Source organism: Rhinoraja longicauda, chromosome 3 (assembly GCF_053455715.1).
Source record: "Rhinoraja longicauda isolate Sanriku21f chromosome 3, sRhiLon1.1, whole genome shotgun sequence".
Lineage (NCBI taxonomy): Eukaryota > Metazoa > Chordata > Chondrichthyes > Rajiformes > Arhynchobatidae > Rhinoraja > Rhinoraja longicauda.
Genome location: NC_135955.1, coordinates 47,528,236 through 47,771,605, shown reverse-complemented (window position 1 = coordinate 47,771,605; position 243,370 = coordinate 47,528,236). Strand labels below are relative to the sequence as shown.

The 243,370-nt window shown below is 41.6% G+C and overlaps 2 protein-coding genes and 1 non-coding gene across 10 annotated transcripts; 2 read left to right on the top strand and 1 right to left on the bottom strand.

Moving 5' to 3' along the window:
• Positions 1 to 9,556: 9,556 nt before the first annotated feature.
• kank1a (KN motif and ankyrin repeat domains 1a) lies at positions 9,557 to 236,529 on the top strand. Of its 8 annotated transcripts, XM_078396074.1 has the most exons (14): positions 31,330 to 31,417; positions 31,891 to 32,142; positions 85,560 to 85,638; positions 172,787 to 172,900; positions 194,869 to 197,508; positions 213,451 to 213,636; positions 217,224 to 217,338; positions 222,618 to 222,848; positions 223,256 to 223,343; positions 226,073 to 226,292; positions 228,406 to 228,548; positions 230,746 to 230,946; positions 232,914 to 233,012; positions 235,413 to 236,529. In XM_078396074.1, exons 4-14 carry the CDS (start codon positions 172,867 to 172,869, stop codon positions 235,473 to 235,475), a joined length of 4,020 nt encoding a protein of 1,339 aa, XP_078252200.1. In that variant the 5' UTR covers positions 31,330 to 31,417; positions 31,891 to 32,142; positions 85,560 to 85,638; positions 172,787 to 172,866; the 3' UTR covers positions 235,476 to 236,529. The 8 variants fall into 8 exon arrangements, with proteins under 8 accessions (XP_078252199.1, XP_078252202.1, XP_078252200.1 ...); XM_078396073.1 differs by lacking the exons at positions 31,330 to 31,417; positions 31,891 to 32,142 and adding an exon at positions 9,557 to 9,667; XM_078396076.1 differs by lacking the exons at positions 31,330 to 31,417; positions 31,891 to 32,142 and adding an exon at positions 9,592 to 9,658.
• LOC144592523 (small nucleolar RNA SNORD98) lies at positions 34,208 to 34,272 on the top strand. Its single transcript, XR_013547147.1, has one exon. It is a non-coding gene; the product is annotated as a small nucleolar RNA SNORD98 (small nucleolar RNA).
• Positions 122,916 to 124,046, bottom strand: psmc4 (proteasome 26S subunit, ATPase 4). The gene has a single exon (XM_078396782.1). It carries the CDS (start codon positions 124,044 to 124,046, stop codon positions 122,916 to 122,918), a length of 1,131 nt encoding a protein of 376 aa, XP_078252908.1.
• Positions 236,530 to 243,370: the final 6,841 nt, after the last annotated feature.

Below are 243,370 nucleotides of genomic sequence, written 5' to 3'. Positions count from 1 at the left end.
CTTTTGTGTATGGTACTCTCATTCTTGTATCTGGCTGGAAGTTACAAAAAACATGAAATGCATCTTGGCTGTATATCCCATCACTCATAATGATTTTGGAGTAATATCATAGCTATTCGATATAACGCTGTTAGGTAATATAAATATTAAACAATGGCAAAGAACAAATATAGTGTTCAAATAGTGAAGGATCTAATAATGTAGAAGAGGCCGATCAAAAGAAACAAAATAGTTGGCTAATGCGCCACACTGTATAAAGACAATTAATATGATTAATCAGCTTTAAGGTTAAAGTTGAGAGATTTTTACATGTTTTTTACAAATATTTCTTCTAAGGGCCTTAGGATGTGTTATATTCTGTTTTCGCATCGAGGAGCAAATTGGATCAGAAGTGGTTTATTTTGAGCTGCAAAGTCTGAAGCCCTGTGAAAGTGAGAAACAGGCCCACCCTTTCACCTACTAAACACATCAAAAGAAAAATCTAAAGCTCAAGCTGTGCATGTACCATTCATGTCTTTGTTTTGATCTTCTGTCTAATCCATCTGGAGAAACAAATGCTGACAGAAGAACCTTTTTATTTATTTTCACTTAAAACTCAGTATCAACACAAATCTTACAGTGAAGAAACTATGCTCTTACCTTGCACTTTCCTGTGAATAAATCTGTCCATCTGTCACAAAATAAATTCTCCTCCAAGGATAAGATGGATAATTCAGACAGAAACTGCTTAAAAGTAGACTCCATTTTTTCCTCTGCCTTAATTAATTGTATTTTTATTTCAGTGGTGTATGCGTGTAAAAGATTGGAATTGAACCAGCTTCAAAGGTAAGGCAGTCTTTATTCAAGTAACCAGCCAGGATTTATTAGATTACTGATCATTCTGGATATATGGAGTTTTAACAGTAGACTATCACAACAAGAAGATTGCGCCTTCAGAAAAAGGAAGGTAACAACATTGTTGGAAACTTAAAACAATGCAAAGACAAAAAATGATACTCTCTTCAATTCATCTGATAAAATAAATGCTTGGTATTAAAATGATGCATCAATATCATTTGAAATCAATAGTAAAAATATTCTTGTCAAAAACATCAGTGACATACCCCTAAAATCACGCAAGGCTTAATTTATGGAACTGGATTATTTTGGAGTCTTTATAAAGTCTTTCGTCTTCTCTTAGCTACAAAATGCATATTATGATTTTGAAAGGATTCCAAACTATTACATTAGTTATTGCTATGTGAGATAGTTTTGTGGCAGGTAATTGTTTTGATGCAGCCTTTAGATATTTAAACAATTAAACAAATGGTAACCATTGTGTAAAGGCCTGAAATGTTCATTTCAAACAATTTGTTTCAATCTGCCCAACTTGTTTAAAAAATACAAAGTGCAGGAGGAACTCAATGGCCAACCTGCTGATTTCCTCTTGCACTGCTTTTACCTCAAGATTCCAACGTTTCTATATCTTAACACAATATTAAAAGATATTGCTTTGTAACAGTTTATTTTTGATATGGTTACAGATACACATAATTTTAATATTTATGAAAAAAACATTAAAGTTGTCAAGTTACTGAACCCTATCGTGAAATAAAGTATTACAATGTCTTTTTCAGTAGTGTTTATATTAGGGACAATTTTTACTATGTGCTTCTGACTAACGCTAAAAAGGGGTTGTTGTCAGTGGCAAACAACAGCCCCTTTAATGCACATTCTCTCCCCAAGCTTTGAACTGATTCTGTTTCTAAGTCAAGGTAGTTAGGAACATTGTAAAATCACCCACAAACTTTGAAATGTTACTAGTTCCAGGAGAGTCATCAGCTCACTGTTACCAACATGAGGATGTGTTTAGCAGCCAGAAGTGATTACCGATAGACAGTGTGCGCAATCCATGTCAGTAACCATGGCGCTATCACAGAAATGTGTAGAACAGCCAGTGTTAGAAGATGCTCACTTCTGATCAGCTGGGAATTATGTTTACCTACCCAAGAACATCCTTTTCACCATTTGCAGATGGCAGAGATCTGTCAAAACACTGTTATTGCTCATTTGAAACACTACGAAAGAACCCCCTGATTCTGGGAGAAGAAGAAGACCTCAGTTTATTACCTTGTCACAATCAACTAACATTTATGATGACCTTATGTTAATATTCTTTTATAATGTAAAATAAAGTTTATTGTCAGAATCCCCTCTTTTGAGAGTCAATATTCACGGCTTTGTATTTAGATAGATTGGTGTACAGCTTGGAAAAGATACATTATCATATCTTTGACAAATGCTCACATGCAAGTGGCATAGAACTATTATATTCACTTTCAACATTAGTCTTCAGACTAACATAATTAAAGTTTATAATTCAATATAACTTATCTATTAATGTATTGAATAATGTAAGGCTTCAGAAATAATCAGAATGCTATATTTCTATTTTATTCTTTAATATTGTAATAAACTTAACTGCGAAAAGTCTAAAAGCTTTCTCTAATTTGGATTGAGGAGCAGCAGCTGGCAACAATCCAAGTAGACATCAGGAGTTTCACAATACTGTTTAAGGTTCACATATAGATATTTACCCAGTTTACTTTTTGTGTATGCACCATGGATTAGCTAATGCAACATAGATCAAACTCAAAGTGATGTACTGTGCACCAGAACTGAATATTTGTTTAAACAATGAGGCCACATTTAAAGTATTGTTTTTATTTTTGGTCACGCTTTTGTAAGAAAGATGTTGTTAAGCTGGAAAGGATATACAAATAGATTTACAAAAATGAGGCATGTTGGTCGGCGTGAGGAAAGGTCTGTTTCCACGCTGTACGACTCTATCACTCAATCATCGCACAGGCTCAATTTGAAGTGATATAGGAACAAATTTTCCGAAAAGCAAATCTTCTTGCACTGCCCATTTCATATTTTACGTATTGTGATAATGTGATTTTATATTATATTAAAGTATTAAGAACATTTAAAAGCATAAATGATATAAAATATCTAAATTTACTAACCACTGAAATTGGTGGTATTGTGAACAATGCAGAATGATATCCAGTTTTACAACAAAATCCAGATCAGTTGGGAATGTGGGCCAAGGACTGGTTAATGGAATTTAAGGTAGAAACATAGAACTGCATATGCTGATTAAGACTGAAAAGGACACAATGTGCTGGAGTAACTCAGCAGTTCAAGCAGCATCGCTGGAGAACATAGATAAATGCAATTTCATGTTGATACCCTTCTTCAGAAGGGTCTGAAGGGTTTTGACCCGAAATGTCACCTATCCATGTTCCCCAGAGATGTTGCCTGACCCGCTGAATTACTTCAGCACTCTGTATCTATTTATAAATGGAATTTAAGTCTGGGCATGTGTGAGATGTTGCTGTTGGTATGTTAAACCAGGGCTGGACTTACACAGTAAATGGTGGAGCCCTGGAGAGTGTCGTGGAACTGAGAAATTTAACAGTTCAGATGCATGGTTCCCTGAAAGCAGTGGACAATGTGGTGAAGAATGCACTTGGAACATTTGCCTTCATTGGAAAACTATTGTACTACAGTTCGCCTACCATCACAACAGGTCAACGGAGGATGTAATCCCACTGGCTCTCCACTCTGCACTGTACCACTTGGAGAATAAAAACACTTACATCAAACTGTTCTTTATAGGCTACAGCTCACCATTCAATACCATCATCCCCTCCAAGCTCTTTAGCAAGCTCACGGAACTGGGTCTCTGCGTATCCCTCTGCAATTGGATCCTCGACTTCCTCATCCACAGACCAGTCTGTTCGAATTGGCAGAAACACTTCTTCCTCATTAACAATCAGTACGGGAGCACCTCAAAGCTGCGTGCTCAACCCCCTGCTCTACCCACTCTATATTCATGACTATGTAACTGGACACAGTGCGAACTCCATCTTCAGGTTCGCCGACAACACCGCCGTTGTTGGACGAATTACAGATGGCGATGAGTCAGAGTATAGAATGAGATCGACCGATTGACCAAATGGTGCCGGCAAAACAACCTGCCTCTCAATATCAGTAAAACCAATGAACTGATTGTGGACTTTGGAAGAGGAAGGATGAGGACCCACAATCCTGTTTATGTCAACAGTGGAAAGTGTCAAAAACGTCAAACTCCTGGGTGTGCATATTTCTAAAGATCTTTCCTGGACCAAGCACACTGATGCAATTATCAAGAAAGCACATCAACGTCTCTACTTCCTGCGAAGATTATGGAGATTCGGTATGTCAGAGCGGATTCTCTTGAACTTCTACAGGTGTACAGTAGAGAGCATATTGACTGGTTGCATCACAGCCTGGTTCAGCAACTTGAATGCCCAGGAACAAAAAAGACTGCAAAAGTTGTGAACACTGCCCAGTCCATCACCAGCTCTGACCTCCCCACCATTGAAGGGATTTACCGGAGTCGCTGCCTCAAAAAGGCAGCCAGCATCATCAGAGACCCACATCACCCTGACCACACACTCATTTCACTCCTGCCGTAGGGAAGAAGGTACAGGAGCCTGAAAACTCTAACGTCCTGTTTCAGGAACAGCTTCTTCCCAAGGCTATTCCCCCATCAGGCTATTAAACACTACAACCTCAAATAAGCTCTGAACCACAATAGACTATCATTGTAATTATCGCACTATTATTGTTTGTTTTTTGTGTGTGTACATATGTGTGTGTGTATATATATATGTGTGTGTGTGTGTGTGTGTGTGTGTGTATTTGTGAGTATGTGTATCTATACACACTGAACTTTTTTTCTCTCGTTTATTATATTGCATATGGTGTACTATGTTTACATAATCTGTTGTGCTGCAGCAAGTAAGAATTACATTGTTCTATCTTGGACATATAACAATAAAACACTCTTGACTCTTGATTATTTTGACTCTTGAATTCAAAAGGAGGGGCATCATGGTGCAGCTGTACGTCATTGGTGAGAACACACTTGGAATACAGTTTTGATCACCTAGCTATAGGAAGGATGTCATTAAGTTTGAAAGGTGCAGAAAAGATTCACCTGGACTTGTGGGCTTGAGTTCTAGGGGGGGCAGGATAGACTGGGACTTTTTTTTTTAAAGAGTCTGGGAGGCTGAGGGGTAACCTTATTGAAATGTACAACATCCTGAAGGGCACGGATAAAGTGAACACAGTCTTTTCTCCAGAGGAGTGGATTCTAAAACTCGAAGACATAGACTTAAGCTGAGAAAGAGGAGATTTAAGAAGAGCCTCAGGAGTGCGTTTTCACTCTGGGGTTAGTCTGAATCTGGGAATGAGCTGCCAGAGGAAGCTATGGACGCAGATACTATAATCACTGAAAAGACATTTGGACAGATTTATTGACAGGAAGAGTTTGGATAAATATGGATCAAATGCAAGCCAGAATGCAAACTTGGACAAGTTGGGCCAAAAGGCTTGTTTCCATGCTGTGTAGCTGTATTTTATAACATTTTACAAAACAGCTATTCCTTGCCAAAGCAGGATCCAACCTGGTAGGCCATTTGCATGGATCCCCCAGAGTACACGGTGGGGAGTCCATTGAACTTCACATTCCCACATGGAATCCGCTGAGGAGTCCAATGTCAAGTGCAGCCATCAAACAGCAGTGAGTAGATGGCTGCAACTTCAGGACTGACCAGCTCAGGTGAGAGTACACAATAAGTTCAATTTCACTAACAAATGTGCAAAATTAGTTGTCAATTTCTCCCACAGATTCTGGCCACTGCTATTGTTCATTTAAAAAGTATATAATAAGTAGTGATGTGATCAAATTCACTCTTATATTAAATTCAGATATATAATTTATAACCTTCCAAAATTGTGGTGAGTGAGAAAACCCACTCGATTTCCATAAAGATGGGAGTGCAGCGATTGGCAGAAGAAAATACCTGTGAAAAATAAAATACTGTATATTTCACACTATCTTCCACCCACCATTATTGCCACTTGCTCTGCACATGGCCACAAGTGTATCACAATTATATAACCCCTGCATCACTGTATCAGTTGCTTGATACCTTGTGATGCACCTGTAAGAACGATATCTGAAGAGGGGTCTCGACCCATAATGTCACCCATTCCATCTCTCCAGAGATGCTGCCTGACCCGTTGAATTACCCCAGCTTTTTGTGTCTATCTGCGGTTTAAACCATCATCTGGTTCCTTCTAACACAAGAAGGATATCAATTTGTGTACTACACGCATTTGACAAAGCTGCTGCTACTTCTCTTAAGTCCTTCACCAGGAAAGCAGTAGGATACCATAAAAGTAGGATACATTTGGTAAAAGGGAGTTGAAGCAGATTAATTCCTGAGCCACTTTTAGGAAGCCTGTCAAACTTTATTTATAAGGATAGCGGAGTGAGGGGGTATGGGGAGAAGGCAGGAACGGGGTACTGATTGAGAGTGATCAGCCATGATCGCATTGCATGGCGGTGCTGGCTCGAAGGGCTGAATGGCCTACTCCTGCACCTATTGTCTATTGTCTATTAATATCGATTAAACACTATTAAATACTATAAGTAATTGTTATGTTTTAGCTTATTTAAATCTATTTGCACACTTGCATATCTCCAACCTGTATTTAGAAATCACACAAAGCCTTTGAATGGTTCAGTCTCAATCTTGTGGGATAAGACTTTGGTGATGGTGGGGAACCTGTATAGAAAATCCCTATATCTAAAAAAATGCTGGCAACAGGAATTGAGGGATGTCTGCCACAGGAGGCAACCTTAGGCACAGATGGTCAAGGAAAAGAAACAAAGAACTGCAGATGCTAGTTTACAAAAAAAATCCCAAAGTGCTGGAGTAATTCTGCAGCTCTGGCAGCATCTCTAGAAAACATAGATAGATTAAGTTTCGCATCTGAACTCTTCCTCAGACTGATTGCCAGGGTTGGGGAAGAGAAAGCTGGAAGAGAGGAGGGGCAGGACAAAGCCTTGCAGATAATAGGTTGATACAGGTGAGGGGCTGGTTTGTTAGGCAGATGATGGACAAAGGCCAGAGATGAAAAAGCAGGAGGTGTGAGACAAAAAGATTGAAATGTTGTGAATTGTGAAGCACGAAGAAGAAATGCAGGTAGAAAGCGAGAAATAGTTGCAAGTCAAGGTGGGGCATGGTGGAAGGAGGAAGAAATCGGGGGTTTAATGAGGGAAGAAGGGAGAGAGGTAGGGTGATGTAGTTACCTAAAATTAGCTCCAGTAGCTCTAAGTATTTTGTTTCATTTGTCTTGTGGCACTCTTCAGAAAAATGTCATCCAGAGCAATCCTAATGATTTTGACATTGAGAAACTGTTTATTGTATTTTCTTTAGACAGATTTCTCTCGTAGGCATTTCAGAACTGGATTATTTTGATTCAGCCAAGCAGGATTATTAAGTTCCCATGCGATTCATATTCCTTTCTACAAGTTACTCAGCAGAGAAAATAGTATCTTTCACATAGATTAAAATGAACAATGAATGTTACAGTGGAAAGGACAGAATGTTAACATTTTGCACCTTCCATCAATTATGCAGCACGATAAGTGCTATCCTCTTCTCTATAACTGTCTCTGAATGATTACTGTGAGGTAATTCGACCCTGAGCCTATCCTAATTCTCTAATAGCTTTCAAATGTGCTATTTGCACCAAAGATCATTACAGCAATGCACTGGTAATTTGCTGACTAAGGAATCCATGCTGTCAATTCAGTGCAGCTGCTAGACTGCCCTTCATCACAAGGCATAGTAAATTTGTTGAAGAATTTGGTTTATAGTTAAAAAAGTGCCCTACCATATCTAATAACCACAACCATGCAGAATTAAACATTAGGCCATAATTTGTTTGTAGACTGTCTGACAGTGTTTGATTTTATTTATGCTTGCCACTCCACCTGTAGGATGTTAAGAATTCTGGCATGATAATTTGCTGAAAATGTAAGCTGTCATCCCATTGCACAGGTCCAGAGCAGACAAATATATATCTCCTTAATGAATCAGATTGAGGGCATTAAATTAATAGAGCGCAATAGTGGAGGGATAATTTGGAATCAGTGAACTTTATGCAAAACAGGTTCAGAAACTGCCCCTGTCTGCCTGAATATAGAGGGCTGATGGGCCTGTTTCTATGCTGCATGATTCGATGAGAAAATTGTTGGAAAATAGGATGGGAGCAAATTGTGGCTCACAATAATTGTGATATGAAGAAAATAGTTAGAATGGCAGATAGACAATGAGTTCAATAGAAACTGGAAGTAAAAAATAAATAAACCAGCATTCCAAGTGCCTGGAAAAATATAATCCTTTATAATGTTGAGATCTTGCTAAATTGTGTAGATATATTTATGGTTGTAAATAGTTGGTAAATTTGTTTAATATTACTATTATAAAATGCAGAATTTAACACCCCATGCCTGAAGTAACTGCAGAACCCTCTTAATTTCTGCATACTTTTATACTTTCTTATACAATATAAAAATAGAGGACTGTATGTGAATGATTCCAAACAATGGTGTTTGATATAAATAACTTTTGTAGGTTTGTTAAATACAATTAAATTAAATTATGAAGGAAATGTAAAACATTAAGAGTTTAACCCAGCTGAAACCTTACCAATCACTTTGGCTTGAAGCCTGACTATGGAGTCTTGAAGACAACATATTAAACTTGTGATGACACAAGAAATTACAGATGATGAATCTTGAACATAAAAATAAAAAGTGCTGAAGGAACTCAACAGGTCAGGCAATATCTGTGGAGGGAATGGCAGTATTACTTGAAATTGAAGAATTTGTTGTTCATACTGTTGGGTTGTAACCTACCCAAATGGAATATGATGTGCTGTTTTTCTGGTTTACATGTGGCCTCTCTCTGGCAATGGAGGAGGCCAGGGACAGAAAGGCCATTATTGGAAGGGAAGTTAAAATGGCTAGCAACCAGTAGCTCCAAAGGCAAGTGTTTAGAAAATCAGTTGTCTAGTCTATACTTGGTTTTACTGTTGTGAAGGAATTAAAGGAAACTTGTGCATTACTGAGTCTTTCTCTGCAAGGTGTGCTGCCTTCTTGATAAGAGGTTCAACTGAGTCTCCTCGTGCCCTCTCAGGTTGAAATGGAACACTTTGGGGGCACTATTTTGAAGCAAAGTAAGGTATTTCCTGGTTGATCTTAATTCATTAATATCCCGATACTGGGCAGAGTTAGTCTTGTGCAGACAGACTGTTGCATTTCTGACATTACAACTGTGACTATTCTTCAAAATTACTTCATTGGCCGTAAAATGTCCTTGGCAGACAAAAGGTTCTGTATAAAAGTGCAAGTTATTCTTTTTTTTTTCTCCTCTCAATTTGTCTCTACCACCTTTGCACTGTCGAAAGTGGACTGTGGTTAAGCTGTCCCATGTTTCTCCAACCGCTGGTGGAGTTTGATTAATTTGGACAACCAGTTTCTTGCGTCTGGAATTAATTCGCTGAGACTCGGAGCTGTGACACTACATCTCCCACAGTTCCCAACTCGCCGAGACGTGCATGCGTGGTGAGGGCTCTATGTCCTGTGTGTGTGCGCAAAGCGACGAGACGGCAGTCTCTCCCGTGGGCTCGGTTAGAAAAGGAGGCGGATGGAAGAAATTTTAAAGTTATCGGACTTTCGGACAGAACCAACTTCTCTCTGCTTGGTGTGGTGAGCGAGGTCAGTCAGTTGCGAAGAGTTTCGAGGGAAGCCTGCAGTTTGGTAAAAGTTGTCGGTCTCTGCTGCTTTGCTGGCTTGCAGTGGAGAGCAGGGAGGCTTGTTTGTAGAATGGGAGTGAGAGCTTCCTATCGCTATATATACACACACGCACACCAGGCTAAATGCCCTTTAACTGTAACTTGCACTTTTGTTATGGGATTGTACATATGTTTTAGCATCTTTTTACCTTGGTTCACGTTTCGAGCAATATACTGTTCTTGTTCCTAATTATTAAATGAGAAGTTTTTGTTGAGCAAAAAAGTTAATGTAAATGTTTGTAAATGTATCAGATTTTTTCAAAATAAGTTCAAATGCCTATCACAGTTTTGTTTTATTATAATTTTTTTTGGAGGGGGGAGGAGTAATAAACATTCATGAGCTGGCAGCAAGTGTTTGATCCGGCTGGGAGAAGCCAGTTGATGTGGATGGTAACACGTCGGAATCACAAAGCAACAGCGATGACCCCCGAGTGGAGGGCTTTCTTCTCGTGCCGATAGCCCTGTTGCAGGCGAACGGCTTTACCTTGACCACAATCGTGGGGCGCTGTTGGTTTCTTTGTTAATTCCCCTAGGCTAGGTCTTATTTTCCAAGTGTCCTTCCCCACCCCCCCCCCCCCCACCCCCCACACCGTGGTACTTCTTCGTGATGTACATGTTGTTCAAAAGGAAAATGTGTAACATATTCAGCCAAAAGCTACAATAAAATCCTTAGAAGAATATCCAAGTAACTGTGCTTTTACTTTGAGATCGATTTGTTTCTGATACTTTTTGTTTGAAGATCTGTGGAAATGTGTCACCGTCTTTTGGGGTTTTGCTTTGATTGGAGATAATTTCTTATTGTCGAAAAGTCCAGTGCATGCCTGTGCCTTTTCACAACGTTGTTCCAAGTCTTGATTGACGGTGTCAATTCTGGTCAAAAAACGGTTTGGTGTACTTACTTTCTAACTTTTTTTTCCTTGTTAATGAGAGCTTTTCCATTTAATGATACTGTAAGATTATTTGTCCTTTGAACGTTTATAAGTATTTTGTTGGCGAGGTGCTACATACCCCTTCATTTTAACTAAATGATGGCGTTGTCTTGCAGGTTCTGCAGCTGTGCTTTTTGTTGTAGAGCTCACTGCAGGTGTTCGGTATAGATATTCCAGTCATCTACCACAGAGTGAAAGGGAAAGAAGTCTTGGTATTTTATAGGTCAGTTTTTTGGGCAGCAGATATGATACGTCGAGGAGCAAAGGTTGAGCCTGGTAAATAGATGTAACGTGAAAAGCAAAGGCATAAATGTGTGGTTACTCGGCAATCCACTGCACATACCTCCCTTGTATGTGGTTGCATCCTTCAATAACCTAATATGATTTGATAGGATGAAATGTTTTTATTGGTAGTAAAATTAAATATATTAAAATGGAAGAGGTTTAGTTGATATTGTCTGCATTGTTTAATTAGATTACTGCTTTGTACCTGCATCTGTTGGATATCATATAAATACCTACATTAGGTAAGGTCAAGACCAAGATAATTTGATTTAATACTTCAAAATTCAGCTGTTCACATGGGTCATAATTATCTTGCTATGAAAGGCCTCTTGAGTCTTAACTGGTGGTGATTGAAACTTGCCTCCTGTGTAGAGAACAGTGGAAACCATTATTTTATGTGTGGGTCTAGCAACAGCTAAAACTGAAGATGCATTCTAATTTTAACTGTGGTGGTAGTTGAGTACAGGTAATTAGACTTTCCTCCATTACAGAACTGGACCTAATGTCAGCAGGATTGCCCCGGACTCTGAGTTTAATCTCCAATTTCTGGCTCAACCGAATAGTTTGGTGGCATAATTAGGATTATCCAAATGACTGAGTTATCAGAGTGTAGTACTTTGGTCAGGCATGAATGATCTGTTCTGGTCATTTAGCTGGTTTCAATAGAGTCCACAACATGATTTTATAATGCTAAACTTTTCCACCTAACAACATGGATATTTGTGAAGTGATTTGACTCGGTGAAATATCACTCGGGAGCTTCATCAATAGAAACCTGTTACTGAAATATCAGGAAATAGTTGGACAGATTTAGTCTAAGGTGGAGATTAAGGAATCTCTTGACATTGTAATTTATCTCCTATCTCATGTGTTACCTCATTTGCAATTTGTAGGAAGGTACTGTTTGTAAACAGCATGTTGTGTTTGTTTATTCTTGTATTATATTGCCTTTTCAATTTTCTTCCTAGTCAATGGATTTCTGGATATTAAGAAAATCGAGGAAAGTAGGCAGTGCTCAAATATACATGGGCTGTGATTTTGAGGAATGGTGGAGCAGGTTCAAAGGGCCAGGTGGCCTAATCCTGCCACTAATTATGTTCCAGTATTTAATTTCATAGACTTGTGGGCAGAAAGAGGGGGTCACTCTCAAACTTGTTTTGTCTTAACCTTGTGCCTGATCTGCAATTCCAAATGGCCACCCTTTGTTCCATAACCTTAAAATCCCCATGGACACAATCTTTTGTACTTGATGTGAAAAATTTCAACTGAATCCACAATCTGCTTGGGGAGATTTTTCCCTGTGCATGTCCATTCATACAGTCCCTCCTTCAAGTACCTTTTTCCATGGTGTGGCCTGGTTCTGAAGTTATGCCCCTGGGTTAATCCTTTGGGAAAATGCATATTGAATCTTTTTCATTTTAATGATGATAAATTAGATCAGTCCTTTTGAACCCAAAGTAATGTCTGTTACTGTTATACCCCTCAGTCATTTAACAGTTCAGCTGTTTTGTCCTCTTGCAAGATAAAATTCAGTTAAACTGAAAGGGCTTTTGCCTATTTACATTTGATATTTTAAGTGGTGAATACGACATGGTTATTGGGGCCGTAAAGTGTTAAACAGCCTGGGATGTTGATGTTTTGTATTTGGCAGTGGAACTGATGAAATCCATAATTTGTAGAAATTATTTTGTTACATGATTATTCTTGCACCAGTAATTTCTACAGGAATTCCTAAACATAGTTCTAAAGGTCTGCCTGAGACAGCCCCTCAGGAGAAACCCCTGCACATTGTAGCTTTTGACTTTCCATTTTAATTAGCATTCCTGGATTCTTGTTTCAACGTCATTTACTCCCAGGTGTAAAGTGCAAATTTATCAGAGCTCTGACCTTTGATTGTGGAGGTTAGCCTGGGCTATGTTTGACTGTTTTTTGTCTCTGTACCCAGAGCAGGGCACGTGTTCAAGATTATAGAATGTAAATACATTTTCTCAGAATTCACTGACTTGTGCCCTGCATCTGTTAACAGCATCCTCTCCTAATGCCATGCAGGGAGGCACACCATCTTTTGTGTCCACTTCAGACTTCAGTCTGAAGAAGGGTTTCGACTCGAAACGTCACCCATTCCTTCTCTGCTGACATGCTGTCTGACCCGCTGAGTTACTCCAGCATTTTGTGTCTACCTTCGATTTGAACCAGCATCTGCAGTTATTTTCCTACACATATTCCCAGACTCTGGTCAATTGATTATTTTAAGATTTGTTCTTCATAAATTGATGTGGGAACAAATGCAACTGTATACATGGAGTATATGTCTTCAGTTTGCAACAATTGCTGTGATAAATAATTCATTTTTGTACAATAGGCATTGTTGGAGACTGCAAGTTATATGCAGCTGGGACAACAGGATCACAATGCAGGCACGATGAATTGATTAACAGCTTGAAAATATTACGTCCAGAATAAATTAAATCAATGGATAAATTCCATTGCAGATTATTTTAAAGATCTTGATTTCCAGATGTGCGAATTGGACACTAACTAAGATTTCTTTTTAAATTGGGAAGTAATCACATACATTACCTTAGCCATGAGGGATTCTGTATTGAAACATTTCTGGAGTTGCTAACTATATATATATTTTTTGTCCACTACTCTGTGTTGCACTTACTTGTAGGAACACTTGTACACTGTCTTTTTCCCCAAGATTAAAGAAGTGACACTGTCTGATATGTTAACATCATTTTAAAAGCCAAGTGCCCAGCACCTGTGGTGTCGTGATTTCAGCATTAACCTGGGAGAAGGTAACAAAATCAGACTGAGAAAGGGTCCCGACCCAAAACATCAACTGTCCATGTTCTCCAGAAAGGCTCTCTAACCAATTGAATTACTCCAGCACCTTTTTTTGTAAATCAGCATCTTCAGTTCCTATTGTCTGCATTTTGCGTTCAGATGATTTGCTTGGATAGTGTGATTTTCCTTTTATTTAAAAACAGTATAAGATCAATTTGATTCCAGGGGTGCCCCAAGCAGTCCATCTTTAGCTGCTGATTGCAGTAAAATCATGATATTGTGCAACATGCAATTTACACAATATTATATTGCAAGTGTTTTTTGCAGAAAGTAAATGTTAAAGATTAATGGAGTCTTGCCATTGCGATTTTTTGATTGTGCAGGTAAAAATGTGGGCATAGACATGATACTCCCAGTGTTGTGAATCTGAATTACAGTTAAGACAATTTTCCAACTGGTATTAGTTTAAATTTGAGGGCTAGTTAATACATCAAAGAATAGAATTAAACTGTAAATGTCCTTAAACTGTAAATTACCGTCTTTGCCATGAACATGAGAGTAGTTTCGTATTATTATTATGGAAAGTTTTGGGATCTATACCATGAATTGTGGTGACACAGCATCAAATATTTAACGGTGCAGAATCAAACAGCAAGTCGATCATATTACAAATTTGGGCTGGGGGCAGCTTGGAAACAACACGCATCTTGGTAATACATCCATTTGGATGTCTGTGTTCTAATTGCATCAAATTTGCTGGGGTTTGTTTTATGGATATTATCCAGTGATTCTTTAGAACAAAGTTTTTATACTTTCACCAACCAAATATGTAAGATTTTGGCATGGTCAATAATTAAGCCAGAATTGTGCTTTAAACTGATCTGGAAGAGAGAATCTGAGGGAATAAATGTGGAAAGAACAGTGAAATTTGATTGGAGTTGATGTTCATATGTCAAAGGAGCAGAATAAGGCCATTCAGCCCGTCAAACGCTCATTCTATGTGAACTCAGTCATCACTGGGATCATTCTCGTACATTTCCTTTGTGCCCTCACCAATGCCATCGCCTTCCTTTGATATGGGGCCCAAAACTGCTCATGGCTGTGGCTGCAGCACCAGGACTGATCCCACTACTGGCCACATCTTCCGAACTCCACTACTTTCTGCAGAGACCATTCCCTCCGCAACTCCCTGGTCAATTTGAGCCTTCCCACCCAAACCACCCCCTCTGCAGGTACTTTCCCTTGCAACCGCAGGAGATGCAACACCTGTCCCTTTACCCCCCTCCCCCCCCTCGTCTCTGTCCAAGGACCCCAACAGTCTTTTCAGGTGAGGCAGAGGTTCACTTGCACCTCCTCCAACCTCATCTATTGTATCCGCTGTTCCAGGTGTCGATTCCTGCATAACGGCAAGACCAAGCGCAGGCTCGGTGATCGTTTCGCTGAACACCTCCGCTCAGTCTGCCTTAATCTACCTGATCTCCCGGTTGCTCAGCACTTTATCTCCCCCTCCCATTCCCAATCTGACCTTTCTGTCCTGGGCCTCCTCCATTGTCAGAGTGAGGCCCAGCGCAAGTTGGAGGAACAACACCTCATATTTCGCTTGGGTAGCTTACACCCCAGCGGTATTAACATTGATTTCTCTAACTTCAAGTAGCCCTTGCTTTCCCTCTCTATCCCTTCCCAGTTCTCCCACCAGTCTTACTGTCTCCGCTGACATTTTATCTCTGAACCGCCCACTCCCCTGACAGTCTGAAGAAGGGTCTCCACCCGAAACATCACCCATTCCTTCTCTCCAGAGATGCTGTCTGTCCTGCTGAGTTATTCCCAGCATTTTGTGTCTACCTTCGATTGTACTAGCATCAGCAGTTCTTTCTTGCACGCTGATACAATTATAATGTGTTGACTCATCAATCTCCATGCGGTGCAACTTGTATGAACCCAGTGAACAGAATGTATTTTATGGAAGGAATGGGTGATGTTTTGGGTCGAGACCCCTCAGACTGAAGACCCTTCAAGTCTGAAGAAGGGTCTCGACCCAAAACGTTACCCATTCCTTCTCTCCAGAGATGCTGCCTGTCCCCGCTGAGTTACTCCAGCATTTTGTGTTTATCTTTGGTTTAAACCAGCATTTGCAGTTCCTTCCTACACGTATGTTACGGATGTTATTTGTCCAGTTTCATTACTCAAAATTGCATTTGGGAACTTATTGGTTTGGAATTGATAACGTATTCATAGTTTTGAACCTGTTCAGGTTTTGGAAAAGCAAACAATTGCTGTTCAAAATTAAACCACTAATCATACCCTTTGCTCTAGGAAGAACTACCAGCAATTCAAATTTACAGGTTTGTATTTTGGAGTGCAAACCATCCTCAATCCAATTCGCTTGCAGTGTAAGTTTTGAAAAAGGCCTTAATTTTCTCACTATGAAGTTGGCTAGTACTGAACTTGCAAAAAAAATTGCATTTCTGAGCTGGTTACTCTTAATTGTGAATGAAGTATACAGTTGAGCTTGAAAAGTGTCCTTTATGGACCACCAGAAGGAAGGAACTGCAGGTGCTGGTTTAAGCCGAAGAACGGTCTCGACCCGAAATGTCACCTATTCCTTTTCTCCAGCCATGCTGCCTGACCCGCTGTGTTACTCCAGTTTTTTGTGTCTACCAGATATGGTGTATTTTACATGAATGATGAAATGAAGGAGTGAGTGTACCATTCTTCAGTGTAAATTTCATACCAGAGTAATGGGACGAAAAGAAACAAACACCACACTATGAAGAAATTAATGCCGGTATGCCAATCATTTACGGGTTTATATTAAATGCTGCTTAAACATGAACTATCCTTTCATCCATTTATGGTATGTTAATGTTTTAGGCCTTTAATGTCCAATGCAAGTTTAGTGCAATTAAAATGAAAGAGGTTTAAAATTTTCCTGTGGGCTTTGAGTGATCCTACATAGATCTCTTTCAAGTCACCCACAAAGCTTTCCTTCACCAGTACTTCAATTGAAGAGAACATATTTGGCCACCTGTGTGCACTTGAAAGGGAAGAATATGAATTGTGCTGATTGAAAAGCTATTGTGCAACATCAGTGCCTGAATTTTTTAGTTTACTGGGTAAATGGCAATGTTGGGATCAGTGGTGTTTTGCAAGCAAATCTGTTGCACATTCATTGGTAAACTCCATGAAATAAGTCAGTTGCATTAACTTGTACCATTAACATGTTTTTTTTCATTTTACAGAACTCTGTGTAACATTGCATATTCTTAAACTTGTACAAAAGTTAAATTTTTTTAAAGAATTTTTACTGATTTAGTAAAGAAAAATATTTAGAGATATTTGCTCACTTCCAATGTCGCCTAAAGAGAATGTGATTAATCCTTGTAAGCATTGAGATTTGATATTCAAAATTTGGTAGTTACAGATTTAATCAATTCCACGAGTCTTATTGTCAACAAAAAAGGTCCAATAAAACTGAAGAATTTGTATTTAATATATTTGTAATTTGGATGAGCAGCCTGCATTTTGATCTTTAGTTTTGAAATTCATTTAAAGTGATTTGATCCACCTTTGCTTTCAAGAAAATTGATTCAATCTTTTAACCTATTCAGTGAAGGTAGACAAAATGCTGGAGTAACTAAGCGTGTCAGGCAGCACCTCGGGAGAGAAGGACGGGGTAACCTTTCGGGTCGAGACCCTTCAGACTGAGTCTGCTTTGACCAAGCTACATCAGTGCCTAAATACATAATGCATCATATGATGCACAGATTGGCTACCATTTTCTCCATCTTTTGTGTGCAGGAATCTATGTTAGACTTTTTAATTTTTGATTTCTCATCTTTTTGGAAGGAGAATATGTATGCAACCGAGCCTTGCCTCTTGTCAAATACATGTAAGAGCTTTTCACTTGTGAATTTTTGCTATGGCATTATTGACATGGGTGAAATGTCCTCTAATCTTCTTCAATATGAAAATAATAATAATATATTCCTTTATTCGTCCCACACCGGGGAAATTTACAAATAGCAATTTGATGAATAGCACTTTGCTTTCCACCCATAAGGACCCTGAAGCCCAGACTGATTTTTAGAAATTTTGCTGTTCGTCCTTTTCATAAGTGATACCTGTACTTCATTGACACTAAGGGAGTGTATTGTATTTCAAATACCTTGTATCCATTTCTTGAGAAATGCTTACTTTCCAATTGCAAATTTGGAAATGTCCTGCAGATGCCTCATCAATGATTTATACCAGCTGCTGCAATTGCTGCAAGCAATCTTGCAAATTAACAAGTAACATGTCTCCATTAAGCAGGCAGGAAACAACTGGCAACCAGCACATTGGTGTCCACAAGAGCAACCAGAGGCCCAGGCCTTCAACTGTTAAGAGTAAAGAGTGCACTTGCTGAGACCAAGCAAATGGCCACTGCTGAAATGCTGATAGCTGAGTGTGAGGGATAGTGGGTTTGGAGAGGACAATTGTACTCTGAGCCCCTATCCATTCTTAGAAGTGCCAATTTCTGATAGAAGAACAGAGGAACAAAAAGTTTTTTTTGTACAGGGTTAGAAGTACATCAATGTAACAATTAGTTTAATAAAGAATTAAGGAATCCCATTGCAATGTAATTATGATATGAACATCCAGTAATTCATTTAGCAGAAATTTGTTTTCTAAATTGAATAACCAAATCTGCATTATTTGTCCTGTTCAGTATGTCATTGTGTGGTGTCTTTTCACTGAAATTTTTAATTTAGAATATTTACGCATTGGTTTCCTTTGGAGTTTTATATTGCATGCCTCGGTTTGATCAGGATTGTAACAGAATTAAACACTTCCACTTCACATGTTGTTGGTTTGTTTCTTTCAGTAAAGATACATAAATGTTCATATCAACTTATTTTACAGGGAGAATGTCTGTGATATGTGACAGTCGAGAATATTGGCTACTTTGCATGTTGCACTTTAAGAAGTCTTAAAGTGCGAAATGTTTCTCTTACAATTCATTCTATGGCTTAATATATTTTGTAATTAGTCTTTTATTATCATGGAATAGCATTGCTCCCCTATAAGATGAGAGGGTACAAGGAAGGTAATAAACTAACACACAATGATAAAGCCTTTTATTTCAAGATTTTTAATAAAACTGAATATACTAGAAATACTCAGACGGTCAGACTGCATTTGTGGGGAAGAGACAAAGTTCATGTTCTGCGTCTATGACTTTTATCATCAGAGACAGGAAAAGTTAGAAATCAATCCGAATCAATTAATTGATTATTTATTGAAAAAAGGGACCATGTACATTTATTGACATTCAAACAAATGAAAATGTACTCGAGTTAGCCGAGAGGCTAGTTTTCATCCTTGGCCTGATGTCGTTAGGCATCCAAGAAAAGAAATACAATACAATATGTACAATAGTTAAAAACATAGTACATTACCATACAAAAGCAATACAGTTAATTAAAATGAGCAGACAAAACCCAAATAGCAGATGTAAAATACAGTGTAAGTACAGTCTTAATTTAAAGTTTACATTTTTAAAGTTTAAGTTTTAAAAGTCACATTCAAGTTGGATAAAACTAGCATCAGTGTTGACATTGTTGGTTCTCAATAAGCCATTTCTTGACGTTACACTTAAATGAATAATATGATGGGGAATTTCGAACTGATTGTGGTACTGAGTTCCATTGATGTGATGCTCTGAAGGAAAAGACAGACTGGCTAAATGCATTTTTCATGAATGGGATAGTGCAGTCCCCCCGAGCTGCACCTCTAGTAGTTCTGTTTGCAGTAGATTTGAAGTTAATGAAACCAGACAGAGGAGGAGGAGCTAAACCATGTAGAATCTTATAAATTAAGCAGAAGGGTCTCGACCCAAAACTTCACCCATTTCTTCTCTCCAGAGATGTTGCCTGTCCCGCTGAGTTACTCCAACATTTTGTGTCTATCTTCGATTTAAACCAGCATCTGCAGTTCTTTCCTACAAAGTTAGAAATCAAATGGGCTTATGGAAAAGATGTAGGCAGAGAACGAAGGGAATGTCAATCGTTTTGGGGGTGGGGGAGGAAAACCAAGAGATGGCACCAGCACCAGTGGAAGGTTTGCTCATTACTACTGATCTGCTGAGAGGACATGAACAATAATATCTTAACATGTCTTACGATTGTGGGTCCAATATCCAGCTTGCTCAGTTATTTGATTCCCCTTAATTTCAGTGACTGGTGTACAAGGACACCCAGGTCTCGTTGCACTTCCCCTTCACCTAATCTGACACCATTGAGCTAATCTGCCTCCTTGATTTTGCCGCCAAAGTGGATAACCTCACATTTATCTATATTATACTGCATCTGCCACGCGTCTGCCCACACACTCAACCTGTCCAAGTCACCCTGCAACCTCCTAACATCCTCTTCACAGTTTACAATGCCACCCAGCTTTGGGCATCTGCAAACATGCTAGTGTTACTTCGAATTCCATCCAAATCATTAATATATATTATAAATATATATTATATATTATAAATACTTGCGGCCCCAGCCTTGTGGCACTCCACTCTCCACTGCCTGCCATTCTGAAAAGGTCCCGTTTATTTCTGCTCTTTGCTTCCTGTCTGCCAACCAATTCTCTATCCATGTCAATAACCTTCCCCCAATACCATGTGCTCTAATTTTGCTCACCAATCTCCCGTGTGGGACCTTATCAAAGGCTTTCTGAAAGTCTAGATACACTATATCCACTGGCTCTTCTTCATCCATTTTACTTGTCAATCCTCAAAAAATTCCAGAAGATTATTCAAGCAGTATTTCCCCATCATAAATCTATGCTGACTTGGACCAATCCTTTTACCGCTTTAATAATTGACTCCAGCATCTTCCCCATCATCGATGTCAGACTAACTGGTCTATAATTCCCTGTTTTCTCTCTCGCTTCTTTCTTGAAAAGTGGGATAACATTAACTACTCTCCAATCCACAGGAACTGATCCTGAATCTATTGAACATTGGAAAATGATCACCAATGCGTCCACGATTTCGAGAGCCACCTCCTTGAGTACCCTGGGATGTCCTTGTGTCAATAGTGCCAGGTTAGGCAAGGGGGAAGTGCATCGAGACCTGGGTGTCCTTGTGCAGCAGTCATTAAAAGTTGTTGTGCAGGTACAGCGGGCAGTGAAGAAAGCTAATGGCATGTTGGCCTTCATAACGAGAGAATTTCAGTAGAGGAGTAAAGAGGTTCTTCTGCATTTGTATAGGGCCCTGGTAAGACCACATCTGGAGTATTGTGTACAGTTTTGGTCTCTTAATTTGAGGAAGGACATTCTTGTAATTGAGGTAGTGCTGCGTAGGTTAATGAGATTGATCCCTGGGATGCCAGGACTGTCGTATGAGGAAAGGTTGAAAAGACTAGGCTTGTATTCACTGGAGTTTAGAAGGATGAGAGGGGATCTGAAAGAGACATATAAAATTATAAAAGGACTGGACAAGCTAGATGCAGGGAAAAAAATTCCCAATGTTGGACAAGTCCAGAACCAGGGGCCACAGTCTTAGAATAAAGGGGAGACCATTTAAAATTGAGGTGAGAAGGAACTTTTTCATCCAGAGAGTTGTGAATTCGTGGAATTTTCTGCCACAGAGGGCAGTGGAGGTCAAATCACTGGATCAGTGGGAGGAATCTGGAGCACCTGGAGAAAACCCCCGCAGTCACAGGAAGAATATACCAAGTCCATTCAGACAGCACCCATGGTCAGAATCAAACTTGGGTCTCTTGCGCGATAAAGCAGAAAGTTTACTGCTGTGCCACCCCATTTGCTTCATTTGGGACATTTTGGGGTTCCAGAATAGGGGAAAAGGTGCAAGTGTGGCTTTTCCTGTAGTTGTAGTATAAGATCGCATTGACTTGGTTGAAGGGATTAAAAGTACCATTAGCAAATTTGCAAATGATACAAAGCTGGGTGGTAGCGTGAACTGTGAGGAAGATACTATGAGGTTGCAGGGTGACTTGGACAGGTTGTGTGAGTGGGCGGATGCATGGCAGATGCAGTTTAATGTGGATGAGTGTGAGGTTATCCACTTTGGTGGTAAGAATAGGAAGGCAGAGTATTATCTGAATGGTGTCAAGTTATGAAAAGGAGACGTACAACGAGATCTGGGTGTCCTAGTGCATTAGTCACTGAAAGGAAGCATGCAGGTACAGCAGGCAGTGAAGAAAGCCAATGGAATGTTGGCCTTCATAACAAGAGGAGTTGAGTATAGGAGCAAAGAGGTCCTTCTGCAGTTGTACTGGGCCCTAGTGAGACCGCACCTGGAGTACTGAGTAATTTGAAGAAGGATATTCTTGCTATTGAGGGCGTGCAGCATAGGTTTACTAGGTTAATTCCTCGAATGGCAGGACTGTCATATGTTGAAAGACTGGAGCGACTAGGCTTGTATACACTGGAATTTAGAAGGATGAGAGGAGATCTTATCGAAACGTATAAGATTATTAAGGGGTTGGACACGTTAGAAGCAGGAAACATGTTCCCAATGCTGGGGGAGTCCAGAACAAGGGGCCACAGTTTAAGAATAAGGGGTAGGCCATTTAGAACGGAGATGAGGAAAAACGTTTTCAGTCAGAGAGTTGTGAATCCGTGGAATTCTCTGCCTCAGAAGGCAGTGGAGGCCAATTCTCTGAATGCATTCAAGAGAGAGCTAGATAGAGCTCTTAAGGATAGCGGAGTCAGGGGGTATGGGGAGAAGGCAGGAACGGGGTACTGATTGAGAATGATCAGCCATGATCACATTGAATGGCGGTGCTGGCTCGAAGGGCCGATTGGCCTCCTCCTGCACCTATTGTCTATTGTTTTGGAAGGTGCAGTGAGAATAGTGTTTGTGGAGATGGGAGAGGAAATCAAGCGGTAATAGAAGGAACTGCCTCTTCAAAATCCTGAAAGGCAAGCAATATTTGTCTCATTATGGCGTTGAAAGTGGTCGATATTTCAGATGGGGTGACTGTGCAGGAAGAAAGAGAGCCATATCCTTTGGGTGGGAAGAGAAGGTGAGAGCACAGAAGTGCATCAGAATCTTTATCTGTTCATTATCTGGACATGCCTCAAACTTAATGTGGTGACTGGAATATGAAGACGTTTTCTGGCACATAGAGTATGGAATTAATCTCAGAATGGCCTGAGGTATTGAATCCCACGTAACCTGTTTTCAAATGACATGATTATAGTTTACATCTTGAAACTCGTTTTTACATATTCAGTTTTAATTTGCAAGAGTTGAATTGTTGCATTTTAACTTGATATGTAATGTATTTAAAACTTTTTTCCATTCTGAATGTGCAAGCTCTACATCTGCAAAGCTTTTTGTCTCCCCGATAGTTGATGTCTGTGCAGATAGAGTTAATGTTATTTAATTAAATAGGAATCCAGCAGTGCCATATCAAAATATTCCTCTTGTTTTGCGCAATCTATCTGGTGATTTATGATTTGGTGACAGACAGTATGTTCAATGTCTGACTACATCATTGAGCTGAAGAATGATCTTACGTGCAGAGAACTTGTTTTCTGGCCATCTAATTCCAGCAAGCTTAACTGTTTTCAATGCAGGCAAAGCATTAATAAGAGTGTTTCAGAATTAAGGTTAAATCATTTACAATACAAAACAGATGGTGGTGTGCTTTTTTCCAATAAAGTTTGTTATAAAATCAATGTTTGATTATTAGACAGAAGGAAGTCAAGTGCAATTGACCATTTCTGCCTTTGTCTTTGTCCAGGGATCTTCTTATAGGTCTTTGTAAGATTCCTTTTAATGTTCTTTGTACTCTCCTTCTGTATCCCTGCTTCCTTTCCTCATTTTCTATGCACATCAAGTAAAGCTTTTGTATCAGTTTAGTTTTCAGTCTCTAATAGTTTTTCAAGAAACTTGTTGATTTTACAGTTTTGCATCTGATCGTGTGCTTGGATCATCCCAACTGATTTTTTTTCTTACTCTGAAATTAAGTCAACAGCAGCAGTGATTGACCCAATCACCACCATGAGATCTAGCAACATTTCTGTTTGACTTATTGACACTGCACATCCATTTAATGTGAACACATCCCATTGATGGACCTAGGGCACATTTTTAAAGAATAGCTTAAAAAAATTAATGGTTATATTATTAGAAAGCTTGGTGTGTAATTTGTTCAATGAAGAGCAAAACAAATGGATTGATTAAATATCTTGGTTGCCTCGTGACTACTGTGGCTCGTTTGTAGGTCTCTCCCCTCGAGTGGGTTGGTGCGTGGCACTTCTGAGCAATGTTGTTCGGTTTGGTATGAAACGTAAAAAGCAATGGCCCTGAATTAGCTCAGTTAACCCTGTCCTGTGTAATGTGTCACCTCTTGGCCCTGTGTATTGTCTGTGGAAGCTGGCTGCGCACACATTTCTAGCATTAGTGACCAAGCTTCAAAGTAATATTGTTTGCTGAAAACTGGAAAGATTGAATAGAAATGTTTCTTTTGAGCACATCTAATAGTCTTTGATTGAGATTGAGCCATGTCCATCAAGTGAGGCTTTAACAAATTCTCCCTGATCATCACTCGGATGGCAATTTGCTGACTTTTGCTGCTATTTTGTGGGAAATCCAGCTCCAGATGTTTATATTAAAGTGGATTTGCACGCAGGATGGAAGGGAACTTTTTGCATTGTCAGGTTACACCTTGTGCAGTTAGTGGAAATCTTGGCGTTCAGGGTGATAGTATGGTTTGTTTTGGGGACTTTTATTTTTCAGTCTCCTAATGAAGATTTCCCTCTCTGGTAGGGAATTGACTACGTCAATGTGGCAGCTGCGAATGTTAAGAAGGGTAATTTGGGGGAAGTCACTAATGTTTAGTTTAGAAATCCAGCGTGGAAACTGGTCCTGCGGCTCACGTGTCCAAGCCGACCAGCAATCACCCATAAACTAGTTGTACCCTACACACTAGGGACAATTTTACAAAAGCAATTGACCTTCAAACTTGCATGTCTTTGGAATGTGGGAGGAAACCGGATCATCTGGCGAAAACCCATACGGGTTATGGAGAATGTGCAAACTCTATACAGACAGCATCTGTAGTTAGTCGAACCTGGGTCTCTGCCTCTGTAAGGCAGCTACTCTACAGCTGTGCCACTGTGCCAAATCCCTTTACCCAAGATGCCAGCTTCTCTTTCAAAATCAAAGTAAATGAAATATTCTTGCAAATGCATGCCCAATTGGCCTCTTACACAATGGTATGCTTCAGATTGGCAGAGAACTGCTGCTTGGAAAGAGATTGTGGCAATGAGGTTGAGAGATAACCTTGACCTGCTCTGAGGAGAACGGTGCAGACACAAGACGGCCTTGGGGAAACGTGAGGCCATGGGGGGATTGTTTATGGGAGATCTAGGCACGGTTTGGTGGGTTCGCTGGACACTGGCGAGTGTAATAAGTTTGCAGGTGAGCATGTCTTTGCTCTGAGGCTGCTGAATGGTCAGCCGGCTAGAACAATAGCTCAAAAGGGGAATTGCTGACAGGGTCACCACCATGCAATGAATCTGTTGCCGCTTAATGCTAGTTTGAGTGTTGCCTATTAGTTGTGGTGCAAACAATAGACTTTGGAGGTGTCCAACCAACTTGCATGGAATACTAAAGCTGCTGAAGTTAGGACTTGAAGTTTTACTGCTTCAGCTCTCCATGTTGGTTATCGTTATGTGAGTTCTGGTGCGATTTTGCTACTTTGAGGGAGAATCTAACACACATGAATCTTGGGAGATTTGTACTATGGATCAATGCAAGTTTCCATGTCTACATCCAATCTAAGTGTTTTTTATTTGGTGCTTGCTTCACATTATCTTTGGGTAGAGTAAATGATGGGGAAAGAATGATATAAGTTAATTTGCACCCTTCAAACTTTGCTAGGAGCACTAAAAACCCTTGTGTTAAGAGTTGCTTGGGCAAAGGTAACAGTTTTTAAGACATTACTGATGACACAATGCCTGTTGCAATGTAGCTGAATCCTGTAGCTTCCATAGATGGGATGTGATAGCCATTTCTATTGTCCACTGGCTTATTTATTATTTGCTGCATATATTTGGCCTATATTTATCAAATTAGTTAAGCTTAAATTCTCAAGACATCTCTGAACATGACAATTAAGTGATTAAAAGTGTCGTGATATGACCATAGAACAAATGCAAGACTATTTTAGTTTTTTTAATGTTCCCCAATGGATGTATGTGGTGTACATGTAGAGAAGTGGAGATATGCCCAGATATATACAGAAGAGGCACTTGGAAAAACATCCCAGTTGTACATTGTTTAGCAGATGGTCTCTCAATCCTGAGCTCGGGCCATCTGGGAAACAGATATGTGGAACACCACTTATCTAAGCTGTTATTGGCTGGAGTTCCTACTCTGCTTGCATGTATAGTTTTGGCCCATTGTGGATTTTTAAATACTATTTTAAATGGATAGAAATATTGCAATACATGATGGACCAAAAAGTTGTCACCTGTCCATGGTTTCATAATTAGTCTATCAGTTGCACATAATTAAATCATCGATCAAAAAGTGTGTTACAAAAATACTGTGTACTAAATTTATCTATGGGAATAGATGCTGCTGTGGTGTGTGAAATGGAATTTACACATGGTTTCACTTAAAGACTTTGCTACATGTTCAGGCAGACTCTCGTGGTTACTTTCAGGAGTAAAGGCGGGAAGTATAAGTGATGCTGCATTGGGGCCTTCCACGAGGTAACTGAAGAAGTAGAAGAAAAAAATACTGTTTTTTCTTGTTTGTTTTGCAACCCTCAAAGTAGTTTGCAATCAATCAAGTGAATTTAAAATGTAGTCACACTTGTAATGTAGCTAATGGGGCAGATTTGCTGATAGCAAACACACATGTGAAATTGGCCGAATACTGATTTTAGCGCACAAGACAGCTATTCATCCCATTATCTTTGGAAGAGCTCCCCAATTTGCCCCTTCATGGATTTATGATTTTTGTATTTCGATAATGATTGTTGTCTCATTTCAGGTAGGGAAATAACTAGTGTACCAAAACCACCAAAAAGACACTTATTGCCTTATTCCTCCTTTTGTTAATTCCTTTAAATCTGTCCAGTTACTGCTTACCCCCCAACTGTATCACAGAAAGCTGTTCATTGTTTCATTTTCATGAATCCTATAATTTTGTGCACTCCTATCAAATTCTCTCCTCTGTTCTGTAAGGAGAATAACCCGAATCGCACACCTCCTTGTGAAAATTGCCTTTAATTGCTGTAATATTCCAGTCTGTTTCTATAGCAAACTTTCTAAGGCTTTGGTATGATTTCTTGTTGGGATGCTTCACAAAAAGTGAGGTTTAGAACTTTATTGAAAATTAAATCTGTTTTAAAAATATTTACTTTATTAAATACGTCACCTCGTACCTTTTCAAGATCTTTGCTCAAAACAGTACTAAGGCCTTTGAAAGCAGTGACCCGTCAAAAGGACATCTGTATGGCGATGGGCCACTGGATCTATTGCCTTGATCATTGCTTGCAGAATGGCCTGCAGTCACCTCCAATAGAAATCTAAAACTTTTTTCTTTTGCATATGAAGAATTTTCCCTTTTAATTTGAAAGAAAAGATTTTGTGTGTCCTCTTTTGATTTGTTTGTTCTGTGATGTGCTCTTTGCGGGAAGGTGAATATATATGATAATATATATAATATAATAGTAAGGTGAAACATAAGGTGAATGATCACAGTTGTGGTCTAAAGGTGGTCTTTCCCTGTGTTCGGGGAGTTTAAAACTAGAGGTCATAGATTAGTTATTGTCACACGTACTGAGATAGTGGGAAAACTTTTGTGTCCTATCTAGGTAATTTATGAGTACATCAGTAATGCTAAAGAGAAAGTAGTGCAGAATATAGTGTTGCAGCGAAAGAGAGAGTGCAGATTATTTTAAAAGTGCCACAAAGAGGTAGAATGGGAATTCAACCTTGGCGCATGAGAGATCTATTTAAGAATCAAACAGCAGGGAAGAAGCTTGTTCCTGAGTCTGGTGTGGCGTGCTTGCAAGTCTTTGTACCTTCTGCCTGATGGAAGAAGGGAACAGAGAATGACCAGTTTCGTAGTCCTTGATTATGTTGGCTCTTCAAGTTGAATGGTGAGCTTTAAATTTTTCATTGAGTGGTATTCGGACGAAGCTGGTGGCCTTTGTGCACATCACAAAACTAACATAAAATGGCGAGTATTGGTGTAAACAAAACTTGCTGCAATGAATTTACACTTTGGAATTATGTGTTTAGACGGTTACTGATGTATGCCATTCAATAAAAATAACACTGCAGATAACAAAATGTTGTAATGGGAGTTCAAACTTTGATTTTGATTTGAACATCTGATCCCTATTTAGACTGCTGAGGCTGCATTGTAATATTTTAAAGGAATCCAGAAAATGTCACTCATTTGCTGTTTCGGGTGAATGTTCTTTTGGTTTGTTTCCATAATCGTTGCCATATTTAAAGAATAATCCATGTTTTTTTTAAAATACTGAATAAATTGAGATGATAAAGTGCAAGAAATCCTCAAACAGTAAGACAGTTGGATCAGTAATATGTTTAAGTTTTCAGTTCTTGGATGAAGCTAGCTTTGAAAGAATGTCATGGAGATTAAGTTTAAGAAATTAATTTGTGTTTGAGGTCTCAGCGACTGAATGGTGGTGAAGCAAGTTAATTTGGGAATTCATGATAGCATTGAGATCTTGGAAGGTCATAAAGCCGGAGGTAATGTAGAATAGGAATACAAGATCATGAGGGGCACAGATGAAGTGAATGCTCTGTGTTTTTACGCTATATGTTTCAACCAAATGTATCCTCCCAAAGTGCATTACCTGCCACTTGTTTTGATTAAATTCAATCACCCATTGCTCCACTCAACTTTCTAGCTGTTGGGTGTCCTATTGTATTTTAAAACAATCATCTTTTTATTTGACTCTCAATTTTTGATCCATTTGCAAACGTAATAATCACACCATCAACATTCCCATGTAGGAAGGTCCCAGCACTGATTCCTGTGGTATGCCACTTGTTACAGATGTCTATTCAGAAATGTACCCATCCACCATTATGTTCTGTTGTCTTATCACCCAGGTAATTTTAGATTCAGCTCACCAATACGCCTCTGATTCCTTATGCCTTCAATTATAATTTATAGTCACATGTACATATGTACAGTGAAATGCTTTGTTTGCATGCACCTTCACCTTCTGGACCTTTGGAACATTACAGAAGTTCATATCGACAAAATCTATCAATCTGTGTGGTTACCTACTGAAAGCACAACCATATTTGCCAATTTAAATGTCTCCCAAATGTCTATCCATTTTGGCTTCCATTAAGTTCCTCTATCCTTACTGGTTGGTATAATGAGAGCCATGTTCCTCTGCTTAAATATAAATTATAAATATAATTTGATGTAATCCTGGTTTCTAACTTGCCATACTGTTTACTTATTCATCTGAGCCAAAAGTGAAATTAAAATTGTGTGTATATAATTATGTGTAGGATAATCTATAATTTAAAATGTTTTATATGCAGCTTTGATTTGTGTCTCTTTGGTCCTTTGAGTGCAGATTACTTAATTACATATGATGTCCGTGGTTTTGTATGATTATTTTGTGAATACAAACTCGACAGCAGCAACAATAGTTTAGAATCTCAGCATAGAAACAGACCGTTTGGCCCAGCAAGTCCACGCTGACCACTGATCACCCTTCACACTTTTTATCCCATTTTCTCATCCGCTCCTACACACTAGGGTTAATTTAGAGCCCCTATTTCCTGAACTAAAAGTAATTCCATTTTTTTTTTGTAGCTGTGGGAAAAATTTTAACAATCCTACAACAATCATCTCCTTTTTATAAACAAAAAATAATTCTCACAGAACACCAGCCATGTCATAAATTGAAAACAATATGCAGGTGCAAATAAAGACCTATAATAAAAACTAGATAGAAACAAACTCATCAGACCAGGGAGCATCCATGGGTGAGAAATAGTTAACATAAAGGTCAACGACACTTCATCAGACTGAGCATTTCCAAAAGCACTTCCATCTTGTCTTTTCCATTCATCCCTTACTGATGTTTTAACAAGTTTTTGATTGGATTTTGGTTTTTGGAACAGACTAATCCTATTTTTTATAGTTTAATTTGGGAAGATGTTAAATAGCGTTGGTGAGAGCTAGAAGAGAACCAGACAATGGGTTGGACTCCGCTTAGCTAACGGGAAATTGTTGCGAAGATTTTGGGGCATTTATTAGAGCCCATTTGACTAGTTAAGCATCTTTGACTTAATCGTCTTTCAGCTGTTGCTCTACTGATCCTGTCTCTATCATAAGGTCAGTGGGACTATTTGAGGGTTCTACATTGTTTAGCTCCATTTAGAACTTATTTGAAGCCTCCCATGCTCTGCCTACATCAGAATCTGGATGACTGCCATATGTGCTGGTATTCTGCAGTTAACAATGGTTCTCTTCTTCTCACTGTTCATTTGGAGGAAGCTGGAACTCAACACGTCCTGGTGTTGGCCAGATTGTTTGTCCAACAGCATAAAGGTGGTAATCTTGAAGTTACAGTGTATCCTTTCACTGTGTGGTCTTACTTCCAGGCTGCCTTTCAAAATAAGGTGGGCTATTATGTACTGTGTTATGAGATAACTTGTATTTCCTAACAGCAATTCCAGAGGTGACGGTAATCATTATTTTCTGATAGATCTTGTGTTTGTTTGTGAATGTGAAGTAAATACGAAAATGTTGTAAAGTTGCTTTTCATTTCCTGAATTTATTTTCAAAAGAACAACAATTTTACGCTTTTTAAAGATTGCCAAGCTTATGATCACCTATTTTGCGAATGTTTTGGAGTTTTTTTTTTGTTGCACAGAGCAGATGCAGCCAATGATTAATATTAGTTTCAGGTTAATACTCAAATAACGGAGGATAGAAGGAGATGAGTGAAATTTTCACATGGCCTTATGAATTCTGGCTAATAAGACATGGACAACCATTTTGGGCTTTCATTCTTCTGTTTTTTGACATGTGCAAAATGGTAGTAATTGTCAATATAATTTTAGCTTGGGAACCAAATGATCTTTAAATGGGAATGGAATCATAAATGTTTCTGATAATGAAAATTTTCATTTATTTTGGGTTAACTTAACAGTAGTATAAATAGTAGCTTATCACATTTTCAAAATCATGGCTTGTTTTAATTAGTATTTTTATGTAAAGGGGAAAACTTCCCAGTTGCCTGGTAAATATTTTTGTCATTTTACAGCTGCTAGTTATGTTCATAAATCATTGACTTGTAGTTCTACTGAAAATATCAGCTCGTACTGACTGGCAAAAATTAGTTTCCCCCACTTGTGTACTACAAACTCTAAACAGTTTGATTTCACAGATCTTTATGTTCAGTGTGAACTTGTAGTTTAAGTCACTGTAAAAGTGGCCATGAATTGCACCAAATGTTTGCAGCTGAAAGAGGAGGTTGGATATTTTATTACATCATGCTTGCTGCAGTCATCGCTCTCCTTTGCTGGTTGCTATCTGCTGCAGTGCAGGCATTGCACTGGTTTCTCTAATGTTAATAGCTTTCTACCTGTGTGTGCTTTTCAACTGGAGCGCTGCTGTCTTTTGCAAATTAGCTGTGGTGAATATGAATCGAGTATTTTTCCATTTAAGTTTTTCTTTGTCTCTGATTTGTGCTTTAAAATTTTACTTGGGGCGTTGCCCTGATTTCTCTTTGCTAAGTCCTGGAAGGGCTGTGGTTTTTGATCGAGTTATGTTCAAGAAGATCAACACATCTGGCTGCCTTGTAGGCACTTGTGTGAGTTAACATTGTATGAATGGAATATACTGTGGTAGCATGTTTTTATTAGAATTGAGGTAAACAAATGGTGCTCTACACCAGATGGGCTGTGATAAAACTTTTGTGGAAGTATTTCAGACTCGTGGTTCTGCTCTTATGACTTTGAATGTAACCAATGTCATTTGCAGGTTTATTTTTATTTGCTAATGCTCACAATTGGGTATACTTTGAACCCGACTGATCGTTTGCATTCTAATTGGGTTTTTAAAAAAAGTTTTAACACTTACTTTGTTTCCACTAACTGTGCTATACAGGTCTGAAAGCTGCACTGGAATATGCAAACCTTGAAAATATAATGGTGCTTGATACTGAAATTGTTTGAAGAGATTCCCCTTCCCACCTCTACTCTCTCTTCTGATGAAAGTAACGAGTACCCAGAGTTTGCAGGAATTGTTTTAATGTCAACATCGTGCATGGAAAATATTATTTGTGTGCTGCAGCCACCATGCAGGAGTGAAGGGAACAAATAACCTTCATACACATCCAGAACCAGTTGGGAGCCTTGCGTAAGTTGCTTTTCACAAACTCTATGGTTATCTTTTTGTCTTGTTTTGCATCAAATTGGGAGTTTTATTAATTTGATGCTTTTAATAAAGTACTGTCTTGTTCAAGTCTGAAGAAGGATCTTGACCAGGGATGCTGCTTACCCATTGCGTTACTCCAGCATTTTGTGTCACTGTCTTGTCAAGAAAGCTGCCAAAATATCTGGGGTTAGAATGGGAAGTGAAAATGGATAGAATTCAATATATTGCATGGAATATGCCAACACTGTACCAATGTGGGCTCCACCTTTCCTGAGTCATCGATGCAGGCTCTGTATTGTTATGTACCTCCAGTTTCCCCCTACCTGACTCTCAGTCTGATGAAGGGTCTCGACCAGAAACATCACCTATTCCCTTTCTCCTTGGATGCTGCCTGGCCCGCTGTGTTACTCCAGCATTTTGTGTCCATCTTCTCATGGAATATGAGATTGGGTTTGAAAACAAGAAGGTCACACTAGTTTTATTGTGTGGAAATGCTAAGCTTTTTGGTTTGGAGGAAGAGATGTGTTCGGCTAAGACTTTTAGAACGTGTATCTTCGTTTTGGTCTGAACTGATCAATTAGGCTTGTGTTGAACGCAGGATTGTTAGTCTGTCTATTCCAAGCACACATTGTCAGCATCAAATACTCAAATCGCTCGTCTACACCAGTACATTACTTGTTGCACAATGGGCTTTGCCAAAGCCTAGAACTCAGCGGCTGATTTGGAATTAAATCCATTAATGTTAGCTAAATGGCTGCCAAGGCAATTGATGGAATGTTGCACATCTCACTCACTTCATGAGAGGACATGCAAACAATAATGAACTCCCCCCCCCCATCCATAGAAAAAAACGGCACTACTGCCACAAAGATGGATGTGGAATATTGACCTACTGAAATCTCCCAGCTGATACTTTATTTGTAGTGATTGGATTTTGGGGTTAATTCCACTGCATATGCATATTCACTGCTATGTAAAAGAATTTCAGACCCAAAGTCCCCTTTTATTCTAATTTGAAGCTCTTTAACTGACTTGTTTTATTGCGACGGTGCTATCTCACATTTTGTTGGATACGTTGCAAGCCAAAGCTTTTCACTGTACCCCAGTACATTTGACAATAAACCTAAACCTACCTGAAGTTAGTATTGCATCATGTTCAAGAGCTTGATGATTGTTGGGAAGAAGCTCTTCTTGAACCAGGCGGTCAAGGCTTTCAGATTCCTATACCACCTTCCTGATGGTAAGAATGAAATTAGAGCAATGCAGAACCATTTTTTTGCGAAATTGCAATGCATTTGTGTGGCATGGTTTTTGGTTTTCAGTTAGATACACAAGTGTCTTGTTTCTGATGGAGCTGCTCAGAAAATCATAGAAATCTTTGCCCATTAGTGATGTCTATGTTACTGCAGTAACATAGTGAAATCTGGCAGTTTATCCACTAATTTTATTGTTGCCATTTTTATTAAACTTATTAAGGTTATTTTATAAAGGTATTATAACATTATCTCTAGACATAATAATTTTTTCTTCTTCGGAATACAATTTTATTCAAAACACTTAATTTCTACCCTGGGTGTTGTGTAGGAGTTTGACCAGGTGACTAAGTCGATCGGTCTTATAACTGAAAGGGCTTGGGATGGTGTTCAATTTCTGTACTTAATCAATCTCTACATTTGGCTAGAAGCAAAGTTTTTAATAGATTTTGTAAAATATTGTTAATCATGGGGCACTTCAAGTTTTAGAAGGTTGGCTAATGATTTCTGTAAATCATTCGTTTCAGATGGCAACAAAATGCTCTCCATTTGCAGTTGTCAACAGAAATGACTGCAATGTTGAAGCTATATTCGCACATCAATCACTGGACATTCAAGCAGAGACAATTTACACTTTCACTCTTTTTGAATGGGTGGGGGGTCACCAAATAGCTATGTTCAATTGATGCAGTCAGCTCCGTGGCAGGTTAATTATTCATTCTTCTGGTTTGAGTGTATAGTTGTTTTAAGAAGTGGGAAAAATGCATTTAAATGTTTTCTGTGGACATATTGATGGGTTATGATGTATTATCCTATTCCATTGCTGAAAATCCAGTGATGAAAAAAGCTTACTGAACCCATCTCGAGTTTTCCACAGAAATTAATTAGCATAGTGGCAGATGCTGAATATCCTTCCCCATCCCCCCTAAAGCCTTGGATTGAAATCCATAAAAATTTAGACTCCACTGTAGTACTGAGGAAAGGCTGCAGTCTTAGAGATCATGCCACTTAGGGGATATGCTGAGAGATGCGATTTGTTCGCTTTCTTTTTTTGTCAGCCAGACAAATCTAAAAAAAATCTAAATTGCAAGCCACACTTCCTTGATTTAGAGATACAGTAGGAAATAGCAGTAGGCACAAAGATTAGGTGCACGCTGTTAAAGGAGCGCCAAGATTTTATTGGGAGGTGGGGGGCGGGAGGGTAGGTAGAAAGGATTATGATAATATTAAGAACTTGTGTAGATAAAAATTTAAAGCTTTTTAAGTGTAACTGCGGGTTCCTTACTTGTAGCTGGAAGAATTTATAACGGGGGAAAATAAGAAAATGACACAAAAATTAAACAATGACTTTATGTGCTACTTCATGGCAGAAGTCACAAAAAAATGTCAGAAATATTAGCAAGCCAAGGATTTGGAGAATGAGAAACAATGGTCAGAAAATGGCAGTAGACGTTGATGAGCTTGAAATTTGATGAATCGATGAAGTAAATGAAGCAGAGGAACGAGTGTCGAGATGCAGGGAAATGCTTTGTTTGCTGCTATCCAGTCAAATCATACTATACATGACTACAATTAAGTCATACACAAGACCAACAGGTGGTGAACATAGTGCAGGACATAATGTTATAGCGTTACAGCCTTGGACCCACAGTGGATAAAATAAAGTGTAGGGGACACAGTGCGGTAAGTTGGAAGGTAGACACAATATGCTGGAGTAACTCAGCGGGACAGGCAACATCTCTGGAGAAAAGGAATGGGTGACATTTCAGGTCGAGGCCCTTCTTCAGACTGATGTAAGGGGAGAGCGGGATAGAGATAGAATGTAGTCGGAGACAGTAAGACTGGTGGGAGAACTGGGAAGCGGGAGGGGATGGAGAGAGGGAAAGCAAGGATTTTTTGAAGTTAGAGAAGTCAATGTTCATAGCGCTGGGGTGTAAGTTACCCAAGCGAAATATGAGGTGTTCCTCCAATTTGCGCTGAGCCTCACTCTGACAATGGAGGAGGCTCAGGATAGAAAGGTCAGATTGGGAATGGGAGGGGGAGTTAAAATGCTGAACAACCGGGAGATCAGATAGGTTAAGGCGGTAAGTTGAAAGATTGGCACCACACACTTGGATCATGAGAGAGCTGTTCAGTAGCCTGATAACAGTGGGGAAGAAGCTGTCCTGAATCTGAAAAACATGGATGGGTGACGCTGAGGGTCAGGACCATTCAGAAGGATTGTGGGGGGAGGAGGAGAGATAGCAAGCGGGAAGAGAGGAGGGGTGGGGAAAGGGCCTGGCAAGTAATGGGATGATACAGGTGAAGGGGGGCTTCTTATAGGCAGATGGTGGACAAAAGCCAGAGATGAAATGGCAGAAGGCGAGACACAGAAGGATTGAAAAATTGCAAATTGTGAAGCTACAGAAAAGAATGTAGGTAGGAGGGAGGGGAAAAATGGATGCAAGTCCAGGTGGGACACAGTGGAGAGGGGTTGGGGGGAAGGAGGGGGAGGGTTTTGTAGTTGCTTAAAATTGGAGAATTCAATTATTATACCGTTGGGTTATAAGCCTCACAAGCAAAATACAGATGTTATTCCTCCAGTTTGCATGTGGCTTCACTCTGGCAATGGAGAAGTCGGGGACTGAGGGGTCACTATGGGAAAGGGAGTTAAAGTGTTTGGATACCGGGAGATCCAGTTGGCGGACTGAAAGCATGTGTTTGGTGAAATAATCAGCGAGTCTATACTTGGTCTTGCTGGCAAAAGTACCTGGGAAGGGGGTGATTTGGGTGGGAAGGTATGAGTGAACCAAGGAGTTGTGGAGGGAGTGTTCCCTGCAGAAGGCGAAAACGGATGAGAATGAAAAGATGGGACTTCTGGGATCATGTTGCAGATGATGGAAATGGCGGAGGATGATGAATGGGATGTGGTGGCTGGTGGGGTGACAGTTGAGAACTGGGGGAACTCTTGTACATTAATATTTGCAATTCCTTGTATTCACAAAAAAATGGGTGTAGGTTCTTTAGGATTTGGATAATTTCTTGAATAGACCTGATAAACTACTTTTTCTCTTGTTAAAACTGGTCTTTTTCTGAAAGTTAATCCTGGCCAATATTTCTCCTTGCTCTTTTCAAACTCGGTGCAGAGGTTCCTACATTACAGTTTTGACACTCAACGTTTCAACAGTACTTCACTGACTAAAAAGCATCTTGATGTTTTACCCAGTCTTTTACCCAGAGTAGGGGAATCGAGGACCAGAGGACATAGGTTCAAGGTGAAGGGGAAAAGATTTAATAGGAATGCAAGGGGTAACTTTTTCACACAGAGGGTGGTGAGTGTATGGAACAAGCTGCCAGAGGAGGTAGTTGATGCTGGGACTATCCCATCGTTTAAGAAACAGTTAGACAGGTACATGGATAGGACAGGTTTGGAGGGATATGGACCAAGTACAGGCAAGTGTGACTAGGGTAGCTGGAACATTGTTGGCCGGTGTGGGCGAGTTGGGCCGAGGAGCCTGTTTCCACTCTATGACTCTATGTGATTGAAACAATCGTGATGTATAAAATGAGCAGCTGTGTTCCAACCTCTCTGTTCTTTCATATTGCAGATCTGAATTTACTTGCATGAATTCCTTCAGTGAATAGGCTGTAGCAAGCATAATGGCTTTCAGGTTTTTTGTTAAGTCATATTTAAACTTTATCTAATGAGGAGCCAATATTCAACTTGAGCATAACTATAAATGTACTGTGTGTAGTTTTGATCTCCACATCATAGGAAACATGTTGGGGCAACAGGGTGCTGGAAGTGCAGAACAGATTTGTTACTATTTTGCCGCAAAAGAGTAGAAGATACTTTAAGCTATTTTTTAGTGCAGAAAATGGCCTGATGAGGTGGAGGTAGTACCAATGGTTAAGAATTTAATAGCAGGAAATTTTTTATGGAGTGAAGCTTTTTTTTTCCTAATGCCTGTGAGCCTGTGGAATGTGTGCCAGAGTTAATCATTAAAACAGAGACCACACTAACTTTTAAGACCAGGTCAGATAGGCAGTTCAAGGAAGGTCGGGTGGGGGATGCAACAAAATGAGAACCTTGTGGTAAGGAAGACTGATCATGTGCAGAAAAGATCCCTTGTTTAGACCAAGCAATCTGTGCGCAGATGATACCCTACGCGTGTGTGTGAGATTGTATATTTATACTTGTTCTATAGTACCGGGTGGGGGGAAAAAATCTGTTACAGTCACCAAATAGCATTCGCTGAATGTGACCGTACTACTCTCGCCAAGCACAATTTGAGATGGTCTGTGATTCTTGTGCTGGTCCGCTTGCTGTGTCTGTTATCCAGTTTGCTGCAGTGCCCTTGAGTGGTTTCACTCTTATCTGTGTGACTGTAACAGAACATCCCCATTAGTGATATCTCGTCTATCAGAACTTGGCTATCTGACCCAAGGCCAACCAAACAAGACAATATGTGATGAATAGTGAGTCAGATTTGGAACAAAAATGTCCTTGAGTTGGGTCAGCTCGTTTTTTTAAAGGAGAATTACAATTTGATTTGACTTGTAGGTTGTGTGCAGGATAGGGGCTCTCAGCTGAGTCAGGAGGTACTGATGGTTCTGAGGCTTGGGAAATAACCATGGTGTTTACCTCCTGTGTCACAGATGGAGGCTATGCAGCATTCCACGGGTCCAATTCCCCTTTATTATTTCCTTGTAACCCTGTGATAAGTTCCCTTCTGTCCAGGGAACCAATTAACCTACCAAAAGGTTCAAAGGTCAGTTTATTGTCACGTGTACCAATTAAGGTACAGTGAAACTCGAATTACCATACAGCCATACTAAAAAAAAACAACAAGTCACACAACTACATAAAAATTAACTTAAACATCCACCACGGCAGATTCCCCACATTCCTCACTGATGGAAGGCAATGAAGTCTAAACTTCCTATTTATTGGGTTATTGGGAAGAGAGGATAACTGAGCATTTGGGGAATCCAACTGGCTCATAGCATGACCACTCAGCAATAAGGATTGAATAACTGCTATGCCACTGTCCTCAAATAGTGGTCAGGTGAAGTAGTGGTCTGTGGCTAAAACCTGCAGAGATCCAGTGGTGTATCACTGGGCACCCTGGAAGCAGATATACATGTATGTAAATAGAGGGTGTATGATTAGTATGTTCACCAATGATGTAAAAATCTAGTCATAGTCTTACAACGTGGAAGCAGGCTCTTTGGCCCAATGTTTCCACACCAGCCAACATGTCCTGTCTGCACTCGTCCCATCTCCCTGTGTTTGGCCCATATCCCTCTAAACCTGCCCTAACAATGTGCCTGTCTAAATGTTCCTTCAATGTTGTGATAGTACCTACCTCCTCTGGCAGCTCATTACATACACCTACCACCCTTTGCGTGAAAAAGTTACCCCACCAATTCTTATTAAATCTATCCCCCTCTCACCTTAAACTTATGTCCTCTGGTTCTTGATTCCCCTACTCTGGGCAAGAGACTGTGCTTCTACCTGGTCTATTCCTTGTGATTTTATACATCGGTAAGATCATCCCTCATCCTCCTGCACTCTGGGAATAAAGTCCCAGCTTGCTTAACATCTCCCCATAGCTCAGGCCCTCGAGTCCTGGCAATTGGAAATCTACACTGCACCAATTCCAGCTTGATGACATCTTTTATGCCTAAAACTGAATTTGATACTCTAAATGCGGCCTCAACTATGTCTTCTACAACTACAACATGATCTTCCTACTTCTATACTCAGTATTCTGACTGATGAAGGCCAATGTGCCAAAAACCCTTTTGACCACCCAATCTACCTGTGATGCCACTCAACGAACCATGTACCTGCATTCCCAGATCCCTCTGCTCTGCAACTCTCCCCAGAGCCCCACCGTTCACTGTGTAGGTTCTGCCAATATTGGTGCTCCCAAATTACAACACCTCTCATTTCTCCATATTAAATTCAATCCATCATTCCTCAGCCCACATGCCCAACCGATCAGGATCCTGGTGCAATTTTTGACAACCATATTCACCATCTACAATACCACCCACTTGGTGTGATCTGAAAACATCCTAACCGTGCTGTGTTGTTGCTGCTGGTAATGAGAATAGCCATGGCTACATGAATGAAATTGGAGTAGAGATGGCTGGGGCAAGGGAGGGGAAGAAATCTAGTAAAATTGTACAAAATTGAGGGGTATTCATAAGAGATTTCCATTGTAGTGGCCTCCAAAAACAGAGGCTACACATTTAAGGTTGGTTATAGGAGGTTTATAGGGGATCTGAGCATTATCTTTCTCACCCAGAGGGTAGTTTCGATCTGGAATACACTGACAGAATGGTGAAGGTAGAGACTCTAATATGTAAAAAATATTTGGATGAGCATTTGAATTGCCCAGCTCTAACAGATTGAGGGCCAAGTGCTCGAAATCACAATTAATATAGATGAGCATTTAATGGCTGGCATTGTGGACTAAGGGCCTGTTGCTGTGCTTTCTAACTCCATAAATCTCAGTGAAAGCTTGAAGACGGACACAACCATAAGTTAATACAGGGCTGATTCGCTCTAGAGCCTGGTACTTGGCCTGAGCTCAACAGGACCAGACAATGTATTGGAGTTGGGTTCAAATCGGGCTTGGGTTGGTTTTTGTTTGACTGTTGTTAGTTTCAATCTGCACCCAAAAGGCCTCTTTAATCCCCGATGCCACTGTGTCCAAAGTTCCCCGATAATCTAGCTTTGGTCTACCGTTCCTCGCCCGCCTATTTATAATATCTACAGACTAGAGATCTGCTTTAAAATTTCATTCAAAACCAAAAATTGTGGATGGAGATATGAAATAAAAATTTAAATGTTGGAACAATTCAATAGATTGAACAAAATCTGAGGAGAAAAAGGGCCTTTATAGTTCTAATTTGGGTCCAGTTGGTCTACTCTGATCAGCAAAGTAACAATTTTTCATTGACAGTGTGTTCAATTGCCATTTATTCATTATTTACATTGGTCACCAATACTCGTGTTTAGCTTCTGTGAAGAGCACTTGGCTTCAGACCTCACAACCTTGTTTGTGAAGTAGTGTGACATATGGAAGCCCTGGTAAAACTGCACTCAGTCAGCATCAAAGTGCAAACTTTTGCAAGGAACAGGGTCTTCCCTCACACAAAGAAGGATAGTTGTTGGAAACCAATCAATCCTAACCCAGGACTGAACTCCAAAAGGATTGTACTGGGGCCAATCATCTTCAGCTCTTAACGATTTTCCTTCCATTAAGTTAGAAATGGGGGCATTTATCAATAATCTTACAATGTTCAATTCCCTTTGCGACATTTCAGCAAATGATAGTGGGAACTAATATTGTCGCAAAAATCCTAAACAATGACTAAGTGCAGCAAGAATTTCCAACCAATTTATCCTTGATGTTCAATGGTATGGACATTGCAGAGTCCACTGCTATCAACATCCTGTATATCACCATTGACCAGAAACTCAGCTGGGCCAGCAACAAACTGTGGTTACACCAGCAGGTCAAAGGCAGAATATCTTGTGGTGAAAGCTTGGCCTCCTGACATCCCCAAGACGTTTCGGCCATCTGCAAGGCAAGAGTGGAATGGAATGCACTATGCTTGCTTGGATGGATGCAACTTCAACAGCAGTCAAACTTTTTGTAAACCACAACAAAGTAGCTTGGTTGATTTGGTGTCTAGTTTATCACTGTAAACATTCCCTCTAGTGGAAGCAGTATGTGCCTCGGCAAAGTCAACTGCAATCACTGTTCCTATAGCGCCTCCCAAAGCTGCAAGCTCTAGCACACGGTAAAACACCATTTCATCCAAGATGCACACCATTCAATGTGAGAGCTGGGGGGAAATATCATCACTTCGGTGTTGATGTATTTCAATTTTGGAACTCTCTGCCGAACAAGCATTTTGGGATCAACTTCACCCAGAAGGAAAGCAATTTTTCAGAAAGGTTCCTTGCCACCACCTTACAGAAGAACAATTGGGGGTGGATAATAAAAGCTGGCCTGGCCAACCGCCCTGAGCTTGAAATGTGAATGACCAATTTTTCTGTGGGATGTGCACATATCCAGCGCAACCAACATTTATCATTCATTTCTAATTTCCATTGCTAATTTGGGTTGCTGAACTGTTGGAATTTGTATGTAGTGGTTTGAGACAACTGAATGGACTAAATCATTTCAAAGGGCAATTCTGATTCAGCACAGTACAGTGCATCGGAGGTTGTATTGTAAATCAGATGGGGTAAGTGAGCAGACTTCCTTCCTTGAAGGAATATGAATCTGGCGGCTTTTTAAGTGGTAGTTGTGGTTAAAATTGCATTGCAAATTTCAAAGTTGCTACCTGATAACTTACCTGAGAATTTAAATCTGGTTATTTTGGGATTAGATTTAATAATCCAGAGGGACTAGTGTTTGCAAAGCAAGGGGCAGTCCAACGATGTGGAGACCAGTTCTGTCATTTAGAATTTGCAAAGCACACTTCATGGCTGAAGTTTGATAGAGGAATTTTAAACCCCAGCAGCGAGCGAGCAGAGCCGGTGTGGGGGGGGGTCCTGGCATTGAAGCAGTTGATTAAGTCGCTAGTTTTTCAAGACATGAGACCTTTTTTCCACGGTAATATCAATGGTTATTTTGAAAAGAACATTTGCAGAAAACACCAACCGACAGTTAATGCCCCTCCTCCATCCTTCCCAAGGTGACCGTAATTTATAATTTTTACTAACTGGACTAATTGACATTCTACCTTTTGAGGCAGCCATTGTTTTCACCCTAGTAGTAATTTGTTACTTTAAACAATGAGTGAATGTTGCAGCATTAAGTACTCTATTTCCCAAAATTGCATGTTTTTCGTGTGTGTGTGTGAGAGAGATTTTTACTGGCTGCTCTTTTGGCCTGACCAAATTCCATGCATTCCACAGGTAATCTACTCTCGGGCTTCTGACTGTTGACTCTGGTTGATATATTCGGAGAGGTTTATGACATGCTTCCTGTGTAAGAAGCCTTCTCTCATTGACATGCCTTCTCTCATTGCCCCACCTTCCCATTTGGGTTGAACTTTCTCACCATATGCACCATTTTACAAGTGAACAAGAGGAGTTTGGGTGGAGCAGTCGTGCAGCTTTTGCAGCCGTGAACTCACAGCTCCAACAATCTGGTTTAGTCTTGACCTCTGTCTGTGTGGAATTTATATTCCACCATTCTCCCAGTGACCACCCAGTTTCCTCTGAGTGCTTCAGCTTCTTCTCAAAGTGCACGCTGGTAGGTTAATTGACTGCTTTAAATTGTCCCTAGTGTACGGGTTACTGACTGAGGGGTGGGGTGGGGAAGGGAGTTGATTGGAATGTAAAGGAATGAAATAGTATTAGTATAACTGGTGCTTGATGCTGCATATTCAGTGGACCAAAGAGCCAGTTTCTGTTCAGCATGATTCTTTAACCCTATGACAATAAAATTAAAACATTTTTTTAATGCTTTAACACTTTCCTTGTCCCTTGAGCTGCTTCAGCATTATCATAGGAATTAAATGTTACTACTTGGAGGACCTAGGAAGAAGAGATTACTAACATTTAAGAAATATCTTTCCCATTCCCAATACTCACAGCCTTGGTATCAAACTCCAGAATACAGTCCAAATTGAATCCTGGTTTTATTTTCCATCATCTCTGCTTCCAGAGTGTCAATATCACCAACAATCTTTGGTTATTTTTAATTGGTTCAGATTATCTTGAAACTTGATTGGATTGTCAACTCACAGATTATTTTTAAAAATTCACTAGAAATTCGGAAATTGTAAACATTGTACTCTCAATTAAGAACTTGTTTATTTTCCCACTTTGCCTACAAATGGTATATCACTTTCAAATGTAAAATTCTGCAGTAATGCTTATCCAAATAGGGTCATCATTGAGGTAAGGAATGGGTGACGTTTCGGGTCTCGACCCTTCTTCAGACTGGGTCTCGACCCGAAACGTCACCCATTCCTTCTCTCCCGAGATGCTGCCTGACCTGCTGAGTTTCTCCAGCATTTTGTGAATAAATACCTTCGATTTGTACCAGCATCTGCAGTTATTTTCTTATACTAATCATTGAGGTAGATTCTTCCAGTTCTCAGTTTGATCATGTGTGATGTTGCAGTGAGTTAGCTTATCACTGGACCTCTGATATGGAGAAACTGTTTAAATCCCAAGGACAGTAAACCCTACAGACATCTTTAAAATGGATGTTGGTCATAGTGAACGGACCAGGGCCAGGGTACCGCTGACCTTCACCACCAGGTTGTCTGCTGATGCCACCCCTGGTGCACATGGCCTTTCAGGCTGGGCTGCCAATGCCATACATGGCCTGCAACGCCTTCTAGGCTGAACCTACTGCCGCCTTCACCAGCTCACACAGTTTCCTCGGCCACTTCCAGGCCGTGCCTGCCACCGCCATCCTTTATCTGCACCCTGCGGGCTGTGACCAATGACTGCCCATCCTCGCCAGGAACAAACTCCCCTGGTTTCTAGGCCCAGTTCCAGACAGAGTCTGAAGTCTCAACGCAAAATGTAAGTTATCTATTTTCTCCAGGGATGTTCCCTGACCTGTTGAGTTACTCCAGAACTTTGTGTCTTTTGGTATTAACAGACATCACCAGTTCTTTGTTTCTACAACTTACACAATCTATATACTAAAACTCTCGTTTGTTTGTTCCTGAACTACAGCCAAAATGGTACATGATAGCGCGACAATTTTAGGCCCACCTTACTCATTGTCGTCCCTTTGGTGCTAATGGAAGAAGTTTAATTGAAATCAGTATTATATTTAAAAAGTTATTCACATTTTAAAGTTTAAATCTATCTCCTAGGGAGCCAGGGGGGGAGGGAGGGAGTAGAGGGGAGGGGGAGGAGGGAGGATAAGGGGGGTTGAGGGGGATGGAGTGGGGGGAGGGGGAGGGAAGGAGGGGTGGAGGGAGGAGAGGGAATGGGGGAAGGGAGGGGGGAGAGGAGGGGAGGGGGGGAGAGGGTGCTGCACCAATGCAGGAGAGGTTTGTGCCCAACGGGTCCACTTGGTCTAGTAATACTCTATTACTTGGTAATCCCTTACTCGGTTATAGTGGACAATTGTCAAAAACGGACACCGTTCTTCCCTCCCATGGTCCGTTATAACAAGGGTGTACTGTTTACACAAGCCAATGTTAACAGGCTTATCAACACACCTGAAATCTGGTTCCTCATTAAGCACAAAACCTCACTGGTTTGTGCGTTTCCTTCCAGTGCAGTCCTCCAGTACTAAAGTACTGACAAGCAGGTGCATTGGGTGAATGCTAAGCTGAGTGAATAGCGCTGATAGCAGTCATCCAAAATACTGAAGCTTGACATTTTACTTGTATTGTTGTCGGAAGCCACACAATTTGGCTATGGATTAACATACCAGGGAGAGGCCCATGGCTTTAACATGTAATTATAGTGTATAGCTGTAAATGGCAGGGCACTTTAAAGCTCTAAAGTCAAAGGTAGATTACTTGATTTTAGATTCTTTTTGCTAATGTAAATATACTTTAGTACTCCATGGAATGGGTTTTAACTATCCTACATTTCATCTACGTTGAGGTTCCTACTCAAACATACCAAGTATTTGGATACGGTACAGTATATCAAACATTGCATTGTCTTGGATAAGCAACAGGAAGGTACAATGGAGAGAAAATTGCTTTCATTTTGTTGTCTGAATTCTGGAGCACATTCCCTCTCCCAACATCACTGAGGTACCTTCACTGGAAGGACTGCAGTTAAAGAAACACTACTCATCACAACCTTCTTAAAAGTAATTGGGCATGGGCCATAATTGTTTCAATAAATTAAATAATTCTTTGCTGGGGATAGAAATGAACCAGTAAATTTCAGCAAAACAAACATTTTTTTAATTTCCTTCTCAAAAGAAGGAATGACAGTAGAAAACTATGTATATGGTGAATTAGTGTCAGTGTTCAAGTCCATCTATCTATTGTGTCATTGATATTATTTTCTTATATAGGGATTAATGCACGCGCACTATTCATAGTTCTGTCATGAGGATTATCAGACGGACAAGAAATATTCAAAGATGTGCTCATTGACGTGGCACATCTGGGAATTCTTGCATCTGGTCTTTTTTAAAAGTGCTGAATGAATTCAACAGGTCAGTCTGCATCTGTGAAGGGGATGGACAGACAATACTTGACTACGCCTCCCTCTGGAAGGCGACTCCGGTCAAAGCAGCCACAGCCAGACATTAAAATAGTTTTTCTTTCCACGAGTGGTAGTTCTACTCAATAACCAAAGTCTGTAGTTTCTTTTTTTGCTCTGGTTTATATTCACCCACATGTTTAGACCGTAATGTTGTATCCTTATTGTTTTGATGTGTTTATGCTTTAATTGTTAACTGTATGTTTGTGTTGTCATTTGAGAGCGGAGAACCAAGGCACATTCCTTGTATATGCACATACTTGGCCAATAAACTTATTCATTCATTAAGTCTAATAAAAGGTCCTGACACAAAATGTCTTTGCACTCTCCAGATGCTTCCTGCCTGCTGAGTTCCTCCAGCATTTTACTTTTATCGCTCATGATTTCACTATCTGCAGTTGCTTGTCTCCAATCTCTGATTTGTGTGTGGTCAAATTGAAGACTGGGCATTCAGGAAGGTGTCGCGAAACTTGAGTCCTTGCATGAGGAGCTCACAGAAGCCTTTCTTAAGTATTGAAAGGATGATGCCACTTCACTAACCATGCCTGTCAGGTTGCTCCTGCCCGTATATCAAAGAGGTTTCCACATTGGCCTTGACAACCACCTCGGAATTCAAAAACGCAAATTGCTATAATCTTCAATCCTGAACAACCTCCAAAAGTAAAGGAGTAAAATAACTTGCTGCCTGGCTGGGATTTCTGTTGTGCCAGGGCATGTTTGCACATTTCTCGAGGCATGCATAGGATGACATTTAGAAGGTAGACACAAAATGATGGAGTAATTCAGCGGGACAGGCAGCATCTCTGGAGAGAAGGAATGGGTGACGTTTTGGGTCGAGACCCTTCTTCAGACTAATGTCAGGGGAGTATGCGGGACAGAGATAGAATGTAGTCAGAGACAGAAAGACTGGTGGGAAGGGGGAGGAGATTGAGAGAGAGAGGGAAAGCAAGGGCTATTTGATAGAGGTCAATGTTTATACCACTGGTACCCAAGCGAAATATGAGGTGCTCTTCCTTCAATTTGTGCTGGGCTTCACTCTGACAATGGAGGAGGCCCAGGACAGAAAGGTCAGATTGGGAATGGGAGGGGGTGTTGAAGTGCTGAGCAACCGGGAGATCAGGTAGGCTAAGGCTGACTGAGCGGAGGTGTTCAGCGAAAGGATTGCCGAGCTTGCGCTTGGTCTCAACGATATACAGGAGTTGACACCTGGAACAGTGGATACAATAGATGAGGTTGGAAGAGACCAACAGAATTTCAGTGCCAATCCACACATACTCAATGTATGCTAAGGAATGATATTGACAATGGTAGTTCATCTGTGAGAAGTGGCAATAGTTCATTAAAAAAAATTGTGTGTGATGGGAGAAGAAATGGGCACTATCCAGTGTTTTTATTTACATCTTAAAACACATTAAATTTAAGTTGGTGCAACTTGGGAAGATGATTCTTCAGAATTTAAAAAAAAAGATATATTCATTTGAAATTTCAAGTTTAGCAGTATTTCCAGCGTTTGAATTCCACTTTAAATAAACTTCCCAATTTTTATTTGTTTGGAAAGTATGAATTTCTGTGAAGAAAAAGGCAACTCTCATCCATATGCCCCAAATATTGTCTTTGGTACAAAATCGAACTGCAATGAAAGAATCTGCATTAAACGTAACTTGAAATTTTCAAGTTATGTATTAACATGTAACAGCTTATCTTTTTTAACACTTAAAATGTTACAGAAGGGCTGAATGCTGGAAAATAGGATTAGTATGCATGGGTTCTTGAAGGCCACACAGATACAGTGAGCCAAAGGACATGTTTCTATGCTATGACTAAGTTATAAACTACTCAAGCTAAATCATTTCTACGGAGGAAGTGATCTGAAAATGATATAGCTTCTAATATTGTGAGAATTTCAGGGAAGAGTGCAGTCAAGCAAAATTTGTAAATAAGAAAATTAAATATCCAAGATCCTTGTTAATTATTGCTGCCTGTGATCTAATTAGCATGCGATGTTCCTCTCAAGAGTTTTGCTTTGGAATGCAAACAATGCCTTTTTTAAAACACTTTCCTTTTTAAGATAGCGCTTGTCCTTGAGAATCTTGGTTTCTTTTTTCATTCCAACCACGTGACTATTTTGAAATTTTCAACAGTCAAAACAAAACAGCTTTATAAAACCCACAGGCTGCATTTTGCTTTGTGATTTAACAGTACATCTAGTTGGCTTGAAGTTCAGTTACCTCTTCCGTTGTTTTATCAAAAGCCACTTTACACCATCTAAGCCTTTTCTTTGCATGCCTTTTAAGTTAGCACTAAACCGACTACTGAATCCTTTGAGCAGCAATATTTCACATTCGCCTTTTGGAAACTCCCTAAAATGTCACTTAATAGATATAAGGAGGGGGGAGTTGACCATTATTTTTGGGAAGTGCATGAAAAATCATCTTTCTGAAATGGCTATTTTTAAATGTGTAACTTTCTTTGATAGAGGAATGTGGGAGAGGGAAATGGATTGAAGAATTGAATTGCATTCTTTTTTTAAAACATCCATAAATTTAAAGATGAAAATGAGGGGATAATTTTTTTTCCAGCTAAATCTTGCTGAATGTGCAATATACCAGCAGTATACCTTTGCTTGCCAAGAAGCTTACTTTTTTACAAAGGACTCTACGCATTTGTTACTTCATTTATTTCAGTATAGGAGTAAAGAGGTTCTTCTGCAGTTGTATAGGGTCCTGGTAAGACCACATCTGGAGTATTGTGTACAGTTTTAGTCTCCTAATTTGAGGAAGGATATCCTTGTAATTGAGGCAGTGCAGCGTAGGTTGACGAGATTGATCCCTGGGATGGCGGGACTGTCAGCTGAGGAAAGATTGAAAAGACTAGGCTTGTATTCACTGGAGTTTAGAAGGATGAGAGGGGATCTTATAGAAACATATAAAATTATAAAAGGACTGGACAAGCTAGATGCAGGAAAAATATTCCCAATGTTGGGAGAGTCCAGAACCAGGGGCCACAGTCTTAGAATAAAGGGGAGGCCATGTAAAACTGAGGTGAGAAGGAACTTCTTCACCCAGAGAGTTGTGAATTTGTGGAATTCTCTGCCACAGAGGGCAGTGGAAGCCAAATCACTGGATGGATTTAAGAGAGAGTTAGATAGAGCTCCAGGGGCGAGTGGAATCAAGGTATATGGGGAGAAGGCAGGCACGGGTTATTGATTGTGGATGATCACAATGAATGGCGGTGCTGGGTCGAAGGGCCGAATGGCCTCTTCCTGCACCTATTTTCTATGTTTCTATGTACTTAAAATGGTAAGTGCCAGGTCATGCAACGAAGAAGCATGGTATGTTGAAGCTAAAGCTTTCTTGTTTCTTGGTTCCTTTCTATGGATATTACTACCTCGGGAAATAATCTGGTCCATGTAATTCAGAAGACATTTTGGTTAGAGCCTTTGCAAATGTGTTGCATTGTGCATTCAAGAGGACATGGGCTAAATTGATATTTTGCAGTGTGAGGGGATGTTCTCATGAGGCACCTCTACCTAGAAAATGCAATCTGACAAAATGGGCAAACTGTGATGGATGAAAAGTTAATGCAGAAAAGTGTGAAGTAATGCACAATTGTCAGTGACCATAAGAATTTAAATTGTCTGTCAAAGGATTCAGGGCCAGAGAGTAAAGAACCTGGGATCCAAAAAAAAGGGGATTTGTTGAACCTCCATGAAAACATTGGTGATTATATGCAATTCTGGTCAAGTCAAGTCAAGTCAATTTTATTTGTATAGCACATTTAAACACAATCCACGTTGACCAAAGTGCTGTACATCAGGTACTAATAAACGAACAACTAAATGGCACATAAACATATCAGCACATACATAAACAGTTCACAGCGCCCCCTCAGAGGGCCTCAATCGCTAGGGAGTAGAAATAGGTTTTGAGCCTGGACTTAAAGGAGTCGATGGAGGGGGCAGTTCTGATGGAGAGAGGGATGCTGTTCCACAGTCTTGGAGCTGCAACCGCAAAAGCGCGGTCACCCCTGAGCTTAAGCCTAGACCGCGGGATAGTGAGTAGCCCCATATCGGCCGACCTGAGGGATCTTGAGAAAGAATGTGAAGAACCTCGGGAGTGTGCAAACTAGGCTTACCAGAATAGTTCCAGGAATGCACTGAGGTGCGGCACAGTGGCGCAGCGGTAAAGTTGCTGCCTTACAGTGCTTGCAGCGATGGAGACCCGGGTTCGATCCCGACTACGGGTGTTTGCACGTTCTCCCCCTGACCTGCGTGCGGTTTTCTCCAAGATCTTCGGTTTCCTCCCACACTCCAAAGACATACAGGTTTGTAGGTTCATTGGCTTGGTAAATGTAAAAATTGTCCCGAGTGTGTGTTCTGGATAGTGTTATGTGCGGAGATCGATGGTCGGTCCGGACCCAGTGGGCTGAAGGACAGTTTCCGCTCTGAATCTCTAAACTAAACTATTGAGGATCTCTAAACTAAACTATCAAGGTTGTACAGCAGAAATCAGGGCTGTTATACTTCAATTCAGGAAGATTGAAAGGAGAGATGATGGATATGCACAAGATAATGAAGAGTTTTAGGCAGAGAAAATTGAAAAAAACTGTTTTCGTAGTTACTTCAAAGATTAAAAATGTGGGGAAATGAGGCCAAATTTCTTTGTAAACACTGTACTTGTGGTTTGATTTTCACTGTCTTCAAAAAGTAATTAGATAGTTCATTGAGAGGGCAAGGGGAGAAAGTAAAAGCTGAAAATGCAGAAAACAACTGGATTGGGTGGCATGTGTGGGAAGATATGCATCTTAACGTTTCAGTTTGAAGATCCTTCTGGAATATAGAAACATAGAAAATAGGTGTAGGAGGAGGCCATTTGGCCCTTCGAACCAGCACCGCCATTCATTGTGATCATGGCTGATCATCTACAACCAGTAACCTGTGCCGGCCTTCTCCCCATATCCCTTGATTCCACTAGCCCCGAGAGCTCTATCTAACTCTATTTTAAATTCCAGTGAATTTTCCTCCACTGCCTTCTGTGGCAGAGAATTCCACAAATTCACAACTCTCTAGATGAAAAAGTTTCTTCTCACCTCAGTTTTAAAAGGCCTCCCCTTTATTCTTTGACTGTGTCCCCTGGTTCTGGACTCCCCCAACATTGGGAACATTTTTCCTGCATCTAGCTTGTCTAGTCCTTTTATGATTGTATACGTCTCTATAAGATCCCCTCTCATCCCCTCTCTCCACACTGACCCCGTTGATAGAGATCGGGGCATATTCCCCGTTATGTGACCTACGGAAGTTGATGATCAGCTCCTTGGTCTTGGTGGTATTTAGGGACAGGTTGTTATCCGAGCACCAGTCCGCCAGGTTCTGCACCTCCGCTCTATAGTTTGTTTCATCCCCGTTGGTGATCAGCCCGATCACCGTTGTGTCATCTGCAAACTTGACAATGGTGTTGGTGTCGAATGCAGGAACACAGTCGTGTGTGAAGAGGGAGTAGAGCATGGGGCTCAGAACACAGCCCTGTGGTGTGCCGGTACTCAGGGTGATAGTGGAGGACAGGTGCGGGCCCATTCTCACTGCCTGCGGTCGTTCCAGCAGGAAGTCCAGGATCCAGTCACATAATGACGAGCTAAGGCCTAGCTGGTGGAGTTTGGTGATGAGCTTGGTGGGGATGACCGTGTTGAAGGCGGAGCTATAGTCTATGAATAGCATCCTCACGTACGTGCCCTGTCTCTCTAGGTGAGTCAGGACAGTGTGAAGAGCCAGAGAGATGGCGTCCTCTGTAGATCTATTTGCCCTGTATGCAAATTGATGTGGGTCCAGTGAGTCAGGGATGCTGGATTTGATGTGTGAGAGGACCATCCTCTCAAAGCACTTCATGACTATCGGCGTTAGGGCAACCGGGCGGTAGACGTTCAGGTTGGAGATCTTTGCTTTTTTCGGCACCGGAACTATGATAGCCGACTTCAGGCACTTGGGGACCGTAGCCAGAGATAATGACAGGTTAAAGATCCTGGTGAATACCTCAGCCAGCTGTTCAGCACAGTCCTTCAGTACCCTTCCTTGAACACCATCCGGTCCTGCAGCCTTGCGTGGGTTGACCCTTTGCAGAGCGCATTGTACCTCCTGTGTGCTCAGTTGCAAGACCTGTCCCACCGCCTCGGCTGGGGTTCTTTCACTCAAGGTGGTTTTGCCAGTTTCAAAGCGGGCAAAGAAGGTGTTAAGCTCGTTGGTCAATGCCATATCGCTGTGGGGGCAGGCAGGGCTGCTCTTGTAGCCAGTGATGTCCCTGACACCCTGCCACATGCTTCTGGTGTCCGTGGTGTTGAAGTGGTCTTCCACCCGTTGCCTATGGGTGTCTTTGGCCCTTTTAATACCTTTGCTTAGGTGTGATCTGGCAACACTGTATGCTGAAGTGTCACCAGATTTAAAGGCATTGTTGCGTGCCCTCAGCAGCTTCTGTACCTCCTTGTTCATCCAGGGTTTCCGGTTTGGGAACATCTTTATCACCTTGTCCTCCGTGACATTCTCCACATAGCAGTTGATGTAGGAGAGAACAGTGGATGCGTATTCCTCCAAGTCTACCTCTATCTCTGAACCGTAGGTGGCCTGTTGTGCAAACAGGTCCCAGTCGGTGCGATCAAAGCAGTCCTGGAGTTGTAGGGTGGCATCCTCGGGCCATATTTTGACCGTCTTTATTGTGGGTTTGGTCTTGCGGATGAGGGGTTTGTATGCGGGCAGTAGAAACAGTGAGAGGTGATCGGATTGTCCCAGGGGTGGGCAGGGGAGAGCTCTGTAGGCGTCCTTTACATTGGTGTACACCTTGTCCAGTGTGTTTGAGCCCCTGGTAGGGCACTGCACATGCTGATGGAATTTGTGGAGCGAGGCTCGTAGGTCGACCTGATTGAAGTCCCCTGCAACAATGAAGGCACCGTTGGGGTGGGCATCCTGCTGCTTACTGATGGCCGAGTGCAGCTGTGCTAATGCTAGGTTAGCATTAGCCTGTGGGGGAATGTATACGGCCATGATGATGACCACCGTAAACTCCCGCGGCAGATAGAATGGCCTACATTTGAGCAGTAAGTACTCCAGGTCTGGGGAGCAGTAGCTCTCTATTGCAGTGTGGTTGGTGCACCTAGTCTTTCCAATCTATCCTCGTATGACAGTCCCTCCATCCCAGGGATTAACCTCGTGAACCTACGCTGCACTGCCTCAATAGCAAGGAGGTCCTTCCTCAAATTAGGAGACCAAAACTGTACACAATACTCCAGATGTGGTCTCACCATGGCCCTATACAACTGCAGAATGACTTCTTTGCTCCTGCACTCAAATCCTCTCGTTATGCAGATCTATTAATTTTTAGTGGGGAAAAATGTGGTGGAATGAGACCAGTGGGATTGCCCTAGTTGGAACCAGCATATAGACAAGTGGTTTCCTTCTGTACCATAACAATTCTGCTCCTGTTCCTTGCTTGCCTTGCACAGTGTGTCCATAAAGTGTAAAAGCTTTGGAATTTTCATTATTCTATATTTGTGCTTTTACTGCACATAAAACTGAACATTGGATTTTTCTTGAACTATGTATGACCAGGCATTTTGAAATTGGATTAGACCTGGACCTGAAAGAAATGCAACCTTGAGGAACTAAATACGTTACTTTTATCTGTTCCTTGCACGGCTAGTGTCTAAATTACCAGCTGAGCGTTGGGTGTCATCTTTGCCTGTCTTAAGTCCTTGGTACTTCAACAGAGCAGGCCTTCGAGTCTTTCTTAAGTAGAAATATGAGAGGATTCTGGGGTCCATTTATCAGATGTAATTTTTATTTTGTATTGAATTAAAGGCAGCAATGGGGTAGCTAATCTAAGGAGTGGAAGGTCATAGTTTTAAAGTGAAATGGGCAATGTTTAAAGGAGATGTGCGGGACAGGATTTTTTTAACATGGAAGTTGTTGGTCCTGGAATGCGTTGCCCGGTGGTGGTGGAGGTAGATAAGATAGTGGTATTTAAGAGGCTTTTAGGTCATCACATAGATATGCAGCGAATGGAGTAGTATGGAACATGTGCAGGCAGATGAGATCAGCTTAACTTGTCATTATCTATGGCACAGTCATTGTGGGTTGAAGGTCCTAATCACTTTTCTATGTTCTGAGTGAAGACTTGGTGATTTTGAGTTGTGGGAAAGTTTGGATTTTTGTGAGATTTGATTGGGCTTTGTAATATAATCAGTAAACTTGAATAAAATAGCAGGATTGTGTGGATTGACTTGTTTCACCTGTCAGGTTCCAGGGATTGTTACACCTGGCATTGGCATGGGTCAATAGACAATAGGTGCATGAGTAGGCCATTCGGCCCTTCAAGCCAGCACCACCATTCAATGTGATCAAGGCTGATCATTCTCAATCAGTACCCCGTTCCGACCTTCTCCCCTGACTCCGCTATCCTTAAGAGCTCTATCTAGCTCACTCTTGAATGCATTCAGAGAACTGGCCTCCACTGCCTTCTGAGGCAGAGAATTCCACAGATTTACAACTCTCTGACTGAAAAAGTTTTTCCTCATCTCTGTTCTAAATGGCCTAACCCTTATTCTTAAACTGTGGCCCCTGGTTCTGGACTCCCCCAACATTGGGAACATGTTTCCTGCCTCTAACATGTCCAACCCCTTAATAATCTTATATGTTTCGATAAGATCCCCTCTCATCCTTCTAAATTCCAATGTATACAAGCCTAGTCGCTCCAGTCTTTCAACATATGACAGTCCCGCCATTCGAGGAATTAACCTAGTAAACCTATGCCGCACGCCCTCAACAGCAAGAATATCCTTCCTCAAATTTGGACTTCAAAACTGCACACAGTACTCCAGCAGCGGTCTCACTAGGGCCCTGTACAACTGCAGAAGGACCTCTTTGCTCCTATGCTCAACTCCTCTTGTTATGAAGGCCAACATTCCATTGGCTTTCTTCACTGCCTGCTGTACCTGCATGCTTCCTTTTAGTGACTGATGCACTGGGACACCCAGATCTCGTTGTACGTCCCCTTTTCCTAACTTGACACCATTCAGATAATAATCTGCCTTCCTATTCTTACCACCAAAGTGGATAACCTCACACTTATCCACATTAAACTGCATCTGCCATGCATCCGCCCACTCACACAACCTGTCCAAGACACCCTGCAACCTCATAGCATCTTCCTCACAGTTCACACTGCCACCCAGCTTTGTATCATCTGCAAATTTGCTAATGGTACTTTTAATCCCTTCATCCTGAGCAACATTCAGAATTTGTATCATGTATATGGGTGTGAATTTTTGTAGCTTCAGGGAAGTGAAGGCTTATTCAAGATGTGGTTACTTGATTTTAGCAGGGTGCAAGTCGAAATGTCAATGATGAACATCACTTGAACATCCGATCAAATAATGATGAGACGGAGTTCAGGAAGTAGATCACAAACCTCGTGTCCTGGTGTCGAGACAACAATCTTTCTCTCATTGTCAGCAAGACAAAGGAGATAGTGATCGACTTCAGGAAGTGAAGTGGTACACATACCCCAGTTTACATTGATGGTGCGAAGTAGAAATGTTGAAAACTTCAAATTCCTAGGAGTCAATACCACCAACAACTTCTCCTGGACCACCCATATCAAAGTAATGGCCAAGTAGCACATTAACGCCTCTACTTCCTTAGTCTTGGAAAGTTTGGCATGTCCCCTACAACTCTCACCAATTTCTACAGATGCATGATAGAAAGCATTTTATCAGGATACATCATATCTTGGATTGGGAACAGCTCCATCCAAAACCGCAAGAAATTGCAGCAAACTGTGGACCTCATGCTACCTTGGCGAGGCCAGCAGCATAATCAAGGAGGGGTCGCACCCTGGCCACTCCCTCTCCTCCCCTCTCCCATTAGGCAAAAGGTATAGAAGTGTGAAGATGCACATCATCAGATTCGGGGACAGTTTCTTCATAGCTGTTATCAGGCAACTAAATCATCCTACCACAACCAGAGAGCAGTGCTGAACTACTATCTATCTCTTTGATGACCCTCTGACTTTTCTTGATCGGACTTGCTGGCTTTACCTTGCACTAAACGTTAATCCCTTATCATGTATCAATGCACTGTAAATGAATCGATTGTAATCATGTATTCTCTTTCTGCTGACTGGTTAGCACGCAACAAAAAGCTTTTTACCGTACGTCGGTGACAGTAAGCTAAACTGAAACTGAAACAGTACCTCCCACATAGGGATGAGGAACAGTGATGCACCATGAGAGGGAGAAAATCAAAAGGAGTTTGCTGGTGGCTCGCCGGGACCCCAGATGATAAGCTAGAGGTGACTGAACTAACAGGAGACGGGTTTGGAAACAACATGTTACTAAAAAATATAGTTGAGCAGAACAGTGACAAATGAAACTTTGTTGATATGAATCTAATGAAAAATGTGTTAAAATAGCTGCAGGTAAAGTTAAATAGGACCTTGTATATTTCCAGGATCCTGACAGCAAAGTCTCTGACTAGATATTTAAAAATAAATAGTCATTGTGGAATTGATTCCATGTCCAGTATCTCTTCAGCATACCCTTCCAACACTTTGACTGCAATCAGATACAGCGTAAAAGCATCCAAAGAGGGTTATTTACGAGTCAGCATACTATTTGCATTTTGTTTGCATCAACCAATTGGGCTTGGGCTGTGGGAAACTCTTACTTGAAAACAAGGCACTCCACAATGCTCTCCTTTCCAAAAGTATGACAATATATACCACTGAGAGAAAACAATCCTGTTTTAAAGGTACACTGCAATCTTCAAGCACTTTCTCTTTTGTTAAGGAATTTGTAGAGGGCTGCTGCATACATCAGCTGCTTAAAAGACTTTTTAAAAATAATTTCACCACCACGAACAGTAATCTGTATTCTAAATGCTGCTAAGCAGTTGTACCAATGCCAGGTGTAACAATCTGTAGGAAGGAACTGCAGATGCTGGTTTAAACCGAAAATAGATACGAAAAACTAGTAACTTAGCGGGTCAGACAGCATCACTGGAGAAAAGGAATAGGTGACGTTTCGGGTTGAGACCCTTCAGACAGAAGGTCGGGGGGGAGGGAAACAAGAGATATATTATGTATCACAAAATGCTGGAGTAACTCAGCAGGTCAGGCAGCATCTAGGAAAGAAGGAATGGGCATCTAGGAGAGAAGGAATGAGAGATATATTATCATCGTTACCTTTTTGCATATCTTTCATTCATTTGTTCTATATCGCCGTCTATATCTCTTGTTTCCCTTTCCCCTGACTGTCTGAAGAAGTTCTGTCAACCTGTCTGAAGGGTTGTTTCGCTTCAACCCGAAACGTCACCTATTCATTTTCTCCAGAGATGCTGTCCAACCCGCTGAGTTACTCCAGATGTAACAATCCTGTAAGGTGGCAAGTCAAACAAGTCACAACCTACACAATCAAAAAATAATCTGCCATTTTATGCTAATTTAGTAATTAAACATAGACATAGAAAATAGGTGCAGGCGGAGGCGGAGGCCATTTGGCCCTTCGAGCCAGCACCGCCAATCATTGTGATCATGGCATCCACAATCAGTAACCTGTGCCGGCCTTCTCCCCATGTCCCTTGATTCCACTAGCCCCTAGAGCTCTATCTAACTCTCTTTTAAATTCATCCAGTGAATTGGCCTCCACTGCCTTCTGTGGCAGAGAATTCCACAAATTCACAACTCTCTGGGTGAAAAAGTTACTTCTCACCTCAGTTTTAAATGGCCTCCCCTTTATTCTTAAACTGTGGCCCCTGGTTCTGGACTCCCCAAATATTGGGAATATTTTTCTTGCATCTAGCTTGTCCAGTCCTTTTATAATTTTAAACGTCTCTATAAGATCCCCTCTCATTCTTCTAAACTCCAGTGAATACTAGCCCAGTCTATTCAATCTTTCCTTATATGACAGTCCCGCCATCCCGGGGATTAACCCCATGAACCTATGCTGCACTGCCTCAATAGCAAGGTGTCCTTCCTCAAGTTAGGAGATCAAAACTGCACTCAATAGTCCAGATGTGGTCTCACCAGGGCCCTATACAACTGCAGAAAGATCTCTTTACTCCTATACTCAAACCCTCTCGTTATGAAGGCCAACATGCCATTAGCTTTCTTCACTGCTTGCTGCACCTGCACGCTTACTTTCAGTGACTGGTGTACAAGGACACCCAGGTTTCGTTGCACTTCCCCTTTACCTAATCTGACATAATTGAGATAATAATCTGCCTCCTTGTTTTTGCCGCCAAAGTGGATAACTTCACATTTATCTACATTATACTGCATCTGCCATGCATCTGCCCACTCACTCAACCTGTCCAAGTCACCCTGCAACCTCCTAACATTCTCTTCGCAGTTCACACTGCCACCCAGCTTTGTGTCATCTGCAAACTTGCTAGTGTTACTTCTAATTCCATCATCCAAATCATTAATATAGATTGTATATAGTTGCGGCCCAAGCACCGAGCCTTACGGTACTCCACTCGCCACTGCCTGCCATTCTGAAAAGGTCCCGTTTATTCTTACTCTTTGCTTCCTGTCTGCCAACCAATTCTCTATCCATATCAATACCCTACCCCCAATACCATGTGCTTTAATTTTGCTCACTAATCTCCTGTGTGGGACCTCATCAAAGGCTTTCTGAAAGTCTAGATACATTCCAAAAGATAAGTCAGGCAGGATTTCCCCTTCATAAATCCATGCTGACTTAGACCAATCCTTTTATTGCTATCCAAATGCGCCGTTATTACCTCTTTAATAATTGATTCCAGCATCTTCCCCACCTCCGATGTCAGGCTAACTGGCCTATAATTCCCCGTTTTCTCTCTCGCTCCATTCTTGAAAAGTGGGATAACATTAGCTACCCTCCTATTGAACATTGGAAAATGATCACCAATGCGTCCATGATTTCTAGAGCCACCTCCTTAAGTGCCCTGGGATGCAGATCATCAGGTCCTGGGGATTTATGAGCCTTCAGTCCCATCAGTCTACCCAATACTATTTCTCGCCTAATGCAAATTTCTTTCGGTTCCTGTCTCCCTAGATCCTCTGTCTTCTAGTACATCTGGGAGATTGTTTGTGTCTTCCTTAGTGAAGACAGATCTGAAGTACCTGTTCAACTCTTCTGCCATTTCCTTGTTACCCATAATATTTTCACCCATTTCTGCCTTCAAGGGACCTACATTTGTCTTTACTAATCTTTTTCTCTTAACATACCTAAAGAACCTTTTACTATCCTTCTTTATATTCTTGGCCAGCTTACCCTCGTACTTCATCTTTTCACCCCGTATTGCCCCATTTGTTACCTTCTATAGTTCTTTGAAAGTGTCCCAATCCTCTGGCTTCCCGCTACTCTTTGCTATGTTATCCATCTTTTCTTTTTGTTTTATTCCATCCCTAACATCCCTTGTCAGCCATGGTTGCCTCCTACTCCCCTTAAAATCTTTCTTCCTCTTTGGAATGAAATGATCCTGCATCTTCTGCATTATGCCCAGATATTCCTGCCTTTGCAGTTTCACCATCATTCCTGCTAGGATCCTTTTCCAGTCTACCTTGGCCAGCTCCTCTCTCATGGCTTCATAGTTCCCTTTGTTCAACTGCAACACTGACACTTCTGATTTAACCTTCTCCCTCTCAAAATGCAGATTAAAATTGCTTTATCTTTATTCATCATTAGCTTTATTCTTCAATGAGTTGTTGCATAAAACTGTTGCTGCAAGGGATTGGCATACCTGCATTCCACCATGCGTCAAGACCGAACAGATAATAGAGTACAGCATCGACTGTTCCATTATCTGATGCACACTCATAACGTATTGTATGACCTCCGGTCAATGTAAAAGATCCCTTGGCAGTATTCTGAAGCACAATAGAAGGTTTTATCCTTGTTTCCTTTACAACATTTAACACTCAGCCAGCAGCAGAATATCACAAATTATTTAGTCTGTTTATTGCTGGGGAAACCTGTTTGAAAATATTGTCAACGGTCGCAGAATAAGTTGTTTGAATCTTCGTACCCTGTGGCAGTCAAGTTGCTGCCTTACAGTGCCAGAGATCCAGGAGTTTGTGTGTTCTCCCTGTGACTCTGTGGGTTTTCTCCGGGTGCTCCGGTGGCACCCCTACATTCCAAAGACGTGCAGTTTTATATGTTAACCGGCTTCTCCAAGTTGTCCCTACCGAGTAGGATATAACTAGTAGGCAGGTGATCGTTGGTCAGGGCGGACGGACTCAGTGAGCCGAAGGACCTGTTTCCATGCTGCATGTCTAAACTAAACTAAACTTCCCATCAGTTACAGGAGGCCTGTGAAGGCCAGGAACCTGAAAGTGACTTTGCAGTGTTTCCTTACAAAATGGCAACCCATCTTTTTTTTCTTGGGTTAAATGGGCCATTCTACGGATGTAAACTTGTCTGCCAATTTCTGCAGAAGGGTAGAAACTAGTTGAACTTTTTAAACATAAAAGAGCCTGAGGCCATCCTGGAAGTAGTCAAGTCAAGTCAAGTCTATTTGTCACATGCACATACACGATGTGCAGTGAAATGAAAGTAGCAATGCCTGCGGATTGTGCAAAAGAAAGAATTACAGTTACAGCATATAAATAAAAGTTAATACAGAGAAGACAAAATTTAGTCCCTGGAGTTATAATAGTTAACAATCCTGATGGCCTGTGGGAAGAACCTCCGTCTCATCCTCTCTGTTTTCACAGCGTGACAGCGGAGGCGTTTGCCTGACCGTAGCAGCTGGAACAGTCCGTTGCTGGGGTGGCAGGGATCCCTCATAATCTTGCTTGCTCTCGATCTACACCTCCTGATGTATAGGTCCTGCAGGGGGGCGAGTGTAGTTCCCATGGTGCGTTCTGCCGAACGCACTACTCTCCGCAGGGCCTTCCTGTCCTGGGCAGAGCTGTTCCCAAACTAGACTGTGACGTTGCCGGACAGGATGCTCTCTACAGACCCAGAGTAGAAGCAATGAAGGATCCTCAGAGACACTCTGAATTTCCTCTGCTGTCTAAGGTGGTAAAGGCGCTGCTTTGCCTTACCCACCAGTGCGGCAATGTGCGTTGCCCATGTCAGATCCTCTTTGATGTGGACTCCCAAGTATTTAAAACTGCTCACCCTATCCACAGTAGACCCATTTATTTCCAGTGGCGTGTACGTCCTTGGATGTTGAGCCCTTCTAAAGTCCACAATCAGCTCCTTAGTTTTTTTGACATTCAAGAGGAGGCTATTGTCCTGACACCAGAGTGCCAGATCAGCCACCTCCTCCCGGTAGGCCTTCTCATCGTTGTCAGAGATCCGGCCCACCACCACAGTGTCATCAGCAAACTTGATGATGGAGTTTGAGCTGAACCTGGCCACACAGTCATGTGTGTACAGGGAGTACAGTAGGGGGCTAAGGACGCAGCCCTGGGGGAATCCTATGTTCAGGGTGAGGGGGCTAGATGTGTGTTCTCCCAAGTAGTTGACTACACCCCTTCTCTCGTCTTCAGGAGATGATACCACAAAAGTCTTGGCCTCCAGGGTTGTTCAAAGACGGCCAGAAGTGTGGAATCGCATGAATCACCAACCCTCCTCTAACTCCTTCTCATGGATCCGAGGAGGACTTTATTTCCTAACATCGCGTTTAATTGATGGTCACAAGGACTTACAGGAAGATTGTCGCTCATTTTTGAAGAGTATGTGTCATCTACCCAGGATTAGAATAAAAGTGCCAAAACAAAGTTCCTTAATACAAACCTATATATTTAAATTACATTTTGCACTAGATTATTATTGACATAACAAAGATTTTTTTTTTTGCTGGTCCTGGTGTTAAGGTCTACTTGTACGTTTTGTTTATAATTAGAGGAAGTTGTGCGATCGCTGTTTTCTATGTCGTTTGCAAGCTCAAAAGTAGGTTGGATTGCCTGGGTGATTGCCAAATGCTTGAAGCACTGATGGGCAGCACGTAGTCATGTTTCACAGTATTAATTAAACTTGCAATCCCATTTCAAATTGCGATCTATTGGTTAGTAACTCGTGAGTAAATGATTTCCTTTTTAGTGAGAAAGTCTCGACTTTTCATCCATGAATGGAAAGCTGCAGGATGCCTTTTTTTTTAGCATAATAGACTTAGTGTCGTGTGTACAGCCTGAAAAGGAGAAACAGCCGGCCTTTTGGGGATTCCAGAAGATGCACCTGCAATGTAGCACGTAACTGGCTAAACTAGAGAGAATGCTGGAGTATATATTTATAAAAGCATGCTAACTATGAAACCTGAGGATAAAAGCAATTATTTAAACTGCTCATGCAATTTGCTGTACAATATCCTCACACCTCTTAGTACATCCTTGAACAGAATTATAGAAGTAGAGAATTGTTCAGAATATCAAATGATCATTGGGGACAGGGAAATGAATCTGGAAGGGAAAAGTGGTATTTTAATATCCCTGAGAAGATTTATGTTTGTTTGTGATGCCATAGCTTATTCTGAAGTTAAACCTTAGAGAAAATGGGTGCACCGGGGTGGAATATATATAATCATTGACTGTACAATAATTTGCCATTACCTTTTTATCCTGTTTTGAAAAAACTCACCAAGGGATAGAAGGCTGTTAGTATATGTGATTACAACTGATGTGTACCTAATAATATGCATGGACACAGTGAGCCGAATCGCCTGTTCCTGTGCAGTTTAACTCTGATTTTAACAATGATTTTTTAATGTCAAATTGGAATATTGTTCCAGTTTTACCATCCATTTGATTGTTCACTTGATTCTGAGCAAGTTCATGCTTTAAAACTAGATGAACTGGGCTTTAAAAGTAGAATTAAGATTGGAATATATATGTTCTGTGACAAATCTGGTTATGTTCTGCATTTAGCATTGATTTCTCGAGATGCATCAAGTGTGAGATGAGATATCTAATAATTTAGAAAAGACCAACTCTTAAATTGCAAAGCTTTGCATTTATCGTCCATGTCACTCTTCATGTTTGGTGCTCTGGACTTCTGGTTGAATTGTGAATAACTAAATCTGCTCTCTTAATTCAGAAAGTGGACAGGAATGTTGTGTCCTGACATAGAATCAGGAGATGTACAATCAGTATGGATAGAAATGAGGAATTGTAAGGGTAAAAAGACCCTAATGAGAGTTATCTGCAGGCCCCCAAACAGTAGCCTCGACATAGGGTGCAAGTTGAAACGAGCTAAAATTGGCATGTCGCAAATGTAATGCTACGGTGGTTATGGGATATTTCAACATGCAGGCAGACTGGGAAAATCAGTTTGATACTGGACCCCAGGAAAGGGAGTTTGTGGAGTTCCTCCAAGATGGATTCTTAGAACAGCTTGTACTGGTGCCTACCAGGGAGAAGGCAATTCTGGATTTAGTGTTGTGTAATGAACCTGATCTGATAAGGGAATTCAAGGTAAAAGAGCCATAAGGAGGCAGTGATCACTATATGATAAGTTTTACTCTACAAATTGAGAGGGAGAAGGGAAAATCAGAAGTGTCAGTATTGCAGTATAGCAAAGGGGATTACAGAGGCATGAGGCAGGAGCTGGCCAGATTAGACTGGAAGGAGACCCTAGCAGGGAAGATGGTGGAACGGCAATGGCAGATATTCCTGGGAATAATGCAGAAGTTACAGGATCAATATATCCCAAAGAGGAGGAAAGATTCTAAGAGGAGTAAGAGGCACCCGTGGCTGACAAGGGAAGTCAAGGACAGCATAAAAATAAAAGAGAAGTATAACATAGCAAAGAAGAGTGGGAAGCAAGAGGATTGGGACTCTTTTAAAGAGCAGCAGAAAATAACTAAAAAGGCAATATGGGGAGAAAAGATGAGGTACGGGGGTAAGCTAGCCAATAATATAAAGGAGGATTGTAAAAGCTTTTTTAGGTATGTGAAGAGGAAAAAAATAGTCAAGGCAAATGTGGGTCCCTTGAAGACAGAAGCAGGGGAATTTATTATGGGGAACAAGGAAATGGCAGATGAGTTGAACCGGTACTTTGGATCTGTCTTCACTAAGGAAGATACAAACAATCTCCCAGATGTTGTAGTGGTCAGAGATCCTAGGGTGACGGAGGAAATAAAGGAAATTCACATTAGGCAGGAAATGGTGTTGGGTAGACTGATGGGACTGAAAGCTGATAAATCCCATGGGCCTGATGGTCTGCATCCAAGGGTACTTAAGGAGGTGGCTCTAGAAATCGTGGACGCATTGGTGATCATTTTCCAATGTTCTATAGATTCGAGATCAGTTCCTGTGGATTGGAGGGTAGCTAATGTTATCCCACTTTTTAAGAAAGGAGGGAGAGAGAAAATGGGAAATTATAGACCAGTTAGTCTGACATCAGTGGTGGGGAAGATGCTGGAGTCAATTATAAACGACGAAATTGTGGAGCATTTGGATAGCAGTAACAGGATTGTTCCGAGTCAGCATGGATTTACGAAGGGGAAATCATGCTTAACTAATCTTCTGGAATTTTTTGAGGATGTAACTAGGAAAATTGACAGGTGGATGTAGTGTACCTTGACTTTCAGAAAGCCTTCGACAAGGTCCCACATAGGAGATTAGTGGGCAAAATTAGAGCACATGGTATTGGGGGTAGGGTACTGACATGGATAGAAAATTGGTTGGCAGACAGAAAGCAAAGAGTGGGGATAAATGGGTCCCTTTCAGAATGGCAGGCAGTGACTAGTGGGGTACCGCAAGGATCGGTGCTGGGACCGCAGCTATTTACAATATACATTAATGACTTGGATGAAGGGATTAAAAGTACCATTAGCAAATTTGCAGATGATACAAAGCTGGGTGGTAGTGCGAACTGTGAGGAAGATGCTATGAGGTTGCAGGGTGACTTGACAGGTTGTGTGAGTGGGCAGATGCATGGCAGATGCAGTTTAATGTGGATAAGTGTGAGGTTATCCACTTTGGTGGTAAGAATAGGAAGGCAGATTATTATCTGAATGGTGTCAAGTTAGGAAAAGGGGATGTACAACGAGATCTGGGTGTCCTGGTGCATCAGTCACTGAAAGGAAACATGCAGGTACATGCAGCGAAGAAAGCCAATGGAATGTTGGCCTTCATAACAAGAGGAGTTAAGTATAGTAGCAAAGAGGTCCTTCTGCAGTTGTACAGGGCTCTAGTGAGACTGCGCCTGCAGTACTGTGTGCAGTTTTGGTCTCCAAATTTGAGGAAGGATATTCTTGCTATTGAGGGCGTGCAGAGTAGGTTTACTAGGTTAATTCCTCGAATGGTGGGACTGTCATATGTTGAAAGACTGGAGCGACTAGGCTTGTATACACTGGAATTTAGAAGGATGAAAGGGGATCTTATCGAAACATGTAAGATTATTAAGGGGTTGGACACGTTAGAGGCAGGAAACATGTTCCCAATGTTGGGGGAGTCCAGAACCAGGGGCCACAGTTTAAGAATAAGGTGTAGGCCATTTGGAACGGAGATGAGGAAAAACTTTTTCAGTCAGAGAGTTGTAAATCTGTGGAATTCTCTGCCTCAGAAGGCAGTGGAAGCCAGTTCTCTGAATGCATTCAAGAGAGAGCTAGATAGAGCTCTTAAGGATAGCGGAGTCAGGGGAGAAGGTAGGAACGGGGAACTGATTGAGAATGATCAGCCATGATCACATTGAATGGTGGTGCTGGCTTGAAGGGCCGAATGGCCGACTCCTGCACCTATTGTCTATTGATATTCTCCATTAATGCTGTCTGATCTGCTGAGCACTTCCACCATTATCTGTTTTCATTTTGGATTTTCCAATTGGGATTTTGCTCTTGTATTAGATGGTAATGATAGAATGCAAGGCTGCAGTAATTTTTTCAAGAAACCTTTTTCAAGGATGTTTGAGATCAATCAATAGTTAAATTGAAAAATGTTTTCAAGTTGCTTTGAAGTGTTAATACTTAAATTATTTAGTAGTATTTAACACCTTCTTGCAGTTCATTGGCTTGGTGTTAAATACTGGTGCTTATACCAAGAACATTCCGGTCGGCCACATAAGATTGTGTTCGGTTCTGTTATGCTTGGGTAAAAGCCAGGTTTTTGGAAACTGGAGGAGTAGTGTGTGCAATGTCTGCAACTGCATGAAGTAGAATTTTGATTGTAGATGTTGTATTGTCTACAAGGTATAAGCCAAACTGTTCTTTTTGCCTTAAATTTTTCAAATGTTTTTTCCTTAATACTCTCAGAATCTATTGGCTCTACAAGTCATTACACATCAAGCATTTTCAAGTTGGTGCTATTTTATTTGGACCAGCTGTAGACAAATTAAAAAGATAAGGAGGATTTGGAGGAGAAAAGTTGACAAGGATTCCACTCTACATCGCTATCCGACAAGGGCTGAAGTTTGTGTGATTGGACGTAGGGTGCGGTGTTCAGCAGAGAACTTGTCATGTGCACTCTGACAGCATTTTCTCATTGCTTCGGCTCAAGGACAATAAATCTAGCTTCTAAAAGCAATATTAACTGGATTTAATATTCCGAAGGCAGGAGCCTTTCTTCCGTACTGTGAGCTTTTGGCAATCTGGTTAGTTTCTCAACATGACAATTAATTGCTGCATTTTCCTCAGCAAACATTCAGCAACAACAATGTTACTGCCACATGAGCACACATGCAGCAAGCTCAGTGGCAAGTGCTGAAATGCAACTGCATTCTTTGACACTGGACCACAACTTGCCTCAAACTGGTGTGGACCAAATTTGCAGTCAAGTGCCCTTTAACCTTGCAGAGGAGGTTAATTACTATGCCTACAATGCAAATGTCGCTGTAAATAACATTGCAAAATTGTGATTAAGGCACTATATAAACAAAATAATTGTTCCTTCAATAGCTGTGTAAAAAGAACACACCCAGGGTTGGGGATGGTGGGAGAATTGTATTTTTGGTGTGCACTTCATTTGGGTAAATTTTGATTTGATCTGTGTTCAGTGATTTGTGAAACGCATTGAAGCTCAGGACAAATTCCCACGCATTCCATTGCCACTACATCATTTTGTAAGCCTGACTTCATTTTTAATGTGCTGCAAAACATATTACATTGGTGTTGTGTTTGTTTTGTTTGCTACCAGTCGTGGAGTTGGTCCTAAATTTAGAATACACATCTGAAAAGTTTCACCTTTCCTGCAGCAAAGCGATTTATTGGGATGGAATTGGGAATGGAGAGAAACAAGTTTGAAGGATCCTTCTGAAAGACTTTGAGTTCAAAGAATTTAACAGCTGAAGAGAATGCTGGTTGGGAATGTATTAACTGGAAGAAAAATTGCTATTTTCATTTCATCTTGCACGTTATTCTTGGAACCAGTTGCAGGTGTAGTTTTGGGCATTATTGAGAATTGGTACATGTGCATAGATTGGTTTCGCAGTTAAATAGTTAACATTTGTGTTCTGCCAGCTAATTCAAGTAATCGAGCATGAAACCTTTCGAAAGGAAGGGTTCAGCTGTTCCAGATTTGTCGGGCTACATTAGATCAAATTTTGCTCATTTTTAATCATTAACACTGCTGTAACCAATGCACAGAAAAGGAAATTGATAACATTTTGCTGAACTTTAAAATTAGGTACTTTAAATCCAATTTGCATAGCCATTTATTTTCCTCTTCAAATTTGCAAAGTGCAATCATATTAAGAGTATTGCAAGCACATGTAGAAGAGTATCTAGGCTACTGACTAAGATTTTTCAATGGAAAAACATGGAAACAAAACTGCAGATGCTAGTTAACTCACAAAAGGAGACAAAGTGCCGGAGTACCTCAGCAGGTCAGGCAGCATCTCTGGAGAATATGGATAAGTAATGTTTTGGGTCAAGACCCGTCTTCATACCTCTCCATGTTTTCCAGCGATGTTGCCTGACCTACTGAGTTACTCCAGCGCTTGTGTTTTCAAGAGATAATTTGATTTAGCTTTCAGGGTTAAAGGAATCAAGGGTTTTGGGGGGAAAAGCCAGAAAGAGGTACTGATTTTAGATGATCAGCTATGATCATATTGAATGACGGCGCTGGCTCGAAGGGCTGAATGGCCTACTCTTGCACCTATTTTCCTATGCTTCTTTGTGCCCTTTTGCTGCTTAATGGAAAGATGTTTTCAGATCTGGCTTTTCCCCTTATCTTTTCTCTATGGTACAGATATTAAATGTGCAAATTGGCAGTATTCTCAGCCTGTTTGAAGCATCCAAAGGCAAGATAGATTTTTAGATATTGAGTATTGAAGAGTATAGGGATTATGCAGGGAAGTAGTGTGGAAATAGTAAAATATAAACTATTATCAACTTGAAATGTGGAGCAGGCATGACAATAGACAATAGGTGCAGGAGTAGGCCATTCAGCCCTTCGAGCCAGCACCGCCATTCAATGCGATCATGGCTGATCACTCTCAATCAGTACCCCCTTCCTGCCTTCTCCCCATACCCCCTCACTCCGCTATCCTTAAGAACTCTATCCAGCTCTCTCTTGAAAGCATCCAACGAACTGGCCTCCACTGCCTTCTGAGGCAGAGAATTCCACACCTTCACCACTCTCTGACTGAAAAAGTTCTTCCTCATCTCCGTTCTAAATGGCCTACCCCTTATTCTTAAACTGTGGCCCCTTGTTCTGGACTCCCCCAACATTGGGAACATGTTTCCTGCCTCTAATGTGTCCAATCCCCTAATTATCTTATATGTTTCAATAAGATCCCCCCTCATCCTTCTAAATTCCAGTGTATACAAGCATAATTGCTCCAGCCTTTCAACATACGACAGTCCTGCCATTCCGGAAATTAACCTAGTGAACCTACGCTGCACGCCCTCAATAGCAAGAACTCAATAGCTTACTCGTACTTCTGTCTGTTGTATTTGTGCACTTTTCCCATTGTTATCTTTCCTGCCTGCCTTTAGCAATACAATCTCTAGGAATACCAAAAGAACTTGCTGCAAAAAAATGCAGATCAATTAAAGGAGTAAAAGATTTAGTTAGTGTTACTACTGCTTCATATAGATTCTATTTTTCTAGAAAGATGGATAACACCAGCAAGGCCAAATTTATCGTCGAACTCTACTTGGCCTCAGTAGAGATGATACAAAACTGCTTTGCTCATCATGTTCAGTGTTCCCAAGATTGACCCCAGAATTGTATGATGTGATAAACGGTAACATATCTTCATGTTTTGATGTGTCATTTGAAGGGAACAATGATGTAACTTTGGAAACAAGTAACTGCAGGTGCTGAAATGTTGAGCAAAATGCAAAGTGCTGGAGAAACTCAGTGGGTCAGGTAGCATCTGTGTAGGGAAATAGATGATGTTTTGGGTTGGGACTCTTCGGACTGAAGATGATGTAAACTTGCTGCTTTTGTTCTGGCCATTTATAATGTTAGCTGGGCTGGGTGCTGATGTTATACTAACCTTGGCGAGATGCCACAGCACATTCTGTCCAATGATTTGTATTGTTTGTAGAATTACCTATTCTGCCATTGTACTTTACCTTTTTGATTAGAACAAAGTCTTCACTTTATTGTGAACAAATACTTGTCTTGTATTCCAACTGAAAGCCTTCCCTTTCAGTTTTCCCGCAATGAAGCAACTCTACAATTCTCTGCATGGAACTTCTGGCATTTCTCACAGATTATGTTCTCTTGAAGTTACCTTTAAAATCTTTTTAATAGCTCTTTTTTTCTGTAATTGTCCCTTATTGAAGTTCAAACATGTTAAAAATGACATTTATCTTGATAAGGTATTTGGCAGATACCACACTCTTCATATCTGACAGTGTTAGTTAAGCATACTTCACTTAATGTTGCAATTTTTATTTCCATCTCCATGTAGGTTGTGCTCTGTAAAATATCAAGGAGTTTAATTGTGCATAGAGGACCAACAAATATTGGACATTTTGCAGTAACTTGGCTTGGAAAGGTGTAATGCTGGTACAACAATCTTGACTAATACCACAAATAGATGCCTTTTGCAATTGCTCTAGAAATTGCAGGTTGTGCAATTTTTGTGGGGATTCCAGTATGTATGTCTGTGTATGTGTGTCTGTATGTGCATGTCTCAAATGAGTCAATATGTGAGAAGAATGCAAAACTCATCAGAAAATGGCTTTTTTTGAGGTCACCTTATTTTCAATGTTGGCAGCCACTGTTATGAGTTAAGGCCGAAATACGTGCACTGAATAAATGGTAAATTGTGAACACTATGTTAAACAGGGGCACAACTTCACCTTTTCACATAGTGGTGAAAAAGGATCAGAGGAATACGAAGCTGAAACCACCCTTAATGATGGATATATCTGCCTATAATACTCCCCTCTCACCTGGTTCCACCTAGCACCATCTGGTGCCTGCCTCACCCCTCATCTCTTTATACTTGCTGTATCCCCAACTCACACAATTCTGATGCAGGACATCAAGCCAAAAAAGTCAACCATATCTTTGCTTCCCTCGATGCTGCCTGACCTGTCAAGTTCCTCCAATGGTGTTTGAAGAAAAATGGTGTTTGAAGAAAAAGACCATGAACCTAGGTGAAAGTATCATGTTCTATTAGGCAGCTTTGATCCTTGACCTCGGACCTGAACTACCTACAACAGGTATTTCAAGACACTGGGATGATGCTCTCTAGTGTTTCTGCAAAGTCCTCCCAATTCAATAGAAGGACAAGCCAACCATCAGCATTATCTCAGAGGCCACCGTAACCTAGCACTGAAGTGCACCACAGTTGCAGCTTGTTGGTGCATTCCGGCAGCTCAAAGTTCCCAATGCAAAGTTTGTGTGCCCAATACAGGTCTTCCCCAGCTGACAAACCTCCGTGTATAGTCCATTTATGAGATTGAGGTATGAATTTGTCATCAACTGCGGAGTTCCAGGCATCTCCTGCCACGTGGGAACTTGGTTCACAGAAGCATTTTGGACTTCCAAACTATTTGGGGTGCAAATAGTTTATAGGAATGGAACCTTGCCATAACCAGGGCAAACTGTACCGGACTCTGATATCAAACACTATTCCGAACATTTGTCAAGGAAGAGATGACCAGAATTACAAAAGATATTCAAGAATTTCTCAAAGCTTCCTTGAAATAATTGCAACATCTTCACTGACCTTTGGTACAACTTGGTCCATGAGTACTTGGAGGAGAAGGATCATTTGGGGAAATATTGAGAACCTCAAAGCCCTGCATCAGTGGCACATAGAGGTCCCTGCATAAGTAGAGGATGGAGTGGACCACTTCACAAATGACCCACCCATCTACCTCTTCAGCTGTCGCCTGCCCCATCTGTGGTATACTCTGCTATTCCCATGTTGACTTCATCAGTCACCTCTGAACCCACGGGTGGGAGCAGACAGTCCCTGATGGTCCATTTGCATATAAGAAAGAAATCAAATTTGTTCATAACCCATGAGTGCAGGGGCTTTCTACGTAAAGGAAAAATGGTACTGCAAAAATGAAAGACACAGCATATTAGGATCTAGGTTTGGGTAGCTTTCGATGAGAAACCACCTGTGGCCTGTTAGCTCCTTAATTTTTCTATATGTTTACTAAAATGCTTCCTAAATATTTCTAGCATTTCCCCTTCATTTTTCAGCCATATTGTACACATAAGATGTCTGTCTTTTTTTCTCCATTGCAATGGGTATGGATGATTTTGAATTTTTTTCTCCACTTTTTTTCTAGCTGCTGAGCTCCACAAAATCTTTTTGTATTGTTTGAAATGCAAATACTGACCCAAGCTCCAGCAGATGTCTTTTAAAACAGCCTTGGGTTTGACACCAATTTTCTGCTTGGATTATTATGTGCTCAGGAACAATAACATCTTTTCTCAGTGCTTCATTTTGTGCAAGATTGGTTCCAGACACATTACCAAGCTTAATCCCTTGTACTGAGCACTGTCCATTGTATTCAGGCTGCTGGATCAGTTTGAGAAATATGTTGCTCTGGTGCATTTGATGGAAAGACTGACCCAGGTGCTTTGGTTAAAGGTGAGGTGTCTCATTGGTAATTAAACTTTCTGTGAGACTTTATACTTTGGTTGCTTATGCTGGCAGAATATAAAGGCACAAAGGTTAAATGTTCAACTTCTAACAATGTCCACTTTATTAATGTAGTACATGAGAGGGATCACATTTTAAGCTACATGATTTGGACTTTCTCCTTTCCTGAGGGAGGGACACCAGCAGCATTTTAGTCATTGTGCGGCATGAAACCTGTACTCGCTGGAGTTTAAAAGGATGAGGGGGGCCTCATTGAAACTTACCGAATAGTGAAAGGCTTGGATAGAATGGATGTGGAGAGGATGTTTCCACGATATAGATTCTTGATTTATACGGGTGTCAGGGGTTATGGGGAGAAGACAGGAGAATGGGGTTAGGAGGGTGAGATAGATTAGCCATGACTGAACAGCGGAACAGACTTGATAGGCCAAATGACCTAATTCTGCTCCTATCACCTATGACCTTATGAAACAGGCATTTCAGCCAACTGACAGTGCAGGCCATCGAGCACCCATTTACACTGATTCTTCAACTAAAATACCATTTTATTCTTTACCACAATCCTATCAATCCTCCTCAGATTCTACCATTCACCTAATACTGGAGGCAATTTACAGTAGCCATTTAACCTACCAATTTATAAGGCTTTGAGATGTGTGAGAAAATTCGAGCATCCTGGGGTAATCTATATGATCACAGGGAGAATGTGCAGATTTTACACAGAGTGTGTTAGGGGCCAGAAATGAACCTAGTTCACTGGAGCTGTGAGGCAGCATCTCTATAAATTGCGTCACTGCTGGGGAATAGCACAATATCTGGGAGTATACAATAGTTTAGGGACCAAAGTTTGGTATGTATCTCTGTTCTCATGCAGAAGACACAATTATTTATGTCCAATTAAATAGGAGGGTCTCGACCCGAAACGTCACCCATTCCTTCTCTCCCGAGATGCTGCCTGACCTGCTGAGTTACTCCAGCATTTTGTGAATAAATAGGCAGATGGACCATTTTAACGGATCATCTGTATGACTGACTCTGTCAATGTGGCGTTCCCTCTGTTGTGCATTGGAAGATATTTGGAGTGAATCTTCTGACTAAAAATAGACAATAGGTGCAGGAGGAGGCCATTCGGTCCTTCGAGCCAGCACCACCATTCAATGTGATCATGGCTCTCAATCTGTACCCCGTTCCTGCCTTCTCCCCATACCCCCTGACTCCGCTATCCTTAAGAGCTGTATCTCGCTCTCTCTTGAATGCATTCAGAGAATTGCCCTCCACTGCCTTCTGAGGCAGAGAATTCCACAGATTCACAACTCTCTGACTGAAAAGGTTTTTCCTCATCTCCGTTCTAAATGGCCTACCACTTATTCTTAAACTGTGGTCCCTGGTTCTGGACTCCCCCAACATTGGGAACATGTTTCCTGCCTCTAACGTGTCCAACCCCTTAATAATCTTATATGTTTCGATAAGATCCCTTCTCATCCTTCTAAATTCCAGTGTATACAAGCCTAGTTAGCCTAAATAGGTTAGAACTTTAACCTGTTTACTCTTTTGACCCTATAAAGCTTTATTTTCTTGCTTCAGAAATATTAGTCACTGAGTATTCTGAGAAAAAAAATGTGCAAGGAGAACTAAGATGATCAAATTAAGTTTTCTTAAAGAAATAATCCAGTTTGTGAGTTCTGCAATTCAGTAGGTCAGAGACACATTTGGCTGAAATTATGCCATTAGCTTTTTTGTCAGTTCTCAGGCTGTTGGGCTTATTTACTGTATGATAAGTGTTCAATTGGCATATGCACTGATAACAGAACAAAGAAATTGCTCCAATTTCACAGGTGCATGAACATAAAACAAGTAGTATAAGTCTGAAGAAGGGTCTTGACCTGAAACGTCACCCATTCCTTCTCTCCCGAGATGCTGACTGACCTGCTGAGTTACTCCAGCATTTTGTGAATGAACACAAAACAAGATATACAATAAACAATAATACAGTAAATCGTCAGTTATGCTAGTTAACAGATCATGGCAGTAGAAGCCATAGTGCAACCAATAAAAAGTCCTGTCCCGCTGAGTTACTCCAGCTTTTTGTGTCTAAAAATCCATAGTAGTTTGGTGCTGATGTAGGGTTGTGGTTAGGATTGTTCAGTGTGGTTAAAGGGCCAGATTGTTAATGGGAAGAAATTATTACAGGTGGCTTATTAAAACCCGAAGGAATTTTCTGTTATATACTTCCTGAAAAATTGTATAAATCAGCTAATGGCCAACAAAAATGATCTCAATTTTATTTAAATCATTAGTATTGGTACGAGCAAAACATGAACTGTTGGACTAACCCAGCGGGTCAGGCAGCATCAATGGAGGGAAAGGAATAGGTGACATTTCGGGACGGAACCCATCAGACTGTCTGAAGACGGGTCTTGGTCTGAAACGCCATCTATCCTTTCCCTCCACAGATGCTGCCTGTCCCGCTGAGTTACTCTAGCACTTTGTGTTTTTGTCAATATTTCAGCATCTGCAGGCCCTTATGTCCAGAGAGTGAATTTTATCTCTAAAATCTCGAAAATATAAGATGTATAGGAGCCAGCTGCTTCAGCCTGGTCTGGCTTTAAACTAGATTGTGGTTGGTTTTCTATCTTTCTATGGTCCTGCCTATCGCCACATCCAGAATTTAAATCTATTCCCTGAATGCCATTAAGTTTGGATAGATAATTCCAAATGTGCACCTGTTTTCATGAAATATATTTAAACCAGCATCTGCAGTTCTTTCCTACATATTCATGAAATATATCTTCATTTCAGTTCTCAGTGGCCTAGCCCTTATTTTGAATCGCCTTGGTTCAAATACCACTTGTCTTGCCAATTGCGTGCTGCACATGTTTTCGGTGATCTGCCCATCCAGGCCCCTTTGAACAACAAAATTCCCAATGTCTTACGTTATGCAATATAATCACCATTTCTGTTTGTTCCACTTGAATAATCTCGTTCCATATTGTACTACTTTTGGCATGCTGTTCTCGTTTTCTTAGCTTGTGTCCTTTTGAAGCCTCTTTGCATCCTCATCACTGCTTGCATTCCAGGTATGTGTGACATTTGTTTATTGCTGCATTTCTCCGGTATGGTCATTTGTCACTCTTCCTCTGCTAAAGTTATTGGGTGATCAATATTTGACCATCTTTCATCGTTTGTAGTTGGTGATCTTGTATGACCTACAATTTCAAGTATATTTGACCCTCTGAGCAGAACACTTCACGCATATCAATGGTGAATAGCTTTACCATCAAATGCACCCTGAAAACTTTGGCCTAATGAATGTAAAACTTGATCTTTTAAGCCCCAGCCAATAGATTCTTAATGAATCAACTGCTTTTGAAGGTCACTAACAGTTAACTGTTGCTCACAACTGAATTCTTGACTAATTTATTGGATGCCATGAATTTTATAGCCAGAATCTTATGACTTGCTGTTGCATTGCAAACTGCTTTTGCCATGTGTCATCATTAAAGACAAGAATTTGGTGGAGCTCAAACATTTAATGGGGAATCAGGGTTGCAGAACATTTGGGAATAACTTTAAGCCGGACTGATCATGTTGATGTTTCTTCTTTCTGACAGTGCTGCAATTGATGACTCTTTGATCACCAATACCTCCACTGAAGTTTTAAGCTATCCCGAGTGGGAATTAAGTAATTGAATTAGTGAGGGTAATGAGAATTTTAAAGTTGACATTGCTGCTGCTGCTTCGACAGTTTGTCATATGATTCTGATCTTCAGTATTATTTGTTCAAGTCCCTTGTTTAAAAAAATGTAGCCGGGGGAACAAAATTCAATGAAGCAGTCATGCATGACTAAATTCTGTAGTGAAAGCAGCACAAAATTATTTTAATTGAAAAATAATCATTTATTGCAGTGCAATTTTGTGCATTAAACTGCTTTACAATTTCAATGAAAACAGAATGGAGCCCAGAAGTATTTACAAGCAAAGTTCTCCTAATTTGGCATGGTGTAGGTTATACTGAGCAGCAAAAAAATAAATAAAATTGGCAGATATAGCTGAGGTTAACTTGATCTGTACATTTCAAGTCATGGGTTCATCTGTTTCTGGTTAAAGTGCCATGTACTGAATGCTGGGAGCTTGAGACTTTGCGGGGAAGATCCAATTAAAGCAACAATGAGCGTTTCTGACAACTGACTTTCACCGTACCACCTCTGAAGTCTTAAGATATCCCAATTAGGAATTAAGTAATTGAATCAGTGAGGGCAAAGATGAGATTCTGCTGGTCCGGCTGCCTGTATGATTATGACGTTATTTGTTCAAGTCATTGTCAGTGGACACACAAACAAACATACATGTTACCCGTAGATTGGTGCAGTTCAAACCACAACCATAGTAACTTTGAATAGCCAGTGAGAGGAACAGTCGGAAAAGCTTACAATTCGGTACTTTGGAGGAAGACATCCATCAAATCATATTGTAGAAGATGGTATGGTTAAGTGTTGAAAAGAAAAGCTGTGTTGTCCACATAAATGTGGTGTAATGAAGAATGGCAGTGACTGTAATTGGAACATATGTCTAATGAAGTGCCGAAAATGAGAGCAGTGGTATACATTAGGTTAGTTCAGCTTTGCAATAAAGTTTGATTTGTGGCTTATTTAGCTGGGCATGGTTAAAAATCAAGTGCTGGAGAAAACTGGCTGATCAGGCAGCAGTTGTGGAAGGAACGGACAAATCACCTGTTGGGTCAGGACCCTGCTTCAGACTGGGAACGGGGAGTAGCTGGAAAAAGGGGAGGTGAGGGTGGTGTAAAGTCTTGTAAGTGATAGGTATGTACAGGTTGTCAATAGTCAATAGTCGTTTATTTGTCACATACACATAAATGTGTAGTGAAATGAAACATTACCCGCAGTTAAACAATAAGACCAATAAGAATAATCAATAAAAATGCAATAACACATACAATCACAACTAACACCAAACAAAAAGAAACATCCATCACAGTGAGTCTCCTCCAGTCCCTTCTCACTGTGATGGAAGGCCAAAAATGTCTTTTTCTCTTCCCTGCCGTCTTCGCCTGCGGTCAGGCTGTTGGAGTTGCCACGTCGGGGCGGTCGGGGCTCCCGATATTGAAGCCCCCGCTGGACGGTGAAAGGTCCACGGCCTATTTCAGGCCGCGCCGGACGGTGAAAGGTCCGCGGTGGGCTGACCCAAGCCCCGCGATTTGGGACGGGCGAACACGCTGCCTCTGCCGCTGCCGGAGCTCCCGATGTCGGCCCCCACCCAGGGGCCTGCGGGCTTCCGACATCCACGTGGCCCGCGCCGGAGCCTCCGGAGACGAATCGCAGCCGCTCCCGCAGCATCCGCAGGCAGCCAGCGCCGCAGGTGGTGAGTCCGGGCCGCGGGCTCTGCGAACCAGAGCCCCAGGTGGTCCCAGGTGCATGGCCGGTGGTAGGCCGCAACGGGAACGGAGACACGACACAGAAACAAAGGTCGCGTCTCCGTTCGGGAGAGAGAATTTTACAGTTCCCGTTCCCTCCCCCCCCCCCCCCAAACATAACATACAAACACTACACCATATTAAAACTACAATTCATACAAAAACAACAAAAAACACAAAAGACAGACGGACTGCAGGCAAGCCGCAGCTGCAACGGCAGAGACAGGCGGGGGAAGATGTTTGGTAGATGGGTGGTATAAGTGACAAATGCTAGAGGTGAAAAGACGACAGAAGGGTGTCGGATTAGGAGAGTAGTGATATGTAAAGACAGCGGGAGGGATATGGGTGCGAGAGGACAGGGAGGATGAAGAGTGGGCATAAAAGGTCATGTGATAGGAGCAGAATTAGACCATTCGGCCCATCAAGTCTGTTCCGCCATTCAATCATGGCCAATCTATCTCTCCCTCCAAACCTCATTCTCCTGCCTCCTCCCCAAAGCCCCAGACACATTAATAATCAATAATCTATTTATCTCTGCCTCAAAAATTAGGTGTTCTAAACCAGGACATCCCTCATTCTTTAGGGAACAGGGGTTCCTTGGTACCCCGCAGCTCTGTCCTTGCTCCCCCTCCCCTGGTCGCAACAGAGACAGAGTCCCCCTAGTCCTTACCTTCCACCCCATCAGCCGTCGCATACAACACATAATCCTCCGAAATGTTCGCCACCTCCAACGGGATCCCAACACTAGTCCCATCTTCCCATCTCCTCCCCTTTCTGCCTTCCACAGAGACCATTCTCTCCGCAACTCCCTGGTTAACTCATCCCTTCCCACCCAAACCACCCCCTCCCCAGGTACCTTCCCCTGCAACCGCAAAAGATGCAACACCTGTTCTTGTACCTCCTCCCTCGACTCTGCCCAGAGACCCCAACAGTCCTTTCAGGTTAGGGAGAGGTTCACTTGCACCTCCTCCAACCTCATCTACTATATCCGTTGTTCAAGATGTGGACTCGTACATCGGCGAGACCAAACGTTGACTGGGCGATTGCTTCGCTAAGATTACCTGATCTCCCGGTTGCTAATCTTCCTGGGAGATTACCAGATCTCCCGGTTGCTAAACACTTTAATTCTCCTTCTCTTATCCGCACAGACCTTTCGGTCTTAGGTTTCCTCCATTGTCAGAGTGAGGCTAAATGCAGATTGGAGGAACAGCATCTCATATTTCGCTTGGGCAGCTTACAGCCAAGTGGCATAAATATTGATTTCTCTAACTTCAGGTAACCCATGGCATTCCCTCTCTCTCTCTATCCCTCCCCCACTCAAGTCCCACACTTCTCATTTTTACCCAACAAACAGCTAGCAAAGGCCTGTTTATCATCGTCACTTTTTTGCATATCTTTCATTCGTTGTTCTTTATCTCTCTATATAGTCGTCTATCTCATTTCCCTTATCCCTAGCTAGTCTGAAGAAGGGTGTTGACCAGAAACGTCACCTATTCTTTCTCTCCAGTGATGCTGCTTGTCCCGCTGAGTTTCTCCAGATTATCATAATGGTGTTTGTCACAACTTGTGTACATATTGTTGCTGCTTTTTTTTTATTTTACCACAGTGACAGCACCTCAGATGTATTTTGTTTGCTGTAAAGACCATTGAGGTGGCCTCGGACCATGAAAGATTCTATGCAAATGAAGTGTTGTCTTTCTTCGGCTGGATTGTGCTCCCACTTGGCATTCATGCCTATTCATCTTCCTTTCTCATGTAGGAAGGAACTACAGATGCTGGTTTAAACTGAAGATGGACGCAAAAAGCTGGAGTAACTCTGCAGGACATTTAGACATTGAGTTTGAAGAAGGGTCTTGACATGAAACATCACCCATTCCTTCTCTCCAGAGATGTTACTCCAGCATTTTGTGTCGATCTTCCTTTCTTGTCAGGGGTACCAGAAGCGCCTCACAGGAGAAACATAAATACCATTGCCCACTTTGAATTTGGAATACAATATTTGCTCTTCATAATGTCCGTGTAGTGTGAAACGTAGAATGGTTGATGTCTTTGCTGAGCATTCACTCCATGAGTGTGACCCCAAGCTTCCTGTCATGAATTGAAATCCTCTGCCCAACTCCCTATCCAGACAACTGCTCCCTCCTCTGTTACAGAAGATTGAGGAATTGCATTTCTTTCCATTGGGTACTTTATGCCTTCCTGGATTTGGCATTAGGTTGAGTTTATTCTGAAAAGTTTATTCTTAAGCTCCGCCAGCAGCTTTGGCCTTGATCCAGCTGTGACGGCCCCCATAGAGTTCTTTGTTGACCCATTGTTGCCCACCTTTTGCCTTGCGATTTGACTTTTTGACTTGTGATTGTATTATCTCCACTGTCCTCTCCTTTTGAGTTTGTCCTCTTCACTTACCTGATTCTACCGCATAAGCTGTATCTAATTTTCTTCTAACTAATTCAGATGAACAGTCAGAATCCCAAGTCCATTTTAACCTCCAAATCTGCTTCCTGGCCTGTGTTTCTAGTATTTTGGGGTTTTTAATCGTATTTAGGACATGTTACATCCATTCATTCATTCATTGCTGAACTTCCTTTTGGAAAAAGTGAATAAATTGAATGTTCTTTTCAGCAAAATCTTGATTTGTCATTTGATATTTGGGTAAACAAGCCTTTTTGGTGACCTTTTCACCCATGTCTTTATTGAAAAAAAATTAAGTGTGTGGCATATGCTGAAGGTTTTAAAAGCAAAAGTAGGGCATACATTACAGTTGATAGCAAGTCACTAAGGATTAGCAATGAAACGAGTATGCCAGGAAGCTGTATTATTGATTAATAGTTTAACCATCAATTGTCAGTATGAATAATTTTCATCCAGCAGGATACTTAGGTTGCTCAGAAAAATCAACAGTGAAGCCAGTCATTTTCTAATCTAAGCAACATATTTTCAGTATAGTCTTGATAACGCATCTACAACGCCAATTTTTAAAGCTGATTTGGACCAATGATTCACTCCCTTAAAGATGGTTTCCCCTTGAAAAATTAGGAGAAATTTGTTGCACAACTAAACTATCAAAGTGGAACAATTGCACCAACTTGATCCATGAACCACTATTGGCCATTATTTAATGGGCAATCATTGTAGTTATATAAAAAGTGAATACATGTACAATACCAAACTATATACAACCTGCACCGTCAAAAATGGTGTTTTGTGAAAGAAGTTTTACAACTGCCCATCAGTATCACAAGTATGACTTGACAGATGAGTTCCCCCCTCCCCAAGAAAGTGTAAACTTGAATTATTGATGAGCTATGAGCGAGTTGTTGTGTATTTCAATTCCTCAAGGTTTGCTGGCTGCACCTGGTTTAATTATTCATGCTTGGCTTCTCATTTGCATTTATGTTAGTAGTTAAAAGATGTTCTGTTGTCCAGGCTTAATTGCAATGTCTAAATAAACGGGGTAACTCTACTGTTTTAATTTAGTCATTGTACATCTATGACTAAATGCCTAAAATATGCCTTTCTTTTCAACTATTGCAATATTGGGCAAACCCTAAGCATTTGTATACATTGGGTATGCAGTAAAGAATTTCACTGTGCCTTGTCACATGTGACAGCAAAGTATTCCATTCCATTAGTGAAATTGCAAAGAATGGTCAGTTGTGCTTTTATTGAATTGTAGCCTCTCCTGGTTGACATCCAGCCATGCACCTTAAATGAATTAATTGCCAATGATATTTGTACATGTTTTATGGACGATCATGGTGTCCAAAGAGGAGGAAAAGTAAACTACAAGTAACCTACCAATAATAATCTTAAACACTTTACAGCAATTAGATTGCTAAACTTGATTGTTAAGGGAATTCAATCTCCAGACCAGCTGCTTGTAGACTTAGAACCTCTCAAATGGCTTAGGGAGAAATTCACAGTGGAGTTCAAAAGGCTGATGATCATACACCAATATCATCACCAAGTAACTTGTCATTTTTAAAAGTTACTTAAAAAGGATTACTAGAAAATTTGTTTTTTTGTGATTAAGTCCTTTTCAACCAATTTATTTAAATAGGACAAAATTGCCTCACTGAAGTATTTAGAGATGTTTTGCAAACAAAATTTGGATATTTTTTTTAAAACAGCTTAAAAGGTTACAGTTTGGTATTCTGCAGATGAGTTTAAATTTCCATCACCACCCCTGGCAAGTGCGTTCCAAGCACCCACCACTCTGTTTAAAAAAAAAAAATCTTACACAGACCTCTAAACTCCTACCCAACCCCCTCCCCCGGCCTTAAAGATATGTCCTTTAGACTTTGACACCCTGTAGGAAAACAGTTCTGACTGTCTACCCTATCTACAGTATGCCTCTCATCGTTTTGTTTACTTTATCAGGTCTCTCCGGAGAAACAAATTCAAGTTTGTCCCATATCCCCTTATAGCTAATGCCCTCGAATCCAGTCACAATCTGGCAAATCTCTTCTGTACCCTTTACAAAGCCTCCACATCTTCCCAGTTATGGGTCATGAGAACTGCGCGCAATAGTTTAGTTCCCTAATCGTCTGGCAGAATGCCTCATCGTCAGAACTCTCCAACAAATATCAAGGTCTCTCTTGACTGGTGATGAGAAGGGCCCTCCCAGTCAGATCCTTCCTCTCGTCAGAATCACACACTCGAGGAATGGTGCCTTCAGGCGATGAAACTGAGACCTCTGTGGACTATTTTCAAAATTTGTACGTTAAAGAAACAGCTTAAAAGATTACAGTTTTGCGATTCTGCAAAGGAGTGAATCTCCATCACCACCCCTGGCAGTGCAATCCAAGCACCCACCACTCTCTGTTTATAAAAAATAACCGACATGCAAAAGTGGGTCTGGAAGATGGAGAAAGGACCTTGTTCCATGTGACTGATCTATGGGTTATTCCCAAGACAAACATCAAGTGGTACTGGGAGATCATCAACCTGGTGAAATGTGCTCTTTCGTCTGCCCAAATCTTGTTGCTCTTTCAGTACAATGTAAGGGAATGCTGACGACTAGCACATTCCAGAATGCAGGAATACGTGCTGAGGGACACGCTGAATCTTGGTGCAGCCATTGCAAAGGTTTTGTGACGAAGAACTTCAGTTTCGGGACCTCTGCCACTTGTCATTGAGGGACTAACTCTGGTGTCAAACCCTCATAAACATTAAGTTTGTATCATTCCGGGAGGCCACATGAAAGGCAAAGGTCCTCACACTACCAACATGTAGAACTAATGTTGTTGTTGTTGTTGTTGTTCGTCCTTCGGGTTTGAAGATGACCATGACTTCACTTTCAGTTGAAGGATTGGTGACTGTGGGTCCAGAAGTGACTGGTGAGACCAATCCGGGTGCGGAAGGCACGCCCACACATAGGACACAAGTGGATGGGTGCTGCAGTGGAAGTAGCCCGCGCCTTGCGCGCGGTGCGTTTCCTCTGGGCCTCTGCAGTGCGTCTGTTCTCTGCTGCACGGGCTCCTGTGGTGAGCTTGCTGCACCAGGTTGGACGGTCCAGAGCAAGAGACTCCCAAGTGCTGAGGTTGATGTCCAAGTCTTTGAGGGACACTTTGAGGCAGTCCTTAAACCGTTTCTTCTGTCCTCCTACTGAGCGCTTGCCCTGACACAGTTCTCCATACAGAAGCTGTTTCGACACCATAAATGCACTTCTGGTTTAATGTATATATATTTACGAATAAACTATATATTTGAATTTTAGTATGCAACTAGACCAAGTGTTGGGCCCAAACCACTCCTGCATTGGTGCAGCGCCCTCTCCTCCCCCACTCCCCCCTTCCCTCCCTCCCCCCTTGCCGCCCTCCTCCATCCCTCCCCTCCTCCATCCCTCCCCTCCTCCATCCCTCCCCTCCCCCTCCCTCACTCCCCCCTCCCTCACTCCCCCCTCCTTCACTACCCCCTCCCTCACTCCCCCTCCCTCCCTTCCCCTCACTCCCCCCTCCCTCCCCCTCACTCCCCCCTCCCTCCCTTCCCCTCTCCTCCCCCCCTCTCCCTCTCCCTCTCCCCCCAAGGGTTGCCTCTCTTGCATTGGTGCAGCACCCTCTCCTCCCCCACTTCCCCCACTATCCCTTCCCCTGTCCTCCCCTCTCCCTCCCTCCTCCCCCTCCCTCCTCCCCCTCCCTCCCTCCTCCCTCCCCTCCTCCTCCCCCTCCCTCCCTCTCCTCCTCCACCCCCTCCCCCACCCTCCCCCTCCCAATCTGAAATGTCACCTATTCATTCATCCACGTATGCTGCCTGCCCGGCTAAGATCCTCCAGAACTCTGTTTTTCTCATGTTCCAACTCTCCTCAATGTGCCGGGCTCCATTAAGCTTGTTCCGTGGACTTGCCTTTGTTTCACAGGTTTGTAGTACTCAACATTAGTTGAGTTTCTTGAAGGTCTAGCAGCTCTCATTCAATGTTCCCTATCTAATGGAGACCACAACATTAAGCCACTTTGTGGGCTTTCTGTAACTCGTTCTGTGCTAAGATATCCAATGCTTTCATGAAGTTGCCAATACCTTTTATGCCAAGTTCATGAATTGAAAATTAAATCTTAAAAATAATTATGAAACACAAAGTGAATAGAAAGTTAATTTAGTGTAGTTTCCTACAATGACAAGCAGATGGTGCCAGCGGTTATTTTCAACAATGTGCTGGTTCAAGTAGCATCATGTTGAATGTTTGTGTTCTTCGTTAATATTGACGGTCATATTTTCATTCATGAACAAGACTGCCAAGAATTGTGCTTTGTAACTAAATTGTGATACTTCCAGTCACTCTAAATGTTTATTTTAGAAAATAGGTGCAGGAGGAGGCCATTTGGCTCTTCGAACCAGCACCGTCATTCATTGTGATGATGGCTGATCATCCATCCTGTGCCTGCCTTCTCCCCATATCCCTTTATTCCACCAGCCCCTAGAGCTCTATGTAACTCTCTTTTAAATTCATCCAGTGAATTGGCCTCCACTGCCTTCTGTGGCAGAGAATTCCACAAATTCACAACTCTCTGAGTGAAAAAGTTTTTTCTCACCTCAGTTTTAAACGGCCTCCCCTTTATTCTTAGACTGTGGCCCCTGGTTCCTTACTCCTCCAACATTGGGAACATTTTTCCTGCATCTAGCTTGTCCAGTACTTTCATAATTTTATACATCTTTCTATCCCGTCTCATCCTTCTAAACTCCAGTGACTACAAGCCCAGTCTTTCCAATCTTTCCTCATATGACAGTCCCTCCATCCCAGGGATTAACCTCATGAACCTAGGCTGCACTGCCTCAATAGCAAGGACGTCCTTCCTCAAATTAGGAGACCAAAACTACACACATTACTCCAGATGTTGTCTCACCAGGGCCCTATACAACTGCAGAAGGACCTCTTTGCTCGTATACTCAAATCCTCTCGTTATGAAGGCCAACATGCCATTAGCTTTCTTCACTGCCTGCTGTACCTGCACGCTTAATTTCAGTGACTGGTGTTCAAGGACACCCAGGTCTTGTTGCACTTCCCCTTTACCTAATCTGACACCATTGAGATAATAATCTGCCTCCTTGTTTTTGCCGCCAAAGTGAATAACCTCACATTTATCTACGTTCTACTGCATCTGCCTGTCCAAGTCACCCTGCAATTTTGTTTTTGATGTGGAAGGAAAATGTAGTGCTTGCAACATTTTCCCTGTTTTGAACTACAGTTGTGTTAAGTTCCTCCTGCATTTTGTGAAGTTAGATTTAAAGAAATTGTTTTGTGCATTTAGTATCCAACAAAAGCGTTCACATTTGACTGGCTTTTTAATGGCATTTATTTCACTGCTCTAACATGCATTTGGTCCATTCCTTTCCTCCATCTTTAATCCATATTCAACCTGAAATGTCACCTATTCATTCCCTCCACAGATGCTGCTTGACCTGCTGTTCCTCCAGTTCTTTGATGTTCTCATGCTTTTCCCACTACTGACGTCGGACTCAACAGTTTGTAGTTCCTGGCTTGGCCTTGCTGCCCTTATTAAATAATGGTACAACATTAACCACCGTCCAGTATTTCAGAACTTCACTGGCAAAAGATAATGCAAATATCTCTGCAAGCACCTCCGCAATTTCCTCCCTAGTTTCCCACAAGGTCCAAGAATGTACTTGGTCATGACCTGGGGATTTATGCACCATAATGCACTTGCCCTCAATCACAAAACTTTTCCTAAGAACACAGTTATTCTCAATAGGCTGCTCTGCTGTACTTTATTTTCTTATTGGCTGCTCTGACTCTCTATGAGCCAATTAAACAACATACTTTCAAACTTTGCTGCTATGTTCTGCTCCGTTTCCTGGCTGGAAAATCAGAAAATGAGAGGGGGGGAAATAGACTTGTGGAATTTATTTTATTTTTAAAATTCAAAAGTTAACATTATTTGTAAAATATATGTGTGTGTGCGTGTGCGTGATAGATAAATGCAGAAAAATAGTTCATTTATAGTGTTATTCAGTCCATATAATGACTTACCAGATTGTTTTTTTCATTTATTTTGTTCAACAGATCAACCACTCTTGCCTGGCCCGGCTTGTGTGTGACTCTTGACTTCCAACAATGTGATTGAATCTTGATCGTCCTCAAGGTGACCTTAACTTTAATAATATCATGATTGGCACCTCTTTAAAAAGTTAATCATCAATATATTATTTTCTGGCCACTTGATATGTATGTTTATTGAAGGTGTGTACTGGCATCTTTTTATCTACTCATCATGACCATTGTTGTTACTGGTGTTGGCTCATCACCAACTGCAGCAAGTAGAGATGATTAGCAACACCCACATCCTGAAAAATGAATAAAGATGTCAACTTCATTAAAATAGACTTGTAGTCATTATCACATTGCCGTTCACCGAGTTATTTTTGTGGAGTCCTCAATAAAAATGGGGCAATTGTTTATTTTTTTGTTTGATGAGAAAATGTTTTAATTTCCCTGTTGGAAAAGTTTTCTTTAAGTCTGAATAGCACAGATTTTCCAAGTGATGTATAACCTAATATCTGTGTAACATATGTGGAGGGAGCGACTCTATGATTCTAATGTGGACATTGTAATTAGATTTTTCAAGAGGTCAAGCATATGTGAGGTTGCACTTGGAGTATTGTGTTCAGTTTTTATCAGCCTGCAATTGGAAGGATGTCATTAAGTGGAAGGAGTACAGAAAAGATTTACAATGATGTTGCCAGGTTTCGAAGGCCTGATATAGGGAGAAGTTGGGCAGACTAGGACTTTATTCCTTGGAGTGCAGGAGACTGAGGGGTAATCTTATAGCCGTGCATAAAATCACAGGGGAATAGATAGGGTGAATGCACAGAGCCTTTTACCATGAGTAAGGGAGTCACAAAATGAGAGGGCATGCTTTAAAGTGAGAGAAGAAAGATTTAATTGCAACCCAAGAGACAACCTTTACTCACTGGGGGTGGAGACCTGGATTCCATCCTTTATGAGTGCTGTCTGTGTGAAATTTGCATATTCTCCCATTAACTGCATCGGTTTTCTCCGGGTGCTCCAGTTTGAATGAATGAATACTTTATTGTCACATGTGACGTTGTCTTTGCTTACCCAAGGCAAAAAGTCACCATACAAAGGGCGCTGACAAAGTTCCCATATTCCAAAGATGGCAGGTTTGTAGGTTAATTGGCTTCTGTAAATTCTCCCTAGTGTGTAGGATAGAACTAGTGTACAGGTGACCATTGGTCGGCGTAGATTCAGTGGGCTCAAGGGCCTGTTTCCATGCTGTGTCTCTCTACTAAACCATGCTGACTGAGAGATACCCTTCAGCTAACAATAATTTGACCTTTTCTTTGACATATGCAAGACTCCACCCATCCTTAAGGTATGACATTGCAGGAGCCACTGCCTCAGTTGTCCAATCCCATTCGTGACTTGAAGTGGCAGGACTATAGACTTGAAGTTGGGCTGTCTATAGACTTTTGCCTGATGTGTCTGTTATGGGGTCACACTGCATAGCAGGCCCACAATGTCCCTGTTGACCATCTGTAGCTATCTATAATGCCATTTACCAGTGTGGTCTGTGGCTTACAGTGCTTTGATTCAAGCACCAATATAGGTGCTTCTGAGATACTGAATAACTGCCTTCACATTCTCAGTGATGCGTCCAGATTGCAATCACTCAGTGGGTGATTCTCCCGACGATCTCATCCTAAGCCTATTATTCCTCACCTTAAACCTATCACCTGGTGCCATGCCTCACACCTTCTCATTGCAGGAGTGTTGGTTTGTGGCAAATGAGAATGGCAAAGATAGGAATGTATTGGGTTATTTTAGTGGATGATGTTCTTCTGCTTGCATCAAGTGATTATCAAAGGTATTTTTGTTCATGTTGATCTTCTGCCCATGCTTTGACAAGAAACATTTTGGCTGTTGATGCTCCTCTGTGCTCAGTTAGTAGCCATTCTTGCTGTTGGACATTAACAGCCATCATCCAGAGTACTACAGGATCTTGCCCTTCCAAATGTTGTCTACTATCCCCCGTATCATTTCATCAGTCAAGGAAGGGTTGCAGGTGACCAGCAGAAGGTTTCCTTGCCCGAGTTTAAACTGATGGCATGAGAATTTGTGGAATCCTGAGCAGAGGTCATGCTCCCATCCTCTTCTTTCTGATTGCCAATGTGTTGCTTCCTCTGGAGCTTCCCTACAGGTGGGTTTGCACAACACAGCACAGCCCTTGAGTTACTGTGCTGCAAAATAAAACTCAAACTTTCAGGTGGGGTGCTGGTCATTTCCCCCAGTATTAAATCTTGAGCCTTTGATACTTGTATCTCTCAGCTATCTTTTTGTACTTCTGTTTTCTTTCTTTTCACCTCAGTTTCCCTATTCCAAAGCTTTGCCCATGACTAAAGTCACCAGCACATGTCCCATTGTAAGTCAGAGTATTTGCTTGCTTTGACATTGCCAAATTGTCTTTGAGGTCATCTTAGAGATTTCCACATGTTCTGATCAATCTCCAATTGCTTTCTGGATTGGCATGGGAATTCTATTAATTCCAATTATTTAAAAAAAAATATGATGCATGTTCAAAACTTGTGCATCATTTCATAATCTTGGATTATGTTTAAATTGTAAATTGCTTTCCCTCCTTTCACTTTATATTTTTAATTGAATTCAAAGATCATCTAATTTTTTTAAGTGGTAGTAGGAAGTAATTAAACCATAAGTGGTCTGTTTCCAAAAGAAAAGGCAATTTTCAAACAGGACCAGCATACTTTCTGTAAGATTGTATCAGAGATGGACACATGAGAATTTTTTAATTTTTTAAAAATCAGCTTCCTAAAAGACCACAGGAAGAAAACTTAATTGGAACTTCAAGAATTAGAATTTGTTTGAACTTCATATAAGTGAAAAGTAAAACCTATGAAGAGCAGCTTGCTGGCACTCAGCTGGAGAATAAAGAACTGGTACAAGGTATGCGCTCATCCTTTATCCTTTTCAATAGCAATGTGTTTGCAGCCCATAGTTGCTAAATCAAGAATTAAGCCGGTCCACCATTAGAGTAGCAAAGATGTTTTTAATTTGAACTACGGAATCATGAATAAAACAGAATACATTCATGGTTTTAATTGTACACCAAATGGACAAGAAAAACATTAGAAAAATGCAAAGTTGTGCAGATTTGGAGGATGATTTTTCTTTATTCGTGGAACTGTGATGTTGTATACAAGTGTCAATGTAAGTTTATAAATGTATCTTGCAGTGTAACTATTGATATCAAAATGGTATTTTGGTGTTAGTAAATCTATGGTGACAAATCTTGCAGTGCTGATGTTTACTCTAATTATATCGTTTACATCATTTAATCTGCCTTCTGCATTTTTACCTAATCCTGCTTAAGGCTCTTTTTCTAAGTTTTCTTGTGACCTCAGTTTTAAAGTTTAAAAGTATCTGGTGTCCAAAACCACACCATTGAAACAAGTTCCTTCATGATGTGTGTTGAGAAATCAGGCCAAGAAACGTGACTGCATATCTCCAGAGTTTGCATGATTGGGCAATAATTTGTATTATGGGCAGCTATGCCTTGAGGGCACAAGTCTTCCTGGGTATAGTACAAGGGGAATTTTGTAACACGTTGTCCACTTGTGTTTACAGCAAACCTTGAGTTTGATTGAGTCGGTTACAAGACTGAAAACTATCATGTGAAATGGGGGAATATGCGAGTTCGGTATTTCGACTGAGCATGCGCCGTTCAAAGGTCGCAAGGGCTAAACATTCTCACTGGCTAATCTGCTTCGTGTATACAGACCTGCATTTCCACCGTATTTTCCAGTTTTGCTTCGTAGAGGTAAATGTCAGCCATTCCTTCTTTCCAGAGATGCTCCCTGTCCCGGTAAGTTACTCCAGCATTTTGTGTCTACCGGAGTACAAATTAACCATAAATACATCTAATTAATATTTTTAAAGCGTTATTTTCTTGCCTCTACGAAGCAAAACTGGAAAACACAGGTCTGTATACACGCAGCAGACCAGCCGGCGAGAATGCTTAGCCCTGGCGACCTATGACCAGCGCATGATCAGTCGAAATACCAAGCTCGCTTATTGAGAATTGGCAGTAATTCTGGCGATACTTAGTTCAATGTTAACAAAGCACCGCACTTTGTTCTTTTACAAGATTGGCAATAGACCACTTTGGGAGTATTGTGTACACAGCCTTGGGGACTGATGGGGGGGGGGGGGGGGTGATTGAGTTTTGGTAGCATTATTTGATGGTCCAGAGGACATGAAAGGACAAAAGATTACAACAATGATTATCCCAAAAGGCAGGTTACTGAGTTTAAAAAAAGATCTCTTCACTGGAGTTTTATGGACTTGGAAATGATTTGATAAAACTATGTAAAATAGTAAATGTTTCTGCTGGTTTCAGTCTGGTCACACACTGCAAAATCCCCTGCTTGAGAGAGTTGGAAAAAAGAATGTGCACCGTTTGGTGCAGCTCCCTGCGATATTCTTTGAGTTGCTGTAAGGTGAAAATCGTGTCTGCTGTTTCTCAATAGGCTGAATGTGCTCTGTGCCTTGGAACAGCTCTGTGGCTCCCAAGGGGAGGCAGCTGAACATCTTTGCAGCAACCAACCCTGTGGTTGACTGCAAAGAGACATTGCTTCGTTTTCAGAAATGAATTATTTTTTTGAAGTCGGTCACTACTTTACCCAAGCCTCTCCAAGAATGGGTCTTGCACTATAAGGTGCAGTGGTCGAGCCGCTACCTCACTATAGGTGCGGTCCTGACTCTAGGTGCGGTCGGTGCAGTTTGTACGTTCTCCCTGTGACCTCGTTGGTTTTCTCAGGATGCTCCGCTTTCCTCCCACATGCCAAATATGTGTGGGTTTATAGCTTAATTGGCATCTGTAAATTGCCCCTAGTGTGTAGTATGTAGAACTAGTGTATGGGTGATCGAAGGTTGGCATGGAATCAGTGGGCCAAAGGCCCTGTATCTCTAAATTAAGCTAAATATCCTAGAGACAAAGGACCTTTATCACAGTGTCACTGCTGTCAAAAGATTCATGGAGAGGTGTGGGCCTCCTGCGGTGCTTTAGGTGAGCATCAGTGGTAAAATCACCATTTTTTCTAATGTATCAGATCATCCTTTGGCTTTCTGAAGAAATAACCTCAATTCTGACAAAGTTCCTGCTCAACTGGGCATAGAGTAAAACATTATAATTTACCTTGAGGGGGGGGGGGGGGGGGGAAGTGGTGTCCGTTATTGCCAATTGTCTTCTATAACTGAGTATGGGATTATGAGAAAAGAATTAACATTGTAGAAGTAGTAGCAACAAATAGCTGCAGTTGCTGGTTAATGCACAAAAGGGACACAAAGTGCTGGAGTGGGCAGCAGGTCTGGCAGCATCTCTAGAGAATATGGATAGATGAAATTTTGAGTTGAGACCCTTCAGACTCTTGGTCTGGAATCCAGGTGAGTTGATGGTTCCGGCCTGCTGGTGGCCGGGGGAGAAGTGAGGATTGGCGGAGTCAATGGTCGCGGGTGACCGGAGTGCATGTGAGGGTGGCGGTGGCTGTAGATGTGGCTTGGAAGCGGCTGGGGGTGGAGGTCCTTCCGCTATAACGGAAAGTGGTCTGTTAAAATGAGAGTTTACTGTGCTGATTTTTCCAAGTTCGTGTTTGGATTGATGAACACTGGAGGGGTACCGTAGCCCCACATGGCCCAGTTTTACCTTCTCCCAAAATCCATAAACACAACTTGCCCTGGCAGACCCTTTGTTTCTGTCTGCTCCGGTCCCACTGAAATGATTTCCAAGTACCTCCACTCCATCCTATCCCCCCCAGGTTCAATCTCTTCCGACCTATGTCCAAGATACCTCACATACCCTTCTTGACTTCCGCTTTCCGAGTCTCCACTCTCCCACCTTTACTATGGACGTTCAGTCACTCTACACCTCCATCCCCCACCAGGAAGGCCGTAGAGCCCTCCGTTTCTTCCTCAACCGCAGAACCATCCAATTTCCCTCTACTAACATTCTACTCCACCTGGTCCTTACTCTCAACAACTTCTCTGACTCCTCCCATTTCCTCCAAGTCCAAGGCGTAGCTATGGGCACTCATATGGGCCCCGGCTATGCCTTCCTCTTTGTAGGGTATGTTAAACAATCTCTGTTCCAGGCGGACACTGACCCTATCCCCGAACTCTATCTCCGTTACATCGCCGACTGCATCAGTGCTACCTCCTGCGCCCATGCCAACTCATGGACTTCATTAACTTCACCAATTTCCATCCTGGACAATGACAGCCTCGCCAACAGTCTGTCTCGTCCTTTTCTTTCTTTGTTGTTTTTAGTATGTTGTAAAATGTATGTTTTAGTGTATCTTTAGCTTTGTATTATGTGGGGAGTGGGGGGGTTGGGGGAAACTGTTTAATCTCTTCCCTCGACAGAGATACAATTTTTTTCCGTATCGCAGGAGCCTGCGGACTTAACATCGTGGAGCCTGCGATCCCTTTGTCAGGGATCAACTTCGGGAGCTCCAACCGTGGGAGTCTGCGGACATAACATCGTGGAGCGTGTGGTCCCTTGGTTAGGAATTGACATCGGGAGCTCCAACCGCGGGAGCATCGATCGCCCCGACGCGGGATCTTCAATCGTCGGCTGCGGGAGCTTCGATCGCCCTGACTGCGGATGGTTCGACTGCCCCGTCTGTGGGGGAATAAGGAGGAAAGAAGATAAGACTTTATTGCTTTCCATCACAGTGAGAAATGTGGGGGAGCCGCTGTGGTGGATGTTTATGTTAACCTTTATGTAGTTGTGTGTCTTGTTGCTTTTTTCTGGTATGACTGTATCGTAAATCAAATTTCACTGTACCTTAAATGGCACACGTGACAATAAAGGACCATTGAACCATTGAAATTCACTTGGACCATTTCCGACACCTCCTTCCCCTTTCTTGATCTCACCGTCTCCATCACAAGAGATAGACTATCGACTGATGTCTATTACAAACCCATTGACTCCCACAACTATCTCGCCTACACTTCTTCCCGCTCTGCTTCCTGCAAAAACTCTACTGCTACTCCCAATTCCTCCGTCTCTGCCGTATCTGCGCCCAAGATGATGTGTTCCATACCAGGACAACTGAGACGTCCCCATTCTTTAGGGGATGGGGGTTCCCCTCTTTCATCACAGATACCCTCAGATGTGTCTCCTTGGGACCCCACAGCTCCGCCCTTGCTCCCCCTCACCCTCGTCGCAACAGGGACAGAGTCCCCCTGGTCCTTGCCTTTCACCCCATCAGCCATCGCATGCAACACAATCCTCTGACATTTTCGCCACCTCCAACAGGATCCCACCATGTTACATCTTCCCATCTCCATCCTTTCCGCCTTCCGCAGAGACCTCTGCAACTCCCTGGTAACATCCCTTCCCACCCAAACCACCCCTCCCTAGGTACCTTCCCCTGAAACTGCAGGAGATGCAACACCTTTCCCTTCACCACCCCCCTCCCTAGACTCTGTCCAGGGACCCCGACAGTCCTTTCAGGTTAGGCAGAGGTTCATTTGCACCTCCTCCAATCTCAATTAACTGCATCTGTTGTTCAAGATGTGGACTCTAATACATCAGCGGGACCAAACGTAGACTAGGTGATCGTTTCACTGAACACCTTCGTTCAGTTCACCTGTCCCGGTTGCTAAACACTTTAATTCCCATTCCCACACTGACCTTTTTGTCCTAGGTCTCCTTCATTGTCAGAGTGAGGCTAAATGTAAATTGGAGGAACAACATTTCATATTTTGCTTGGACAGCTTACAACCCAGGAGTATGAATATTAATTTCTCTCACTTCAGGTAACCCCTGCATTCCCTTCCATTCCTCCTCCACCCAAGTCACACCAGCTTTTAGTTCTCACCTAGCAAACAGCCAATAATGGCCTGTTTCCTTCATTGTTGCTTTTTTACATATCTTTCATTCATTTGTTCTATATTTTTCTACAATATCGTCTCTATCTCTCGTTTCCCCTTCCTGTGATTTTCAGTCTGAAGAAGGGTCTCGACCCAAAACGTCACCCATTCCTTCTCTCCAGAGATTCTGCCTGCCCCGCTGAGTTGCTCCAGCATTTTGGCTATCTCCAATGGTAGGCCATGTTTTTGACACACCTAACACTAGATTCCTGAAATGTTCACTATACTCTGAGCTCCTTCATGCCAGGAAATTTCCAGGAGAAACAAGGTGACTTAAAGCTTGTTCGACCTGCTTGGCTAAATTTAACCACCCCATCAACTCATGAAAATCCCATGTCCGACTGCTCTAGTAAGACACTGAGCAACTCAAATCCTCAAAAGCATGGAGATCAGGCAAAAGTAGTGCAGATTCTCCCAAATAACCAATCCACACAGCCCCTGCAAACAGCACTTGCTCCATGTGGCAGAATCTGAAGATCCCACAAAGATTCTTCAGCTATCTGAGAGACCCAAGAAATGGAATGACAAGAAGTGATCCTGGACTTGGAGCGTGTGCTGCAGGAGGGGATGGTTTTGAGCCCTACTCTTTTAACAGACTTTCCTCCTGTTTTATTCTTATTGGCAGACATGCCTTCAACAGTACATGAGGCCCTAGAGTCGTACAGCTCGGAAACAGGTCCTTCGGCCCAGCTTGCCAATGCCCTTTTGCACTAGTCCCACCTGTCCACCTGTGTTTGGCCCATATCCCTCTAAACCTTTCCTATCCATGTACCTGTCCAAGTGTCCTTTAAATGTTGTTATAGTTTCTGCCTCAACTACCTCCTGGCAACTCATTACACACACCCAACACCCTTTGTGTGAAAATGTTGCCCTTCTGATGCCTATTAAATCTTTCCCCCCTCGCCTTGAACCTATGTCCTCTGGTTCTTGATTCCCCTACTCTGGGTAAAAGACTCTCAGCTTCTCCCTATCTATTCCCCTTGTGATCTTGTACACCTCTATAGGATTGCGCCTCTGCCTCCTACACTCCAAGGAATACACACCTAGCCTACCCAACCTCTCTCTATAGCTCAGGCCCTCAAGTCGTGGCTACATCCTCATAAATCTTCTCTGCACTCTGTCCAGTTTAGCAACATCTTTCCTATAGGTGGATCACCCAAACTTAACACAATCCTTCAACGGTAGTCACCAGCACTTTGTACACTTGTCGCATAACATCCTAACTTCTATTCTTGAAACCCAAGCTGTTGAAGGTTAATGTGCTGAAAGCCACCTTGACCACCTGTGACACTACTTTCAAGGAACTTTCAAGGTATTGCGATGGTGATGAGTTTAAGGAAATCCCAAATGAGAAAAAGACAGGGATTTCAGGAGTGAGGTGATGGCCTTCAGGATCCAGGCAACTAAAGGCAGTGGCATCAAACAAGGCAGCGGTAGAGTTGCTGCTTTACAGCGAATGCAGCGCCGGAGACTCAGGTTCGATCCTGACTACGGGTGCTACACTGTAAGGAGTTTGTACGTTCTCCCCGTGACATGCGTGGGTTTTCTCCGAGATCTTCGGTTTCCTCCCACACTCCAAAGACGTACAGGTATGTAGGTTAATTGGCTGGGTAAATGTAAAAAATTGTCCCTAGTGGGTGTAGGATAGTGTTAATGTACGGGGATCGCTGGGCGGCACGGACTTGGTGGGCCGAAAGGGCCTGTTTCCGGCTGTATATATATGATGATATGATATGAAATGCACAGACTGTCTTTTTCTAATCCTTCACTTTCCATCTTCCCTGTTAATGCTCTTCATGGAGTTTATATACTTAAAGTTCAACATAAGTGAAATGGGAATGATAAAATAATCTATTTAATTTTCTTGCTCTCTAGATTTTGTCTTTACTTTAACTTAATAATTACAGTTGATCGAAGAGTCACAAAATTAAATACTTCTCATTTTTTGCAGTTCTCTCTTGTCGCATGGTTTTGTTTGAAGTGGGGACAAGTATTCCATTCATTCTGGCAGTAGTGGGAATAGATTGTGTAGCTCCTTCTGTGTGCAAGAATTGCTGTCCTGTTAGTTTTATATAAATGTTGTATCTGCATTTCAACAGCTAACGAGTAACATGGCAAACACACGAGAAATGTGACCTTTGATTTGCACCATGTTTGAACTGCTTTCATTTGCCAACGGCCTGCTGTTCCTTTTATCTTTTTGAAATGAAAACTGCAGAAAGACATGACTGGCAAGTTGAATCACACACAACTCTCAGTGAAAGGACTAGCATTTTCTCCCAATTGTCATGTGAACCCGAGTTAATAAAAAAGGTGATGATAAGACCTCTTGGCTTTGTGGAGCCTGTGTGTGTTTGGTTTAAGGAAATATTTTTACAGTTGTTTTGTTTTTGTTCCTTATAAACGGTAGTTTTTTTTGGCATTTCTCTTGTTGCAAACTTTAACAAGGTTTGACCTCCAAAAGCACTGAGGCGGTGCATACATTGATAGGCAGGAAGATAAAAGCATATTGTTTATCCAAGCCTGTTCTGTCCTGCATGTAATACAGCTTAATCCTGCCTAACCCCCTCCCCCCCAATTTTTGTGTGGGGAAGTACAAATGAATCTAAGATAAGGACATTAAAAGGACCTTTCCCTCCATGTAACTTTCTTTGCAAATAGTCTGCCAGCATACACTGCTGATTGCATAATTAACCCAAATTGTGTACTTTTGACTTTACTGCCCTCCTGGCTTGATGCAGTGTGTCAACAAAAATCGTACTCGTGCTTGATTCCACAAGTAGGTGTTTTGCAGTCAAAAGAACTGAGCAGACTTCAAGCACAGCAGTTCCAGCTACTTATCCACTGAGAAGTATTGTAACCAAAGGAGCTGATATCAGTTAAATAACAGAGGCTGGACTGACATGCAACGTTTAGTGTAATACTCTCCTGAAGGATAGACAGACTAGAAAAGCAAAATGCATTGAAATCCGAGTGATGGTATTGCAATTTTTACAAACATAATAAACTCACTTGGAGGATAAATGTCGTGATGACACTGGGTAAGCAAACATGTGGAGATGGACAGTTCCATGTTTATTTTGTTTTGTGATTTTGGTCTGTGACGGAATGCGATAATGAAATTGGTCCTGTCTTTGTAATTGCATCAATGTGCTGGGCCCAGGACAGATCTTCAGAGAAATGTATGCATCGGAACTTGAAGCTATTGACTTGCTCTACTGCCACCGCGTTGATGAAGGCAGGTTCATGAATCCTTGACTTTGCCCTTGGCATTTCCCTCCTTGGGAGCAAGATAGTTGTTCTGGCACCATTCAATCATATTTTTAATCTTTCACCTGCACTCTGATTCGTCATTACCCAGTATTTGTTCAACAATGGTAGTATGCTCTGTGAATTTAAAGATGGTATTGGAACTGTGCCTGGCTATGCAGTCATGTGAAAAGAGAGAGAACTGGGAACACAGCCTTCAGCTGTGCCTGTGTTGATGGGTATCGAGGAGGAAATGTTGTTGCCAATTCGTGCTGATTGTGGTTTGAAAATTAGGAAGTCAAGGATCCAATCACATGGATGAGAGAGACCCAATTCTGAGTTTGGATGGGATGATGTTGTTGAACCACAGGCTGCAGTCGATGAACAACAACCTGGCATACATATTCTTATTGTCCAAGTGGTGTAGTGGAGATCCAGCGAGATTGTAACCCTGTTGATCTTCTGTGGTGGAATGGTGAATTGTAGTGGTTCCTGATCCTTACTAAGGAATTACTTGATATCTGTCATGACCAATCTCTCGAGGTAATTCACCACAGATGTTAGTGCAACTGATCGGTAGACATCTTGGGTACTGGAATTAGAAAAGTCTCTTCAAAGCGTGCGGGACCTTGGACCTTAGTGAAGGTTGAAGATGTCTGCAGAATTCTAACCGGTTGGTCTGCACACATTTTAAGTATGTAGCCCAATACACTACCAGGAACTGACCCTGAGCGATCTTGACATTCTGACATCAGCCTCTGGTTAAGCATATAATGTCATCAGGAGCTATAGAGGTTGGAGAAAGTACGTAAGGACTGTGACCACAACTAATGCTTTCGTAGGAGGATGCATTTATAGTAGGTGCATTAATAATTAAGATTGGGTAGATTTATCCTTTGTGTTGGTACTCACCGTCTTCTGCAGATAGTTTGGTGTCAAGTATAGGACGTAGTCAGCTCATTTATGTATTGGTTCTATGGGTGTCCCCTGGTTATGCATTTTGAGATTCCCACCCTGAGTGTTGTTTAGTTGCTATTAATTAAAAACTAAAATACTTGTGTATCCCTGAGCCTCTGCTGCCTCGTGGGATGATTCTTGGGGGGAATGAGTCTGGCTTTCCACATCTGGAAAATGTCTGATTTGCAGAGAACTGTAGTCATTCTGCTCAATGGGTTATTTTAGGATATTGTGGTCCATGATGTTTGGTAAAGACTAAGTTGACCTGTGGCAAAATCTATCATTGCATTCACCTTACCTGGTGAATGCCCACTGCAGTAAGGAAATTAGGAATATGTTTATCTGTTTCTAAGGTATCTGTTTCTAAGCTAGATTACTGCTATGATGTAAAGAAAACAAATTTACTTTGAAATACCCTTGAGAAGTAATAATGTTAAAATGGGCCCAACACTTGAAGTGATTAGCTTGAAATGGTGAAATTGTCCAGCTGAAAATTAAATGGCTGAGGTAGCTTCACCCATTCTGCAAATAAAATAATTTCAGAGTAAAAGTGAACTTTGACACACATGTTTGTTATTTGTCTGAGAGTTCACTGATGCTTGCATTGCTCTGGGAGTTTGGCAACTTGTTAGATTCACAAATTGCTTTAAACTTTGCTCTTCGTTGTCTATAAGTTTCTTTAAAATTTGGTCGCCGATCTTTTTTTAACCAATGATCATGGTGGCAACTACACAGTACTGGTATTATCTAATTAACGTCAACTAATGCAATAATTGATGTTTCAGATCAAGACGGTGATTTGTCTCCACACCTGCTGTTTAACGTGCTGAATTCGTCCAGAAGTTTGTTTTTGGCTCCAGGTTCCAGCAACTGCAGTATCTTGTTTCATGGTTTAATATCTGGTTTATTCTCCAGCATAAAGAAGGGCTGCTAAAAGCTAAGTAACTTCACCAAAAGCAGTGGTCCAAAATAATATAAAATGGTTGAGAGCTCAAGTTCCTAAGCGTAAACATAGAAACATAGAAAACAGGTGCAGGAGGAGGCCATTTGGCCCTTCGAGCCAGCACCGCCATTCATTGTGATCATGGCTGATCATCCACAATCAGTAACCTGTGCTTGCCTTCTCCCCATATCCCCCGATTCCACTAGCCCCTAGAGCTCTATCTAACTCTCTTTTTAATTCATCCAGTGAATTGGCCTCCACTGCCTTCTGTGTTAGAGAATTCCACAAATTTACAACTCTCTGGGTGAAAATGTTTCTTCTCACCTCAGTTTTAAATGGCCTCCCCTTTATTCTTAGTCTGTGGCCCCTGGTTCTGGACCCCACCCCCCCCAACATTTGGAACATTTTTCCTGCATCTCGTTTGTCCAGTCCTTTTATAATTTTACTAGACCAAGTTGGGCCCAAACCTCTCCTGCATTGGTGCAGCACCCTCTCCTCCACCCTCCCCCTGCTCCCTCCTGCCCCCTCCCTTCCCACTCCCCCTCACTCCATCCCCCTCAACCCCCCTTATCCTCCCTCCTCCCCCTCCCTCCCTCCATCCCCCTCCCTCCATCCCCCTCCCTCCCTAGGAGATAGATTTAAACTTTAAAATGTGAATAGCTTTTAAAATATAACACCGATTTCAATTAAACTTCCATTAGCACCAAAGGGACGACGGTGAGTAAGGTGGGCCTAAAATTGTCGTGCTATCGTGTACTGCTTTGGCTGTAGTTCAGGAACAAAGAAACAAACAAATTAGAGTTTTCGTATATAGATATGTCTCTATAAGATCCCCTCTCATCCTTCTAAACTCCAGTGAATACAAGCCCAGTCTTTCCAATCTTTCCTCGTATGACAATCCCGCCATCCCAGGGATTAACCTCACGAACCTATGCTGTACTGCCTCAATAGCAAGACCAACAATTTGTCCTGGACCAATCATGTTATTGCCAATAAAGTACACCAACGCCTGTACTTTCTCAGAATTCTAAGGAAGTTCATGTTTCCATTGCCTTTTGCCAATCTCTATAGATGCACCATAGAAAACATCTTATGGGGATAAATCACTGTTTGGTCTGGCAATAGGTCCTTCAAAGACCACAAGGAATTACAGAGTTGTGGACGTAGACAGCCCAACACAAATCAGTCTCTTCCACAATCAATTCAATTTCAATTCCACCTTCGCTTCACACTGCCTTGTGAAAGCAGTCAACATAATCAAGAACTGGTTATGCCTTGGACATTCCCTAATCTTCCCTCTCCCATTGGGCAAAAGCTTGAAAGCATGTACCATCATACTTTGGAACAGGTTCCCCACTGTCATCAAACTACTCTATGGACTTCTCATGCTCTGGGTGTAGTTCCAAGCACCCAACCTCCCTCCTTGTAGACTTAGCACTTTTTCAAAAGTGCACTTTCTCTGCAGCTGTAACTCGACAACGTATTTTTCTCTTTGCACTACCTGTTGTCCTTGTTTATGAGTAGGAAGGAATGGCAAATGCTGGTTTAAACCGAAGATAGACACAAAAAGCCAGAGTAACTCAGCGGGACAGGCAGCATCTCTGGAGAGAAGGAATGGGTGATGTTTCGGATCGAGACCCTTCAGAAACGTCACCCATTCCTTCTCTCCAGAGATGCTGCCTGTCCCCCCGCTGAGTTACTCTGGCTTTTTGTGTCCTTGTGTATGACTTGATTGTACTCGTTCGTGTATGGTATGATTTGACTGGATAGCTATTTTTTCACTATCTCGGTACACGTGACAATAATAAACTAATAATAATAAAGGCAGCAAGATTCTACTTCCACAAAATAAGGATAACAAAATAAGGATAACAACAGAAGGAAAATGTTGACTTAGTCATGTTCCTGTTGTAACAGACTCGATTTGTGAGTTTTTTTTTGTTCAAAACAATGTTATGAATGACATTTTATTAACCTGTCAGTTCCTGCACAAGATAATATATTGAGTTGTGGGTAATATATTTGCAAGTTTAGGAGAATGACTAACATACAAAATAGTTGGAATAAATGAGTCATCTTCCAATTTTCCATCAAAAGCTAGGGTAGTGCCTCAGTACAAGAGCTTCAACTAATTACAGTCTATATCAATGACCATGGACAAAGGGACCAACTAGTTAGATTTTTAAAATATAAAAATGGGTGTGTTACCAAGCCATGAGGACCGCATATTTTTTTGTTTTAGTTTTAGAGATACAGCACGGAAACATCCCCTTCGGCCCACTGAGTATGCACCGACCTGCGATCCCCGCACATTGACACTATCCAACACACGGGACAATTTACACTTATACCAAACCAATTAACCTACAAACCTGTACGCCTTTGGAGTGGGAGGAAACTGAAGATCTCGGAGAAAACCTACGCGGTCAGGGGAGAACGTAACAAACTCTGTACAGACAACACCTATAGTCGGGATCGAACCTGGGCCTCTGGCGCTGCAAGCACTGTAAGGCAGCAACTCTACCATTGTGCCACCATGCATAGTCTGCAAAGAGACGTTAATGGGTAGTGTGAGTGGACAAGAATTTGGCAAATGCAATATAATGTGGGAAAATGTTAGCTTATCCTCGTTAGAAGGGAGATTGATAGAGCAGTACTTTTAAATGCAGCAAGTTAGCAAAATGTTGCATTAAAAAGAATCTGGGAGTCTCAGATATTGGCATGTAGATGCATAAAATAATTAGAAGGTCATGTGATGTTGCACTTTAATGCAAGTGATATGGGTTATAAAATTAAGATTGTTTTGTATGGAACCTTAAAATGCATTAGGAGCTCGTTTGAGGCTTGGTCTCCACGTTTTTAGAAGGATAAGCGTGCTTTGGAACCAATGTGGTAAGGGTTCTGCAGCTTTGTTCCTAGGATGAGGGGTTGACATATGAAAAAAATGACTGGATTCTGAAATAATGTTTTGCCTTGTGTGGATATCTAGAACTCTGCGGGCATAGGTACAGAAAACGCATTTTCCCATATCTGGATGGTCTGAGAATTTCTTGGGAGATTTTGTAATTGACTGTAATTGACAAGTGACCTTGGAGCTTGAGTGCTTTCTGAATTTCCTTTCTCAGTTTTTGGGAGAACAGTCTCCAGTTGTCATCTTTCTGGTACTCGCATTGCCATCCCCTGCCTATTCCTTCCAGCAGCAAACTGCTAGACCCAGATTTTATAATGTAATAGTTCCCTAGATCATAGTAAGACCACTCAACAGTTCTTGTCCACCACCATCACTATTCATAGCAGTGACACCTGATACGGTCTCGAGTCAAATCGAGTTTGTCATGCACAAGTGAAGTGAGTACAGGTACAATGAGAATTTTGTTAAAACTATTTTTTCGGCCAACTATTATGCTAGCCTCTGTTACGAGGGTACATTTGAAAACAAGACAAATTTCTTGACCTACGTCTGAGAAGAATAGCAACTTGCGACTTGAGCAGTCAAAGGAGCGATATATGTATGTACACGTTAAGCATTAAATTCACGTGCTTTTGGATCGAAGATACTGGATTAAATGTAAGGTTGCTACCGAAGTAAATGCTAACTGCCATTGAATTTTGTTTCAGACCAGAGCTACTTTGTTGAATATCATTAATTAAATGAGCATTTGTGAAATCCTGAAGGCAAAATAGTGACTTTCTTAAACCAGCGGGTAAATAATAAATTCAGTATGTGAATTCAGCAGTGGGAACATGCTGCACCTTGGAATCCAACATGACAAAATATTTTGACAAACAAGGATTTGTGATGTCATTGTGTTTGATGTCACTGCAGAGATAATGGAGCCATTTGTGCATGATGATGTCGTGACCCATAGTCACGACAACACTAATGAAAGGGTTGTTGCTGCTACCCTGGCAGAGATGTGCTACTCTTGCAAGACTGGCAGCAGTTGACAGGATATGGTGAGAAATTTGTGTTATTTTAATAGAACATGGAACATCTCTTGCCCAGAGTAGGGGAATTGAGGACCGTAGGACATAGGTTCAAGTCAAGTCAAGTTTATTTGTCACATACACATACACGATGTGCAGTGAAATGAAAGTGGCAATGCCTGCGGATTGTGCACAAAAAAGAATTACAGTTACAGCATATAAATAAAGTTAATATAGAGAAGACAAAATTTAGTCCCTGGAGTTATAAAAGTTAACAGTCCTGATGGCCTGTGGGAAGAAACTCCGTCTCATCCTCTCCGTTTTCACAGCGTGACAGCGGAGGCGTTTGCCTGGCCGTAGCATCTGGAACAGTGAAGGAGAAAAGATTTAATAGGAATCTGAGGGTAACCTTTTCACACAAAGGGTGGTGGGTGTATGGAACAAGCTGCCAGAGGAAGTAGTTGAGGCTGGGACTATTCCAACATTTAAGAAACAGTTAGACAGGTATATGAATAGGACAGGTTTGGAAGGATATGGACCAAACGCAGGCAGGTGGAATGAGTGTAGCTGGGACATGTTGGCTGGTGTGGGCAAGTTGGGCCGAAGGGCCTGTTTCCACACTGTATCACTCTCTGACTATGACTCCACAGAAAGGTACACTACAGTAGCTGGCTGCTCAGCCTAAAATGGCTGTGCTGGACATGATGCCGAGCTAGACTAATCTCACCTGCCTGCACCTGATCCATTCTCTTCCATTGCCCACATATACATGTGCCTATTTAAAAGCCTCTTAAACGCCACCATCTTATCTGCCTCCACCACTATCCCTGGCAGTACGATCCAGGCACCTAATACTCTCCGTATATTACAAAAAAAAACAAGTTTCATGTAAAATCTGCCCTTTCACCTCAAAGCAATGTCCTCTAGTGTTTGACATTTTCATCCTGGGAAAAATGTTCTGACTGTGCCTCTCATAATTTTTATTTACTTCCATCAGATTCTCCTTCAGCCCCTGGCATTCCAGAGAAAACAGTCCATGTTTGTCCAACCAGTCCCTCTAATACAACTAATACTCCCTCATGCAGCCATCACTCTAGTAAACCTCGTCTGCACCCTTTCCAAAGTCTCCACATCTTCCTGTAATGGGGTGACCAGAACTGCACATGATATTCCAAATGTAGTCTAACCAAAGTCCAATAAAGCTGCATCATGATTTCCTTACTCTTGTATTCAGTGCTCTGACCTTTGAAAGCAAGCATACCAAATCCCTGTTTTACCACTCTACTTGTGTTGCCAAATTCAGGAAGCTATGAACTTAGAGAGAATGTAACACCAAGATCCCTCTGTACATTAATGCTGTTCAGGGTCTTGCCATTTACTTTAAACGTTCCCCTTGCATTCAAACTGCCAAGGTGCAATACCTCACATTTGCTCAAACAATGTGATTATAGATGATTTAATTAAGCCGAGCTGTGTTGTGACTGTTGATGACTTGGAGAACCGTAACAAATGGCTGGGGCATACTTTATGCCATTGCTGCATCCGGTGGTGTCTCAGTATTGAGGAGGCTTTGCTTCCATTCTTGTTCTGTGGTGGCTGACATCACTGTTTTACTGGTGTGGCGGGTGTGCGATGTAGCAGCAGGCAGGTGTTAGGACAGTGGTGCACTCCTGTTTATACACGTCTTCTGTGCACGCCCCAAAAAATGGACTTGAGGTCTGAATGACTGAGTGCTTTTCCATTTTCAATGGTTGTGCACGAGGGATTTTAAGTTGATGACTAAACCAAGTGGACCCGTTGTGCCCAAACCTCCCCTGCATTGGTGCAGCACCCCCCCCCCCCCTTCCCCCTGTTAATGTAGAAACAGTAATGATCAATTGCAATCCAGATACTTTTTTTTTAAAGGCGGAGCTTGCCAGGCATTGATATGACTTGGTATTCCATTTAAAAATTGCTCACCTTACACAACTAACTTCAGAGATGCTGACAGCGTTGCTACGAAGGCAAAGGTAACTGCAAAATTGACAGTGATGTTGACAGAATAATTTGGTGGCCGTTTTCCGCACACATTCCTGATCATTAAATGGTTGGCTGTTGTCAATTGCTTTGATTTGAAAGATATTATATTCAAAAGTTCCACTTTAGTTTTACTTAAATTATGATGCCAAATGTTTTTTCCATTGGTTAAAAAAAAAAACGACTTTGGATTTGGCTGCTTACAATAAACACATGACTGGAACAATCACACATGTGGCTTCATGATCATTATCAGTCTGGTTTAGGGCCATTTGAAGGTCAGTTTGCATTTTTTAGCCCCAAAGTTATGCCTGGTGGCAGATCTAAACTTTCTGATAAGGATGTATAATTTCCTGTCGCCAGTCAAGCTATACAACAGCATCATCATGTGCAGGGCAGGACTTTAATTTTGGGATGTGGCAGAGAAACATAGACTACAGTTTTCCTGTTAATAATTTACAATCTTTCTGGTGTTGCAGCGGACAGAATGGCAGCTGCAATTCTGAAATGGAAACAAGCAACTACCTAGGTTGGTTGTGAAATGGTGTCCCCCTGCGAGTTACACCAACATTACATTCTAAATGCAATAGAACTATTGTCATGTGGATATTTTGAATGTCACCATGATCTTTGATTCTAATTTAAAATTGGATTGAAATTTGTGTTGTGGAAGTGCAAGTAGGAAGAACAATAGAATGAAACAGCTTTTTACAGCTTTCTATTTTCAGTTATAAACAGTCAGGCACAAAGTCAATTCCAGTTCCACAAAGATAATCAGAATCTCAGAAATGTTCTTTAATATCAATATAACTGCTTGGCTCATGCATTGTTCCAGTGACCCAATAAGGGATTTGTATATAGAGTGCGTGAGGTTGCAGCCCCTATTCGAGTATCTGAAGGGGCTGCACCTCAGGTTCTGGCTCCATTTTAGCCCTACGCTTTTAATTTTTGGGCACTCGGTACAGAGGGGGGAGGGTCGGGAGGGAGGAGGGGGTCTCCTTGTCGGTCTGCTCCTGGGCCTGGCCAAGATGGCCATCCGCGGGTCCAGGCAGCGGGCAGTCGACGGCCGCACAGAGGTTGGCTGCCTACCCCTGTTCCGGGCTTACGTCCGTGCCCGTGTGTCCCTGGAGAGGAAACATGCGGTGTCCACGGGGACTCTGGAGGCCTTCCGTGAACGCTGGTCGCCGCGGGGGTCAAATGTATTGTTGATGGCGGGATTTTAATGTGATTATTGTTTATTTTGTAAACTGCCGATACAGGCGGCTTTTGTTTGATCACATTTCACTTTGTATGTTTGTATGTTTTTCTTTGGAATAAATGTTTTAATATATATATATATATTTAAAAAATTTTTAAAGGAATTTTTAATCTGTTAATTTATTCCACTTTGTCACTCCAACCTCATCAGGTTATTGGCCAATGATATTGTGCTAATAGTGTGTGAGCCCATTATTTCATCCTATTCAAATTTAACACATTCTGTTAGTTATGTTGCCTAAATGAAATTAACTCAAAATTTGTACAAGAGACAGTGGCACCAGCAAAAATGACCAAATCCTTTATTTTCAATTCACTTCTGGGAGAATACATTATCACAGTGCCAAATATCAGTATCTTGATCAGTCACTTTAATGTTGCATTTCAAAACAAAATTTTGTTATTTATTTTTCACTCTATGGCACTGATGGTGAGCAGGAATCCTGTGCTATTTCATCTGTCTCTTTCTTCCATGACAGACCTGATATACAGCAAAACCTTGGATTTTACAAGGTGTAAATAATATGAGCTATTGCATGTTGATATCAAGAAGGTGTTGGGTCTTTGAAGAAGTTTAAGGTGGTAAGTCCCAGGGGCCTGAATCTCAGTTATTGAGAGAGGCAAGAGAGAAGATTGCTGGCACTTGATATTGATCTTTGTATCCTCTCTAGCCACAGGAATGGTTCCAGAGGACTGGAGAATACTCAACATTGTTTCTTTGTTTAAGAAGGGCATGGAACAAACCAGGACATTATAGGTCCGTGAGCATTCGATCAGTAGCAGGGAAATTATTGGAGAAGTTTCTTGGGGATAGTCTTTGCTCGCCTCAGGAAAAGCATGCATAGTCAGCATAGACCTTACAAACTTTTTGAAGAGGTGATGAAGGATATGGCAAGTGGTGTTATCTACGTAAAGTTCAGTAATGGATTCAACAAAATCCTATGTTTATAGGCTGATGCAGAAGATTAAGATGCATGGGTTTCATGGGGACTCGGTAAATTAGATTCAAAATTGGCTTGGCCATACAATAAAGGATTGTGGTAGATAGGTGCAATTCTGATGAGACGGCTGTGACCAGTGGTCTTCTGCAGGGATCAGTGCTGATACCTATATAATATAAATGACATGGGCCATGTCCACCGCATGGAGGATGGCCGTATCCCAAAAGACATCCTCTATGGAGAGCTAACATCTGGGAGGAGAACCATCGGTCGCCCCCAGCTACGTTACAAGGATGTCTGCAAGAGAGATTTGAAGGTGCTCGACATCGATGTGGAGTCCTGGGAGAGCCTTGCAGCTGACCGTACAAGGTGGAGAGGTACCCTGAACCAATATCTCAAAACGGGGGAAGAGAAACTGATGAACGCAACGGCAGAAAAGCTGGCACGCAGAAAGGAGCGCAGCAACTTCAACAAACCTGAGTCCACGCACAAATGTGACCTTTGTGACATAGACTGTCACTCCCGCTTTAGTCTCTTCAGCCACAAGCGACGCTGCTCTAGCCGAAGTGTAGAGCAAGCAGCCAACTAAGATGCATCACCCATGGTCAGCCATGACCGAGGGGGCCTAAGATGAAGAAGAAGATAAATGACATGGACAAACATGTGGGTGAACTGATGAGTAAATTGGCAGGCAACATGAAAATTTATGGAGTTGTAGATATAGAAGAAAGATGTCAAAGGACAAAGGATGTGGAGGCTTTGGAAAAGGTACACAAGGATCATGTGAATATTGCCTTGATGAAAGAGAATTAACAGCAGGAAGAGGTTAGATAAACGGACTGTTTTCTCTGGAGCGTTGGAGGTTGAGGGTGAAGTGCTAGAAATAAACAACATTGAGAAGCAGAGGTAGGATAGACTGTCTTCCATGGGTGGAAATATCAAATAGCTGCAAGGTGAGAAGGCAAAATTTGAAAGAAGCTTCAGGCACATTTTCTCTTTACATGGACAATGTTTGGAACATGCTGCTAGAGGATGTGGTGGAAGCAAACATGAGCTGCCTTTTAAGAGGCATTTAGACAGTCACGCCGACAGGCAGGGGATGGTGAGATACACACCATATACAGGCAGATTTGGATTAGTTTAGATTAGCATCATGGTCGACATGGATGTTTGGTACCAAAGAGCCCATGCCTGTACTGTACTGCTCTATGTTCCATAGTCTAGTTAACCGGCTCATTCTAAATGTGCAACTTGCAGCTTGCTTTCAATCAGATAATCAAAAATCCATATGGATCAACACTATAAACCAAAATAGTGTGCATTCTGGAAATCTGCAATATGTAACTGCAATTGCTAGAAATAATCACCAGTTAAACCATCCCCTTCATTTTAAGAACAGTAAATGTTTTGGAACTGATAAATGATCAGTAATTTGAAACATTTGGTCATATAGCTTTTGTGGAGAGAGAAAAACAATGAATATTTCATTTGCTAAATTTCATGTTTGTCAACATAAGCATGAGATTGGTATTGTGTGCAAATTTGTGGACGTTTCGCCAAATGCTTGCTTTGGCTCATTAAGAAAGGTAAAAAAACATTGGGCAAACTCTGATCCCTGCAGGATGTTGCATACCTCCAGGCTAAAACCATTAATGACTGCCTTTTGCTATGGGATTTTAATCATTTCTTGCTCTTTCTTGTGTAATCCTTTGGGATTGAGAATGACTTGCTCCCAACTCTGAGTTTTGAGGCAGTTAATGAGACCAAGGTGGGATATAAAGGCTTGACTAGAAATGGGGCAGGTGGTGCTCGATGAGAGGGGCAGTCTAAGAGTTGGTGGGCTATTTATGTGTTATTTATGCTGCTGATCTATTAACCAGAAGTTCTTCATGCCATCCCAAGTATTCTTTCTCTACTTTGAGCAGTTACACATCAAGGATTTGCAGGAATTAATCGGCATGTTGCCTTTTTTTTAGGAGGATGTGCGCACATCCTTGAATGTTTTCGTTGATCTCAATGATAATCTCTCCCTCTGGCAGAATGCCAGCTTCAGGAGCCCGGCATTGGGCATGCAAGCATGGCCTGAGAGTGGCTCCAACTGAGCATTTGGGCCTTCCTACTGGGTGTGTTGGTCTGGGAGGGGACACTGACACTGGTTCCCCTATCCTTCCAGTAAATATGGATGTTTCTGAAGAGTGTTTTGATCTTCTTAGTGCCATGAGGTGTCAACTGCAGGGAGTCCTGGGGTACTAGAAGCATACCCAGGTCAGGGATCACTGCTGCTTAATGGACCATGAGGTTAATGTCAAATTTAATATCTTGAATATCAGATATCCTTCTCCTGAATAGAACAAAGGTTCTGCTGGTACATTGAAAGGGAGAGTGAAGGAAGACACTAATGAAATGCAGAGTTTGTTCCTGAGGTATAGGAAGCATATTCCAGGAGCTGGCCATGAAACTGTATTTATCAAAATCTGTGTTGCACAGCAGGTTGGTAGAGGATGTTTGCAGATGTTCATTACATGGTCTTCCTTAAGTTTAAGTGAACAAATTGCTGATGGCTGGTAATTTGAGTAGTTTTCCATTAGCCCTGTAGATTGGTTCCACACCTATAGGAATCATTAATGTACAAAGGTATTTTGCGATCCGTCCATAATTTTCTGAAAGTGGCAATATGAGTCTTTTTTTTTTTAGTTTTAGAAATACAGTGTGGAAACAGGCCCTTCAGCCCACCAAGTTCATACCGACCAACGATCCTCGCACATTAACACTATCCTTCACACACTTGGGACAATTTTACATTTACACCAAGCCTATTAACCTACAAACCTGTACCTCTTTGGAGTGTGGGAGGAGCCCGAAGATCGCAGAGAAAACCCACGCAGGTCATGGCGAGAGTGAACAAACTCTGTACAGACAGGACCTGTATTCAGGATCGAACTTTGGTCTCTGGCACTGTAAGGCAGTAGCTCTACCGCTATGCCACCGTGCCGAGTAGATAGCTTGGAAAAGGCGTCATATGGTATGCTTGCTTCCATAGGTTGCTGCATTGTATAGGAACCAGGAAGTCATGTTGCAGCTTTATAGGGCTTTGCTTCAGCTTCATTTGGAGTATTGCGTCCAGTTCTGGTTGCCCCATTAGAGGAAGGATGTGGAGGCTTTGGAAAAGGTGCAGAGAAGGTTTACAAGAATGGTACCTGGATTGCGTGGTATTAGGGAGAGGTTGGACAGACTTGGATTGTTTTCCCTGATATGCTAGAGTTGTGGGGAGACCTAATAAAAGTATATAAAATTGAGAGACAGATGTAGTAGACAGCCAGAACCTTTTTCCAGGAATGAAAAATCAAATACTAGAGGGCATAGCTTTAAGCTGAGAGGAGCAAAGTTTAAAGATGATTTGCAGGGCAAGCTTTTTACACAGATGGTAGAGTGCATGCCACGCAGGGTTGGTGGTCGAAACAGATCAGATAAGAAACTTTTGGACGGACATTTTGAAATGGAAGGATATGGATTATGTGCAGGCAGATCAGTGCTAGTCTTAGCATCCTGTTTGGCACAGATATTGTCGACCAAAGGGCCTGTTCGTGTGCTGTACTGTTTGGCACAGACATTGTGGACCAAAGGGCCTGTTCGTGTGCTGTGCTGTTTTATGTTCTATTTTCTTGTGGGAAGTGAGATGTGACATTGTGCAGAAAAAGATTTGGAAGGCGTGTCAATCCCATCATACAGAGTTATTGGACGCTGACTCTGAGGTTGATTTGTGCACTCTGTGGTTAGGATCCTGGCCTGTGTGTCTTCATGCAATAAACATAAGAAGAGGTTGACTAATTTTCCAGGATGTTGAATTTTAGGGTGGTGACCATAGCAAGGCCTTGTGCAGAGTGCTGTGGTAATCTTTTATTAATTTCTTAAAGCAATCTAAAATGTCCACCAATTTTGTAAGATTAAAGACTCTATTTCAGAATTCCTGAAATTCTAAGTATACTTTTGCAGAAACAAGCTTGAAAAATACATACAATTTGTTTGGGCATTACTTTTTTTTGGCAGGTATCGATTGAGACCGTGCAAAGCAAGAATGTTCAACAGCACTTTTTTAAAGGACACAAACTGCTGGAGTAACTCAGCAGGTCGGGCAGCACTGTGGAGGGAGATTGACCTGCTCACTGATTCCAGCACTTTGTGTACTTTTGTGTATTAATGAGCCTCTGCTGTTCCTTGTTTCAGCATTTTTTTAAAATCTCGGCCTTTACTTTCTTTGCTTCCGAACATTTTTCAAAAGTCATCCATCTCTGTACAGAATTACCATCTTGGATGGAATATGAAAGTAATTATTTAATCAAAGTGAATAATGGTACAAAAAAAATCAATTTTGCTGTATTTAATAAGGAGCATGCTTTCATCTCTTGCCAGTGGTTGGGACTCTGCTGGTATGGTTCCTAGGTGATGATGATCACAGGCTTAAAATCACAGTTGTTCTGTCATTGCTGTCAGTATCCACAGTATTAAACTTAAAGGGCATGTGGATTTTACCTAGTCTGAGCCCATAAACAACATTTCAAGCAGGATTTGTGCAGTTCTGACTTTTGATTTAATGGATTCCTATCAATGTAATATGGTGAGCACTAAGGGTGTGATTCAACAATTTGTTCTGAAACCGGTCATATTTTAAATAAAATTTTAGACTAACTTTCTCATAACTACGTGGATAGATGTTTTTCTCGGTAAATGTGTGTGTAAGTGGGGCACAATGTAAGAACATCAATTTCTATAACTATTGAAACATACAAACTTTTGAGTTTTTGTCTAGTATTGCTTGTGATAAATTTCACTTGTTATTAGTTTAGTTTTGCAATATTCTTAAAATCGTTTTGTGCACAAGATAATGTCAGACTGGTTCACTAGTCTGGCATGAGAATTAAATAGGTAAAGAATGGAAAACGGTTCTGAGCTCTAATTTTCTAGAATGTTGTTGTTTCAAAGTTTAACAATAGACAATAGACAATAGGTGCAGGAGTAGGCCATTCAGCCCTTCGAGCCAGCACCGCCATTCAATGCGATCATGGCTGATCACTCTCAATCAGTACCCCGTTCCTGCCTTCTCCCCATACCCCCTCACTCCGCTATCCTTAAGAGCTCTATCCAGCTCTCTCTTGAAAGCATCCAACGAACTGGCCTCCACTGCCTTCTGAGGCAGAGAATTCCACACCTTCACCACTCTCTGACTGAAAAAGTTCTTCCTCATCTCCGTTCTAAATGGCCTACCCCTTATTCTTAAATTGTGGCCCCTTGTTCTGGACTCCCCCAACATTGGGAACATGTTTCCTGCCTCTAATGTGTCCAATCCCCTAATTATCTTATATGTTTCAATAAGATCCCCCCTCATCCTTCTAAATTCCAGTGTATACAAGCCCAATCGCTCCAGCCTTTCAACATACGACAGTCCCGCCATTCCGGGAATTAACCTAGTGAACCTACGCTGCATGCCCTCCATAGCAAGAATATCCTTCCTCAAATAGGGAGACCAAAACTGCACACAGTACTCCAGGTGCGGTCTCACCAGGGCCCGGTACAACTGTAGAAGGACCTCTTTGCTCCTATACTCAACTCCTCTTGTTACGAAGGCCAACATTCCATTGGCTTTCTTCACTGCCTGCTGTACCTGCATGCTTCCTTTCATTGACTGATGCACTAGGACACCCAGATCTCGTTGAACCCCCTCCTCCTAACTTGACACCATTCAGATAATAATCTGCCTTTCTATTCTTACTTCCTGAAGAGGTACTTAATTCCGCCTTTGAAGCTTAAACAGCCTTATTGTTATTATTTATTAATATTAGGAGTGCAAGCGTTTGGGAAGTCGTGATGCAGCTTTATCATTCATTGGTTCAGCCACGTTTTGAAGATTGCATCCCCATTACCCGAAGGATGAGACTTTGGGGAGAGTGCACAAGCAGTTTACAGGAATGATTCCTAGATTAGGCGGTATTAGTAATAAGGAGAGGTTGGACAAAGATGGGTTGTTTTCTCTGGAGTGCAAAAGGCATGGAGGGGAGAGACCTGATGGATGTTTATAAAACTGTGAGGCAGCGATAAGGTAGCCATTCAGAACCTTTTTCCAAGAATGGAAATGCCAAAGACTAGAAGGCATAGCTTTAAGGTGAGAAAGGAAAACTTTAAAGGGAATGTGAGGGGCAAGTTTTTCCTTTTAAACAGTGGTGGGTGCTAGATTAAGCTGCCAGGGGTGGTAGTGAAGGCAGTTGCAATAGGCTTTTAAAAGGCTTTTTAGCATAAGCATATGGATGTGCAGGGAATGAAGGGATATGAGTCACATGCAGGCAGAGGAGATTAGTTTAATTTGGCATCATGTTCGGCGTGGACATTGTAGGCTGAAGTGTATGTTCCTATGCTGTTCTGTTCTATGTACCAGGACCACTGTCCTCGTAATTATAATTCTGTTCTTTGACTTGGGTATATAAATGTTTTCTGTGAACTGAATATCAGTAACAGAGCGAAAAACAAACTGATGGAGGAATTCTATTCGTTAAACTACTTGTTTCGGTGATGCCAAAGTGATGGTTAGTGTTTCAGATTGAGTCACGGCAACAGGACTTTCATCTGTCTTCCCTTTGCCTCAACCAATACTGCTTGAGTTCTTCCAGCAGCTTATTGTTTGCTCTTGTTTCCAACATCTGCAGCCTGGTGTGTCTGCTGTGTAATAGATTTTGATACACTGTTCTGGTAATCGTCAAATTTATTTTCCCCTGCCCAAATTCTTCAATCCTCCCGAAGGATTCCTATGATACTCTCAGAAGACCAAGTAAAGGAGGGAGCAAATTCATTTCCAAATGGAACTTAAAATATATAAATTTTAAGATGCCATTGTTGAAAGAAATAATTAGATTGCTGACCATTGCCAATCATATAAAGTAACCAATATTTATTTCTAAGACCTCAAGGTCTTAGGGGAGGGAAGGTGGGGGGGAGGGAAGGTGGGGGGGGGGGGGGGGGGGGGAAGGAGAGAGAATCAGACAAAATTTGGCATTTTCAAAAAGCAGGCATTAGGGTGGCTTGGTGAAACAAGGTAAAGGAGAGAAACGAGGTGAAGGTACTGCCTGGGTAATCTTACTTTCATCACCTCCAACAAGCATGAGAGGTGATGAGACAGAGATAAGGCAGGCAGGACTTCAGTTAAAAATCTGGGCTTCTGCAAGCCCTTCTGCCAAATAATAGAATGGAGGAGTTTGTCCAGAGCAGTCTAAATTTAAAAACTGGACATTTTCAAATAAGCAAGCATTTGGGGCCATGAACCATCCTAGATTGGTATGTTTAGCCTCAGTGAGGTGAAGGAATAACGTTGCCTTACAAGTCAGGGTGATGGTACTTGAAAGTTAAAGTTACAAAGGGAACTTTCCTCACTTGGAGAGGACATTTGTTTGGGGACAGTGCAAGTTGTAATAATGCACATGTTTTGCTGGAAGTGGAGTGTCACTGGTAGATTGTCAGTCTATTTGCTGCCTTGCCCTGGATAGTGTTGTGTATCTGGAGTGTTGTAGGAGTTGCACTTGTCTAATCACATGGCGAATGTTCCATCAAAACCCAGTTTGTTCTTTGTCCCCTGTAGAAAAACAAAGTTACCCAAGCTGCTGTTGCTGCTGGTTCGAATTAAATTTCTGGCCAACAATGACCAGCTTGACATGAATAGGAATTTAATGTTCGTAAGGGCTGCATTGGCCAACAATGTTTGGGCACGATGCCAAGTTAAAATAATCGCATCTGCCCAGACACGAGCCATACCACTCGATTACTTGCACTTCCATGTGCCTATGGAAAAGCCTCTTAAATACCACTATCGTACCTGACTCCACCACTCTGTAGAAAACTTGCCCCACACATCTCCATCAAACATTGGCCCCCTCACCTTATAGCTACGCCATTGGACATTTGCACTCAGGAAAAATAATTCTGACTGTCTCCCCTATGTATGCCTCTCATAATTTTATATACTTCTATCGAGTCTCCCCTCAACCTCCAATGTTTCATAGAAAACAATTCTAGTTTATCCAACTCTCCTTGTAGCCAAAACCGTCAAATCCAGGCAGTATTCTGGTAAACCTTCTCTGCAAAGCTTCCTCATCCTTCCTGTAATTGAGCAACCAGAACTGCATGTAATACTCCATATGCGGCCTAACCAATGTCCGATAGAGCTGCTTCATGACTTCCTGCCCCTTTACTCAATGCCCCTAGCAATGAAGGCACACATACCATACGCCTCCTTTACTACCCAGTCTACTTGCGTTGCCTTCAATAAACTGTGAACTGATTCCAAGATCTCTCTGCTCATCAATGCTGTTAAGGGTTTTGGCATTAAAATTATACTCTCTGCTTACATTCAATATCCCAAAGTGCAACACCTCACGCTTGCTTGGGTTAAACTTTATCTGCCATTTTTCTGCCCATTTCTGCAGCAGATCTATATCCCACTGTATTTTCTGGCAGCATACCTCACTATCTGCAGTCCCTCCAATTTTGGTGTAATCAGCAAACTTACTCACCAACCCATCTGCATTTACATCCAACGGTCCCAGCACAGATTCCTGCAAAACTCCACTGGTTATAGACCTGCAGCCAGAATATCTACCTTTCATCTCAACCTTCTACCTTGTAATAATACGCCAGTTTTGAATCTATACAACCAAGTCACCGTGAATTTATTTTGGAGGAATTGTGTACCAATACTAGATGATGGAGAAAATGATGGTGGAATGGTGGAGCAGTTCAGAACACCTATCCATGTTCACCAGGGATGCAGCCTGACCTGCTCATGGATGTTGGGCTCCAACACCTATTGCAGTAATGCAGCATTAAGTATTTTCTCCAAACGATAATGTGGATTTCTTCTGGGTGTTCCAAATGTTGCCCACATCCCAAAAAATGTGTAGGTCGGTAGGTAATTGATCATTGTAAATCACCCCTTCGCATGTAGATGAGTGTAGAACCTAGGGGAATTAGTGAAAATGTGGGGAGAATAAAATATAAGATTCATGTAGGATTAGTGTAAATAGGTGGTTGGTGGTCAGTACAGGTTCAGTGGGCTAAAGGGCCTGTTACCGTGCCCTTTATTGAGGAAACTAGAACTGGCCAGCATAATTTCAGAATAGGTGGCCATCCATTCAAAATTGTCACAAGGAATTTATTTCTAATGAAATTTCAAATTCTTGATTATAGAGTCAAGACAGTCAGATTTTCAGTTTACAGTTATCAAGGGTTATGGAACACAAGCATGAAAGTTCAGCAAGGCCAAGATCAGATAAGCCACAATCTTACAGAACCGCAGAGCCTCACGGCCTACATCTGCCTCTCGTGTTAATACATGTTGCATCTACACAATGCAACTGAGTGAGTCAGTCTGGAGTGAATCACACAACATTAATGATCTGCAGCAAGATTACTTAATTTAAGTCATAGCCACAGAATAGCAGCTCGGAGAAAATTCCCACCTCAGGCATAGATTTATTTGTTATTGTAGATTTTGCACAGAAATTAGTCTTCGATGCTGATGCCAACAGACACTATTCAATCACAATGCACTCCATTCACATGTTTTATTCTCATTAGTGCAATTGGAATGAATTCAGAACATTGAGAGGATGACTAAAACTACCACACATTTGGCACAAATGGTCAAAGCCTAACTATTAATCATCAGCGAACAGCTACAGCGAGCGCAGTAAAATTGATTCATCCAAGTGCATTTCCCAATGTTTCATGAAAGTAGCAACAAATAGAAGTGAACTGTAGAGTCATTTAAGGGCCTGTCCCACTTAGGCGATTTTAAGGCGACTGTCAGCGACTAGGCTGTCGCCGAACATTCGCCGGGGTGTCGTGGGCATGATCGCGAGGAGTCTTCAAACAATCGTAGCGGATCTCGGCGCGTCGCTGAAAAATTTTCCAGGTAGAAATTTCTCGGCGACAGCTGGCTTTTCGCCAGGTATCATAGCTTATTGCGGGCGCTGTCACATGTTGTCCCCAGGTTTGCTAGGTTGTCGCAGATGCATTTAGAAGCACGTAATATTAAATTAAGAAAAGGCATTTGAAGATACCATAAAATACTTGTGATTAACCAATTTATTTACCGTCAGGACATTTGACAGCTAGATTGGAGTCGACAGTTTGACGGTCAGGTAAGCGTGGGAATTCTGCGATATTTCCAAAGACGGTGTAATTTCTTAGCTAGTTTCACAAAAAAAGTAACATTCAACCACGGGGCTCTTTACACCTGAAATTACATCTGTAATACCACGTTCTGGCGGAGCCGCCATCCATTTACTTAAGTAGGGCCGTAAAACTATGCATATCAATCTAAACTAAAAGCTGCAGGTAGAACAGATGCAACAATTTTGAATGAACAGATGGCGGTTCAAAGTTGCGCGCTAAATAAAAGTTTAACACTTTTAGCTCGACCTGCAATTATTATTTTTTTTAAAAGAGACTATTAAGAGATTTTTTTTTCAACGTAATTAAAACTCGAGCTTCCAACCAGAAGTTAAACTTTGTCAATTTAGCACCTTGAGCGGTTAACAGTAGTTCCAGCGAGGAGCCTGACTGGTGAATCTGGTGTGTGTTATTGACGGGAAACCTTCACCCTGAATCCAATAGGGAGGTTTAAATAAAAGGCGATAACTAGCAAATGCTACAAAATAAAATATTCAAAGCAAGTTTTTTTTAAAAACCGTGTGGAGGAAGGAACTGCAGATGCTGGTTTACACTGAAGATGGAATATGTGAATTTCAGTCGGGACCCTTCTTCAGACTGAGAGTCAGGGGGAGAGGGAAACTAGAGATATGAAGTTCAAAGAAGCTCTTAAATAACTTCGCAATATCAAACCACCGTGCCTCATATAGAAGTGGCGAGGTGTAAACCGGCACAAGGAACTGCAGATAGATGCTGGTTTACACTGAAGACAGACACAAAATGCTGGAGCAACTCAGCGGGACAGGCAGCATCTCTGGAGAGAAGGAATGGGTAACGTTTTGGGTCGAGACCGTCAAAATCAGTCTGAAGAAGGGTCTCGACCCGAAACGTCACGCATTCCTTCTCTCCAGAGATGCTGCCTGTCCTGCTGATTTACCCCAGCACTTTGCGTCTAAAAGAAAACCATAGGTATAGGAGGCACAAGATGCTGGAGTAACTCAGCAGGTCAGGCAGCATCTCTGGAGAAATGGAAAAGGTGATGGTTCAGGTCGGGACCCTTCTTCAGGCTGAGAGTCAGAGGAGATGGAAACTAGAGATCTGAAGAGGTTCGAAGAAGATCTTAAATAACTTTGCACTATCAAACCGCCCTATAGAAGTGGCGAAATGTACACCGGCAGGTTATCACATCTTTGGGGAGAAGGAATGGGCGACATTTTGGGGTCGACACCATACTTCAGACCAAGGGTCTCGACCTGAAACGTCACCCATTCCTTCTCTCCTGACACGCTGCCTGGCTCGCTGAGTTACTCCAGCTCTTTGGTTGTCACATGCGTTCTGTACGACCTGACTCGGCATTGTTGTGGTCATTGTCGTGGGGTAAATGAAAATTTTGGCGAACTGCTACGACCTTGATTGTTGCCGGCAGCCACTTAAAAAAATTGCCTAAGTTGGACAGGCCCTTGAGGGACAAAAATATTCAGTCCACAAGTTTTAAGGCCCCATAGATAAAGCCCTGGCTTGCTCACACCCGTCATAGCACAGTTGTGTGAATGTTATTCCATATTGGGATGAGAGATACTTCCAAGATGATTTAAGGTTGTCCATTAAAAAAAATTTAAACAGACAAATATATATTTTTTCACCTACAATAAAAACCCTTGTCAAAGAGAGTCATAGAGTGAAACAGCATGGAAACAGGCCCTTCGGCCAAACCTGCCCATACCAGCTAACAAGTCCACACCGGCCAACATGTCCCAGCTACACTAGCCCCACCTCCATGAGCTTTTTTTAGATTTTTAGAGAAACAGCGCAGAAACAGGCCCTTCAGCCCACCGGGTCCGTGCCGCCCAGCGATCCCCGCACATTAACACTATCCTACATCCACTAGGGACAATTTTTACATTTGCCCAGCCAATTAACCTACAAACCTGTACGTCTTTGGAGTGTGGGAGGAAACCGAAGATCTCGGAGAAAACCCACGCAGGTCACGGGGAGAATGTACAAACTCCGTACAGTACAGCACCCATAGTCAGGATCGAACCTAAGTCTCCGGCGCTGCATTCGTCGTAAGGCAGCAACTCTACCGCTGCGTCACCGTGCTGCACAATGTCCTTCCAAATCTGCCCTGTCCATGTATCTATCTAACTGTTTCTTAAACGTTGGGATAGTGCCAGCCTCAACTACCTTCTCTGGCAGCTTGTTCCATACACCCACCACCCTTTGTGTGAAAAAGTTACTCCTCAGATTCCTATTAAACCTTTTCCCCTTCACCTTAAACCTATGTCGTCTGGTCCTTGATTCACCTACTCTGGGCAAGAGACTCTGGGCATCTACCCTATCTGCACTCCAAGGAATAGAGTCCCAACCTATTCAACCTCTCCTTATAGCTCAGACCCTCCAGTCCTGGCGACATCCTTGTAAATCTTCTCTGTAGCCTTTCCAGCTTGACAACATCTTTCCTACGACATGGTGCCCAGAAATGAACACATTACTCTAAATGTGGCTTCACCAATGTTTTGTTCAACTGCAACATGACCTTCCAATGTCCATACTCAATACTGAATGATGAAGGCCAATGTGCCAAAAGCCTTTTTGACCACCTTATCGATCTGCGACTCCACCTTCAAGGAACGATGCACCTGCACTCCTGGATCCCTCTGCTTTACAACACTCCCCAGAGCCCTACCATTAACTCTGTAGGTCCTGCCCATGTTAGACTTCCCAAAATGCAACAACTCACATTTCATAACATCATAAACAAAAATCTCTAAATTAAGAACCCCAATTCTAGTGCAAAAAAAGCTCAAGTCCTGTGTGCAACCAAAAGCAGTCCATAGTTTAGTGTAGTGTAGTATTCTGGAGTGTGATGGTTGTTGGGAAGAAGCTATTCTTGAACCTGGCAGCCATGGTTTACAGACTCCTTTACCTTCTTCCCAATGGTAGGAGTGAAATGAGAGCGTGGTGAGGGTGTTGTGGGACCTTGATGATTGATGCTGGCTGCCTTTGAGGCAGCTGCTCCAATAGAGCACTTTGAAAGTGGGGAGGTCAGTACCTGTGATGGACTGGACAGTGTTCATCACTTTTTGTAATCTCAGTCATTCCTGGGTGCTGGAGTTGCCAAAACAGGCTATGATGCAACCAGTTAATATGCTCTCTAATGTACACATGTAGACGTTTGAGTATTAATTTTCATACCAAATCCACTCAATCTTCTAAGAAAGGAGAGGCCTTGATGGACTTTCTTTATCATTGCATCAATCTTCATTGTTAATGTAGTCTTGATGACCTATTGTTCTTGATGACCTATTTTAAAAAAAATGTTAGTGTGGGACAAGTTCCCACACACAAATCAATGCTGACTATCCCTATAGTCAGTGCCTATCCAAATCCTGACAGATCCTGTCTCGGATGCTCAAGATAAGCATGGCCATCTTTGTGTGGAACCACAAGAGATGGGGGAGATATCAACTGAAACCGTGATCAAGAAATCCCCGATAACAATTTGAACCACTGAAGTTGGGTCCACTGGCTTATAATTCCTTGATTTGTCCTTGCTGCCGTTCTTAAATAATGGTTCAACATCAGCCACGCTCCAGACTTCTGTAACCTGACCTGTAGCTAACGATGAGAATCCCAGCAAGGGACTTTGCAATTACCTCCCTAGTTTCCCCACAAGGTCAAATGATGCACTTGGTCATGTCCTGGGCATTTATCCAACTTAATGCTCTTAAAATTGCCAATATCTCCTCCTTGCCTCGAGAGCAATTGCCTCGACCAAACCATCTTCTAATTCTTCACCAACACACTTCCTTCCATTAGAAGTTGGTAGTTCACTGATGATTACATGGCTCAACTCACGTTCCCCTGGTAATGAAACCATTCATACGTACATACATATACGTACAGGTATGTAGGTTAATTGGCTGGGTAAAAATGTAAAAAAATTGTCCCTAGTGGGTGTAGGATAGTGTTAATGTACGGGGATCGCTGGGCGGCACGGACTTGGTGGGCCGAAAAAGCCTGTTTCCGGCTGTATATATATGATATGATATGATATGATAATATGCAGCAAAAGCATGCCTGGCACTGATGATACAACACAAATCAGAATCCAGCCATTCTCTCAGGTAGATTTCAACCGCTGCTTTTGGTTTGAGCCTCAAACTCCATCCCTACCAATCAATGCCACCCCTCGTCCTAGCAAAATCTCACTTGCATTTATAATGATAAGGTGCTGGAGTTACTCAGCGGGCCTGGCAGCATCCCTGGAGAACATGGAAAGGCGACGTTTCGCGTCCAACCTTTCAAACTGAATCAGTCTGAAGAAGGGTCCTGACCCAAAATGTCACCTATCCATTTTCCAGGGATACTGCCTGACCCGCTGTGTTATACAGCTGTCTTTTTTTGTCAACCAGCATCTGCAGCTCTTTGTTTCTTCACTTGCATTTATTCCTCGTGTCTTGTTAACCTGAGATGACCTGCCAACCTCCGAGACCACTACATTTGTCCCTGTCATGGCTCATCCACCTATATCTGTTAAGTGCTCCCTCTGATAACTCTTTGGTAACTTGTCGTGGCTGTTTGTATCAAATTCAGCATGATAATGCCCTGTTGAGCATCTTGGAATGTTTCATTACATTAGTGGTTGTGTAAATGCACATCATTGACATTGTATTAAATGAAATGATTGCCCAACTATATTTTACAAGACCACTTGGAAAAGACCTCGAGCTGCTGAAATATCTTGTCTGTGAAGGGAAAAAGACAATGTTTCAGGTCAAGACCCACTGGAGGTCTAGCTAGATGCTGTCTGACCTGCTGAGTTCCTCCAGCAGTCCGAATATTTTTGGCCCCAATTCCATTTTTCTGCAGTCTTTTGTTAAACTGAAATAACTTGCCTTTTGTCTAATTTTATACTACATAGTAGAAGTTTTTCAAGAATGTATGCCTCCCTGCAAGAATGTTATTGGGTTTCTGTACATACACTTTGCAGGTAGATTTACTATAACCTATTGAGCAGGTGTTTTGCTAACCTGGGTTCAGTCATGTTGCAGCTTAAGAGTGCAACTATGCTCACGCATTAGTCTTGGTGACCATGTGTATGCCTGTGACTTCCTTGATGGCTATTGTAAACTAGTCGGGCATGCTAATTTGGTTTATTTCTGTACAAGTCTTCTGGTTATTTGCTGCCTTGCTGTAACTTGGGGTTTTATCCCCACATAGACTTCTAGCAGCTTGATTGGTAGGTGAGTAATTTGTAATGCGCACAATCTAACAAAAATATATTTTTAATCACCGCTCTTGCTTATAAATTGACTGTTTATTCTGTTGTCGTAGTGACATGGAAGTGTTGACGTAAAACCTGATATGGGGTACATGAAAAGTAACAGTTCTTTACAAATTAAGATCCAAAACAAATTTGTTCTGTAATCAATGTGGAGAAATGAAATGTCTAATAGCGCTATTTCATTTTGTTTTTCAATTCTTCCAATCTATGTTCTTTTAGAAATGGTTTAATTTCTGGACATTCACATTGCATCTTCCCAAGTATTTATCTAAAAATGCTTTTTCCAGTTATGCATTTTTGTTTAAAAGCCGAGGTTACATTTGCTTTTTTTTTTGCGTTGGTAGAACTGCACCTAATGCAAACTTAAACCTGGGACAACTCAGCGATTGTCCATTTATTCAAGATTGGCAATAGCCTGAGAATCTGGTTTATTTGCGGTACTTTTTTCCCCCCGGCATCAGAACAGTCTGGTTGTTAATTTGTGTGGTTTTTATTGGGTAAAGAACAATGTTTTCTACCCTGATGCATTTATATTTCAGTGCACACTTGCTTTGCCAGCATATTAATCAATGTGCTTGTAGAACAAATATATGTGAAAATCTGTTGTGCAACTTGCTTAATAAACATGGGGAACTTTGAAAGACATAATAATGTGGTGAGATCTGTGGGCATGTTTGTCAAAGAATCTCTTTGAAGTGTGCGCATGTGCGTGTGCGCGGGAATGTGCGCATGCGCGGGATTCTCGGGCGGGCGAGGCCTGTGGAATCAGTGATAATTACCAGGCGTTTCTGCCGGCGGTCGGGGAGGGGGAACTCGATCTTACGGTCCAGACGCCCCGGGCGCAACAACTCTGGGTCCAACGTGTCCGCGCGGTTAGTCGCCATGATCACCTTCACGTTTACGTTCTGGTCAAAGCCGTCCATCTGATTGAGAAGTTCCAACAGAATATGCTGCACCTCCCTGTCCGCTCCAGTTTGAGCATCGAATCTTTTGGTGGCGATGGCATCGATCTCATCGATGAAGATGATCGCAGGAGCGTTCTCCTTGGCCAGCCTGAAGACATCTCTGACCATTCTGGGACCCTCGCCCAGATACTTCTGGACAAACTCGGACCCTACCACCCTGATGAAGGCCGCAGTGGTGTGGTGGGCCACAGCTTTGGCCAGCATGGTATTCCCACAGCCCGGGGGACCGTACATCAGCACCCCATGAGGGGGATCAATACCGATCTGCTTGTACAGTTCAAAGTGAGTCAGGGGCAGTTCCACAGCTTCGCCCACCTTCTGTTTCTGTATGTCCATGCCACCGATATCAGAGTACAGCACGTCTGGCTTCTGATCAGAGGTGAGCATCATGATGCTGCTGTCCGCTTCAGGAGGCAGAACGTCGACCAGAGCGTTGCTGTGCTTGTGGAGGGCCACCGACGCATTGGGTTTCAGGAGCTCACGGTCAATGGTGCTCAGTATACGCACATAGTAGTTGGAGCCGGTGGTGGAGCCCACGATGGCCGTGTTCTGGTCCACAGCCTCCAGGAACTGCCCGATGACCAGCGGGATTCTCTGGATGCGTTTGACCTCCTCCTGCGTGTGCAGGAACTCCTTCAGGTTCTTCTGCTCATCCTTGATGTACTCCTCCTGCACCTCCAGAAACTGCAGCTCCTGCTGCAAAGGCTTGTAACGGCTGTACAAGTCTTCCAAATCTTCATGCTCAGGGGCAAGGAACGAGAGGGCCGTGTGCGGTCGGGATGTGATCATGACAGGGACCTCTTCCGCCGGTTTCTGTGTTTCGGTGATTCCGAGCTCCTCCATTTTAGTACTTGGGTGAGATTCTCTCACCCACTGATCTCGGCACTCACTGATCTTCACAATGGGCTGTGTCATCCTGGAGTCACTCGTATGTTACATTATGTTCGTTCCAAAAACTTACCTTTCTCTACAGAAGGTGTGAAGATGACGTGTGCTTCATGTAGAATCTGTGATGAATTAAAAACCAAGGTTCTTCCGTCCTGAAGAATGAAGATTGATCAAAGCTACTCAACCTATGGAACGTTTGAGTATTGACTTCAAAGGGCCTTTACCATCCTCCTCTCAAAATGTTTATATACTTACCATAATTGATGAATATTCGAGGTTACCATTTGCTTTTCCTTGTCGAAATATGTCAGCTGCTACGGTTATCAAATGTTTAGATCAACTGTTTTCATTCTGTGGATTTCCAAGTTACATACATTCTGATAGGGGCACCTCATTCATGTCAAAAGATTTAAAGGACTACCTTTCTAATAGAGGAATTGCAACAAGTAAAACAACACCTGGAAATGGTCAGGTTGAGAGGTTTAACGGAATCATTTGGAAAGCAGTGAAACTGGCTTTAAAGTCAAATGGCATACCAGATCAGCAGTGGGAATGTGTTCTACCAGATTCATCACACTCCATCAGATCTTTACTGTCAACCGCTACCAATACTACTCCACATGAGCGGTTCTTTAACTTCAAACGGCATTCTTCTAGTGGTACTTCTCTGCCATCATGGTTGACTAGCCCTGGGCCTGTGTTGCTTCGTCGGTATGTCCGATCAAATAAGAATGAGCCCTTTGTTGATGAAGTTGAACTGACTGATGTCAACCCTTCTTATGCAACTATCAAGTATCAGGATGGACGTCAGTCAACTGTCTCACTTCGTGACCTTGCACCATGTCCATCTTCTCCATCAGCTCCATCACTCCTTGATAATATTAATCGAGAAGTTCCTTCAACACTCCCATCTTTCCCTATGAAAACTTCTACAAGTAATTCTAAAATTGAAAATGTAAATAACAATATGAGTGAAGTTGATGACCAAGCAACATATAGACAATAGACAATAGGTGCAGGAGTAGGCCATTCAGCCCTTCGAGCCAGCACCGCCATTCAATGCGATCATGGCTGATCACTCTCAATCAGTACCCCGTTCCTGCCTTCTCCCCATACCCTCTCACTCCGCTATCCTTAAGAGCTCTATCCAGCTCTCTCTTGAAAGCATCCAACGAACTGGCCTCCACTGCCTTCTGAGGCAGAGAATTCCACACCTTCACCACTCTCTGACTGAAAAAGTTCTTCCTCATCTCCGTTCTAAATGCTTCCACCAGCTATTGAAACACCATTATCTCCTGATGCTCCAGTGCTGCGACGGTCATCAAGACATACTAAACCCCCTGACCGTCTCACTTATAAATAGGAGGGGAGAATGAAGTGTGCGCATGTGTGCGTGCGCGGGAATGTGCGCGTGCGCGAGAATGTGCGCATGCGCGGGATTCTCGGGCGGGCGAGGCCTGTGGAATGAGTGATAATTTCCAGGCGTTTCGAAGAGATCTATTAATGAAATGAGTTACTTAAAGCTTAAATAAAGTTTAAGTAAATCGGAATTCTCATTTGTCTCACAACAATCTTGCTCCCAGTATTTGTGACACTATATCCTGCAGCCAAAATGCATTTAAAAATAACAAGAGAGTAACAGTTTATTTTTGAGTTATTTTTAAAAAGGAGACCCATTGGATAGAGTGCACTTTTTTGACCACTGCTCGTAAGAAAAGGACGATGAAAGGTGGATTAGGTGAAACCGGATAACTTAGGAAATAAATAATTATTTGATTTTTGCTTTGACAGACTAGAAATGGCTTGTACACTAACATTTGATACTGGGCTACCACCTCCTCCAGTTGCCACTGCTGAGGATCAAAGGCATTGGCAAAAAACTCCTTTGATTAAGTGAAAAGCTTTTCCTTCCTCTGGAGAACAATGAAATAAATTTGAGCAGTTCCAGGATAGGGGAGAGATCCAATTTCATGGTGTAGACTTTCGAAAAATGTGATGCTTTTTATTTGGCGTCAGAAAGTTGGAGGATTGGTTACTTTCTCTCTACTCCCAGTGTCCATGCCTCCAACAGAGTCTAGGATTTTGTCACTGATAAGTGAGGCAGAGCCTTGCTCTCATAGGCTGCATACGCTTACATTATTTTGCATGTTACCAATTTTACCTACTTGTGCTTTCATAATTCTTTTGTGCAATTTTTTGATCTTGAAATAGCTTGACATTTGCTGTGGTGTCATGTTCAAGTTACCCTTCATCTGATGGATATTTATGGGAAATGCAACATTAGCCGATTATAATTTATGAAAGGGTTATAATTGTCATCTACAGTTATACTACTTTTGCATTGCAATGGCAATCAACACTGAGATGGTAGTCAGTAGTGAATCTTGAGAACACTGATGGAAATTGTGAGTAATTTGATAGCAATGTCTACTTAATCGAAGAAGCTTTTAAGCAATATTGGATGCGCTAGGTTATTCCCCATTCCTGTCATTATCATTGGCTTGCTCGATTTATTTGTTTAGTTTTAATATTTTATTGATCTAAAATGTATCACACATTTCAAGGCTAACTTGTACAATGGACTGTCTTGGTAATCATAAGAATATGGTAATATCCTTATTTGCCATTTGCCTAAAACATTTTTAACCAGAGGCAGAGGGTGGTGAATCTGTGGAATTCTTTGCCATAGAAGGTTGAGGAGGCCAAGTCAATGGATATTTTTAAAGCAGAAATAGATAGATTCTTGATTAGTATGGGTGTCAGGGGTTATGGGGAGAAGGCAGGAGAATGGGATTAGGAGGGAGAGATAGACCAGCCATGATTAAATGGCAGAGTAGACTTGATGGGCAAAATGGCCTAATTCTGCTACTTCTATCTTATGACCATAATGCTACATAAATGGAAGCAGACTCTTTGGCCCAACTTGTCCATGTCAATCAGGTTGCCTAACCAACCCACTTGCCTGCTCCTGGCCTATGCCCATTCAAACCTTTCTGTTTATGTGCATCGTAGTTCTGCTCTCGCTTTCCCCTCCCCACTCCCCCCAGACAGAACAAAGATTGGTCACTCCAACATTTCGTACAAAGTGATGTTGGGCAGAATCACTGGCAATAACAATCACTGGACATCTTTCCCCGACGAGCTCCATGTATTCTATGCTTGTTTTAAACTGAAGGTCGGTGGAATGACATCACCGCCATGATTGCGTTGGGTACACCTGCACCCCTGGTCACTTTGCAGATGTCAGATTAGCTTTCCTTAGAGCAAACCCGAAGAAAGCAATTGGCCAGATGGATTCCCCAACCTTGTTCTCAGACTGTGTGGAGCAGCTGGCAGGAGTATTTGTGGACAGATGTAATCACTTCCTACTCCAATCCAATGTTCTCACCTCCTCCTTTAAGATGGCCACTCTTATCCCAATGCTAAACAAAAGCAAGGTAGTCTTAAAAGTAGCCAAAAGCGTAGCACGACTACTATCGAGTGACTCTGACCCCAACTATCATGAACTGCTTGGAGTAACTGGTCATGATACACATTGACACCAGCCTCCCTGACATCCTTGATCTAATGCAATTTGCCCACCGCTGCAACCGGTCTACACTAGATGCCATCTCCTTGGCCCTTGTTCATCCTAGATGTCTGGGTAATCAGAGCACCTACAACTGACTCCTCTATATTCATTGCAGCTTTATCTTTAATATCATAATTCCAGCAAAACTCATCACCAAATTCCTGGACCTAGGATTTAGCATCTCCGTCTGAAATTGGAGCCTGTACTTCCTGACCAATAGATTACAATCGGTTAAGGTCGGCGACAAACATCCCCATGGTAATTCTCAATGCTGTAAGGCTGCATTCTCAGCCACTTACTATACTGCCTATGCACTCACGACTGTGTGGCAAAGTACTTTTTCCAACTCAATTTTGCAAGTTTGCAGGTGACACCCCTGTTGGATCTCAAACAATGATGAGAATGAGATAGAAAGCTTAATAGTATGGTGTAAAGACAACCTTTGGATTCTGGATTAGCGAATGCTTTTTCTTTTGGTTCAATTATGCATTTCTGGTATCGAACTAATACTGCAGAAGACTTGGAACTTTATATTTCATTTAAGAGTGACTACACTGTCTAAATATAAAATTTGAACAAAATAAATCTGCACTAATGTGTCCTTATAAGCACGAATGATGTGCTCAGATATCTGTAGAGCATTTGAAAAAATTGGCTATAAAAAGATGCATCTTGTGCATTTGCTTTGGGTGAATGGGATAATTAACCGTGTACACGTGTGAATCTGATCTGAGCAAATTCTGAAGGCTACTATTTTTGTTGTAGCTCCCAAGTTAGTACTAGAGACATTCCTGTTGATCTCCGATTTAGAAGCAACTTGTTTGTCTGTTCTATTCTGTACTGCAATTGCAACTTTACCCAAACCGTTCAACTTTGTGGCTCCAATGCAACTGATATTTTAATTCAGTCATTTTCTCACATATGAACTACATGCCTGGTTAATCGGCCACATTTCTTAGACCAGCTACACCACAGACTACTTGTATCTATTTTACTTCTGAATGCTCAGTGTTACTTGGGTATCATTTCAGAGAAGGCTGCATAAACCCTTTTGACAGAGAACCCACACTGCCTAACCAATCAGTGGTTCTGTTTTTATATTTAAAGGCCAGGGAGAGGTTGGTATTGAGACCTCAACAAAGTCATGGCTAACTTTATTTTGCAGCCACCTACTATTTATCTGGGTTAGGAAAGCCAACTGTCACATAAGCGTCTATGGAAAAGCACCTGTGGGATGGAGAGGTTAAAAGTCTCAGACATTTTGAAAAGCACCAGTGGCTTTCAATGATAAGTGGGGTGTAGTCTGTCATCCGCTTCTCAATGCCTCGGGCTTGCCCCAAGAAGAGCAGCAACTCCACTGTACGTCAACCGCTCAAACATATTAACTGCCAAATGAATCATTAAAAACGGTGAGTAAAAACAAAAGCAGGAAACGGTGAAGGGACGAGATACAATCCTCTGGAAAGCTGCTGCTGCTGCTGCAGGATGCCTGGATTTATACAATACAGAAAGTCTTTAAGGAGCTTCAGTCATTGATCAATAGGTTCGTTTTATCAAGCTTTTTTAGAGAACAGATGGAGCCCCCTACAACTGACAGAGAATGAGCACGATCAGACCATTTGTACCCCTCCAATACATAATAGGATCATAGCTGACCCCTGCATATTCCCAAAAGGACACAGTGCTGGAGTACTCAGATCAGGCAGCACCTCTGGAGAACATGGATAGGTGACATCTTGGGTCGAGACCCTCCTTCAGACTCTGAAGAAGGATCTCAAACCAAAATGTTACCTATCCCATGTTTTCCAGAGATGCTGCCTGACCTGTTGAGTTACTTCAGCACTTTGTGTCCTTTTGTATATTAATCAGCATCTGCAGTTCTTTGTTCCTGCAATTTTCCATGTACCCATGGTTACCTTTCACTCCTTTACTGAGCAGTTATCGATCTCAGTCTAAAACATTCAAAGGCATCACACCTCAATGCACAATAGAAGCAGAGGCCCTCAACTCACAATTTCAGAGAAAAGTACACCACTTCTGTGTCTTAAATAGGTGAGCCCTAGTTCTAGATCATTCCACAAGACGAAACTTGCTCTCTGCATCCACCACTGTCATGATCTCTTAGGTTTCTATTAAATCATCACACTCTTCTAACACTTTGCACATGCACACCTAACTCATCCAAGTTTTCATCATGTGATCACCTGCTCATTATTCATATCAGTCTAATCTCCATTGAGGTTTACTGGACTTGTACCATAAATGAGTAGGTCATTCACAATTTTTTTTTAAAAATGAGACCAAATGCACTCTCACCAATCCTTTATCTAACTAAAACATATTATCACCATTTCTCGTATGCAATTTCTTGAGCAGTAAAAATAAGTAATTGCCAAATTTCCTAATTACTTGCTGTCCTTCCATTTCAGCTTTTTATGAATCATAAACACCAGCATCTCAAACCATTGCGGTCTAGCTCGACTTAATTTTTTTGTTTATTTTGGCTGAAAAGTATAATTTCACATTTTACCTGCATTTTCCACCATTTGCCAGATGTTTGTCTAGTTATTGAAGATGTTGTATCCATGTGTAACTTTGTTGTTATATTATGTGTAGCTTTGAAATACCCATCTTTGTCACCAACAGTCATACCTTCAGTGCCTTCGTCCAAATCATTTATATAAATTATGAAGCATCGGGCACTGATCCTTGGGACAAATCTCTCAAAGCATCTTGCCAAGCAGCAAAAAACGGACATTTATGCCGCCTCTGTTTCTTCTTACACCGCCAATGTTCTGTGCAAGTCAATATGTCACCTCCTACACAATGAACTTTAATTTTCTGCAATCATTTTTGAGATTTTATCAAATCATGGAATAGTTGCAGCTGGGAAGAAATTTAGCCCATCACATCCACATATCTCTCTCCCATCACAACTCATTGGTTCTAGCCCACCACCCCTCATTAGTTCTAGCCCACCACCCCTTTTTCTGCAACCTTGCAAATCTTTCATTACAATATATTTACCCAATTCACTTTTGAAGGCCACAATGGAGCTTGTCTCCACTAAATCTGCAGTTGCTGCATTCCAGATTTCAGTTGCATGCTGTTGTTTCCCAAAGAAGATTTTCATTTTTGCTTTTATTTATTTTCCCCTTTTATTTTATACCTGCAACCTCAAGTTGTCAATCTTTCCACCTATGGGAACAGCCTCTCCCTCTTTCTCCCCATCATATATCAATTTCCCCTCATTCTTCCATTTAAAGAGCCTGGTCCCTGCTATTTTTCCTCATTCCGGTAAAGATTCAAGTAAATCTATTTTGCACCCTGTCTACTGCTTTCATATCCTAATGACATGACCAGAAGTAAATACAATACTGCATTTGAGGATAGACTGTTGTTTTATAAAGATACTACAATCTGGAATATAGTGGCTGTGAAGATGCTGGCTGTATTAAAAAAAAATTCAGACAGCACTTAAATCACCATGGTTTTGAAGAGTACAGGTTTAATGACGGTAAATGGTCTTAGGAAAGCTGGGCACTTAATGGTTGGCAAGGACATGTTAGGCCAAAGAGCCTAATTCTGCTCAAGGACTCTTTCACTTTAGCATGGCTTCCCAGTTTTTGTACTTTGTACATCTATTAAGAAATGTCTGCAGATTGTTAATTGTTTTCTCAGTCTACCCTGCAACGTTCAGACTTTTGGACATTTTCAACTTCCAGTTCCCCTTTATTCACAGCAAGCATTACAGCAGAAAATGTTGGACTTTGTGACGACTTCAGGATAACATGTGTGAAAAATTTGCAGACAAAGGTTTTAGGGTGGTATCAGAAGAGAAAGTGGAGCAAGCCCAAATGCTGATGTGGTTTTGTTGAACTTTGTCCCTCTAGAGCTTGGGATCCATTTCAAAGGAAATGCACACTTTTTAAAAACTAAGATGTAGGATTGCAGCTCAACATTGTTTCACTTGGAGATTCCATGCACTTCAGTGACCAAAGGCTTATGCACTGCTGATGTATACAGGCCGTTATCAGGCCTGGGGGCTTTCCCTTTCAAAGGAGATGACTGACACCAGGCCACCAGATTCTCCAGGGCCAAAAGAATGGGATGCGATTATTAATGTATCCAAATTATAGACAATAGACAATAGGTACAGGAGGAGGCCATTCGGCCCTTCGCGCCAGCACCGCCATTCAATGTGATCATGGCTGATCATTCTCAATCAGTACCCCGTTCCTGCCTTCTCCCCATACCCCCTGACTCCACTGCCTTCTGAGGCAGAGAATTCCACAGATTCACAACTCTCTGACTGAAAAAGTTTTTCCTCATCTCAGTTCTAAATGGCCTACCCCTTATTCTTAAACTGTGGCCCCTTGTTCTGGACTCCCCCAACATTGGGAACATGTTTCCTGCCTCTAATGTGTCCAACCCCTTAATAATCTTATACGTTTCGATAAGATCTCCTCTCATTCTTCTAAATTCCAGTGTATATTATGTTTTAAACATAATAGTTACCAATAAACTGGATGCAGCAGCAGCAACCTTTGATACAATTTCTGTCTGGAACCGTCAATTAATGTCATTTTGAGAACAATAAATGAATTCCCCAATAATACAGAAGATAAACCTTGATTATAGAATTGTCTTCTTGTGGTACTGAAGGTAAAATGAAGGTTCAGATATGTGTCAATTAACTGCCTCTGTAAGAATTGCTGTTATTGCAGTTTACCCATTCTATAATAGTGAAACAGTTAATTTCATCGATCCTTTGAAGCCTGGTGGTCATTATGCAAAATTAACTAACAAACTGCATGGGTACTTTAGTCGTAAGCAGTTGGGAAATGTTGGCGGTTTGCTTTAAATTTCGAAATCGAAGGTTTGTTTTTGCACGTGGGTCATAGCTAAGAACTCTGTTCAGAAAGATGAACTACTGAAGCAAAAGTCACAAATGAGAGCCATGAAGGGTGTGAGAGAGGGAGGATTAAACTCTTCATTTTTTGGTCAATTAGAATTCTGGCATCTTAACTGAACATTCTTTAAAGTTCCATGCAATTTTACATTTCCTCCTTAATAGACTTTAGAAATACGTGTGGACACCTTTAGCCCAACGAGTCCGTGCCGATCAGCGATCACCCCATACACTCACAATACCTGACACATTGGGGTTAATTTATAATTTTACCAAAGCCAATTAACCTACAAACCTTCATGTCTTTTGAATGTGGGAGGAAACCAGAGCACCTGGAGAAAACCCATGTGGTCACAGAGATAGCACCAGTAGTCAGGATCAAACCTGGGTCTCTGGCGCTGTAAGCTGCAGCTCTACCACTATGCCACCCAATAGTACCATGTATATTTTACCCCTTTTGCCACAATGCTCTCCTCATGCCACCACCCCATAAAGACATGAATAAGTTGTTGGTCTTGATGGTAGGAAGTAAAAATCATTTTCAGATACAATGTTCTGGGTCTGGACTGATGGGTCACCGACCAGTATGGTTAACTCTGACCATCGTAGGCCAAGCTTGCCAAGTCCCGGATTATAAAGCCATCAGCCTGGAGAGACTCGGTCGATGAGGTTACTGAATTAATTTCATAAACTCCTTGACCTTCATAATGAATTGATGGGAATGACTTCTATGAAACTTTGATTTCATATCTACCATTTTAAAATTAGTAGATTAACCCCAGTCCTAAAACGTTATCTCAAATATTTGTAAAGGGAGTGGTCAAACTGTTAACTCCTTGTGAAGAAGTTATGTAGCTTTAGCTTTGTGATAATGTACAAGTAATATAATACTAACTTGGAAAAGGAACTACTTGTTTGCAAAGCGAGTATTGCAAAGCGAGACAGCAAATGTATTCTCTGACACAATCAGATGAACTCTTTGCTAACTGGTTCATGATGAAACAGTCAATCCGTTATTCAGCTAACATCGTATTGAGCGTGCAAGATATTCTTCCTTCCAATTCATCAAGGAAGAAGCTGGACCATAACTTTTCAGTATAATATGAAGGTAGCTTTCGCGTTAAATGGTGAGTACTTTAAATCGGGATGCATAAAAGTAATGTATCAGTGCATAGATGATTCTCAATTCTCAAAAATTCAGTAACACAGATTTTGAGGGCAAAGCAATGTATTACTGTAAATTGTAGTTAATGTTTGCTTTCTAACGTGAATTGGACATTTCGGAAAAGGCAGTGCTTCTGGGGATCTCTAATAGTACTTGAGAGGATGGATGCTGAGCTGTTACACTTTGAACCACTGCAGTCCTCCTGCTGTGAGTTGTTGTGGATTACAAGGATTACGGCCTAGCCGCCATGAGGATAGAAAAATGGATTTCCAGGAACAGTGATGTGCAACTTGAAAGGAGACCTGCAGGTGGTGGTGTTTCCATGCACCTGTTGTCCTTGTCTCACTTGATCATAGAGATGGCTGTTGTCATGGTAGCAGAGGCATGAAATTGTGTATTATGGTGGTACTAAACACTGCCAGTGGAGAAATGGATTCCAATCGAGGGTTGCTTACATTACCACGCAATTGAGATGACATTGCATCTTGAAATTACTTTAATTTCTAAAATGGCACTAAAAGTTAGATTTAAATTGTCATTCTATAAAATGGTTCATGCCCTCGTGCCCAATAATTCATAGTTTACACAAGCCCATTGTTGCCAGAGGTGACATTGTTGCCAGGGGTTGGGTCAGCCCATTTCTTCCATAGGGACACTGAGTACTGGATTTTCAAGAACATTGTCAGTGTTGCCCTTTCCTGCTTGATTGTTTGTCTTGTGGGGATCTTTGGTGTGGACTGAACCATTTTGGATGCAAGTACTGATCTCTGACTAGATTTCTTAGCCTCTTTCTCAATTGAATGCAGAATGAAGGAAATAATCTGCCCCCTGAAGAGCGAGCCTGAGAAAGAATGTGTCATCTTTGGTAAGATTAGTATTCTCTTCTAAATAACCTCTGTGTCAGGAAGAATCATTCCTTTTCAGCAGTCATCAACAAATAGATTTGCAACAAGCATAGAAATTATCCTGAGGTGGGCTCTATTTTTGTATCTTTCCATATTCCTTTATTTACAACCAACATTGAATATTTGATTCTCAGCACTTTATTTGGCTGTCAAACTCAACCACTTTTGAATTTTTAAGGTAACCATCACTGGCAAATGGATATGCAGGGAATGGAAGGATATGGATTATGTGCAGGCAAATGGTCTTGGCATCATAAGATAGATACAAAATGCAGGCAGCATCTCTGGATATAAGGAATGGGTGACATTTCGGGTCGAGACCCTTCAGACCAACATTTGGTCTGGTCTTGGCATCATGTTTAGCACAGACATTGTGGACTAAAGGGCGTGATCCTGTGCTCTACTGTTCTCTGTTCATGAAGGCACTTGTAGTAGAGATAGCTTTCTTTGCACTAACTACCAACATGTTAAAAGCTAGCTAGACCCAAAGTGTTGGAGTAACTCAATGGGCCAGGCAGCATCTCTGGAAAACATGGATAGGTGATTTTTCGGTTGGGGCCCTGGAAGAAAGGTGGAGGCGGGACAAAGCTTGGCAAATGATAATTGGATACAGGTGAGAGGGATTTCTGTTAAAGGTAAAAGGTCAGAGATGAAAAAAGAGTGTGAGATGAAGATAGAAGAGGCTTACAATATGAAGGCAAAGGAAGGAACATAGGTAGAAGGGGTGGGCTGAGAGGGAAAGGGAAAAAATGGTGTGCATCCATGTGGGGCACAGGGTAGAGAAGGGGGAAGATGGGGGTAGGGGCCCATGTTTGTAGGTTAGTTAACTAAGATTAGAGGATTCAATGTTCATACCGGTAGGTTGTAAGCTATCCAAGCAGAATATGAAGTGTTGTTCCTCTAGTTTGCACATGACCTCACTCTGGCAATGGAGGAGAACCAGAACATAAAAGGTAGTCTGGGAAGGTGAGTTAAAATTGTCAAGAAACTGGAGATCTAGCAGGCCTTGGTAGCTTGAGCACAAGTACTAGACAAAATGGTCACCTGTTCAATGCTTGGTCTCGCTGATCCAAAGAAGGCCACATTGGGAGAACTAGATGCAGTCGATGAGGTTAGAGGAGGTACATATGAACTTCTGCCTCATATGGTCTGCTGGGGTCACCAAATGGATGAGAGAAAGGAGGTATAAGGACAGATGTTGCATTTCCCCTTTGCTTGCAGGGCTGAATGGCCTAATTCTACTCCTTTGTCTTTACAGTCTTATGAATGGATGGTTTGGGTGGGAAGGGAAGAGTGAACCAAGGAGTTGTGGATGAAGTGGTCTCTGCAGAAAGCGGAAACGGGTGGGAATTGGGAGATGTGACTGGTGGTGGGATTATGCTGAGGTGGTGGCAATGTCGGAGAATGATGTGTTCATTGCGAAGGCTGTGGGGGGGGGGGGGGTGTGAACGGTAAGGGCCAGAGGAAAATACCCTTGTCTCATCGGGGGGCGGTTATTGAGACAGAACTACGAGACACACAGGAGCTGCAGGTGAGGAATCCATCTATAACAGCATGGGGGAAACCATCTTTATTAAAGAAAGGGAATGTCTTGGATGCATGGATGTCCTAGAATGGAAAGCCTTGTCTTGGGAACAGAGATGTGGTGGAGACAGAGAAATTGAGAGTAGGGTTGACATCTTTGCAAGAGGCAGCATGGGAGTAGGCGTCGGCCAGATAACTCTGGGAGTCAGTGGGTTTATGGTTGATGTCAGTTGATAGTCTGTCCCATGTGATCATGACAGAGATCAAGAAAGATCCCACGCTGACCTTTTTGTCCTCGGCTGCTTCCATGAGTGATGCCACACACAGACTGGAGGAACAGCACCTCGTCTTCCAGCTTTCTCTTCCTAACTACCATCAGCCTGAAGAAGAGTCTGAACGTGAAATGTCACATTTCTCCAGAGATGCTGCCTGACCCGCTGAGTTGCTCCAGCACTTTTTTTTTGTTGTAAACCAGCATTGGCATTTCCTTATCTACCGAGCATAGCTACTTGCACTGGAGGTCATGTACAAAATTAAAGCCTTGACCTAACTTGGGCCATGCCAAATCTGACATATGCCTGAGGACGTGTCCTCGCCGTTAATGTCATCCCAACCCATGCCTCGTCTGACTGTGTTAAACTTTTATAACCTAGTCTTGAATCCCTATGCATCAGCTTGTTTATATTTCAGCCCAGCCCCATCTGACCTGAGCTTAAGGACATTCAACTTTCTGCCCAAAGCCAGTCGAGCTGCAGCCATCATTGCCATCAGGTTCCACGGACTCAGACCAGGCCGCGAAGCTCTGACCTGCATGTTGCACAAGAAAACAGTCGGCTGTAAACACAACTGAACAAAACCAAGTAAAGCTCCATGGACTTCTCATTTCCAGTCCAGAATGGTAACAAAGCTTAATAGGAAGGGGAGTGTGCACAAACCGGCTCATTTGGAATTATGCAGTAGCGCAATACGTCTGCAGGAAATCAGTTGAAGTTTTTGCAACTGCCTTTCAGTTGGAAATGCTGAAACTGGACGAGGAAAATATTCTACATTTTTAAAGCTGTATTTTGAAGATTGAGTGGAAAGAATTATGCTATTCAGAGTGCAATATTGGAAGTGCAGCCTTTTATACCCCACACAACTTTTCTCCCCAATGAAGGTAGGCGGACTCTCAGCACACTCCGACCCCCCCCCCCCCCCCCCCCCCCCCCCCCCCCCGGCTGTTTGGTTAATCCGGCTGTGATGGCTGAGAGGCAAGCAAGGCATGTATAGGGTTAAGTTCCTACCAGGAACAATATTATGAAAGTAGTTTGGCAAGGTCTGAAAGGATTGTTGGTGATGGTGCTTATATACCGATGAACCTTCTCAGTAGCACAACAGCTTTTATTTTTTATCTGTTTTAGTCTACTCCTCTCTAAAATTAATTGCTGATTCATGTCCTACTATTTACAATTTTTTTTCTATTTTCAAGTTAGTTTGAAAGTGTTTGCAGAAAAATACAGACACAAAAAATTGAGGCGATCAATTACTGAGGACAGATGCAGCGAAACCTAGCGAGTCATCCTGTCCTGGGCGAAGAACTGTGCACAATGGCATGGTGCACACTCAGGAAAGACCAACATGACCTGCGTGTTTTACCATAACATAAACCCAATCTGATATATTGATGTGTCATGTAACACTGTGACCACTAATAGGTACTAATCAGATCAATACTATCTGACATTTTATGACAGTAAAATAAATATCTCGTAAAAAAATCGACTTTATTATTTAGTCATCTTCCACGTAGGTAGCTCAAATGTATAGCCACGTAAAAAGTAGGCGGGCTCCCAGATCATCAGACATAAATATTTCTGTCTGTCAGAGACACAAGGCTCTATTTTCTTGCTCCGTGGTGCACATACGGTTTGTCAATGTTAACAAGCGTCCGTTGGTGATAAGACTTCAAAGTTAAAAGAAACTCCTTTTGTCTTCAGGCCCTTTTTCCATGGGGAAGTCACTGAAACTAATGCACTACAGTGTTGAGAATTATATTCTGCACTCTGCAACTTTCCCTTTGCTCCACCTATTATTGTACTTTAGTTTTGCTTGATTATATTTATAGAAAGTATTATCTGAATTGATTGGATCGCAAGCAAAACAAAGATTTTCAGTACTCAGTCCACGTGACAATAATAAACCTAAATCTTTCATTGCCTCAGTCTCGTGTTCTATTTTCATAATGGACCCAAGAATTGACCTAACCATGATTCATTGTTATACTTTACACATTTTGACCTGCCTGGAGTTCGAATGCTAATAGAGATTTTGAATTTGAATTTCATCACAGCTAAGTGCAAGAGGGATGGGTGACTGAGGTGCTTTTAATATTGTTCCTTTTTTGTGAGTCATCACTCTTAATTAGCAACATTTTCCTTCAGTTCAAGTATGAATCTTGGTTCCCACCTTCTGGCTGTTTGATCAGTGAGAACACAATCCATGACATTGAATCAAAGGAGGCGTGCCCTTCGAGCCAACCAGGAGGTTACTTCACATTTATTTAACCACAGATCTTCTGTTTGAGCCAGTTAATTTTCAATCCGAGGCATGTGAGATTGTGCTTATAAGGCACATGTGTCCTAACCTGTGTGCCTGTCCCCAGACCCAAATATCTGCGGCTTGCTGGCTGTTTGCTTGAGCTTTGGAAGGATTAATCACTCTCTCTCTTTCTCCTAATAGTGAAAGAGTTGTGTACGGAAGTGCAAGCTCTTCTCTTTTATTCGTTTACTTTCCTTGGACGATCGAGCTAAACATTTCCCTGTGGCGTAGACGTTTTGAAGATCTGAAGTTACCACTTGTGCTTTGATGTGGACGAGCAGCCACCAGGCCCGTGGTTAAGGTGTCACTTTACAGTCATATGATCAAAGCATTTAATTTGGATAGGAGGTGATATCCTGATCTCACTTTTCACTGTCTTTCGGTTGGAACGGCTGTCTGCTTTCCACTGGTCAGCATGAGACTAACAGGTAAGACCTATTGCTTGCCAATGAATTCCAGTCAATAGGTTACCAGACATGAATTGCAAATAATTACTGCATAATTCTGCATCTGCAGTTTTAACTCTTTCACGTTACATTGAAAAATTAATCATGACTGATTTGCAGTTTTTAAAAGAATAGCTAAATTAGTGCATCTCCTTCAGACGTGCGTTGGCAAAAATAATTTATAATTTTACAAACCTTAATTTAGTTAAAGAAATCTTATTGTCAGTGCAGTGATGTCCACTGTGTTAACATCATACACAGTATCTGCTTTTGCTTTTATCAAAAGTATCAATCCAAAATGTTTTTTTTAAGTGTTCTTAAAATGCCAATCTAAATAAACTTTTTCTAGCTGTGTGTAATTTGTAATTAGCTGGAGCACTTAAATTATATCAAGTTGCAAATAGGCAATTTCAATTTTTTTCTATTTTCAGTTTTACTCAAAAATCCATGGTGAAGCATTCAGATAACTTATTCTCGAGGTCCTTAATTGTGCTGCTGTTAAACCAGCTACTTGAATGTCTGCAAGAGAGTGGTTCTTTGTTAATGTTCTAATTGGAAAGTATTGGAACTCTACTTGATCAACTTTCTGATAGAAAGAAAGTTAATGATCCAAACAATTCTGGTATTTATTCACAAAATGCTGGAGTAACTCAGCAGGTCAGGCAGCATCTCAAGAGAGAAGGAATGGGTGATGTTTCAGGTCTCCCGAAACGTCACCCATTCCTTCTCTCCTGAGATGCTGCCTGACCTGCTGAGTTACTCCAGCATTTTGTGAATAAATACCTTCGATTTGTACCAGCATCTGCAGTTATTTTTGTACACAAACAATTCTGGTTATCATATTTCAAATGAGCCATTAAACTGCGACTTCATCTGCCCTGCTGGGTGGAAGGGAGGCCAGGGAAGTTCTTCCTGTCATCTTAATCTTCAGGTATCAATATAAACAGGTTGTCTGATCATCACATTATAGTTAAGGGACCTCTGTGAACAAATCTGTCTGACAATTGTTATTACACTTCTAAAGTTTTTCATTTAAGTGTAATGCAATTTGAAGCATCATGATATTAAGATGGATGGTCTGTAAAACTGCTCTTTGTTTAGGATAAGAGTTTCAAGCAAATATATTTTTGTTGGGAACTACTATTAATGCTGTAAAACACAAATACTGGAAACACCAACAGGTCTGGCAGCATCTGTGGTGTGGAGAAAAAAAGCAGACTTGACGCTTCAGGTTGGTGGCCCATCAAAATGCGCCTCTTTTGTGTGCCAGTCTTTAGTGCCTCCTGGAATACAATCTAACTTGAGTTTTATGCTTTTGATCTCATATGCTGCAGTTGGCCATATCTAATCAAATATTTCAGTTCTTAGTACTTCCTTATTTTACTGAATCTAAACCTAACATTTGACTCCAAATAATGTGTACTGTTGAAAAATGGAAATGAAATAAAGCTGCCATGCTTGAATCTGAAACAAAAGCACAAATGCTGAGAACTGAGGAAGGGCCCCTGAGCCGATACACTGACTGTTTTTTGTTTCAGCAGATGCTGCTTGACTGGCTGAGTTCTTCCAGCATTTGTCTTTTGTTACTGTCAGGATAACGATAAAAGTCAAGATAATGCCCATGTAAACCTCTTGTGGAGAAACATCTGTTTGGCTCCAAGTGTGATTATGTTGTGGATAAATTGGATAATTAAGACTTTGCAGTATTTGTTGCTTTTGACGTTTTGATTCTGCTGACAGACAGGTTAAATTAATTTCTTGCAATCCAACATTGTATAATGTTGGCCAATGTCAACCTCTAAATATTCAAATATAGTGGCTAAAATGAGGTAATTGTGTATGTTTACAGTAACTGTATATAACCAAGACTGGTTGAATATAAAAGCAGATGTGTTGCATGGTGTGGAAGATTTGCTTGCATATGCTGCAACCATTTTTTATTGAAATTAGCAGAATGAAAATTCACTCTTTGAATGTTTGGTGCTGCCTGACAAATAGGATTATGATTTGGTTGTTGAATAGATGTCACACATTTGCATATCTAACCAGATATCCAAATTCAAAATTCCATTTAATCACACATTTTTGACACTGGTGTTTGTTCCTCCTCAGTCACCTAATATTATTCCTTCTCGCTACACTGCTCGTGCTCATCCTTTCCTTTCCTCTCCTCACCAGTCATTTGTGATGGCGTATCCTGCCTTAATCCAGTCCTCTACTTCTCCCTCCCCCTTTGACAGTACCAATCTCTTGGTAACTCTCTCCTAATGCTCGGCATCAAGTTACCTGTTATTTCCATTGCCGCAGCCTTTGTGAAGGTTTACACATTACAGGTCATCCTCGGGTTATGGGAGAGTTCTGTAACCCGAACAGTTCACAGGTTGGAAATGTTCCATGAACCAAAATCCCACCCAGCAGAAGATGCCTGCAGCCCAGCAGCAGCCTGCAAATCGGACGGGCAGTGTAAGCTGGAGAGCACCTGTATTTGTACAGTATGTTATGAAAAAAAGATGCACAATCTTGGAAGTGCTCAGGAGGTTAGACAGCCTCTGTGGTGAAAGAGAAGAACTGAGCTAACAGTACAGATGGCCAGATCCGACACAAACTGGAAAATCTGGCGCATTCAGTCCCCCACGCAGCATGGAAATGGGCTCTTCATTCAGCCCACCGTGTGTTCTACCATCAAACACCCATCTACACTGATCCCATTTTTGATTGTCCCCACATTCCTATCAACTCCCTTCTGATTCTACCTTTTCATCCACATACTTTGGCATTTTGCATTGGCCAGTTAATCTACCAGCCCCCACAACTTTTAGATGTGGCAGGAAGCAGGAGCACCCAGCGGAAATCCATGGGGTCACAAGGAGAATGTACAAACTCTACGAAGATGGTGCCTGAAGTCGGGATCAAAGGCAGGTTGTGAGCATGGTAACATTGAGTATTGGAAGAGGTACAGAGTGAGGCCCAGCGCAAATTGGAGGAACAGCACCCCCTATTTCGCTTGGGTAGTTTATACCCCAGCGGTATGAACATTGACTTCTCTAACTTCAGATAATCCTTGCTTTCCCTCTCTATCCCCTCCCCCTTCCCAGTTCTCCCACTAGTCTTACCGTCTCCGACTATATTCTACCTTTGTCCCGCCCACTCCCCTGACATCAGTCTGAAGAAGGGTCTCAACCCGAAACGTCACCCATTCCTTCTCTCCAGAGATGCTGCCTGACCCGCTGAGTTACTCCAGCATTTTGTATCCACCTTCAATTTAAACCTGCATCTGCAGTTCTTTCCTATACATTCGCATTACAATGGTTGTTTCATTTAGTTTCGTTTATTTGCACGTGTACAGTGAAAAGCTTTTTTGTTGTTTGCTATCCAGTCAGTGAAAAGACCATACATGATTGCAATCAATAGTGAGTTTGAGTCTGTAAAATGGAACAGAAACAGATAAATGGGCAGGAGTTGCATCTGATTCTGATATGAAGTCATCGACCTGTAACATTAACTAAATTTTCATCTCTCCTCAGATGCTGCCTGACATGCTTTATATTTCCAATATTTTCTTGTTCCCAGTCAATGTAATGTGCTGGCTCACGAAAAGTTCCATCATTGTTTTGTTTTTTTCTCCTCTGTTCTTATTCCTCACCCTCCACATCTCTCTAAACAGATTGAATGTGATTAACGAGCCTTCACCGCTCTCTTTCAATCATTTGTTTCTCCTGGAATGCACCCTGTCAAATACATTCTCTTTGTTCTCACCACCACTCCCTTTCTTCAATGCAAAACATGTTGTTTACCAGGATTTTCTAGTTTTAATGGTAGGCCATTGATCAGAAACATTAACTCTTTCTTTCTTTCTTTGTAGATGCTGCTTGACGTTATGAGTATTTCTTAAATTTTGAGTTTATGTTTCAGCTTTCCCATGCATTTTTGTTTTGCTTTTGTGTGAAGTTTGTTAACTGACCACTTCTCTGCCCATCTGATAACATCCTCCATCCCATGACTCGCAAGAGTGTTTCGGGAGACTGGTGTCATTTCGGCGAGGAAGTTGGCCTGTCCAACAGAGCTGACCTGAAGAACCAGGAATATGCTCAACTCTTGCTTAGAGTGCAACATTCTCCGCGACTCCTGGAAATCTCAGACCCATGATTGCCCAAACGTGGAGAAAGGAGCATTTGGTGTGGCATTGAGAGCCGCAAGGAGGTGCATTTGGAGCACACAAACGCACAAGTGGTAGGCAGTGGTAGGTGGCAGCACCACAAATCCAAAAAAACATCCTGCAGCCACCTCCTTCCCCATCTATGGACAGACTGATTCTCACATTGGCCTCAGTAGCCACCACAGAACCAGAGTGGAAGGAAGTCACCCGTCTTCCTTGGAAACTGCCCGAGAAGAAAAAATTGCCATTGTATGCTGAGCTCCTCCAAATTTGCACTATGGCTAAATTAATGCTTTCATACTTTCCTTTTCCCCCAATGCTCCCCCCTAGGCAAATCCAGGTTCCATGAGGTGTGGTGATTTAATACTGTCTAGTGCATTTTGGTAAACGTAGCTAGATAAATTTGGATTACGGTGTGATGATTTTGTAGTGACTAAATTACCAGACTAGTAATTGGAGATCCTAACTAAGAGGTTTAAATCTCTCATGGCAGCTTGCGGAATGTAAATTCAGTTAATAATCTGAAATTTGTATAACAACTAGTCGTGGCAATGATGATAACAAAATTTACTGGAGTTTTGTGAAGCCCTAAAGAGATTGATTACTGTCCTTTAGGGGAAGAAATTTATTCTCTACATACTGTCTGCTTCTGGCTACGGACCAAACCCACGTGGTGACTTATAAATGTCCTCAGAAGTAACCTAGCAGGCCCTTAAACCATTCAGTTGTTCTAATATTGATATTGGGTAGGTGCAAGGGTAGCCGCCTTTGTCAGCAACACCTGAAAATTCTGATTTAAAAAAAAAAATCTACTTTTACAATGGTGTACGATATAATCTTTGTCTTGAATTAGATCTTTAATATTAGACATCTTAACCAACTGTACAAAAATGGCATCATGAAACTGCTGACAGAAATATTTGGTTGCATTGAATGCAGGACTGTTGACAGTTCAGCTGTTGCTGTAAACTTGAGACTTAACAGATTTGCATATTCATTTTTTATGTTTTGAGCACAGCCAATTTGGAAAAATATTTGTCCAGTATAAATCAAATGGGTCTCGGGTCAGACTAACCTTAAAACATGAATTCCTGCTCTGTCTGTTTTTAATGATCTGGCTCCAGAGTAGTGTTTAGAACCTGTATGAGGCTGTGCAAAGTGTTTGAAAGAGGCATGTCTAGCATGGGTTCGGTTTTGCAAACAAGTTGAGATTATACCTTCACTTTGATTCTGATACATTGCCATTTTGTATTGCTTTGAAGTGTACCATAAATAGAAGCTGTTCAAGTTTAAAAGCTGCAAGTGCATAATTTTCTAGGTGTAACGCAGACATTAATACAAAAGGACACAAAGTGCCGGAGGAACTCCAGCCGGAGTCGTTGACTCACCTGAGTTCCGGCCCCACTTCCAGGCTGGAGGCCTCCACGATGCTGGCTCCAACGGCATCATATGGACTGTATCTCCTGCTGACTCTCCTGGGTGCTGTTGCTTCCCTCCCCTTTCCAACAGAGAACCTTGATAATGGAACCATTGGGTCCTGCACCCTTCCTCCTATTCCAACCGTGCAATGTCCCGTAACCCTCACCCTTAAGTCCCCATCATCCCCCCCCACCCCCGCACAGAATCTTTCGCGAGCCTCCCTTTACCCCTTGACCCCAGCCCTCACTCTTGTCATGTTTTCACCATCCCCTGGATGCCTTTCTTAAGGATGCAGAACAGTTGGTGCTCAACAGAGGCCTGACCTTTGTACCCCGATGCCCCCACCTCAACGAGTTCCAGGCCTGCCATGATGTAGAGCATTCTCTGCCTCCGGGCATTTTTCTATGGAAAGAAGACCTTGCAGCCCAGTGATGACCCCTTCTCCTGTCTCCAACATTCCCCCTTCTCATGAACTTCTACCCTCTCTGAATCTTTTTTACCCAACTTCCAGGTCTCATCAATTGGTCTTGACTTCTCTACTCCCCTTAGCACCCCCTCTCAATGCACAGTCCTTTGCTCACTCGGCAATAATCCCAACATTGTTATTAAGCCTGCCAACATGGGAGTTGCTATTGCAGTCTGGCGGGCTGACATCTGCTGTGCTGAGGCCAGGCGCCAACTCTCAGACACGTCCTCGTACCTACCCATTGACCATAACCCCACAGACAAACACCTGGCCATCATCTCCCAGACTATTTCTGATCTCATCGCGACCCACCCACTTTTATCTTCTTCCTAAAATCCGCAAACAGCACTGTCCTGGCAGACTCTTATTTTCTGCCTGCTTCAGCCCCACCGCAACTCCTTAATTTAATCATCCCTTCCAGACCATCCCCTCCCCAGGTACCTTCCCCTGCAACCATAGGAGATGTACCTTTACCTCCTCCCTTGCCTCCATTCAAGGACCCAAGCAATCCTTCCAGGTGAGAGGTTCACGTGCACCTCCTCTCACCTCATCTACTGCATTGGTGTTCCTGATGTGGGCCCCTGTACATCGGTGAGACCAAGTGTAGACTCGGTGACCACTTTGCTGTACACTTGCGCTCTGTCCGCCAAGGCCTTCCCATTCCCTCACTACCACATGCAAACTAGAAAAACAGCACCTCGTATTTGGCTTGGGTAGCTTACAACCCAACGGCATGAACATTGACTTTTCCAATTTCAGGTAACGTCTAACAACCCCCTCCCCCTCCCGTGTCCTACCTAGATGTGTGCCTATTTCCCCGCCCCGCCCTACATTCCTTCCTCTGGCTTCACAATTTGCTTGTCCTCAATCTTTCTCGCAACTTCTGTTTTAATCTCTAGACTTTGTTCCAACCATCAGCGTATCAAAAGCCCTCTCACCTGTGTCCACCTATTATCTGTCTTGCGTTGTCTTGCCTCTCCTGTCTCCCAACTTTCCCCCCGCCCCCCCCCCCCCAGGCTCCCTACAATCAGTCTGAAGAAAATCTCGACCCAAAGTGTCGCCTATCCATATTTTTCAGAGATGCGACCTGACCCATTGAGTTGCTCCACCACTTTGTCCTTTTGTGTAAATTAGCATCTGCATTTCCTGATTCCCACAGATTTGTAGCATGTCAGACATAGATTATTGCCACCATTCATCTCAATTTCCGACAAAATGTTTCTCTGATCTCGAGGCTGTCTTCCATCTTCCAAATCCTTTGCATATTTATTATTAAACCACTGGTATTTTTGCTGTAAGACACAATTCAATGTCTTTGCAAATAATTTGTTTCCATCTATAGATTTGTTATGTTGTACAAGTAGACCAATTGTTATTTGGTTCTTTTGAATTTTTTTACTGAACTCTGGACCACCTGGAGTGATCTGGTTAAAATTCCAGTGCACTGACATGCGTGTGATCTATTTGGGCCTAAAGTTGCTCGGTACAGCTACCTGATTGTCTTTTACTGATTGACAATCTGCAATAGACTTTGCTGAGCAGTTGCACACTCTGAAGCTTTTGTGCTTAATTGTCCTTTAGAAAGAGCTATTTAGTTGAGTATTCATGTGTAATGTATGTTGCATTCCCATTCTACCTTTTCAAATTTACATTCCACTTCTAAATACCAGAATTTACTTGCCGCTTAAGTGCATACCTACCGCACCATATATTTTATAAACAGTATCTTTATAATGTTTAAAAGATCAAACCTAACTAACATCCAAAATACAATAAATGGTGTGATTATTATTTTAGCAAATTATAAGTCAGACAAAGGAAGAAAATATCAACAGGAGTCGGCTGTTCAGCGCTTGGAGTCTATTTTGCCATTCAGGTTGATAATAACTCGTCTATCTTGATATTCCAGTGGGGATGGTTGAGAATATGAAATATAGAGGCAGGAGTAGGCTACACAAACCTTAGACCCCATTCCACCATTCAGTATCATGACTGCTGCAATGTCTTTCTTCCATTTTCTCGCCTAAACACCACATTCTTTGTTCTTTGGTACTCACAAATCTGAGCCTCATGTACCCCCAATCACTGAGCATTTACAGTCATTCCAGCTAATTTTCTAGGGTGCATAATTTTTGGTGATTTCTCATCTCAGACTTGAGTGACTGAACACAAGCCTCACTGACCTCAGTATTTCAACTATCAAGTTGGAGGAAACGCCTAATCTCAGTGAAATTGCATTTCCCTCTAAACTTCAGTATGTGTAAACCAAACCCTTGATCACTCTTCATAGAATAATCCCCTCATCCTGGGAATTGATCTAGTGAATATCCCTCGCATTGATCCTGAAGAGAACACATCCTCCTTCAGATGCTTATACTGAAACAGTACCGACTGTAACTAAAAGATGTTTCACCAAACGCCCTCTGCAGATTTGGAAGGATTTCCTTATTTTTGATCTCCAATTTCTTCAAAATGAAGATCATCAAACCATTAGTCTTCATATATTTCCTGTACCTGCATGTTTATTTCCAGTGTCCAGTGAATCAGCACACCAAACCAGATGGCAAATCATTGGGATTTCTAACCAGTCAAAGCAGATTATCAGAGTTCTACTGTACTTCCATTTGATAATAGCAAAGCCTTTTTAAATGTGCAAGTATAGGAAGTACAACTGCTTACTGAATTTATAGGGATCTCAACCAGCATAATAAAATTGTGACAAAATATTTAAATAATTTTGAAGTTCCTTATAACTTTAGAATGATCTATTGCAGTGATTGATAAATGTGTCTTGAGGGAATATGGCTTTTAATTAGTGTTATTTCAATGTTTACTTATGTTTAAAATACAGATTACACAAGTCAACATTACAGTTAGTTATGTTATTCCACTACTTTAAGATATTATATATTATTCATTTATAAATCTTAAATAGTTCATGGTGATTTGACCAAATTTGTGTACAATCCAGAAGTCCCTGAACTGTGGCCTTTTCTCATTGTCTCTACACTATTTTCAATCCAACTTTTATTATTTACAATCTCATAATTTTCAATTAAAATGTGATCCTGACTATCCAGGATGCAGTTTGAGGAAAGAACCAGCACTGTTTGTTGTTAGACTCAGGCTTTTGTTTTCATGAATTAGCTGGCATTCAATGGAAAAGCAGGGATGGTTGGCGGGGAGAGTTGATTGTATCAAGTCCGCATAAGGTGAAGAGTTGAGTTGTGGTGGTTTAAAAACAATTTGAAATAGGTTTTATACTTGATTTGTTTATATGTAGCTTTACACTTAAATGTATCACGCCTCATGGTGTTCAAGAGACTGAAATACAATAAATTGCAAATCTAAGGTGATGAGATTCAGTCACTTTTTTTTCCTGTAGCTGCAGTAAATAAATCTACTTTTCTGCTGCTCAATTTAAAATGGTATTTCCCCACCCCTTCAAAAACGGTCTAATTATATGCAAAGAGAAATTTTCATTCCATTGCTGATTTCATGATTATTCTGTTCTGGCTTGTGAGGAATTTTGATCTCAAGCCTCTTGTATTCATTTAAGTGTATTTCACATTTTGCCTCTTAATTCCACAACTGTTAGTATCGTTGCTTCGTAGCCATAAGGAAAACCAACAAAATAGCTTTGAATTATTTATTGATGTTTCATTTAACAAACCCAACTTCGCAATGCGCGCAGGTTTAGACTCGTGCAAGGCTTGGTCTTGTGCTAGCAGGATTAAACTTCCAACTGACAACAACACCTGGTCAGGGTTCTATCTTGCATAAGAAATTCTCCATTTGTGCTGTGATTAATTTTAGTGAATTCAAATTATTTACGCTAAGATACACATTCCTTTATGAATTCCATCCATGAAGGAATAACACGAAGGTGTTTGTCTTGGTGTGTTTGAACAAGAAATCTTTGTATTTAGCAAACCAAATAGCACAATTCAGTTTGGGGTTAATTAAATTCCTCCCACATGCAGAATCCAATTCATCGTTTGCCTAGAGCTGATTTTGCTTTTAGTTGCAATCTGTTGTTAAGTGGGTTTTTTTTAGGTTCTCCAGAATCCTCCGAGTAAATTGGCAACTGCAAGCAGATTGTTCTCTCACAAAATAACTAAAATCCGCCCTTTGGCACTGGTTTCCAATTTAGTTTCTTACTTAAAGCATGTCCTGAATGCATCTCATTTTTCTCCAGTGAGTATGCCACTACTTTATTTAAAGAACACATTTAGTTTGCACATGAAATTAAATTTGGGAGGAGTTGTGAATAGTGAGGAAGGTAATCAAAGTATATAACAGGATATAGATCAGTTGGAAATTTGGGCAGAGAAATGGCAGATGGTGTTTAATCCAGACCAGTGTGGGGTGTTCCATTTCAGGTGGTCAAATGCAGGAACAAAGTATGCAGTAAATGGCAGTACCCTTATAAGCAATGATGTATAAAGGGATATTGGGGTGCAAACGTGGAAGTGGCAACATAAGTAGATGTATTGATAACAGGACATACTGCAGACTTGCTTTCCTCGGTGGGGGAAGTCGGTATGAAAGTTATTAAACTTTGGGCCACATTTGTTCATATTGTCACATTCTAGGAAGGATGTGGAGGGTCTGCAGAGGGTGCAGAAGAGGTTTACCATGATGAAGAGGAAATTGGATGCTGCTTGAAGGAATGAGATAGGTGGTGAAGTGACCAAAAGTCTTCAATGTCATATTATGTCAGGCAGTTTCCAGTTGCTGCGACAAAGTTTTCTTTGTGAACAGATCTTTGGCTGTGACCTCTCTGTGCCTTTACCAGCCAGTAATGCAAATTCAAAGACAATGTTTTAGTAGAATATAGACTTTTACCATGTCCCAAGAGCTGGGGAACAGTGAGTTCTGCAGCCCTCTTGTATTTATCTTTCACATATTGCCAGTTTTTTTCTGAAGCACACCCAAATCCCTTCCAACAGAATCTCTGTCAATTATGTACTTTCATTTTTAAAGACCAGTTTGGGAACTCAAAGGGACAGCAAAGTTTGAAGATTTTATTTTGAAGTCAACGTTAATTTTAAAAACTTCCTTTTTATATTGGAAATTGCAAAAGTTCATGGTCTCTCGTCCTTCATAGTGTTAATATACAATATATTTTGGAATTGTGCTTTGACACAATTTGGCTCATTTCAATTTGAAGGAGTAATATTTTGATCTGTACAGTGCAGTGTTGTGCCTGTTTCCATATTTACATTCTGGGCATGTGGTATCAATAACAAAATTGTCAATACACCTCTTCCATGGGTCTGTAGATTTACCATTTAACATAAACCTAAATTAAAACAATAAACACACTTGATTCTGCTGACAATTTTGCATTGGTTAGACGAACATCAAGCAGACAAACAGCCTTAATTGGCACAAACATTACTTTAGAATGCTTGAAACCTTTTTGATTCTGAAGAAATTACTTAAAATTGTCTCCAGTGAATATCAGCAGTTAATGGTATAGACAGTTAATTGTACAAAATTGATCCCAATGGATTGTTACAGTGCAGAGTGGAATTCAACTCTGGTTACACTAGCAAGCATCGTTATACTCATTCTATTCAACTTGCAAGATCTGAAACTGGTCTCATTTAAGGAACACCAAAATGATTTAGTTTGAAATGTCCCATGAAACACATGAACGTTAATATTCAAACCCACAACAAAGTGTAGTATTTCATCAAGAAATCATTAAATGGGAGGATGCAAGATTGGAGACGGTGTCATCATTGAGTGACTGTTTATAGATTGAAACCTGGATCCTCAAGAGTGAACAATAACTTGTTGAGTAGAACCTAATCTAAAAATTATTTGTTTTTGTTATTTTTTTAAATCCCATTGAGAAACTATTTCACAGGCTTGAAAAGCCACCCAATTAATAATAAAAATATAACTGCAAGACCAACTGCATAAAAACCCAAAGTAAATGATGGCATAATTGTGCCTTGTTTGCATTCAAGAAATTGTCTATTTTATAATTGATAGAATGATGAATGGAAGTCCATCTCCTGCAGCTATTGTACTCCAATAGTCTATGCTGCTTCCTTTTCTGCCCTCGTTTTTAAATTAAGTTGATGGTTTATTTTCCAAAGTTGAGATTGTTGGTACCATCGTTAAGTACCAGGGCTGCTTGACACTTTAAGACCACATTCTTTAAAGAACATTAAACGTTGCACTTTGGGGAGATTTGGCTTTGATTTATTTGATATTTGCCTCTATGGATGAGGGTATTGTTGCCATTCCTGTATTACCAATGAATTATAACTACTGCAACAGAGAAAGGCTGAGAAGTTTGAGGCCATGTGAAATAGGAATCATATTGGGCGGCACGGTGGAGCAGCGGTATTGTTGCCTTACAGCAAATGCAACGCTGGAGACCTGGGTTCAATCCCGACTACGGATGCTGTCTGAATGGAGTTTGTACATTCTCCCCGTGACCTGCATGGGTTTTCTCCAAGATCTTCGGTTTCCTCCCACACTCCAAAGAGTACAGGTTTGCAGGTTAATTGGTTAAATGTAAAAATTATCCCTAGTGGGTATAGGATAGTGTTAATGTGTGGGGATCACCGGTCGGCGCGGACTCGGTGTGCCGAAGGGCCTGTTTCCGCGCTGTATCTCTAAACTAAACCTGATTCAAAATAAAGATGTTTTCCTGCTACATTATTCCATCAACATTAGGGTTGTAGCCTATTCTTAGAAAAGCTATGTTATTTACACACGTGTTATACTCAAAGGATTTGGTAAAATATTTAAAATTGGAGAGAGTTTAGAACGTTATAAGAAGTAGGTTGATTTTCGTCATAGGTCCATGCGTGATTTGGCATTTTATGAACAGTTCCTCAGGACAACATATCTTGACTCTGTTATATGATCCTGAACAAAGAACCACTCCACATGCTGATTCAAAAGCAAATGTTTTAAGACATTTTCATGCACAAAAAACCCCACTAGTCGAAGCAATACGGAACTTGGTTTCTGTTTTGTAAAATGCCACTAGGTGTTTGGTACCACTTCATTCATGGATTTGAGCAGCAAGAAATAGTCACGCTAGAGTTCTCCCACAAGACCCTCAAACCAGGACTTTCAAAAAGGCACACATGTGAATAGAAGAAGATGAGATAGCTTGGTTTATCACAAATCTCATTAGACTCTGTGCCTTGATCACTTCCACTCTAGTTACAGAAAGATAGAGCAGAAGTACCATAATAAAAAGTCATGTTGAAGAACTGGAGATACAAGCTGTTCATCAAGTTTGGGAATATTATTATTATTAGATGTGTAAGGGCGCTGTCATCTCAGTGCTAAATGGCCAACCCCTTATTCTTAAACTGTGACCTCTGGTTCTGGACCCTCCCAACATGGGGAACATTTTTCCTGCATCTAGCCTGACCAATCCCTTAAGAATTTTATGTTTCTATAAGACACCCTCTCATCCTTCCAAATTCCAGTGGATACAAACCCAGTCAACCCATTGTTATTTGACTAAGGTTAATTATAAGGTTAATTGACTGGGTAAATGTAAAAATTGTCCCTAAAATTGTCCCTAGTGTGTGTAGGATAGTGTTAATGTGCGGGGATCGCTGGGCGGCGCGGACTTGGTGGGCCGAAAAGGCCTGTTTCTGCGCTGTATCTGAAATATGAAAAAAATATATATATAAATATGTCAGTCCCGCCATCCCGGGAATTATCTGGGTGAACCTATGCTGCACTCCCTCAATAGCAAGAATGTCCTTCCTCAAATTAGGAGAGCAAAACTGCACACAATTGGAAGTGCAATGGCTTTTGCCATTGTTCACACAGGTAACCCTGTTGCCACTCATTGCCATTTACGTTAGGTTTGACTTGCACAACTTTGCTAAATCTGCCACAATGCTGGAAGTGAATTTCCACGTCTAAATATAAATACATAGATGATTTAAATGATGATTGATTATGCAAAATGGGGTAATGTGAGCAATTAAGATGCACGGACAAAATTAACTATTTGCCCAAGGAGGATAAGTTTGGTTGCGTTTCTCCACAATGTTAACCTTCATTTTATTTTAACACTCATTCCCATTTCCATATTGACCTTTCTGTGCTGGGCCGCCTTTGCTAGGGTGAGGCCACATGCAAATTGGAGGAACTGCACCTCGTATTTCGCCTGGGGACCGTACAACCTAACAGTATGAACATTAAATTCTCCAATATTACAAACGTCTCTCTTGCCCCTCACCTCCCCCGCGAGAAGTCAGTTAACCAGCTCCACAACTCCCATCTATGTATGTATCCCTCTTGGGCACACCCCTGTCTCCATCCAAAAATCATTCTATCAGGGAACTTCCTTGCCTGAGATCATCTGTTGCTGGCCCTGATTTGTCTTGATTTTTTTCACTTCCCATTTTTTCCCACTCTCCCTATTACAAACAAGTTGAAGAAGAGTCCTGACCAATGCATCATCTATCCATTTTCTCCAGAGATGCTGCCTGACCTGCTGAGTTACTCCAGCACTTTGTGTCCATCTCCATTTTTCAAAGTTTCTTTTGAATAAATGCTTAAAGGCCAATCTGTTCATCTGACACTTAGAGTGTCCATTACAATATTTGAAAAATGTTTTATCTATATACTAAAACTCTCGTTTTTTGTTTATTTGCGATCGAACTACAGCCAAAACGGTACACGATAGCGCGACAATTTTAGGCCCACCTTACTCACCGTCATTGCTTTAATGGTAATGCAAGTAGTTTTACTGCAATCGTTGTTATATTTTTTAAGTTATTCACATTTTAAAGTTAAAATCTATCTCCTAGGGAGGGAAGAGGGAGGGAGGGGGGTGGAGGGAGGATTGAGGGTAAGGAGGTTGAGGAGGATGGAGGGGGTGGGGAGGGTAGGGTAGGAGGGGAATAGGGGGGGAGGGGGGAGGGGGGAGGAGAGGGGCTGCACCAATGCAGGAGAAGTTTGGGCCCAACGGGTCCACTTGTTCTTGTTAACATTCCTTTTTCCAGTATTCCCCATTATGCTAAATAAATTGAGGAAAGTCATCTTAAAATCAGCTTTGTGTATAGAATTAAAACTTTGCTCAACCTGAACCCAGGATGCACAACGTGGCTCCCAATCTGAATCCAATACATGGTTGTGTTCTGTCAGGTTTGTACAATGTAGTCAGTCTGTGAACTATTGAACTACTGTGTACACATTTATAAAGTACCTGCGTCAGTCACATCTGACCTGGGCCTGAGAACTTAAAATTCTTTTGTTACTATGACCTGAGACAAACCTGGTACCAGGACTCATATCCTGTTGGGTACCAAACCCAACAATGTGTATTTTAAATATTTGATAGGATATGGATGGTATTGGGGAGATCAGTACTAGTACATTCCTGAGGCCCATGAGCAAGTGGTGGGACCCTTTCTTAAATTGCAGCCCTGCTGACAGTACTCTAACTGTGCAGTTTGATCAAAATATTTCATAATTTTGGCCCAGCCAGAATGAAGAATTAGTAAATTATTCCCAAGTCAGGATGGTGTGCATCTTGGAGAGCAATTTATAAGCTAGTTCCCTAATGTCTGCTTATCAAGGTGCTCTATGGTTGCAGGTTTGTCAGGCACAATTGAAAAAATTGGGTAGTTGTTAAATTGTGTACTGCCTAACCATGAATTCCCTACTGAAACAAGGTCTTCAACAGGAGTTTTTGGAAGTTATTCAACAATAAGGAATTTCGGAACAAAGCATGGATGACAGTTTCAGCAGCTTGATTTTGGAAAATGAGCAATCCAGCATTTTGGTGCACACAGATATTGTGATGAGGCAGTCTTCACTCCTGTTAAAAAATGAAATCACAGAATGTGAAATTGATTGTGCCAGATTTGTACGATTATTGGTTGGGTCTCCACAAGAATATTCAGGACCGTATAGGCCCACAAAGCCAATAGAATTGGTTTACCAGGGTGAAGGACTTGCCTTCTGAGAAGAGGTCTGAAAAGTTAACTGCTCTCCTCCTCCTACCAAAAGTTGTTACAAGCAATCTCACAAAGAAACAAAGATTTCTCTAAACTATAAAAAATTATTCCCTTTTGTATCTTGTCACAAATCGATCATTATTATTGTTTTTTTTAGAATGAAGGGAATGTTTCCGCTGGTTTTACCAGATTTGAAATAATAAGATTATAGAAGGTGATTAGATAAATACTTGTTGGACAGGTAGCTGAGGATAGAAAAATTGCAAGGATGTGGACAAAAAGCAAGAATGCGTAGCTATGCATTAGCGCTCATTCTAAATGCTAGTCCAGAAATAATGGGCTGAATGGCCGCCTTCAGCCAGTTTCTGTGAATTTGGGGAAATATTATCATCATTGATGCTTTCCTTAATCAAATGGGCTGGCTGCATTATTCACCTACATATCAGATAGGATATGATCGTTGTTACATAACATTGAGGATTCGCATTTATTTGCATCTGTAAGTTCCATATTCAAATGAAGCACCGTGGAGCTGCAGTGGGCACTTGAGTGATACTTTGCAACAGGCAAAATCATGATTGCCACAGTGTTCATTTGCTGTGTTACCCTGAAAATGGATTGGGTGGATGTAAAGGGTACAGGTTGCATTTGTTCTATCCAAAGGCTGCCTTACTGGAGCTGCTTGGCTGTTTGCCAGTTTCAGTTGAAAGAGATGTAATTTTTAATGTTTATTGTGCAAACTGTTAGTGATAAAATATTAATATTGAATATTGTGCGACTAACATATTGGTTGAATTGTACTATTGCTTTGTGTAACACATCTTTTATGTATGTATTGCGTGCATGTTGATTGCTAATCACCCTAATTCTCATATGGATAAGAGATTGATAACATGACTTTATTTAGTCAGCTGCCCTCAACTGGATGCACTTGACTAGTGAATTTGTTCACTGGAGCTCAGTGTACTGTCTTTTATCAACCTGTTGTAATAATTAACTTATGGTATTGTGGATCGGGAAGTCTTGTCAATTACAATTTACAATGGGCACGTTCTTGACCTTTTGAAGACTAGATATTTCTCCAGAAGGATGGGGTGAAATTCAGAACTGATAATATCATGTGCCCCTGGTGTTAGAAACTGCAAAACAACCCCTGTAGGAGGAGAAAAATTGGTCTGAAGGGAACAGATTTGATTTGGGTAACAAAATATTGTTCTAATGGTTGAATTAAAGTATTTTACTGTCAGTTATGGAGTGAAGGTGGGGGCAAGTGGTTACAAAGCTTTAGGTCACAAAATGTTCTAAATAACTAGTTCCATGTTTCCTTTAATAATGGTCACAGTATTATAATGTTGGGTATATAAAATCAAGTTCCATGTTTCATCAGTTTAACTTGACATCTAAAATTGTGATCCCATAGAAAACAGAAACATAGAAAATAGGTGCAGAAGGAGGCCATTTGGCCCTTCGAGCCAGCACCGCCATTCATTGTAATCATGGCTGATCATCCACAATCAGTAACCTGTGCCTGCCTTCTCCCCATATCCCTTGATTCACTAGCCCCTAGAGCTCTATCTAACTCTCTCTTGAATTCACCCAGAGAGTTAGAACCATTCCACAAATTCACAACTCTCTGGGTGAAAATGTTTCTTCTCACCTCAGTTCTAAATGACCTCCCTTTTATTCTTAGACTGTGGCCCTGGTTCTGGACTCCCCCAACATTGGGAACATTTTTCCTGCATCTAGTTTGTCCAGTCCCTTTATAATTTTATATGTCTCTATAAAATCCCCTCTCACCCTTCTAAACACCAGTGAATACAAGCCGAGTCGTTCCAATCTTTCCTCATATGACAGTCCCGCCATCCCAGGGATTAACCTCGTGAACCTAGGCTGCACTGCCTCAATAGCAAGGACATCCTTCCTGAAATTAGGAGACCAAAACTGCAAACAATACTCCAAATGTGGTGTCACCGGGCCCCTATAAAACTGCAGAAGAACCTCTTTGCTCCTATACTCAAATCCTCTCGTTACGAAGGCCAACATGCCATTAGCTTTCTTCACTGCCTGCTGTACCTGCACGCTTAATTTCAGTGACTGGTGTACAAGGACACCCAGGTCTCGTTGCACTTCCCCTTTACCTAATCTGACACCATTGAGATAATAATCAGCCTCCTTGTTTTTGCCGTCAAAGTGGATAACGTCACATTTATCTACATTATACTGCATCTGCCATGCATCTGCCCACTCACTCAACCTGTCCAAGTCACCCTGCAACCTCCTAACATCCTCTTCGCAGTTCACACTGCCACCCAGCTTTGTGTCATCTGCAAACTTGCTAGTGCTACTTCTAATTCCATCATCCAAATCATTAATATATATTGTAAATAGTTGCAATGAGCCTTGCGGCACTCCACTCGCCACTGCCTGCCATTCTGAAAAGGACCCGTTTATTCCTACTCTTTGCTTCCTGTCTGCCAACCAATTCTCTATCCATGTCAATACCCTACCCCCAATACCATGTGCTCTAATTTTGCTCACCAACCTCCCATGTGGGACCTTATCAAAGGCTTTCTGAAAATCGAGATACGATGGCCCTCCCTTATCCATTTTACTTGTCACATCCTCAAAAAATTCCAGAAGATTAGTCAAGCAGGATTTCCCCATCATAAATCCATGCTGATTTGGACCAATCCTTCAACTGCTATCCAAATGCGCTGTTATTACTTCTTTAATAATTGACTCCAGCATCTTCCCCACCAAGGTCGAATGGAAAAGGATCCTGGTCAGACTAACTGGTCTATAATTCCCTGTTTTTTCTCTCACTCCTTTCTTGAAAAGTGGGATAACATTAGCTATCCTCCAATCCACAGGAACTGATCCTGAATCTATTGAACATTGGAAAATGATCACCAATGCATCCATGATTTCTAGAGCCACCTCCTTGAGTACCCAGGGAAGCAGTCCATCAGGCCATGGGGATTTATCAGCCTTCAGTCCCATCAGTCTACCCAATACTATTTCTCGCCTAATGCAAATTTATTTCAGTTCCTGTCTCCCTAGATCCTCCATCCTCTCGTACATCTGGGAGATTGTTTGTGTCTTCCTTAGTGAAGACAGATCCAAAGTACCTGTTCAACTCTTATGCCGTTTCATTGTTACCCATAATAATTTCACCAGTTTCTCCCTTCAAGGGACCCACATTTGTCTTTACTAATCTTTTTCTCTTAACATACCTAAACAAGCTTTTACTGTCCATCTTTATATTCTTGGCCAGCTTCCCTTCGTACATCATCTTTTCAGCCCGCATTGCCCTTTTTGCAACCTTCTGTTGTCCTTTGAAAGTTGCCCAATCCTCTGGCTTCCCGCTATTCTTTGCTGTGTTATACATCTTTTCTGTTAATTTTATTCCATCCCTAACTTCCCTTGTCAGCCACGGTTGCCTCTTACTCCCCTTAGAATCTTTCTTCCTCTTTGGAATGAAATGATCCTGCATCTTTTGGATTATGCCCAGAAATGACTGCCATTGCTGTTCCACTGTCATGCCTGCTAGGATCCTTTTCCATTTGACCTTGGCCAGCTCCTCTCTCATGCCTTCGTAGTCCACTTTGTTCAACTGCAACACTGAAATTTCTGATTTCACCTTCTCCCTCTCAAATTGCAGATTAAAACTAATCATATTATAGTCACTACCACATAGCGGTTCCTTTACCTTGAGTTCCCTTATTACATCTGGGTCATTGGACAACACTAAATCCCGAATTGCCTTCTCTCTCTGGTAGGCTCCAGTACAAGCTGCTCTAAGAATCCATCTCGGAGGCACTCTACAAACTCCCTTTCCTGGGGTCCAGAACCAACCTGACTTTCCCAATCACCCTGCATATTGAAATCCCCCATTGTGACAGTGGCATTACCTTTGTTACATGCCAGTGGTAACTCCTGCTGCAACTTACACCCTATATCAGGGCTACTCTTTGGGGGCCTATAGATAACTCCCATTTGTGTCTTCTTTCCTTTACAATTCTTCAACTCTATCCACAGTGACTCTATGTCACCCCTCGCAAGGGTCTGAATTTCATCCCTCACCAACAGAGCTACCCCACCTCCTCTGCCCACCTGCTTGTCCTTTCTATAGGATGTATAACCCTGAATATTCAGTTCCCAGTCCCGATCCTCCTGCAGCCACTTCTCTGTAATCCCCACAATGTCATATCTACCAATCTCTAACTGAGCCTCAAGCTCATCCACTTTGCTTCTTATACTTTGCGCATTCATAAATAATACTTTTAATCTATGATCCCTTAAGGTAGAGTTACCTTGATCTTTGGAAAATTACAGGAAAAATTCATCGTCAGCTTGAGAAGGATGTGATGAACCACTGCAATTCTTGTGAGTGTTATGTTAATTATCAGGGAGGCCCAACATTTAAACTCATCAGTCACAGAGCTGCAAAATATTTCCCCAGCAGGATAGATTATTGTAAGGAAATGCAAATCGAAGGTATCACAAAATGTTGGAGTAACTCAGCAGGTCAGGCAGCATCTCTGAAGAAGGGTCTCAACCCGAAACGTCACCCATTCCTTCTCTCCAGAGATGCTGAACTCCTGCACCTATTGTCTATTGTCTACAAAATGCTGGAGTAACTCAGACAAGGATCGCGACCTGAAACACCACCTATTTCTTTTCTCCAGAGATGCTACCTGGCCCACTGTGTTACTTGAGCATTTTGTGTCTATCTTTGGTGTAGGCCAGCGTCTGCATTTCCTTCCTACCCAGGATGTTAATATTGGGTGAAGTAGCAATGGTAATGCTGCTGAATGTCAAGGCTAAATCGTCAGAGTCTGTTGAAAAGGTTATTTCACTTGGGTTACACAAATATATTTTGTTTGTACTGACTATTCCCATCTTCACGTATACTATTACGAACTGAGCCATCATTTTCCAGACCTAATTATCTGTTCTGCTTGGTTGTTTCCACTGAACACTGACTTTGCACAACATGTTTCCATTTTCTCAATACCTTCTTGGCATTCACTCAGAAACGCAAGATTGCATAAGCAATAGACAATAAGATCACCCCTCATTCTTTTAAGCACTGTAGAATGAATGGTTTATTCACTTCTGACCACTTATTGCAACTATTGATGTGGTTTCCTTGCCTAAAAAGCTAGTGCATCTTTGTGATGAGGCCAAAAGTATGCACTATTACAGATCTGCTCTCATCCACACCAGGTACAATTATTGAAAGTGGGATGGCGGACAAGAGTTGGCAGATTTGTTTCTAAAGATAGATTTGTGCATGTGAATGCCTGATCCCCCTGAAACACAGCACTTTCCTCCTCTTCCTTAAATAACAGCCTGTATTTGCCTAAACACCAATCTTGAGCAATTGGATGAACATCATAACAGTAAAGAGCTTTTTGTTTACCCTTCAACACCATCCCCCAACCCCAGCTTTTATTCTCGATGAATGATATTACAGTGGGAATTTTAGTTTGCCTCCTCTCCTGTTGGATATCAGTCTTTAGTCTTCATTGCACTCCTCACTATTTCTAATTTGATACACTGCGTCATTCTTAATGTAGGGAATATAACTGCCCTCAAATTTCTAACCCTTCATGTGGTGGCCTGATTCCATTCCATTCTTTTAGCTACCTAAATAGTTTAATTACCTTAGTAAGGATCTGGACCCACTATTATTTATCTACTGCTACAATTGATTAGATGGGGATGAAATCTCGCTGGCTCTCCACTCTGCATTGGGCCACTTGGATGATAAAAACACATCAGGCTATTATTCACTGATTACAGTTCAGCATTCAACACCATCATCCCCTCCAAACTTATCAAACTTGGAGAACTGGGTCTGAACTCATCTCTATGTAACTGAATCTTTTAATTCCTCATTGGCAGACCACGTTCAGTACCAATTTGCAACACTTTCTCCTTGACAACCCTAACCATCAACAGATGAGCACTTCAAAGCTGTGTGCTCAGTCCCCTTCTCTAGTCTCTATACCCATAACTCTGCAGGCTGACAAGGCTATGACACCATCTTTAAATATGCCAACAATATCTTAGTTGTTGGAAGATTAATGGGTAACAATGAGTCAGAGTAAAGGAGGGAGATTAAAAACCATGTTGAATGGTACCAGAACAACAATCTTGCTCTCAAGGTTAGCAAGACCAAGGAGCTGATTGTTAACTACACAAAAGGAAAGCTGAGGACCCATGCACCCATGAAGTGCTCCAGATCCTGGGCGTGCATATATCTGAAGATCTGCCCAGTGACTAGCACTCTGATTGCATTACACCTTTGTTTGGCAACTTGACCACCCAGGAATGGTAGAAATCACCGAGAGTCACAGTGCGTCATAGGCACGGTAACCACCCCCTCCCACTTCCCCTCCACGTTTACAGTTGATGCTGTCTCAAAAATGCAGCCAATGTCATCAAAGACCCACATCACCCTGGTCACACTATAGTTTTGCTACAGGAGTCGGAAAACTGTGACCACCAGACTTAGCAGTAGTTTCTTCCTGGCAACCATCAGGCTCTTGAATGTCACACAGCTCTAACCTCAGCAACTATGAAATTATATGGGTCATGTCCTTGTTTGCACAGTGGACTTTGTTTATTCTTTGTACTTGTATTATGCTTAACTTATTGAATTTTTTATTATATTTATCTGGGTGTTGCATTTCCAAGTCTGTTAAGCTGCTGCAACTAAGATTTTAATTGTTCCACTGTGACACTCTTGACTTTAAGACTGGGCTTCCTATTTATCTCCATTATTAACACAACTACCTGGAATATACCATTTCCCACTCTGCTCTGGCAAGTGTTGCACTCGCTTCACCATCCCCACAAACAATAGTTTGCCAATGGAAATTCCATCCTGCACAATCAGGATAGTGAACAAATCCCTGAGATCTGAAAATAATTGATCCCGGGCCGAAAATACAATATTTCCTCGTTCATCACTTCCAAGACGTTAAGCGATCCTTCCATTTGAGACGACGGTTTGGATATTTTATATATATGTCCTGTGCTAATTCAATTCCCTACCCAATTTATTTAGTTATTCCTAGAATAACAATGAAAGACCAACAGCTCATGTGAGCATTACTATTGTCATTTGCCCAACTCCATTGTTTTGCCTTTCAACTTGGCAATGAAAAAGGTAACAGAAAAAGAGCATTGACCAAGATGTATGACGGTGCTTTGTCACTCTGCTTGCCATTTGCACACCTGAACTTACCACTTGCAGGTCTCCTGATGGAAATCTTTTTGATGGATAAATGCCAGATTCATGCGTTTTGGAAGTTTCTGAATGTTTGAGAAAAATCGATCAAACAAAATGTAATTATTTTGAAGTAAATTACCTGTGCTGACTGTGCCTGCTGTAGGCCAACAGAGACCCTGCCCAGCATATGTCTCAGCAGCCTAGTACGCACTGATAAAGTTGAAGCTTTGGCTTCCTGATGCCGTTCATAATTTTTGGGGTAAATGCTGACTATTCATCCCAGAACTAGCAACATTTCCAAGCTTGTACCAACGTAATGTCATCTGAGGTGCACATTCTTGGAAGATAAATTACTTTTGGTCATCAAAGAAGGTACTTGGTGACTTATCTCTAAATTGTCTTCTACAATCCTGCAAATGGTTAAGACTGCCAACTAGAAGAGAAAGTAAGTCAAACTTGGTATTTCTGAACACTGCTCCACAAAACTGGCATTGGCAAGTCTTCAAGTTGTCCTGTCTGGAGTTCAAAAGCAATTTGGAGACTTGCGCAAAATCCTGGCTGGGATTTCACTTCATTTCTGTACCCATTTGTGTCTTAGTATTAGAAGTGCTACCTTAATTGGAGCCTTTCTGTCTTCTCAGAGCATTCCAAGACAGGGGAATTCTTGTGTTATGGCCAATTATTGATGTGCCATTATTGAAGCAGTTTATGCTTGTGCTACTCTTTTTGTGACCAGATTGTGTGCACAATGGATAACTACATTGCAATGGTGCCTGTATTTCACAAGTTCTTCATTTAGCTTTGTATTACTTGTAGCTAATAAATTTGTGAAAGGTTCTTTCATTCCAAAAATCTAAGATATATTTGTACTAAAAATAATCAAAGATGAAATTCGCAAATGGTATTTTTTATAAGCAGCACTGGATAAAAAATGCATTGGTTCCAAATGGCCTCCTCCTGCAACTATTTTTCTATGTTTCAGAGTATCAGTATGGTATTGACTATGATCTCTGTGCAGTCTATAAGTAGTGTTGTTTTGTACGACACCAGAAAAATTGAGGTACATAACTAGCCAAGTACATTCCTCTATTTCTTTATTGTGTACTTTGAATCCTGTTAGTCATAGGGGTTACGGTTTACGAAATAAAAAGCAACATTGAGGTTTCAGGGGTGTCTTTACTACTGTCACTGGGAACATTTCCACCCAATAATTGTAAAAAGGTTAGAGGATTCAACTTGGTAACAACCACACTGGCAATAAAGAATGGAGCGTTGTATATGCTTTTGTCTTGCCCTTTTAATTTAAATGTAAGATCTTAAATTTCCCGTGGAAATGAAAAAGAATTGTGAGCCATAGAATGCGGAATCATGAATACAAAACTGCTGAGTAACTGAGCATCAGAAGTCAGTCACTCTCACCCATGAGTTTTTTAATATCATTTGCTTAAATCCTGATAGATCTGTATCTATTTCGGGCCTCTTTCGACGTGCCACAGTGGAACTGAACACTTGTTGACATGACATTATGCAGCATTTATAACACAGTATCATTAATTCTGCAGTAATTCCTGAATTGCAAACTGGGTCTTCATGTTATCGCACTAGGTAATTTGCATTTTCTGCCTTAACCCCTGCCGTCGTCCTGGTGGATAAATCTTTATTGTCTTAGTTTACTTTGGTAGTCGTGCTCTACGAAATAAAATTGTAACATATTCCACATTATTAGCTATGAAGAATTTGCAAAGCTTGGTTGTCATGTTGCTTTTATATAAAAAATTTAAGTGAATTCATTTTCTTGTGTTGAGTGTAGAGTTCAAATTAAACAAAAAAGTATGTGTATACGTTTGTTCGATTTTCTCCATGTAACAACGATTGTTTCAGAGGACGAAAATGCTCCTCCAAAACTCCACATAATGACAGACAATGTAAACGAGGCTTGTTTTTAAACTTGGACCAGTTGTTGCATTTTGAGCTGAGGAAAACACGTAAATAGCAGAGAGACAAAGCCATGTTTCAGTCTGTGAGATCAGGGCTGCTGTCGAATTCCCATAAACCATATGCTTGTTTTGGGGGCTAGTCCCCTTCAGTTTTTTTCTTCAGCATATGAAAGGCATGTTCAATTGGGTTCAGATCGGGTGATTGACTTGGCCACTCAAGAATTGACCATTTTTAGCTTTGAAAAACTCCTTTGTTGCTTTAGCAGTATATTTGGGATCATTGTCTTGTTGCAGAATGAATCGCCGGCTAATGAGTTTTGAGGCATTTGTTTGATCTTGAGCAGATAGGATGTGTCTATACACTTCAGAATTCATTATGCTACTACCATCAGCAGTTGTATCATCAATGAAGATAGGTGAACCAGTACCTTCAGCAGCCATACATGCTCAGGCCATAACACCCCCACCATCGTGTTTTACAGATGTGGTGGTATGCTTTGGATTTTGGGCAGTTCCTTCTCTCCTCCCTACTTTGCTCTTGCCATCACTTTGATATAAATTAATCTTCGTCTCATCGGTCCACAAGAACTTTTCCAGAACTGTGGTTGCTCTTTTAAATACTTCTTGGCAAACTGTAACCTGGCCATCCTATTTTTGCGGCTAACCAGTGGTTTGCATCTTGCAGTGTAGCCTCTGTATTTCTGTTCATTATATCTTCTGCGCACAGTGGTCATTGACAAATCCACACCTGACTCCTGAAGAGTGTTTCTGATCTGTCGGACAGATGTTTGAGGATTTTTCAAGAGAGAATTCTTCTGTCATCAGCTGTGGAGATCTTCCTTGGCCTGCCAGTCTTTTTGCGATTAGTAAGCTCACCAGTGCTCTCTTTCTTCTTAATGATGTTCCAAACAGTTCATTTTGGTAAGCCTAAGGTTTGGCAGATATCTCTAATAGTTTTATTCTTGTTTCTCAGTCTCATAATGGTTTCTTTGACTTTCATTGGCACAACTTTGGTCCTCATTTTTATAAACAACAATAAAAGTCTCCAAAGGTGATAGAAAGACTGGAGGAAAGACTGGGTGCTGAGAGCTCTCTTATACCTGCATTAAGGAGGCAATTAAACACACCTGAGCAATTACAAATGTCTGTGAAGCCATGTGTCACAAACATTATGGTACCCTGAAATGGGGGGACTATGTATAAACACAGCTGTGATTTCTACATGGTGAAACCAAAATGTACAAAAATACCCTTTAATAAAATCTGACAATGTGCACTTTAACCACGTGATTTTTTTCTATTACAAATCTCAAATTGTGGAGTACAGAGGCAAATAAATAAATGATGGGTCTTTGTCCCAACCATTATGGAGGGCACTGTAATTGTTCCACACACTGGCATATATGGGCGGCACGGTAGCGCAGCGGTAGAGTTGCTGCTTTACAGCGAATGCAGCGCCGGAGACTCAGGTTCGATCCTGACTACGGGTGCTGCACTGTAAGGAGTTTGTACGTTCTCCCCGTGACCTGCGTGGGTTTTCTCCGAGATCTTCGGTTTCCTCCCACACTCCAAAGACGTACAGGTATGTAGGTTAATTGGCTGGGTAAATGTAAAAATTGTCCCTAGTGGGTGTAGGATAGTGTTAATGTGCGGGGATCGCTGGGCGGCACGGACTTGGAGGGCCGAAAAGGCCTGTTTCCGGCTGTATATATATGATATATGATGATATGATATCATCTGTAGGGTCACTTGGCACTTTAAATTCAGAAATTGTTGAATGTGCTTTGACTGAGTCATCTGACCTGCCGACAGGCATGAACACCACAGGTTTCTCAAGTGCAGTGCACAACCTGTTAACCAACGATCATATTTGCAAATGGTAAATGGCACTGGTACTTGCCAGGCTTTGTCCCATTACTTGCCAGGCTTCATCACCTACCCATTTTCTCCAGAGATGCTGCCTGACCCCCTGAGTTATCCCGGTACTTGGTGTCTTCTGAATATTTTTCTGAATTCACCTTCAATTTTTGTGAACTGTTCATTTTTACGTTGTTGCGATCTGCAACCTTTTTCAGCTGTAATACTTTGTATCTGGTCATTTAATGCTGATTTAATGCTGCTCGTATAGTGAACTGGAGGGAAAAAACGCATTCACCTCTCTGGACATCAATGTCCCATTGCACTTTACAACACGTGAAGCTCTGTTAAGGACAGAAGTATGGGAGACAATTTAAATGCTGGTAAATCCTCCAAGCAGCAATTATGTATATTGATCAGTTTGTGTTTAGTGTTTGTTGTAAATATCAAATACCATATGACCAGCAAAACCACTTTGATGCTTTTTTTTTTTGTACGCTATTGTAATATAATATGCTACAAAAAAATGTTCCCACGTCAAGAAACAGCTTAGCATAACCAGTTTCCCTCATATTCACAAACTTTTTTTTCCTTGGTAAATCATGAAGCATATCTGATTTCATATTTGTCCAGGAATTGAAATGTGATCAAAACATTTGTCTATTAACATTTCCATAAGGCATTGTCAAAGATAGTATTACCACTGGAATATCAGTTGATTAATTCTTTCAGCAATTTTTATTCTGACAGCCATACTAAAATGGGTCAATAGAATTTAGTAACTTAAGGGCCTGTCCCACTTAGGCGATTTTAAGGCGACTGCCGGCGACTAGGCTGTCGCCGACAGTTCGCCGGGGTGTCGCAGTCATGATCGTGAGGAGTCTTCCAAAGATCGTAGTGGATCTCAGCGTGTCGCCGAGAAATCAAACAGTTTGAAATCTCTCGGCGACAGCTGGCTTGTCGCCAGGCATCGTAGCTTATTGCGGTCGCTGTCGCATGCTGTCCCCAGGTTTGATAGGTTCTCTTAAGATACATTTAGAAGCACATAATATTAAAATAAGTAAAGTCATTTCAAAATACCATAAAATGCTTGTGTTTAACCAATTTATTTACCGTCAGGACATTTGACAGGTAGATTGGAGGCGACAGTTTGACGGTCAGGTAAGCGTGGGGATATTTGCGATGTTTTTGGCCTCAACCATTACATTTAAAGTGGGCTCCAAACCCAGATATTCAACCCAGAAACCAGATATGCATCTCCCTTACATTTTCAAAGAATGCCCACACGCTTTTCACAAAAATCCACTGAACCACTTAAAAATAAAAAAAATTTAATACAGCTATTAGTAAACTGGAAGTAAATCCTGTTTATTCCTTATTACGGTGAAGCTTGGTTTTTAAGTAACCCATACAAGGTGTTATAGTTCAAAACTCTCAAGTACTTACCAACTTGTCAGTGATTTCAGCGAAAACCAGGACGCCGGAGAAGCATTGACAGCGTGGGAATTTTTGCGATTTTTCAGAAGACGCTGTAATCTCGACCTGACTCGGCATTGTTGTGGTCATTGTCGTCGGGTAAAAGAAAAGTTCGGCGATCTGCTGCGACGTTGACAGTCGCCGGCAGTCGCCAAAAAGATCACATAAGTGGGACAGGCCCTTTAACAGGAGAGGTGCATACTTTTGCTTGACTCTTGACATAAATTTGTGCCTTAATGCAAATTGACCTGACGTATTGGTTGCTAGTGCCTTGAGTGGCTGTTAAATGAGCTGCAAGATGAAATGTTGAATATTTGGAGATATGTGGATTCAATGCAGTTATATTTGTGGATTTTGAGTAGTGGTGCCTACAGGAGAAGAGATTCTGCTCCTGCACTTTGTTCATTAATTTGATAAATGTGTGTTGTTTAAAACTGACAGGACTAGTGTTTCAGCAAGACTTCACTGAGAATATAGTCCAGCTGTTGTGGTCACAAACCCAGACCCCATTAATTGATCATATTAGAGACAAGAGCTTTGCCTTTTGTATTTTAAGTGACTCCAAGTCAGCAAGCTGATTGTTTTGAATTTTTCTCATTTGAGAGCTGTGTATTGATCCCTCTTGCACTCTGAATAAGTGGCCAGTTGATCAGTCAGATTGGAAGAGCTAAAACCAGAAGGGAAAATTGGGAACAAAGCGAGAGAATGTCTCTCTCCCCAAGGCAGCTGCCTGACGTGCTCAGGACTTCCGACAAAGTTGGTGTTTCAAGTCATTGGAGCTGGGAAAGGTTTTAATAAAAACCAAGAATGTTTTAAGTTGTAGGCAGAGTGGTCAATACTTGCTGTTGCAGTGTTGGAGCCCAATGACAGGTCCTGCTGCCCTTCCTCCTATGCCAACCATGTTACTTCTCCAGCTCCCCGACCCCTACACCACTCTTCAAACACCCCTCCGCTCTGAGCCCCCATCATCTTTCCCAGTATCTCCCCTGACACTCCCTCAGAGCCTGGGTATGAAACCAGCCCTTACCACTGTGGGGTTTTTACCATTCCCCCCTCCCCCAACCTCCCTCTTTCCAATGCAGGACCGTCAGTCCTCAGCAAAGCCCTTACCTTTGTACCCGTACCCCCGAGCCCATCATGATGTTGAGATTCTGCAACTTTTTCCCAGTCAAAGAGCCCTCACCTCCCATTCTCCTATCTCCAACATTCCTCTTCCTCATGGACTCCCCCCGGCTGCCTTCTATCCTCACTGGGTTTTTTTATTTCCAACTGCCGGGGTTACATCAGCCATCTTAACTTCCCCACTCACCTTACCCACTCCAATCTCATCTGCACCCCTCCCAAGTTTACCATTTGTCTAGGTGAGTGTCTCTGATGTACAACAGACAGATTTTCTAGCCTTCCTCTGGGAAATCTTATTGTTCCCCCCCCCAACTGGACTCGCAAGGAAGACGGTTCAGTAACAGTGCCCTCCCATCGGCCATCAGTTTTTTGGACCACCCTGCACAACTCTACCCATAACCCCACCTCAGCACTGTAGAACTGTCGACTTTGCACTACGCTGGTTACTCTAAGTACTTTGTTTTTTTGCGCTATCATAGTATGGTTTACTTCGAATAACTGATAAATTGATTGTATATTTTTGTGGTTGCATCTAATTTGCCTGTAAAGCTGCAGCAAGTAAGAATTTTATTGTTGTAAAAGACAAATTAACTGCCATGGTTCGAGTCCAGTAGTGGAGCACAGTTGTCCTGTGATTAATCAACTCGGGGAAAGTTAATTTCCTTATTCGATTATTCCACACACACTTACTTGTTAGTTATGAAGATGAAAGCTGGCTGCTCTGAATGAAACTGAGCTTTTATTCATAAAATCTCAGGTATTGCTGTAATTATTTGCTTTCAAATATTGCAGCTGATATTATGGATCACCTTAGAATTTCTGTCAGCAACCACATCCCATGACAATGTAAATCACTGGTTCACTCCACTCGCCTACAGTGTACTCAACTATGCCCAAAACAATCAGTGTTCCCGTTGGTCTGCCCGGGAGGGGGGGGCGCATATATTGACGTTTATTAGGTAAATTGTTTTTATAAAGTAACAAAAGTCGATTTATTAAGACCGCGGGGGAATGGTGAGTAGGGTGGGCCTAAAATTGTCCTGCTTTCGTGTATTGGGGTTTTTTTCTGGATGAAAACTGCACAAAGAAACACGGGACAAACAAACAAATGGGGGAACAAACATACAGGAAGTGGGGAACAAACAAGATGAGAGTTTTAGTTTTATATATGTATCTTCAGAATATTTTTATATTCAGAAAAAGAAAACTGGAGCTAAAAGGTCAACTATGATCTCATTAGAAAATAGAGCACTTTTTTCCGAAGCTTTTTACTTCTTCAAAGATCAAGTAGAAACCTGTAGATATCTAAAAAAACAAATTCCAGTCAGTTATCAGTTAAAGGAATTTGCCATTCCATTGAAGAGGCTGAGGCTGTCCCTGGAATGCTGAGTTGAAAAGTCAAGTGATTCTTAATCTCGCATGTTACCTTTAGCTTTGAGTGCAAGATTTTTCTGTTTGGTAGATATCGCCCATCAAGCTTAACTCTGTCTCTGGATCATTTTGTGCAACATTTGTTTCGTTTGTCAAAATTTAAATAGGAGTAATTTTTAAAATAAAATTATGTTTGGTTCTTTGCAACATCAACTTTGCATCCCATTCTTTCAAAGAAAAATTGATAGTAATTGATAGAGTGTATTGAAGTTCTTAAATATCAGTACACAATCTGTTGACTTCTGCTTTAAATTATTATGCCAGTGTCTTTGTGTATTTTCCAGCAGTATCTTTTGATAAAGACTGATGATGACTAAATTCAGAAAATAAATACATTTTGGCAAATTCATATTCAATCTGCAATGTATTAATGTCATTAAGAAATGGACGAATACATTTCAGAGGTTAATTGCTGATAGTAAAACAACCATAATATTTAAGGGTGGTAATTCTAAAACTTGCAGTTTACCAAAATACATTTTGGTAAATTTTGACATCAGTCTCTGACCTGACATATTTTGACTAATCAAGTGTTACAGAATGCTGATGATGTTTTGAGAAAAGCAAAAATAGTTTTGATATTTTTAGTGCACAAACAAGTTTCATAATCAGGTGCGCATTGTTGGTTAGTATTTAAATGGCAATTAATGGGATTAAAAATTCCACCGTACCAGTTCTTCCTTCCCTAACTCACAAATCATTCCTACCTAATCTCAATATATGGCTGCCTACTGTTGTACCGTTTTTATGGGAATTCAAGTTAAGCAGATCTTCATTTCCAAATTGACAAAAAAAATTAAATTATAGACGCAAAATGCTGGAGTAACTCAGTGGGACAGGCAGCATCCCTGGATAGAAGGAATGGCTGACGTTTCGGATCAAGACCTTTCTTCAGACTCGACTTGACCCGAAATGTCACCCTTTTTCCAGAGATGCTGCCTGTCCCGCTGAGTTACTCCAGCATTTTGTATGTATCTTCGGTGTAAGCCGGTATATGTAGTTCCTTCCTACACAAAAAGTTTCAATTGAACTTTGGCCTCTTGGCAAATCTCCCCTGGTGAAGCACATAACTGGTCGCATCTGACACACAGGTAAAAAATGCTCTGCCACTCATACTTGAGCAAGTCTCCATCCATTCATCTTTCATTCAAAATGGCATTGTTTGAGGCGAGTGGTGCTCTATCTTTTATTGCCCTTCTGATATCGTGTCCACGTTTACAGTTTTGGTGATTTAAGCGAGAAAAGGTCAATACTGCTTAAGATGGACCAAGTTCAAATACGTATCGAGAACAAATCAAATGTCAATTCAGGTGTTATTAATGCTTGGAAAGGTTCTTCATTCCGAGTGTTGCGCTGAACTATTTTTAAGAAGCACGTCCAGCAAGAAATGTTTGCTTGTTCAGCCAACAATATGTGGCTCAATAAAATAGCCTCTGAAACTTGTAATTTCCCTTCATGGTATGGGAATTTGCTATTGTGAGGTATACTGTCATTATTTTGATTTCCCATTGTTTTGTAATGATTGCAAAGCCTATATCTGCCAATAATTTGAAAATATCCAGAACTTTAAAAAACTTGGTAGTTTTAGATGATTGTATTTATTTCTATGGTAATCAGATGCAATTTAAAAGACTTTCAGAAGTAGGACATGAATTTAATCTCTTCCTCTTGCCACTCTTCATTATTTAAGAACACACCAAAACCACCTTATCCCAGATTTTTTAAAAACATATGTCTTTTTCAATTTATTAGAAATGGTGATGTTCTGGCTTTGTGCATTCTTCCTCAGCTAATTAGATACAAGAATACAATCACTATTATGATCTTTTTCAGTATAAATTTAATAGGATGAACTTTCTTAAAAGGTGCCTATTTGTTCTTGCTTTTTTAAATCCCATTTTATTATTTTTATCTGCTGCTTCTCAATTACACCTATTTGGGTTGGAGTAGGTTTCACTGGAGGTTTCTCAAGTGATCCTTAATGATTATTCTTGTGATCTCAGGCAGGCTATTTGTTTAAGATATGATTGGTTGGAAAGAAGCTTCAAGAGTAACACATGAGCTCACTCCAGTCTGTAAATATTTAAAGGCTTTGCCACTGGGTTGTGACCAGTGTCTGACTAGCTGCTGCTGCTGCTGCTGAAAAGCACAGGAGTCAGTTTCACTCATCTGGCAGCCTGTATGAAAATCAGATGAAGTCACAGACCAGCGACACAGCATGGCCCTTGTTTTATTTGTATGTCTCACTGGGTGATGTCTTTCTCCAAAGGTATTGAAAAATTTGTTCAACATTTATTGCTGAATTCACTGTTGAAATCTGATGCAACTTTTGTTTTATCTGATACAGTGCAGAATTGCTAATTTATTTTGTGATTTTTGTCTTTATGAATTTATATGCATGCTCAAAAGGCAAGTTATCGTACTGAAGTTACATAGAGTTAAGCTTGCACTAACTTGCGCTAATTCTGAATTGCTTGAGGAACAACTTAATTCTCATATACTTGACATGATTTCTTTTCCTTGCAGATTGCATGAGTGGCTGGACTTGATGCATGCGGGTTGCATGACTAATGTCTTTGTGGATTTATGAATAAACAGATGCAGATATGGCTCACACTGTGATTAATGGGAGTGTTCCAGGTAATTAAATATATTATTGTAATAATGTCCATAAAATTTGCTTTCATTTGAAAGAATATAAATGAGGTTTCTTGAAGATTCAGTTGTTGTATTTGCTAATTGCGAGGTTAGGTGGATGACATCTCATCCACCTGTTAAAAATGCTGCTTACAGTTCTGCCAACTATATAATGGGCATTAAAAAAAAAAATCAAAATATTAACCTAGAGAAATTAATGCAACTTTAAATTTGTTTTCTTTGAGGGAAAGATATTTGATTTGTGTGACCATGTATCTAATACAGTAACTTTGTTGCATTGTTTAATGGAAAGTGTATTCAGACCACAGATGATAAAGCAACAACTGAATTTTGATGAAAGCTATTAAAAGCATAGAAAGCCAAATTATAAAAGATCAGATTAAAGTGATACTTCAATTCTTTTTTTAAATTCCTCACTGACATGGTCTCTGGCTCTTAACAAATTCTATAACACTGCTCGACTAAGTTATTTTCATACGACCATGAAAGGCATGTTTTTTACCTTTTGCTCTTCAAGGGTTGAATAATAGCAAATCATTTTGTATTTTAATGTGTTTGATTTAGGCAATGGAAGAAATCATTGGTGAATTGAATTATTTGTTCCAGACTTTGAAATGAATGTTGCAGGATGTTGAGATGGCCTTTCATGGTCTCCATTTGCTTGCCGCTTTTGCAATATCCGTTCTGTAACTAGATATTCAACTGCTTTGCTTAAACCATGTGGATTTTTATTCTTTAAATCGACTTTAAAAGCAAAGGTCATCCAGTTACATCCCCTGTGGTACGATCACAATCGGAAGACATATTCTGTTACCTCAGTAGTGTTCTCTGAAAACCACCACAATAGATGATGTCACTCACTTTGTTGGCAGGGCCTGATCTAGCTTTTACATACTTGATCATAGAATCCAGGATGTTGGAAGGGTTATTCTCTCACCAGATCAAGTCACACCATACCAAGTTGTGGTATCGGGATTCTGGTAAATAGGTTTGCTATTTTTATCGAGACCTGTGAAAGGTGGTCGTAACAAATTTCCTGCAAGCAATACTGCTTCAAAGATGTCTGTATGATGAACACCAGGCCATAATCTCGCAGACTATTTCTGATTTTATCACTTCTGGCTCCAACTTTGCCGTTTCCCAGCCCCGCACGGCTCGTTTTTACTTTCTCCCCAAAACCCATAAACAGAATTGCCCTGGCAGACACATTGTTTCTGCCTGCTCCTATCCTACTGAATTAATTTCCACATACCTCGACTCCATTTTATTCCCCCCGGTCCAACCTATGTCCAGGATACCTCGCACGTCCTTTGTCTCTTCAATTACTTCCATTTTCCAAGCCCCCACTCCTTCATCTTTACTATGGACGTTCAGTCACTCTACACCTCCATCCCCCACCAGTAAGGTCTTAAAGTCCTCTGTTTCTTCCATTACCGCAGAACCAGCCAATTTCCCTCAAACACTCTCCTCCGCCTCGCAGAGCTGCCCTTACCCTTCACAACTTCTCCGACCCGTTCCGCTTCCTTGAAATCCAAGGCGTAGCCATGGGCACTCGTATGGGCCCCAGCTATGCCTGCCTCTTTGTGGGGCACATCGAACAATCCCTTTTCCAGGCATACACTGGCCTTATCCCCGAAATCTAACTCCGCTACATTGACGACTGCATCGATGCTAACTTCTGCACCCATGCAGAACTCATGGACTTCATTAACCTCTACCAATTTCCATCCTGCATTCAAATACACTTGGCCCATCACTGACATCTCTCTTCCCTTTCTTGATCTCACCATCTCCATCACAGGAGATAGACTATCGATGGACATCTATTATAAACCTACACCCACATCTAGCTAGACTACACTTCTTCCCACCCTGCTTCCCGCAAAGATTCCATCCCCTTCTCCCAATTCCTCTGTCTTTGCTGCATCTGCGCTCAAGTGTTCCATACCAGCACATCCAAGATGTCCTCATTCTTTAGGGAACTGCGGTTCCCCTCTTCAATCATAGATGAGGCCCTCAGTATTCTGCAGCTCCGCTCTTGCTCCCCCTCCCCCCAGTTGCAACAGGGACAGAGTCCCCCAAGTCTTTGCCTTTCATTCACCCAACCAGCCGTCACATACAGCATATAATCCTCCAACATTTTTGCCACCTTCAATGGGATCTCACTACTAGCCACATCTTCCCATCTCCACCCCTTTCTGTTTTCCACAGAGACCGTGCCCTCCACAACTGCCTGGTTAACTCATCACTTCCCACCAAAACTACCCCGCGCCAGGTACTTTCCCCTGCAACCACAGGAGATGCAAACTCCTGTCCTAATACCTCCTCCCTCTACACCTTCCAAGGTCTTCAACAGTCCTTTTAGGTGAGATGGAGAGGTTCACTTGCACCACCTCCAACCTCATCTGCTGTTACAGGTGTTGACTTTTTCATATTGGCGAGACCAAGCACAGGCCTCTAACTTCAAGTAATCCTTGCTTTCCATCTTTCTCCGTCCCTCCCCCACCCTACTTCACCAACTAGTTTCAGTCCTTCTGATTTATTTTACTGATTGTGTGCCTCCTTGTCACCTTCCCATCAGCTAACAATGAACTATTCTACATTTCCTTATCATTGTCTGCTTTGATCTGTCATTTTCCCACGTTACCATTCCATATCTCTGGACTCCCTCTCCACACACTCTCAGTCTGAAGAAGGGTCTCAACCAGAAACGTCTCTCCAGATATGCTGCCTGTCCTGCTGAGTTACTCCAGCATTTTGTGTCTACCTGTATGATTTTAGTTAAATATACCATTGAAGGTAAAATTCTCATAACTGTGAATACTTGGCCAAATATTTAACTAAGTAAAAGATCTTTTTGAGCTAAACTTTGATATTGAAATTATTAAAAATTCATGTGAGGAAAAACTGGATTTGATTGTCTGTATTGTTCATAAGGTTATAAGGAATAGGAGTAGAATTAGGCCATTCGGTCCATCAAGTCTACTTTGCCATTCGATCATGGCTGATCTATTTCTCCCTCCTAACCCCATTCTCCTGCCTTGTCCCCATAACCTCTGACACCTGTACTATTGAAGAATTGTTATATCATCTTGTTATCAGGTATTAACCTGGGATGCCAAGCAATTGGCCAAATTTGAATTCTGGGTTTTGATAGATTTGGCTTTACCATTCAGATAAAATGATAAAGAAACATGTTCTTATTTATTTGCAGCCACTTTTAATGTCAATAATGATGCATATCATCTTAAGTATTACACTAATATTCAGGATCCTAATTCCAAATAAGTTAATCCTGCAAATTTGTATCAAAAGCAATGCTCATTTCAAGCATGCAGCGTGAAACAGGCCCTTCGGCCCAACTTGTACACACGACCAACATGCCCCATCTACACTAGTCCCACCTGCCTGCTGTTTGGTCCCTATCCCTCTGAAGCTATCCATGTACCTGTCTAAATGTTTGAAACATAAATGTTTCTATCGTAACATGGATAGGTAATGTTTGGGGAATTCCAGGTTGCCATTTTTAAAAACTTATAACGAGCATATTATTTGACATCTGAGCTTGATCTATTTCATTTCAGCATGCATGAGAATTCTGAAGGGCTTGTCAGAATAGAGGCAGGAAACATGTTCCCAATGTTGGGGGAGTCCAGAACAAGGGGCCACAGTTTAAGAATAAGGGGTAGGCCATTTAGAACGGAGATGAGGAAGAACTTTTTCAGAGAGTGGTGAAGGTGTGGAATTCTCTGCCTCAGAAGGCAGTGGAGGCCAGTTCGTTGGATGCTTTCAAGAGAGAGCTGGATAGAGCTCTTAAGGATAGCGGAGTGAGGGGGTATGGGGAGAAGGCAGGAACGGGGTACTGATTGAGAGTGATCAGCCATGATCGCATTGAATGGCGGTGCTGGCTCGAAGGGCTGAATGGCCTACTCCTGCACCTATTGTCTATTGTCTAATAGATGTTGGGATGTTTGCATTGGTTGGAGTGACTAGAACCACTGTCTCCAAATGTTGTGCACTGTGGACTTGCCACATTCCCACCTGCTGCCTAGTAATAACCAAACCTGTGGCCTTGTGATTCCACGGAGTTATTACCTTTCTATTCACCACAATATCTTGTTTGCTTAGCTACTGCTTAACCAGATATATTCTGGTTAATAACTATAACAGGTTACATAAGCCTAGCATCATGAATTGTATCCTATTTGTGGTCCTTGCTGCAATTAGGTCATTGTGATTTGCTCAGCCTGCCATTTTTGAGTTAGAAAATATGTCCGAGATCCATATTAATTAGTTAATTGAATATGATGTATTTAATGGTTAACTGAACTGCAAAAATCTGGGGTTGTGCAATATAAAGGCACATAAGGAAAAAATAGCCTGCAAATGAAGAGGTCGAGGTTTTCCACTCAACAGGAGTGTCATGACCGATCCAGGGCTTAATGTACAACAATGCAACTTCCTTGCTTCTGTAACTTCATGCAACGTGTGAGCATAGTCTAGTTATCTAAAAATTAATTGCACATGAAGTAAACCTTACAGTTTGTGTATTGGACAATTTTCTACCTAACATTGGGAATTATTGGAAAATCTAGATTCTAATCCTATTTAATATTTGATCATGGAGATTGCAAGGTATTCCCTTTTCTCCTGGTATCATTTTGTGGTTGTCACCTTCCGTTAATTCCCTTTGCCTCTGCATGGTCCTTGCCCATTTTCTCACCTTTTGAAGTCCGAGCTACCTCCTGTGGCAAAGGAAATCATGGAAGGGTCACTTTTTCTGCCTTTGTCTTGTCCTGTAGTTTTGATCTATGATTCTGAATTGCCCAAACTTCCTTCTTTCAGTGTTCCCCAGTGAGATTTTCCATCTTTTGTCCTCCATAAATACAAACTTCTCCTAAGACTTGCCATCTTCGTGCAAACATGCACCACATCCACCTATAACCTTGAAAGTGTTGATGTGAATTGGCCTCCACAGCATGTGTCCTTTTTTATCATTATGCCCAAACCCTGCCTTGACTTGGTCTCTTACTGTGTCTGTGCCTACAGACCCGCCTGAACATTGCCCCTCCAGCTCTGGTGTCGCCTGTACATCTATAACCATTGAGCTGCATAAAATCCAGGATGCTCTCTATCGACCCTTTGGGCTCTCTACCTCTCCTCTTAAGACTGCTTTGAATCTGCCTTTAAATATTTGGTAACTAGCCAACCTGTCTTTTGCTGGCTCGCGTCAATTGCTTTGATTAATTACCTTGCCGCAACAACCTTGGAATAATTCTCTGCTCTATAACTAAGTTGTTATATTTCTGGAGAGTGAAAAGGCATGGTTCAGCAATCTAAATTTATATCTCCCAAGTCTACCATTTGAATAATCCAATGTAAGCATTTCTGTAATTAAAGCTTGTATTTGATTCTTTAATTCTATGGTGCTTTAAGAAAGCGATCATAAATGCAGCTGTCTAAGCCCCACGGCAGAGTCTTATTTTGCAAGGAAAGGCTGTCGGTGCTCTCGTGCTGAAAACCAAAACAATCCTACATTTTGCATTCATCAGTAGCCTTTGTTTAATCTTTAACTACCAGAGCTCAAAGCATGAGCCAGTTGTCAATAAAAACCATGTCATGATCAAACATTACTCCTATCGACAACATGGGTCTGCTTTTATCCTTTTTTGACTGCGTTTTCAAATAAACAAGGATAACACACAAGCTCTGGGCGACTTACGCAAGGCTAGCTGGTATTAAGAATAGCGATGGAACTAAGGTCTCTGGTTTGGCAGCTACTACAAAGTTTACAGGGAAATTCCACAAGAGCCAAGTGAGCTGGCCCTAGCAATACTTGTTGCTGATGTGTCAGGGAAATGTAGGCCAGTCCCTCTGTGGTGCACAAAATAAAGGATTTTTCCATTGAGTGGGAGAAAGACAATTATTGCTATGGTAAGTAGACTAGCTAGGCCTTTAGTTCATCTGTGTATCTACATCTGTATCAAGAAACAAAATTGAATGTGCAAAATGTGTTTAATGGAATTTTGATATTTACAGTGAAATCATCAGTGCAGGGGAGTTGCTCATGAGTTTTCAGTTCTGAGCTACTGACATTGCTCGCTACTATTCTGTTGATACTGAATATATAATGAAATCCCAAAATTCTACCCTGGACTTCAAGTTCAAATCTTCTTTATAAGCATCATTTTGGGAAAATGTAGTGCTCAGAAGCATACCGACTCAAGAGCTGACTAAATTTAAAAAAATACTGCCCAGTTTTTTTTTCCACTAACCTCAATCACTCCAGTGACAATTTTGACAAATCACTTTGATTTCTCTGCGGAACCCTTCCTCTTGTCGTACGGTCCATAAATATGACGGTACATGAGTTAGTCCGTTTAGAGTTTAGATCTGCCTGCAACAGGACTAGTAAAATGCCCCAAACTGTCTGAATTACTTGGAGGTATCAGCAGTATTTATTGTACTCTGAAGGCTTTAGAAACTTAGATTTTTTTTCATTAATGCTTCTCAAACTGACAAGCCATTGGGTTTAAATTAATTCCATTTAAATTAACGAATATTTAAATTCCGGCTTTCTTGCTGATGTTGCTGGTGATCACCTGCTGTTGAAAAACATTACAATATATCTTTATTGTCATTGTACAGGGGTACAAACTCACCTGACATCATAGCTGCCTTGTCCCTAGATATTGAAATTTTACATTGATTATCATCAATAAGTTTAATGACAGCCACGGGATTTGCAGATGTGGATTTCCTGACTTGTAATAATCATTTATTCACTGCAAGGAAATATTTGACAAACAGCAATGTAAAAGGAGATTTAGTATACACTAGACCAAGTGGACCCGTTGCATTGGTCAAACCTCTCTTGCATTGGTGCAGCACCCCCTCCCCCATCCCTTTCCTCCTTCCCTCCCCTCCCCCTCCCCCCAACTCCCCTCCCCCCAACTCCCCCCAACCCCCATCCTCTTCACCCCTCTCCCTCCCCCCCTCCCTACCCCCTCCTCCCGCTCCATCCCTCCCCTCCCGCCCCTCTCGGCCCAACCGTGGAGCTGTTGCCGGGCGGGGAGTGCCCCCATGGCCATGTGCCAGGAGGGGGGGAGAGGGAAAAAGCAGTGACATCGGCCCCGTTTCTAAGGTAAATTGTTTTTAGAAAGTAACAAAAGTGGGTTTATTCACACCACAGGGGAATGGTGAGTAGGGTGGGCCTAAAATTGTGGCGCTACCGTGTACCGTTTTGGCTGTGTAGAGGGCATGGTACGCACATAAACACAAACAAACCAAGTTTTAGGAGTATATATATATATATGTATATGTAGATAGATGGTATATTTACATTGAAATGATTAGAATTGGCAAACTCGGTTAGTGTCAGGGTTGCCAACACTGTATTCCACTCTCTGGGCTTGTAAGTGGGGCCACCACTAGCTTCCCTGTCCCAGGAACAACGCAGGCTCAATTGGCCAAGCTGTTTCCTGTAATTATTGACATCATTTGACATGATATTAAATTGTGGAAAACTGAAACGTAATACAGGATGTGCCATTTCCCATCCTTGAAATGTGACAATTGTCTGAAAGCATGCTGTTCTCATAGTGAGCCATTACATCCAGAAGTGAACTCTTAAGGCAATACTCTGGCATATTTTGGAAAACAATCGGAGGTTGTTCTTTCAAAGCGAGCTGATCACACCGTCCTCATAAAGGACAGCCACATCCCACTCTCCCAAGACAGGAAGCTGATATTTTTCCTCCTTATCCACCCTTAACCATTGCATTACTACATTAGCTTTCCTGGGAATGCCTCAAGTTTGTATGCACTTGTCTCCGTCTAACAGAGTAATATCTATATTACTTAAATGGGGAGATTTTAAGGTATGTTTTGAACTCCTATTACCTTTTACTGTCTCTACAAATTGCAAATTCTCATGTTGGTATTTATAAGGTAAGCAAGCTTGTTTGTCTTTGTAGATGTAACAAAGACCACAGATGACATGTGGGCAAGGGAGTGTTGGGCCAGAGGATATGAACATTTTTGATTGCAGGGCTGCAGAATTATGGTGACCTATTAATTAATTTAAGCATGGAGATGTATAAATCTGAGGAATTAGGTCCCACTCTACATCAGAGATTAGGGAGATCTTACAATTCCAGAGGGTGGGAAATGTTAAACTTTGAAGAAGCAAAGGATTTGAATGAGTTTCAATATCAGATAGCTAGAAATGAGCAATGTTCATAGATATGAAAGCAAGTGCATTTAGAACAGATGTGCAGCACTTTGGTCAACGTGGGTTGTTTTTAAATGTGCTATACAAATAAAATTGACTTGACTTGACTTGACTTTGGACTCAGTGAGATTATAAAAGCAATGTTGACTTTGCAGTGGTGTCAGATGATTGCTACTTGTCATAGTTTGCAATATTTGTGTTTCCATGATGTTGCTCATTGCAAATACGAGGATCTACTTTGTCTTATTTGTCTGTCAGATGATTTTGCAGTGTGACACGTTTGTTGGTGTTGGGGTTATTTGATGCTTTCAAGTCACCAAGTTTAATGGCTGGTGTGATGAGGACTTTATTCACAAAATGCTGGAGTAACTCAGCAGGTCAGGCAGCATCTCGGGAGAGAAGGAATGGGTGACGTTTCGGGTCGAGACCCTTCTTCAGACTGATGTCGGGGGTGGGACAAAGGAAGGATATAGGTGGAGACAGGAAGATAGAGGGAGATCTGGGAAGGAGGAGGGGAAGGGAGGGACAGAGGAGCTATCTGAAGTTGGAGAAGTCGACGTTCATACCACCGGGCCGCAAACTGCCCAGGCGAAATATGAGGTGCTGCTCCTCCAATTTCCAGCGGGCCTCACTATGGCACTGGAGGAGGCCCATGACAGAGAGGTCAGACTGGGAATGGGAGGGGGAGTTAAAGTGCTGGGCCACCGGGAGATCAGTTGCGTTAATGCGGACCGAGCGCAGGTGTTCAGCGAAGCGATCGCCGAGCCTGCGCTTGGTTTCGCCGATATAGATAAGTTGACATCTAGAGCAGCGGATGCAATAGATGAGGTTGGAGGAGGTGCACGTGAACCTCTGTCTCACCTGGAACGAATGTTTGGGTCCTTTGATGGAGTTGAGGGGGGAGGTAAAGGGACAGGTGTTGCATCTCGTGCGGTTGCAAGGGAAACTACCCGGGGTTGGGGTGGTTTGGGTAGGAAGGGACGAGTGGACCAGGGAGTTGCGGAGGGAACGGTCTCTGCGGAACGCAGAGAGGGGAGGGGATGGGAAGATATGGCCAGTGGTGGGGTCCTGTTGTAGGTGACGGAAATGTTGGTGGATGATATGTTGGATCCGCTGGCTGGTGGGGTGGAAGGTGAGAACGAGGGGGATCCTGTCCTTGTTGCGAGTGTGGGGATGGGGAGCAAGAGCGGAGCTGCGGGATGTAGAAGAGACCCTAGTGAGAGCCTCATCTATAATGGAGGTAATGGAGGACTTTGTTTGCTTCCTGTCTCCCATTGTGATTTCCGTCCAGGCTTAATTTTCCCAATCTCATTTTTCTGTGAACATTCTGCCTGAGTTTATTGTTAACCTGTGTGACATTCCTGTTTTGCCACCCTTTCAGATTTAAGCCATTGTGTTCTCTCTTTTCCCTGTTACTTTACCTCTTGCTCTTTCCGAAAGGTCTAGATGACTTAATTACCCCATCCATCATGCCCCTCAATTATCTTTCTTCCAGCTATCATTGGTTACTGCCACCGCCTTATTTATTTATTCGTGCAGCTCCTTCTCCCACCAGCACTGGTCCTAGTTTTCCCAGATCTTCAGAATTTTGTTGACTAAACCATGAATTTATCGTCTAAAGATCAATTTTCTGCCTTCACATTTTGCTTATCATTTGCTTTTGCTGGATTTCATCCCATTCTGTCCATGAATTAAAGTCCGCTCCTACCTCACTCCCTGCAGTCTTCTAACACAAATGAGTTATGCCTGTCATGTGGATCTTCAAATGCACTCTGGACAATCTAAGTATTGGTGCCAGCCTGCCCTTGCCACAGCCAGCCTTTTATTCCTCTTGCACCCACCCCTCTTCCCAGTGACGTTTATCATGCCTTGCCTTCAATTGTTTATCAAATTCAGCCATTTCATTTTGAAATGGCTCATTACAACTGCTGGTTTCATAAGTTAAATAGTTATCTATGTTTTATTTGAAGACGTATGATTTTAAAAATTGAAGTAGGACTTATCCAAGTGTTTGACGATTCTGTTTGAATGAACAGAGGAAACACTGTTAACATTCAAAGATGGTGTTCAGCAGTGATTTGCAATGCTGAGGCAGATCCAGGGAGAGCTGCAGGAGAGAGGGGGAGCAGCTTGGCACGCGAGAAGGGAAAGTGTGGGTCCAGTACACGTACAGGGACGAGAATAAAGCAAATGCAGGCAGAAGCAGCAGTGAGTACAAGCATGCTGATGCCAAGGAGAGCCCAGCTCCTAACTTAAGGCAACAAAAGAATTGGAAAAGGATTAACCTGGTATCCGAAAGTTGTTTCAAAGAAATGAGTACAATGTCACTGGGTCCGGTGACATAAAACATAGAAACCCTTGGTGTCTGACAGGCAAAGGCTTAACTTGATGGCAGGAGGAACTGGGCAACCAAGCAATCAAGTGTTGGAAAATATGCAACATGATTAAATATGAATAAGCAGGCATTAAGGGTGAAACGTAATATAAGCAGGTGTAACATAGGTATCACATTCAGAGTTAAATGCAACAAAGAAGAAAGATGAGCTTGTATTTAAATGATGCCTTTCATGCTCTTTTTAAGGTGCCTCAAAAGGGTTTATACCTAATGAAATAGTTTTTGAGATGCATTGCAAGAAATACAACAGGCAAGCTACCAGTCTTATGATTATCTGGTATGTTGGGGATGGGCATTTAACCAGGCGATGCGGGATCTCTTACATCTACTAATCAAGCAACTGAATTTTTGCTTTAATATCTCATCTTGTATGAACCAGCACCTCAACTAAGTATTGTATGGACCAGCACCTCAGCTAAGATTTTGGTGCTTGGGTCTCAGGCTTGGGATTTGAACACAAAAGCTCCCGAAGCAAAAGTCCCTTTCATTAAGCCACAGCTGATCTGTAAAGGGGAAAGTGAGGATGGGACTTAAATCAAAAGCGCAGTACAAGATTTTGTCCTAAATATAACCCTCTAGTTTTAAATATGGTCATCAATAGTAGACCTAACATAATTTTCTGTAATGTAAATTGGTTCAGAATTTTGATAATCCCAGTCAGATCCGATGGATCACAAATAGGTTTTGGGGTTGGATTAAGTGAATATTCTAATAAACATGTTTGAGGTTTGGGTTGGGTCAGGTCATGCCACACTTGCCCTTTTCAGTACTTCAGCTGGATTAATATATTGCCTGTGTCCTCTGTTCTTGATCAGTGACAGCAAGTTATTTGTTCCGTTTCTCATGAATAGGTTTTGGGACGGGTCAGATATGGGGAAAAATTCAAGTGCTAGGATTGGGATGTTGCTTTTGCTTTTAAGCTGGAGCAGACTTCTAGTTCTGAACCAAGCACAGACTGGGCAATCGTTGCTCTGAACCAAGCACAGACTGGGCGGTCATTTCGCTGAACACCTTCGCTCAGTCTGACTTGACCTACATGATCTCCCAGTTGCCAAACACTTTAACTTCCCTTCACATTCCCATACTGACCTTTTGGTCCTGAGCCACCTCAGAGTGAGGCCAAACACACATTGGAGGAATAACACTTCATATTTTGCTTGGGCATCAATCATACAACCCAGCAATATGAATATTGATTTCTCTTGCTTCAAGTAAGAAGGGTACTGACATGGATAGAAAATAGGTTGACAGACAGAAAGCAAAGAGTGGGGATAAATGGGTCCCTTTCAGAATGGCAGGCAGTAACTAGTGGGGTACCGCAAGGCTCGGTGCTGGGACCGCAGCTATTTGCAATGACTTGGATGAAGGGATTAAAAGTACCATTAGCAAATTTGCAGATGATACAAAGCTGGGTGGTAGTGTGAACTGTGAGGAAGATGCTATGAGGGTGCAGGGTGACTTGGACAGGTTGTGTGAGTGGGCGGATGCATGGCAGATGCAGTTTAATGTGGATCAGTGTGAGGTTATCCACTTTGGTGGTAAGAATAGGAAGGCAGAGTATTATCTGAATCGTGTCAAGTTAGGAAAAGGGGACGTACAACGAGATCTGGGTGTCCTAGTGTATCAGTCACTGAAAGGAAGCATGCAGGTACAGCAGGCAGTGAAGAAAGCCAATGGAATGTTGGCCTTCATAACAAGAGGAGTTGGTATAGTAGTATAGAACTTTATTGTCATTCGGTACAAGTACCGAACGAAATTACAGCAGTCACAAAACACAACAACAAAAAAAAGAAAAAAGAACACAGGACACACGACCCCAAGACAAACATCCATCACAGTGAGTCCAAACCCCTCCTCACTGTGATGGAAGGCAACAAAACTTCCACTCTCTTCCCCCCACGCCCACGGACAGGCAGCTCGACCCCTAACGAGGCGACCGACACGCACAGCCCCCGCAAGGGGATGGAAGGCCCCGCAGCCGAGCCGCACCGGGCACTGAAACGTCCCGCGGTCGAGCCGCACCGGCGATGTTAAGTCCAGCGGCCGAGCCGCGCCAGGCAATGGAAGGCCCTGCGGCCGAGCCGCACTGGGTGATGGAAGGCCCCGCGGCGGAGCCGCACCGGCGATGTTAAGTCCAGCGGCCGAGCCGCGCCGGGCGATGGAAGGCCCCGCGGCCGAGCCGCACCGGGCGCTGCTAAGTCCCGCGGCCGAGCCGCGCCGGCGATGTTGTCCAGCGGCCGAGCCGCGCCGGGCGATGGAAGGCCCTGCGGCCGCGTCGGGCGCAGAACCGTTCCGCGGCCGAGCCGCGCCGGGCGATGGAAGGCCCCGCGGCCGAGCCGCACCGAGCGCTGAGATGTCCCGCGGCCGTACCGGGCGATGGAAGGCCCCGCGGCCGAGCCGCGCCGGGCACTGTTAGGTCCCACGGCCGCACCGGCGATGCTAGGTCCAGCGGCCGAGCCACGCCGGGCGATGGAAGGCCCCGCGGCTGAGCTGCGCCCCGGGGAAGAGACCTAATAAAAGAAAGGTTTCCCCCACCCCACCACCCGCCCCACCCCACCCCACCCCCCCCCCCCCCCCCACACATACACAGTCAAAAACAGAAACAAAAACCATCCCAACAAGGCTTGTATACACTGGAATTTAGAGGGATGAGAGGGGATCTTATCGAAATGTGTAAGATTATATGCAGGAAACATGTTCCCAATGCTGAGGGAGTCCAGAACAAGGGGCCACAGTTTAAGAATAAGGGGAAGGCCATTTAGAACTGAGATGAAGAAAAACCTTTTCAGCCAGAGAGTTGTGAATCTGTGGAATTCTCTGCCTCAGAAGGCAGTGGAGGCCAATTCTCTGAATGCATTCAAGAGAGAGCTAGATAGAGCTCTTAAGGATAGCGGAGTCAGGGGGTATGGGGAGAAGCCAGGAACGGGGTACTGATTGAGAATGATCAGCCATGAATGGCCTCCTCCTGCACCTATTGTCTAACCCATGCATTCCCTCTCTCTTCATCCCTCCCCCACCCTCGTCGTCTCTCTAGTTTCATTGTAATCCTGCTTAGTTTCATTGTTTGTATCTATTCATTATCATCTTTTCCACAGCCAACAATGGACCATTGTGGGCTCCACCTTTCCTTGATCATCATTGCTGGCTTAGATTTGTTTTTTTCATAACTTTCATTTGTTCTTTGTACTTTTGCTTAACTCTAGTTTCCCTTTCCCTTAACTCTCAGACTGAAGAATGGTCTCGACTCAAAACTTCACCTATTCCTTTTCTCCAGAGGTGCTGCCTGACCTGTTGTGTTACTCCAGGTTTTTTGTGTCTATCTTCTAGTATTGTTGTGTTGCATTACTCTTTACATGCTGCATGGATACATGTGAATTCAGTTAAAATTTAAAACCTACTGATTAGAATTTGGAACTAAGTATTTTTTATCAATGGGAATAACATAGCATGCAGACTAAATCTGTTTGCACTTAACTAACCAAACAGACATTCAGTACATTTAGAACTGGCATTGAGTTAATTTTGCCAGTGAGCATGATTCCTGAAATAGCCTGGAGCTAATTTCCCTGAAAAAAAATCATAACTGCGTCTAGGGCAATATTTTATAACTCTTTCCATATGGATTTCATCCAAAGAACTTCTCCTGGAAGGAAAGGATCTGCAAACCAGTTGACACTGCAGTTGTGCTCAGGAAAATATCATCTCTTTTTTTAAGATAAAGATTTTAACTGTTTCTGAAATGTTATTATTTAACATAGTCAATGCTTTTGTGTGCAACAGTCATGGAAAGTTGGAAGGTAGACACAAAATGCTGGAGTAACTCAGCGGGACAGGCAGTATCTCTGGAGAGAAGGAATGGGTGACGATTCGGGTCGAGACCCTTCTTCAGACCGAAGGGTCTCGAACTGAAACGTCACCCGTTCCTTCTCTCCAGAGATGCTGCCTGTCCCGCTGAGTTACTCCAGCATTTTGTGTCTACCTTCGATTTAAACCAGCATCTGCAGTTCGTTCCTTCACATAGAAATATGGATGCAATTGTAAACTGCCATTCTAGAATCCCATGCAATGAGACTCGGGAGAACTGGAGTCACTGGCTCTGGCAACTACACTAGCGGGAGATGTGCCCACCTGCAACTCAATGCCGATCATGTTGAGGAACTGGAGCAGCTGTTGGGTGATCTCAGGATCATCTGGGAGACTGAGGAGGTTAGAGATACGATTTACAGTGAGGTGGTCACGCCTAGGGTACGGGCAGAAAGTAGATGGGTGACCACCAGGGAAGGGAGTAGGCAGGAAGTGCAGGAATTCCCTGGAGCCAGTCTCCACGGCAACATGAATGCCCCTTGGGATACTATTGGGGGGAATGACTTGACAGGAGAGAGCAGCAGCAGTCAGGTCTGTGCTATTGGGCTTGTCTCTGAGGCACAGCAGGGAGGAGTGAAGACAGGCAGAGCTATTGTGACCGGAGACACATTAGTTAGCGGGACAGACAGGAGATTCTATGGCACTAAATGCGTCGCCTCTCTGGAAGCATGGTCCAGGATGTCTCAGAGAAGCTGCAGAACATTATCAAGCAGCCAGAAGTCATTGTGACTTTGGCACAATTGACATAGGTAAGAAGAAGGATGAGATCCTGCAGAGTGAATACAAGGAGCTGAGGGTAAGAACAGGAAGGTAGGACAGGTGAATTGTGAGGCTCGGGAGTGGAAGGGCCATTGGGATCATTTCTGGGGCAGAGGAGCTCTGTACAAGAGAGGCGTTGCACCTGAGATCCACAAACCAATGTTCTTCAATGGGATGGTGGTAGAAAGAGTCATAAACCTCAAATTCCTGGGCGTGCCCATCTCTAAAGATCTGTCCTGGACCCAGCTCTGGGTCGGTGGCTCTCTGGCGAACCTTCGCCGGCAACTTCTGCCTCCAAGTCCCCGCCGCCTGAGCTTGCTGCGGGCTGGATAAAATCTCGTGGTGGGCCGGATGTGGCCCGCGGGCCATAGTTTGGAGATCCCTGCTCTAAACAAAATTAATTTAATAGGTACCTGAGGGGAAACGTTTTCACTTTAGCTGCTGGGTAAATGGAATGGGCTGCCAGAGAAATTAGTTGTGGCATGTACTATGACAGCATTTATAAGATGACAGCATTTATGAGACTCTTGGGGCAAGTACCTGGATAGAAAAGGTATAGAGGGATATGAGCCAAATGCAGGAAAATGTGATGAGGGGCCTTGGTATTCATGGGCGTTCAGCCGAAGGGCCTGTTTCCATGCAGTTTGACTACAATTACAAAAACAGTTAATCTGTTTCATTCATTTGATATTACATAGGTTTCCAAATTATCTTCCTTGATCAATAGTCAGGACACCACCTGGATTATGTGTAAGAGCACGACTTGTGAAATACCAGCTGCATTTTCATAGGTCAAAATATTACTGTTGAGAGTAGCCAACTGGCAGAGTTCATGTGCAAGTGCTGCCTAGCTAATTGTGCAGCGGGCAAAGCAAATAATATGATGTGGTGAGCTTTCTCACCACTTTCCCCCATGTAACTACATCCATTTATAATACATTAGAACATAAAACAATGCAGTGCAAAAACAGGCCCTTCAGCACACAATGTCTAGGCGGGATATGATACCAAGACCATCTCTTAACGACCTGTGCATAAACCCTATCCCTCCATTCCCTGCATAGCCCTATGCCTATCCAAAAGCCTCTTAAATGCCACTATCATATCTGCCTCAACCACCAACCCTGGCAATGAATTCCAGGCACTCACCACCCCTGTTTAAATATTTTTTAACTTGCCCCGCACATCTCCTTTAAATTTTGCCCCTCTCACCTCATCAAAACTCTAGTATTTGTTTTTTCCAAGCTGGTGAGAAGGATCCGATTATCCACCCTATCTATACCTCCTAGAATTTTATGTACTCCTATCAGATCTCCCAGCAACCTCCAGCGTTCTAGAAAAAACAACTCAAGTCTGTCCAACCTCTTCCTGTAGCTAATACTCCAGGCAACATTCGGAGAAATTGTAATTTCCCACTGCAATCTTCTCACTCGGCATGTTGAATGAACTCGGGCCTAGACAGCTAGATTTGTCAATACACCACGTCATCTGGCCTTCCATGGATGCTGCCTGGCCTGCTGAATTTCTCTAGTAGTTTGCATTTTGTTCACGATTCCAGCATCTACGGTCTCTTGTACCTCCATAGCAGCACATTATGTTGTCTAGTTTAAAACATTTCTATACATCTTTTGACCACTGTTTCATGGATCTATCACAAATGCTCTGCCAAAATTCACAGTCCATACAGTGTAATGTTTGAAATCTTGTCGATCTTCAGAAATATAGATTCAGTCTGAAGAAGGGTCTCGACCCGAAACGTCACCCATTCCTTCTCTCCTGAGATGCTGCCTGACCTGCTGAGATACTTCAGCATTTTGTGAAATAAATACCTTCAGAAATATAGAGCAGCATGCAGAATTTCAAGCTAAGGTTGACATTATATGTAATAGCTGGAAAGGAACAATGCATATACGTGCCTTTAGAAATTACATTTGACTGAAAATAGCTGTGCAAAGATCTCAATCCCAGTATCATTAGAAGCAGATATTCTAAGTAAAAACATCAATGGATAATCATTGTCTAATAACCTCTTGTTCAAAATTGGGCAAAAGTATTGCTTGTACCTTATCCTAACCACAAGGAAGAATAACAAATAAAGGTTAACTTTTATGTTTTGTATTAATTTGTCAAATGAATTTCTGAAAGCAGAGACATGAGGAACAGATGCTGGAATGCTCAGCAAAACGTGAAATGCTGGAGGAATTCAGCGGGTTCAGCAGCATCTATGAAGGGAATGGACAAATATTGGTTTGGGTCATAGAGTCATACAGCTGGGAAACAGACCCTTCAGCCCGACTTGCCCACGCTGACTAACGTGCCCCATCTACACTCATCGCACCTGCCTGCACTTGGCCCATATTCTAAACCTCTCCTATCAGGGACCTGTCTAAATGTTTCTTGAACGTTGCAATAGTACCTGCCTCTACGACATCTTCCATCAGCTCAACCATACACCCACCACTCTTTGTGGTAAAAACAAAAATACCCCTCGGGTTCCTATTAAATCCTTCTCTCCCTCACCAAAATCTTTTGTCCTTTGGTTCCCGATTCTCCTACTCTGGGCAAAGTACCCGATCTATTCCTCTCATGATTTTGTACACTTCTATAAATCTCCCCTCATTCTCCTGCACCACAAGGACTGAAGCACAACCTCTCCCTTTAGCTCAGACCCACGAGTCCTGACAACATCCTTGTAAATCTTCTCTGCACACTTTCCAGCTCAGGACCCATCTTCAAACATGGAATAAAGTTGGAAAGCAGAGTTCCCCTGCCTCCTTGTGTTTTGTGAAAGTATACATCCCAACAGTGTTTGAATGAAGCTGACATTCTTGTCAGGACGTTCATGCTTTGTGGCAATGCCACTCTCATCTGGATGGCTTAAATTTGGATGTTTATTTTGTACTTTTATACCCATTGTTCAAAAGAGATTGGAAATGACAAGAAATCTTGTTTAGTTAGAAAATAATCAAATGTTTGATATAAATATAAATAATCTGTAATGCTACAACACTTGAACCACTCATGCCGATGAGCCAAGTTTCATCAGCCTCCAAGTTTAGGTCCATTAAGCATGTCAAGCAGATATTGTCTGAAGTAAAATTAAATAGTACTACTTTGTGTAACTGCTTGTGCTATAAATAGGTTGCAGCACATGAGTATGGCTGCATTTCAAACAAATTGCATGAAAACAAGTTATTGTGTACTCATCTGGATGCAATGTACTATTGGAGCTCAGACCATCAAAATTGTACTGGCCTGTGCAAGGCAGCATACATGATCCAATTTTCCAAAGCCATTGTTCTGCATTTTGCAAGGAACCCTTGTATCACATTGACAATTGACAGATAGTATGAAGTTGCTGTAAAAATGTCATCATATTTTGGACTGGATTCCTTTTAAAAACTTCTGATTCCTTCACCCTAGAGTTAATGCTTTTAGCTTTTCTGGTGTCCGAGCTAACATTTATCTGTTGCCCCTTGTCACCAAAACAGATTGATTGATAAGTAATCTCACCAGTGTTGGTGGGTCTCTGCATTCAATGTTGCCTCAATAATAGGAGCAATTGTTCAGGACTCAATGTTCCATTGTCTAGTTTAGTTTAGTTTAGAAACAGAGTGCAGAATCAGCCCCTTCACCCCACAAGTCCGCGCCGACCAGTGATCCCTTTGGAATTGGAAGTTGATACAGCTCCAACACACTGACGTGATCCCAAACACACTAGGGACAATTTACAATTGTACCAAGCCAATTAACCTACAAACCTGTATGCCTCTGGAGTGTGAAAAAACTGGAGCTTCCCGGAGAAAATCCACGCAGGTCACGGGGAGAATATACGAACTCCATACACATAAGTACTCTGAGTCAGGATCGAACCCAGGTCTCTGGCGTTGTAAGGCAGCAACTCTACCATATGCACCGGGAATGAGATACTTAGGTGTTGCAACTTTTACAGGCACATTAACATAACAAAGCAAGAATAAATATACAGGTTGAACACTTTTTTTGGCACCCTTGATTCCAGAGCCTTTCTGGATTATCTGTTTTTCTGGACCAATAGAGGTCGTCACGTGATAATGAAATGACAATACACCCCTGGCCCGCTAATGACACCCCTCCCGCGTTTCTAAAGCACCATGGAGTGCCAGAAACTTAAATAAAACAAATATAAAATGTAAACTGAATGTAAGTTTTTATGACCTGCTGACCCACACCCAGCTCGCACCGTCTCCCCGGCCATTTAAAGCACCGGCTTCCGACCCCACTCCCGACTTGCAAGGTGCACCAGCGAGGCCTTCACTCTCCGCAACTTGCCGTGACATGGCTTTGGTTGCACCTCGCGTTGTAGCCCCTGGGGACAGCACTCTCTTCAAGTCGCCGTCGCCAACATACTCCACCTTGGAAGTGACAACAGATGAGAAGGGAGGGAGCCCCACAGTGACTGAGCTCATTCTATCAGTGGGCGCACACTGGAGAAAGTGGTCTACAACACGAGCCACAACAATAGCCGTGTGAATCGGTGAAGAAGGGCTTGCTGGTGCAGACCAACAGCATTGGCGTCTAGTTTTAAAGTGAAACGACACAAGTGCTAGAGTAACTCTGCCAACTTAATCAGTCTGAGGAAGGGTCACAATGTTCACCTACCCATGTTCTCCAGAGATCCTGACCCGCTGAATTACTCCAGCACTTTGTATCCTTTCGGTGGGTAAAGAAGGGCTCGCTGGTGCACCTTGCGAGTCGGGAGTGGGGTCGAGAGTCAGGCCTCTAAACGACTCAATCAAACCAGCTGTTATCCAATCTTTGGGTCACATGACATGGTGTCAGCCATTTGCAGGAAACATGGTACCAAATGGGTGAGTAGTGTCTGACAACGCAGCTGATCAGGATGGTCTGCCCTTGAGCTGGAACCACAATATTCATTGACAACTTGTCACCCGAACATACAACTGCAAATCTAAGCCATTCTCGGGCAAACCACCGTACCCAATAGCTTGCAGTGGACTTGTGCATATCCTTTCCAGTTTTCACTCTTTCAAAATTGGCTAGCTTTAAAAAAAAACACCGTATAACAAAAATAGCATTAAATGATGGAGCATGAGGGAGAGAGAGAGTGGGTGAGAGAGAGTTAACATTTCTGATTGGAAAAGTTAAAATCACCACTCACTTTGGCACGTGCACCCTTTTCCTATAATTTAAAACTAATTTTTTAGAGGATTGAACTAAATCTGAATTCTTAAAGAGAAAATAAATTATTTTAAGACGTGGAGACCAGCCATTTATTTTGCTGCTGAGTTTAGAAACTCCACATAATGCAGTAGTCTTTAAAGAAATGCAAGCTTGTATACATTCCCCTCCACCGCCACCACAGTCGTTGAATTCAATGTTGCATTTAAGCAGAATATGCACTGATTTTTTTAAACCTGTCAGTTGAATGAACAGAAGCTGCTCTGTTTCAGTTCAAAAAGACAGTGTTCAAGAGCAGGTGGGGGAGCTGGGCATATTCGGAAAAGGCATTTCATTGGTGTCAGTCCAGTCTGTGCTATAGTGTGCTGTACTTGGCTAAGTTTACTCTAATACTGGAATTTTCCCTTATAGGGCACAGCGTGAGTAAGCAGGCAGGGCTTTGGTTGACGAGCTTTTTCGACCTGGGTGAAGTTTGCTGAAAGTGTTTGGAAGCCCTGTATCAGAGATTTTAAAAGCAATTTGTTTCTTGGGGTTTGGAGAGAGTGGGCAGAGAAAAGCTTGAATGTAAAGTTAACCACCATTTCAGAAGCTGGATCTTGTTTCCTCACAGTTGCTTGTCTGCAGTTGTAAGTAATGGAATTCTCCTTTCCTGTTTGGTTATATAGGCCAAAACAGCCACAGTTAATGAGTCTAAAGCAGCAGCCGCTCTTTTACGTTTTAATGTTGCTTCAGAACTGTTCAATAATGTGCATTAATTAGCTTGACTGGATAACTTTGTTCCAGAATTTCTTACGATTGTTCTGTCTGCATGCCTGTTATTTGATTCGGCAGTTCCTCACTTGCTGTGGAATTTCAGACCCTGTCAGAAACGGGTCTGACTGCATATTTTTGGTGAGTGTGCTCGGAGCTGAGCAAAACCTGACTGGAACTGCACTGTAACCAGCACAAAGCTGTTGCTTAAAAACAAGGGCATCGAGTACACTTTCAAAACTCAAGTTAGTTATATGTGAGCTCTCCTTTCTTTCGTGGCTAACTTGGAAGGCAGAAGGAAAGAAAGTCAGCGGTGTTTTTTGTTTTAGTAAGAGTTGTTTTTTTAAAGTTACTCGCTATGCTTTGCTCTCTTATCCCGCGGAATCTTTCACTGTACGGTTCACTACAGTGTTTATGGTCACCTGATAAAGACACAGCAGTTCGATCGTAAAAACTGGAGCTGCATCAACTTCCAATTTACAGAATGTCCTTAATTAGTGCTAATTAAGTTATCTGCAACTTGTTCATAATGTGGCATTTTAATAATCTTGCTAATCCTTGAAATAATACTGCTTATACGATTTCAAACCTTCAAACCCAGAATGCATGCTTTCTGTTGTGTGCACTGTTAACTATTTTGAAAAAGCTTGTTGAAGTGACATTCAAAAACAAACTCTTATTTCCTCCAAATTTCAGTGAAAATAGCTGCATTGCATGCTCGGACACTAAAAACAAGCCAATAATTTTATTTTTCATTTTCCCCAACAGAAAAAGGCGATGGTTCTTTAAATGGAGAAGATGAGAAGGATCTGCAGTCTCCGTATTCGGTGGAAACTCCTTACGGTTTTCAAATTGACCTGGATTTTCTGAAATATGTAGATGATATACAAAGAGGAAACACTATAAAGAAACTGAATATTCAAAGAAAGCCCAAAGTGGCTAAAGGTCCTGCAAACCCGAGAAGCACTGGAGAGCAGGTCAGTGGGTGGACGTCGACAGAATCCCTGTCCTCCTCCAACAGTGAGGACAACAAATTGTCACCATCCCTATTTATTGGTGCAAGAAGCCAGCATACTCCTCAAATAAGGAGCGGTGGAACTGAGGCTTCCCCAGCAATCTTGAGTGTTCAAGAAAAGAAACTGTTGCCTCCACCTTCACCAAGGCCAGCAGTGCATAACTTCCATGTGGAAAAAACTCTGATGGAAACCCGTAGAAGGTTGGAGCAAGAACGATTGATCATGCAGTCAACTGTTGGAGATGTGCGGCGGCCTAGGTTTGCGAGTTTTGGAGGCATGGGTTCGACCAATTCCTTGGTTTCATTTACAGGATCCACTGGGCTAAATCAAGTATCCCCAAATTCCCAGCAAATTCAAAATGGCTTCCAGGCAAATGGAGATTACAATCCTTACTTTGCCTCATCGATGGGCAGTTCCATTCGTCACAGCCCTTTGAGCTCTGGCATCACCACACCTGTCACAAATGTCACTCCCATGCATCTGCAGCACATCAGGGAGCAAATGGTCATTGCCCTTCGGCGACTGAAGGAGCTCGAGGAGCAAGTGAAAACCATTCCGATTCTCCAAGTAAAGATTTCAGTGTTACAGGAAGAAAGGAGACAATTAACAACGCAGCTGAAAAGCCAAAAGACTGCAAATCAGAATGCTGCTTGTGGGTTTCGAAAGCGATCCTACAGTGCAGGAAACGCAGATCATTTTGAGCAGTTGCTACAGAACAAGCAAGGAGGAGAATTGCACATCGACTCCGAGGATGAAATGGAAAGCTTGGATCAGAGTTCTATGAGAATGGAAGAGTTCAGGCAATTGACAGCAGAAATGCAAGCGCTTGAGAAAAAGATTCAGGACAATGTTGATGAGAAACAGATCGCACTGCCGTCGATGAAAGGGAGAGAGTACAGGTCTGTCGCTGTCGGAGCAGATGTGGACATGAACGATGTTGTTGTTTATCATCGAGCTGAAAGACATTTCAAAGATGTGGCAGTGGGGGCAGCTGTTGAACAGACTGACGTCAGTATAGGGGTCACTGAGACTCTATTAGGTATCACCACTGAGGCGGACATGGAAATCGAGCTGCAACAGCAGACCATTGATGCTCTAAAGGAGAAAATCTATAGACTTGAGGTGCAATTAAAGGAAACCACTCACGAAGTGGAAATGAGTAAACTAAAACTGGAGATGCAGGTTGCTGGATCAAGGAAAAGGGCAGATAAAAATGTAATGGCACAGCCTCAGACCACCAGCATATCAGTGCAAGCAGTAGTGCAAATGAAAAACCAAATAGTAGGTGACCATGTAAACTATTGTGATGCTTGTGTGGGGACTCAGCAGCAAACACACAGCACTGGAGTCACTTGTAAGCCTGATTGTCAAGATATATCTGTGGGTTCAGATATACCTATGAACTGCTGGGTGGTGCATGAAAAGGTGGAATTGCAAGATATAGCTGTAGGTCACCGTGTTGTAATGTGTGATAAAGCAATGAATTGTGGGCTGAAAACTTTCTGCGATGCAGCTGTAAGTACAGAAGGAATGGTCAATCAAGATCTTGCCAAGATCAATGTCAGGGAGGTAAAATCGATAGGGTCTGGTGATTGTTCAGTGGACGTTACTATTTGCCAACAAAAAGAACTAATGTCTTCAAGTACGAACACAGTTCAGGTTAATACAGCTGACTCAGCAGTAATGGCCATGCCCCAAACAGCAAACCAACAAACTCGTACAGATGTGAATACATCCAGCCAATTCACTAGTACCGAGGTAGTAACACTTATAGACTCCACTACCAATACCAATGTGAGCAATCTTAATAAGGAGACCAATACTACAACTGTTGAAACACGAACTGTAGCTGTCGGAGATGGTAGAGTGAAGGATATCAATGCAACTGTTAAAACCCGCTCCATTGGTGTGGGCACAATATCCAATTGTGACATTGATTTGGAGAAGTCATCTGTTAAGACCAAAGATTTTGGAGTTGGTCAGTTGAGCATCCACGAAAACTTCCTTGTTGGTTTGAAAACAAGAAATATTGCCTGTGGCACAATCAATCTGCAACCTGTACCTGCAAACACAAAGAGTATCGGTGTTGGTGATGAGTCTGTGTTTGCAGAGAAATGCCAGGAACAAAATGACATGGAGCAAAATCCAGCAGAAGAATCCACTTTGAACCATTATGTTGAGCGTGTACAGAAGTTGTTGCAGGAGCAACAAATGTTACTTGCTGAAAATTACACTGAACTGGCTGATGCCTTTGGAGAACCTGATTCACAGATTGGGTCTCTCAACTCCCAGCTCCTCAATACACTGACTTCTATAAATTCAGTTATGAAATATGGGAACAACGAGGAAATGAGAAGCAATGTTAATGAAAGCCCTTCTGCAGTTTCTTCAGGTGAGTTTACAGATTAATTAAAAATTACTTGTGGAAAATATATATTTGTAACTAGGATCAGTGATTTATCTGGTCTCATCACTCCACTCCACAGTTAATTGTAGATCTTTAGATTTAGTTTAAAGGCTTGCAAGTGCATTCTGAAATTAACATTCGAGAACTTAAAGATCAAATTTGTTCAGAAATGATTTGATTTTGTTCAGAAATGATGTGGCTTGTAATGTCGAGGGATTAAGTACACATTATGACAAAACATGGTAATGTTTTTGATCCTGAATTGAGTTGTATATGCATAGAATTGAAGAATTTGACCCTTTGAATCTGCTCCATTATTCAATACATCCATGTCATTCAATACAATATTTTCTGCCCCTTCATATCTTTCATGCCTTGTGCGACTAGGAATCAATCTACCACCTCCTTAAATATATTCATAATTTGGCCTAGGGTATCTTGTCTGATGGAGAATTCTACAGGTTCCGTATCCTCTGGGTGAAGAAATTCCTCCTCAACTCAGTCCTAAATGTATTGAGAGTGTGACTGTTGTAGATCCTGCAGCCAGGGGAAACATTCTATACCTATCAATCTGTTAGAATGTTGTTCGTTTCAATGGGAAATGTGAATACAAGCCTTGTTGACCTAATATTTTCTCCTAATACAGCCCATCTATCCACACATCAGTATAGTAAAACCTTTATTACACTCTATTGCATATGTATTCTTTCTTGGGTAAGGAGATCAAAATACAGCACAGTAGGACAGCTGTGGTCTCATCAAGGCACTGTGTAACTTTAGCAAGTGTCCATGCACCTGTTCACACATCTTGCTATGAAGACCACCATATTATTTGCTCTATTAACTGCTTGCTTCATCTACATACTAGCTTTTAGTGTCAGGTTGGTTTGCACATCAACATTTTCTAATTCATCACGTAAATAATACCTTGCCTTGCCATTTCCTATTTAACTTTTTTCTACACTGTATGTGCCACATTTTTGCTCTCTTGCTCAACTTGTCTAAATCACCTTGAAGTCTTTGTGTTCTCACAATCTTGTCAGTGACAAATTTAGAAAAACTAGACCAAGTGGACCTGTTGGGCCCATTCCTCATATAGGGGGGACAGGGAAGGGGAGAGGGTGTCGTCACTGAGTGAGCCCTATTCCCTCCTCCCCCTCTCCTGACCCCCACCTCCCTCCCTCCCCCTCCCTTCCCCCACCCCCACTTTCCCCTCCATCCCCCCACCCCCACTTTCCCCCCGTCCCCCCACCCCCACTTTCCCCTCCTCCCACCCCCACTCTCTCCTGACCCCCACTGCCCCCTTCCCCCCACCCCTACTGTTCCCCCCACCCCCTCCCCCCCCCCCTCCACCCACCCCCACTCTCCCCGACCCCCTCCCTCCACCCCCACTCTCCCCCTCCTCACCCCACCCCCACCCCCACTATCCCCCTCCTCCCCCCACCCCCACTATCCCCCTCCTCCCCCCACCCCCACTCTTCCCCTCCTCCCCCCACCGTCCCGGCGAGGGGAGATGGGCGAGGGAATGACTGGGGCCGGCTGAGAGGCGAGGGGAGAGGGAAGGACTGAGGATGGGCGAGAGGCGAGGGAAGGACTGAGGTCGGGGCCAAGCGAGGGGAGAGGGAAGGACTGAACGCGGGCAGGCGGCGGCACTGCCAGCGGCCATCTTGTTTTGGCGACTGAGGAGCAAATGAAGTGGAAGATGGGGCATTGTGACGTCACACGCTGAGGAGTCTGAGGAAATGGGTTATGAAGTGAATTCTCAAAAGTTTAAAATCTCTGTAGCTTTAAAAAGTAGCTTCAATTTGAACGAGAGTTGTTACCTATTATGGGCAGGATAATGGTGAGTAAAGTGGTGCAAAAATTGTGGCGCTATGTTGTACCGTTTTGGCTGTGTGAACCATAAAAGTTATGCTGTGGTCAAACACACAAACATTCGTACAGAGAGTTTTAGTAATATTATATAGATAGATATGCTCTGTTCCCTCATCCAATTCCTTAATGTATAATGTGACTGGTTGATCCTCAAGTAGTGACCTTTACAGTACCTCACTAGCCACTTTCTACCACCTGCAGAAAGTCCTACTCTCTTTCCTATCTGTGAACCAGTTTTCTATCTGTGCAATTTTGCACGTTAACCTCTTGGATGGGAATTTATCAAAGGCCTGACAGTTCAAATACACAACAATAGACAATAGGTGCAGGCCCTTTGAGCCAGCACCGCCATTCAATGTGATCATGGCTGATCATTCTCAATCAGTACCCCGTTCCTGCCTTCTCCCCATACCCCCTGACTCCGCTATCCTTAAGAGCTCTATCTAGCTCTCTCTTGAATGCATTCAGAGAATTGGCCTCCACTGCCTTCTGAGGCAGAGAATTCCACAGATTCACAACTTTCTGACTGAAAAACATCCACTTGCTCTTGCTTATCTATTCCACCAGTTACATCAAAAAACAAATTTAGGTTTGCTGAGCACAATTTCCCTTTCATTAGTCCATGTTGACTTTGTTTAATCCCACTGATATTTTTTAAATGCTTACCACATCTTTCATACTGTACTCTAGCATTTTCTTTAGCACTGTTGCTGGGCTAGCTGGACTCCAGTTTTCTCCGTTCTCTCTATTTTTTTAAATAGTAACATTTCATTTGCCATCAATTTGTAGGAACTGTTCCATTTGTGTCCTTTTCTACGAAAAGAGAACCAAAATATTTCTTAGAAAAGAAACAGGAAATGTGGAAAAGCTCAGCAGGCAGTGCCTGTGAAAAGCAAAGCTGTTAATATTTCATATCCAAGATCCTCCGTCATGTGTGTTTCTGTGTTTGACTTCATTGTATAAGTAAATCATTTGTGTGGAAGCTTTTACAGTCCACTCATGCTCTTTGCAAATTTACTTTACCTTGCTTTTCCCTCCTTAATCAAACTTTAGTGCTTCCTGTCAAGTTAGAAAGCATCTACATTAAAAACATTGCAACTAAAAAATTTCCATGTGACAACTATGAAAGTGTAAATTAAAGCAAATGCATGATATCAAGAATATATATTTGGGTAAAAAAACTAAAGCTCAAATTTCATTGCATTCACAGTTCACCTACCAGAAAATTTGGCTTTCTAATTAACATGAAGGGATCTATCATGTTGATTATTCAATCTGAAATCAATATGACATTTTCCTCATAAAAGGCATAGTATTTGAAGCTAAAGAATCAAAAAGTCGGAGGTGAGACCCTTATGTAAATTATCTTCCCTTTGCCACTGTTATTGCAGAAATTAAAATAAGCAGCTATTTTGCACCAAATTGCCATACCAGAACAATGGGCAATTTGCTCCTGCCAATAAGTGATGTTTATTCACTTTATGAAGGTTAAAACCAAATTAGAGATGCTGGAAGTCTGAAATAAAAGTAAAGCATTCTGGCAGCCGTCAGGTCAATTGCCATTTGTCATAAGGTCATAAGGAATAGGAGTAGAATTAGGCCATTCAGCGCATCATGTCTACTCTATCATTCAATCATGGCTGATCTATCTCTCCCTCCTAACCCCATTCTCCTGCCTTCTCCCCATAACCTCTGACACCTTTACTAATCAAGAATCAATGTGGAAAGATAAAGAAGGCTAGAGACGCGAGAAACTGCAGATGCTGGAACCTTGCGTAGAATGCCAAGTGCTGGGTAAGTCAGCATGCCAGGCAGCATCTGTGCAGGACTTGGATAGGTGACATTTTAGGTTGGCACATTTCAGGCTGATTGTGTGGGGGAGGGAGGAGTGGAGGTGGTACAGGAGAATGCTGGAAAAGCTAGATGTATATAAATCTATTCTTTCACAGACTGTTCATTGCATGTGATAAAACAGATTGTGGACAAGGACAGGAGGTGGTACACTTGATTTTAAAGTGTTAATTTTCATTTTTCGACTTTTACAAAAAATAAATTGATTATCAGTACCATTGTAAAAAAATAAGAATTATTTGATTCATGTAAGATTGCTGTAGAATTACTAAAAGATTTTGATTTTAAAAGAAACTGATTTACTCCGTGGGGGTATTATTCACTCAAATCAAAAAAGCCCTGGTGTTCTGGCCCACTGCAGAATCAAGAGAATGCTGACTTGTTAGGGATGCTGGCTCATTATGGCAGTAATAACCACATGCTCCATATATCTACTCAAACAATAATTATCCCAGCTAAGTTTATTCGTCAATCATTGTTTAACAGATTGAGGTTAACTTTCATTTATCCTACTGCAGTCTGAAACCTTGTTTGTGCTGCAGTCATTGCACTTGGGTAGAAAGGCAGTTCATCGCTATCTTTTCCCATCTCACTCTGGCTCTTCAACTCTCCCCCCCCTCCTCCGGCTCTTCAACTCTTCCCCCACCCCCCCCCCCCCCACCCCTTCTCCGGCTCTTCAACTCCCCCCCCCCCCCTCCCCAATCCCACCTTGGTCAAACCCTTTCCCTCCCCCTTTCTTGATCACCCCTCCTCCCTCTCTCCCACTCTGCTGTGCAATCCCTTCACTCACTCACTCCCTCTCAGTCAACCCCCTCACTCCCTCCCTCCCTCTCAGTCAACCCACCTCTTTTTCAGTCACCATTCCTTTCTCCCTTCCTCTCGTGGTCACCCCAAAGCTTGCTCGCTTCCTCCCTCCCTCGTCGTCACATCAACCCCCCTACTACCTCTTCCCACCCCCTTTACTTTTTCACTTTTCACCCTTCTTCCTTCCCTTCTCCCCCCCCCCCCACACTCCCTCCTTCAGTAACCTCGCCTCACTCCCTCCCTCCCTCTCCGCCCTGACCCCCTCACACTCCTTCACCCTCTTGATCACCCCTCATCACTCCCTCCCCCTTTTTCCCTTTTAAAAATCCCTGCCCCCTTCATTTCCTCTCTAAATGTGGATGCTGACAATTTGAAGCGCTCTGCAGATTGGGAAACATAATTGGAGAGAGAAATGGTTAATTTTCCAAGTCAAAGACCTTTCTTATAAATCTGGGAAAAAAAGAGAAAACAAACACATAAAATTAACACTTGCAATAATTTATCGGGGTTTAATAGGTTTTCATTTTCAGAACTTGGCATTGGTTTTTGCCGTCAGGTAATGGGTGTCTAAAGTCTTTCTCTGGCCGACCTAAATGGATGCTTTAGCTGGATATAATTATTTTCCTTCTTGGGAATTTGACATGTACAATCATGCATTGAGTGAGATTATTTTTCCACAATATTGGGAACATTTGAGTAATTGCCTGATCCTACTTTTTGCCTCTAAACGTGGACTGATTTAACTTCAATTGTTTCCTTTCTGTACACATTCCAATTCTAAAGCCAAGATGTTTCTATCTTCACTCATCAAGTCACCAAGCTAACTTAGCAGACACTGGTATAATTCAGTTGATGCGATGTACAAAGCACTTTAATTATCTCACTGTTCATATTGTGTTGAAATTAAATTGTTGGTATATGCTGAGTTTGCATTCTGAGAAGATGCATTGCAGCAATTGACAGGGTAAATATATTCTGTGACCTGTAAGAATGCGCCAGTGCTTGGCAAATTCTTTGCTAATTGCGTTGTATGACAGTTGAGGACTGGCAATGCCTCATTAATAAAATGCCATATATAAAACTTGCGGAAAACAATCCTTCAGTTTAAAGGTTATATTTTCCAGCTTTTGTTTCAAAGTGGATTAGAGCTCAAGTAACTCTGTAAATCAAAATTTCCTGCCACTTGATGGTTATTATTTTTGTTCACAATTCATAATGTATGAAGGAGTGTCCTTTCCAGGAACCTGAGGGGAGGTAGGGGTAGGATATGGGTGGGGTGGGTGTGGCTAGGCGTAGGGCAAGGTTAGCTCATCAGCTTAATTCTGTGACTTTGATGTCTTGGAGCACGCATTGAGCAATAAAACATTGATTTAATACGATACGATAGAACTTTATCATACTTAGATTTCCTACCTGGGAATTTGACATGTACAATCTAGCTTTGAGTGAAATTATTTTTTCACACTATTAGTAATATTTGAGTAATTACCTAATCCTACTTTTTGCCTCGAAAGGAATAGACATTAGACAATAGGTGCAGGAGTAGGCCATTCGGCCCTTCAAGCCAGCACCGCCATTCAATGTGATCATGGCTGATCATTCTCAATCAGTACCCCGTTCCTGCTTTCTCCCCATACCCCCTGACTCCGCTATCCTTAAGAGCTCTATCTAGCTCTCTCTTGAATGTATTCAGAGAATTGGCCTCCACTGCCCTCTGAGGCAGAGAATTCCACAGATTCACAACTCTCTGACTAAAAAAGTTTTTCCTCATCTCCGTTTTAAATGGCCTACCCCTTATTCTTAAACTGTGGCCCCTGGTTCTGGACTCCCCCAACATTGGGAACATGTTTCCTGCCTCTAACATGTCCAACCCCTTAATAATCTTATACGTTTCGATAAGATCCCCTCTCATCCTTCTAAATTCCAGTGTATACAAACCTAGTCGCTCCAGTCTTTCAACATATGACAGTCCCGCCATTCCGGGAATTAACCTAGTAAACCTACGCTGCACGCCCTCAATAGCAAGAATATCCTTCCTCAAATTTGGAGACCAAAACTGCACACAGTACTCCAGGTGCGGTCTCACTAGGGCCCTGTACAACTGCAGAAGGACCCCTTTGCTCCTATACTCAACTCCTCATGTTATGAAGGCCAACATTCCATTGGCTTTTTTCACTGCCTGCTGTACCTGCATGCTTCCTTTCAGTGACTGATGCGCTAAGACACCCAGATCACGTTGTATGTCCCCTTCTCCTAACTTGACACCATACAAATAATAATCTGCCTTCCTATTCTTACCACCAAAGTGGATAACCTCACACTTATCCACATTAAACTGCATCTGCCATGCATCCGCCCACTCACACAACCTGTCCAAATCATCGTCATTGTTATCATGGGATATAAAATAAATTCAAGGATTTTTCAATTTGGAATAGGATATCTAATATTTTTATGTTGTGGCAAAGAATAATATGCTATAGGAAGAGACTACTTAACTGTATTTATCCCCTTGAAAGACTATTCAATAAGTTTCATTCCTTTTAACTTTCCCAATGGCTCTGGAAATATCTCAATTCAAACAATTTCCTTTCTCGGAAGTTAATCAATCCGTTTCCACTAACCTTTGGACAATGCATTCCACTGCCGGCAATATTTTTCCTTTATTTCAACAATGTTTTGTTTTGTTCTGTACTAGCCAACCTTTCTGCACCAGAAATAGGCTCCTCAATTTTTAATATCAAAATCCTTCATGATTTTCACTCTTCTATCCCATCTCCACTGAACTTGTTCTGCTTTGCGAGTAACCTAGGCTCCTTGCACCATGTAGCTAATGTTATTATTTCCCAGTAGTAATCTCTTCTGTGGACTGCCTTCTTAGTGTGGCCGTATTTTCTATATGTAAAATGCAAAACAAGCATGCATTTAATTGCTGTCAAAATGATGCCACACTGTTGAAGCACAACCATAAGACGTCCAATAACATGACTCCAGGCTGCTGATAGTACAGTAACCCTCATTATAATGGACCATAAAGGGGGAGTGCGGGGGGGGGGGGGGGAATGGTGTCCATTATTGCCGATTGTTCATTATAATCAAGTATGGTATGATTATTGTATGTAGTTGAAACAAATAACTGCAGATGGTGGTTAATACACAAAAGGACACAGTGCTGGAATAACTCAGTGGATCAGGCAGCATCATGAAAATGTGACGTGGGATCCTTCTTCAGACTGATTCATTCTGCTGAGTTACTCCAGTATCCCATGTCATTTCACCTTAAAACTAGGCGCCAATGCCACTCATCTGCACCAACCAGCCCTTTTTCACTGGTTGACACGGCTGTTGTTTGGGTTCACGTTGTAGCCTCTGGCAATAGCATTTCTTCAGGCCGCCATCATAGAAAAGACCAGCTCAGTCACCATGGGGCTCTGTCTGCTCTCGCCTGCTGCTGCTTCCAAGGTGGAGTATGTCGGCAATTCTGGGGGAGGAGGAGGCAGCAGTGGAAGGAGGAAGGGTCGGGGGGAGGGAGAGAGGCCAAGTGGACAGAGCGACAGGAGAAGAAGGAGACTGCAGCGACGGTCGAGCAGACAGCGGACAGAGCACTGGTCAACAGGAAGCAGCAGCAGGTGTGAGAGGAGGGAGTACGCCCTATCGGTGGCAGCGATGGCCCGAATAAAGCGTGTCCCCTGGAGCTACAACGTGAGTCGCAACAACAGACGGGTCAATGGACAGTCGGTGAAGAAGGGCTCGCTGGTGCACCTTGTGAGTCGGAGGGTGGCGTCAAAAGCTGGGGCTGTAAACGGCTGGAGAGAAGGTGTGGTTGGTAGATCCGATCACGATAAACAAAATCCGTTATAAAGGGGTCCATTCAAACGGGGGTTACTGTATTGTAATTGTTGCAAATTGCGCATATGTCCTGGATGTTGGTGCACAGTTACAGGAGTCCAGCTTGATTTGGTGCTTCTGCATTCTGACCTTCCCCATTCTCAGCTCGCCTCTTGTTTCAGCCCCTTTCTGTCTTGGTATCTGTGAGTCTCAGATATTGGAAAATAGTCATAAAGAAATGTACACCACAGAAACGTACTCTTACAGCCCACGTTGTCCACATGGCCATGATGCTGATCTATTCTAATGCTATTTGCTTGTCTTGGACTTCTGTCCCTCTACACCTATCTGATTATCCGTCCATTATTTTCAAACATTGTAGTGGAATCTGCTTCCACCACCCCCTGGTTGCACATTCCAAATATGCACCACCCTCTGTGTGGAAAAACTTACTGCTCTTTTTAAATTCTTGTCCACTCACCATAAACCTATGTCTTAGACTCCTCTGCGCTGAGCAGTCTCTGATTATCTATCCCCTCCAAGCCCCTCAAAATGTTATAAATCTCTAAGATCACATCTCAGCCTTGACATTGCATTGAGAATAAACCTAGCCTAAACGATCTCTCCTTGTAACTATAAGAAAATAACTGCAGATGCTGGTACAAATCGAAGGTATTTATTCACAAAATGCTGGAGTAAGTCAGCAGGTCAGGTAGCATCTCAGGAGAGAAGAAATGGGCGACGTTTCGGGTCGAGACCCTTCTTCATTCTAGGTAATATCCTGGTGAATTTCTTCACCCTGTTGCTACCAGATCCCAGGGAGGCGGCCCAGTCAACCTGGCAAAAGGTGGAAACTTGCGGTAGGAGGCAGTCTTTAGCCAGATTACAATATCTGATCTGCATGGGGTTCTTGTGGAGAGAAGAGTGGGGCAATATTAAAGTTCACAGATGTGCAGACAGGTTTATGGATTTTTATTATCAAGGCATCCTATGTTTATAGTCCACCTGCAGATCTTCTGTGTTTGAGATGATTTGGCCGACTGGGAAACTTTATTTGGTCCTCTACTGTGATCTGGGAATGATCCCTGGAAAATTAGGAGATACAATAATCCACTGAAGGCCAGAGGTTTTTAGTGTTACATATGGAACTGCCTGAAATATTCAAGCGGGGGCCTAACCTGTGTCATAGAGTCAGTCACACAGCACAGAAACAGGGCCTTTGGCCCACCTTGTCCATGCCAACTACGTATCTCTGTTATTTGCCAGTACGGTCTTCTGCCCCGACTATAAAATACTCATCCAGATACATTTTAAACAGTGTGAGAGTATCTGCCTCCACCATCACCTCAGACAATGTGCAAAACTTCACTTTGTACTCTTCTGTTTATAAAGCCAGAGATTAGATTTGACAAATAGTGTGCATATACTTTCATATCTTGTTATTTCTCAAACTAACAGGATTTACATTCACCTTTAGTAAAAAGTGTAATTTAACATTGCTCAGCCTGAATCTCATTCACCATCTTTGCAAGTTTTTTGACCTGGTGCAGACTGCTCTCTTTTCGACCTTCACTGTTATCTTTTCTATGATTGCCCCACTTGCATTTTGGTTCATTTCATAGGAAACAAATGAGAGAAATCAATTCCCACATCTGATGTACAGTGGAGTTTTACTTCATTAGCACATAGCAAAGATAAGAGGAGATGAGTTAAACATTTTAACCGCATCTCCCTCTAAAATACAGAAAATCTGCAATGCAGGCCTTCTAAAATACAGAAAATCTATAATGAATTGTGTAAGTGTCCATCGATTACACTGTTGAAACTAAATCATTGGACACCATTTTCGTTTCCTTCCATGGAGCTAACTGATGGATTTTTTTCTGTGTAATGGCTAATAGCAAACTTTTAAATTGTGTAATCTTGTTTATGGATTAAGTACTGGATAACTGCTGGGGGGATGGAGACAAATCTACATTTGTTTCCACCAGGGGAGTTTGATGCATTGGAACACATTGAATGACATTTATAATGGAGATGGAGGGAGAAGTTGGAATGCAGAGCTAAGCCTTGTTCAGTTGAATAGTTATCGGCTTGTGTTTGTGGAAATATTTCACATTTTTGCAATTAGTCATACAGTAAATGTGTGCGTGCAGTTACAACATTTTAATTGTTTGATGACTTATGGGTCCTTGTGATCTTCATGTGTATACCTGAGATCAGCAGCAAACAGGATCATTTAATTGTATTGGTTGCCTCCCAGTACTTAAAAAGTTTAAAACTTAAGCATGTATTCTTGTGGTTTTGTTGTTTACTTTCATCGATGTTTTTGGAAAAAGCCTGCAACTCTGTAGATAATCCATAGCTATCCTGGGCAATCAGGAACATTTCAAAACCCATTGTGGCATTTGCAGATGTCTCTAATTTGCAGATTTATTTTCCATGGTCTAAGAAAGTGAAGAACTTTATAGTCCATCAAGGTGGCCAGAACAACAACAGAAGTTTTAGATTTTGTATTTCTTTCTATTTTCCTACCCTATTTACTCTGATGAGGTTATGAAGGAAAAGGTCTGAGGTCATTTTGTTCCCCATGTTGTTCAAATTCAAGCTACTGCAGTTTTAAGGGGATGATGTGAAATGATTCTGCCATCTTCTCTCTCAAGTGCAACAAAATGTCGGCTCCTTTCTCTATTTGGCAGAGGTTGGATGAAGGAAATAGGTCATTCTAATTCTGTAGAACCCTGTAGTTGCACATTTGGACATCTCCCATTTGCATAGTTATATGGTAAAGATGTTTGTTCAATTTCTTTCCCGTTTTGCCTGTTGTCATTGGCAATTACTGGGTTGTACATCTTATAGATCACATTCAACACTTGTCAATTTGCTATATATTTACAAGCCTGTATATTAAAAATGTTGATAAAAAATGGTGCCACGGAAAAGCAAGGTAGTATACCTTGACGACCACAGTTGAGTGGCACCGACGTCCATCAGCATGAAGTCATGGCAAACACCAACTCCAGATTCCCAGATGGACTCGATCCATTTCAGCTTGCTTACCATCACAACAGGTCCAGGGCAGGTGTAATCTCTCTGACCCTACACTCTTCTCTGGAACAACATGACTACTTGGACACCTATAATAAACATATTTGTAAATTATAGCTCTGCTTTCAACACCATAATCCCAACTAAATTCATCTCCAAACTCATGAACCCAGGAGTCGGCACCTGCTTTTGCAACTGGATCCTTGACTTCCTGACAAAACATCCTCCACGATAATTCTCAAGACTGATGCCCCACAAGGATTTCTCAGTCCATTACTATATATTTACTTGCAACTGTGCAACTAAATTCAGTTCTAACTTCTGTTCGAATTCCATTTATATGTTTGCAAATGACACCACTGTGGTGGGCTGGATCTCAAACAATGATGAGGTGGAGTACAGGAAGGAGATAGAGAACTTAGTAACGTGATGTCAAGATGACAACCTCTCCCTCAATTTCAACAAAACAAATGAACTAGTTATGGCATCAGGAAATGAGGTGGTGCACATGCCCCAGTCAGCATCAATGGTGAAGGGGGAAATGGTCGAGAGCTTCAAGTTCCTAGGCACAATGTATCACCATCATTTGTTCTGGTACAATCACGTTGAAGCTACTTCTAAGAAAGCACACTAATGCCTCTACTCCCCCAGAAAACAAAGGAGGTTCAGCAGGTTTCCATCTCTTACCAACTTCGACAGATGCACTGCAGAAAGCATCCTACTGGGATGCATGACAGCTTGGCTTGGCAACAGCTGTGCCCAACACTCAATGCACGTAGCCCCATTCATTGCACAAGTCATCCTCCCACTTCCCCAAGCCACCCTCTTTCTCTCTCTCTCTCTTTCTCTCTCTCTCTCTCTCTCTCTCTCTCTCTCTCTCTCTCTCTCTCTCTCTCTCTCTCTCTCTCTCTCTCTCTCTCTCTCTCTCTCTCTCCCCAATTTAAACCCATCTACACTTAATACTACCTTGGGAAAGCAGCCAAGGACAATTTTAATCCCAGTCATTCCCTTTTCTTCCCTCTCCCATTGTGCAGAAGATACAAACACCTACCACCCGATTCAGGGACAGTTTCTTACCCCCTGTTATCAGACTACTGAACAATCCTCCCATAAGTTGGTGCAATCTTTATCACCCAAACTATCTCATAGTGGACCTTGCACTTTATATTTGCACTACCACTGTAACTGTAACACTGACACTAACATCACAATCTGCACTGTAGTATTTTTCTCTTTGCACTCACTACCTGTTGTACCTTGATTGTGCTCATGTCTGATTTGACTGGATAGCACATAAAATATTTCAGTGTATCTCCTACACTTAACAAAGATGAACCAATACAAATCAATTTATTTGTAGGATGCCAGTGCAGTTGCTTTTAATTCTGTTATTGCTGAGTATGTTAAGTCGGGCAATTTTAAGTGGAAACCATTGTACAGGTATAACAGTTTTCCAGTCCAATACTGGAGTTATTAAGCTAATCATTAACAAATGTGCTGGGAGGGCTCACAAACTAAACACAAGCGACAAAGTCAATCTGCGACTTGCGGTCTTTGTGAAATGACAGTTTCTGCACCGAACGAGTAGTTTGGGAGTGGGTGGCTGTCAAAATATTTTTCAAAAAACAAAATGTGCAATTCAAGCAATTGCTATTTAGTTCCTATGCAATAAAGTGTCTTTTGTCAGAGTCCTCAGATGGCCTTTAACACATCACAGCAATTGTACACTAGTTGTAAAGGAAAATTGTACAGCTCAAGATATGTTTGGTAATTTAAATAAAGTAGTTTTTGAGTTATATGTGGACTCTAAGAAAGTGTTTTCTGTTAGATTCAACCTCACTGTGGAAAATAAAGGCACAGATGGTTAAAATATGAAGCTATTTTGATTGGACAGAACTGTGGTTGTTGGCAATGATTAACACGGCAAGCTAGTGTAAACAGGAAATTTTTCTTTCTGGGTACTTGTAGTTCTCTGCATAATGCTGATTCCTCTGGTGCTCAAGTAAATGCAACCAACTACATTCCATTTACTGAAAATGCTGGACTTTTTTATGTTTACATTTTTTATCAGTTGTTGCACAGTATACAGAATGTGCTGCTTAAATGGAATTTAGGTAACTTAATGTTGTCAACATTAGCTAGTCCTCTTGTTCTAATAGAATTTCCTGTTGAGTAGAAATGGTGAATATAGAGCTAGAACAGTTAAGAGAACAGAGGGGCTGAAACTAAAAGCAAAAACACTACAAGAGCCTTCCAGGTGAACTGGTATCTGGGGGAGGCGGTAAAATATTTAGGAAGGAACTGCAGATGTTGGTTTAAACCGAAGATGGACACAAAAAGCAGTCTCGACCCGAAACATCACCTATTCCTTTTCTCCAGAGATGCTGCCTGACCCACTGAGTTACTCCAGCTTTTTGTGTCTATCTGTGGGATGAGGAATGTATTAATGGCATTTGGGGTGACTCTTTAAAGTTGTAAAACTTACTTTTAAAGCTCAAAAGATAAATATTTCAGAAAAGGAAAGAAGTGGAAAAAACTGGAAGTCTACAAAATAAAATCTGTTGAAAGCACTGCTCGGTGATGAGCATTTGTGGCAAAACAATATTTTGGATTCTACCTATCAATTCTGCTGTTGTCATGGTCTTGCTTTTTCTCCTTAACGATACTCTTGGAATTATCTTTTCGCCTTTTTCAAAAATATCATTCTGTTTGACTGACATTTAAAATAATATATTTATAACTTTGTTTTTATGCCAAATGAGCCAAATTGTTGGTTGAGTTTGGTCCCACGGGTTTTGGGAACAGTCTCCTACCACACCTATGGTGCTCTGACATGTTGACTGTCTCATTTAATTGTCGCACGTGGACCCATTCCTGAGGTCCATGAAAGTACAGTTGGAGAATCACTGAGGAGAGCACTGACCAATTCCCCCCCTGTCTAAATGAAGTCATCTGCAATTAATTGAGTCCTCTGCCAACAATGATGAATGAGATCAGTCAACTTGGTAATGGCCAAACACTGAATTTAGTTTAGTTTAAAGACAGTGTGGAAACAGGCCATTTGGCCAACCGGATCCACACTGACCAGCGATCTCCTGTACACTAGTTCTAACCTACACATTAGGGACAATTTACAGAAGCCAATTAGCCTACAAACGTGCACATCTTTGGAGTGTGCGAGGAAACCAGAGCACCTGAAGAAAACCCACACAGTCACGGGGAGAACGTACAACCTCTACACAGACAGCACCCATAGTCAGGATCGAACCCAGGTCTCTGGCATTGTAAGGCAGCAAACTCTACTGCTCTGCCATTGTGCTGCCTGTACTGAGCCATCAATGGGTATCTTTGTTTTATGTATTTAATTATTTTCACATTGTTTCTCTGTGAAAGGATGGCTCTCCTGTTGACCACTTGTCCTGTCACACTATCAATAAAATTGTACATAAATGTAGGTTGCTTTCCAACAAGCTCTACGTTGCATTGTCTGTGGTTCAAGCCTTTGGAACGGAGTTTTATATGAAGACAATAATCTTTCCATTTCAAGGAATTAAACACCTGAGATTAAAAGTGTAGAATGAATTGCAGATGCTGATTTATATCAAAGATAGACCCAAAGTGCTGGAGTAACTCAGTGGGTCAGGCACTGGAGAAAAAGAATGGTGATCTCTGGAGAAAAAGAATGGTGACATTACAAAATGTTACCCAACCTTTTTCTCCAGAGATGCTGAGTTACTCCAGCTGACCCACTGAGTTACTCCAGCACTTTGTGTCTATCAACCTGTGATGAGAAGCTGGTCTCTGAGCACATTAACAGTCTGTTATAGATTTGAACAGCTGCTGTGGACGGGAGAGAGAGAACGAGAACTGAAGATGACAGCTTTAGTACTTTGTAGGAATTCACTCTCAACTGGCAACAAGCAGTATATCTGACTGGGCCACTTTGTTGAGTTGTTCAGTGCTCCACAATCATTCCATTGCTCTTCACTAGATGTTGATCTCCCACCTCATCTCCAAGAAAGGAAGAAGTGAGAGGAGCAGATCGGCTGATTTATGATGGGACTAAAACCATCTCTTCAGTGTTTCTGCTTTTCCTCTGCCCCTGTTTCTGATGTAACTCTGAAATAGCATCCTCTTGTTTCTTCCTATCAGCTATCCCATCCTCCTTCCTTGGCTCATCTTCTACATGTTTTTCAGCTCTGGCTCCCTCTCGTATTCCACTAATCTACTTGCCATAAATCTCTAACCCCTCTCCCAACTGCCCATCATCCCTCCTTTCAGAGCCTTTAGTTGGATCATCGTGTATTCTTAAAGTGACTGCACATAACGTGTGTGTATGTTGCATCTCATCAACAGTGATTATTGATTCCTGTGTTTTCATGCTCTCAATGTCTTTGTAGTTAACCACCCTCTCCAAAAGTTAAGTTTTATATGATTATATTATTATATTATTAATGTATTAAGCATTCTGCTTCAGTAGTACTGCTTTGTGCTGAGAAGTTGCCTTGTCCCATTCTACAGGAGCGACTGGGGAACAAAATTCTTGCATCCACACCTCCAGTCTTCTCGCTACTATGACTTTGTCAACAATAAACAATCAGATTTCAACTTTAAAGATTGAAGACGTTTGTGAGACGTCGTCACAACAGGAAGACATAGTCCTTCAAACTGTTTTAGCCAACCAGCAAACAGCCACTTCCCTTCATGGTATGTATTATGGAGAAAGTGTATTTTTAAAAAGCAAACCAGTCAACAAACCTACCACAACCCAAAAATAGCACTGCTACGTGTAGCTTCTCCAGGAGGGGGGGGGGGGGGGGGGGAGAGAGAGAGAGAGAGAGACTTTAAATCCTCAACTAACTGAGATGAGAGGTTTATAAGAGTATTTTGTGCTTTTTAACTTTCCTGATTTTCACTCATCAATGGAGAAAATACCAAGGCTGGAAAAAATAAGTTACATTCGAAAGACAAGACAGGAACTCTTTCAACTACTAACACAACTACCTTTAAGATTCAATGTAAATACATTAACATCATTAATTCTTCCAAATAATACATGTAAACTTCTATACAGGAGTTGAAGTGCTGGTATTGTATCTGGCCATCTGTGCTAATTCAATTCACCCCTAATTGTTCCCTAACACTTAAAACATTTGAGGAAAAATGAATAATTCCATTTTTTTTGGATGGAGGAGGAGGAGCATGCATACACCCATAATATTAGTGTTACCTCTCCACCTCCAACACTCCCATCACTACCTCACCAGCCTGTTTTCCATCTGTGACACCAGTAAGGCAACTCCCCATCACATCATGATTGCCATGTGCTTACTGGCTGTGTATTTCTCATTTCACTCTTAAATTTGATATATTCCTCAAGCTCAGCATTGAAAAATCTGAAGCTGTGTCCTTTGGCACACCATGAAACCACCATTCATTTGGTAGTGAGTTTACCTCCTTTACAGGCAATCCAATCCAAGCCGTTCAGGAAGTCTATATCCTGTTTGTTCCTGACCAGAACTTTAGACCCCATACCGTATACTTAACAAACATCCTCTTTTAACATCTGAAAATATTAACCAATTAATTGTTTAAATCTCCTCTGTGCAATCGGTTTTAAGGTCATGTAAGAGGAGTGGAATTAGGCCAATTGGCCCATCAAGTCGACTCGGCCATTCAATCATGCTGATCTATCTCTCCCTCCTAATCTCATTCTCCTGCCTTCTCCTGCCTTCTCCCCATAACTCCTGACACCTGTACTAATCAAGAATCTATCTATCTCTGCTTTAAAAATATCCATTGACTTGGCCGCCACAGCCTTCTGTGGCAAAGAATTCAACACATTCACCACCCTCTGACGAAAGAAACCCTTCTCATCTTCCGAAAGGAATGGCCTTTAATTCTGAGGCTATGATCTCTAGTCCAAGACTCTCCCATTAGTGGAAACATCCTCTCGACATCCACTCTATCCAAGCCTTTCACTATTCGGTACGTTTCAATGAGGTCCCCCCTCATCCTTCTAAACTCCAGCGAGTACAAGCCCAGTGCTGTCAAACGCTCGTCATAACCCACTCATTCCTGGGATCATTCTTGTAAACCTCCTCTGGACCCTCTCCAGTGCCTGCACATCCTTCCTCAAATATGGTCCCCAAAATTACTCACAATACTCCAAATGCAGCCTGATCAGAGCTTTATAGAGCCTCTGCATTATATCCTGTTTTTGTTTTCAAGCCCTCATGAAATAAACGCTAGCATTGCATTTGCCTTCTTTACTACCAATTCCACTTGTAGATTTTTTTGGGGAATCCTGCACCGGCACTCCCAATTCCCTTTGTACCTCGGATTTCTGAATTCTCTCCCCATTTAGAAAATAGTCTATACTTTTATTCCTAACTAGACCAAGTGGACCTGTCAGGCCCAAACCTCTCATGCATTGGTGCAACACCCTCTCCTCCCCCCCTCCATTCCTCCTCTCCCCCTCCCTCCCTCCCCCTCTCCCCTTCCCCCTCCCCTTCGCCCCCCTCCCCTTCCCCCCCTCCCCTCTGGCCCCCCTTCCCCCATCCTCCCCCCTCCCTCCCTCCTCCACCTTCCTCCCTCCCCCTCCACCCCTCCATCCACACCTCCCTCCCCTTCCCCTCCCCCACATTCCATCCCCCTCAAGCCCACTTATCCTCCCTCCCTCTCCCCTCCCTCCCTCCCTAGGAGATAGATTTAAACTTTAGAATATGAATAACTTTAAATATATAACACCGATTTCAATGAAACTTCCATTAGCACCAAAGGGACGTCGGTGAGTAAGGTGGGCCTAAAATTGTTGCGCTATCGTGTACCGTTTGGCCATAGTTCAGGAACAAACAAACAAACAAACAAACCAAGTTTTAGTATATAGATTTCATTTTAAAAATCCACAAAATACTTGATACAAAGTTGTTTGGTTTTGTATAGTTGGCATTCATTTAGGCCGTTATCTATTCTGAACCCAAATTCTGTAACTATTTTGGTGTACTGTTGAATAGCATTAAGGATCAAAAACTGTTTAAATGTCACTATGTCTATGAGTCATAGTTTTAATTGTTCTAAAATATGTTTTTATTGTGAACTGGAAATGGATTCTTGGAAACCTCCTGAATTAGAGATGTGCTCTTAAACTTTGTTGCCTTATGTTTGCAGATCATGCTTTATTTTTGCATCATAAAGAGACAATATTTTGAAATCCCTTTTTGTATTAAGTGAATTAATTTTCCTTTTCCCCTTTCATGATCTTCCCTTAAATAGTTTGGGGCAAGCAATTCCCATGCAACTGCAAATGTCATTCTTGTAATAATGGAAAGTCACTTCCCTGACAGAGAACTCTACGTCCATCACTTAACTTGCACTGTGAATCCACCAAGAGAAGTGGGATGAGGAAATAGTTTACAATTTTCTTTATTTGGCATGGATACAATAGGCAAACAGAATAATAGAACATAGAAATGGCCCCTTCTGCCCATCTCATCCATGCTGACCAAAATGAAGAAGGGTCTCGACCTGAAACATCACCCATTCCTTCTCTCCAGAGATGCTGCCTGTCCTGCTGAGTTACTCCAGCATTTTGTGTCGATCTTCACCTATCTATGTTAGCCCCATTTTCCTGAAATTAATCCATATCCCTTCAAAATCTCTCCTATCCATGTACCTATCCAAATGTATTTTAAATGCTATTATTGTTCCTGCTTCAACTACTTCCTCTGGCAAGTTGTTCCATCTGTTTATCAGTCTCTGTGCAGAAAAGTTGTAACTCGGGTTCCTATAATCTTCCCCTCTCACCTTAAATCTACGACCTCTAGTTCTTGATTCCCCAACCCTTGGAACTCTGTGCATTCACCCAAATAATTTTGTCTAATTTATTGGAAACATTGAGTGTTCTCTCCAATGCAATTAAACAAAAAAACAATTATGCCTTTTTATGTTTTCAAGTCACATTGACTCTAAGGAGCATTTAGAATGTTCTCCTTTTTGTCATGTGGTCTCACATCCTCTGCTTAAACTTCTTTTCTCCTTGTAATTCTCCTTCAAAAGTTTATTTTTGAAATAAAGGTTCTCTCCTTCCCTCCTGCCCAGTTCACTGACACTGACTGGAATGAGGGAGGGAATGACCGAGGGGGGAGATTAGAATATATGCAAATACAATCCATTGGCAGATCCACTCATCACATTTTTCTACTGACCAAGCCGTTAGTTTTTGGAAATATTGTGGATATTGCTATGTGGTTAAATCTTTTCATGAATGCATCATTGAATGTTTTTTATTGCAGTGCCTTCTGGCAGCACAGGCGGGCTAAAATCAATTATGAAAAAGAAAGATAGCCCCAGAAAGCACGAAGCAAATGGCATGAAGAAGAACCTTCAGTTTGTGGGTGTTAATGGAGGGTGAGTGTGAAACCTGCTGTTCTAATGTGATAATAATTGATCCCATAAAGCTTTTAGTTTGAATTTCTTCCCAGCTGCTACAAATCAATCAAAATACTACTCCTTTACTAAGAAAGTAAGAGGGCAATTTAGTATATGACTATTGGAATGTTGAAGTATAAAAATCATACTACATTTTTACAAATGCACCAAAGGATGTCATTGTATCCATTAATGAATATTATGATGGAATTTTCGTCCTTACTAGTTGAATTTAATGTAATGAAGATGTGCCACAAAATACGAGATTTCACAATCGGATTTAGCCAAGGCATTAGTATCATGAATTTTAATTATTTAACTTTGAAAGTTATGCTCTGTAATTAGCTTAAAATGTTATCTATGTGAGGTCTGTCCAGTCTCTGTAAGACACAGTTATTGTGAACATGACCACAATATTACCACTGAAAGATGGAGCTTGCAGTTATTGGCAAGTTAGTTGTAATTACCCTGTGGTTGTGCACTTTTTGCTAATGACGCTAAAAATGAAAAAAATTAGCCATATTAGTTTTGCTGTGAACAGATTTAATTTTTTTTAAACTGACTGCTACGAAATTAATCCAAATAAAAGTTTCATCGTGAAATTCATATTAAACCCTGCGGTAAACATTTGTACCCAAGCTCTGCATGTAACCTGCAGAACAGGAAATTTGTCCCAGCTAGTCTATGCTGGTGTTTACTTCATACCAAAGCTCATTCCCTTCCTCGCAACTCCTTCCACTTAAATCCATCCACCTGGCTGTTTCTTAGCAAGCTTTCTCTGGATTGCACCAATGGTGGGGAGTAAGTTTATTCCTCAATGTAGCCATGAGTGCTTGGTCTTGAGATTGGATGCATCAGCAGCTACATAATGAGGAGCCCCCTTGTGGGCTGATGCCATGTTTTATCCATGTGCTACAGAGTCAGCATTGCAAATGGAATGTGTTAGAATATCAGACTAAAGAAAATGTTTTCAAGAACAAATCTGTCAAAACTCTGGCGTAACACATAAAGAGTATGAAGAAAATATTCACAAGTTCTCAAGGGTTAACTGTGGCCTTGCTGAACTGCCCTTGATATGAAGGGCATGCCTGAACTCTCCTAGAAAATTGAAGATGCTATTTTTTCAAAACCTTTTAACGACAACCTTTCTCTATAATACAGGACTTTTCTCCTCTCTGGAGGTGGGAACCTCTATAGTTATGAAACAGTGGATAAAGGCTATAATTTTTAATCATCAAGCTGTTTTCACATCTCCACAGAGACTTTTACAACATGCATTACCCCCCCCCCAATGTACCCGTCCAATGATTTTAAGTGTTGTAATCGTTCTCCCTCATCACTTCGTCTGACATTCCATATAACCACCACATTCCATATAACCACCATCTTCTGTGTGGAAAAACGTGCCCCTTGGTTCTCCTTTAATTTTTTTCCATTTGGCCATCAAACTATGCCCTTTAGTTTTAGACTTCCCTGCCTTGAGAAAAGGGATAAAGATACCTACCTATCTATTCCCCTCACCATCTTACAGGCCTCTAATATGTTGCCCCTCAGCCTCGTATGCCCCAGTGAGAACCAAACCAGCCTTACCCAATTTGTAAGTAAAGCAACATCCTTGGTGAATCTAGAACAAAAAAATGAAAGTGCTGGGAATAATTAGCAGGTCAGGGCACATCCTGGGGAAGAGAAACAGAGGTTCTCTTCAGGTTGAAGACCTTTTGTCAGAAGAGACTAAAGAAGTTTGAAAAGATGCAGAGAAGGTAGGGGATGACTCTGATGGCGTACAACTGGAGACGACTTGGGAGATAAATTGTACAAAGGGTTTTTTGGTCAATGGTGCAGTTAGAATGGGAACACCGATAGAAGAACCAAGACAAAAAAAATGTGGGAGTTGTGAAATGCAAAGCAAGAAACCATGTCTAGCTGTGGTAGCTTTTGTTTTAAATGTCAGTATCTGCAATTTTTTTTGATTTTCATACTTAAGTTTTATATCACAGCAACATGATTTCCCTGCTCTTGTGCTCATTGCCTTGGCCTAAGAACACCAGCATGTCAATGTCCATGTCACCATTTTCAGCGAACTATGAACTTGCACCCCAAGTTGTCTCTGTACCTCAACACTCTTATGGTCCATGCCTTTTACTGTATGTCCTGCATTTTTATGACAAACAAAATGCTTCATCTCAGACTTATCTGGAGGGTAAAAGGTAAAAACAAAACAGGAATGTGATAGTAACACTTTTCTGTTGATGGATCAGTAGAGTGGATACAAACAGGGCAGCATCATGGGAAAAAGAATTTGGTGTACAAAAAGGTGAAGTCCATCTTCTTCAGACAGAGAGCCACGGGGAACTTCTTCAGACTGAGAGCCCCTGAAGACTGAGTCTGAAGAAGGGTGTTGACCTGAAACATCAACTTCTCCTTTTCTCCAGAGATGCTGTCTGACCCGTTGTGTTACTCCAGCTTTTTGGGTCCATCTTCGACAAAACTAAATTGTTCTTGTGAATGCCGTTGTCATCATAGCACATTGGGCAACACAATCTCTCATTTCAGTTGTTTGCAAATAAGGGTGAAGCCATTCAGGACAGGGATGAGAACCTGGGGCTACTGAATCTTTGAGACGTTGAAATAGTTTTGGTACCACAGAGTGTTTGACACAAAAATAAATTAGATTATGATTGGGCTCCCACTTTTTCAATGACCAGTGCATTTCTTCTCGAACTAAATGAAGCTGCTGCATTATTTAAGAAAAATAATTACATTTAAAATATTGAGTTTTTAAATCTCCTTTCTGCTCTGCTTCTGTGCTATGTTGATTCAGGCATTGAATCTATTGTTTGATTTGTAAATGTGAGAATGGTAATGGGAGGAAATAAATTGAATTTTGGCCAGAATTAATTTAATGTAATGTTCAATTTTGCACATTGACTTTTAATTATGCTAAATAAATAAAACATGGAAAATACAATTGATGCAGGGTTTACTTCGAATTGGTATTATGGTGCCAGCAGCATAAATGTGTACGTGGTTTTTCCTACACATTGACTTTGTGGTAGTTCCAATGCAATTTGTTTGTTATAACTATTACTTCTTGAGAAAATATTTACAAGTGCAAAGATAAAACCAAATTGTTCTCGTGACTGCTGTTGCCATCATATGACTGTGGACATCACAATCTACAGTGCCCACCATAATGTTTGGGACAAAGATCCATCATTTATTTTGGGGAAAAAAACTGCAGATGCTGGTTTAAATCGACGGTAGACATAAAATGCTGGAGTAACTCAGCGGGTCAGGCAGCATCTCTGGAGAGAAGGAATGGGTGACATTTTGGGTCGAGATCCTTCGTCAGATTGTCAGGGGAGGGGGCGGGACAAAAATAGAAAGTAGTCGAAGACAATAAGACTAGCGGGAGAACTGGGAAGGGGAAGGGGATGGAGAGGGAAAGCAAGGGCTATTTGAAGTTAGAGAAGTCAATGTTCATACCGCTGGGGTGTAAACTACCCAAGTGAAATATGAGGTGCTGTTCCTCCAATTTGCGCTGGTACAGAAAGACATGTTACATGAATAAAAGCCTAGGGTACTGTTGAGAGCATAGAGAATGAAAAGCAATAGGACAATTGAACAGGGAATCTCTTTTCAATATGGGTTCAGGGTTTGTTGCAGCTTGTTTCATAAGTGGACTTGCTGAAGACTAATTGATATGGAGCTACATTTAAAGTTTAAGTATTAGTTTGCGATACAGCATGAAAACAGGCCGGTCTACCAAGATTCGCAGACGACACCGCCATTGTGGGCCAGATGTCAAATAATGATGAGAGGGAGTACAGGAAGGAGATCACGAACCTCGTGTCCTGGTGACGAGACAACAACCTGTCTCTCAATGTCAGCAAGACAAAGGCGATAGTGATTGACTTCAGGAAGCAAAGCGGTACACGTACCCCAGTATGCATTGACAGTGCCGAAGTAGAGATGGTTGAAAACATCAAGTTCCTAGGAGTCAATATCACCAACAACTTCTCCTGGACCACCCATATTGACGCAACGACCAAGAAAGCACACTAACGACTCTACTTCTTTATAAGGCTTAGGAAGTTCGGGATGTCCCCTACAACTCTCACCAACTTTTCCAGATGCACCATAGAAAGCATTTTATCAGGATGCATCACAGCTTGGTTTGGGAACAGCTCCATCCACGACCGCAAGAAATTGCAGCGAATTGTGGACGCAGCCCAGACCATTACACAAACCAACCTCCCTTCCATTGACTGCATTTATACCTCATGCTGCCTCGGCAAGGCCAAAATCAAGGACGAGTCGCACCCTGGCCACTCCATCTTCTCCCCTCTCCCACCAGGCAAAAGGTATAGAAATATGAAAACTCACACCTCCAGATTCAGGGACAGTTTCTTTCCAGCTGTTGTCAGGCAACTGCATCATCCTACCATAACCAGGGAGCAGTCCTGACCTGTATCTGCCTCATTGGTGATGCTTGGACTATCCTTATTTGGACTTTGCTGGCTTTACCTTGCACTAAATGTTATTATCATGTGTCTATACAATGTAAATGGTTCGATTGTAATCATGTATTGTCTTTCCGCTGACCGGATAGCTCGCAACAAAAGCTTTTCACTGTACCTCACTCAGTACGCATGACAATAATCTAAGCTAAACATTGAGCACTTGCTCACACTAGTTCTACGTTATCTCATTTTCACAACCACTCTGTACACACTGGAGACAATTTAGAAAGGCCAAACCCGCATGTCTTTGGGATGTGGAAGGAAACTGGAGCCGCATTCACTTTCATTTGTGTAGTTGTGGCAAAGAAACGACTGAGTTGGAAGGATGTGCAAAAGAGACAACTTGAAATAGAGGAGTGGTCACTACCATTGAGTTTTTTTTTACAGTGCAAGATGTGAAAGAGCCAAATAATCCGTGATCCATAAAATCAAGCCTGTTTTTTCGGTCAGACCTTTTCTTTGGTGGAAGGCATACCTTAAAGTTGAGAGGGACAAAGTTTGAAGGAGATTGTGGAGCAAGTTTTTTTAGGATAATCGATGCCTGAAACACGTTGCCGTGGGGTGTGTTGGTAGCAGTTACAATGGAGACATTTGGGAGGCACGTGGATATCCCGGGAATAGAAGGATTTGGATCACTTGCATAGAAGATTGATTTAACTTAGCAACATGTTTGACATGGTCATTGTTGTTCTACAGTATTAACCTAAAGGTTATCACATGGCTTTATTCCCATAGGTACGAAACAACATCCAGCGATGATTCCAGTTCAGATGAAAGCTCATCTTCTGAATCGGATGATGAGTTAGAGGTTCAAGAGAGTTCTAAAGATGAAGTGAAGATTAATTGTGATATCCAGCCAGAGCAACCATGTCTGTGCAGGACTGAGATGGCAAATGTAGCAAATCAAGAGGTTGCCAAGTTGGAAACAAGTGAAAAAGAAGTTGGCAAAGTGGAAGTAAGAGAAAGGTATAACCAATTTTCTGAGATGTACATAGTTTTTGTGCAATATTATTGTAAGGAGTACTAATAACCCTTTTGAAATCCCAAAATAATGCAGGCATACATTTGGGCTGTTGTGTAATTCCACCTCTATTTATTTGCATGGGTTTTTATCATCTTCTGCAAGTGTTTGTGTTTTATTTGCCTTAAGTACTGAGCCTGTTAGGGATTAAATGGTAAGATGCTGAATGAATGCCAAGGATTTCCCTGCAGTTATAGGATAAACCTTACTATTGCCAGAAAATTGCATCAATTATTGTCTGTTCTCTGAGCAGGAAACAGTTAATGGGTCAAATTTGAAAATACATTAATGAACAGAAATGGAAGGGTTTTTAATACCATGGGTTTGAATGAATACTTTTTATATTCCATAGGTACGAGTTAAGTGAGAAGGTGTTGTCAGCATGCAAAATATTGAAAAACCATCTTAATGATCCAAAAGCAATGGCCAGCAAAGAAGTGGTATGTTTATGTTAGGTATCAATAGAGTTTCAATAAATAGAAGTGCAATTATAAATCTTCACAGGCCAATGAAACTTCTAACTTTAACAAAATATCTCTACAACAAACTACATATTTTCAAATGCCTTTAACGACAATATATTTAGAAATTATTATCAAATTTACAGTGTCGTCCTTGCATAAAAATAAACCCTCTGCAGAAACCAGCAGTCTAGGGGATGAACAAGGAGTGGCAAGAGTTGAATTGTATGGCATTTTATTGTTTTATATTTGAAAGTCAGGAGCATTCTCTCATGAACTTTCATTCATGAGGTTAAATTGATGGGGTGGAATGAATGTCTGCGGTAAGGCTCCTTAAAACGTGGCCCATTTCAAGCAGGTTACACCTTGTCTCTTGCAACAGATCGTGAACTCAATCATCAAATCCACAAAACAATTGCAGATTCCTGTGATTGATTCTATTTTTTGGCTTTTGAGTAATTAAGAACTCATCCACGTGAAAACTGATTAAAGATTTGGCGACATACTGCTTCATTTCCACTTGTATGCTCATAAGATCCAGCACTAATCAACTCCGTGCACCTTTTGATTCGGCCTCCTCTGCCTCTCCCTAACTCCCCCACTATAGCTCAATCAGTAGATTTGCTTGCAAACTTCCAAATAAACATTTGGAATATCTGAGCAAAGGATCTGGAGCTTGATTGTAAATGTCAGCAGTTCCTAACAAAACCATCAGAAGTAGTTCATTTAAATGGAATCCAGTATGGGATTTGTGCACACGGCTTGTCAAATACCAACTCTTGAATTTCCACACTGATTTAACCATATACAGAGTCTCATGGCAAGTCTACATGTTATGAATTCCTCTGCAATTACCTTGGAGAACTCAGATTCATAGATTCAGATTCCATCCATTTGAATTGAGATTGTAAGACTGGTTAAGAAAGCATTGGAAAAGTTTTTCTTTCTCAAAAAATTATTTTGTTTAGTTGAATGATTTTAATTATATGTTTCATTAGTTTAGGGTATTTCTTGTTTTTAAATGTTTTAATTTATTAACTTTTAATGTTAGTGATTTTCAAAAACATTTGAAGATGCTTAAAAAGTCCTCCCATGATGCAAGTTGGTTCATCTGGTGTTTTGCCTCCCATTAAGGCTTTTAGCTTTAGTCTTTGCAGGACCTGCTACTTTGCCTGCCATGCCTCTGGAGTCTAGGATGGTTCAGGCCAGCGTGGTAGGCTCTTCATATTCATGCAAGTCAGCATAGGTAGGGAGTGATGAGAGGCGAAGTTCATCGTACGACTATTTTCAAAAAGGTTGCACCACTCACCTCTGCTCCTGATCAAACCTTCATCTATACCTGTGTTGCCTTTAGACTATCCCCCAGCCAAGCTGGCTAGTGACAGTGTTTTAAGTGAGTCATTGGTCATACCTCCCCGTGTTAATGGATCTACTTCTGCTCCTGTTTGAGCAATATCTCGATTTGAAAATATTGATCCTAGTTTTCAAATGCTTTTATGACAGACAGCTGGTGGAACTGAAAAATACCATTTTAGGAAAAAGGCATCCATTCACTGGATTCCCCTGCTGTTTATCTTCCTCTGGCCTGCGGAAGGGAAGCCAGAGCTGTAAAGTGCATGTTTGAGGCATCATAAAAATACTTTGAGTTTAAATTTCTGCATTAGTGAAAGGGCGCCTTTCACAAAACTATTACTACTAAGTCCTCTTGCTATATTCAAATACTAGGTTATTGGCTTGTGGATGAAATTATATATTTTTTCCCTACATACAAATTAACTAATGGTGGTGAACCAACTGCATAAAACCTATTCTTGCTAATTGTGAGACTGCAGGAAAATTATGGTAAGCTTGAGGGGCAAGATGCCTCTGGGTATAATTTTCTTTTTAATTCTTAGTCAGATTTAAGAATTGTTAGTAACTAGCGTGGGGTGTAAGCTAGAATAGTGCTTTCAATGTGACGTTTCATACAGAAGGCAGGATAGCAGATTGAGAGGGGGGAGAAAAAAAGACCAAATAAATCATACTTTAAAATCTTAACAATTTAAACCTGAAGGAATAAGATTTCACGATAATTTAAAAATAGATCATTTTTAATGACAGACAGCCCTGTTTGCAACTGAAGCTATGCAGACCAGAACATCCCACACATCGTGAATGACTGCTCACTGAGGCTTTTCCCTGGTGGCATCAAGGCCATCCACCCAGTAACTGATGCTGCCCTGGTCTGGATGTCTCCCCTTGACCTACAACTTAAGGCTGTGCATGCCATACGCAAGAAGAAGAATGCTTTTATGGCTGTTCTCTCCCTATCTCTGTAAACCTCTACTATCCTCTAATATATCGATACCAATTCTGGGTAAACTTTTGTTCATCTGTCTGAATGCTCCCTTATCTGTCTGTTAGATTTTGTTTAACACTCATCTGAAGTATATTGGGATGTTTTACTTCTTCAAAGCTACAAGTTATTGTTATTTTATTATTCCACTGCAATTAGCTCCATAGCTTTTCTAATCCTAACTAAAATACCAAGTAGTTAGCCACTTCTGATGAAAGGTCATTGACTATAAGCACTAACACAGAGTTCACCTCTCTTCACAGAACTACCAAATATTTCCAGGAATTTCTGTTTTGTCTTTCAGATTTCCAGTATAGTTTTTTGCTTTCCATATACAATATTCTCTCATTTATAATTTTTGTATGCATTTTAGAGACTTTGCCTTAACAACATCCAGCATGAATGGTTCCGTGTATCAAGTCAGAAGTCAGCAGTTCCCGTCATGGTGGAGGATTACCTGACAGGATTCAGGGAGATTTCAGCAGAGGTTTTGAAACATGTGGTCAACATGGCTGATGGAAATGGCAATACAGCCCTTCACTATAGTGTGTCTCACTCAAATTTTGAAATTGTGAAGTTGCTTCTTGATGCAAGTACGTTGAATGTTTTACATTATTGCCCATTGCTGTTAGTGCTGTTTGACCTGTTTCACACACACGTATTTTGCAGATGTACGTGATTTTCTTTGTTCTCAACACCTTAAATGCAGTCTATCATGGAATGTAAATAACAGGATTTCTTTGAAATATGCGTTCTCTTAACTTTAAATAAATATTTTGTTGTGCAGTTGAAAGGGTTTGAAAGAAACATTGTTTACTTAAACTGCAGATTTTAAATTACAAGCGGACTAAAAATTCAAATACTCATAAGGCAAAGTTCACCAAATGTTTATTCAAGTATCACAAAATGCTGGACTAATTCAGCAGGTCAGGCAGCATCGAGGAGAGAGGGAATGGGTGACGTTTCGGGTCGAGACCCTTCTTCAGACTGATGTCAGGAGGGCGGGACATTATTTATGTAGGGTGTTTTAAAAATCACAATGGATTGTAAATGCCTCGGGTAAAGCATGAGACAGAAGTGGCCCTGCTGGTTTGATTGTGTTTGCTGATGTCTGCCAACGAGAACATACTTGCACAAATATGTCATGAATGCCATCTCAAAAAAAGTTTAAATGTCATGATACATATTGGATTTTTTATTAGTGAATTCTTTGCATTGCTAAAAGATTTTTAAATAGATTAAAAAAACAGGCATGTTGAGTCCACATACCTAGTTTACTGCTCCAATCCTAGTTCAAGGGGGTTGGGGGAGGAAAAAGTGGACAAATAAGAGGAATATCAGAACTGGTGGAACTGAAAAATACCATTTTAGGAAAAAGGCATCCATTCACTGGATTCCCCTGCTGTTTATCTTCCTCTGACTTGCGGAAAGTGCATGTTTGATGCATCATAAGAATACTTTTTCAAATTTCTGCATCAGTGAAAGGGTGTCTTTTACAAAACTATTACTACTAAGTCCTCTTGCTATATTCAAATACTAGGTTATTGGCTTGTGGATGAAATTATATATTCTTTCCCTACGTACAAATTCACTAATGGTGGTGAACCAACTGCATAAAACCTATTCTTGCTAATTGTGAGACTTTGCAGGAAAGTTATGGTAAGCTTGAGAGGCAAGATGCCTCTGGGTATAATTTTATTTTTAATTCTTAGTCAGATTTAAGAATTGTTAGTAACTAGCATGGTCTGATGTGGTGGGGTGTAAGCTAGAATAGTGCTTTCAAAGTGACGTTTCATACAGAAGGCAGGATAGTAGATTGAGAGGGGGGAGAAAAAAAGACCAAATAAATCTTACTTTAAAATCTTAACAATTTAAAACTGAAGGAATAAGATTTCACAATAATTTAAAAATAGATCATTTTCAGTGTCATGACGTTTTTTGATAGTTTGAAAATCAACAGAATGCTTAAAATGTGCACATGGATTTGTATCCATCATGTAGTTGGATGTAGAGTAGCATAGTGATGACGTAACTGGACCAACAGCTATTTATCCAGGGACATAAGTTCAACTCCTCCTTATGGCAGCTGCGAGCACTCCCTGACTTGCATAATGGGCGATTTGCATGAACTCACACTTATGTAAGCAATTCTTTAAGCGGTAGCGAATAAGCTGTTCTTATGGGTGCTCCCACGTGCTCCCCGTGTAAGAGCACCCTGCGTGCTCACTCCTGTCGGACCCTTCCCCCTCCCCAGAGTAGCACTTCCATTTCAGACCTCTTCTGGAGCAAGTTAAGATTGAACAGGAAATTCCAAAAACATCCACTTCCCATGAATGAATAAGTTAAACTAAAAACATTTTATGAATTTGAATAGGGAGCCAGAGGGCAAGATCCTCTCCTCACAGGGCTGCCAGTGGCACAGTGCATCTTGGATCACAGCTGCTGTCTTTATTATTTTAATGCACCTTGAGTTACTGCCTGCTCTGTATGTAAATAATGGTGGGCATAATGAGCTCACCATTATCTTCACATAAGTTCTGCCCTAACATTGGTGACATTGCATTCTCTAATTATGTCCCTATTAGATTGAAGAACAATCAAAATGGATGCTTCACTTTGTCTCTTGCTTTACTAGCTAATATTGATGAAGATGGTTGAAATTAATTTTGTCAATAAATTTGAGGTGGTAATATTCTTTTATTACAGATGTATGCAATGTTAATCAGCAGAATAAAGCTGGTTATACTCCGATCATGCTTGCTGCTCTTGCTGCAGTGGAAAATGAGAAAGATATGAAAATTGTGGATGAACTTTTTAGTCAAGGCGACGTGAATGCCAAAGCCAGTCAGGTGACTTTCTTGTATTTTACAGCTTTGAGAAATCGCAATGCAATTCTAAAGATTAACCTTTCAGTTCAACAGGGAACTATTTGTAATATCTTGTGGCTTTTTGGGGAGTGTGAAGCTGGATATCTCGTTTATTTTTAGCTACTGCTTGTTTTGAATTTTACTTATTTTATGTAGCGAATGGTATTCAGACACGTGTCCTTGCTCCTTCCTCACTCCTTTACTGCATTCATGGCAGCCTTGGTCCTTCACCTTGAATTTTCAGTCAAGCAATAATATTGTTATTCTAATTGGCTATTTAAATTTAAATCTGGATCTCCAAAAGCAGTGCTTTTCTATTTATCAATACCCAAAACATCCATGGTTTCAAATTGATATATCGAATTCTGAAAATGGGGGGAAAAGCATTTTTATTTTTTTGAATGAGATTTAGGTAGCAATAGTAATAACATTGTTAGCAGACAAAGCTAATTGTTTTGTAACATCTGCTCTTGTACAAATTTCTTTGATCTATTAATTTGCCTTCTGATTTTCTGAGTTTTGATTTTCATATCCACCTTTCCATTTGAACAATGTCTTGTCCATTAGATTTTCTTTCCTTGTGTTTTCTGTTTCCTACTTGCACTCTCCCCAAATGTACAAATGACTTTAACCTGTATTTGTCACTGTTAATTTCGGATTACATTTTCAGTTAACTTTCTTGTATATATTGGTGCATTAATTATATTTTTAGTCTTCAAGATACATTAGACTTCAGACATATAGTGTGGAAACAGGACCTTGGGCCAACTGAGTCCACACCGACCAACGATCACCCCGTACAGTAGCACTATCCTACACACTAGGGACAATTTACAGAAACCATTCAAACCTACAAACCTGTCCAATTTTGGAATGTGGGAGGAAACCAGAACACCCGGAGAAAATCCACATGGTCACAGGAGGATGTACAAACTCTGTACAGACAGTACCTGTAGTCAGAATCTAACCCGATTCTCTGGCGCTGTAAGGCAGCAACTCTAGCGCTGCGCCACTGTGCCGCCCTTTTTTTCAGTTACAATTTGTTAATGTGTTAAATTAAAACCAAATAATTGAAAAACCCTATGGAACATTATTTCAAGGGTGCTGGAATATAACTGCATCTGTACAAAACCATGGCCACCTCCTAGATGGAGTGCTTAATCCAGTTGTGGGTAACTTCACCACAGCAGAATATGATGACCTTTGGGAGTGCACTGCTCACATTGGCAAAAAAGATTCCCAATGTCTGGATTAAATTGAGGACGATTTGTATAAGCAAGCCTTATATGCCATTAGTAGATGGGATGAAAGTGTTGAAGATTAAAGGATTTGGAGTAAATTCAGAGAAATTATTTCCTGTGACAGACGATTTCAGAGAAGATGAGCTCTTCTCGAGGCACGATTTCACACCCATTCTCCTGGAAACTTGGGTTTTCACTGAAACACTGGGTAAATTGGTTTAATTTTTGTTTTAAGACAGAGATCAACATGTATCTGAAGTAGTACTGAGGCATATGCGGCAAAGATTAATAATTGGAGATGACGTACATGTGAGCTAGGATCCAATGGAATGTCGATAGGCTATGTTTAGTTGTGTTTAGAAATACATCATGGAAATGGGCCTTTTGGCCTCCTGAGTCCACTATTGATCATCCTTTCATACCAGTTTTATGTTATCCCACGCTCACCCCATCGCTACACATGATGGGCAATTTTTCAAAGGCCATTTAACCTACAAACCCACACATCTTTGAGACGTAGGAGGAAACTGGTGCACCCAGGGACAACCTACATGGTCACAAGGAGACCATGCAAACTTCCAAAAAAACTTGTACATGGTCTTTTGGAAGAAGCAGACTAAATGGCCTGAATGTTATTATAGTAGCATCTTAGAATATATTAGGATATTGAATAGTATTATCTGATAGTTCTTAAGATATTTTTTCCTGGTATTGCCTTTGTATAACATGACCTTATTACCTGCCTGTATGATTGGCTATGACCCCATTATTAAGCACAAAGTTCCACTTGAATCCTCAGAGATGTGCAAGTAGCAAGTATTTGTTGAAGTGGTTTGGAACTTAACTCCAACTACTTGATTGTATGAATTTTCCAGCATCTAAATAGTTGCAATGAATATAATTGATCACTTCTCCAAGCTCTCTCTTATTGGTTTTAGGCTGGTCAGACAGCGCTGATGCTTGCAGTGAGCCATGGTCGGATGGACATGGTGAAAGCACTTCTCCTCTGCGCTGCTGATGTCAATATTCAGGATGATGAGGGGTCTACAGCTCTGATGTGTGCGAGTGAACATGGGCATGTGGAGATAGTTAAGCTTCTCCTAGCCCAACATGGATGTGATTCCACACTAGCTGACAGTGTAAGTTACTATTTAGATGTTCTATTTAAGGGTCTAAATATTTGTTGGTTGATCTGATCCTCCCCTCTATTTGTGCAAACAGACAGACTCTATGCAAACCTCAATTTATTAATAGTGATTGTTTTCAAAGAGTGATTGGAACTGCCTTGATTTAGTGGATGAATCTGACTTTGTTTCAAAGCCAGTTACTGAATGTAAAAGGGCATAGTGTTTGAGTTGTGAAACACCACTTCAGTACAGTTGCCATTGACTGTGCTGTTTCTGTAGGAAAGTACTCAATAAATAACCCGTTTCCATTTAGTTATTTACCTACAGAGAAAGCTGCTTTAATCGCTTCCCCATCATTGAGCCCTCCCACACCTGAGCCAGTGTTGCAATTATTTTGTGTCTTCCTTAGATAATGCAAACAGATCTATCATTGTTATGGAACATCCTTGATGTACTTATTGCTAAATGAATGAGGATTCTGTTTTTGTAATACATTCATGTTGGAATAGAACCTCCTGTATACAATCGAACAGACAGAAATGAATGCATTTTGAGCTGACCTTAGCTGAGCAGTAATTGGGGTGGTGAGGCTGGTCTTGTTAATACTGAACCTGTGAGGTCTGCCAGGCTTCTTGTACTTAACACCAGCAAATACAAAAGACAACCTGAAAATGTGACTTTGCAATCGATTTGGTTAAACTCTGCTTAATTTTGTGGGTATGTCCAAGGTTGTTCTTGACCATGCCATTTCAGAAACTAGCAGTCTGACATAAGTCTGACATTAGAATTAATGCAATCAATTGCGTTGGATTACTCCATGCAGTGTAGACATATGTTCAGAATCAATGTCCTACCACTGCTGCACCAGAAACTTGTTGTACAAAACAACAAGAGATACAGCACGGAAAAAGGCGCACCGAGTCCGCGCTGACCAACGATCATGGTACACTAACACTATCCTACACACTAGGAACAATTTACAATTTTACCAAAGTCAATTAACCTGCAAACCTTTATGTCTTTGGAATGTGGGAGGAAATTGGAGCACCCGGAGAAGACCCACACGAGCACAGGGAGAGATGTAGAAATTTGGTACAGATAGTACCCATAGTCAGGACCAAACCCAGGGCTCATAGAAACATAGAAAATAGGTGCAGGAGGAGGCCATTTGGCCCTTCGAGCCAGCACTGCCTTTCATTATGATCATGGCTGATCATCTACAATCAGTAACCTGTGCCGGCCTTCTCCCCATATCCCTTGATTCCACTCGCCCCGAGAGCTCTATCTAACGCAACTCATCTAAATTCATCCAGTGAATTGGCTTCCACTGCCTTCTGTGGCAGAATTCCACAAATTCACAACTCTGCACACAATACTCCAGATGTGGCCTCACCAGGGCCCTATACAACTGCAGAAGGACTTCTTTGCTCCTGTACTCAAATCCTCTCGTTATGAAGGCCAACATGCCATTAGTCCTGTAAGGTAGCAACTCGACTGCTGCATCACTATGTCATCCTAAAATCTATAGGGAGTAGAGCAAGGGGCTGAGAATGCATCCTTGTGACGCACCGATGCTGAGAATTAACATGGAAGATGCTTTGCTGTAATAGCACTTAAAAATTCAATTAGTGATAAGTTTTTTGATTGTTGCCAGTTCCTGCTCAAAGCTGGTTGTTAAATACAAAGCTTGAAACAGAATTTTTTTTACAATGTTGGAACAATCCCAGTTTATCAAACTTTATTTGAAAAAAAAAATATTCACTGCTGACATTTCAAATTGGTTAGCTCAGAGTAAGTATTTTAATTACTTCTCCATGTACTTGTATTTTCTGGTCATAACATCATTGAAATAAAATTAATTGTTAAATAAAATTGCTGGCATTTGTCAAGAATTGATTTCAAAATTCATTTCTAATTTTATAATATGCAGATATTTGAGTAGTATTTTGAGTAAATGAACTCCATTTTAACATATTCAGGATGGAAGTACAGCATTATCCATTGCTCTGGAGGCTGGTCATAAGGATATAGGAGTCTTGCTTTATGCTCACGTAAACTTCTCCAAAGCTACATCCCCGGTCAGTATGTACTTAGAGATCATTTGCCTTTAATATGTGTATATTTAAAGCTTAAATGGTCTGTGGATAAATGTTCTTTGGTTAAAATCTGTGTTGCTTTACTATCCTCGTTAAATGCTTGTATATTTTAGCATAGTAGTTGCAGTGCAGAGATTCCTGTGTCTCTGATGTCTGTAACACATCCTAGCCACATTTTTGGGTAATGTTGCTTAATGTGTGCTTGACAAATTGATTTAGCTTCTCCTTGGCCTGTGAAGGAAATGCCTACGTGGAGCTCTCTCCGTTTAATACAGTCGTTGCCTTGACAACTTTGACTTACACCTATCTGAGACATTCCCTCTGTTCTCTCCAGCTTCCCCCTCCCTCTCTGCAACTTAAAGCATTCTTGTTTTCTCACTTCAGTATTGATGGCAGATTCTTGACCAGAAATGTTTCCCTCATCACCAATGCTGCCTGCCCCGTTGAGTGCTTCCAGGTTTTTAAATTTTCCAGCGTCTGTTTTTCCTTGCCTTAATCCACTCTTGTTTTTGGTAACCAAGATCTAAACATAGGGCCTCCTCTATATCCCATAGCTCCGCTCTCGCTCCCCCTCCCCCCATTCGTAACAAGGATAGAGTCCCCCTTGTCCTCACCTTCCACCCCATCAGCCAGCGTATACAACAAGTTATCCTCCAACATTTCCGTCATCTCCAATGGGATCCCACTACTGGCCACATCTTCCCATCTCCTACCCGTTCTGCTTTCCACAGAGACCGTTCCCTCCGTAACTCCCTGGTCCACTCGTCCCTTCACACCCAAACCATCCCCTCCCCAAGTACTTTCCCCTGCAACCGCAGGAGATGCAACACCTGTCCCTTTACCTCCCCCCTCGACTCCATCCAAGGACCCAAACGGTCTTTCCAGGTAAGGCAGAGGTTCACCTGCACCTCCTCCAACCTCATCTATTGTATCCACTGTTCCAGATGTCAACTTCTCTACATCGGCGAGACCAAACGCAGGCTCGGCGATCGTTTCGCTCAACACCTTCGCTCAGTTCGCCTTAACCAACCTGATCTCCTGGTGGCTCAGCACTTCAACTCCCCCTCCCACTCCCAGTCTGACCTCCTCCATTGTCATAGTGAGGCCCACCGCAAATTGGAGGAACAGCATCTCATATTTTGCTTGGGCAGCTTACACCCCAGCGGTATGAACATTGATTTCTCTAACTTCAGATAGGTCTCTTTCCCCTCCCCCTTCCCAATTCTCCCATTGTCTTCCTGTCTCCAACTACATCCTATCTTTGTCCTGCCCCATCCCCTGACATCAGTCTGAAGAAGGGTCTCGACCCGAAATGTCTCCCATTCCTTCTCTCCTGAGATGCTGCCTGACCCGCTGAGCTACTCCAGCATTTTGTGATACCCAATATCTAAATAGAGTTAATTATACTAAAATAGTAGAAATTATTCGAATATTGTGTACAAGAAAACTTACATTTCCCAATCAATAAAGATACATGTATATTAATAATTATTAATCCACCTTTCCAAGTAATTCTGGCTTTGTAGTTAGCTGGAGTTTCAAGCTTTCAACCACTGCGCCGCTCCTGTGTTTTATTGAGGGGGAGACATTTTGCACCTTATATGAATGTTAAATATCTTGGTGGGAATTACCTTTCAGTTCTTTCAACTTGGGGAGCACTTGGAGTATTGTGTTCAGTTTTGTTCACCCTGTTATAGGAAAGGTGCCATTAAGCTGGAAAGGGTGCAGAGATTTATGAGTATGTTGCCGGGACTTAAAGCTCCCTGAATTGTCGGGAGAGGTTGGGCAGGTTTGGACTTTGTTCTTTGGAGCGCAAGAGGCTAAGGGGTAATCATATCGTGGTGCATAAAATCAAGAGGGGATGTAAGGACCATGTCTTTTTCCAAGGGTAGGAGCACCAAGCACAAGAGGTTTAAGGTGAAGGAAAATGTAAAAGCAACCAGAGGCAACTTTTTCCATACAGAATGTGGAGGATATATAGTGGGTATATAGTGGGTATATGGAACAAGCTGCCAGAAGTTGAGACAAGTACAATAATAACATTTTAAAAACATTTGGACAGATGCGTGGATAGGAAAGGCTAAGAGAGGGATATGGGGTAACTTGGTCTAACTTTGATGAGGCATGGATGAGTTGGGGCCAAAGGCTTGTGACTCTAGACTTGAAAGAACTGAATGGAAATAAATTGCATTTGAATAACGTAAATTGGTTAGAACATTGGGCAAACAATGCCTATTTGTGCCATTCTTTTCCAAAATATTTAAAATGTAAATATTGATGTTTGAACCTTAAAATTCTAATTCAGTAGTGTTCAACGTATACTTTTAGTTGAATGTGTTATAACTTTCCAGCTCCTAAATCTGTTCTTTGTTATTTTAAAAGGGAACACCTCGGTTAGGAAGGAAAACCTCTCCAAGTCCAACGCGACGAAGCAAATTCGATTGATTAGTACTGACCATTCACCTAATCCTTTAAAAAGCTGCTATGTATTGTTAATATTGACAGATACTGAATGTAAATGTGTGCCTGAGCTCACCAGCAAAATAACTGTTTCTTAGCAATAGTACTAAAGGTAGCTCTGCCAATCCATTAACCAGCAACTAAACTGAAAAGCTTTATGGGAGCTGACATTATTCACTCTTCACGATGCAAAGCATTACGGTGCTGATGTAGCAAGCTTTCTCAGAGTGTTTAAAATTCCATCTTTGTTTTTTAGTCCTTGGTGATCACACAATATGTGACGGTTTCATTTGACTGCATTCAATGTTAGAAGTTATAATCTATATTTTTGTCTATATAAACTTCATTAAAATAAGTGTCATGATACTTTTTAGAACTATATTTATATTTGATAAAAATATAGAATAAAATGGTAACATTAAGATGATTTGAGGGGATGACCTCTGTTTAGGTTTCCCTTTATCACATAAGCTATCTCCTGATTATTGACACTTTTATATATCAAACAAAATCATTTGTATCGTTAAAAATTGAGTCATACAGTATTTTCAACCTATTTTATACATGGCCTAAAATAAATTTACATGAATAACAATTTACTATTGAACACAGCTTTTTAATTCTTTTAGGATTTGTCATTTGTATCTAATTTGGTTTTGGTGACAATGAGGTATTATTTGTATATCGACCTGTCCAATCAAAGCCCTGTATATGGATTTTGTGCATATTTATAAGGCTGAAATGTTGTCACATTTAAATTGTGGTGTGTATTTAAATGTTTGAAGTGCCTTAGATCCTTGCCATATTTTCAGAATAAAAGTTGCATTATACTAATATGTTGTATTGTTAAATCAATGTAATTTAAAAATATAAACTGCAAATCCATTAGGTCAGATCCTTTGCTCATTTCGGAGCAGCATCAAAAGCACTGGATTTTTAATTTTTTTTTCACATTTGGTGCCTATGGCTCATAAATCCTATTAATACCCATATCAATGATGTTTCCTGGGTACAAGTATATTTGGCAAATAACATTTGAGTTTACTGTTGCAATAAAGTTCAATTGCCATTGGTTGAATAGTTTCTCATTGTTTCTGAAGATCAGCTCCATTTCCAAGGTTTATTGGAAATGAGATGCAGCATTTTGTCAGAAAAGATTGAAGAATGTGCCCGGGCAATGATATAGTATTGTTCGATGTTGGACTTACCCAAGTTTGGCTAATAATACTAGGTAACCATAATAGTCCATCAAAGCCCATAGTACAACCAAATACACAGTCCATAAAAGGTCGTGGTTGCTGAAGTTAGTGTTGTGAAGTGTTCCTCTACCCTCTACTTTTTTTCAGGTAGCAGTGCCAAAATGAGAGCATAACCTGGGTGGTGTGGGTCTTTAATATTGACTGTCTTTTGTAGCTAGCTCCTCCCATAGGTCCCTTTGTTGGTGGGGAAGTCAGAATCAGTGATGGACCCAGGTTCAATCCTAAATCTGGGTGCAGTCTGTGTGGCGTTAGCACATTCTCTAGATGTTCTACCTTCCTTTTGCATCCCAAAGATGAGGGTTGGTAACTTAAATGATCACTGTTAATTGTCCCTAGTGTGTAGGTGAATGGACTAATTTTGAGGGGAGATGTGGGGAGAATGGAAAAAAAATGGATTAAAGTCAAATTAATATATTCTGACTCGGAGCCGAAGGGCCTGTTTATGAGCTCTGACCTGGACTTGTCTGTAGCTGGCACAGGAAAGATATCACTAATGCCTTATCTGTCAAATCTTCCAAATCTACTGGAAGGATAAATGAACCTACATCTGTGTCCTCTCCCAGTCTAATATCTCCAGCAATGAAGTCCTAATTACACTCGCTCAGCTCCCTTGGGCAGTCCATATTGTTCACAGACTTGTGAAGTAGTCTTGCTAATGTGAGGTATATCACATAATTTATTTTTATTCTTTTTGATGACTGCATTGATGCACTGAATTAATCCCATCCATCTGCCCATCAAGCGCCTCCAATCATGGAAGCACCTGCAGGTTTCACATTGGCTCAATCAGTCACCTCAGAGCCCAAAGTGGAATCAAGTCACCTTTATTTGCAAGGACTGGCTAAGACACTTGTTTTGGGTGGCTTTCTTTGTTCCTTCATCTTGGTGCAAGATAACATGTCATCACTACTATTTGCTAAAAGGCAGGTGGATGAATAGCTCTTTGGAAACTCTGCAGATGATATCCCCAATTAATTTTTCTTGCTCTAAATGGGCAATAAAGTGGCACTGAAGTCCACTCACTGTTTACTCTCTGGCATACAATGGTTCTTTTTGGCAAGGCCACCCCTCCATGTTTTCACGCTCTATATCTCTAATCTTTCTCAGTCATACATCTCCCTCCTATGCCTTGTATCATTTAGGCCCTTTCTGGAATTCCCTCCCAAGCCTCCTTTGGAACCTGAAAACCTTTCATGTTTTCCAATCTTATCGTCATCTCTCCTTTTATCTCCTTTGTGACGGTGTCAATTTTTGTTTGATAATACAGTTGTAACGAATTCTTTGGATGCACTGAAGACCTTGAATTATATTTGAGCTTATAATAGTGAACCATCACTGGGTTAATCTTAAATGTCATTATTTTTGATAGAAAATTCGTTATTATTTCTACAATGGCAGAAAATTAATCAGATTGAGTTGTTACCTGATTTTCTGTTCCTTATTAATTTTTTGCCCCAAATGTTTCTTTTAAACTAAGTTACTATTCTGCTCCCTTCTCTATCCCTGCACCACCACCACCCCCCCCCCCCCCCCCCCCCACCCACCCCTCCCCTACCTTATCCACATATATTCTCTCACTGTCCATGCTTGGTTAGTGGTTAGTATGGAAATACATACTGTTCTAACTCTTAGTGAAGTGGTGTTCAGGAAATACCTTTTCTCCCTTTATCTGGCTGGAACTGATATAAAAAAGAAAGTAACACCACTGTTAGGGCATTGATGTCTTCAGCAGATGGTTGTGGCCTTAGTTGCAGACGTCCAGTGTGGCTCCTGATGGCTTATTATAGACCAATATTTGATGTGCTTCCAGTTCAAGACACCAATGTGCCCCAGCTATGATTTCAAGTTAACAAAGATTAAAGACAAAAAGGTAAAGATTAAATATAAAAAATCACATTTGTAACAAAAGAATAAACGCATAACACTTTAGAATCATAATTTCCATGAAGCATAAATTACTGATTTGGTTTCTGCTATGATTAATCTATCTAGTAGATTTAATACTATTGTTGCCAAATGTCATCTGCGAATCCAATTTAAAATCTCATTTATAATCAAGCTGCCAATATTATTCTTTGTGAGAACAGCCCAGAATGACACAATGTCTACTTTTTTTCCCCCTTGTAAGTCAAAGTCAAATAAATTATTTTAAACCTGCAAAACAATAGCTTTGTTTCATTTCCTCACTAACAGTATCGAGCTAATACCTAGAAATTACATTTAAAGTTCAGTTTCACAAATTTTGGATCTCAATTGTTTAAACTTGTCCGTGCCACACATTGTGCCTGGAAAATAAAGATCCATAATAAAGGCCCAGAAAAGTGAATTGGTTTCCATGTCTCAGGATCATCTCTCAACGAGATCAGACAGTGGTGATTCATCACCAACTCCTGAGCCGATGAAAAGTCTAGAACTCAATTCTCATTCTGCAGATACTGCTTGTTGGTGGAGTTCTTTGGCTATTCTGATTTTGGTTTTTCCAGCTTCTGTTCTGCAGTTTTATTTGTTTTCCCCCACTGGATGAGTGTCAGCAAGGTCTTTGACCATCTGCAGAAAAGTGTATTGAAAAGAGAGTCAAGAGTGATTAATTGTCATATATACCAGAACAGAACAATGAAATTAGTTGCTGCAGCTTTACGGGCCCATTGACACAATAACACAAATAAATATACAATAAATTAATAATCAGTAATACTAGGTAACCAGACCATAGCAGCACAAAACCAAAGTCCATTGTACAACTAAAACTGAGGTAAAGTTGTTAGTGTTGTGCAGTTTTCAAGAGCCTGATGGATACAGAGAAGAAATTGTTCTTGAATCTGGAAGTCATGGTTTTCAAGCTCCTGTACCTTATTCCCAATGTTGCAGCAAGATGAGGATATGGCCAGGGTGGTGTGGGTCTTTGCTATTAGCTGTCTTTTGATGGGGAGGTCAGTACCCATGATGGACTGAGCAACATTCATCACTTTCTGCAGCCTCCTTCATTCCTGGGCATTAGAGTTAGTGTACCAGGCCATGATGCAACTAGTCAGTATGCTCTTTATCGTTCATCTATAAAAGTTCAATTGAGTATTTGGAGACAAACCAAATCTCTTCACACTTTTAGGGAAGTAAATGCTACCTGGATTAGAGAATATTAGCTATAATAGAGGTTGGACAAACTTGGATTGTTTTCTTTGGAGCATTGAAGGCTGAGTGGGGGGGGGGGGGGGTCCTGATAGAAGTATATAAAATTATGAGAGACCTAGATAGGGTAGACTGTCACAATCATTTTCCAAGGGTGAAGATGTCAACGACTGGAGGGCACAATTCATGTCTGTTCTGATCATGAGGAGAGTTTGGGAAGCCCAAGCTTATATTCATTAGACCTCAGAGAATAGGAGATCTTATTGAAAAGTACAAAGTTATGATAGGGTTTAACAGGCTAGATGGGTGGGTGCTTCCCTTGGCTACAGGATCACTATCTCAAGATATGGAGCAAGACATTTTGGGGCTGAGATGATGAGAACCTGATCACTCAGAGCTGATGTACCTGTGGAATTATCCACCAGAAGAGGCTAAGAAGGATGACTTTCATCTACACTTTTTTAAATCTCAAAGAATTTTATAGGCTGGCTGATATTGGGGACTGTCGGGCTCAATTTAAGAATAAGGGGTACATCATTTAAGACTGAGATATGGAGAAATCTCTTCATTCAGGGAAGAACCGTGGAAGCTTTGTCATTTTGTTCATTGAGTGCAGAGATCAATAGATTTCTGGGCATAAAGGTGATTGAGGGACATGGAGATGGTGCTGAGGTGGAAGATCAGCTGTGATCTTGATGAATGGCAGGGCAGCCTCAAGAGGCAGGATGATTCAGTTACAAGGAGAGACTGGATGGGCTGGTTTTGTTCTCCTTGGAGCAGATGTAGATGGGGAGGGACCCGATAAAGGTGTACCAAATTATGAGAAGCGTAGGTGGTAAGAAACCTTTCCCCTGGTAGAGGTTTCTAAGACCAGAGGGTGTAGATTTGTGGTGAGAAGGAAGAGATTTAGAGGGAATCTGTGGAAGATTTTATTTTCACAAAGAGAGTGGGTGAATCTGAATAGGCACCTGAATTGTTAAGACACGGTAGACTACAGACTAAATGTTGGTAAATAGGATTAGTGTAAACCTGCCTGTTTCTTTGCTGTGTGACTAATAGGTTTCAGATTTATGACTAACTTTAATACATTTTGGGAGACAGTAGCCTTTAACAATTTGATTAAAAGTGAGTGACAGCAACATAATACTGTTCCAACAATGATACAGTAAGTGGTGACAGAGGTACATGGTAGCAGGGAAGGTGCAGGAAAAGACACGGCAGAGCTGGCAGAGAAATGGAACCAAATGTAGAGCTGGAGAGGTTGCAAAATGTGGAGCACGATCCACTGAAAATTGAAGCCAAGGATTTTGAAACCAACACCCCAAAGTGCAGCTCATCAGGAAATAGGCAAGGTTTTATGCAGGGTGTGGGTTGTGGAGTTCTGGGAAACTGCAGCAAACATAATGCAGACCAAAGTAAGTCAATAAGCAGATTTGTATTTTTTCCAGAAAGGAACATAAAAGCAAATACACTGCATGTGATGACAATATGAAGTAAAAATACAAGGAGCTGGACACACTCATGAAATGCACCCTAGAGAATTAGCAACCAGGAGGCTGGTGACAGCAACGTAGAGCTGCAGACCATCCCTGACAAACCCTTCGATAGCAAGCAAGGGTGTGGTGAAGACCTTGACAACTCTTAGCATAAATATAAATTACTTTTAATATTGACAAGAAAGAAGAAAAAAATAAACACTAGGAAATGGTTAAACACCTTAAAGATAATTAAGAGTATATGTGCAGAAAGAAACAGCGAATATTTCAGACTGATGGGGCTGAGTTTGTAGAACTGGATAAAGATGGAGATGTTACAGATTAAGTCACAGTGAGGAGGTTGGGTTCTGTGGGAGGGCAGAACAAAATGGCAGGGTTTATGATAGGATGCTCAGGCATGGCAATATCAAAAGGACCAACAGTGCAAGGCAGCACGGTGTGGCATTTAACGCACACAACATTAGAAAACTAGGTTTGATCTTGACCTCCAGTGTAGTTTGCGAGGAGTTTGCGTGTTCCCTCTCTACCCACGTGCTCCTCCAGTGATTTAGTGATACAACACGGAAACAGAGGCCACAGCCTCAGAATAAATGGATGGAGTTGAGGAATTTCTTTCGCCAGAATGTGATGAATCTGTATAATTCATTACCACAGACAGCTCTGGAGCCCAAGACATCGGACATTTTTAAGATAGGTTCTTGATTAGTTATGGCGTCAATAGTTATGTAGAGAAGGCAGGAGAATGGGGTTGAGAGGAAAATAGATCAGCCATGATTGAATGGCAGAATAGACTCGATGGCCCTGATGGCCTAATTCTGTTGCTGTGTCTCATGGTCTTATTATGGAAACAAGCCCCTCAGCCAACAAGGCCACGCTGACCATCGATCACCTGTTCACACAAGTTCTATGTTATCCCACTTTCCCATCCACTCCCTGCACACTAGAGGCAATTTTATTTTTGCAAAAGCAAATGAACCCACAAATCTCATGCCCCGGTGATGTGCTGCTCAGTTAATTGACTACTTTCAATGACAACATTCTGCGAATAAGTAGCCAGGTGAAAAGGCAAATAAGGAGTTAATGAGACAATAAAGAAACGAAAGGCAAGTTTCACCTGGAAGGGAAAACAACTTGTTTTCAGTCTATTTAGGTTTATTAATTTTCACATGTGCTGAGGCATGGTGAAAAGCTTTGTGTTGTATGTTATCCAATCAGATCAGATAATACTGTACATAAGTACAATCAGGTCAAACTCAAGGACAATAGATCGAGCAAAGGGGAAGATACAGACTACGGAATATAGTTCTCAAAATTGTAGTGTATCATTTCCATCGCCAAAATTCAAAGTCCATAAATGATATCACTTCTCCATATTTTACTCCAAATGCCGCTATAATCCCAGTATACAAATGTTGCAAAATGAGTCGTAGAGTGAAACAGTGTGGAAAAAGGCCCTTTGGCCCAACTTGCCTATGCCAGATAACATGTCCCATCTACACTAGTCCCACCTGCCCGTGTTTGGCCCATAGAGACGCAAGGAAATGCAGATACTGGAATCCTGATCTAAACACAAACTCAGCGGGTCAGGCAGCATTTGTGGAGGGAATTGACAGATGAAGTTATGTGTTGGGACCCTTCTTTAGACTGATTAGATTGGGGGGGAGGAGAAAGCTGGAAGAGAGAGGTGGGGCCAGATAAAACTAGCAAGTGATAGGTAATACAGGTGTGGGAGGTGGTTTACTCGTGGTTGAGTAAGTGGCAAAGGCTGGTGAAAAGGAGACAAAAAGGTGTCAGGTAAAGAAAGAAGAGGACGAGGAGTGAAATATAAAGCCAGAAGGGGAAAGCCGTGTGAGGGTGGCATTGATGATAGGGAGGAACTCGGGGTAGGAGTGGAAGGGAGCAGGGTGACTGGGGAGTTGTGGGAGATAGTGGGAGGAACGGGAGCATCAGGGTGAAGGGTGGGGGGTAGAGGAAAGAGAGGGGTTGGGGGGGTTTAATT

Excerpts from the sequence above, each read along its gene's own strand:
- kank1a (XM_078396073.1), top strand. The coding sequence starts at position 172,867 with ATGGCTCACACTGTGATTAATGGGAGTGTTCCAG. Across the intron at positions 213,637-217,223 it reads AACAGCCACTTCCCTTCATG|TGCCTTCTGGCAGCACAGGC; the intron begins GTATGTATTATG and ends TTTTTATTGCAG. Across the intron at positions 222,849-223,255 it reads AAAGTGGAAGTAAGAGAAAG|GTACGAGTTAAGTGAGAAGG; the intron begins GTATAACCAATT and ends TATATTCCATAG.
- psmc4 (XM_078396782.1), bottom strand. The coding sequence starts at position 124,046 with ATGGAGGAGCTCGGAATCACCGAAACACAGAAACCGGCGGAAGAGGTC.